The following is a 243,793-nucleotide window of genomic DNA, read 5'->3' as shown; positions in this document are numbered from 1 at the left end:
CCTCTCCAGGGTCTCAGTATCCCATCCTTCTCACAGCAGTCAGAAGTATGTGCCTCTGTTTTCCCAAATGACTACTTAGCAGATTTCAAAATTGATGGGAAAATTACTTGGCTGAGAAAAAGATTTGCAAAAGAATCCAGCTAGACAATTCTTAAACATCCCTGGCCTTTATCATTTCTCTTTCTATGCTTAGGCCACTTATATCAAATTTTTATTTTCTTCTTTCTTAGAAGTCCACTAGAAAACCCATACAGGTGTATACATACATACTTATTCTTCTAAAGACTAACATTCTTATTGAGTGTTCACAGTGGGAGATAGGCCATACAATGAAAATAGGAAGAAACCATTAGAATTTCAGTTACAATTTATTTTTATATCACTCTTTAAACTTTTTAATTTTGTGTTTGTTTTATAAGGTAGATAATAATAATGTAACAGTTTTATATGTGCTTTATAAATTAATGTGCATACATTGAGAATATTTGCTTACGTTTCTTAATGGTGGGGTGCAAGTTAAAAAATTTAACTGGAACATGTCTCCTTTTGTTTAGGTAGACAAATTGTCTAGAAGGTACTCACTGTCTCCCAGGGAAGATTACAAGGTGACCAATGTTGTGAGTCTAATTTCTCACAACATCAAGGACTTTCCAAACCTCCTTCATTTTCATTATAAAATAGAGGAAATGAAAATGAGCTAACTAACAGTGAAACGACTTGAGGCGGGGTTCTTCCCTGGGAAGAAAAACCATCTTAAAAATCCGCATGGGCCATAAGCTCCTAGTACAGGACCAGAGGCAGCTGGGCCATCTGATTCTCTGCTGGAGTATCAGGGGGATGGCCACTTGGATTTGAGGTGCTCAGTGGATGCAAGAGTGAAGTCCAATGGATGAGGTCTATCCTGGATGGACCTGATTGCTTTGTTCTGGTTCTTGGACACAGACTCTCCATGGCCTTGGCTGTCATCCTATAAAACCCTTTTAGGGTGGAGGAAGATTTAAATAATATTTTTTTAAAAATCTCTGCAAACATTATGCACAACGTGAAGGTTAATTTTAAGTATCAATTTGACGGTGGCCAAGATTAAACAGTATTTCCGGGTATGTAAGTGAGGGTGTTTCTGAATGAGATTAGCATTGAATGTGTGGACTCAGTGAAGTCGACTCCCCTCTCCAACGCCAGCCAGAGCGCCTCATCCAATCACGGAGGGTCTGAAATAGAGCAAAGAGCAGAGGAAGGGGGAATTCACCCCTGGCTCCCTGCTTGAGGTGGGACTTTTCTCCTGCCCTTGAACTGGGATTTACACCATCAGCTAGTTTCCCTGGTTGCCTAGAATTACACACCACTGGCTTTCCTGGGTGTCCAGCTTGCAGACCGGGGGACTTCTCAGCCTCTAGAATCACATGAGTCGAGTCCTCATAATCAATCTCCATATAAATCCCATTGGTTCTGTTTCTCTGGAGAACCCTGACTAATACAAACAGCAATAAAAACCAAATTGATCCTATACTTTCTGCTGTATGTACATGTGAAAAAGTTTTCATGGTGCCAGAAGAGGTCAATAGGAAACTTCCCCTGGGAAAACCCTTGGACCTGAGGTGGGCAGGGGAGAGAATGTTGGTTGTAAATAAGAAAACGGTGTCCTCGGTTCTGAGAGAAAAAGGCACAATTTATTTAGTCAAATTATTGTACAACATAGTCTTCATTGACAGTTGTCAGCTTAACACTTAATATAGTTTAAAAAAGTCAATGATTACCTGCAAAATTATATATATTTTAATATCTAAAAAATATATTGCATATATAAGGCAGGAAGATCCCTTGTATGCACAAGGGAAAGTTTGGTTGTTCTTTTCCAAGTTATGATTGTTGCAGTTCGGTTATTTACAAACATCTCCAAAGCAGGAACGGTTTAAAGAGTTTGCCTTGATTTGCTTCTGCTCACTTGTTAAATAACAACACCAGTGATTCTCTTTCTAGTAAGTCAGTGACTTGAACGTCCTGTGTTCTTTTCCGCAATAAGTCACATTATGCTTTTTTAAAACCAGCTATAAAAAACATACAAACAGCCCAAATGTACAGATTGACAAAAGATGTACAAATTACATTTTAAAAAAAATAACGACTGATTTGATAGTAACATTGTATTTGTGACCGAGGTCAACTCGTTTCTTTACTCTTTTTCACTTTTTAATTATTTATTTTTAATACTGCGAGATATAGGAAAATAACTCTGCATAATTTATACAGTAAGTTGCCTTCTGGTTGGTGGACCCTGGACTGATCTGACAAGCGCACAGCACTTGCGAATCTGTTTGTGTTTAGAAATCCCTAGGACTTTTCAAAGTTCTGGGACCCACTGTCATTATTTAAAAAAAAAAAAAAGTTATTTAACTCTCTGGCTTTCAGGAATGTCTGCATTTGCATTAACATTTCTTAGTTCATATCTTGACTATTTCCAGAGAGAATGGTCAGCCTAGTGCATATTTACTGCCCACTGAGAAAGATTTTGCAATGCCCGTGGCTTCTTAAATACACACTTGTTCTTTCTCTGAAATTCCAGTTGGGTGAAAACTTCACTAGCCTTACAACCAATGTTCCAGTTTGCTATCCACTGAGTTAGGTCTTCCTAAGATAAGATGATAAGCTTCCTGCCTCTATTTTCACTAAGTCTCAAACCAGAGCATAACTGGTTAAGTCCATGATTCTTTATCATATGAACCCTTCAAGGTCCAAGATGAGACCCGTGTGTCGGTAAGTAACTGCTTTGGTCCTAAAAATATAAATCTACAGTTTCTTTCCCAGAACCATGACACAACTATTCCAGTAATCTAAATATTCAACTCATCGGCTGACAGGAGATTGAGACTCCCAACTGGCATACTGGCCCATGGAATTATCCATCTCTTTGTTCAAGGTAGAGGAAGCAGGAGTTACCAACGTTAAAAAAAAAAAAGAATCCTTTTTAAAGAACAGGTACAAAAGTTCTATCCAACAAGAAAGAGCATCCAGTTTCGTTTTCTCTTCAAGGCCACGTATGTCCAACAAGAACTGTGAGGAAGGGGACTTCAGCGAGAAGGCCACCGGTGATGAAGCGTCTAGTAGTAGCTGCCTAAGTGTGAGGGCACGTGGGTGTTTGGGTGGCGGGGGACATTGGGGTTGGGGTAGATGCCACCCGTGGGGGAGGTCCAGTACTGTGACGCTGCTCCAAAGAGGCTAGAGGAAGTGACCGGCATGGAGGACGGGGGGGGAGGGACAAAGTTCACCTTCTGCTGGTGGGTGTGGTAGGAGGGCATGTAGGAGATATCCGAAGGGTACTTGTACATGGACGACTCGGTGGGATGTGGCTGCAGAGCCTGGGCGATGCCGTGGAAGTCAAATTTGTAGGCATACCTCTTGCCGTGCACTTTGGTCATAATGTTTTTATCGTAGTAGTATCGGAGGGCTCGGCTCAGCTTGTCGTAATTCATGTTGGGTTTGCTCTTCCGCTCCCCCCAGCGCCTGGCCACCTCATCGGGGTCCGTCATTTTGAACTCCCCGTTGGTCCCCTCCCAGGTGATGCAGCTGGCGTTGGCGCTGTCCGACAGTAACTCCAGAAGGAACTGCCACAGCTGGATCTGCCCGCTCCCTGCAGGCAGCGAGGCGGACAGGAGGAAACAGAGGCTCAGCCTGGGAAGTCAGAACCTAATTTCCTAAGTGCAAGGGTCCTCTCACCCTGGATAAGAATCCCTTGATTTCTTTTTATGGTCAGAACCCACTGGCCCCTGACGCTGGCATGATCAGCAAGGTTAGATGGTAAGATAATCTGCCCCAGGCCAGGTGACATTCACCCAGAACCAGCTGTGTGGTTTTGGGCAAGCCACTCCCCACCCTTCTGGGCAAGATGCTGACTCTCTTCCTCTATAAAGGCCTGAATCACTGTCTTCTCTTTACTCAGTGCTGAAGTCCCTCAGAGTCCAGGGGGGAAGGTGTGACAATGCTTTAGGCTGATGGGACCTGGACTGTTCCTTAGCCCACGTGCTTGGCTCTTGGCTCTAAACTCTACAGAGGAGAACTTGGGCAGAGAGGAAACCAGAGGAGAGGGAGCTGGTGCCTTCCCAGCCTTCTGAGCAGGAACGGCCTGGAGACACAGGCAGCAGGAGTTCCCTGGGTGCCCGTCTCACTACTGCAAGGGCCTATTAGCTCACACAGGAGGTGAGTTTCATTTAGAGCTCGCTTAAGAGTTGCTTTAATCACGAACCCTTAAAATACACTGTCAAGTTTATTTTAGCTGCAACCTCTTTCATGTAGCCAGATAACGCTGCAATACTTTCTAAAGTCAAGACTAAAGCGCCTTTGGAATACGTATTCACTTGCGTGAGGAAGATTGCCGTGAGCTGGCTGGAACTGTTTCCTGGTCCCCCACCCCCCATCTTTCCCTACTGAAACTTATCTCAACCTCAGTGCAGATACACAGGGCTAAAATGTTTGTTGTCCAGAAGCATCTTCAGCTAACAGACATTATCACCACCATGACAAGTCCTGTCCTCTCCTGTGTGCACCAGAGAAACAGGGGTCGAACATTCCAAGGAAAGAAGTACATGCTACTCCCAGGTCAGGTGTCTGAACTGAGGACACCTAAGAGGTCCCTGTGACCTCACAAAGCTATGGAACATTCTGGAAGATGACCTCTCAGGTCAAAGGAAACTCACCGGGATTGGCTAGGCGACTGCTGGTCGGGCCCAGGATCTGATACGGATCTAAGGAAACAAGAAAGGAAATTTGCTTCACTGTTATTAAAAATATAGAAACAACAGCATTAACAATGACAATACCCCAAGGGTTTACACTTTTATTTCAATATCATAGGGAAGCCTGATTTCAGAAAATTGCACTGCCTTTTTTTGCAGACCTCAGAGATCTTGACCAGTTACGGTCTTCATCCCCGTAATTACAGAAACAACGTGAAAGAGTATCAGTTTTTCATACTTGGTGTCTAAAATTTGTAGGTAATGCTGTCATTACCTAAAACAGAATAGTAAAACCACTTGGAAGGGAGCTAGCTAATATTCAATCGTCATGAATAAGGTGAAGTATGGCTTATTAAATGGCCTTAAAGAAGTCTAATGATGACTGGACTTTTATAGCTCTAACTATTACTGACAACTTTACACGTCTCTGTTTTTCTGATGTAGCAGGAACACATGCCCAGAAATCAAGCAACCTGGGTTCTAGCCCAGCAAAGTTATAAACTAAATAACTCATTGGACAATCTCTGGGTATCGGTTTTCTCATCTGCAAAATGATGGGTTGGGTTCCTGGATTCCCCAGTTCCCTTCTAGTATAATCTTCTCTGATTTTAAGCTTGGAAATGTCAACACCAACCAGAATTTGGATTTTAGCTATAAAATGATTATTCTTAATATCTCAGTTTACTTAAAACTTATGTGATTGTTTAGCCATAAAAGAAATCTTTGCAATATTGACTCATGTGAGGTTTATCTTCTTTTTTTCAGGCGAGGGAATCACGGTAGAGACCTGGATCGCAACTTGGCCATGCTATCGTAAGTTTGATACTTTACAATTTTCATAATTATAATTGTAATTTTAAAAATCGACATGATTTTGGGGGTTTAGCTTACAACCACAAATTAACTTGAAGAGTCCTTAAGACCTCTTAGTCTACCCCTTTTTATCCACACAGTATGACAACTAAAATATTTTGGGCAAGTAATGTCTAATTTCGTTGTTGTTGGGGATTCTTTAAATCCCCTATGTCAAGTCCTCTTTGTCTGACTTGTGTTTCACAGTCAGCAAGTTCTCAGCCTTCCTGAGGAAATGTAGGTCAACTTTCTCTCACTTATCTTCAGTGGAGATGGAAAACAATGTCTGTCCATCCCAGAGCAGTGCCTTGTTTGGAGCTCACTCTTAGCTGTGTCCCACAGAGAAGACCAAGCTGGGCTTGGAAGGGGCACAACAGCTGTCTTCAGATACATGAAGGACCTTCACAGAGAGTGGGAGGAAGACCTCTCCTGAGGGCAAACTTGGAAGCTTGAATGGAAGATACAGGGAGGGGAACTTTGGCTCACATGGTGGAATTGAGCCTAGCCAGGTAGTGAACTCCCTGTTGCTGTAGGTATTCAAGTGGAGGTGAGGTAATCATAAGACTGAGAAGTTACAGGAGGATGTTGTAGACCTAGATGTCTCTAGGTTCCCTTCCCATACTAAGAGTCTCCAATTCCATGGTTTTAACAGTTCCTCTGCCTTAATTAAGTAGAGCCACCACAGGGAACATTTGGTCAAGCAACTTGAGAGTCTGGGATGGTAGCTCTAGTTCTCCCATAAACCAGCCGTGTGTGATTTTTCACAAATCACTTCACCTCTTTGGGCCTCAGTTTCTTTATTTTAGAACATGAGGCATTTTAATCTTTAGGCTCCTTTCACCTCTGATATTCCAGGAGTTTCTATGTGATTCCAGTGTCAGGTACCCAATTCACAGGTCTATTATAGTGTCAAATATAGGATTCTATGAAAGACACAAATGCCGTATATTGTCTAAATCCTCCTCCGCTGACCATGTGGGACCAAGGGCCACATAGGAAGCAAAGGAGGGTTCGCACATCATGGACAGGTACCTGGTTGGGGCCGCTGTTCAGTATTCTTACTCATTGTTTGTGCTCCTGCAAGGGGGGGACCTGCAGCAAGAAGAGAAATACGGTAAGTGGGGCCATTCTCCACGAGGGGAGGGGAACACCTCATCCAACGCCCCCCCCGGAAGGAGGACAAGTGTGCTTTCTCATTCATTCATTTGCTCACGCTACTCATTTATTCATTCTATTTCATAAATATTTATCCAGAATCTACCCTGTGCCAGCACTGCTCTCGATACTAGAGAACGCAGCACTGAACCAGTGGTTCCTGCTAGAACTTATGTTTTAATGGGGAGACAATGATAAACAGCAGTAAGTATGTAGAAGAGCATGTCTAATGGTATTGGGGCTGCGGATTTCATTTTTAATGAAAATTTAGAAAGGTCCTGAAGGAGAAGGTGGCATTTGAGCACAGGTCACCTGCTCCTGTGTTTCCATGTTTGTGAGCTCCCCTCCATGGCACCTCTTAGGTACACCCTTTCCACCCCTGTCATCACGTCTCCATGTTAGAGCTGCGTTGCTTCTTGCACCGTCTATGGACTCATCTGACCGGCGTGCTCACCACTTCTCTCTCTTCCCACCGGCCCATCAGATGCTATTTAGCCAGTTTCATCTCCCTAAAACACTACATCCCACCATCCGAAAACCTTAGTGACTCACTGTCGACTGAAGCATTGAGGTCTATCTTCCTGGCATCTTTGCGCCCCCTTCCTTACCTTTCCAGACTTATTTCCCTTCGTGCATCCTAAACCCCAGGAACCCAAGTCCTCCTGACTGTCAGATATGTCAACCTTGATGTCTTTCCCTGGCCCCACCTCCCCTGGGAGGCCCAGTCCTCCCCACCACTGCAGGTCCAAATCCTGCCTCTCCTTGCAGAGCCAAATCATATGGCCCCGGGTCCACTTGGCCTTCCTGATACCGCCCAGAGGGAAAGAGTTATATGTGTGCATGACTCCTCTCCCCTGCTTGAGAGATTGGTCCATGTCTGCTTCAACACTGTGTACCCCATAGGGCCAAGGGCTGGGGGCAGAGTAAACAAATAATGCATATTATTAAAAGGGATGGTGGTTATTGCTGGCATTAGTTTTTAGTCCCAACCTCTTTCTTGAAAGAATTCCCTTCACCATCCATTTCTGTGCTTGATATTTTACTTCCTAGAGATAGCAAGATTGACACATGCTGGGTCAGGACCATATGAGTCAGTCTTTCCTGCTACTCCCTTAATGGGAGATTTTGGGTCAGATTTCAACACAAATTGATGTGTCAGACCCCTACCATCCCCTCATCAGGTTATCCTCCCTCTCAGCCTTTCATGAGATTGGGGTAGAGATGTTGGTATAACTACATCTTGACAATTAGAAAAGCAAAGTCATAAAGGGTCATTATCATAACTTAAATGACAGAGTCCGAATCTGGTGATTTTTCATTCATACAGACCTTGTCATGAGAGAAACCTTCCAACTTCAAAAATTCTAAAGCCAAATGCAATGAAACAAAACTCACAGGTCTGAGTGAACATCCCATATCTTTCCAGGACTAGGTATCACTGACAGGTCCTACATTGGCAATTAATTTTGATGGCCATTCAAAAAGCAGGAAAACAAAATGCTCACTCCTATCCTCCTTTATCTTACGACCCTGTTCTCCACCCCGTCCTCAGAAAAAGGTTTTCTTCCCAAAGAATAAAGTGACGTTTACTTACTTTTGTTGAGACCAGAATTCATGTTATTGCCCCATCCTCCTCTCCTGACTGAGTCATAGGAAGGGTCTAATGGAAAAAACAAATAGAGGTACATCAGCATCTCCTGCTCTTTAGAAAGGTTGCATGAAGATTATCGTTTAGTAGCCTGGAGAATTCTGCAATAACTTTTCAAGCATCACTAAATTCCAGAAGTGTACTCTTCCCCTGGGGCAAAGGGGAATGAATGGGAGGAACATTGACACACTGATTGGGAGCCCAAGTAATGGAAAGAACCCTGAAATTGAAGTCATAGGGCTGGTTCAAATTCTGTCTTCCACCATTTGTTGTGAGACCTTGGATGAATCCAGACATCCTTGGGCCTCAATTTTTTAAAATACAGAAATAAAAATTTACATGATTTACCTACCTTACAGGGTTGTGCTGATGTTATCAATGGAATATTTGTGTCCCCTGCACAAATTCATACACTGATGTCTAATCCCCCCAGTGGGATGGTATTGGGAGGCAGGGGTCTTGGGAGATAATTAAGTCATGAGGGTGGAGCCTCCATGAATGGGATTAGTGCCCTTATAAGAAGAGGTCACAGAGGTAGCATGTCTGCCTGCTTCCTGCCATATGAGGGCACAAAAAGAAGTCAGGTGTCTGCAATCCGAAAGGGAGCTCTCACAAGAACCTGACCATGCTGGCACCCTGACCTCAGACTTCCAACCTCCAGCAGTGTGAGAAGTTTGTTTCTTTTGTTTGTAAACCACCCAGCCTATGGTATTTTGTTACAGCAGCCAGAACGGATGAAGACAGGTAATGATCAAATGAGATAGCATATGTGAAGCATCTTATAAGGCATTCTACAAATACCATCTAAGTTTAGCAAGAAAAAAATATCCGAAGCTGTATAGCAAAGCTCTTTAAGCAGCTCTGGAGAGATGGGTCACGTCCAGATTAAAGGCTCATGGGCAGACTGTCTCACAGCCCCGGCCGTGAGGACCCTGGTGGTGGCTCCAACCCCTCACTCCAGCACACTGATGCTGTGGGTACGTCTGGGCTCTCCCCGGCCTCTCATGCTTTTTTGTTGATAGTGAAGAGGGCTGGGTAATGACCACAGAGAAAGGAAAAAGGCCAGAGATGTGACTGGAACCAGAAACGAGGGGCTGGAGAGACGCTTCCTGCCTGGAAGTGCAGAGAGGTTTCCAGATCGCCTTGGCGGACACTCCATTGACATGGAACATTCGTGATCCCAATCCCTTTCTTGAAAGAATACACATGCCTCCCTAACCCTGCTCAGAAATTGCTTAACCGACTGGCTAGAAACACCCTCTTTTCCTTTCTCATGGTGTGAGTCCCATTGAGACACGGAGCAGGAATAGCAGAAGAGCTTAAGGATACAGAATGATGACTTTCAAAGTCTTTCCATGGACAACAAAGAAACCATAAAAAACATCTGAACAAATGGAGCACAAACCTCTTCAAACAACGGTCAGGCGGGGTGAAACACAAACCATCCCCCTCCACCCCTTCTGAGCCTCTCAAACGAATTAGAATAAGAACTGCAAAGACGGACCGGCTGGTCCCATGGCTTGTTCTTGTTGTTTCTGGCTAAGAAGAACCAAAAGACAGGAATGATTTCCTTGTGGAAAAATCCACGTGCGGATGCACATTCCTCCTGGCTCTGGAAAAGCCAGTGCAGTTTTAAAATTACAGTCTTTAGCAATTGGCATGAAAAGCAAAACAGAAAGTGAGGGGGATGCAGATGGGAGGAAGGGGAGGGAAGGGGGCAAAAGAGAGACAAAGCTCGGCTCGTTTGAGTCGTCTGTTTTTATTTTTCTTTGACTTTTTTTTTTTCACAATTCCTCCTGCAAATAGATTCTTGTGCTTGCTTAAAAACAAAATAAAACAAAAACAAACAAAGAACCTAAGTTGTTTTCAAGCTGGGGATGCGGTTGTAGGTTCTCATGGGTATCTTCTGGGCTGGCTTGCAGGGGTCTGCAGAGTGTGTGCAAGGCTGGGGTATCCTCGAGGAAAGGCCGGGTTCTTCCAAGATTTCTCTTTGGTGGAGCGGGATGCTGGTTAGGCCTCCAGCAATTTATCTGGGACTGATTTCTGCCACGTATTGTGTGTTTGGCTATACAGTGGATGTGAACGAATATGACCCAAGTCCCCAGTGCTTACCTTTAAACAGGAGACAATAACAGATTGTGAAGTAATACAGGTCGTGTACCAAAGGAGTGCTGGAGATACTGGGGGTGAGGGAGGGAGAGGCTAGTGTGACTGGGTCTGGGGTGACTTGAGTGAGGCCTCTTTGGGGAGGAGAGAGTGCACATTCCCGGCAGGCATATGGAGGAAGTGAGCGGCGAGATGCGAACGTGTCGGATGTGGGAAACCATGCGTGGGGCTGTGGGACTGCAGCGGGGGGACACGGAAGAGAGTGCCGAGGCCAGGGTCATGGCCAGGTCCACGGCCACTCAGCCAGCTTAATGGCTCTGGGTTACAGGCCATGGAAACCAGGAGAGGCTTGGGGCAGGTGGCAATACCATGAACCCAGGGTGTAGTGGAGAGTGCAGCTCGTGGTGATGTGTAGGATGGATGGATGGGGTGGGTGCCAGGGGAAGGAGATGAACCTAGCAGGAGCAGAACAGAAAGTGGAATAGAAAGTGACAAATTCATGAAAGAGAAAAAGCAAATCGCTAAGTTCCAGGAATTGGTGTGTGTTATCTGAAGTTCTGACTTGACTTCTGACTTACTGCACTGATAATATCTCTGACTCAGAGTTTTCTAATCAGCGTTTCTTCTCAATTCTTAGTTTACCGGAGGCTTCCATCCTCTCTTCCATCTTCTCTAAAGCTATGTTATATTCGTTCAGAAGAACCTTTTTTCTTAGTCCAAATTATGGCTTTGGCTATAGTCATCCTTGACTTCTTGCCAACTTTTCCTCCTATTCTTTTATTCTAGCTCTGGGGGCACTGCAGATAGGCAAAAGTTAGAAAATGGTTGGAAGAATTCCCTCTAACCAACAGAGGGTGGGTGGTGGCTGGATTTTTCTCTGAGTGCCCAATCATGTTGGAAGTTGATGCTTTATCAGAGAAGTGTCTGGCAGCCCCATCTTTCCCGTGATGCCTTGGGGGTTGGGGGGGGAAGCCTGACCGGGAGGACTTTCGAGGTCCCAACCAACCTTAAAGTCCCCTAGTAGGTGAAAAAAGCAAGGGACAGAAACAGAGAGGCCACCAGCAATCAGCCTGAACTGTGTCCCCCTGTGGAGTTAACAGAGCAATAAACAGCAGCGGGCCATGCCTTGAGCAGGCGTCTTTAGCCAAGGGTCCTGGAGCAGTGTGTAGAATCAGAGCAGCAAAGACCACAAGGCTTCCTCCCATGTGCTCTTTCATTCCTACCCACCTGCATGGAAAATCCTGCCACTGGTACCTGAGTCTACAAAGAACACCTGGGTCCATTTACTGGGGAGGTTAACAGACGCTCTCTGTGGACCCTGGGGTTTGTGGGGTCATCTCCTAAATTGAAGATTGACATGAAAGCCAGTGTTTTTGGAGCAAGTCCTACTGCAAGGACAAAGCTGAAGATGGAGAAGGCCAAGGTCAAGAGCTAAGGTCTGGCATTCTGCCTTAGAGATTGGAAGTACCGGGGCCACCTTGCAGATTAAATTAGATATCCAAGCAAACAGCTGGCCCAGCGCCCAGCACAGCATCAAACTCGGTAAATATTAGCAAGTAACATTATTACTGTGTTCGCATCATTAAATACCTTAAACTGTTCAAACCCAGAAACACGTTTGCCAGCCCTACCAAATACACATTAACCCCCCTCCCTTGCTTCCATCCCCCTTACCCTGCTCTCCTTCTGATTTTTCCACTTATCACCTAATTTAATCAATAATTAATCCATGATGTTTACTGTCCACATCTCCCACCTGAATGTCAGGTCCATAAGGGTAGGGACCCCTCTTTTTATTTATTTATTTATTTATTTTTTTGCGGTACGCGAGCCTCTCACTGTTGTGGCCTCTCCCACTGCGGAGCACAGGCTCCGGACGCGCAGGCTCAGTGGCCATGGCTCACAGGCCCAGCCGCTCCGAGGCATGTGGGATCCTCCCGTACCGGGGCACGAACCCGCGTCCCCTGCACCGGCAGGCGGACTCTCAACCACTGCGTCACCAGGGAAGCCCGGGACCCCTCTTTTGTTCTCTGATAGAACCAAGCACCGAGAACAGTGCCCAGCCCAGAATAAGCACCCCAAAAATATTTGTTGAATGAATGAATAACTGGGCCGATATTTTCTCCTTCTTGCTAAATATACATGCTTCCTCTTGTTGTTCTCTATTTTCCTAGCTGGAGAGAATTCAAAGCCTCTACCCCAGCTGCTCCCCACTAAATGAAGTCTTCAGGGGATTCCAGTCTGGGTGATGGGTGATGGATGAGTATAGACTGTTAACCCTGGCTGCCCTCTGAGCAGAATGGACAACAGTCCATGTATGACAGGGCGTAGGCTGAGACCTGTCCCCACAGGAAGCCCAGGACTAGATGCCATTCATTCAAGTGGCCTGCTTTTTGTTTCATATATGTTTTAACAATGTCATTGTTGAAATGAGGGCTTGTTTTCCTCCTAAAAGTCATACAAGTGAGAACGCAGCAGTGTGGTCAGCTCTAGTCCCAGACACACAGACAGAAATATGTCTACAACCAACACGAAAAATCCTGGACCCGGAGCTACCCAACGACTCATATTCCTGCACAAACACTCTTCCTCCCCGGGCCCGACGCCTGGCTGTGCCAGAGCTCCCTGACCCTCGGCTGCCGGACAGCACGTGGGTTGCTCTCCTGTGGGGTTTGCCTGGCCCACAAGGCAGCCTGAGCATGCCCTGGGCCCCCCACCCTGAAAATGGTGCATACTGTCTGCTTTCTGAGAACTGACTTCTCAAAACACACACTTAAGGGAGTGGCCAAGGGCACAGAGGGCAAAAATGTGACCGTTAGGGACCCACAGAGCAGCTGGTCTCAGAACTTCTGGGTGGCGGCAGACGCTTGAGCAGCAGAAAATTACCCCTGTTCTGACTCTCACTTTGTACTTCAGTGAACGCTGGTACCCCTGGCTTGATGACGAATCTTACTGTGATGCGTTTTCAGAGGAGTCTTCCCAGAAGGGCTTTGCCTGGAGCTTATGGTTTCAGGCGGTCCTGAGATCAATTTTTGCCAAAGCAAAGAGAGACCAGAGCCTCATTCTGGGGAATCTGGGCACTGCCAGGCATTGTGGGTAATTCAGCTTCAAGTATATAATGGTCTGAGCAGTATCTCCGTCATGGGATGCCTGGTGCGGCTGACTTTGACCCTAAATGCCCTCTTAGATTCCAGGAGAGCCTCCTGGGGTGGAGAAATATGAGCGTGGAGATTTTTTTCGGAAAAGTCCTTGTTGGAAGGGGAAAACTTTCTCTGGACGTGACTTTCTCACAGACATGCCAGTGTTAACTCAGCTTCTGTGTGAAGCTGTTAAACGGGTCCTAGAAACCTGGCCAAACATCTCGGGAAAGACATCTCTTTCTGCTCTGATGCCGACGGTTCACTGTCTGAAAGCCCAGTGTCCCAGGCAACGCGCAGCTCCGCACTTTGTCATGCCCTCACCTGGAGGCCAAAGATGCAGAGACGCCAGTACAAAAGCCTCTCTCTTCATCCCGTGTGACATGAGACCGTGCTCTCGATTACTGGATAGAAAAAGATGGATTTTCTCTGAGACTTCTCTTCGCATTTCTGGTTGGAAGTACCTAGTCCTGTTTTCCTTGGAAAGGCCAGCTTCTGAATGCAGACCTTTCAGCAGAAGAATGGGCAAGGCCGCCCCTGCTCAGGGCAGAAGCTTCTCTCAGTCCGATCCAGACCTCTTTTCTTGGAAGACTGATGATGCCAAAGGAGAAAAGCTCTCATAAAGGGGACCCCGAACCCAAAGCCCAAACTTCCCCAAAAAGAGCCAAGTCCACCAGGAGGAAGACCCATCGCCCAGACTTGCCCCCATACAGGGAAGACTGTACATGGGGGCAACATCCTAGCTGTAGGCAGAGGACGAGCGAGATGTTCCTCCAAACCCCTCCTCCCTCTGAGGCCCTGGGTTAGAAGAGGCCCAGCCTTTGAGGAGAAGCAGGGCCCAACTGGCCACCAACCCCATTCTGCTTCCCTCTGGGCTCTCCCTCCTGCGGTGCCCATCCGGGACAGCCTTCCCTGCTTCCCGAACCTTCTGAACTTAGGGCCAGCCCCTCATCTGCCACTGTCTCCCTACGACCCCTGCCGGCGACCACTACCAGATGTCTGACCGCTGGCCTGGCCTCCCACCTCCAAAGCTGTGCAAAGGCGACTGGCACCCCGGCTGTGGAAGGTCGTGGAGGGCGAGGACGCCCTGGTGCAGACATCCTTTCTCTCTGGCAGGTCGGTGGTTACGATGTGGCGTTTAGAATCAGTCCACCCTGGGATGAGACCCCAGCTCAGCCATTTACTCCGCCAAACAATCTCTGTCAAAAGGTTCCTCTTTTTGAACCCCAGGTTCTGCTTCTCTAAGTTAACCTTAAAAACGCATTCCAATATACCTTAGGTGCAGACAAATACTGTTTGATTCCACTTATACGAGGTACCTGGGATAGTCAAATTCATAGAGTCAGAAAGCACACTGGTGGACGCCAGGGCCCCGGCGGGAGGGGGAATGGGGCGGTAGTGTTTGCTGGGGACAGGGTTTCAGTTTGGGAAGGTGAAGAATTCGGGAGGTGGATGATGGTGAGAGCTGCACAGCCATGTGAATGTACTTAGTGCCACTGAACTGTACAGTTAAATATGGTTAAAATAATATGTTTTATATTATGTGACTTTTACCACAATAAAAAAAGGATTAATAACAAATGCTTTATAGGATTGCTAAGGGGATTAAATAAGCATTCGATAAATGGCAACTTAAAAATATACACAGTATACACGTAGTCTATCCCATCTTGCTTGCACCTCTAAGATGCTGACCTTGGTGAACTGAGGTTAAAAAGTCATTACAGGAGGCCCTGAAAATGAAGAGAAGCATAAAGGAAGAATAATTCCCGTGCTCCGAGATCAGTGATTCCCAAATCAGAATAAACTCTGGCTCTCTTTTAGAAGAAGAAATGGATTATCCTGTATCCCAGTTTAGAATCGCCGGTCGGGAAGCTGGCTCTGGCTGGTGGCTCTGGCTGCCTGCTGGTATATTACCAGGCTGAGGGTTTACCCGGCATCCTTCCTGCTCCCCTGACTGTCAGCTCCCCCAGCTCCCTGCCCAGCCAGCCCTGGAGCTCCAAGTTGGGTCCTCACCTCCTTTCAACCCCGTCTATAAGGGCAGCTCGGCCTTTACCTCAGGGGCATCTTATGTTCTAAAGAGCACCAGAGGATCTTGGCTTCCACGGAGATCTCAGGAGGAGGGCAATATCTAGGGAAGGCTTTCCTTAAACTTGGAACGCACAGAAAAAAAACATCCTGGATCAGATTTCCTTTGCTCAAGGATCTTGTCCTGGAATCCAAACAGCCCCCTCAGCCTCAGAGCCGGCCCCGCTGCGTGGAGGAGAATAAAACTACTGTTTAAGATATTCCACGTGCAAAGGGAAGAAAGGACACGTGAGAGAAATGCTTGAAGAATGGATAGCTTTCAAAGATGAGAATTTGGAGAGGCCAGTGGCACCCTTGTGGGCACAGCCTCGCCACGGTCTCACGAGGCTCCCCACCAAGCCGGGACCCTCCCTTGACTTCGTCCCTCCCGTGGGCTCTGTGTTTAAATGACACACAAGTCTAAACGACCTCTTTATTTTGATAAGGCCTCAAAGTGGGATTTGGGGGCCAGCCTTGTGTGGAAAAGCAATTTATACTGACTCAGTTAATTGGGTGTTTGCCCAAACTCCCCTCCATGTTGGGCCATGCAGACGCAACTAAATGGCAGCCTTCCTGGGTCAAATCTGCCTCAGGTTTAAGAGGATTCTGGGTCAGAAAAAGAAAACCTAACAGCTGACTTAGGTAAGAGGGCTTGAAGATGAATGAGAAGCAGTCTGTGTTCAGCCCCCTGGGCTCTGCTGAGAGCCCGGATCTGACCCTCTCCCGTCCGCGTTCCTCGGCTGGGTTGCCCTCCCTCTCTGGCGATACGGGATAGTCTTGCATCTGTTGCATGATTCAGCTTTTGCATCTTTTTCTTCCAGAGTTCTGCAAAGGCTCACCGGTGAAGGTCTCGTGCTTATTACTCTCATCTTGTTCAGCCCCCTGCCGTAATTCTTTGTGCACTTATGCCCCTTTCTTGGTGAGCATCTTTGGGAAGAGACGGACTGTATCTTATCACCTTGTTTCCTTCTCTTGCCCCCAGGTTCTTCCTCTTCCCAGCACCAGCTATTGGGCTTCACTAATACCTCACATTCATTCATTCAACAACATTTTCTTGAATGTCTACAATTGTGCTAGACCCTGTTCTATGTGCTGAGAATACAATGGTGGCCAGACATACGTCCTTGCTCTGGGAGCTCACATTCAAAACAAATAGTAAACGACATTGTATAGAAGAAGGTGGTGAGGGGTATGGAGAAAAAGCAGGTAAAGGGGAGCAGGTAGTGCTGGGACAGGGAGGGCCTCGCTGACAACACAATTTGAACAAAGACTTGACCTATCTAATGCTATGAAAATAAAGCTCTCCATAGTGCCATACTTTTCTTATGAAAAGTGCCTGGGTCGCCCAACACTGATTTCAAAGCCCTTCTGGAAAGGCAATCCCTTGTTATCAGTTCTTTACCTTGTGAGAATTACTTTATGTTGGAAGACGAAAAAATAAGCTAAACAACTTGACAGTATCGTTTTGATGTCTGGGTGAGAGACAGTAAAAGGCGAGGTGAGCTTAGTCTATTAAAGAGTTCACCAGTTTGGGCATATTTAGGATCAGGGTAATTGCCAAACCTGTTGTCTTAGAATCACACTGACTTAGGAAGGCCATTCAAATGAAGAAACTTAAAATCCCAGCACTTCCTATGATTTGTTTTTGACCTGTCTCTGAAGTGTTTTGCAGGAAAGGGCGTTTCTGAGGGGTCAGTGTGGTTGAGAAGAGGACAGGTGAGTTCTCCCTGAAGGAACACTCCATCTTTGTGGCCTGGCAGGTGAGCCCTGGAACACTCCCACCTCTGTGTCCTGCTCCCACACATCAAAAAGCACAGGAGTTAAAGACAACCATCAACTCTGGGCAGGTGGAATGTGGTCTCACTTATATAATAGAATCCGAGGTTTCTTTTCAGGCTGGAGGGGACTTCAGACATTATCTAAACCAGACATGCAAATTAGCACAGGCCTGGAGGCCCAAAGCCTGAGAGAAAGCATATGTAGCCATATAAGAATTTTAATAGAAATTGAAAGTATGACTCATAGCAGAAAAACTGCCTTTCTCTCAACTCCTCTAGGATATTGGGCAGGCCAAAGACTTCTGAAGCTTGAAGAGTTTTCATAGTTATACCAAGAACGGTTTTCATTTCTTTGGAAGAGGGGTACCTAAATCTTATCAAGTCTAAGGTCATTTGTGGTGTTATTAAGGGCTCTTAAAGATTTTCATGGGAAGGAATTCCATGATTTCTCTTTAATCCATTCCAAACAGGGAAACAGTTCACTGCCATGGAAAAAACTCTAGATTGAGGCTCAGAACTCCTTGGTTCCCCTCCCATCTCTGCCAATTATGAGCTGTGTGAACTTAGGCAAGTGACGATCTCTCTGAATCTGTCAACCTATCCGTAACGGGAAAAAACGATTCTCCTAAAATTTAAGAATTTGGAAAAGCAAATAGCCTATTTAATCCTCACAGGGTTCTTTTGAGAATAAGTGAGATCATGCATGTGAAAATGCTTTACACACTCCAAATGTCTTCTAAGATTATAGCTGCTATTCTTTTCCAGAGTTTTATTCCTTGGAAAGAAGTTAATCTTTCTTGTGTCAACCAAGGCTAATTTCTTCTGGTTCTTTGTTTAGGGAAGCAGAAGGATTGAATAAATATTTAATTAAATTGACAAACTAGATTTTCCTTCCCCAGTGAATCCATCAGCTGTCAATTTTATTTACTGAATATCTACAGGGCTGGAAAAAAGGGATACAGGACAAAACTCACCCTTAAAGACGATAAGATAATCTGTAATTAGGTCCATTGATGGCTAGTCACTGAGATAGGGTCCTGAGAAGAGATTGTAGTCTTTGTGGGTAAGGAAAAAGTATCCTGACGAGGGTGGGACTTGAATTGGGCTTTGAAAGATGTCCTGGATTTTGATAAGGTAATAATCTCACGTAATTTACCACTTTCTCTTTAGAATGTGGCTAACACACGAATTTGAACTTCATCAGAGGTGTGTTAAACTTTTCATTGATCTTCACATGTGATTGCTTACAGATCTCTGAGGCTGGAGGGGAGAAGCCCACGTGGGTTAGTGTTTCTAACCATAGTATTTCTCCCTCAGAGACTTTATCTTCTCTCAAAAGGATATTTCATGAGAAATAATTATTTATTATCTTAGATATGGGCTTCTCTGAAGAGAGTATGATGTTACATCTATAAAAAGAACTTGGGAAAGGTTTTTATCTTAAGATAACAAATGATGCTATCTATGCCTTGGCTTTTCACTAGAAGATTCCCCAAGTCCCTATACCTCTGTCTGGCAGGAGTAAAGCTTCTCTCTTTCTCTGGGGCAGGGAAGCGGGGGAGGGAGAGAGGAGGGAGAGAGAGGGGAAGAGAGATGGAGAAAAATTTGGTTTACGAGCATGGGAATAAACAAACTTCTTTTAAACACTTTCAGCAACTACTGACCCTCAAACAACCTCTCTGTAGAATTTCTAAAAATCAGTGTATTTTGCAGAACAAATGCATTTGGAAGATTCTGTGTGGAGGTGGCCACCAGTGGATTACCTAGAGCATTTGTGGACCTCGCCTTTTCTTCCCAAAGTACTCTGGGACCCCACTCCTCAACACAGCTAACAGCGATCACTTCCAGCTTCTATTACAAACCAAGACCCTGCGGTCATGGAAATGGAGTTACATCAACCAAGGCCAATTTCATTTTGAGTCGGAGCTCTATAATCTGGAATGGGATGAAATGTCTGAGTCTAAGTGAAACCTGGTAGGGACGGGAGGGCTAAAATAATAATAGTCAAGAGTCTGGAGATGAATTGGAAATGCAAAACCCAAACGACCCACTCAGTAAGTGTGAAACGCCACTGACAAGTTAGTGGAGCTGTGGTGGCACTCCACCCCACCCACCGAGTGTCCACTGTCAGGACACCCCTCCCTGGCATTGCTGGGTGGAGCAGCTGTCTGGCCGAGTCCAGTTGCAAGGGTGCTCTGGAGGTCAAGTTGGCCCCAAATACCTTTCCCACAGCCTTGCACCTCTTCCCCTCTCCCTCTGAGGTTTACGTAAAGCATTTTTCTTTATTAAGGTGCAGCAGTGTTCATGTTTTCACTATCACCTTCACTGATGTTGCAGAGCACGGTGGCGCCTATCAGATTCTCCAAGGGAGCATGTAAGAGCAGTTTTGATAAACATGGCGAAAGATGCCCAAGGGGGCAGGAAGGCCAAAGTGGGCACTTCTAAGCAGACAGGAACAATACCAGGGGCCAGGATGCCTGCTGGCACAGGGAAGAGGAGAGACCAACGTTGCAATGGCAGAAAGGATGCCGATGCAGAGCAATGAAGGCACATTTTGTCTCTGTTAAGTATTCAAGTAAAACTTGGCTCTCAGTGGTGGTGTGATATGTGGGGAGAGAATTTCATAAGCAATGGGAGATGCCTACTCTCAGAACACTCAGCTCCAACTTCGCCAACCAAGGGCACCTATGGATTGAGAAGGGGGTGTAGGCTGGGATGCTGGAGCAGCCTGGCTTGTGTCTTTAAAATGGTCCAGGTTATGCTGATATCCTTCCTTTTCCTGGAGAGCCATGGGTCAATGAAGCTTATTGAGGCAAGGCCTTGCCTACCTCTTGTAATTTGAGGAAATTTCACAACTAGATTTATCAAGCTAATATCCACCGCCCTTGTTTTTTTTTTTTTTTCTTTAAATGTTGAGCCTTCTTTTAATTAAGTTATTTTTATTTTTGGCTGTGTTGGGTCTTTGTTTCTGTGTGAGGGCTTTCTCTAGTTGTGGCAAGCGGGGTCCACTCTTCATCGTGGTGCGTGGGCCTCTCACTGTCGTGGCCTCTCCTGTTGTGGAGCACAGGCTCCAGACGCGCAGGCTCAGTAGTTGTGGCTCACGGGCCTAGTTGCTCCACGGCATGTGGGATCTTCCCAGACCAGGGCTCGAACCCATGTCCCCTGCATTAGCAGGCAGATTCTCAACCACTGCGCCACCAGGGAAGCCCTACCGCCCTTGTTTTTTTAAGTTAAGTTTACTGCAATCCTTATTGATCAACAGAGCATTACAGCATTTCCTTTTCTAAATCTCTTCTTTTTTTCTTTGATTTTTAAAAATGTAATATTAAACACACAAAATGTATAATGTTGTGTAAATTATAAAGCACAATAATGAAAAGGACGTCTGTGAAGCCACCTAATATGCTTCTTGAAATGCAAGAACTGAGTACCCTGAGTGAGGGTCCTGATTTGAGGACCATAGCAGAAATCAGTGAATCTCACCATATCATCTTAACGACTAGATGACATCAGCTTCCTGGAAGAAATGGGCCGTTCCATGTTGTGCTGGATGGAAGAGGGAGATGCAGCTGTGGGCCTAGCACTGCCTGGGTGGGGAGTGGGCTGCAGTAACAGGCTCTGCTGCTTTCTGATTCCTACTAGCTTTGCCATTTGAGCTTAATGTATCTGTGCCCCCGTTTTCTTATATGCAAGGTGGGAATAATAATCATACCAACTACATAAGGTGGTTATGAAGTGTAAAAATGAAGTGAATAGAAAAGTTTTGGGCACAGAATAAGCCCTCGATCAATGGCAGTTGTTATCGCTATAGGGGGCGGTGTTGATAAGAAAGGTAAGGAAAGGCGGGCTGAATGAGCAGGAGTCAACCTTTCCTGCAACACGACTTTCCCTTGTCCTGGTCCTGTCCTTGGCCTCTTTCTCAGTGGCACCCGTAGCAAGAGGACCCAAATCTGAAGGGCCTCCAAGGGGAGTCTAAGCTGATAAAAAATGGGGCAAAAGGGGGTGATGTGGAACCATCACCTCGTTACTGAAATCTGCTCTCAGCAAGCTCTTCCCTCTCCTTCTGGGTGGGACCAATCACAGCCTGGGGGGAACCACGTTGGGGTCAAATGAAGGGGAAATTGTGGCAGAAAGGGAAAGGCAAGTCCTGAGCCCATCTTTGCAGTGGACGAGGCCAAAACATCACTCTTGGATTTAGAAACATCACGAAGGGTGAGTTTTACAGTAAGTCCTTGGGGAGTAGTTTAAGGCAATTTGTCTATAATTTCCATCCATCCATCCATCCAACCATCCATCCATCATCCATCCATCCATCCATCCATCCAACCATCCATCATCCATCCATCCATCCAACCATCCATCCATCCATCCATCCAACCATCCATCCATCCATCCATCCATCCAACCATCCATCCATCCATCATCCATCCATCCATCCATCCAACCATCCAACCATCCAACCAACCATCCAACCATCCATCCATCCATCCAACCATCCATCCATCCAACCATCCATCCATCCATCCATATCAATCATCCATCCATCCATCCATCCAACCATTCATCTATCATCCATCCAACCACCCATCCATCCATCTATACATGGCCTTTTCTAAGGCACTGTCCCTGCCTCCAAGATGCATCAAGTCTTGCAAGACCAAAGGCCGTTGGATATACTCTGTCGGATGCTTCACTGGGAAGACAATGGGTACAAGCAAAGCGCCATGGGGCAGAGGTGGTTGAGGAGACATCGTCTGACCTGGGCCACCAAGAGCGAGTGTGGCTTATAGGGTGTGGATTGGGGTGGGAGTGAGACAGCCGAGGAAGGTATGTCAGGCAATGGGAGAATGGGGAGCATTCAAAGTTCTGTTTGAAATGGTCTAGACAGGAATCCATTCACATTTGAAGGACACATTTTTTGGGTCGGAACCTAAATGGGTAAAAACTGTGCTGCTGGCCAAGCTGTCACCCCGCCCAGACTCCGAAGTGACCCAGGCCACGCTGGACAGTACCTCTGTCCATCCTGTTTGGTGGGACCTGGATGGCCTGCAAACATGCACACTCTGGAAAGGGCGGGTTTTGCCTCACAATCCCTCATGAGGTTGGGGCAGTCAACTGATGTGAGTGGCTGGAGACAGGAGAGCAGTGCCTGCTTTACTCCAGGGCATCACCCAGTTGTGCCTGCCTGCCCCAAACCCTGGGGGCTCACGGCTGACACCCACCTACCTTGGAATTCCCTCCCCAAGAGGAGAGAGACCTATGGTGGTAGATTTCTTTAAAAATTATCAATTAATCGATCAAACACAGAAACTGAGGGGAACGATCATTGGAAGATATATTTATACATATTTCAAAAAAAAATCTTCGAAGGAATAAAATGTACACAATTTGAATTATTCCTGAGATGGAAGAGCTCCCTCAAATAAGGGGATTCGTGCTGTAACTGGGACTAAACAAAATACCCCAGCGAAATCCCTCCACCTGCCTCTAATGTGCAACACGGAAAGCTGCTCGCATCGTTATCCTGGAACAAATTTACACTTGTCTTAGGAAACAGGCTAAGTGTTTCCAATAATTTAGAGAGAGTGTGTTCTAGACGCTGTGGAACCCACACATGCGGTAACAGCGCACAGAGCACACCCACGGAACAAAATAACAGTTCTTTTACTCAGAGAAAGGAAGGATAATGGTTACTTAGAAAGTGTCCCAGACAAGCTGTCAAATTGAATTCAGAGAGCTGGAGTCTGACTCCAGGACAGGGCTGGCTGGCTCAGCTCCCTCGGGATTGGGGTTTCCTGCCTGCTACAGCTTACAGACAAAGATTCTTTGTTTCCAGCCCTCTCTCTCTCTTTCTCTCTCTCTTTCTCACTCTCTCAATCTCTCTCTGGTGAAAACACACACACACACACACACACACACACACAACATGTAGCTCTCCAAAGAGGGTCAGATTGAAAGCAGACAAAACATTAAGTCTGGAATTTCAAAGGAAAACAATTAAAAAAAAGAAAACAGAGAGAGCAAGCTACTGTCTGTTCTATAATCATAAATCTTGCCTTTGGACACAGAAACAGCACACACTCACACACACACACACACACACACACTCAGCAATCATCCCTGCTTTTGCTAAAAATGGATTAGGGGTAGTTCATCATAAAGGAAAAACATATAATGACAAAGTTCTTAACAGGCCCTCCTGGGAGGCCTGAATACCCTCAAATTTTAAGTGCACATGAGCAGACACAGACAGAGCCCATGGAGCCACATAACCTGCTCCATGAGAGATGTTATTTACTCCCTAAAAATAACAGGCGATTACCTCACAGCATTACAGGCCTTTTCCTCAGGCACACGTGTTCCAGACCAACCCGCACTGGCCATCCCGCACAGGGCAATATGCACACGGCCCGAGGCCCCGCCAAACACACGCTCACCCCCTGAGACCCTGACTCAGGCTGCTGCCTCGAGCCCACCCCCCATGCTGGGCCCCCAACCTGCCACCCTTGTTCACTGCCACACACACAGGGCACAGGAATCCATATTCTGCACGCATCTACATTTTCTCCATCAAAGCAAAACTTCTCGGGGCATCTTTTAAATCATGGAAAATTTTGAAGATGTAGGAAAGCAGAGAGAAAAGTCTACTGCACCCCGAAGGGCCCTTCGGCTTTAACAAGCATGAACTCATGGTCAACCTGACTTCAGCTCTCCCCCCACCCGTGTCCCCTCCCTGCCCTGACTATTTTGAAGCAAATCCCTGGCTCCTTTGCTGAGCTTCCTGTCACACAGTGACACTATACCCGTCTTTCGGTTTCGTGTAAACCACTAAGAGTCCCACCCAAGGCTCCCCCATCATGCTCGCGTCACACACCCGGGCCCCGGTGTTCCCAGGGGGCACACTCAGGTATACCCACGGGAGCCCACCTGGTCCCGTCCCCCAAACCCAGCCTGAGCACACGCAACCCCCGCACAGGATAGACCCCGACATGCTGGGTCTTCGATGCCCACCTTCCCTTCATTCGATACCCATTTCCAGCACCACCGTGCTGGGTCCTTCCAGAGGCCTCCCGTCTTTCACTACAACCTCCATCATTAAATCATCACGGACGCCCCACAGGCGATGAAAATGCAGGGGAAGGTGGCGAGACGTGGTGCTGTAGCAGCCATAGCCAATACACAGCACTAACTTACAGGCCCATCTGTATCTCTGACTACATCCTCTTGAGGGTAGCTGGCTGGGTACCACGTTTCCGAGGCTCAGCCTAGCGTCCCATACATGGTAGGTTCTTAATAAATGAAGAGATGCATGAGTGGGGTGGAGGAGGGCGCGAGTCCTGACTAAGGTCCTGAGAGAAGCTCTTCCCTTCCTGTGTGGTCTTTGGGGGACCCATGCCTTCCCTGGCCTCCTATCGCCTGTGTTCCATGAAAGTTTTGGAGTGGATGGTCCACTTTAACATTTAATGATTTTTCATCTCTTCATTTCTCTTAGGGAACTTCTTGTAGGTCACGTGCATTTTTCTATTTGATTACATGCAGCTTCATATTATTCCTTAATCATTCCATATGTGAATCTCCCAAATAAGATTTTAAACAACTTGGCCATCTCATCTACGGTGCTACCACGCCATCTGATATGGTGTCTTTCATAACCCTGGGCGTAGTGTCAGCATGTGGCAAACCCTCAAGAACATTCTAATGATTTTGTGCTAAAATCCTAATTACTACTGTAATCCATGGAGGAAACATATTGTGTACTTACCGGTGCATCAGATACCCTGGTAAGTGATTTATAAGTATAATATCACTCCTGAAGGGGCACTAGGATTGTCCTCATTCTATACATGAGGAAACTGAGGCAGAAAAAAAGTGACTTGACTAAAGTCACACAGCCTGTTTGAGTCCAGAGCCTGGGTTTTGAACCAATATGCTCTAAGGCTGAGATATGAGATAAATACCTGCCTTGGGGAAATGGAGAGCATTAATTAAAGAAGGTTTAAGATGTTTGTTAGATGCTTGATGCAAACTATTATATAGAGAATGGATAAACCACAAGGTCCTACTGTATAGCCCAAGGAACTATATTCAATATCCTGTGATGAACCATAATGGAAAAGAAGATGAAAAAGATTGCATATACACGTATAACTGAGTCACTTTGCTGTGCAGCAGAAATGAACACAACATTGTAAATCAATTATACTTCAAGAAGATAAATTTTTAAAAAAGATGTCAGATGCTTGAATGAAATATGTTGAGATGATGAGGTGAGAAACAGCCTGGAAGGGGGAGTGAACAGCAAGACCTACGTTGGAGTCCTGCTCTGTCCTAAGACCTGGGTGACTTCAAATGGACCCTGTTATCTCTGTGCCTTGTTTCCATTATCTACAGAACGGGGATAAAAATAATATCAGCCCTGACAGCTCACAGGGATCGTGAGGGGCGCAAGCAACGTCATAGATGTGCAAACACCTGGCAGACAGTGAGGAGCTGCAGAGCCGTGGTCCCGGCTATGTGCACAGGTCCCGCCATCTGGAAATCTCCTTGAGAGAAGCAGGGCTCTCATTAGCATAATCTTCAGCACCGGTTAGGCATTTCACTCTGAAGGACATGGAAAGGTGGTTTCTCCCCCCAACACACACACTTAGCATGCAAGAAGACAGACTTTTTATCCATTAGCCCAGGTGACTGCAGGCCAGGGCTGTACCCCCGGCCGCAGGCGACCTGCGTGGAGGAGCGGTTTGCATTTCACAGCGGGTCCTGAAAGGCTTCCCGGGCGGGGGCTAGAGGCTCAGCCTCCACGGGCCGGTTTATGAGTTTCAGGAGTTAATAAACAAGGAGCTCAGTATCCTCTGACTTTTGGAGACTCAGAGGTATTTAAACGGATCCAGCACAAAGAGCTAAGGAAATGAGGGTTTAGGATGCAAAGCAGCTCTGAAGCAGATCACTGCTGCCCGTCCAGGGGATGCGCTGGCAGGGCCCAGGGTGAGGCCGCCCGGAAACACGGTGGAGCTCTGACCTGCATCCCGGGTGGACACACTCGTCCCTGGGCATGGAGGTCGGAGCTCGAGGTTTAGAGAATCCCCAGTCCTGGCCCCGGGACTCCTACGTATTGGGTTGGCCAAAAAGTTCGTTCAGTTTTAAGCAAAAATAAGACACATCTTTCATTTTCACCAAGAACTTTATTGAACAATGTATTCATTAACCGAACGAACTTTTTGGCCAATCAATACTTGGAACGGCCGTTTAACTTCTAGAACCCCAGTGCTCTCCGGATAAGATCAGGTAACCAACACCAATCCCAATTACTATTTAGATACACACGATGAGAACATATAAGAATGGGATTTCTGGGGCTTCCCTGGTGGCGCAGTGGTTGGGAGTCCGCCTGCCGATGCGGGGGACGCGGGTTTGTGCCCCGGTCCGGGAGGATCCCACATGCCGCGGAGCGGCTGGGCCCGTGAGCCATGGCCGCTGGGCCTGTGCATCCGGAGCCTGTGCTCCACGGTGGGAGAGGCCACAGTGGTGAGAGGTCCGCATACCGCAAAAAAAAAAAAAAAAAAAAAAAGAATGGGATTTCTGAGAGCTGAAGTGATGGACTCATGTAAAGCTGTCGGAATCAATATCAATAAAAATTATAACCTCATCAATGACAAGGAGGAAAAAGAACTAATAATCCAGTGGTCAGTTCAACCTTCTCTTCCATTAGTATAACATGAGGTCCTGCTCTGCCTTTTCTAGGTCAATTTGGGGCCAGGAAAGATGAAGATCAACCGCCCAGTGTGTCTCCAAGACAACCTGGGTGGCTCTGAGATGGGTCTCCCTTTCCTCTTCCTGGTTCCTGTCTGCTGTGCTCAATCTTGGCTGCAGGTTTAAGAGTAACGGAGAGAGCTTGAAAAAATTCCCAGTGCCCAGCTCCTAGAGATTCTGAATCAGTTGGTTGTGTTTGGGACCTTGGCATCAGCATTTTAAAACATTTATTATTTTTACTTCTGTTGTATTTTTTTCATATATATATATATATATATATATATATATATCCCTGTATTATACAGTAAATCCTTGTTGCTATTTTATACATAGTGGTGTGTATCTGTTAATCCCATACTCCTAATTTATCCCTTCCCCCATCCCTTTCCCCTTTGGTAACCATAAGTTTGTTTTCTGTGTCGGACTCTGTTTCTGTTTTGTAAATAGATTCATTTGTATTATTTTTTAGATTCTACACATAAGTGGTATCATATAATATTTGTCTTTCTTTGACTGATGTACCTCACTTAGCTTGATAATCTCTAGGCCCATCCATGTTGCTTCAAATGGCATTATCTCATTCTTTTTTATGGCTGAGTACTATTCCATTGTATGTATGGACCACATCTTCTTCATCCATTCCTCTGTGGATGGACCCTTGGGGTGCTTCCCTGTCTTGGGTATTGTAAATAGTGCTGCTATGAACGTAGGGGTGCATGTATCTTTTCAAATTAGCGTTTTTGTCTTTACTGGATATATGCCCGGGAGTGGATTGCTGGATCATATGGTAGTTCTATTTTTAGTTTTTTAAGGAATCTCCATCCTGTTTTCCACAGTGGCTGCATCAATCTGCATTCCCACCAACCGTATAGGAGGGCTCCCTTTTCTCCACACCCTCTCCAGCATTTATGATTTGTAGGCTTTTTGATGATGGCCATTCAGACTGCTGTGAGGTGATGCCTCATTGTAGTTTCGATTTGCATTTCTCTAATAATTAGCGATGTTGAGATCTTTTCATGTGTTTTTGCAGTTTTTATTGTGGTAAAACATACATCACATAGAATTTACCATTTTGACCATCTTCCAGTGTACATTCCAGTGGCATTAAGGAATTCACGTTGGACAGCCGTCACCATCAGAACTCTTTCATCTTTCCAAACTGAAACGCTGGGCCCATTAAACAATAACTCCCCATTCTTCCCTCCTTCCAGCCCCTGGCAACCATCATTCTACTTTTCTGGTCTCTATGAATCTGCCCACTTACGGTCCCTCCTATGAGTGGAGTCATACAGTATTTTCCTAGGGCATCAGTAATTTTAAAAAGCTCTCCAGCTCATTCTCTGTGCAGTTAGGAATAGAGGGGAGTGCCAAGCAGGGGTTACGTATGAATTCATCTTTGGGAAGAGAGGATAGTGCAGGGATGTGGATGGAGATGATAGTAGAAAAACTGCAGGGACAGAGAAAAATAATGGAAAAAATTCACATCTCCACCCACACGACATTTAGGCAAGGTATTGCTTTCATGAAAAGCCAGCTAGAAGGGAAAGTCTGTGTTTGTCAGGGAGACTATCTGAAGTAAGGGATTTTGAATCCTACACCCTGGGTTTGAATCCTTGTTCTGCTGTTGAATAGCTGTGTGCCCTTCAGGGAGCCATTTTTTTAAATTTTTTTTATTTTTTATTTTTTTTGCTTTATAACAAATTAAATCAGTTATACATATACATATGTTCCCATATCCCCTCCCTTTTGCGTCTCCCTCCCACCATCCCTATCCCACCCCTCCAGGCGGTCACAAAGCACTGCAGGGAGCCATTTAATAGTCCTGAACCTCACTTACCCTGTCTGAAAAATGGGGCTAATTCAATCTACTTCTCGGGGATGTTGCTGGGCTTAAAAGCAGAGGCAAAGCATGTGAAAGTGTCTGAGGCATTGCAGAATCCTATACCTATGACAGTGGTGGCTGCATTGAAAATGGGTAGCAGTTGCTTCCATTCTAATTTATTTTCTTAAGTGCATTAGCCTTGGTATCAGGTGGAGAGAGCATAATTGTTCTAGCTGGGTCCAATCTGTGACCATAGAATATTTAATTTTAGAAAAAGCTTAAAAACTGCTACAAATTAATTTTTAAAATCTAGCCTTACTTCTTGGGCATCAATAACCCTTAGAGAGTGCAATTGTTTTCGAGAGACAAGCTGGAAGGATGAGTATGCCATTTTAAAGTAAAAAGGCATACTCATTTGATAAGCACATTGAAGAAGCATTCATAGAAGCATTTACCTCTTCAACTTCTTTCTTTTGTGCTTGATGCCAGCACCTGTCCTTTGTGAGATAAACACGTACACTCATGCACACACACACACACACACACACAGAGCTCTGGTCCTCTTGTTGGACTCTGGGTTTGTTTGAGGCTGTGTGTGTGCCTTATTCAAACAAGACGGAGCTAAGGTTGCATGACGTCTTCTCTTTATTTTTCCATTTAATATTTTAAGAACCCAAGATAGCTATTAGAGAAAAGAAGAAGAGAGAGGTGGGAAGGAGGGTGAAAAGCAGGGAGAGAGGAGCCTGGCTAGCTTTGTCTTGCTAATGTACTTTGTTTTGTGGACGATGGGCCGTTTAGACAGATCCAGACCACCTCAGGAGGGGGAAGGCGACAGAGCAGCAAGACAGCTCAAGTGGAAAGCTTTACTGGGGACAAAAGCTGCACCTGCAAAGCACAGACGTAACTGTTTCTGGAGGCCAGGGCCGATGCTGGGAGATAAATGCCCGGCACCACCTGACTGAGGGCTTTGCAGTGTGCACTTGCCTGGATACTGCGGTTCATTCATTTCAGAAGAGAGGCAGCTCCTGCAAAAGCCCCAAAGAGCCCAGCGTGGCATTACAAACTCACAAAAGGACTGAGGGAAGGAACAGCAGTGCAGGTAGAGGAGAGGCTGAAAGCTAGGACCCCTGGAGGAGTAATGAATCGTTTATCAGCACAGTTCAACCCAGACAAACTTGCTTCTTAACGAAAATCTGTATTTTAAGTCCAATATCAGATATTCTCTCATTGGTTCTGCCCCCAGAGTCTCCCTGTTTAATCCTGGTGGTGTTAGCAGGTCCCAGCCTGCAGAACTGGAGGAGCTTTCAGGGATCTCCTGCCTGCCTTCCTCCCTCCCTTCTTTCCTTTCCTTCTTCCTTCTCTCCCTCCTTCCTTCCAAGCCGTGGATCCCTATCTGCAGATGAAAGGAAGTTCAGTAAGTGAACCAGATAGAGCAGAGGGGCCCTGGACGAGAGCAGACCCTCACCTGCAGCAGCCAAGAGCTCGACAGTCAGCGGTGACTCTTACTGGTTTAGTTTGGCCCTTTTATTTGACAGGAAACTGAGGCTCAAGGCATGAAGTGATTTCCCCGAAGTAAACCAGAGGTGCTCCGACCTCAATCTAATATGTTTGACACTGTAATAGATTTTGTCTCTCATGGACGTTTGCAACATGATGGTAAATGGGTCACCTAATAAAATGTGGCTTGGACTGTATGATGAGTCAATATGACTTCAGATTTTTTATGGCAAAAGCCAATAACTCTGACTTCGAAAGAAAACAGTAGCAGGGACTGGCCCAGGGTGGGGTAGGAGGTGAAGAAAGTCACAGAAAACCAGGAAAGTTTACAAACATATTCATTATGTTGAAGTTTTCCTCTACAGAATTGTCTGGTCATCATCTGATTATAAATTGTTAACAGGAAACAGGAAGTCTAATGTGATCGAAGGTGTGAACTTGGTTAAGACACCCAGGCTCACTGGGTCTCTGCTTCCTCCATAACCCAAGACAGTTTTGAACCAAATGTCTCTAAGATTCTTCCCATAGAAGAGCTTTATGTTTCTCTGAAATATTATGCTGTGCTGACTCCATAAACCAACACTGAAAACTTCTGCCTTCATTCATTCTATGCAGCAGGTGTGCCTTAAAGAAAAAGTACTGAAGGAGAGAGAGCCAAGGAAGAGAGTGCCCCTCATTCTCCTACTCATCCTTCAAGGCCCCACTCAAAATGCCCCTCCTCCATGGAATTTTTCTTCTGCCTCAGGCAGAATTTTTTCACTCACATTTTTTTCTCCCTTAAACCAGGTTCCATGAATCATTCACTTGTTTTGTTTTTTTTTTTTTTTTTTTGCTGTACGCGGGCCTCTCACTGCTGTGGCCTCTCCCGTTGCGGAGCACAGGCTCCGGACACACAAGGCTCCGCGGCCATGGCTCGCGGGCCCAGCCGCTCCGCGGCATGTGGGATCCTCCGGGATCGGGGCACGAACCCGTGTCCCCTGCATCGGCAGGCGGACTCTCAACCACTGCGCCACCAGGGAAGCCCCATTCACTTGTTTAAATGCCTGGAATCTAACAGTGTCTGGAGCAGGAAATCTCCACAACGTTGTTTCATGAATCAAGATGCTGAGAAATGTATTGTAATGTTTGCTAAAACCCTCACTGGCGAAAACCATTTGCTGAGACCATTTTCTTTCTCTTTCAACCAAAGCAAAGCAACTAGACCAAATCTCCAAATCACCACTTTAAAAATGAATTGTATCACTTAAATTTCTTACCAACACCCCCCTGAAAATATGACATTGCAAGAATCCTTGAAATCTTCATTTCATTTCCTTCAATAAAGAAAGCCCCCTTTTGGCTTTGAAAGTGAGCAGCATCCATTTCCTTCCAAGAGCAACACGCTTTCGTTCATGGAGTAACAACCTCAAGTCACATCTTTATGGAATTATCACAAGATATTTTACAACCTTGTCATGTTTTTGCAACGAGCAGCGTAAGGGGGATCAGCTTAGGCTTCTAGAAAAGCTGAGTAGACAAGAGAGTTGGGATACACACCTGAGGTTCCCCCACCGCAGTCTTACCATCGTGGACTGTGCCGGGCTGGTAATGAGGACAATTCTACATGTGAGAGAACAGACTCACCTTCTTTGACATTCAGTCGTGAGGACGGGTCCGTGTGGGAGGTTGTGTTATAGGCCAACAGTGAACCTGAAAGGCGAAGCAAAAGCATCAGGTTATAACCAAGACACTCTTCTGAGATCAAGACTAGGAGACGGGATGAGAAGTGAGTGGGGAGGGCAGGAGACAGGGAGAAGGATGGAAGGACAGATGACTGACTCCTTGAGAGAAAGAAACAGTTAATGTCACCCATTTGGGGGACCAATCATGCAGGACTGTAATAGCTTCCTGGAGTTAGGGTCCGAGGAAGGTAGGACAGAATGCCCGTGGGCAGGACACACACAAGCCCTCCCAGCAGCCATGTTTAAGGTTCTAGAGTTCTTGGGGCCCACACTATGTCACAGCAGGAACACAGGGCTGGGCACCATGTCCTGGTCCTTCGACCGACTTCCCGTGTGACTGTGAATGAGGGACTTTACATGTCTGGATCTTGATTTCTTCACCTTGAACTACAAGACGGGGTGGCAAACTTTTTATACAGACCAGATAGTAAATATTTTAGTCTCTGCGGGCTGAATATGGCCTCTGTTGCACATTCCTCTTTGTTTTTGTTTTGTCTTGTCCATGGGCCAGCGCTGGCCAGATTGGACTGTAGCTTGTATTGCCACGCCTTGGAGGAGAAGCCCAGCCACTTTCTTCCCACTGTGATGTCCTTTGGGTTTACAGGTGGGCAAGGTGCTTGGATCATCACACTTGATGAAGGGGGTGCTAGGAACTGGGAAAGGGGTGGGGCTGGCAGCGCTCCCTGGAGTAACTTTTGTCTCTCTTTATGCATAGCTAAGAGAATACAACTCAACGTGAGGCATAAGCCACTGAATTTTCTGTCATCGCAGGGTGCTGATATACAATCTTTTAGAATTAAATGTTCATGCAGAACTACTTTTAGCAAGCACTAAAAGTAGATCTAGTCTGGGCGTGTTCTAGTAGATTTAGTCTGGGCGTTTTCTAGTAGATCTAGTCTGGGCGTTTTCTAGTAGATCTAGTCTGGGCGTTTTCTAGTAGATCTAGTCTGGGCGTTTTCTAGTAGATCTAGTCTGGGCGTTTTCTAGTAGATCTAGTCTGGGCGTTTTCTAGTAGATTTAGTCTGGGCATCTTCTAGTAGATTTAGTCTGGGCATTTTCTAGTAGATTTAGTCTGGGCGTTTTCTAGGTTTTTTCTTTTTTCTATTGTTGTTGCATGTAAAAAAAAATTTCTCCCTTCTTTCCTAAAACTAGACTTGTGCCCTTGTTTCCAGCAAATCCAAGAGCTTTATTTTGGAAAACGTAGGCATTTTTGTCATCCTCGAGCCTCTCCCGTGGAAACTCTGAAGTGCGATCAAGAGGGCTGGGATCTGCTTTTATAAGCTTGACATGGGTGTTGGAAGCTAAAAAATCTTTCTAAATCATCCTTTGCCTGCTCCCTGGGACCGAGTGGACGGACTCGGGTGCCAGGGCTTGGAACAGGGAATGGGCTGTCAGACACTCCTATTTTTAGTCTCAAGTCCCGGAAGGGACACGGGAGTGGAGCGGCTGCCTCACCCAGCTGTGGGCGTTTGGTTGTGTGCCTCAGAGAAGCTGTGTGCCCTTCCAGGCCAGACGACGAAGAGAGAATTTTGGAAGAGTTATCCAACTGCCTAGAACCACTGACTTTGGGCTTGAGCAACTATTCCTTTCAGCTCTGCAACAGTTCCAGACAAAAAAAGCAGAGGGGGGGTGGTGGTACTGCGAGAACTCTATGCCAAAGTGTGGCCGTGTGGAGACACCTTTAGAAAGGAGGCAGTCACGCGCTTGGAATAGCCGAGAACCAGATGCGTTTGGTTCTTCCGTTCTCAAAAATATCAAGGACAAAATGATTTTTTGCACTTCGTTTAATATAAATTTTTATGCACATGAGAGTTTAGAATTAGACCTGCTTCTTACCACTTACTAGCTTGGTGACCTCCATCAATCTACCCAATCTCTCTAAGCCATAGGGTCCTCCTACATAAAACAGGCTAATAATAACACCTACCTAATAAGGTTCTTATGAGGTGTCAATAAAATAATACACACAACTGCTCGGAACAGACCTTGGCTCAGAATGAATGTTCAATACACGCTAGGTGTTATCACGACTACTTTTATATCTTTTCTCCCACAGACACCATGATGACACACAATAAACTCTTTATAAAAGACCTTGCTGGGCATTTGCCTTGTTCTCTGGAATTACAGTTATGAATGGGTTCTGCTGCAATAAGAAATAATCCTCCGTGACTGGAAGGAGGTTAAGAAATGGAAACAAGCGTTCCAAGGGAAGAGAAAACAGTCTCTGGAGTAAGACCAAGAATGTCTGCCTCTCTGTCCCTGACATTCTCGGCCTCAGGCGGAAACCTCACGGCTGGAGCAAATAAAGAAAAATGATGGTCTTGGAGGACCGAACTGCCTGAGTCATTAGTGCAGATGTAGCTGAGAGCACGAAGCTTAGATAAACCGCGCTTATTAAATTTCCCCCTCGGTGAAAGTTCTTCTTTGGGCACACGTGAATTCCAGAGGAAACTCCCAGAAAGCCAAGAGGAAGGGTCGTTTGACCTCTGCAAAGCTTGCATGAAATACATATTTCATGGTAACCTAGGAGAAGGATTTTGCCCTGAAGACTGTTCTTGGTTCAAGTTTCACTCCTAGAAGGAGAAGCTGCCTTCCCTGTGGAGGGGCTGATTTGGGGGTGTCTGACCTCCTTCCCAAGGGACCAACTTTCCCTTCTCTCCTCCCATTTTTTACTTAACCAGTTCCTCAGGCTACAGAGAGTGGCAAGGCACACTCTTTCCTTAAAGGAATTTGTTCAGATGCAAGAAGGTCCTCCCTGGAGCCTGACCTCTCACTCTGTGGCTTTGGATATCTCTCTCTCCTTCTTTGAGGCACCTTCTGCGTGGGGCGAACACCACCTTGTCAGAGGAAACAGGCTGTGATGCTAGGAGGGAAGCCAACACTCTCGGGATGCTTGTCGTCGTGTGCCGGATGCTTTCTGTCTATTTGCTCACTTAATTCTCACGCAGATGATGAAATCAACATTCAGAGAAGTCAAGTAATTTACCCAGGATCACACAGCCAGAAAGCCTAGGAGGCAGGATGCCCATTCCGGTCTATCTACAAAATCTGCTCTCTGCCCAGCAGACACTGCGGCTTCCAGGCTAAATTGAAGAAACAGACAACACTCACCTATGGTGTTGGAATCAAGACAGTGGCTGCCTTTGGGGAGGAAGTGGGGGTGATGGAGGGGGGCACACAGGGGCTTCTAGTATCCCCCTTGACCTGGAGGGACTCATATGAGTGAGTGGATTCACTCTGTGATAATTCCTTGACTTGTGCATTTATGATTTTTGCACTTCTCTCTATGTGATACTTTAATTAAAACGTTTGTTGCAGGCTTCCCTGGTGGCGCAGTGGTTGAGAGTCCGCCTGCCGATGCAGGGGACACGGGTTTGTGCCCCAGTCCGGGAAGATCCCACATGCCGCGGAGCGGCTGGGCCCGTGAGCCATGGCTGCTGAGCCTGCGCGTCCAGAGCCTGTGCTTTGCAACGGGAGAGGCCACAACAGTGAGAGGCCCGTGTACAGCAAAAAAAAAAAAAAAAAAAAAAAAAAAAGTTTGTTGCCTTATCTGTTTATGTATTTACATACGCATGAGGGCTTCTATGTGTATCTATGTATTTGGGGCCCTGAAAAGCATGGAGCAGCTGATGCTGAGAATGGAATAGGCTCCCCAATGTGAAAGCACAAGGACAGAATAATTTCCCATTGTCGCGTCCATCCGTCACTGGTACAGTATTTGGGATCTGAAAGAGGATGGAAATGAACAGAGTGAAGCTTGCAGGTGTGGGTGGAGCCCAGCAATCGGGCTTTCTCCAGCTCCACATTCCCACGAGCGGACCTGGTCTTCCTCTGGGGCACCTGCAGACGAGACAATGGCCGTCTGAGCGCCAAAGCCTTGTCTCCTGCCTTGCAGACACCTCGCCAGCCCCACTGCCAGCCTCCTGAAGCCGGGCTTCCTTTTCTCTGCACTGCCATCAATGGCTCTGGCTGGAGGGTGCTGGCGGGCAGGGAGGAGGAAGGAGGCTCTGTGTTCTTTTTTTTTTTTTTTTTTACATCTTTATTGGAGTATAATTGTTTTATAATGGCGTGTTAGTTTCTGCTTTATAACAAAGTGACTCAGTTATACATATACATATGTTCCCATATCTCTTCCCTCTTGAGGATCTGTGTTCTGAACAACAGGCCTGGCTGACGACTGAGTCCCGGGAAATCTGGCCTTTTGTTCTCCTTCACCAGTCAGACCTGGCCTGGAAGGGATAATACTTCACTGGCTTAATTGCCCGGAGCCATCACCTTTGCTGGAACATCTGAGGCAGCCGGTGGGGACACCACAAAACGCAAAATGTGTTTTCCATTATGTTTAAATTAAAAATGGGAATCAAGATAGATACCTTTGCTGTGGTCTCCCTGTCACCCAATAGATTTCATTTCTCTAGAGCTGTCACTATTTCCAAAGGCATTTTCTTAGCATTTTTCACGGGTCAGACGCAGACAGACAGACCGAACACAACTTTCTGTAAAATGAACAAAGGCTCTTTCCTTCTGCCTCTGGCCGCCCCACCCAGGACCTTTTGGGCTCCCAGAAACCCCAAACTCCCCCCAGCGGCCCTGGGTCTGAACTGCCGTTTGGGGACAGCTCCCACTTCCTTTGAGGTCCGTCCCAATCTTGCCTTGTGACACCCAATCTCATTTCCCGCAGCCCGAGACTGTAAATACGGCCTCTGCCTGCATGAGATACTGATGGGGCCGCCCGTCGGGTCCAGAGTATGGGGCGCTGCGCGGAAGAGAAAAGGGCAGAGTTGGCCTGCAGATAGGTTTGGCTTAATCGGCCTCATTCCAGGAGGCGAGAGGGAAGTTTTCAGAAAGCATTTATCTCTGGGTACAAATGAAAACAGAAAATGCTGTGGGGAAAGCGGCCTGGCCCTCCACACAGGAGCCCCAGGGGCGTGAGGCTAATTCCACAGCAGGGGAGGGAAAGACCAGGTGGCCCAGTGCAGCCTGGCCTCTGCCCTCAGAGCGTGAGGCTGTGGGCATAGCTGCACCCCGGGCCTTAGGAGGCCTGGGTCTCAGACACCAGGCTGCTCTCCAGGGGCTGGGCACGGCTGAACCAATTTCCGAAGCACTCCAGGCCTCATTTGCTTTGGCTTTAAAATGGGGATTTATAATTAGTTGTCCATGGTGTCCACAAGAGGGCATCCTGTCTGCCCCGTAAAGTGAATGACACCTGGGCAGATGCAGCCGGAGCCCGGGTGTCCCCAGGAGACTCCAGAATGATCCAAAGAACTGTGGGCATCTCCCCAGACCCGGCCCCCACTGTCCTCCTCCCATTTCAAGTGTGGGTGACTTTCCAGAGGGATGGTATAGGGTACAGTCACTCTGTCTGGGCCAGCTGAAAAGCCAGGGTATGGAGAACAGGAGCCTCCAGGCAGGCCAGGTAAATCCTAGCACGCCAGACAGGGGGGCTCAGGACACTGTTATTTCTTCTCCACCCTGGAAAATACATTTTTAATTTGAAGTTTGGTTTTTAAAATTTGAAAGTATAGCTCCTGTCCTGACAACCCGAATAAATACTCGAGCACCTTTGGTGAAAGTGTAAGTTTGGTGTCAGAGCTTCTTAATCCTACCATGTCCTTTTTTCTACTAAAGTCCAGAAAGCTCGGACGCCTCTAGAGAGGCGCAGCTGCCTTGCAGTCTTCTGACCCGGGGCTAAGTTAGACGGGCTCCAGTTCTCTTCTATCCACTCTCCTTAGCCCCACTGCACTTCCTCCCTCTGTGCTGAGGAGCTCAGCTCTTTTCCTTCCACCTCTTGCCAAAGTGGAACTGTTTGAACGCCACCCCCTCCTCCACGAAAGGACAGATGACAATGCGCGAGGCATTAGCACCCTTTTCCCGGCCTCAACTCAGCTGCCCCAACCTCTCCCCAGAGCCCTGGCCTCCCTGCCTCCACACAAAACATCCACTGGAAGTAGGTCTGGAAAAACAATACAGCGCTTGAAGGCAAGTCGGTGGGCCTTGCGGGGCTCCCAGCAGTCCTGAGAGCAGACAGCCACCACGCACGTGACCTCCTGCAGGCGTCTCAGTGGATCCCCCTCCCCACAACCAGGGGTCTCAGAGGCTGCAGCTGAAAGTGGACTCCAATTAACAAGAGGCATGAATCAAAAACTGTTTCCATGATAGCAGATCATTTTAAGTCTAGGTTCCTCAAAAGGCCTCTAGAGTAGTACAACACTATGCTGGGGCAAGTGTTTTCGAACCTTAATACAAGTATTTTAATTTTTGCTTTTGCAGGCAGACATGGTCTTGCATCGTTGCTCAGACCCCTTTATCTTTTGCTGTTGCGCTCAACATTGTATCATGTATGTGCTTTGTTCATCTCCACTCAACTCTGGAAATTTGCTCCGCTAATAAGCTCCTTTCTGGAAACTTCATATTATTATTGCTTTGGGGGCATCTTCCTTAATGTCTACAAATACTCTTAGAAAGAACGAAGAGAAGAAATCCACCCTTTTTCGTGCCCTGCTACATATACCCACAAACCCAACCCTCTGGTGTCCACTTCTTCCCAGCCTGCTTATTCCTTTGCTCTTTCTTATCTGTTCTCCTCCGATAGAAAGCCTCCTCAACAGTTACCCACGACCACCTTATGAGATTCCTTGGCCTTCCGAGCATAGGTTGCTTCAGGATCTGTGGCTTGGGGTCTTCTGTGAGAGGAAGTCCCAGCGGGGACTCCAGTTGTTTATGGACCCGCCAGAAAGCAGGGCCTGGGATCACAGGGCATGAATGGGCCCTCCCCACATCAGTCAGAACGTGCTAGAACATTCCCTCAACAAGGGCATCTGATAACTGGGCCCTTTAAGTGCTCCAAGCTCGCTGCCCACACTGCTGACCATCTCTTCTCCCACAAAGTGATTCCCGGACCTCCCGCCTTATGACACCACGAGGGGCAGAAAGGCAGAATTGGTCAGCGTTTTTGCTTTGCTGGTCTCTCCTTCTCATACCCAGCTTCTGTGTGCCCACTTCCACCTCCTGCCCTGCCCAGCTAGCATTACTGCAGGACTCTGTGCAAAGATCCTTTCTAAAAAAATTCTATAAACACTTAAAGAAATACAGATTGTTAGAAAAATGCTCATTCTCCAAAGCTCAGAAAAACTGGGTGGAAAACTGCCCCCGTTTTTGAAATTGTCATTTCTTGGGCTGACCTCATGTTGCAGCAAGACTCAGACATGAGGTCATTCCTTTGGTGTTAACATACACTGCATCACCCACACAATCCCACTGCTTACCAGACGCCTCGGAGGGTGACTGGGGAGCCCAGAGGCACCAGTGGAAACTTCTGAAGGCATTTTCAAATTTTTTCATTTTTACACCCAGAGTGTGTTGCCCCTACCCCACAGAGTACACTGTTGCAGAAGGAGACAGAAGATTACAGGAACGGTGAGCTGAAGACCCACCGAACAACGGAACACAGATGAAGAACTAACTAACCCAGACCCAGGAGACCAGGGAAAGCGGCCCGTGGGCACTGTCCAAGGATCTCAGCTTTAAAGGGGCTTTAAAATCATCAACCTCCTTCTTTCCGAAGCTGAACTCCTGCAAGATTCCCAGCAGCCACGGAGAGCAAACACTGCACCCTGAGGCTGCTGGTGGGTCTTTGGGCAGGACTGACTGTTAGAAAGCCCCCTTGTAGAGTGAATCCACAACTGTCTTCCTGTAGCTTCAACTTCCCCATCTTAGGACCATCTTTTCTGGCCACAGAACAGTCCTTTGGCACTTGGGGTCGCCGATATACCACCTGTATGTCTGGTGAAGAGTTAAGGCTGAGGTTATTAGCACGTTTATCAAAATTCTGTTCCGACGTGTATGTTTCATATCAGATGAAATTCATACCAAATTGATGGGGCTTGGCAGTAGAGAAGCCTCCTGTTGGCTAAATCCTGTGGACAACCGTGCACTTTCTTTCATAAACTCTCCCTTTCCAAAGCTCTTTGCCTTCTGAGTCTGCCAGAAGAAAGCTTCCAACAGATCCTAACCCACCTGTAGCATCTGCTACACTTCCTGTTTAGTTGGGAAGGGTGTGTAGGTAACAGCGGGTAAAGGTGGGTTAGGGGGTGCCAGAGTGACCCCAAGAATAAGAGGAGCTTAACGTGTAAATATTCAAAAACGTAAATCTAGAGTTGACTGTAGGAACTTTAAAGCATCACTCAAGACAATACCAGCCAGGGTGTCCATCTATTTATAGTTTGGGGCAAAGTAGTTTCTGGAAAGTGGTTCTCATGGGAAGAGTGTGACTCGCCTCTGGCAGACCCCACGGGACTGCAGCTCCCTACTTTTTCTCCATTCCTTGTTTTCCTTCCCTTGTCACGGCAGGACTGGGTCAGTCCCCTCGCAGGGTCTCTGGGAGCCAGTGCGACCTTGGCAACTTGACACCCGGACGGGCTGCTCCTATAGCATCCGCCCAGCATAAACCGACAGCCCGGGACCCTATCTCCTTTCCCTGGGTTGGCTCCGTGGGAACCAGTCTTCATCCTGAGTGGCTGGGCAGAATTCTCTCCCAGCTCTGGGGACTTGGGCTGCAGCCTCTGGGGGTGTTTTGCTGCCCAGAAAGGGAAAGGACCAGGCACTTACTTTCCCTGAGGTAGCTGAGGTGTGACAATAGTACTTCCGTGTTGTAGAGGGAGGTGGCTCGGAGGAAATCCTCCTTGTTCAGTTTACACAGTTCCTTGCCGTCCATGTTCTGGAAGAAAGATGTGTCGATCTCCATCAAGCCGTACTCCTTTATCGCCCACTCCAGCCACTGCCTCACGTGCTCCTGCGTCCACAGCGTGGGGTCTGCAGGGGAGATGGGCTGTTAGCAAGGCTGCAGGACGCAGGGCTCCACCCCTTTTCTGTCCCTGCCTCTCTCCTCTGTCTTTTCCTCTCTCCCTCTCTCCCCGTCTCCACCTCTCTCCCCTCCCTTCCTCTTCCCCTCCTTCCCCCTCCTCAATCCCCCCTCCCCCCAGTGAGAAAGTGGTTCCCTCCCAGATGGTCCTCCCAGAATGCCCATCCGGCCCCATCACATCTGGCGCTGCCTGAACCACTTAGCGCTCTGGAAAGATTCTTAGACGCCTCACTACGCATCCGGACAGGACATTCTCTTTAAAGCCTTTGGAGGGCGACCGAAACCTCTGCCTGAGAAATGGTGGCATCAAAATGAAAACAAACACAGTTTCCAACACCCAGGAACCAATGTCTCCGGAAAGGGCCACCATCTGTATCTTAAGAACATCAGTGATTTCACAGAAGAACAGTGATCTCTCCGATGGCTGCAGAAAAGATGTGCGTGGACACTTGGACCACAATTCCATGTATGCAGTTGGAAAACCCAGGGGTGTTAGTCTTAATAACTTAACCCCAATCTGGGTTTTCTCCCTTTGGAGACAGCTGTGTTGAAACTTCTTTAAAATCATCCTGACACAGTTTTTAGGATATTTAAATCCCCAAAGATGGGAAATGGGGAATTCCCTGGTGGTCCGGTGGTTAAGAGTCTGCCTTCCAATGCAGGGGTCACGGGTTCAATCCCTGGTCGTGGAACTAAGATCCCACATGCTGCGGGGCAGCAAAGCCCTCGTGCAGCAATGAAGACCCAGCGCAGCAAAAAAAAAAAGAGATGGGAAATGGTGTTGGAGAGAGAACACATTTTAGTTCTCAAGTGAACATACAAAATGTAAGGACTGAGCGTGTAAGGTCTCCACTTGGGACCCTCAGACTTCTCCCCGGCCAGGTGTGTGTATATGGGAAGCACGTGTACTTTGAGTGCTGCTGATGCGTTCTAGCAGGTTCCATGGTAGGTAGAGCCCTTATATCTTATCAGGTATCACCATGTCCTTCCTTGGCCCCCAACTATTAGAGTCCAATATGCAGTTAAATATGCTTATCACAGAAGAAAGCTACATGGGTCTCACCCTCATGGAAGATCATCCACACGAAACACTAGGGCAGGAAAGCACGGAATTAAGCAGCAGATTTTTCTTGTGGCAGTTCGAGAACTCGTGGGCAGAAGGGGTCACTGTGAATTTGGAGTCATGGAAGGCTTCCTGGAGGAGGGGAGATTTGATGGTCCCCAACTTCTACTGGGCCTGTTTTATTGGACTGCTCATTTGGTAGGAATGTCTGTGCTACCTCTCAACCACCTCACCTCTCATTCTAAGGGTCTGTGAAGGCTCTTGGCAAAAATGGGAGCAGGTCTGAATGATTAGGAGGGGTTGTGGGGAAAGAAACAAGGTTTATACCAACCACCCAGAGCCCGGTAACTCATAACAGTCCAGATTTTGAACGCCTCCTAGGTGCCCGCTGCTCCACGTGTGCTATTTTTCACTCATCAAGAAAAGCCTGCAGAGTGGGTTTTCTCTTCGTTTTGCAGTTGGGAAGTGGCGTCTTGAAAGCTTAAGTCCCCAGCTCAACCTTCAGTCCCAGTCTGAGCTGGAATTCCACTCAAAATCCTCCCAGGACTGCACTTAGTTGAGGGTCCTCCACCCCAAGTCTCCTCTCCTCTCCCCTCTCACCATCCTGCCTTAGCTCCCCCGGGAGGTGCTCTGACATCACCCCAAAAAGCGGAGCTACTCAGGGCTTCATTGTACAAGTCTGTATCTCTCTCTCTCTCTGTCTCTCAGATAAATTTCTTGCTTTGTCTTACTCTTTTGCTTTCCAGGAACAATCAGGCACGGACCATTGGTAAATGGAAATAATTTTGCCCCATTTCAGAATTCTAAAGAAAAGTGTCCTGGGGGAACTTGGATTACGTAGCGTATTATCTTTTTTTTTCATCAGCTTGCCTCTGCCTCTCCTAATTCCTCACTTTGAGTATCCAAGGCCTCAAATACAATTTTACACTGTAGATTTTATTTAGTTTATCATTTCCTCCCTTGCTTTGGGCTCTGTCACAGTATTATTTCTCTTCCTTTACAGCACACTGAATTATAAATCTTCCACTGTGGAGCATGCTAAACTCTTCCAAATATATTTCCTGGATGATTTAGTCCTAGTTTCTTCCCATCTGAACTTGGAAATGGTGATGAACTAGGGACCTCGTTTATACTTGTCTTAAAATCCCACCATAAATTCAATTGGTTGTTCCACTAATGTTTTATTGCCTTGATTTGTGGACTTGCCCAAATGAGACTTTCTGTTATGTCCAGGAGGCTGACCAACATGTGCGAGGATAATGCTTAAAGATCCAGCCAGAGGTAAAACAATGAAGTGAATCCCTAGGTAGTGGGTTCATGACACGAAGTGCTTTGAAAACCCTTTGATAGGAATTTATGCTATTTTCATTATTACTGCTGTGGTTACTTTGGCCCCCTAAGACTGCCATCTTGATACTCCTTTTGAAAGTATTTCAACACCACTTCAGAGTTGAAGGGTCAACCAAACAGTCTGGTCATTTCCCCCCCACCCCTTCCCTACCCCCGCCCAAAAGTGACTATGGAAATGAAATGGTGTCAACATTTGGTTCAGAGACAACCTCTGGCCTCCTAATTCTTCTGTCCTCAAGATTTCCTCCCCATGCTGGCCGCTGTTTAGAGGAGTAGTGTGGAGGTGGGAGGGTGGGGTTTGATTCCAAGTCAGCAAAGGCCTGGAGAGGTTTGGCTCCAATGGGGTGAGTCCAGAAGTTTCCCTCCAGGCCAGCTTTAGCTCAGCTTCATTTCTGCCTTCTTTCTATAATAAAGGAGAAGCCACCGTTTTCTTGCCTCTCACAAATGCACCTGAGCTACACATGCCTAGCTGGTGTTCCCGGGGAGGGGAGATCGGACGTTACAAGATAGAAGTAGCGTCACAGGGATGAGGCCATCTGCACAGCGCCTGGCACCGAGAGGCACTCAGTACACAGAGCTATTCTTCCCCTTCCTCTGTGAGGTCATGTGCTTGTGGAGAAAGGAAATAAACATGCTTTCTGAGCGGTTTTCAAGTCCTGCAGGGCACAGAAAAGTTCCCACTGGTCCACCCCTCTCCTGTCTCACCTGTTCCCACACCTCCCGCACCTGCCACCTTGAGTTTGGCCCAGAATACAAGCATGTGGCTGTGTTCCTAGGAGACGGTGACACACAGCTTCCCATGGAAAAGAAATACAAAGAACCTAGGACGGAGCGGCCCATTACAAAACCACACCTTCTAGACTGAGCCGCAGATTCCTTTGGATCACCTCAAAGAGACGTCTAATCCCTGGCTCTCAGACCCAACTGCATTTTACACTTTTCCAAATGGAAGGGGTTGGCCTTCTGGGTAAACTGATTTGGGTAAGTCATTCACTTTACTTCAGATTTGTACACGCTGGCTCCTTCTACCTGGCATGGACTCTACACATGGTAGTTTTTCCTCCCTTTTCAACCAGGCAGCTGAGTTCACCAGCCGAGGCGGAGTGTCCAGCCAACGCACGGAAGGCTTGAACAATGATTTTATTTTCTGTAACCAAAAGCACCAATACCTAGGAAAAATCGCCTATTTTTACCTCATGACATAACTCGCTGCACACATGTTCAGGCTCTCCTTTTGTTAAATATAGTTATTTCTGTTTTGAGGCTGGAAGAGTTGCCTGTAATTTTGGAAAGGTAAGACCCTGCAGATGCCAGGAAGTGCGTGCCTGATGGACGGGACAGACCTCTGTAGCCACTCTTCTCCTTAAAGGCAAGGGTGGGCACATCTGGGTGTCCCCAGGATTCCTTCTGGGTTCAGAAGGCCTTGCCTCTCCTCTCTTTGCAGGCCTCGTCCTGTGGAACCAGGCACCAAGGGTAGACTCTGTGATGTGACCTGTTTGAGGGCAGGGCTTCCAGAATCTGCGCTTCAGGGCTCTGGTGACATTTGGGAAACTGTCTTGGAGGGCAGCCAGGGAAGAAAGTGGGAGGTGCAGCTTTCCCAAGTAAGCATTTCTGTAGAGAACAGGGTACCAGGTGAAGGTGTCGGTGCCCACTGGGACGACTAGCCCAGAAGACCGAGGACGCGGGTGGCAGCCAGCGAACTGGTTCCCAAAGTACCTGCGGGGACGATGACCCTCCTCTCGTTGGTGGTCATGTTGGGGGGAGGGGGGCCGTTCTTCTCGTCCATGTAGCTGTTGTAGCTCATGGCGTTGGACTCGCCTCCGCCCACTAGCTTGCCGCACTTGCTAACACTGCAGTCCACCGGAGACTCCCTGGAGTAACAAAAGACAAAACCCAGAGGAAGTCATCAGTGTCACTGCCACCGCTGCCACCGGCACATCCGTGGAGCCGCTGCCCAGCCCCATTTGGTGGAATGACGAGGACGAGGACGCTGCTGACGCTGCTTTATTTCTATCCACGTGGCCACCAGAGTTTTCTCCAAATCCCAGCCCAATCCTATAATTACGGTACTTAAACACTTTCTGGCAGCCCCTCGCTGCCCTCAGACTGGAGTCTGGGCCTCTGAGTTCGGCGCTGCGCCCGCCCCCCACCACCCGCTCTGCCTGCAGCTGACACTTTTAGCCTTGTCGCCAGGCGACCGATGGTCCCGAGGCGCGTGCACTAGACCTCGCTCCCAGACAGGCCTTTCCCCGCGCCCAGAGCACCCTGTTTCTGCCATGGCTCTAGGACTTGTCACATCATGTGATGCTTAGCCTGGCAGGTGCCCTTCCCCTGGCTGGATTGGGAGGTTCCTGATGGTGCCATGACTTTTTTTTTTTAGTTTTTTTTTATTGTGGTAAAAGTCTCATAAAACATACTATTTTACCCATATTCAACTGTACAGTTCAGTGGCACTAAGTACATTCACATGGCTGTGCAGCTCTCACCATCATCCATGTCCCGAATTCTTCACCTTCCCAAACTGAAACCCTGCCCCCAGCAAACACTGCCTCCCCATTCCCCTGCCCCGCCCCCCATCCCCCGGCCCCTGGCAGCCACCAGTGTACTTTCTGACTTTATGAATTTGACTATTCTAGGCACCCCGTATAAGTGGGTTTTAGGCAAATACACCTTTTTAAACCCTCTCTATAGTGCCTTACACAGGGGGTGAGCCATCACTGCTTTTGGAGTGAATTATTTCTGTTGCATGCATATAATTTTAACGTGTTTCACATACAATGTTCTATTTGAACTTCCCAATCACCCACCAGGATAGGCATGGCAAGGGTTAATATCTCCTTTCTACGGTTAAGGAAACCAGAGAAGTACACGGCCAGGTTAGCCCCGATACTTTGCAGTGTGGGGGCAAAGGGTTTCAGCTCAGCGACGAGCATCTGTCTGGTGACTGAGCTGACATCTCACTTGTGGCCACCTGGTGCCCACAGCAGCCTGGCAGAACACTCTGCCTATCCCGAGCCCAGGACCATGGAACTGCCCCCATCAGGCACGCCCAGGCAGCGCCATCCTACCCTGCCCTCACTTCCGCTCAGCCCCTCCGGCAGCAGCAGGACTGAGGGAGATGACTAGAGGCCGAGGAAAGGCTGCAGCCCTGTCTGGAGCAGGGAGCATCAGTTCTGGCAACCTGGGAGACAGCCAGTCCTCGCAAGAGCTCCAAGCCAGGCTTTCAGACCCAGGAGTTCAGATAAGGTTCAGATTACAGCCGGCCAACTCCGGGCCGCAGAACCTCGCAGGGCTTTCCAGAGGCCTGGCCGCTGCCCTCCCTCACTCTGCTGTGGGCAGGAACAGACCATCCCGAGGCCTTAAGGACCAGGGTTGTGCCAGATCGACCCGCCCGTCCTGCAAAGGCCGAAGCCCCGCGGGCAGAAGAGCAGTCACTGAGCCAGGAGAAGGGAGTGACAGCCTGGGAGGGCGGGGACTCGGCAGGGTGGGGGAGGCCAGAGCACATTCAATAAAGAAAATTAAATGAATTTGTTTCTTAATCTGAAAGGAAAAAAGTATTGAAGATCACTTATCATAGCTGGGAGATAAATGCCCCACTGAGATATTAGAAGTCAGACGGTAATTTTTTCCTGATGTCTTACAGAGGGGAACATGGGCTGAAAATGAAAATAAGATGTATAACTTACACATGTTAGAATTTAAGGTTTTACTATTCGCCTACTGTTTTTCCAGGCAGAGAACCAAGAACCAGCCGTCAGAGCCCCAGATTGTTAAAGGTTTAATGTCCCCATAGCAGTCTGAGAGGAGGCAGTAAGTAGCACATCGGGGCTTTGCACCAGAGTTTGGCCCTTTGGCTTCTGCTGGAGAAGGACTTGGCCTGAGATGAAGCAGTCCCAGAAAGACCCTGGTGCTGCGTCCGAGCGGAGTTCTTGCGGAGCTGGCGGGGTCTCCTTCACCCTCCTCAAGGCTAACCGCAAGTGGGCGCATGCGCACACAGGCGCATACGCTACCCATGCACGCACACGCACACATGCAGGCACATGCAGGCACATGCACGCATGCACGCACATGCAGGCACATGCACACATGCATGCATGCACATACACGTACACACACCACCACGGCCTGGCAGCCTTTCCCAGCATATTTGTGCATGGTGAAACAACCCAAGTGCAGCAGAAGTTTGGAGGATTAAGTTGGCCTTTAACCAAGAGAGCAACGTTTTCATTGGCTGGGGACGCAGTGCAGAGGGTGAGGTTGCCAGAGCACACACTTCCCTTGGCGGGGGCCAGAGAACTTTCTGCGAGGGGGCGGTGTTGGGTGGGGGCGGGCATGGCGGAAGGGGATTTGCCCTCCGCGGGCTGCGCCCCACTTTGGGAACATCGGGGAGACAAGTTGTGAAAATTCTTTTCCACGTCAGCTGGGCCTCTGGGGATTTCTGTGCCCAAAACGGACCCCTTGCCATGCAGTGATGAAAAGTCAGACCTCAGAAAGCATCACAGTGAAATGACCCCTTATGCCATAGGTGCCTGGGGCAGGGCCAGTCCCTGGGGCCAGGAGGAGAGAAAAATAAATTTGGAAAGAGGAATTGTTTGGTAAAAGCTGCCTAGTATGTCACCTGGTAAGGAGTCTGAGCACTGCGGTGAGAGCAGCACCTGCTTGGGGGGCGGGGGGGGGCAGGGGGGGCGTGTCCAGGCCAGATCCCCGGGGAGGCCATCTGAACAGGGTCAGGCCCGGGTTCTCCTGCTAGGGTGACCACGGGGGCCGGCCAGTAATGGGAACCTTCTCGTTTCCTATCGCAAAGAAGCGGCTATATTTCAGGGTCCAACCCTTCCCCCGCCCCGTGTTCGCACCTGCTCCCCAGCGGGGCAAGGTGATCTGCTTGCCCTCTCGCCTGTCTGGCTGCTTCTCCTCCGGGAACAAGGCCCTGTCCTTGGTCCCAGACCCTAAGATCTGCAAAGGGGCGCCCTAAGGGAGAAGCCCTGGCCACCACCCTGGACTCCGCCCTTGCGCAAGCTAGCCCTCCTCCAACCTTTGGGAGAGAAGGAGGGAAAGCCATGCCCTCACCACCCACCTGCCGCGCTCCCCTCCACGCTGGGGCTCTCGGCTCTGTGACTCTTCAGGCAGCACAGGCCTCACTCGGGGCCTCCCCAGCTACTGCGAGGCGGTGGGGTGGGGGGGTTAGTGGGGTACAGGTGAAGCACAGCATAAAGGCTGCTCTTTAATGAGGCAGCTGGCGCCCGTGAAAAGGCCCGATGAAAACAAGGGGGGGCACGCGTGGAGGGAGAGAGGTTTTGCCATTCAGCTTGCGCATACTGCTGCTGATTTGTATTGAGACCTGTACTTACAGCTAGCATGGGGTCAGGGCCCACAGGCAGCTGAGAGCACTGGGACAGGTGACAGGAGGGCCTGGAGCTGCCACAATAGAGCGGGGAGGAGGTGGTGGCTCTGAGAGTGTAACTCAGAGCATCTCCCGCTCAGCCGTGGCTCAGAAAGCCACACAGCGGAGGCCACAGCAAAGGCGTTGTGGACCCTCAATCTTGTCCTTTCTTTTCACCTCTGGACATAGACTCTTTACTCCTCTGGTTTTATTTGTGTGTGTTCAGGGAACATTGCTTTAAAAAGGCTACTACTGGTTTCCAGAAGTGCCTTGCAAACTGTCAAGTGATTTAAAACAAGATGAGAAATCTTGAGTATTTGGATAAAAGGAGATTTCAAAGACTTTGCCCAAAGATAACCTCTTCAGACTATGCAAACATCTTCTCTACCTTCCATTTCAACTCAGAGCCACTTAATTCAGGGTATGTCATCCAGACCCACAGATCTGCAGCCCAGGTTTACTGTCAATGGATACGCAATATCCACACAGCTAATGTGAGGTCCCAAGGGCTACTGGAGCCCTGTGGTTGCATTAGGACTATCAGGTGTGTCTTCCACATCATGTGTGTCTTCAACAACATGTGTACACTGTATGGAAATTAAGCAAATCTGTGCTGTCTTTAGGAGTTCCGTAGGAGCCATGCAGAGATGTGTGCATATGTCTTTTTTGTTTTTGAAAAGGAGATGCAATATGTTAAAAGCAAATTTCAAGACAAGAAATCACCTGTAGTAAAGCCATCACCCTAACTCATATGTAGTAGATGCTCATAGCTTCTCCAGAGCCCTGAGTACACCTCCCACCCAGCTTATGTGTGACATGCTTCGTATTGTGAGGTTCAGAATTTTACGAAGCATCTTGGAAGGGACTCTGCATTTGGAGGCAGAAGTGACAGGGTGTGTGAGGCTCGTCTTCCTGTTTGTAGAACTGAAGTCTGTAGCTGTCTAATAAGGGCATCCGGATCCTGCTGGCCAGTCTAGGGAGCGTCGGGGCAGACTAATGCTGAACTCTGGTCCAGCAGGTCAGGCAAGTGAGTCTTCGCATTTCCCCTCTATAAGTTGATATATATTTTTTCCTTCATGGGATGTTATCCCCCAAACCCGTGGTTGGGACAGGATGAAGCGGAGAGTTAATTGCAGACCACAGCTTAGATCGAGATGCTGAAGTCTACATCCAGCACAGAGCCTGTGTGCCACACTGAAGAGCAACTCATGCTAAGAGATTCAACCACAAGGGGAAGGTACAGAGAAAGAGAGCGAACCTTCCTCAACGCGGGCAAGCTTGAATTTCTGCGAGCTCCTCAGGCCTCCGTCTCTCCACCAGCCCCTGTGACTTGCCGGCGGCATAGGAAGCAAGAAGGGTCTTGTAGCTTTAGGTGCACAGAATACCTCCTCCAGTGACACATGTATCTGTGGGGTCTCTGATAAGTATCAACTAACTCAGAATCCCAAGTGAACAAAGAACATGGAGAGAATTCACAGTGAATCACGGGACGGTCCAAAACATTCTAGCCCAGCACTGTCCAATCGAAGGGGCCACATATATAATTTAAAATTTTCTAGTAGCCACATTTTTAAAATAAAAAAACAAGGTAAAATGAATTTTAATAATATATTAAAATGTATTAATATATTAATTCAATACAGCCCAAAGATGATCCTTTCAATAACATCAATATAAAAAATTAATGAGATATTTCACTTTTTTCTACACTAAGTCTTCTAAAGCCAGTAAGTTAAAATATATTTCAAGCACATGTCCATTTTGCATAGGCCATAGTTCAGGTGCTCCAGAGCAACATGTGACCAGTGGTTACTGCCTCGAAAAGCACAGAGTCAGTCTGTGAGCCAAAAGATCCCAAATTTTACACTCTGGTTTTTTCATCTGAAGTTAGGAATTATCTTTTGCATTAAAAGTACCATCATCAGTGTTCCTTGGAGGATAGAAGCACAGAGTGACAGGTGAGAGATTTAAATAGGCCGGCATCTGTTTCATCACGCTGTTTCTTTTTGAGTTTTCAGATAATAGGATCTGATGTGGTTCCATCTTAAGAAAAGACATTTTTCTGAAAATCCTTGCCCCCTGCTGCCCACCAGTCCAGTTTCCATGTGAGCACTTAGAGGATATTTATGAGGTGCCAGTGACGGCTGCGCCTAGCCTGCCTGGCTCTGAGAGCCCACTGGATCTTCTTTGTTTCCCAGGAGGGGTGAGACTACATCAGTTTCTGAACCTACTCTGGTCAAGACAGGCAGATCAAAAGCAGGGGCTGCTTTGTGTAACCAGAGCCAGGTAGATATCACGTCTGGTCCCTGGGGTCTTCACACAACTCGCCTCCAGCTGGCTTCTGGTGTGACCAGAGCCAGGGACGAGCTGGCAAGGGGGTTCTGAAAACTGATTTCCTTGGGGGACCCTCTTTGCCCAGGATTAGTATCTTGCAGTGCTTGAGGCTTCCCTGGCAGTAGGGGAGGGAGCAGTCAGCTCACAAATGCAGGCTCACCTGAGCACAGACACAGGCTGGTCTGAGGCGCTGCCCGCTCACTTGGGTCTCTGTCCCAGCTTGTACACGGATGACCTACACGACTATAGAGGAACATCTTCACCTTTGATTCGCGTTAGCCATGCGTTCATTCACACATTTAAGAACCGTGTGTTGAACAGCCAACGATCATGTGCCAGGTGCTGCCCAGTAAACAAACGAAGCCCTGCCCACGCTTTAGTGAGGGGTGTGCCGAGAGCCGGGAAGGACCCAAGCAGGGTAAATACTGGCGGGTGCTGTTTTAAATCTAGTGGTCAGAGAAGGCCTCAGAGAAGGCCTCTGAGCAGGGGACATTCCGGCAGAGACGTAAAACAAGTGAAGGAGAGAGTCAGAAGACCAGATGGAGTAGGAATGTTCCAGAAAGAAGGAACACACCTGCTGGGAAGGAAGGAGCAGCTAGAGTCTTGTGTGGTCGGTGTAGATGGAAGGAGAGAGATGGGGGTGGATGGTGAAGAGGGTGTCAGAGGGATGCTGAAGGACTTTGGATTTTCATCATAAGCCATTAAAGGATTTTGAGCAAGAAAGTTAAATATTTTGAAAGGAGGACTCTGGCTGCTGTCTGAGGATGAGATTTCAGGAAGGCAAGAGGAAGTGGGAGGAAGAAGGATGCTCCCAGGTGGCCTCGAAGGAGAGGCGCTTGGATGGGGCAAGGGCAGCGGAGGGGAGCGGGGGTTGGATTCAGGCTACGACAGACCAAAGCCTGTCCAAGGGCGGATCTGGAGTGTCAGCAAGCATCGAGAGTGCCTGTGTTCAGGCCAGTTGGGAGGCCTTGCTGAACGGCCCTCCATGCTGCGGGGTGGGCGTCGGCAGACGTGAGACGGTGGCGAAGGCACAGCACGCAGGCAGAGGGGGCGGAAAGGTGGGCCACGAGGCCAGCACTGCCTCCTCTGAACCCTGAGGCAAGTCATTTACCACCTTGAAGCCCACTTTGCCTCTGTATGTCGAGATGCAATTACAATATGGACCTCATGGGAGAGTGGTGGGGACCAAATGGTAACGTGGACAGATGTTTGACAAACCCCATCCTCCCTGCCCTGGGGCCAGGTCATTACCCTCATTCTCTCTGTGGAGAGACACTCACTCACTGGAGGTGCTCCTGGCTTGGACCCCCTGAGCCTCCCTGAAATCCTAGAGGCTGGGGAGGTGGCTGGGATCCCAACGGCTGGTTTGGGTTAGTGGGGTTGGAGTGTGTTGGGGCCGGGTGTTTCCACAGGCAGGTCCGAGACCGGGGCCATCTGGGGGGGCGCCTCCCCACCACCCGTGCACCCCTTCTGCTCTCTCTAGACTTGTTTCCTCCGTGACCTCATCTACCAGCACAGTTACAACTCCTCCACAATGATGCCCAAGCCTAAATTCCAAACCCCAGTAGTATCTGAGCTTCGGTTTCCAGGGCCTTGTAGATGTTTTTATCTGGATGTCCTACTGATTGCTTCCGACGTATCTGATGGGGAACGTTGACATCCCTACTCAAAGCGTGTTTCCCTCCTACCCCCGTGACTGCTTCTGGCACTGCCCTTCTTGGAAACATCCAAGCTTTGCCAATCTTTGATTCTTTCCTCTCACAAACCCCTCCCCCTAGTGCAATATTTATCCACCTAAGCCCCATGAATTGTCCCCCGGATATGTCCCTCACGTGTCTTTCCGCTTTTATTTCCACAATCAGTGCCATCGCTCTAGTTCAGAACTATCTAATTTCCTACCTGGGATATTTCACTAACTTCTTTACTTATCTTTCTGACTCTCCCCTCCCCACTCTCTGTGTACAATGATCCTTAGCTATCAAGTCACAGCTCTGATGATGTTCAGATGTCACGTCTATGTTTCAAGTGGGCGTCTGCATGTGGAATAAATTCCCTATTTTCTTAGCCTATCCATCAGGGCTCTATTTTTTTTTTTTTTTTTTTTTTTTGCGGTATGCGGGCCTCTCACTGCTGTGGCCTCTCCCGTTGCGGAGCACAGGCTCCGGACACACAGGCTCAGCGGCCATGGCTCACGGGCCCAGCCGCTCCGCGGCACGGGGGATCCTCCCGGACCGGGACATGAACCCGTGTCCCCTGCATCGGCAGGCGGACTCACAACCATTGAGCCACCAGGGAAGCCCCAGGGCTCTCTCTTAATTTCCATTTTTACCTCCCTGTGCTGTAGGCCCCTTGGCTTGCCTGACGTTTCATGAACGAGACAACCATTTTCTCTATTTTCGACCTTGGCTCATGACGGTCACTACTGGGATATCCAGCACTTTCCTAGTCCAGGGCCCTGTCCTGGGTCCTTTCTCCTACAGCATCGGTGTCAACACTTGTAAGCCTATGGAAGAGTAAATGCTCCAGCCGTGCAGAAAGGAGGCTGCTGGTGCTCAGAGGGACCCGTAACTGACCCTCGTTCAGAGGCAGGACTGGACCCTGGGCCACCCGTCCCCCAGCTGTGCTCTCCCTCGTCGCTGGGATTTTCTTCTCCTCGGTCCTCTCCTGTCCATCTCTACCTGCAAAGTCTTCCCGGCCCCGGGCGGCACTAACTCCCAACACACTTTCCAAGTGTGACATGTCCTCCCTCGCACGGGGAGCCCTCAGGTGTGTTCACCCTCATCATCATCCTGGACTTTTACTCCAAGAATGGTTTGGTCATCTTTGCTCTGGTGAGACCCACCCAGAGAGGCCAAGTATCTGGAACAAGACACGGAAGAGTATCTTATTGCTTCATTATCCCTAAGAGGGGCTGCATCTGGGCCTGACGTAACGTAGATGCTCCAAAAGTGCCTGTTAGTGCTGTGGGTCTGAGGGCTGCCTCGGAGCCCAGAGAGCAGGGGGGCTTCCGGCCGTGCTCTGCCCCAGACCTCCAGTAACCCTCTCACCCCAGCTCTCTGGGGACTGGCTCGGGCTCCCCGGCCCAGCACCAGAGCCCCAACTGCTGCAGACACCCCTCGGTGCCAGATCTGCTGACTCAGCCCCAGAGGAGCGAGCTGGGGTGGGGGGGCCAGCCTCCCCCGGCCCCCGACCCTGGGCAGCACAGGCCTGGTGGGCTTACCTGGACCCATTCATGTGGTCGTACTCCCGCTTGACACTGACCCTCACGGGCTGATTCATCCACTCCTGCTGCGGGGGGAGGGGGTTGATCTTGTGGGGCTGGCCGTAGTCGGGACTCCCGGAGGCGGTCATGTCGGCCTTGGGGAGATGGGCCGCCGGTCCGTAGGCGGAGTCGAAGAGGGACTGGTCGTCGCTCACCACCGACAGAGCCTCCTGGAGGGCAGAGGGGAGACAGAAGCCCGGCGTCACTCTCCAGCCAGAACCACTCCCCTCCTACCCTCCCTGGGAACCGGCGGGCTGGCCCAGCGCTGCCCAGCTGCGCAAGCTTGATGGGTTCTCTGCACGTTACCCTGCGTGACGAGGCAGGCTGGGGAGTGGAGCGGGGATGCAGACCCCCGGGAGTGTGTCCACCTGTTGGGTCTATAGGCTGGACCCCCAGAAAGGAGTGTGGGGCGCGGGAGGCCAGGAAGAATGGTTACACAGAGCACACACGTGGGTTGAGGTGGTGCTTGAACCCTGGGCTCTCTCGGGATAAACAGAAGTGCCCCTTACTAGCTGGGGAAGCAGTCAAGCTACAGGGCATAGGAGTGGAGACATTTCTTTTACAGGTGAGGCCAGTGAGACCCACCCGAAGAGGTTAAGTATGTGGCTCAAGGTCACACCAGGGAAGAAGGGTGAGGCGCAGGGTTGTGGTCCCCTCCAGTTTCAGTTCCCTTCTCTGCAAACAGGAATAAGAATAGCTTTTTCAGAGTTGATAGGTGATTGAATGAGAAGACCTAGGTACAGGTGTCTAGCGCTTAGAGGCGCTCTAGGATGTGCTGGGGCATCTTACACATCTGAGATGCAGGTGGGAGGCTGCCTGCCTCCCCGGGACACAGGGCTCCATCATCCTTTCCTGCCTGATTCCTTCAGATGACAGTTTCCAGTCCTAAATGTGAGGATTCAACCTGCCCAGGAAAGAGGGCGGAATCCCAGCTACGTGGATGGAGGGGCCAGGGCTGACCTTCCCATGCCTACCGTCCCATCACCTGCCGGGACAGGTGGAGACGGCGGACGAAGAAAGGCAGCAGCATCGTGCTTTCCGGAGGTCTACCAACCAAAGAAGGGTAATGAGATTCTCTCATCATCCAGCTCACGGCAGATCACAGCGACCCAGGTCGTGGACTGGGGTGTGATGGTCACTAGATCACACAATTCCACCAAATTAAGTTGGCCACGTTTCAGAAGAGGTAGTAATTCACCATCTAGAATTAATTATAATCAATATAATCTAACTATAATTACACAATCTGTAATCATGGAGAGGTGATGTCATATTACAGGAGAAATGTCTAGCACAGTCTGTGGCGCATAGTGACACCCAGTAAAGTTAGCTTTGATGGTTATTAGCTTCAAGTAAAGATTCTTTTAGGCCACCTGCTATGGTCTGAGTTGTTCCTTTAAAATTCATATGTTGAAGCCCTAACCCCAGTTCCTCACAATCGGACTGTAGTTCGAGATAAGATTTTTAAAGAGAGGCTTACGTTGAAATGAGGCCTTTTGGGTGGGTCCTAATCCAACATGACTGATGTCCTTATAAAAGGAGGATATTTGGAAACATCAAGAGACACCGGGGGTGGCGGGCACAGAGGGACACCCATGTGGGGAAGCAGCAAGAGGGCAGCTTCTCTGCAAGCCAAGAAGAGGCCTCAGGACCTGCCAGCACCCCATTTTGGATTTCCGGCTTTCAGAGCTGTGAGAAAACACATTTCTGTTGCCTGAGCCACACAGTCAGTGGTATTTTGCTAGGGCAGCCCTACTATGGCACCTTTACTTTAGCCCCCGGTCCCATACCTATAAAATTACAATCTGCTCTACCAGCTAAGTGTTGCCCTTTCTCCCATGGCTGTTCTCAACCCCAGCAGGAGGACAGCCATACTTCAAGGGAAGTGGCTCTTCTGCAGCTGTTTCCGGCTGGGATCAGGAAAGAATAACTGGAACATAGTCCGGGAAGTCTGCTCCTACACCAGAAGGCTTTGCAGAGTATAAACATGGCCGGAGACGGCAGTTTCAAAGCTGAGTTGCCTGCACAGTATGGAAAGCACAGGGTGGGTTCCTTGATTCAGACCTAAAATCTACTGGGATCCTTCACTTTCCACCTGCTGTCCTGTGTCATACTCAGAGGAAGGTTGTGCTTCTTGGAACCATGTGTCTATTGGTTATGATATCCATTGTCCATTTCAATTAGGGATCCGCGCTGGCTCCACACCCCAAACCAGGGATCTGAACTGTCATCCAGGCACACAGTGGTTGCAAGTTGAAAAGTGTGACACTGTCATCTTCCAGAGGCCTGAATCTGAGCCCATGAACTTCCTGGGGTTCTATACTAGGAGCAGAGATGCATTACCAACCAGGACCCATAATGCCCTTTTGGTGATGGATGAACAGTCACCAGTTCTGCTACAAAAACAGACTCCACCTAAGGAATCAGGTATCGTCTTCCACCGTGGAGAGCGGCTTACATGCTTGCCTGATCATGCACAAATCTTGGCGTTTCCAATTAAAGTATTTCTTCCATCTCCTTTCCTCTGGGTTGGGGGAGAGGATGATGGAATAACGGAGGCCAGGGGGCCTGGGAGGCAGGACCGGGGATAGTGGTCCTCGGGCAAAGATCCTTATACCATCTTTATCCCCAGAGATGGCAGGTCAGGGAGCAGAGAAGCAGGGTAGTCAAGTCAGAGGGACCAAGCAGATGGCAAAACCAGGGTTCACAGCAAAGAGGTTGCAACAGAGGCCAGATTAGACCAAGCTGGGATTTCTGGAGGCTGACCAAGGAGAGACTTCTTAAGCAGATGAGAAAAAATACTTTACAGAACAAAGTGCAGTGTGGTAAATGGTACAAAACTGGTTTGAACTCATTTTGGGAAAAAGTTTCCTTCAGTGCACAATCAAAGGAAACTCCAGTCAAGGGGCCACGTCACAGGAGGAGAGGACCCCGGTTTATTCCAGAACGCCTCTCCTTCCCCTTTCTGTCCAGTCCTGTCCTCGGCTCCCTCTGCTGTGTTTTTCAGACTCTTTCCTCCGTGAGCCAGCACCCAGTCCCTCACCCAGCCCACCCTGCACATTCCCCTGCCAGATCCAGCTCCCTTGAAAGCTGTAAATACCGTCATCTGCCACAACCCCGGCTCACATCCCTCCGAGAGCACCCTCTGTTTCATCCATCGCAAATCTATTCTCATTTGCCTGTCTTCCAAGAACTCAGCTTCGCCCCGGTGGCCCACCATCCACGTTCCCCGTTCACAACGTCCAGGCTGCACCTCCTGCCCCAGGCTCGCTGTTTCCACTGTTCCACTAAATGGGCCTTCAAGTGCCCTCCTGTGTCTTAGACTTTGTAAGTCCCTACGCTGGGAGCATCCTTTCTTTGCCCCCTGCTCCGGACACACGTCCAATTCTTCCCATTTTGTAGGTAAATGAAATCTTCCTTGCTCCATGAAAGCTTCCCTGATAATAATGCCCTGTGACTCATTTGAGCTTTGAAAGGTCAAGTGAGACTACTGCTTGGGTAAACACACACACACACACACACACACGCACGCACACTTTTCTGTTTGCAGCCATTGATAGGGAAAAGGCTTTTTAAAAAAATTTCATCACATGGTGGAGAAAAGAATTGGTGGCTGGGAGAAGCTGGGGAGAGAGAAGATGCAAGAGAACGGTTCCTTGTCTGGCCTCCTGGACTGGATCAGAAAACCTAACACGAGCAGGAGAGGGAGATGAGGACCATTAAGTGGGAATCATAGATTTGGGGAGACCAGGCTCCAAACAAGCTGCTTTGGGATCCTGGTGAAGCCTAAGAGCTGGGGAGAAGATTCACACTGGCTCTGAAAGGACAACAGCGTTTTGCCATTCAAGGCTGGAGCTTTGGGGGTGTCCCGAGACCAAGCCCACAGCATGTTCCCAATGGGCAGTGGCGAGCCTTTTCCAAGCTGCTTTTGGGGCAGCGGCGCGTTGCAGGAAGACGGGCGTGGGGAAGGAAGAGGCCGACAGGAGCACGGAGTGAGGTGAGTGTGGCCATTGTACTTGTATGACAGAGTCTTGTCCCCACTGGGGGTCCCGGAAGTCCCTGGGGGTGATTTGGTGGGGGCGTCGGCACCAAGGAGCTGCTTTGCCCAGCTGAGGAGCTCTTGAGCTGGCAGTCGGATCAACAACATGCCTGTAGCTTGTTACACACTTGTGGCTCTAGTTATTTTCCTTATATCTTAGAAGCTGTTTCCTTTTACTTAAATTCTTAAAACTTATAAAAGTTTCAACATGAAACTATTACTTGTCCTTAAAACTCTTTATAGGAATGAGTACACAGTTGGGGTTCAAGACCTTTATACTGAGGCAGGGTTGCTGAGTGTTTGCCTCCAGGCTGAAGACAGAGAGAACATCAGCATAAAAGTTCACACACTGTTCTCAGGGTGGCTGGGTTCCTTCACTTCTCCTTTTGACTTTGGACCTGACACTGATCCCTTCATTCAGAGGAAGTCAAATGATCCTTTAAAGACTTGCTGAGTCCGGGTTGCTGTAGGGCACATGGCAGGGAAACTGACTTCAGTGGGAAGGACAGAGGGCGTGGCCCTAATCCCGTGTGGTGCTCAGTCTGGGGTCTCTCTCGGCCCTTGTCGCTGTCCCTGTGAAGTCAGCCCTGACTTGCTTAGTAACTGGATTCTGCGAAGCACATCCCTTTGCTCTGCTGAGTGCTGGGAAGGAAAGGCCTGTCACTTAGGATGCTCTGGTCCCTCAGCCACTGAGACCGAGACCCAGAGGGAGGCACAGGGCCCCTTGACTCCAAGCAGGGAAGCGGTCCAGCACATCACTATCCCACTTGACCTGTTCACCAGAGCACTCAGGCAAGGGCAAGTACTTGGAACGGCAGCTTGACTTCCGACCTAAGCAGATAGTCATACTGGCCGTAGAAATGCTGACCAAACTGTGTCAGCTTTCCTTCCCAGGATGCCCTGCTGGCCCAGGGAGCCAGCAGATGGACACGGCCAGTGGGCACTCGTCTTGGTGCTTCTTATCCAATTTGTGTTAAGGTGCCTTTAACACATCACTTATAATACACCCCTGTTACCATTATAGAAAACAGATCAAAGTAGCAGACGATTATCATAGCATCTATTAAGTGCAAATCAAGTTTCCCTGAGCGATCTAATTTAATCCTCCCTGCAATTCTACAAGGGATGTCCTGTTATCACCTCTATTTTTCAGATAAGGAAATGGATATTCAGAGAAGTGAACTCACTAGCTCAGGTGACGTAGCAAGTGAGTGTGACCTGGGATTCAAATTCAGATCTGCTGTCTGGGCACTTTGAGGGTAACTCTTTATGTTTGTTGAGATGTACACGGAGCACAATCTTTGGAGTGAGAAAGATCTGAGTTCCAGTCCAAGTCCCATCAGTTACTCATCAATGCACCACCCAGTGCAATTTATTTATACTTTACAAACTTCATTTCCTCATCTGTAGAATGGTGATAATAACAGTACCTAATCTGGCAGATTTTGAATAAATACAAAATGAGGTAAGTGAACTCCCTAAATCAAGAGCCTAAAGTTCTTAGGGCACAGCAAATACTAAAACAAACAAACAAACAAAAAGTTTTTTTTAAAAGAAGCACAATGCTGAGAGATGCCTTGGGACCCTTTGGGTTGGAGATGGGGGCAGGGGGACGGGAGACAGAAAAAGCCTGAGAGATTCCTCCTTCTCAACTGTGTTGGTTACTTAAAAGTAACCAAGGTTGCCCAGGGTTCAAAATGAGTGGGTTTGAAGATAATAGTTGGATTTGAAATGCAGATTCCATGGGCTTCTAGAGAAGAGAACCTACTTCCTAATCTATGTTTCTCCTTCTCCTTGCAAACCATCAGATTGTTCCATTGCAGCTTCAGCCCTCTCTTTCTAGCTTCTGAATTCAGGCCTCTAGGAGGCACAGATAAGGCATTGAAATAATCCTGCAAACGAGGGGAGGAGGTGGCCAGGCCCACTCCTCCCGCTGTTCCTACATCAGGCATGTGGTAAATATCAGAAGAATGCCACGTGCATAACTGTGAATTCACTAATAAATAAACTTCCCTTATTTTGGAATTTGCCATATATCCTTTTTTTCCCCTCTCTTTTCCTTTTTTTTTTTTAAATGCCAGCAGATGTGTCTTCCACCATTTGTTTCCCTCAGATTAAGCAAAGGATATTTTCCACGCTCACATCAGTTGAGTGATGGGGGATGTGGTCAGAGCATGGCCACATGATGGCCTGGCTGACATCAGTGGTGAGCCAACAACTGCATCTCCAAAGACCTTAGCAGAGATGCAGGCAGAGAGGGAACATGCTGGAGAGGGAGCCGTGAGGATCTCCCCATTCTCTGCAGGAGTGCGTGGAAGAAACGTCTGCCGTCGTCCACGTGTGGGAAGGGCACACACGGCCACGGCGATGGGCCAAATGGAGTCAGAGAAGGAAGAGACCCGATTTCCCCCACCCTTTCCTGAGTCTTACAATTAGGCTGAGTATTTATTTCTAGCACAGGGAATGACCCAAAAGATGGGCCTGAGAAGAACGGACCCTACGTTGTTTCCTTACCCTCCTCTCCCCTGTCCTGCCCCGAAACTTGTAAGGACAGCTTTCTGTGGCTCAGGAACTCTGCTGGAGCAAGTGAAAAAGATGTCAAAAGCGACCAGGTTGAGTTCCCTGCCTCTGCCCCTGCTCAGTGGGTCCACGACTCCCAGACCAGGCCTCTGGAAAGCTAATCCCTGGGTCACCGCAGGGAGCCCACGAGCTGTGGCTTTTTATTACATTCTTTACATAATGACGTGAAGTCCCTTCTCCTGGCAGCCAGAGAGCATACAAAATGCAGACAGGATTCTAGGGAGCAAAGCCCTCTGTCTTCTCTGTTTTGGGAAACCAGCAGGCTCTGCAGCAGTGTGTGTGTGTGTGTGTGTGTGTGTGTGTGTGTGCGCTGGGGGGTTGGTCAGCACATTCTCATCTGAAGTGTCAGGAGAGGTGGCTCCTGTGAGTTTGCTCAAACCTTTGGCCTCTCCCTCCCTTCTAATTGCCAGCCCTGTGCCCAAATTTTGCCCGTTATTTCCATCCCACAGAGGGCAGGTGCCCAAGGGAAGAGGAGGTAAATGTTCTGCAAAGTTGGATAAGGAAGAAGGTGGAAACATTGATCAGTCACCCAACTTTAACTGAAAGCTCTTCTGCGCAGAGCAGTGCAGGTACCCTGCTCAGGTCGGGAAGGTTGCCTTTGCCCCAAAACAGCCACATCAGTATTTCCAATCTTTGCCACTCCCCACCAAGAGGCTGCATCTATTTCCCTCCCCTTGAAACCAGAGGCGACTTTATGACGCCTCAGCAAGGGGAAGGTGGCAGAAGTGGCCTTGTAGGACTTCCAAGGCCAGGTGATACATCACGACTTCCACCTGCTTCTCGTTCTCTCTTGGGCCTCTAGCCCTTGGAAACCAGCCACCATCCTGTGAGGAAGCCCAAACCAGCCCGAGCAGAGAAACTACATGGAGAGGCCCACACACAGAGCAACTGAGGCCACCAGCCACCAGCCAGCATCAGCCTCCAGGCTTGGGAGTGAGGAACCTTCAACGAAAGTTGAGAGAACTCATAAGCATAATAATTGTTTTGTGCCACTAGATTTGGGGGTGATTTCTCATGTAGCAACTGGAGCACCTCCTATCACTTTAATCAGCAACAAGAGATCCATATTCAAAGGAGGTAGAGGAGGATTGTGTGAGTAACCTTCTCACTATGATTACTGGCAGGGCCTAGCAGCAGTCAGCACCAGGACAGACTCCGTGGGGAAGCGGAGGCCCAAAGCCTAACCTCTCCAGGTTCGTACAGTGAGGGAGGGTCAGACTCAGCCATAAGGCCTGACTCCTCTGATAACCATGTAGGGGACTTACCCCAGACAAACAACAGTGAGAAGACAAACAAACAACAAGCAGGGACCCCTTTTTAAAATTAGAAAGAACAAACAGAACAAGTATAATGTGATAACATGAAGCTTTCAAGGAACTTTACAACCATCACCTCATTTATCCTTTTAGGATGTGAGTTAGGATCCTCCTATTACTGTAAAGAAAACTGAACTAGTGACGCTCCAACCCGTAGCCTGACCGCAAAGCTTATACTCGTCCCCGCAAAGTGTTCCCAGTTTGCTAACTCTGTCTAATCCTATCCTGGGCTCTGCCGCACAGCCAAATTGGCCCTGGAAACTCAGAGTGTTAGGCTGATTTCTAACGTAGCTTATTGAAATTTCTAACCTCATCCCCGCCCCGCCCCCAGGCCTCCATCCCCACTCTTTGTCACTTAGATCTTCACTAACTGGGGAGGGGGTTTCTGCTGTGGCCGGTCCAGAGAAAGGCAGCCAGCCAAGTCCCTAGAAGATGGAATTGGAATCCTTTGCAGATGAAAGTACTTTATTTAATGGAGTTTAATAAATTAAGGGAATGAGTCTAAATGAGTTCAGAGGAGAGGGTCTTGGCGTTCCATAAAGATGGCCATGTAACAGAATCCAGAGCTGGAGGCCCCTGTTAATCACCGTCTCCCATTAGATGCTTCTCCACGTCTCCCATGGGTATTTACCTTTGCCTGTTGACATTGAGTTTTCACAGTCACTTTTTTGACCATAACCACATTTAAAGGGCATCTCTAAAGATCAAAGTTACATTCTCCTCCCACAGAGAATGATTTTACTGCTGAAAAGAAGAAAAGTGCTGAATGTGGATACTAACGGGAAGGCAGATAGAAGGTTAGTCTGAGCTCCAAGAAGGGAACATTTTACAGTGTGTTGTCCTTTCTGTTTCTTTACAATGGGGCTGACCACTCTTCAAGCTGCTTTCTCTCAAAGACGATGGGGAGTGTGAAAAGACCAGCCATGATCTGTTGTGTATAACTTGTTACATTTGACACTCCAGGGACCAAGCCTCTCTCTAATAATAAGGAGTGACCTGACCGCAGAGGTGGACCTTGAGGTTCCCAAGGGACAGGGTGGCAAGAGGGTGGGATGTGAGGCCTCACTGTAGTTGGGAAGCTTAGATATTCTCTTCTGTGAAATCAAGCCCGTATTCTCCTGCCAGTTCTGATTGGCTGGAAGGGTTAAATAAAGCCCTGCCAGGTGCAAAGGGGTGACGATGAACAGAGAACTGTCAACCATCAGAACACACCCGCAGATGCCATGGGGAGAAGCAGGCAGGCAAGGCGGCCGTCCTGGACACTAGACCAGCCGTAGTTCCCAATGGATTTCACTGCTCATCCCTTGCACTGGGACTGTATTCTGCCTGGTTGCACAGCAGTGGCTGTACCAGTCACTAAAAATAAAGGATGCTTCCACACTGGTGGCTGAGTGCTGCTGCTCTGAGCCCCCTCCTGCCCTTCTCTGCCCTGGGATGATGATGACTAAAGTGCTGAAGATTGGCACCGCAGGTCCTCCGGGATCCTGCTCCAAGACCAGGAGTTGGTGCCCTGGTGCCCCTGTGGCACCACATGAGTGGTTATACATCAGAATGTTTTCCTTGCCCTGCTTTTCCGATTGCGGAAGTGGTGGCATGAGAGGATGGCTGAGGATCTGGATGGGCTGGGAGCCTCCTTGTCCCCCAGAGGGTCCCTGAGCATGTCTGCTGCAGGAGGGGTCAAAGACAAAGGGTAAAAAGGAAGCAAACCACTTCTCCGCTCTCTTCACTCCATAGGGTTCCGATGTAAAATCCGGTCCAATAAAAGGCACAGGCTGCCAGCTGGGTCAATGCAGGGCTTTACTGGCTGTGCAACTTTGGGCAAATTACCTAACCTTTTGGTTCCTGGCAAATTTTAAGCGTCTTCTACTGAACATTTAACGCTCTCTGACGATGATGAATGGCCGCACTGCCCGGATCACGGAGCGCTGAAAGCTTGGAAGAGCATCCTGGTGGGGGGTGGCTGCAGTGCTTCCTCACAGAGTCTGAATTTCCCCCATCGTGGGCTGATGGGACGGGCCAGGGGATGGGATGCAGTTCCTGAGACTGCGGAGTGGGGGGGCTCTAAGAGTTTCCCTTGGGGCTTGGTCTTTATGGCTCTGGCCTGCTAGCTGGACCAAGAGGAGCTCAGTCTGGTCTGTGGTGACAAGACAGCGACGAAGGGAAGAAGGGGGCGGAGGCAGTTCAGGTCTGAAACGATGGGCTCCCCCAGGGGAAGCAGACATTTGTCTACCAGTCTTGATGACGCCTTCTGACATCTTTTGCAAGCGTCTGGGAAGGGAGGAAATGTAGATGGCATGTATCCCTCCAACACGGGTCCTGGGAACTTTCCCATCCTTTGTCTCAAAGACCAGTTTTGCTGCTAGAAGCAGCCCAAAGAGAGGGACCGCGTCAATCTTAGTCACTGTCTGCATCCAGCAGCTTGCACAGTTCCTGGCACCTAGTAGGTGTGCAACAAATTTTTTTGACGGATAAGAACCCCAGAGCATGATGGGAAACACCGAGAGCCTCCCTCTCCCTCCAGCACCTCTGCCGCCAGCCAGACCTCCCGCTCACTCTCGGCCACAAGACATTAAGCCTTGCACCCAGGCTTGTCCATTTTTTTAACCCACCACACCCAGTGACCGTTTCTTGTTCAAATATAAACACGAAGCCCCTGACTACTCCGCACCCACCCCCAAACAAGCACTCGAGGTCCTTTTCCTAGAAGCTGTGATCTTATCCGCCGATTTCCTCATGTGATGGTTTCCGTGGCAACGGGTGCCCTCATAATCACAGGAAGCCCGGCAGGAAACAAGCACGTAGGGGCCCTTCGATCTATTCTTCCAGCTACACCCAGGGAGCATCCTGGCAGGAGGGCGAAAGCAAAACCAGCCTCAAGAAGCAGGGTGTCCATATCTGTGAGCCCTGCTGGCCCTGGCCAGGGAGAGGGGAGAGTCCACTTCACCTTGATGGACACCCGGGGCCCAGCACGAGTGACTCCATCTGACTTCTCTTTCTCCAGGGCGCTGGGCAAAGAGGATCCCGAATCCATTTCCCAGTGCTTAATAGCTCTTTCCTTTCTGTGATTCATGCCCAAGGAGCCATGCTGGGTGACCTCAGGCCCAGCTAGTCCTGAGTGTGCAGGATTTCCAACTTTCACATCTGGATGAGCTATTCTAGCCAAGGTGTTTAGTTCTTCTGTGGCCCCAGGGCATATGGTTACCAGATTGCTGCAGCAACACGAGGATGGGAGTGACCAGAGGAGGTGCCCACAGAGGTCCGTCTTCTGGGCTGGCTCAGCCACCCTGGCCCCGTCCCTGCCCACCTCCTGGGTTTACTGTACTTTGCTCCTCTACTGCATTTGTACCTTCCGTTTGTTTCCCCCTTTCTTGTTCCTTCTCTTGCATTTTAATGTCCTATTTTTTTAAATTAATTGTTATTGGAGTATAGTTGCTTTACATTGCTGTGTTAGTTTCTCCTGTACAGCAAAGCGAATCAGCTATACATATACATATACCCCCTCTTTTTTGGATTTCCTTCCCATTTAGATCACCACAGAGCACTGAGTAGAGTTCCCTGTGCTATACAGTAGGTTCTCATTAGTTATCTATTTTATATAATACATAGTAGTGTGTATATGTCAATCCCAATCTCCCAATTCATCCCACGGCCCCCTTCTCCCCTTGGTATCCATACATTTGTTCTCTACATCTGTGTCTCTACTTCTGCTTTGCAAATAAGTTCATTTTTCTAGATTCCACATATAAGTGATACTATACGATACTTGTTTTTCTCTTTCAGAGTTACTTCACTTTGTATGATAGTCTCTAGGTCCATCCATGTCTCTGCAAATGGCACAGTTTCGTTCCTTTTTATGGCTGAGCAATATTCCATTGTGTATATGTACCACATCTTCTTTGTCCGTTCCCCTGTTGATGGACTTAATGTCTTATTTTAAATAGTTTCTCCCTTGTTATATAAGACCTGCCACCCCTTTCTCCCCAGCACTCTTGGCCTGTAGACATCTCTATAATACAGATTTCTGATTGCTCTTTGCGTGTCTGCAAACATCTATGTGGACACCAGGTTTCTTCTCCCTTTGCTCTATCCAGACATCCCTGCATAGACCCTTCCTCATCCCCTCTGCCTCATTAAATCTCAGCTTTTCACCAAACCTTTATGGAGGACCTTCTACATGTCAGGCATTCAGTACAGGGGATGCAAAGATAAATGAGCCCCAAGGTGCTCAATCTGGGGAGAAGGTTGACATAAATACGGGGACTTATGTGGGGGGATGGGAGGGCAGTGAGTGAGGGCCTTGGGGGTTGGCCTCCTGGAGGAAGTAGAGACTGAGGTGGGTGGAAGGGACCTTCTAGAACACCTGGAGTTCCACCACGTCTTCCAGGAAGTTTTGCCACCCTGCAGCTCACCGCAGTAACCTCTCACTCTGCTGAAGTCTGTAGTACTTTCCATCTCACCACTGATTCAGCACTTTATTCTAGACTGCCTTGTCACATTGCTTTTATTTGTATTTAACTCCTTCTGGATACTGTAGTTTTTCATAGGTTGATTCTCTGTCTCTCCGGAAAGTAAATCCCACATGGATGGATTTTCTTTGTGGTTTTCCACAGACATTATTAACACTTACGAATACCTTGGTTTCCTCAACCCTAAAATGGGCACAATGACAGAACCTACTGCAAAGGGTTAATGTGAGGATGGGGTGAGGCGAAGGGCTCCCCACTGTATCCTTGCTCTGAACGGCACAGTGCTGGCGCCTTAGAAATGTCACTTCTGGCACCTCTTGTTAGTTCTGTGACTTTAGGCAAATTCTTTCATCTCTCTGTGCCACAGTTTCCTTTTTGGTAAAATAGTGATGGTGACATTAGCATGCTAACTCATGCCTGTCACGCAGTCAAGCACTCCTTCAGCTTAACCTTCTTATTCTAATCCACGGGTTTTAAGATAGGAAAAGCACTTCATTTCTCCGGGCCTATTTCTTTACCAAAACACAAAAGACTGAACTAGGTGAGAGCAAGATCCTTGCCAGTCTTCAGTCCTACCCTCGATGAGTAGATCGATCCTATAGCCCCATTCGCCTGCGACGGTCCCAACTGATGCCTTTTGTGCCAGAAAATGCTTCATAACGCTTCCTTTCACTCTCAAAATTCTTCTGCTTTGGCTGATGCACTATGGGGCTGCCCCATCTATGGTAACTCAGAGATCGCAGTGTGCCTCAGCTCCACGGGCCCACTGCTTGTCTGTCATCCTTGCCCTCCCCTCCAGGGAAGAGGTAAGGGGAACCAAGGACAGCCTGGTCTCCACACAAGAAGCCAGGCATCGCTCCTCTTGGAGCTCAGACTCTGCCTCTGGTACACAGCTGGTCTCTCGGTTGGCAGCCACCCTCAAAGCAGTCACCCACTGGGTTGGCCTTCATCCTCTGACTTGAGTGCCAAGCCTAGGCATTCTGGCATTGGGCCTCCTGTCTCTCCACATCCATCTATAGGAAAAGCAGATATTTTGTGAACAAGTCCTGCCAAGGGCTTCCAGTGAAAACATCTCAGTGGGATTACATGGAGGTATTTTCTTTGTCACTCTCAGTAAAGCTGGTTGAGCAGAAAACCCAGCTGAAGCCCCCTGACAGTTCCTAGGGACTTGGGACCGATTTGGTTACTTTCTCTATAAAGGGTACTTAGTGTTCGACTCTTGGAAGCTTCTGGAGGGACCGGCCTTGCCGCGTAGAAGCCACGCCTGTCTGTCTGTCCCAAGGACAGGAGTCATGAGGGCAGTAAGGCTTAATCCTTGACGTTCCAAAAACTTATGGGAAATGGGAAACCGCTCTCCTACGTGGGAAAGCCATGAGGAGGTGTCCAAAACCTCATCAAAAAGCCTCTCAGCTCCTTTCCCTGCTTGGTTCCCTTTACTTCAGGATCCACTGTCGATGACTGTCAATTCTCATGCTGCTACTTCTGCTTGGGTTTCTTCATGGTTGGGATCTCCCACGTTCTGTAGGCCTTGGTGATTTTCACGAGAAGGCCAAAGCCAACAATGTCAACCTTCCCAACCCTGAGCTTCTTGGAACCCGTCATCACCTTGCTCTATCTAATCCCAAACCAAGAAAGGTTTCGGGTCTCCCAGCCTGAATGACTTTTAAAAAGTGTTAGAGATTGTGGAAAGGAGGAACGAGGGTTTGTATACTCTTCAGCCTCAGTCTTGTGATAAACTCAGAATGAAGACACAGAAACTGTTTACATAAACCTATGATCCTTGTACATAGAAAGAAACTGAACTCTTGAATTTGGTCCTTCAGACCAGCGCTGTCCAGTAGAACTTTCTTCGATAGGAAACGTTCTCCAGTCTGCACTGTGCAATGCAGAAGGCACGAGTCCTGGTGGCTACAAGCATTTGAAATGTGGCCCGTGTGACTGAGGAGCTGAATTTTAAAATTTTAGTTAATTTAAATTGAAAAAGCCACATTTGCAAGGGATTGCCCTATTAACCAGCATGGGCTCTAGACACTCGTGCTTGGTGGCCGGTCCACATACTACTCAAAATGTGTGATGGTCACTTTGGCTACTTCTTGAACACGTCCTGTCTCATTATGGGATCGTGAAACATATTTGTCACAAAAAGCGTTCCTTCTCTGAGGCATTCATTCATTTGACGAATATTGGTTGGACATGTGCCTTGCTCCAGGCACTGTGATAAAAAGTCAAGAATGTGTCTGTGGAAAATGACATCAGAGAGTTTTAATAGCATTTGTTGATTGTAGTGGAATTAGGAGATTTGTAGAAACTTTCCCTCCTGCTGATCTGGCTGTGTCTGTGTAGTGAAGTAAATGCCTGCAAGTGATTTTGTGAATAGAGGGTCCCCTGAGAAGTGAGCAGCCTCTCCAAGTCTGCTGTGTAATCACGTCTGTGCCCAGGGCGGGGGAGGTGATGCTGGGAGAGGGAGATGGGGGAAGATCCTGAGTTAAATACGGTAGGAATTACGGTATGTTGTGAGAACCAAATTAAAGAGGAGTGAGGTCTGCAAAAGAACTCTGGAAAGTGTAAGGCGCTGCCTTTTAATGCTACCGTGAGCTCATGCAACAATCCGGGCCGATGGCTTTCCCAGATACCTTGGTGTAGCATCTCCGAAAGCGATAAAGCAGCTGAGCAGTGCCTCCCGAGAAAGAGGCAGGGTGTGAAGTAGACAGAAGACAACTGCCAAGGCAGGGGGATTTCAGAGGAGGGGAGAGCAGTGAACTGAGCAGGAATGAGGGGAGGGGAGGGTGTTAACACTCTATTGCCTGTCAACAAATGTACGGCAGGGACTTTCCTGGTCACAAATAGCCAGCTGGGACCTCACGGAAACATTTCATCCCGTATCTAAAGAGCACACAGCAGGGAGAAGGGGGCCTAGACACAGCACCCCGACCTCCGGAGGCTTCTTCCTAAGGGATTTGGAAGGACACCATCTCCCTTTAGAAAAAGGTTGCGGCTCTCACTGCAGGGCCTTCAAACAACACCTGGATCTTGAGTGACCTGGAAGCACGGTGGGAGGACCCCACAGTAAGATTCCCTGCATCCTGGCAGGCCGCTCAGCCCCAGAGCCCAAGTCCCAGTGCGTGGTGACTGTGCTTTAAACCAGAGCTTCAGCCTGTGCACTCTTGGCTCCGTGACACATTATGGGTGCTTCTGGAATGCTTAGCCCTTAGGAGACCGGCCACTCTGATGGGCGCAGCCCAGGGCTCTGGGTGCCAGCTCTGCCTGGGAACCCTTCTTCCCACAACATCAACATTTGCATGCAGACAGGATCTTGCCGCTGTACCTTCTCTCCCCTCCTTTCTGGCCACCCTGTCCCCATTCTTCCCAGGCCGTGGTCCAACATCAGCTAAGCAACCAAATCACACACTACTCCAACTCACCTCTAAGAGGTGACCCAACCATTAGGATGCCTCAGATCACCTAAGCCTCTGAAGGGAGGGCCCTATGGCATGGATCCACTCCAGGTCCCAACTGTCCACATTTGATGGTCTGAGCTCATTGAGAAAGAGTTAATCTAAAATATTCACTCTTATAATCCAAAGAGACCACTACAGTTTTAGAGGGGTTTCCCCTTCCCTCCCAGCAGATAAATCCTCTTAATTGTTTTTAATAGAGGCACTTTTTTTTTTTAATTCATCCTCTAAGCACACAGAAAACTAACTGGGACGATTAGGGGAAGAGGAGTGGGTAAAAGCATGCTGGGCCCATGGTCAGGCCGGCTGACAGGAAGTCAGGTTGACCACATTCATGGGGTCTTGGTCTTTGACAACCCAACAGTGTTCAAGGATTTCTCTGGCTTAATTTCAGGACTCCCAATGGGCCAGTCCTTCTATAAACACCAAATGTAAGCACCAAGGGGAAAAGATAGGAAAGATGTTGTCCTTAGATACCGTTATTTGTTGTGATCACAGATTTACTCTTTCAGACCCTCTGGGGGTCCCTCGAGAGCTTTCCGAGCACACCTTTCAGATAGAGACCATCTGATCATCACCCTCCCTGTACACGTGTGTACACATATCCCGAGTATTTATTTCAATGTACAGCTGCTCTTCCCACTTGGGGTCAGAGGGTTTCTTGGGAGATTACTGTCTGCACTCATGGAGCACAGCCATACAGAGAAGTTGATGGCCAGGAGGCCTCTGTTTCCCTCTAACACCAGAGCACGTGAATCAAGACCCATGTGTCCCTCACACGTGGGGACACGAGGCGTAGCCAGAGGGTCTGGCCAGACCTGATGCAGCTCAGACGTGGCCCTTTGCTCTTGCGGCAGGAGGAAAATCCTGTCAAAACGGCTTAAAGATCTTCTAATATTTCCATGCAATTAAGGCCACATCTGTCTCCCAGGCCCCCGCACTTCTTTGCTAGTTCACAGACATGAACCAAACAGTCTGTCTTGTCGATCTGGAAGGTAACAAAGAGCTCCATTCATAACTGTAGGCACTTTCACCATTTTTTTTTTCAAAGTAAAATAGAGTTTTCACTTTGAGAATAACCTGTGTGGCAAGCGAGCGAAGGATATTTTTCCCCCCTAATAAATCAAATTCAACAGCCTAATAAAATGCTGGCTCCCCCCTCTCCCCCCACCCCGTTCCCTCCCTCTCTCCCTCCCAGGGTGCCACTGGGCTGACAACTGCTCTGCATTGAGACCAGTGGGTGCCCCCAAGGAGGTGGGGGAAGGTGAGCTGGGAGCAAATGAAGGGAGTTAAAACACCTTTGGAAGGTGTGATGGCTTGTGGGGTGGGGAGGAGGGAAGGTGGGGGACTGGTCTGCCTTCCCCTCCCCAGCTTCACCTACTTTTTCAGCCTTTCAGAGCTTGTTTCAAAATATTCCTTTTCTTCCGCAGCTCCCTCTACCCCAGTACCCATCCCTGAACATTGGGTAAACCTTCTGCTTCCTTCTTTTGCACGAGGAGGAACAAAAGCACCATGTTCCGAAAGATGGAGCAAGGGCTCTGGGACCACACCTGCAGCCGAAGCCCTGCAGGAGCATGCCCCTCCTCAGAACAAGGTTGAGAGATCTCCCCTGCCTTTGAAGCCTCCAGAGAGTGAGTTTGCAGGAGATAAGTGCTGATAAACATCGGGTTGGGTGCTTATCCGCAGTGAGCACAATCTTTTGAGGTTCTCTCTGCACTCACAGGCAGTAGAGACTCTAATCAGAAAACAGAAGGGAAAATGCAAAACAAAGCAGTATTTGCTGCTGCTTTTTCTTCTTCTTTTTTGTTTTGTTTTGTTTGGTTTCACTCTACACACTGGAAAGCCCAACACGGATGCTGTAACACAGGGGACTCCAGAGCAGAAATGCAGCCCTGGGTCTTTGCTTTGTTCAACGTTTTTGCTCTGACATCGATGGAAGAAATATTTTCAGTCCTGTACATAAGAGGATGAGTCAAACGTTGATAACAATGATTATCTATCTCCAACATTTTCTTTCCCCAAGTGCTTTTACAGGCGTTGTGTTATCTGGCCCTCATGACAGCCCTCTAAGGAGGACAGATGGTTTACAAGGGAAGAAAGTGAGCCTGAGCTTGGTTGTATGATTTATCCAATGCCACACAGCATGAAGTGGGGTGGCAGAAGGAAAACCCAGATTTTTCTGGCTATAAAGCTGGGTTCTGTTCATTCTATCCCATGCAGTGGCTCAGTAGCTAGAAGATACTCAGAAATCAGAATGGCCTTGAGCCTGGGCATGGCATCTGGAAGGATCTGGAAAGCTTGGGTGGTGGTGGATGAACCAGGGTGGAGGGGAGCTCTGAACTTTGCAGCACTTGAGTAATGCAAAAAGGGCAGAGCCTTGGCCGTTCTAGATTTCAATGTATTGGTGATGCCTGGTTCTTTTAGTATGGGATGTTAGCAAGAAGCCCACGGTGAAGATGCGGTGTAGAGTAGAAGGAACACAGGAACGGGGAATCCAGAACTCCGGCCTCTGCTCTACCACAGGCCAGCTATGGGGTCCTAAGCAAAGGTTGCTTCTCTGATTTTCCACTTCTCCTTCGTAAAATGAAAGAGTGGGACAAGATGGTACCTAATGCAGGAGGGTGGGGGACAGTGAGGATAGCATGGAGAGCGTTTTCTCCCCCATGAGCACATTCTCTTAAAAATTATGCAACCACAATGGCAATACTAGGGTAAAACGTTGACAAGACTTGCCAAGACTAAGATGGAAAGCTCAGTGGTAGAACCTGGCTATCCCTCCCAGCTCCCAAGTTCTAGGGTGATGATGTAGAAGTCTTTAGCTCAAGGAACCACAGATGGCTATTTATATCCATAAAGATAACGAGTTATTTCCACACAAACTTTAATTAAGCAATTCTGCACCTGACTGCCAAGCCTCAGTATTATACGTACTATTGACCATCTGCAGTTGGATAGAAAGTAAACTCTCCACAAAAACCTCACAAGTCACATTACAGCAAGAGTAACTGGAACTCAGCCAAAAAGAAAGTTTCCTAAGGGAAAAAGTGATACACCATTCGTACAATGTGTCTTAGGCCCCTCAATGAACCCTCCATGGCCACTTCTAGGATGGGAAGTGAGACTGGGGTGTGGTCTCACCCCAGACTCAGGGGGCTCTGACTTTATTTGATTTTTTTTTTTTACAGGAATGTATTCATGTTATTTATTTAATTAAAAATCAAATTGAAAAGAAGGGTAGAAAAAGGAACATCTTGTTCATGGCTAAATTCATGGTTTGGAGAGTAGGTGAGGGGGGTGGGGCTGGATGAGATCCCCACTTAGGACTGGATCAAGATTGCTGACCCTGGAGAGAAGCCCGGTGTTGCAGAGGGCCAGTGTGCAGGTATAGTGGAGGCTGTCTGGAGAGATGCAAATGTGCCCCGTTTGTATCTGTCCTACCAGTCTCACTCATGAATACCTGACTTTGTGCTTCCTAGTCTAACTTTCCAGCTCCCAGTTGAAGACAGACCGGAAGATAATGCTGGGAGGTGGTCAGAGAGGCTCCCCTCCCCACTACAGATGTGGGGATGGAGCTATGCTGGCCCCAGGTCCTTTCCTTCCCTGGGTCTCTATCTCCTGCTCCTACCGAGAGCCCACACCATCACCACTACATAGCTGGCTGGATTCAACAAGTTCAGTTAAGGGTTTTCAGAAGTCCCTGTCATTATAAGAGTTAAATCTACTGCAGAAATATGCCTCTAGAACTCAGACACCCATATTCATATGCATACACTGATCCTTTAGACTATGTTTGCTTGGAGTTTGGGGAGGGAGACTCATCTGGTTAGTATCATCCTTTGGAAACTGGGCTGGACTCGTCTAGGGTGCTGAGTCAGATTCTACCACCAACGACAAGAGGCCTTAGTCTTTTTCACTGCCCTCCCCACACCTGCGCTCGCACACACAGATACCCACAAATTACAATGCATTTTGAAACTACTAAAAATTGAGCTATAAATATTTAACATATGCAAATAGCATTACAGCAGAAAGAATGCACATAAAGTGGCAGTTATCTATCTCTTCTAGAATCAAAAAAATAACCATTCTTTCTAGTTTTCTTCTGATCCTACAGTATTTGCTGGACATTTGCCCTGGAAAGCCATTAAACAACACAGTTTATCGGTGTACTATTAGCCATAGGCTTCTGTTTTTAGATGACATAGCTTGAGTGGAGATTTTTATCTGTACCTGGCACATTTCAGGAGTGTCTGAAATGAGTGCGTCTCAAGAACTCTCTCCAGGTTCTTGCCTCTCCGAAGTTGGTCAAGTGACAAACCAATTCAGGGTATCAAGCCAACGATCGGAATCTTAGATGTGACGCGCCTGCTACAAGTACATATTCTAAGAATTTGTAATATCTAAGAATTGCTAATATCACCATCAAAAGCTGTAGCTTATCAATTCGTATGACTCCTTTTGTTGGAAGTTTCCTGAGAGTAAAATTCCTGAGGGTAAGAATGATCACCGGGTCTTCTTTTTCTAACAACTTCTGATTGCCTTGCATCTATGAAATGAATGTACACAGCTCATCATAATGAATGGAAAGCAAAGAACAATGTACTTATGCTGGGTGGGGTGGGAGGGGGGCCCTGGGGGGCGGTTGCTTGTTCAGCTCCAGCAGCTTGCACTTCCTGTTTAGTGGGGTTGGGTGAACGATTGAAGTAGGAAAGTCTCAGTGCTAAAGCAGATAGATGGCCTCCTTGGTGATGCCCAAGGGACTGAGATTTGGCCTCTGATACCAGATGGAAGTTTTAGTATTAGGAATCCTCAGGGTCAACCAGTCCCCAATTCTAGCTGCTTGTTTCAACTGGCCTTTGTCTTCCCTTTAAAGTGGAATTAAATAATTTCTCAGACCAGCACATGAGATCCTTGAAGGAAAATTTTAAAAAAAAAATCTTATTCTTAATCCTAGTTTCTGCTTGTGGGAATCAGATGAATTTCCAAGGGGATCTAGCAGGTAAGGGTGGTGAAATTCATTAACATTTCACAATTTATTCTCCACCTACAGCCAAATTCAGACTCCTGGTTCATCTAGCTACCTAGGAAATCAAAATCACACAGATGTCATAAAGTTACCTTATATTTGCCTCTCTTATCTAGATACCTAATAATACTGATAATCACTATGATCATTTCTTGATCATCAAACTGATCTCTTAAGGAATTACACCGACTACACAGTCACAAAGTTCTACTAAACTGAAGGTCAGCTCCCTGAAAATTAAAACCAAACGGTGTCTTAGGAAGTATGTTATCTTCTTGGATTTCTCCAAATCTTAGACATGATAAGTTCATCTTCAATCTTTCAATTCATATGATAATCATGATTACCTGTAAGTTATTATAGAGGAATTAAGCAAAGAGTGAGGGGCTAGAACAGAGTCCTGGGCTGGTTTAATTCCTGTACTCAGCTCAGTCTCTGCCTCTCTCTCTTTTTAGTGGAAATAGCAGAAGATGCATCTTCTAGACTGATTTCCCTCCATGCTGTTACTATAGCGTTAATAATAACTAAACTTTTAGACTATTTTATAGTATAAGGCATTTATCCGAATAGAAACCTTCCCACACCTATAATCGTATTTAATCACCGTAATAAACTAAAGAAGTAGGTAGTATTATTCCCCTCCCCCATTTTGCTGATGAAGAAAGGAAGGTACAGAAAGACTAAGACCTCATTTCTGGTCACAGAAGAAGGTGAGCCCACCTTCTGGACCCCAGAAACCCAGCCCTCCCCACGGGGCCACCCTTTCTCTGACGCATGCTTTGCCCCAAAACACTGCAGCAATGAGTACATTTCTTATGTTTCTGTTAATGCCATTTTTCCTTCCCTTTTGATCTCGCGCCCTTGGTTAGATGGTAGGCAGTCTTGAGGCGAGATCTTTATCTCTTAGTTACCATTTTAACTGGCAGTGGGCTCCTTGGGGGTCCAGAGACACTTGCTGATTGATGGCATGCACCGGACAGGAGGCTGCTGGCTTTGACATTTTAAAACTGCACACTTCCTGCAGTGACACAGTATGCCCAAGCGACAGGCCTCACTGCCATTTTCTCAAAACCAGGAAGCGAAACTGGCCACCAAGAGCAAATGACCACCAGCTAGAGCATTAGTGCAAACCAAGCAAAACACAGCAAGATGCAGACCGTGCGGGTCAGAAAGACAAACACATTCAGTGTGCAGTTATCTTTGAGGAGAGGGACTTCACTTCTTCTCTCACCATGGTTTGGGTCACAATCACCCTGAACTTTTAACCAGGTTCTATGTATGTGTTCTTACACAAAACTCATCTTTGGACCTGCCTTGCACAAAAATCTTGGTCTCTGGCAAACACACAAGTACAGCCTTCCCTAAATTTTTTGGCTGAGTGTCCTGAAAAGGACAAGGCAGGGCTGTTGAATGTGCAGGAAAACACTATTTTTCCTCACATTTTTCTTTCTGTGTCTCCTCTTCCCACCTCCGGTCTCTCTTTTAACCAACTCAAATCTCTGGCAAATTGGGCTTAGGAATGACACCGAACGTGTTTTCTGTCTGCAGCTGTGGAGTACTTGGAGCTCTGGGGGGTTGCTGGGGCCCAGGTGAGTAATCTGAACCTTGCCTCTTAGCAGCAAGCCCTGTCCGGTCACGTGCTCGGTCCCCCGCTCCTCGAGATGCTGATTGCAAACCAGATAGGAGGGGCCTGGAGAGTCCCCCCCCGCCCCCCCCAACAAAGAGCCCCTCTCTCCAGCCTTTTTCCTTCTGTTGGCCAGGACAGGAGGGAGAGAAAATAAAAACCACAAACTTCTTTGCATATGAATGCATCAAGAAGTGTCTTTCTGAGCACTTTTGTTCCATTTGAAAGCAAGAGAGGTGGCTAAAGAGCCAGGGCTAATTATACAAAGACAGGCTGGCGCATCCTGCAGAAACAATTTTGCTGGACCCCGTATTTGCACAGCTTCAGGAATTTTCAAGGCACAGCATCGTACGTATACCACACGTTGTATACCGCACACGTGTTCCTGCCAACCTAGTCCAAATGACAAAGGTGGTCTTTGTAGCTCCACGTGTGACACCCAACAGATTCTAGACCAAGGGCAAATTTGCTGTCTCTGACTTATTTTGCTTATTATTATTACTTAAAAAAAAAGTCTGTCCTGGCCCAATAACGTAGTTGTGTTCACCCAGCATAAACCAGATTTAAAGGAATACAGGGAGCCAGGAAGGCTGGTCAGGGAAGTAAGCAGGGCTGCTGAGATGCTCCTCGGAATTCTAGTCCTATTAGTTTTTCTCCAAGTGTGGTTCCTGGATTTGCTGCCTCAAAATCACTTGAGGTGTTGATTAAAAAGGAAGCTTGCCAGGACCGTTCTAGATGGAGTGAATCAGGCTTTCAGGAGCCAGAGCCTTGAGTCAGCATTTATTATTCTCCCCAAGTGGGTCTTAGGCGGAATCAAATTTAGGTTAGGTGCTCATGGAAAAAAATTGTTCTACCATCACGTATTTTTGGAAAACACTGCAGAAGGTATTGCCCCTCTCCTTCCCTTAGAGATTCATGATCTATATCAGCATGCGCAAGGCTCTAATAAGTCCTGAAACATAGGCAAGGTTCTGATAAGTCCTGAGACCTAGGCCTCTCTATGTGTGTATAAGCCAGTACTTCCCACACTGATTTGAACACAGAATCCTGTTTGCATAAAGCACCTGTGAACATCTCCCAGACTCCCTCCCTCCCTCCCAGCAATGATGTGCCCTAATAGGACTTTTATCACAAGTCATCGGCGGACCCTACCTCCTTGCGTCTCATTTTTCCCCTCTTTCCCTGCCATAAACCACCTCCACTATTGGTAGAAGGAGGCATGGTTCCCTCGGTAAAGACAAATGCACTTGAGCTCAAGAGAGCAATCATTTCGGGCTTCCCTGGTGGCGCAGTGGTTGGGAATCCGCCTGCCGATGCGGGGGACACGGGTTCGGGCCCTGGTCTGGGAGGATCCCACATGCCGCGGAGCAACTGTGCCCGTGCGCCACAACTACTGAGCCTGCGCTCTAGAGCCCGTGCTCCGCCACGGGAGAGGCCACCGCAATGAGAAGCCCGCACACCGCAACGAACTTGCCGCAACTAGAGAAACCCCACGCACAGCAGCAAAGACCCAACGCAACCAAAACAGATACATAAAATAAATAAATAGAAAAAAATTGAGATGAACTAGTTATAAAAAAAAGAGAGCAATCATTTCTCTTTTTTTGGTAACTAGTTGCTTCTTAGAATCATAACTTGCTTTGGTCTTGTGTTGAAAAAGCAGTGATGCATGGTCTTTCCTTCCATCTTTGTCATTTACATGTAAATAGCTTATCTTCAGAAGGCCTTGCTGTGACTCCTCAGACTAACTTACATCCAGCCTTGAGTCCTTTCTCTCTACCCTCCTGTCATCGCAGGAACCACATTTAGAATTAAATACTCATTTGTGCAAAACTGGGATTAATGTCTCTCCCCCACTACACGGAACTCTTTGAAGGCAGCATCGCTGGTCTAGTCTGCTTACTCCTGCACCCAGGACTTAGCACCAAGCCCGGCAGACAGTAAGCACTCAGTATTTACTTGTTGCCTTGGTCAATGACAGCGTTTTAATTTAGCAATTCATGTAGAACATGTCAGGCGAAGTGATTGAGAGCTACAGTGATTCTGTCTGCACAACAGAACTTCCTGAAAAGCTTTTAAATAAATGCCAGCTTCCACCCCAGACCTCCTGCATGAGGAGGGGGGCAGTGCCCAGGAATGAGGTGGCAATCCCTGGCTTAGCAGATGGAGAACGGTGGGTCCGGGTGAATCTTATGCCGGTCTCTTCTCCTGACTTGCTCTAGGTTTGGGGCAGGTCTCTGCATTTTTGGTGCCTATGTTTCACTGCTTAGTAGAGGGGGAGTCTTGTCTGCAGCTCCAAAATTACACCGTGAGATGTCTACTCAAGCATTTGAAATCCTAAGCTGAGAGGCCACTCTGAGAGTCCAATCATGGCTGCTATTCCTGGCATCGTGGGTTTCTAGCACGTGGCTGTGAGCCTTGGGTTTCGCCAAATGATTTTTAATACAACCTCACTAAGGACTTTTTTACTGAAGCTGCCCCTTTCACAGAACAAGGGCCGCTCCATCTGTTACCACCCTTTCTTACTTGACCTCTTGTTCTGTGGTGCAGGAGTTACACAAGCAGACCGTTAGACACGCATGTTGGCTGCTGGCTTTTTGGTGTTTTTCGCACTGACATCAATCTTCAGCGAGGCAGTCAGTAACAGGGAGGATGGGAGTGCACCTCACAGACACCCATAGACACCCCAAGTCAGGTCTTGGGGGCTCCCTGCCGCTGGGCAGCTCTGAGCAGTGCTGGGCTGGTCCACCCGGGCAGTCAGCAGCACAGGAAGCAGAGGGCACGGCTAATGTACATGTCACCGTGTGGCTTATGGTCACGGCCTCACCCCACCTTTGCTGTACAAGCTGCAGAGCAACAGGAAACGGCCACGGTATATATATAGCCACATTGTGTTTATCCAAAGGTGCTGTTTTGCACAGATTCTTATGCTCTTTTTCACCGGGAGAGGACATGGCATTCGCCTTTTCCTCGGGGCGTCCTAGGTGCTTGTAAAATTAATCGCTCCACCTGAGAAGGAAGAGGGACATTTTGCCTCTTTGGTTTCTTCATTTTCAAGGTGAACAGACCCGTGCATTTTCTTTTCCAGAGGATTTCCGGATCCATTCAGCTGAGGCTCAGAAAGGGTGGGAAACAGCAGTGGAAAAATGCAGGATTTCCAGAAGCCTCTAAATACTGCCCATCTGGGAAAATCATTCATTCCACAGATTGAAACTCACTAATTAGGCTTTGTTTCCTCCCCATTACATCCTCCTGGCAAATAACTAAGCACACCCCTGTGTGGTGTGTTCACCACACAGCCTTGGTCTAGTCCACAGAATCCTAGCAGAGGCAGGGCTGACAGGGTAGTCGTGGTGTCAAGACTTGGGGGGGTCCCCTCTGATCTCACACAAGAGCAGCCAAAAGGAAGGAGAAAGACCTCTCAGCCCAGGTCTGTCCTCTGAGCAGAGCCCTCTTCACCACTTTGGAAGTGGCTTCCTGGGAGTACCAGCTTATTTATCAACCATCTAGACTGAAATGCACATTCCTGAGCTGGGCCACGGCTTTAGCAGCAGAGGTCCGCCCTTAACCACGTTCCTCTCCCCGGTGAATGAACACAGGACGAGTATAGGGACAGTGGTGCTATTGAAACACTGGTCCCACGAAGCATGGATGGAAATGCTTTGGTCTAAAATGTGCACTGGGGGACCTTGGGCAAGTTAGGAAACCTCCCTCTCTGAGACCAGGTTTTCATCTGTAAAATGGGGATCACGAGGCGGTGAGAGAGGATGGGTGACGTTTTCAGCATAGGACCCATACAACCAAAGACATACACGGCGGGCAGAATGGAGGCGGTGAGAACAGAAATCAAAGTGCGACTTCAGAGCAGGAGGAATCCTGCAGCGTTACAGACCCTGATTTCAAGTTCTTCAACGTTTCTGTGACCCACAACTTCTTGCTCTGAGTCAGTTGGCTCAGCCGACACAGATCAGCTCTGTGTTGGGAGATGAGACGGCTTGGGAGGTCAGGTGTGGTTCAGTATGGCATCGCAGAGCTCTCCCTAGCAGGGTGCCCCTCAATAAAGGGGGTTCCTGAAAGTCTTGGTTCTTCCTACACTGAAAAGACCTTGAAGTTACAGATGCATTTTGAAAAACTAGGCATCCCTTTAGCGCAAGCATTCTGGAGAACAGTTTACAAGTTTTCTCCATCTCACAGTCCCCCAGCCGATGCTGGGACGTGTTCTCCAAGCAGGTTCAAAAGAATCCAGCTCGAGAAGCAGAAGTGAATGCCTCTCATTTCCATCCTTTAAAAAATGGTGGGAGGTATGTGTGTCTCCTTTGCATACTTTCTCCTCGGTGCGTGGAGGCAAAGTGAGTAAAAGACCTGAGTTGGATGCAGCCTGTGTTCCTACTTAGTGGGCCTGCATCTCTCATGGAAAGCCCCAGATCCCTCAAGCCTCCCCCGGTTCTTTTCCCACCTCTGTAATTGTCCTGAGTCCCAAACCATTGTTTGGTCTCATTACTGAAAGTCAAGCACACAGCGGCAGGGGCCAAGGCCTATGGCTGTGTGTGCCTGAGATTAAGATTTTTATCTGATCTGTGACAACTTGCAGAGGAAATCCTGTTCCAAAACCCGGACCCCTGAGTGAAAGGTTGCCAGCAGTTCCTCCCTCCCACCTGCAAGATGAATCAGGACACCTGAAATGCGAACATGGTCTCATTGTTTATAAATATAATAAGCTCACTTCCTGTCGCTCTATTAATCCCTCCCCCTACCTCTTTTCTTTTAAACACGGAGCCTAACAAGGTCTCTTGGCAAAGCCTGGCCGAGCGTCCTTCGTGTCCTCATCCACACCGGGTCACAGAGTGAGGTGCCGGCGCAAGGCAGATGCTCCCTGCCTGACGCTCCGAGGCCGCCCATCTCTAGCGCCTTAGGATTCACACAGGAGCCCAGCCACCTCCTCGTGGACCGAGACAGGCACCGGCAGCTCTGCCATCACCGTGGAGCCCAACGTGGGTCACCTCGAGGAATAAGAGAACACCAGGCAGAAGGCATGGCTCTGGTGGTTGGAGTACAGGTTCGGGGAGTCGTAGGTTTTTCCCTCAGCCCACCCCCCAGCTAGGGGGCTAATGGACTGTGGTTAGTTTGACATGGTTTATGGCATCCCTCAGCACGGTGTAGGTGATGCAGGCACACCGGGTATTCAGGTAAAGTTGGTGATGCCCGCTGGGGTATATGGGGAGTGGAAACAAGATACTTCCGGTAACTGAAGGAAGGAATCCCAAGATGGTATTTGCTGGGGGGTCTGCCCCGATTCTGCTCCTTTTCCCACCACTCCTATCACTTCCTTTACTGCAAACAGGAGCAGATCTGCTCATCAGCTAGTCCACGAGTCTGCCCAGGGCTGTGCTGGGTGCCTGCGGGGAACACACAAGAAAGAGGAGGCTTGCCCGAGGGAGTTCACACCTGCAGGGGCCACAGGGATGAAGGAAGAAATGGTTGAGGAAAACACGGGCAAGAAAGGGAGGTCTGGGTGTAGACCTGCCCCAGCTGAGGCGGTTGGCCCCGTCCATCCTCTCACCTGGCAGCAGGTAGGCACACAGACCATCCCTAAGCCACTTCCAGCTCTGGCGTCCCGGGAACCTGTGCCGGCTTCTGCTGGCTTCTGCCGGCCAATTCACGGAGGACGAAGCCAGATGCTGCGGCCACTTCGCAAAGGACATGAAGCCTCATCAACTCCCTGGGTGGCCACTCCAGCTCAGGGAGCGCGAAGCAGGGGGGACATTAGCTCCCAGAACAAGGGTGGTGACTCTGGGGCCTGCACCTGCCGACCCCTCTTAAAGCAGAGCTGAAGGCCTCCTGGAGAGAGCACCCGTTTTGTTTTGTTCTGTTTCAGCTTGTGAGGAAAATGAACTTGCTAGTCAGGATGGAAGTGGCCTGAGGGGAAGTGGGTCCTGGGAGGGAGCCTTTACTTCTACCCAGTGGAGGGCAGAGGGGACGGCAGGGATGCCGCTCTCCCTTCAACCCCTCACCCTCTGCTTAACAAACAAGAAGCAAAACCAGGCCAGCCCGGGGGACGGGCACCCTTCCCAGCACCTGGATGGGGACGCAGGAGGCACGGATGCTGCACCAGGTTCCCATCGGGAGACCTCACCACGCGTGTCTCTTCCCAGCCCCAGGTTCAGTGTCATTGCTGGCAGCTTGAAGGCAGCCACTGTGGGAGTGTTGACACCATGGAAACAGGTTACACACCCTGGAGAGCTGGTTGTTAAACATTTATCAGCACATGTGGGTGCGTGCGCCTGCTTCTCAATCAGACGGGACTTGAATCCTTGCGCCGGGGCCTCTGGCTGCAACAGGCCAGCGTTTGAAGCTGATGTGTCAGCCCTGTTCACAATCACTGCTGTGGACCCAGCACTCAGATTGACTCAAACCTTGGCTGACTTCATCCCACCGAAAGGCTGACACAGGGCTGACCTGCTGAGATGAGCAAGAGTCCAACTGCTTACACTCTCTCCCTTGGGGACTTCAGGCAGTTTTCTGTGTCTGCCTTTCTAATCTGTAAGCTATAAAATCGACACGACCGGTCACTATTGATTTAAGAGCTGCTCTTTGCCAGGTACAGAACCAAGCACTTTGTGTAAGTTATTTCATTGAATCTTATTCTCACCATAGACTTGTGAAATAATTCCCTCATTTTACAGTTCGGGAAGGTGAGGCTTGGGAGGTTCCCTGGTTTATCAATGGCAGAGCTAAGATGCGAGCTCAGATGTCTGATGCTAAAATGTGCTCCTTCCAAAGTCTACATGTTTGCCACTACATAGCAGGGCTATTGTGAATAAATCATTTTTCCTGCCTTGCAAATATACCCAAATGATACTATCTCTAGGTGGAACCACCAAGCGTGGCCCAGCTCCCAGGGCCACCAGGCAAGCAGCGTTCGCCCTTCCCAAACCAGCCCCCTCCCCCAACAGGACACACTTCCTCTTCTCCCTCCTCTACCCGGGCCGTTGTCCCTCCCCTCCTTCAACCTCTACTCAGAACTTACTTCCTCCTTGAAGCCTTCTGTCATCAACCCCACCCAGTGTTGATCACTTCACCAACTTCGCTTCTCCTCAAATACTGATACTCACACTTACCCTAGATTTCTTTGGCCTTGTTTTTACAGCTGGAGTCCACCGGGCTCTTCTGCACTGAGCTGTGCCTTGCCCCCTCTCTTTTGTCTTTTCCCACAGGGCCTGGCAATGAGTGTGGTCCATGTGGGCCTCTTGGGGTTGGCCTCGGTGGCCTCTGTCTGTGGGTCTACGGATGGCCTGCTCTTGCTGTCCATAGCACATCTCCCAGTGATCTGGCCAAAGGATGCGAGCACCCCCTTTTATTCTGGCCAAAGATGATATTGGTGTGGAGTTTGGGCAGGAGGCCAGAAGAAGTAGCCCAGGTCAGTCAGTGTCACTCAGGAGCTCTCCTGTCTAGCCTAAACATTCAGTAAAACTTCTGAGGACTTCTTTTTCCAAGCTTGGGCCAGCAAAGGACTTGATTCTCTCTGAAACGGTCTTAGGATTTCCTGTCAGGTCCTTCCTACACCTTTACCTTGAGTGGAAGGTTGAAACTAGCAACTAGGGTAGGAGTTTGGGGCTGGGTTTGGGGAGGTACCTTTCTGTTTCATCAGGGTGTTCCAAAAGGTGTGAACACATAGGTGAGTGTGAGTGGGTGTTAGCTGGGGACGATGGGACTGAGACAGGCCTTAGGACACACGTACAGGTGCTTCAAAAGCTTCCGAGTGGACTTAGGGTAGAAGCCAGGCCTCAGGCCCCCTGGAGGAAGATGCCAGAAACGTGGTGGTGACAGCTGGTCTGATTTGCATTTGGGAAGCCAGACTGTTTCAGACAGCTCATCCGATGCAGACAGCCATTCCTGAGAGCCTCCCTGGCCGCTTAGGACTCTGCCCTCCTCCAGAGGCCTCTCCTGCCTTGTCCCTGACTCCCCCGGGCCCTGGACACGTTACAATTCCTGCCACTGTGAAGACCCAGCCATGACCCTCACGCTCTGTGCTCCTGACACGTGAGCAGGCTCTCCTCCCGCACGGCCTGCCGCTTTTAGACTGGCACACACAGTTTTCACAAGACGGGTTTTTGTGGTTTGGGTTTTTTCCTTCATAAGTTTGCAGCTGCTAGTTTTGAAACCACCAGCCCTGAGGCAACTCAGTCAAAAAGAGAGCAAGAGGAGAAAAGGAGAGAGAATACAGAAAGGGAGGACAAGCTGTCTTGCTATGAACCACGCAGTACACGCACAAGGTCTGTGCGGCAGTCTCGGCCTTGGTTGGCCAGCTCTGCAGGCTTCTGCTGGGGACAGGCTCTTGGGGGGTCCGTGAGCAGGGTGGATTTGAGGAAGTGGGCCCTGGATCCCTGGCCCCTGGCTGCCTGTGGTCACAGGTGAGTTGTGACAGGCCAAGACTTTCGGTTATGATCTGAAGGGGACCTGCCAGCTCCCTGGCTCTGCTCAAAGGTGCCTGCATGTAGGGACAGCGAGGTGTACAGGCTGGGATGAGAAGGGGGAGGAGGGGGGAGACACAGGAAGACCCTGATTGAGTTTCCCAGTCCAATTCAGGGATGCTGTTCAGGCCCACCTAGTGGGTTCCTTTGCATAGGCAAACAGAAGGATTTAGCTGAACACAGACTCCAGGCAAGAAGGAGAGCCAGAAATAAACAAATCCAGAAACAGCTATTCACATTCAGGTCTCCCCCTCCCCCTCTCACATTCACGGGTGTTTGTGGCAGCTAATTATAGTTTTTATCTAAACCGAACACCTAGAGTCCCAGCCTCAAGTCATAGCCCTGGGCTGGGCGTGGAGGCCAGTCAGGGCACAGAGCTGTCAGGCTTATTCTGGGTGGTTCTGGGGAGTCCCCTATTTGCTGGCAGTCCGACCTGAACCCCACAGTTCTCTGGGGGGCTGATAAAAGCACTTTTGCTGGAGGGAAGAGGGAGAATCCTGGGGCTATTACCAAGGAAAGGAAATGGGAAATGGTTGGGCCTCGAAATCAGGCCTGAGCAGGCAGGGACAGATGGGGCTGCTGGGAATCTCTGCCTCCGTAAACCTGTGTCCCCTGTGGAACAATCTTGCATCTAAGTTATTTGTGCTCGTTTCTCCTCACCCTCTCCATCGTTCCTCTCCACAATTATTGGGGGTCCCTTGAAGGCTGGGAATATGTTTTCTCTGAGTGACCCATAAAGCAATCCAGCACAGTGAGTGAGTGTAGTAGGCGTTCTATAAATGCTTATTTAACAGAATTGAATAGAATATTGCTGGTCATACTCTCTTACAAAAACATGTACGGATGTTCTTGTTGTCTACAACATAAAATCCAAATTCTCTAGAGCCTGATAGAAAAGTTACAGTTTTTTAGGGGCAAGCCCTAGCTATGTTCCAGCTTCCCCACCAGCTCTGCCAGGCTTGCGGTGCTCTTACTGACATTCTTTCCTCCGTTCTTGCTCCCTCTCCCCGGAATACCCTGCCAGGTAAATTCCAAGTCACTTAAAAAACCAACTCCAGGGCTTCCCTGGTGGCGCAGTGGTTGAGAGTCCGCCTGCCGATGCAGGGGACACGGGTTCGTGCCCTGGTCCGGGAGGATGCCACATGCCGCGGAGCGGCTGGGCCCGTGAGCCATGGCCACTGAGCCTGCGCGTCCGGAGCCTATGCTCCGCAACGGGAGAGGCCACAGCAGTGAGAGGCCCGCGTACCGCAAAACAAACAAACAAACAAACAAAAAAACCCCAACTGCATCGTGAGCTGCCCTCTGCGAAGCCCAGCTCTTTCCAGCAGAGTTGGTTGTTTCTTCAGTTGGTCTCTTGTGCCATTTAGTACATAGTATTGTGAAAGCACTTGCCCTTCTTTAGAGTGAGTATTCAAGTCTGCCTGTGTCCATCAGGAGACTCTGAATTCATCAAAGACAAGGACCACGACTTACGCATCATTGCATTCTCAATGCTACAAGGTGCTTGGAAATAGCAGATGCTCAATAAATGTCTGACGATTAAACTAATGAAAGAAAGAACGGGCTCCATCCATCTATTCCTTGGAAACCCCAGCAGGGTCTGCCTGTACCTGTTCTCCTTCTTTCCTTCTCTTTCCCACATGTGGCCACCTCCTGGCGCTCAGCACACAGATGGCACCAGGAGCACAATTCTTTTATTTCCACTTCTGAAATGTCTCTATCCTTGTGGACAAGCTCCACAGGATCATCCACAGCCTGCTCACCACTGCTCACAGGCCGCCAATGTCTGTAAAGATGTTGACTCTGGCCCTTTATTACCCAGTGGTATAGATTCCCGTGAAGATGAGCGTTTTTGGATCACAACACACCTCCTCCAGGAAGCCCTCCCACACTAGTCCAAACCCACAGGGGCTTTCCTTTTCTTCTGGCCTGGTTTTGGCTTATCCGTGTATACTGCCTGACCCCTCACTTGCTCCTCCGTTCCCCTTCACTGTTCCACTGTTATTTTGGACTTGCATGCAGTCGTCAATGGATATTTCTTTTCTCTCAATTCTTTGGAGAGTCCCCCCACCACACTTCACAATACTTGATACACGATCGGAATCCAAAATGAGCGACTGCAGTAGATGCTCCTCCGCTGACTTTGTGCATTGACGTTCACGTTCCTCAGACTGTGGGTTTTCCCAAGGGAAAACTAACCCCTGGTCAGACAATAGTAACCAGCAACATCTCAATGACTCTAAGTCCTGAGGCGGAAAAAACCGCCAATCATTGGCACGTTTTTGACTCACATAGTTGTGCTTTCCTGTGGAAGCCATATTACTTAGTCCCTTGGTTCAAGTACTGATAAACATTATAGAATCTTCCCCAGCAGAGAGAGCTGTTCTCCCTGGAGCTTGATCTGGGATGGCCCTGCAGAGTGTGCCAGGACCCCGGGGCCACAGGTAAGAGAGGGAATGTCCCATGTGAGGGCCGCCTGTAGCCAAGTAGGTCAGGTGGTTTTCTGGAGTCTACGCTCAACCAAAGTGGTGTCTCCAGCCTGTTCTGTTCGTTGTCTGAACATCCCCCTCCTGTGCTCCCTTCTCTGGCTTGGGCCTCTCTGAAAAGCATCCCTTGACAACGTCTCCTGTTCTCTCCCTCCCCACACCCAGTCAAAATTGGCCAGGTTTGCCATAGTCAAAGGACCTTTCTAAGATCAGCTCAGACAGTCATGTCAATGAGTAAGTTGCATTTTGACATGAGCTTCCTGAGGCTCAAAGGAATCAGTTCATGGTCATCATTTCAGGCAGATGGGAGACTGGGGAGGGAGACTTTTAGGGGATGAATCGTTCAGAGCCGCCCAGCACAGCTACATCTAGGGCCAGCTGTGGACAGGGGCAAGGTCCCCGCACCCCATCCCTGCCTCAAGATGACCAGGGAGTCTCTGACTTTAAGGTCACTTGGGGGGAGTTCAGTCTGGAAGGGTGGGAAAGGAGGTCTCCCCAGTAGATACCTAGCCTGAGTCATCTGGGTTGGAACTCAGGGTTTGGAAAGTCACCCGAATGCCTCATTCCCAAGTCCGACCTTCTAGAGAGTCTGGAGCTGGCAAGCTTCAGATTCATTTGCGTCAACATGTTGTTTGGTTAATGCAGCTGAGCATCTAAGCCCATTTTCTTAGAAACAGGAAATCCCAGTGTGCCAAGAGTAAACAGATCCCAGCCCCCAAAGTTCGAGTTCATTTAGGAACTCCCTGACCACAAGGGTCTGTGGGGCTGTGCGCTTGAGCCAGGCGGGCTCTCCTGCCCATAACTGATCTTGCACGAAGAGATGGTGTCTCTGCAGCTCAGCTGCTGGAAGAGCTGTGCGCTCAGGAGAGGCTGTGCAGGCGGCTTAGGGCAGGGTCCCAGTGTGAACCCTAAGACAGAGGGGTATCAAGGGTCTTTTGTAACTTGGCAGGTGTCTCTCCTGAGAGCCCCCCCATAAACTCATCAACTCTAGTTGCTTCCCTTTATATGCTTTGTGTCTTCCATGAGAGCAGGGGTCTGGCCTCTTTTATCCTCCATCCTGTCGATACTTTCAGCACAGTACCTGCCACAAGAGGCACTAAATACTTATTGGTGGAATGGATGAATGATGGACAAAGCAGCACCAGCTGCTGAGATCAGGATCTGATGAAGGGCTTGGCTGGCCCAGCTCTGTGAGGCATCAGGCCTGGGTGAAGTGGCATAGCTGCTGGTGCTCCCAGAAAATTCTCCCTCACAAACCTCCCAGCACCCAGCTGGGAAGGACAGATTCTCCAGAAGCTGCCGGAAGGTTCAAGCTTCTCAAGGCTGGCTGAGTGAGCTCAGGTTTGTAGGGGCTGGAGGAGAACGATCATTGGCTGGGTGGAGGGGGACAGGCAGCGGGGTGGCCAGAGGGCCTCCTGCTGCAGAGAGGTCCCGCTCCCTCACTAGACAAAGAGCCCTCAGAAAGCTACCCTCCCAACCTCCAGCACACATGGAGCGGGCGGGGAGGGCCTGGCCTCTTTCTGACAAGCCGCCCGGCTGACCCTACTGCTGGGAGGGCAGAGGTGTGGCAGACAGCTGCCCCAGACGCGGAGTCGCTGAGCAGTCACGGCGGGGCCTGACGATGGAAGGAAAGAGGCAGCTCTTCTATTATTAGTGGCTGCTTTCCACGTATGTGTAAGTCAAACAGCCTATGCAAAAAGGAGGCCTCATGGTAGCAGGAAACTCAGAGTTGTGGGTGTCCTGGCGCTATCAGGTCGGGCCCTGGGCTGGGCCAGCTTCCATCTGGGCGACGCAAGGAGCTGAGCCCAGGCCCTATTTTCTGACTCAAGGGGGATCCTGCGGCTGCTTGAACATCCCATTTTCAGCATTTCACATGGGCTCATTTCTAAAGCCCATCAAAAATATTTTATTAAAATAAAAAGAAAGAAGTCTAGCCCTGTTACAAAATGCCATCCCAGGTCCAGAAGTTGGGGAGCAACAAGATGACACATACTATCCAAAAGCCCAGCACTTAACAATTTATGCATGGTTTAACTGTACATCCATTAGACATAGCGATCTACAATAATACCTAATGATATAGGAAAATGGCCATCATTTAATACGAAGAGAATAAAAGGAGATTACAAAACAATACGATCCTGGTTATATAAAAACAAGACATGTATGTCTATATATTTGTATTAAAAAGACTGGAAGGGAATGCACCAAATATTAATAGGTTGTCTTCTGGGTTGTTAGACTGTGGGTGTGCTTTGGTATTTTTCTATTGTGATTTTTCTGTATTTTCTAAATTTTATACAAAGATGATGTATTGCTTTGGAAATTATTGTTTTAAAAAATACGTAAAAATAAGCAATACACTTAATGAGTAAGAGAAAATTTTAAGCCAATAAACAGAGAAGGAAAGAAGTAGCAGCCCATGCAGCGTAGGCTTGCTAAGGCAGCTGATTGGTCAGCGCTGGGTGGATTTAATGCACTTGACCTTCCTGTCTCTGACTCTCTCTCGCTCTCCCCTCCTTTCTCACCCCTACCCAGCCCTGCTCCTTCCAGCCAATGCCTGGGCAGGGCTCCCACAGCACCTTGCTTTCCTACTGCACCTGCCTGCCTGGCATTCCTGCTAGCTTGTTCCAGGAAACGAGAGACCCTAGAAGCAAACGCCAATGTGATGAACCTAACTCAGCTTCCAAAGTCCAGAGTAAGTCTCACTTGTTACTCCAAACTGCCCGAGATCTCTCCAGGCCCTCAGAGCTCTCATCCATTTTGCATCCAGAGCCCTCAGTGCCTGGGTGTGGAGGGACACTGGACAGTGAATTAGGGAGACCTCAGTGACCTCCAAATGCCACATCTATCAGCAACTGGCTGCCTTAGACCCCTGGGGGAACTTATTCAAGGTATAAATAAATAATACATAGACACACAGGCACACATGCCTCTATTTGGTATACATGTACACGTAGACATGTATGTACCATACAGCCATATATGCACACATCATACACAAATACGTGAGCAAAGAAGAGAGAGCTTGAGTGTGCAGGCTTGCACGCACATGTGCACACACACACAATTTTGTCCTCACAACATTATGAAATGGTATATTTTCTTCATCTAACTGATGAGGAAACTAAGTGTCTAAGAGGTTAAGTCACACGGCCGGAAGTGGCAGGGCTAGAAGTTGAACCCAGTCCTGTGTCTCCCAATCCCAGACCCTTCAGCAGACAGCCCTTTCCCCTCCTCTATCGCCATCCTGGCAGGCTGCTGTGGTCCTAGTGAGCCCGAAAGCTCCATAATTACTGGGTTGGACTTGGCCTCCAGAATAACCATGACAAAATTTGTGGAAATGTTCACAACAGCTCTTTACTTCCAGGTTCTGAGATCAGAAACGGAAGTTTCAAAATACCGAAAGTTCGTTTATGTTGAACATACTGCTTGGGTTAAAAGCAGGAAGTCCAAGAAAGCCTGATCTCATGAGATTTTTCAGCCCAATTTGGATCCACATCTGCAATGCTGGATTTTCCACTGAGTCCAACTTCAGCTGCTCTGCTGCTTCTCCCATTTCACTGACTCTCCACCTACGGGGGGTACAGATAAATAATACAGTCTGTGGCTATTAACTAAGGTTTATCCAGTGATTGGCCAGTTGCAAGGTGGTGAGCTGGGACAGGCAGTAGAGGGGAAAAACTGAAATTTGAAAAATCTGCACGTTTCTTTCTGTAAATTTTTTAAAAAGCCAAACCAAAACAAACAAAAGCTCTAAACAATAAGTCATCCAAATAATGGCCTCTGTGCTTGTTTCCAGGTGCAGGAAACAAGTGGAAAGGAATCCTGCCACCTACTCCTTCCCGCAGACCTCGACCTGGCCTCGCCATGGGTCAGACCCCAGCCGGGGTGGGAGAGGACGGGAAGGTGATGGGCTCAGCAGCGGGCCTGGGTCACCAGCTTTGGGGAGGCCTCAGAAGATGGGGAGAATCATTTCTGTATCCCAACTAGTTGACGGCAGGAGCTGGGATTAGAACCCGGGTCGAGGGCTTCAGGCTGCCTCTCGTTCCAGCTATACTAGCTGCCCTGGCCACCTCTCAGCATTCGAATGAGTGAACAGCATCACAGAGTTTTTAAGTGACAGGGGATAAAGGGAACATTTATCGTATTTATATAGTGGGTGGTTACTGCAGTTGATACTATTTTTAATTGGAGTCCCCTTCCATTCCAGAGTTTTCTGGGGATGCCAGTATCTCTGAGACTTCCCTGCTGGAGGGTTCAGAGGCTCCCAGGGACACCTACCCTCACCACCCCCGCGCCACTTTAGATGCCCCCAGGGCAACATCTGGAGGACTTCTGCAAAGCAAGAATCCTCAGTGCCCTGTGGTCTGGCCTCCTCTCCTCACGGGCTGGCGCACGCTCTCTTGAAGTGCAATTTTGAATCAGCCACACCCAACTGAAACAGTTCAGGAGAGGGGCAGACCCCACCTTACAGCCACCCACTTGACCCCATTTTCAGTTTGAGGAGCTCAGGCGCACGTGGGTCCCTGCCTCGCCTCGTGAATCTGTGCAAACTGGGTGCAGAGGAGGGGCAGGGTAGCAGATGTAGCTGCTGTGTGGCCTCGAGTGAATCACTGAACCTCTCTGGGCCTCCGTTTCCTCCTCATAAAATGCTAAGTGCAATATCCACCTCGTGGGTGGGTGTGGGCCCAATAAAGTCCCCAGGGCACACGTGGGCGCGGGCACTTCCCGCCTGCCCTGGGGTCCAACCCCACCCTTTGGGGTAAACCCTGGGGACCTAAGTGTCTTGGAAGCAGCCCTTCTGTGCTCCAGAAGAACTGCCAGAATCTGCCAGAATCTGGAAGCACTCAAATCTGCAGTGCACTTTTTTTTTTTTTTTTTTTGAGGTACGCGGGCCTCTCACTGTTGTGGCCTCTCCCGTTGTGGAGCACAGTCTCCGGACGCGCAGGCTCAGCGGCCATGGCTGACGGGCCCAGTTGCTCCGCGGCATGTGGGATCTTCCCGGACCGGGGCACGAACCCGTGTCCCCTGCATCGGCAGGCGGACTCTCAACCACTGCGCCACCAGGGAAGCCCTTCAGTGCACTTTTTAGGGGGAGGAATTTCCTACACTTAGCAATCATTAAATGCCACCTAGAGCACAACCTGAATAAGCCTGCTTTTCTACTAGAGAGGGCCTTGTGGGCATCGCCTCTCTCCTTACACAGGTCCTGCTCTGTTTCCCTGGCCACACAGCAGGTGCACATCCTTCGCTGGGTACCCTGGCTTGGGGTGCACTTGAAGCAGGATGAGGAGGGTAAGCTTCCCCATCACTGGAAGCTGAAGGAGGAGGACACAGGGCCTTTCATGTGGCAGGGGCGCGCGTTCTCCCCAGAGCAGTTTGTGCCCCGGAAGTCAGGCTGGTGGGCAGAGGCCGCGGCCTCTGCTGCTTCCTCCCCACCTTGGAAAATTACACAGAGTGCCACTCTGCCCACTGGCTGCCAGGAGATGCCCTGCTGCTTTCTGAAATGATCCCACCTCCTTAGAATCAAAAACAACAATGTGCCTGCAGTGACCAGCTTGCCCTGTCCTCTTCCTCCTCCCTGCCCTGGAAAAAGTACAGGGTCTGTAAACAAGTCATTAGATTCGAGATCCTACCCAATTTAGACCTTTGTCTCAGTTTTCTCCAGAGTAAACTCGTGGTCACACCCACCCAAACCAAGCAAAGCCCAGGAGGAATTCAGAGTCCTGCGGCCAGGCTAACCACAGCTGACCCCACCGTGTCGGGGCTCGGCGCGCTCCCGGGGCTGGGAGAGGACAGCGGGGAGGAGAGAGCACTGCGGCCCACCAGGGCAAGAGCCGTGCGCTCCGACGTGCCAGTGGCTAAGAGCTTGGTCTCTGGGTTCAATTCCCCAAAGCAGTGTTCATTTTGCAAATGCCTTCCCAAACTATCAAAACCCAAAAGTCTACCTCCTTTGAAGTCTGGAAAGAAAACCCCCTCAGATCAGCTTCTTTTTTATTCCTGTACTTCCCGTACAGGCAAGCTTCTAGAAAACAGAGGTTGGAGAAAATGAAAGTCAATGCCAAATACTAACCAGACAGAAGAATAACTGCTTTTCCCCACAGCCCTCCACCCCCAGCTCTGGCATTACGGGCTGGGGAACTGGGCCCCTCTCCTGCCGCTGTAGATCTGTTTATTCTGCACTCCATAAAGGGAAACCAGGCCCTTTGCTGACATTTTGGCTTGGAGGGGGTGGGGAGAGACGGAGGTCCAGAATTTAAACTCAAAACCAGATCAACTTCTCTAAATCTCCTGGTGCTTTTTCTGCAATTCCTCAATGGGCCACATTGTACGATTCAGGCTTTTAACCCTCCCAGCCCGTGCGCCCCCATCACTAACAGTCTGGCTCTGGACTGCGATGAATGCCATAAACTGCAGTGACCCCTTCTTGACTTCCCACCCTGTCGGGGCTCCCTGATCGCACTGCACCCCTGGCTTCTCTCTGCCTCTCTTGCTGGCCGACATGTGCCCCAAACCTTGCTCTCCCGAATGGACTGGGGCTTCCTTTGAACAATGAAACAGGGAATTTCCTTTGTCCTGGAAATGTTCCACTTGTCATCCACGTTATCCTTATCAGCAGACCACAGTGCAGTGAGCAAAGGCCCCTGCGAGCTCGGCCCTGGGGGGTATCATTGCAAAATGTTTTCTTCGCTTTTTCCTCTGCCTTGAATTCAAAGCCTGACCTTTACGGGTGGAATTCAATCAGGTCATCGCTCAGATTCCCCAGTGGGGAAATAAAAGTAGCACAGGCAAAGTCTATTGTTTCCATTTCAAGAAGGTAGAAATGTTGTCTTCTCCCTAGAGCATCCATCTAAACAAGGTGGGATGGGGGATAGAGGAGGTAATAAAAGGACCCTTAAAACTAGTTTAAGGTCTTGGTAATAAAACGGAGCCTAGATCCTCCCATTCTCTCTCCATTTACACAATCTGTTCTAGTCAAACGTGATTGACACCTCAACTTCGGTCCTTCAGGGCTGGCTTTCACTGGTTTTAATGCAATTCATTTGTATTTGGACAAGTTTGCAAAAGATTTTTTTTTTCCGCTTTAAACAACAGGAGAACAATACAGGCACACCTTGTTTATTGCCCTTCGTAGATACTGCATTTTTTACAAACTGAAGGTTTGTAGCAACCCTGCATCACACACATCTGTCAGTGCCATTTTCCCCACAGCATTTGGTCACTTTGTGTCTCTGTGTCACGTTGGCAATTCTTGCAGTACTTCAAACTTTTTCATTATTGTCCTATTTGTTATGGGGATCTGTGATCAGTGATCTTCAATGTTTCTTCTACAACTTGTTGCAGGCTCAGATCCTGGTTAGCATTTTTTAGCAATAAAGTATTTTCTAACGAAGGTTCCCAGACACAGTGCTATACACTTAATAGGCTCCAGTATAGTGTAAATGTAACTTTTCTACACACTGGGAAATCGAAATATTTTGTGACTTGCTTTACCATGATACGTGCTTTATTGTTGTGGCCTGGAACCGAACCCGCGACACCTCGGAGGTCTGCCTGTCCAGTCAGGAAGAGGCATGTGGAACACCAGAAGGCCAGAGGAATTGTAAAAACAACTGCTAATGTTAACACGCTTGTATCCTGGGGCAGGAATAATTAATTGTATATGTTTAGTCACTTAGCAACCCTGAGCTCTTATTCTGAAAAGTTCAAAATATTTCACATATGTAGGGAATAAAGTCTCTGGGATCAGACAGACCCTATGAGCTGCATAACCTTTGATGAGAAACTTGAGTTTTCTGTGCCTGGGTTCCTCTCACTGGTAAAGTCTAATGATAGATGTATCCCACGGGCTGTGGTGGAAATGAAGTGCTAACATGCACTGAAGTGCTCAGGACAGTGCCTGGATCATCTGTAACTACTCAATAAATAATATTAATAAAGATATTAATAATAATATTATTATTGACATTACTGATACCTCCTGTGAAAATTGTTTCCAAGTAATAATAAGGTAAAGAACACAGCCACTCCAGAAAAGATCTTGAAGGCCAATCTCAGTTCTTATCCTCTATAACGTCTTAGATCAGACAGCTTTCTCTGAAATTCTAGCAAACACCACATATAGACGGCATGCCTCTTCAGTAGGCATTTTTTGTTTTTTGTTTTTAGTTCTTTTTTTGATCTTGCAAAATGCATTTACGGCCATCTTTATTACAACATTGCTTCGAGGTAAAATTATCATTGGCAGAATCTCCCTGCTCTGCAGTTGAGGAAACCAAAGAATGAGGAGGCCCAGGACCTGCTGAAGGGCAGAGAGCAGCTCCTACCAAAGCCAGCAAGCACGGCTTCCAGAGCTCTGTGTGTCAGAGGGCCGCCTCACGCTGCCCGTGAGGAGGTCCACCAAGCTGAGAACAGGTTCATCCCAAACGCTGCTGAAGTCTTCAGAGATGGAAGTAAACCTTCTGGACTCTTCCTGCCCTTGACATTTCTGGATGCACTGCATATTAAAAGCATGCCAACCGATACAAAGGTACTCTATGTGCTCAGACACTGGTCTGATCATGTCTTTGAAACTTTGAAAGTTACTGTCCTCTCACTATGTTCCCTATTCCACTTTACTTGCCTTCACTGAAGAAAATGGCTTAGGGACCCACAGACACTGCCTAGAGGGACTAAAGTCAGAGTCACAGGTTTGTGACACTGCATTTAGCAGAGCTGTAGGAAAGCAGCATTTCACTCATTCACTCATTCAGCAAACACTTCTCGAAGGCCTGCCCTCCTCCATGCCTACCCCTGCTTATCACTCAGGGTTCAGCCCAAATGTCACTTCCTTGGGGAAGCCTTAGACCTCTGAGACTAGGTTAGGTCCCCATAGTCTACTCTCCTGAAGCATCTTCTACTTCCTTTTTCACCGAGCTCTTTGCACTTATAACTGGCTCAATATCTCTTTTCCCTCTTTGACTACAATTTCTGTCACAGCAAAAGCCTTGCCTGTGTTTTTTTTTTTAACCACTGTATCCCAGCGCCTGGCACACAGAAGGTGCTCAATAAACACACAAATATGTGCTAGGTGCTAAGGTGTCAAAGGAGAACTGGCAGAGTGTCTGCCCTCAAGGAGCTGACAGCAAACAATAGAAACCCACACTTTGATGCTCGCCACGATGTGCCAGGAGTAACAGAATTGTCATGGTCACAGAATCGTATTCTACCCACACTTCCTCCCCTTTTTCCAGATGCAATCTGAAAAGAACAAAGGTGGAAGATTTCAAACTGCAGAGAGATCTTTCTGAAAATGCATAAGCCCTAGAAATATTGGACTAATGATGGATTTTATACGTAATCAGCATGAGGTGATCAAAGACTCGAACTGGGCATTCACAGGGGCCTGTGGGTTGATCCATATTTTCTCCTTTCTGGAGGGCAAGTGTGAGCAAGAAGCAGGACCACAGTGGTTCATCACCCCTAAAACCATCATGGAGAGTTAGACTGCAGGGAGCTTTGCCTTATTTTCTCCGTGGCATCTGTCCATCATGATTTTAAACAATTCAACTCAGAAATGCGTGCCACTGATTCAGTGATAGACGTAGGATGGACCTTCCCAGTGACGTCCAACTGAAGACTTCCAAAGCAAAAGCCACCAAAGCTCCGAAGGAGGTCAGATCTCCCCAGAGAAGGACTGGGTGTTTATTCCTCATGGGCATTCCAAAGCCACAGCAGGTAGACCATGTCATATGTTTGACTGTCCACGGGTGAGGGCCACGAAGGAAGGAGAGAAATTGCTCCATGTCTTGGACATGTCAAGCGCATAGGTCTCAGTGACTTAGAGCACCACAAAACAATGCAAGCCCAGGGAACACTTGCTGGAGGGAAACAGGTTCAAAGTCACCACTCTAGCTACTTGTTTGCTAAGTAAGTTGCTTTGCTCACATTTATACTTAAGGAGAAATCTACCTACAAGGAATTATAAGGATCTTGGAACTAGAAAAGCCAAGTCTCTGTTAATAGTGTGGAATCCTCTGTAATAGGAAATCATATATTCACAGCAGGACAAAGCATTAGAGCTGAAAACGACCTTAAAAACAATTGAGCACAATGCCAGGATTCTACAAATGAGGAAACTGAAATCACCATGCTGTAGAGGATTCCCTCTGGCTGAGGTCATTTTCAATGAAAAGATCTACAGGAAAAGCCCACACCTTTCTTTGACAAGCCCAGTATACATTTAATCATAATTTGTGAATATCCCTGTGGCAGATTCCAAGTGCACCCATTTTATAAATGGGAAAAGAAAGCGATATATACTTAAAGGTCAGTGTGGAATTGGTGATGAAGCTGAGAGACTAGATGGTTACCTTAGTTCCAGCTCCAGGCCAGTACTGGTAGTACCTGGGTAACGCTGGACATCCACGCTTCATCTGGTTTTGCTTTAATATCAGTCACAGGAGTCAATGGAAGCGTTAGTCTCCATGTGGACCACACATTGCTGACTCAGAAGAGTTATCCACATAAATATACCTTCCAACTGAATTCAGATTGTAAGACGTTTTTGACCTGAAATATATAGACTTTGATTGTCTAATATGGGAGCCAGTAGCCACGTGTGGCTACTTAAACGTAGAATAACTAAGAGGAAATGGAATGAAATTAAAAATGTAGTTCCTCTTTGCACCAGCCACATTTCAAGTGCTCAGCAGCTGCTTGAATAGCCAGGCTCGTGGCTACATATTAGATGGCACAGAACAGGACATTTCCACCTTAGCAGAAAGTTCTATTGGACAGCCCAATAATGGGCTGGAAGATTTCAAAATAATAATGACAGTTATAAGATAATGACAGTTTTCTTAATCTTCCACTTTGCTTTGCCTTTAAGATCAGTTTAAGTAGTTGAGAAGTACTGATGAAGTTTTCCAAATCTCTTATCCTAAAAATTGTACAAGAGCTACATCTCTCATGAGGTTTCCTATACATCAATCCTTTCCAAAGAGAGATGTTTGAGCCTTCTACAGCCCAAGAAAATATCACTCTCCCTTCCACCCAAATCAATTTAAAACCAGAAATTTAGTGCTCTATGAAAAAGATGAGAAAGTGTTACATTAGCTATTTCCAAATCTGTAATACATTTAGGCAAGACATTGGATGTGGTTAAGATGGTAGGATGAGTGTCCAGAACCTTTATATAATCCAATCTTCCAAAGATGGAGACCATTTGTCAAACAAAATGAATTTTCTGCAAGGCTGAATTCATTTCCATGAGCGAGATGTTCTTCACAGTTTGAAATATATATTTGAGACACTCTCTAATCTCTTTACCTCCACTCGGTGGTTTTGGTGTAGAAAAACACAGAATGCTCCTTCAATACAGCGTACAGATCTTGGAGGTCATTTGTTTTCACGGAGAAAGAAGCAGTAGGGTGATCTTAGCTGGACTGAGGGTCCTAAAGAGCTAACAGATCAGTGTCTGAGCAGCTCAATGCCCTCCCCATGGACTTTGAAATCCCAATTCTGTTGGCTAAGAAGAAAACCCTAATCCCTAATTCAACACGTTCAGAAAAAAGATGTCAGGAGAAGCTCTTAATCTCAACCCTAAATGTCTGGAGCAGCACTTTAAAATGTTTTTAAATCTCATCATCACTCAGCTACTTCAGTGTGGGTAGAACGGGGCAAATGTTCTCCCCCTTCACTTCACCTCTGGTTACACAGTCCTACGGGTTGTGTAATGTCACACGGAAGACAGAGATACAAGCTTTCCTAAAACATTACTGATGCGGATGAGAACACAGACAAAGCTTGCCTGTCGAGTCTCCATACGTGGGGGAAGAGCCACCGTCATTCCTGCCTCCTGCCCCAGCAGAGGACCACCTTCCAGGCAGATGACTTCTTTCACACTGTTGCCCCTTCACTCACACTTAAGTAGGTTAAACCTTTTAGTTCCTTCCACACTTAAACAATCACATTCCTTGATCAGGACCATTCAGTCCTACAGTCCCTCCTAGGTTGGAAAACTCTTCTTTCTGGAAGGGGATGGTAAAGCAGAGCACATAGAAGGCCTGAAATGTTAGCTCCCTCTGAATCAACCCACTTCAGGCCTTGCCCTGTATCCCCGTAACCCATGACCACAAGGACACAGAGAAGACAGAGGAGGTGGCATAGGTGGACAACTGGGAATGGGGCAGCAGGTGTCTGGCTCGCTAGATGGGCATCTAAAAACCATTCACAAGGGGACGTGGTACAAGATACATGGTTTACATTCTAGGAGGGCTCTTGACTCTTTAAAGGCAGAGACAAAAGTAAAAAAAGCAACAACAACAAAAAAACCTGAGTAGCATAGGTTGGACAGGAGAATTTTGTTTCTCTGGTGTTTTCAGTGTCCACAGCTCTCTTTATCAGCAGCACAAGCCTGGAATTCCTGAAGCTGCACTCATATCCTGCCATCGGGGTTTTACGTAAAACCCCCATTGATGGGGATGGGAGTTTCATGAGGAGAACAATGACCGGATATGAGGGAGGGGAGAGGAGGAATAGGTGATGTTTGGTCTGTACTGGTGCATTCATAGGGGAGAATGTCTATACTGGCAAAGATGTGAAATAGCTAATTGACAAATTTTACCAAATGCAAGTAAGTCTTGGGAACCATGAAAGCCAGAAAAAAGCAGCCCAGTGGACTCAATTTAAGCAACATTTATTATCTGTTATGTTCAAATGTCAACCTTAGAGTAATAACTATGATAATAATAGCCAGTATTTACATAGCTCTTTACAATTACAAAGCGGTTTTCCTTCCACACTTATTTTGATTCTTATCATTGGTCCGTAAGGCAGGTGGAAAACTTAATATTACTTATTACGATCATTACTAGTCTTATTTTACAGATAGGAAGGGAGGAGATTAGAGAAGTTAATATCTGGCCCAAGATCATACAACCAATCAGCTGCTTTGAAACCTAGATTTTCACACTTCGAATTGCACAGGGCTTTCACAGAGCCATTCTGCCACCATCACGATAAGTTGCAAAACATTACAGCTCCTCACTGCCCACCTGAATAAATGTTTTGTGTCACCTTTCTTAGGCAAGAAGCACCACCCAGCACACAGCATCCCTGCATTACACTGTGTGAACACAAAGTTACATTTTGTAACTCTGGCTGAAGAGGGCTAACCAGCCCCTAACAATAAAGAGAGAAGGGTGATCTCTCCTCAGTAAGATGTCCATACAAAGCTCAGAAACGGAAATGATGCATGATTTACAATTGACAACAACCATGTAAGGAGCCACCCAATTGTTAGTCAAATGGTAGTAATTAATTGATGCTTTTCTTCAAGAAATTCAAAGCAACTCGTCAATCCAGATTTTCACAAAAGCCACAGAAGAGGTTTGTACTACGGCTCCTCTTCATCCTTTTGGGTGGATGGAGAAGCTGAAGTTAAGAAAAGGAGAGTAACTTGTCCAATGTCACCCAGCCAGCCAGAGGCAAAGCCAGGAGAGGAAGTCAGATTACCCCACACCCTGTGCCCTCTTCAGCACTTTAGAGGGACTGGTACAAACGTAGAACCTGGGACCTCTCCCAGGTGTCCTGGGGGACCTGCTTCATCAGTCTCTTCTGCATTTAGTGCAGAGGTGTGCCCAGGTAGGTTCACCATCAAGGCTTTCTAACGAGTGTGAAGGAAGAGGTGGAGGATGAGACTTGCTGTCACTGCAGACAACTGGCTCCCTCCAGTCAGAAGGGAACTGGAAGCAGCATCAGCCTGTGGAAAATGCCACTCGACCCGGTTCATCTCTGATGAGACTGACTGCCCCACTGACAGCTTGTTGATGCTGACTGGCTGCTTTAAGAGGGACTCCTGTATTTCCCGTAACACTCCCTTGACGCTTCCAGAGGAACTGAGCTCAGAGCACCCCTCCCTCCCAGGGGTGGGAACACCAAGGTGTCTACCTTCAGTCATATTCCTTATTTTCCCACAAGAGTCACCTTTACCGAGGCATCTGTCTCTAGCTTTCGCCTCGTAAATGTGCTCGTTTTGTGCACATACAGTAAACATTCTCTCAAAATGTTTCCAATTATTTTGAACAGTTAAGCATGCAAATGTCTGAGCAACATTTATTAAACTTCTGTGGACTTTTTGGAGAAAAAAAAAAGATGAACCAACAAGAATCTGAATCATCAAAGAGCTCTTACAAAACCAGCATTTTGAGCCTTTAATTGGAAATGAATCAGAAACAGGCATGTGAAATTTCCCATGAAATACACACAGGGTTTACATTTTTTTTATAAAGGGTGCTCTGGGCAGAACAAAATCTGGGTTATACACAGTCCAAACTGATGGGAAGAAATCATTAATTCCGAGGTGCTCCAAACCCAGCCCCACTCTGCAACATCTTCCCAAGCAAACTCTGGGAAGGCAGGGAGGGAGGACCACAGTCTCCCTTTCTGGCATGACAGATCCAGTAAGTACATAGGGAACCACAGATCTCCAGAAGGAAGAGCTTAGAGGCCCCAGGGTCCAGAGCAGCAAATCCACATGTCTGAATGCCTTTCCTGAGGCACCCTGGGAAAATTCCCCACATGCCAGTTTCCTGAAACACATTTCCAGAAAAGTAGTCTGCCCTTTCTTCCTCCCCTTTCTCGAAAAGTGTAGAAAGTACAGGTGCCCCTCAAGTCCCTGACCTCTGGGGAAGTCCTGTGTTACACCAGAGACCCCATTTGAGCAAGATTACCTATACCCATTGACCAAATATGCTCTATACTGTTGAGAAAACCAAGGTCAGCACAGTTGGCCCTTCTTTTGGCGGGTTCCTCATCCCCAGGTGTAACCAACCGCAGATGTAGTAGTATTTCTGACCCCGCAGTTGGTTGAATCTGTGGATGGGGAAGCCGCAGCTACGCAGGGCTGACTGTAAGGGACTTGAGCATAGGTGGATTTTAGTATCCATGGTGGAACCAACCCACCGGGGATACTGGGGGACAACTGTACTTATATGGTTTTCTACAGACAGCATTTTGTGGGCTGGGAGAGATAATGCATGGATCTTTGTTCTAGGATTCCTGACTGGTCATGGACTTAGGTACAGGGCTGGCGGCAGAGTACAGAGCTGGGAGAAGAAAGATCTCCTGCTTTTATGTATAGGTGCAGACATTCTAACCCTTTTCCCCTGGCATCCCCAAAGCAGGTTATGTGAGGCTTAGCACCTGCCCTCACACACTCCCCTCATGCCATATAGTTTCTGAGTGATTTTCCTCTCTGAGATCACCTCTTCAGCGCATTTACACCTACAGATGATTACACTGAGGATTGGGTTGGGAAAAATCAGTATGAATTACCCATGATAATTCCTCTTGTCTTAGAAATACCTCTCTTGCCAGGGGAGCTACATTTCAGTTTCAATTGTTTTCTATTTCAAATCAGTGATCTTTGTAAAGAGAAGAGCTGCACTTGGGTGGCTGCATGACTGCTTAGCTGCCTGGGTAGCTCCTATGGAAAGTACTGTGTTTGATCCCACAGGAGAATTACACAATGGCCAGGGAATAAGACTGAAAGGCAAAGAAAGAAGGAACGCCTGTGGATTCGATGAGTCTTGCTGTCTTTGCTTCTGGAAACCCCCTTATGGTGGAATGTGTGGTTTAGGGGAATGGATACCTGAGTTCTGCTGCCAGGGTCTCCTGCCCAGTTCTCATCTTTAGACACATCACACCTTGAAGACTCAGTTACCTCTTCTGTGCAATGGCCTCTTAAGTGTTCTAACAATCTCAGGGGTACTCAAGTTGGCAACTTGCAATATTTGCATTGGGGAATTTGACAGAGATACAAGCGGCTCTCTTAGTGTTCTCTTCTTGCCTGGGATTACGCTCAAGGCCTTTCAGAAATAACGTGTAGAGGAAGAGGTAAGGCCAAGTGGTGAGGGGTGATATGGCACTCTCCAGGCCAAAGAAGGAAGCAGCGCCTTTATCCCAATTTCTGGAATGTCTTCTTCAGTTGATGTCAATGACCCTTTGGATATAATTTGAAGCTTCTTTTCTTATATGTATGTTTCTAGAGTTAGAACTTCAAACACAAATAGGCTGAAATCTCTAAATAAGAGAGTTTCTTTGCTGATGGATTATGTTGAATCAGGGTAACAAAAGCACAAACCCTATACACAGAGATATTCCATGTGACACCTGAAGGTGTATGTGTGTATGGGGTGTGGGGGCTCACGCAGTGTCAGTGAGGAGAATGGGTTAATTTTCCCGTTTTGAAAGAAATCAAACTACAACTATGATGAGTTTGAGTGCCTCCTTGACCTTGATCATTGCACCCAGGGTCCACCATGATGCCATACAGAGTGCCAGGAAAAAAATGCAAAGCCAGGCACTGGGCCTCCGCATTGAGAATGAAAAGTTTAAAATAATAGGTTCTTCAGTGCTAAATGATGTTTGGTTCCAAGGATCCTTGGAGCTATGGTTTTCTTTGTTCTGCCAAAGGAAAAAGGAAATACATCAGGAAGCTGGGCCAGTCCACAGGAAGTCTCACTTGAGCTGATAAAAGGAACTGATGTGAGGTGGCTGGGGATGCAGTTATAAGTCAATCAGCCTTGAAATAACAAGAAATGCTATTCAGGAGAAACTGGAGCCTGAAGTTAGCCTTTCTCGATGATTTCCTTTTAACCCTGCAAAACATTCCTTTCTTTGTGTTTTGTAGAACCCCCCCAAAACCAGGGGGGTTTTTTTAGTGTGTGTAGTTAGTGTGTGTATATGAGTGAAAGAGAATGAAAAAGACAGCAAGAGTTAGAGCTGGAGAGAGGAGGAGAAAACACAGAAGGGTGCAGAAGGAAGTATTGTCAAGTCACAGAATATGCTATTCTCTACTGAGCTACAAAACTTTTTTTTTTTAAATCATCTTGGTAGCTCATTAAAGTAAAACAGAACCTGTTGGCTTCATCCTCGCTTGCCTGCCTGCTCTCCAGTATACCTGCCAGCTAAGTCAGGCAGCGACTCTTCCCTGGGGAATAGAGGGCTGAGGCCTTCTTCAGGAGAAGGTATGGAGGGTGCAGTGAGGCCACAAATCTGCCCAGTGCAGACTGAGGTTGGGAGTCCCTTAGACGAACACCACCGCCACCTGCAAGGTCCTCAAGAGATGGGTTGGACGTGTGTGTGTCAAACTGGCTACAGATCACAGTGGCTAAGCTCGATGAACTTCAGAGGCTAACAGGATAAGGTTCAAATCATTGCTTTTCCATTTTCTATCTTGATGGCCTTGGGTAAGTTACTTCACCTCTCCAAAATGAAAAGAGTACGTACAGCATAGGATTGTTACAAGGATCAAAAGGGAATATGTCCTAGAGAACAGACTTGTAGTTGCAAAGGGGAGGGGGGGAAGGAGGAGGGATGGATTGGGAATTTGGGTTGAATAGATGCAAACTATTATACGTAGAATGGATAAACAACAAGGTCCTACCGTATAGCTCAGGGAACTATATTCAGTATCCTGTGATAGATCAAAATGGAAAAGAATATGAAAATGAACGTACATATATGTATAACTGAATCACTTTGCTGTACAGCAGAAATGAACACAACATTGTAAATCAACTATACTTGAATTAAATAAAGTTTTTAAGAAGTATGTCCATAAAGGTGAAAACAGATATTGGCACATAGTAAGAGCTCGATAAATAGCTCCTTCTTTTTCTTCTTCTGACTGTGATTACCCATCCTCAATGCTATTCCCCTCAGATGGAAGGTGAGTGCATCTCTTACTCTCAGGTGAGGGGTAAGGAAAAAATGGCCTCAGCAAGGGCCATTGGGGCTCATGCAAAATGGTGGGTGATATGGTTTCAAACTGAACTGGGGCCTTTCAGAAGGGTTGACTGTGTTTGCCCAAAGCCTAGCACCACTTCCTGTTTTAAGAAGAAGAAGAAAAAAAGCCTCCCAGAAAACTCATTAAGAGGCTCAAAATTCTTCCTGGACATCAAATATGTCCTCAAAATAAAAAAATGTTTGTTTTTTTTTAAAGAGTTAAGTGTAAATGAATCAAAACCAGACGAATTCAATTTCCCTTCAATTAAACAGAATTTTTAAAAAGTCCAAGGAAAAGGCACTTGGGACCAAATGTGTTTTGGGTTTTAAATGAGACCAAATTTTGGGAAAGAGTGTAAGACCCCAAAGCAGAGTCAGGCTCCATTGTTAGCTTACATTAATGCAAAGGGATTAACACAGCTCCAGTGTCACTTGGTAATAAAAACACCAGCTCACGGAAATTCAGGAAGCACCTCCTAAGACCCCCAGCCTCCAACTGGCTGCAAGAACACTCTATGACTTATCTTTGGGATTGTGGAGAAGAGCCACATGGGCCCAGATGGAACTTCTGTGAGTTCAGTCACCCACGCCCCCAAATAAGAAATGCTTTTAAAGCCTGCCTGGGATCAGAGTCTTATAAACACGGGAGCTAAAAGAAACTTTTGAAATCATACCTTCAATTTATAGATGAGAAAATCTTTAACATGAGGAAATTTACACAAATGCTAATGGCGTGAAGTGACTTGTTTACGATCTCAGAGCTCGTTTCGGGTAGAACTGGAGCTAGAATTCAGGTCCCCGGATCCTTGGCTGGACAATTTTTCTCCGTAGTTTACTGTGAAAATGGGATCCCCAAATCTCTGATATCAGCACACTGGGGCTAGAATGATGGTGCTCAGCTTATTTTTTACAAATCTATTTCTAATTGTCCCTCTTCATTTTTTACATCGGTTTTTTAAATTATAAAAGTAATATATACTAGTGATTGAAAAAGCCAAATACCACATGTTTATAGTGTGAAAAGTAAAAGTCTACTTTTCCCTGCCCAGAAGCAGCCACTCTTTAAAAAAAAACAAAACAAAAAACCAAAACAAAGCAAAACATTGAAAACGCACACACATGTATGATTATTTATGCATAGACAATTTCTGGAAGGGTCTAATCAGAAACAAACAAACAAACAAATAAATAAATATTTTCAAATTTTTTTTACAGAAATGGGACCACATATTTTGTAATTTGTATTTTCCCATGTATTAGTATACCTTGGAGAACCTTCTAAATCAGTGTATATAGACAATTGATTTTATTCCATTCAACAATTGCACGGCTTTTTTTATACGAGTCTTCTAAAATTTATTTATCTAGTTCTGTATTGATGGACGTTTAGATTCTTTCCAGTTTTTGCCATTACAAACAATGCTACAATAAACATCTTGTACGTGTATCTTTGGTATCCGAGTGAACATGTCTGTGTGATACATTTTTAGATTTGGAATTATTATCAAATTTGTATAAATACTTAACATCACCGTAATTGTTTCCAAATTGCATTCCAGAATGAGTGTACCAAGTTAGAGATCCACCAGGAGGGATAGAGAGTGACATTTCCCCTTATTCTTTCTAACATGAGGCATTGTTAAGCTGTTTTAATCTGTGCTATCCTCAAAGGTGATAACTGTTGGAACTTCATTAATTTCATTTGAATATATACATGCTTGAGATTCTTTTCATATGCTTCTTGGCCATTTGCATTTCTTCTTCTAGCAGTTATTTGTAGCATTTTTGCCTATTTTTCTGCTAAGAGGTCTACCTTTTGTTTATTGATTGGTAAATAGCCTTTATATCTTAGGACATGTGCCCTCTGTTTGATGTATGGGAAATATTCTTTCTCAGTTTCTCATTTATCTTTTCACTTTACTTATGGCATTTTTCTTTATGTTAATATATAGAAGAACTAGAGCTGAGAAAGGGAGAATAAGAAGAAGAAGGAGTTTCCCTGGCTGAAGCCCGGGACTTCCAAAAATGTCCATACAATGGACTAGTATCGCCAAGAATAAAGGGTCAATGGAAATTATAAGCTGGGTGTTACTCTTGGGAAAATGTGCCTACATTTCCTTGTAAAAAAAGCCACAAATAAAGATTCCCCCAGTGAGTACTGCTTCTTTTGGAAACTCCAATAGTCAGAGCTTAAAATCAGTAAGCAGAGAAACTTCTACTCTCTAGAAGCCTGGAAGAAACAGTGAAGGCATCCTGCTCTTGTTCGTTTGTGTGGAGTTCTGTGGAGCACTGTGCCTCGCAATAGTTTTCAACACTTAGTTGAATGAGTAAACGCATGAGTATGAATTAAGTGATAAATACCTGAAGACAAAAGGACTCTCAGGCATAAGCATTTTGATGTAAGTATATGCATCTATATAGATTGCAAAAGCACTGACAACTCACGAGCTGAGTAATTTTATAATATTAACCTGTTTGTTTTCACATTTCTGCTACATGAACAATATTGCAAAATTGTTCACTCTCAGACTTCTTCCCACGAAAAATCAGTGAATTCCCATATATTCAGACCTAACAACCCTGCTCCTGGTATGTTAGATTCCAGTAGACACGAGAAAACCACATATGTCTAGAATTGCAGAGTTAAAGCTCCCGTGACACCTGTAATGCTGGCCGCTTGCAAGTGTGCACTGGGATGTGACATACCGTCTTTTGTTACCTGGGACGCATGGCACTGTCTGAGAAAATGGGCCCTGCTGTGGGGAACACACTTCACATTTCAAGTCTGCATTTTCTTGGAAGTGGCTTGAAAAAATACATACTCTGGAATTTTGATCATGATCTAAATGGCAGGCACATTGCTCCCCGAAGATGGGAAATGTCTCAAATATTCAGTATTTTGGTTCATTTTTGTGGGTATAAGCCATTTTGAAGCTGTTATAAAGTTGATCTGAATTATCTGAAAGTGTATCTGAACACATAATCTCTGATCCTACTTGGAAAGATGGTGGTAACTCTCCGAGTTTTTGGTTTGCTTGGGAGAAATGTCAGTATTTCTAAGTGAGGTGATGGGCCCAGCAAACCTATGAAAGTCTGTCAGACTTGTCTGAATTTCCATAGAAATTGGATTTGAGTTTCAGGGAAACAACTTTTCCTTTTGTCTCTTCTCACTTACTCTCTGCTGACTCATTCTCAAAAGGAACTAAAGTGGTAGCCCAGGATAGATGGCCCCGTTGAAAAGACAGCTTGTGGTGAAATCTCTAGAACAACTACGAAAGAACACACAGTCAAAGGAGGGAAAGGATAATCACATTTTTATGAGATCTGGTGAAACAGAGTTTCTCCTCCCTCTCTTGACTCCATATTTAATAAACAAACATCTTTAAACACAGCTGATAGCATGGTCTGGGGGCCTGAATTTATCACTGGTTTTCTAATCCTTTCTGCTGCTCACTTCTTATGGCCTCTGATAAGTGATGGAGCCACTTCCATCTCCATTTCTTAAGGAGCAGGGTGAGAATAGGAAGTCTTCTAAAATTTGTACAATTACCTAGATCATCCCTCTATTAAAAATTTTGTGATTCTTCCTTTCTATGTATTTGGTAAGACCTAAATTCTTTCTTATGGTATTTAAGGTCGTCCATAATGTAATTCCACCCAATATTTCCATGCTTACCTTCTCCTTCATATGCCCCCCAACACACACAAAAGTATTCCACTTTCCTAGAAAGCCCCTGAACCATATCTTCCTGTGCAAGTCTTACCCATGCTTCAAAGCCAAGAGGCAGTGTGGCTGGTGTGTAGAAAAAAAACAAGTATTCTGGAAAAAGAAGCCCTGGGCTTAAAAACCAAATCTGTCACCTATTAGCTGTCATCTTAGGCAAGTTACCTAACCTTTCTGAACCTTCATTTCTCCCCGATATAACAGAGTTGTGATGATATTACTTCCCACAGGGTTGTTTTGAGGATTAAATGCAAGGGTGTATATGAAAGTACTTTGTAAACAGAAGGGACTAAACACATAACTCTCATTATTCGGTCTTTCTGTGTCTCTCCAGTTGAAGTTGCCCTTTCGTTCCTTGAGGCTAGCAGAACACTACTGCATCCTGCTGTGCACACACACACACACACACACACACACACACACACACACACACGGCTTCTCCTCCTGCTCTGTCTCAAGGGCGGCAGCCCTTCTGCCACCAGCCTGGTGTCTTGATAGCATTTGTTTGTTTGTTTTGTTTTTTGCGGTAGTGGGCCTCTCACTGCTGTGGCCTCTCCCATTGTGGAGCACAGGCTCCGGACGCGCAGGCTCAGCGGCCATGGCTCACGGGCCCAGGCGCTCCGCGGCATGTGGGATCTTCCCGGACCGGGGCACGAACCCGCGTCCCCTGCATCGGCAGGCGGACTCTCAACCACTGCGCCACCAGGGAAGCCCTTGATAGCATTTAGTACCTAGTTCAGCTCCTGCCTAACAGCCATGCAGCAGACCTACTGACCTGCAATGCTACAGCTGGCATCAGCTTACGATGCCAATGGGACTAAGGTGACAAATTCCCATAAGGCCAGCTAGCTTTGTATGGAAAAGGGTTATTCCATAGATTGTGTAATTCTGTCAAATGTCCAAGATATTGGTCCTACAGGTGATAATGTGGGGATAGACACACCCCATCCATTGCCTCCGGGGAAACACCTCAAAGTCCGTGGGCTACGGATGCTGAGTCTATCAGGTCAGTAGAAGAATTAGAGTGACATCACTTAGTAATGCTGTCCCACTGATGAATTAGCACATGAATGGGATGAACACTATAGATAAATGTCATTAAAGCAACAGAAAATGAAACAGTGTGTAATCTTCTGCAGAGAGAAAGACACCTGCACAGCTCTGAGATTTCCAAAAATGCTATTATGGCTGGTTGAAGATTTTGTGAGATTGTGTGTGTGTGTGTGTGTGTGTGTGTAGATAGTGGCCAATGGCCTTTAGTCTTCTCAGTTTGTCACAAAACAACAAACAAAAGATAGACTTAGAAAGACTGTTTCAAGACAGGCCAAAAAAGGAAAGTCTTGTTATTCAAAGCTAAACAAAACAAAAAAATTATTCTATACCTACATAATGTAACTGCATGTCTAAAATGAATGAAACTAGTAGGGTTTTTTTTCATTCTAACTCTAGACAGTTGGACCCTAATCTGAAAATCTTTCTATCAAGCTTCAGGTAGAATGAGACTTTTCCCACAGAAGATGAAGACCTTGCCGATGGCCTGAGTGTTGACTTACAATTTGGGGATATTTTCTGATGTTTGAGGGAGGATAAAAGCCTCAGACCCCTTGAAATCCTGCCTGGTGGTTCATCATCATAAAATTTTCCCAACTCTTTTTTTTTTTTTTTTGGCTGGGGCAACTCAGTGCTAGCATTTGTCTAATATTACATTTCTAGAAAAGAGGTTTGGTTTAAATCAACCACCTTTCAAAACCAATACCAAATTAACTGGTTGACCCCAAATAGAAAGAGACATCGAAATCTTAAATCTTACATACTGTGGTTATTATTGAAGACCTACTTAATACACAGACTACATATCTTGGGCCACAAGATATGTTCCAATGCATTTGAATATATTTTATTTAAATAGTCAAATATTCAATTATTAAAATAATTGAAATAGGAATTCAGCCCACCTGTCCCTGGTCTGTAGAGAGGCCTATGGGCTATTTAAGTAAAATACTCTATTTTTTGTTGTCTCCTGATTATGGAGATCTTGTTTGTCTACAGAAAGAGAAGGGTTTATTTTGGAAAAATTCTTAAAAATTATGTAAAAATCCTATCCAGAAATTTGGGATTTTTTTTATGAATTATGGAAATAATTCAAGATGGTAGCAATACATTTTTCATTAAATAACAGAAGTGTCTTTAGTCTAAAGAGTCAGATTCTCCATGATATTTTTTAAAAGCTTATTTCTCTGTCTCTGTCCCTCTCTGTGTGTCTGTTTCTGTCTCTGTCTGTCTTTTTCTCTTTCACACATGCACACACACACACACACAGAAACACATTGCCTCCAGGGTTCTATAACTCATAAAAATGTAAAGAAAGCAAATAAAATGTTCATGGTACAGTGGAAAGAACACTAGCCTGAGGGTTAGGAGCCCTGCATTGTCACCCTGACTCTGTCACTAGTCAACCATGTGATCTTGGATAATTCAGTAAACTCTGGGCCTCAGTTTCCCTTCTCATAAAAGGAGGATATGGAGCTAAATAATCTCTAAAGCTCTAAAGTTGCAAACCTGAAAACGTGAAGTTGCACAGCAGCTGAAGTGGTAGAAATTATTCACAAACAAATAGGATTCATCGTCTGGTAACTCCCCGAGGGAGGCAATTCTATGTGGTCGCGGGACAGAGAAAAAGACACAGCCTGTTTCGCCCGGAGTTCTCGTGAATCTAGGCGCTACGAAGGTTAATTAAAAGATGCAGGTGGGTGAGCGGTTCACTCTCAGAGTGAAGACAGCATCCACCTCTAATGACAGAAGTAAAGTCTTTGTTCCCGGGTATCCATCTCTCTGCTGCTTTCTCCCGGGATCCCATCCTGAAGTTTCCCGTCTGGACATGCACTGTCAGTGGTAACCTGCAGCCTGGGCCAGTCTGGCTCGTGGACTCTGCTGGTTTTCAAAGCCCAGCTGTCACCTCAACCCTCCTTTCCCGTTTTGCTCTCCCAACATGTACTAGTTGTGTGATGCTGAGGTAAAGGGTGAAAGCTGATAGTATCTCTGCTCAACTGCCACTTCATTGCAAGCATCCTCCCTGACCATTATGGCTGATACAACCACATTGCTTTCTATTCCCTAACCTGCTTTACTGTTCTTCAGAAGTTGTATCACCCTGGACATAGAATTATTTATTTATGTGTCTGTCACCTCCGCCAGAGTGTAAATTCCAGCAGGGTTTTGACCCCTGTTTTATCCTCAACACATAAACCAGAGCCTTGGAACATAAGAGACCCCTAATTAAGATTCATAGCATTACTGAAATACCTATTATAATAAATCCATACCTGTGATCTAATTTTCTGGCCAATCGATCCCCACAAGCCCTGTCCCCAAGGAGAAATTCAACTAATGTACAGTCAACGAAGGTACCAGACTTTATTGAATCCTTACTGTGCAAGGAGGTACTTTGGCCCCATTTTATAGATGAGAAAACTGAGCCTCCAGGAGCTTAGTGTCTTGCTATAGGACACGCAGCAACAGAGCAGCAGAACTGAGAATGAACCCAGGTTTTCTGACTCGGAGTCCCCAGTTCATTTCCCTATTTCATTCACCAGGTCTGCATTTTCTCTGACTGTTTCCCCGTCTTTAATGGTACCATGTGCATTGACTGAATCAAGCCTCCATAGATGAAATAAGTAGATTCAGTTGAAGACTGCCTAGAACTAAGGTGCAGTTTTGGAAACCAGGTCATTCTTAAAGCAGCAAACAGTATCACATGCTTTTTAACAACTGATACCATCTCCGTGGGGAGCAAGGTGGTATAGGGTGTTGTTTAATATTTAGGCTAACTTATCTGTGGCAAAAGAACAGTAGAAGGCCTCCTGCAAATTTTGGTGCTCCCAACATGATGCTCGGAGCCTTCCCAGGAGACATTCTTGGAGAGGAGAAGAGAGCGTAATACAGAAGGACTTATTATAACAAGGGTGATGAAGTTAAGATTTTGTAATCACAAGAAGTTGTGCAAATTATGCACAAAGTAAAAAAGCTTCTGCAAAGGAATCCAGACTTCCCTGGCATTCTGGACCAAACAGCTCCCCAGTGATGAGACCCAGAGGTATTTTGAAATATAAGTATGCTTCATATATGAGGAAGAAATACGCAGGTGCATAAAAATCAAATGCCAGAATTAGTCAAAGATGACTTGTCAAGGCCATTCAAACTGGGAACACACATTCTGAATCTGTGTCTACAAATTCGACATGGTGTGTGGTGTCTTCTGACCTCTCTCAGCCTAGAACTGGATTTTGTGGACATGTAGGTACATGTTCTTGCAAGAGCATGTGAGCGTGATATTTTAGGAACTGAAAGGATTGGAAAGGCACTATTGTAGAGGTAATTTAGTCCCACTATTTCACTTTTACAAAGAGTTTGAAGCTCATACTGGCTGAATGGACTGTGCATCCTTGCACAGAGACCAGAAGTCCCCTGGCCTCTCCTTGTCCACTGTCTTCTCCAAACACAGTGTTTGAACCAATGTGAGAGTGGGGTCTGGGAACCCCAAGATCCGAAGGTCACCCATGAACAGGAAACTGTGGCTTTCACACAATTTCAATACCAAAGTATACACTAAACACTCAATCCTTCAGAACGCTGGGCAGTGCAGAAGCCTGCTTGAAAAGCCTCTGCTCTGCCCACCAGCAGAGCAGCCAGGCAACCTGGATCAGAGACAAGGGTGCTCCGGGGGAGGGTCTGGATGGGACTCACAGGCTCCCATCACCAGGTGAGAAGGAATCCTGTCACTCCCACCCTGGCATGAAGTGCCAGGGTCCTGGTCTAAGCTTGTTCTCATTGACGGCCATGCCAATCCCTGTGTATGCAGCTAAAGAGGTTAGCACATCCTGGGTTCACAGACCACAGCTTCCTCCCTACCCTCAGGGCCTGTGCCAAGAGGTCTGAGCATCGGGGAGATATTGCTTCACTTCTCCTTAGGGTGTCCACATAAGACCCTGGAGCCATCTTACCACCCTTCCGGGTCAGCTGGGGGCCTTCTGGGTAAGTGGCAAGCATCCTAGTGAGGGAAGTTTCCTAGAGTGGAACATCTTATTACTGAACCAGGGATACTGAGACTCTTGCAGGCACCCACCAATGAGAAGAGAAACTGGCGTGAAATGGCTGGTGGGTGACCACCTCCCTACAGGAATGCCCTCTCACCCATTCCTCACCCATGCACCTTAAACTGGAGGAACCCAGGCTCACAGAGGCTCCCTTCAACCCAATACAATCAGTAATCTCATCTCCACATTTTCAAGTTCCTGCTGTTGGTGCCTTTTACTTAAGTCAGCATATTTCAAACTTTCAGAGAAAAAAAAAACTTAGAAAATAAAAACCACTACCCCACCCAAATGATAAAAATCTCCTGAATTCTCCAAGCCCAACATCCTCTTCCTCAGCCCTGAGCAAAGATTTGATTCCTCTGGGTTCTGGGAATGGCGGGCTCTGCCAGTCCCCACCTCACCAGCCTAATAGCTTTTCCAGACCGACTTGGGCTTGGTGTTGGGGGACAGCCTCGCAGCCAACTCCTGGTCCCATTCATTCCTCTCGGGCCTCTTAAGGCCAGTCACATTAGGGGCTGTCCCTCCTCTCTGCTTCTGGCTCCACTTCCCCCTTCCAGAGGGAGCAGGCAGTCAACCCTCGTGAAGTCTACGGTGAAACCCAGACCCTCACCCGTCCCTCTGGGCTGCACCTGGCAACGTGGACCCAGGCGCGAGGCGCGGGGTGAGGCTAGGGGCTGGGGGGTAGCAGGCAGTCGTCCGGGCCGCCGGCTCAGGGCCGCTTACTTTAGGAGGAGCGGCTCCGCAGGCGCGGGACCCTCTTCGAGAGGCCGGTGGGAGCCCGGGCGCGGAGTGCGGGAGCCGAGCGTGCGGAGCGGCGCGGACCGGCCGGGAAAAAGATGCCCCGGCGGAGGAGCGGCGAGGCCGGCCCGTTAGTCCCGAGGAGCCGGCAGCTCCCGAGCGCCGAGAGCCCGGCAACAGAAGTACCAAGAGGAAGGGAAACCGGCCCGCGCTGACATGTAAACAGGGCTTCCATCTGGAGCAGCCCGCGCACACAAACCCCCAGACACACTCACTCGCACCCCGATCCGCCTGCAACCAATCCACTTGCCCGTCCCTGGGCCCTCCCGGCAGGGGCCCGGGCTGCTGGCGGCTGCCCGCCCGCCCCCGCCGTCTTCGGCCTCGGGGGAGAGGAAGCCGGCCGCCGGGAGGGTGCCCAGTGCCGGGGCCGGGGTGCCCGGCTCGCCGGGTGGGAGTGGTGGCCCCGGAGGTCTCCGGCCCCCGGCTGCGATCGGCGCCCGGCTCCCCGGGTTTCACGCCGCCGCCGCCGCCCGCAGCCCGGCCGGCAGCGCGGTGGGAGGGGGCCGGTCTCCGCTCCGGGCAAGGGGTGCGGGGGAGATCGCTCTCGGAGGGGAGCCCGGCGGCTCGCCCCCGCCTGCGAGACTCGCCACCCGAGCGCGGGAGGAGACGGCGCGAAGCCGGGGCGCGGAAGGAAGGGAGAGTGGCCACGTCTTCCGGGACCCCGGCGCCCCGCGCCCAGCCTGCCCGCCGCCTCGCCGCCCCGGCCGACCCCGGCGCTCCGCGCCCACCGCCCGGTCGCTTACCTTAATAGTCCCGTCCATTTGGCCAAGTCTGCAGCCGAGCCCCCCAATATTCCACACATTGACCCGGTTACAGCCTGACCTCGCAGCCCCTTCGGATTAGCCCGGCGCGGCCTCTCTGGCGCCCTGGGCCCTCCCTGCGTGCCCCCCGCGAGCGCCCTGCCCTCGCTCCCCTGTGCACGTTTGTTGTTGTAGCGGAGCGAAAAAGAGACAGTTAACCGGATGAAACTTTTTTTCAGCTAATTTTGGGAAGTGACTTCACTTTGCGAATGGGGAGGAAGTCCTATCTCTCTCTCTCTCTCTCTCTCTCTCTCTCTCTGTCTCTCGCTCTCCTCTCTCTTCTCTTCTCTCCCCTCTGCTCCCCCTCGTCTTCCCTCTCCCCCACTCACTCACACCCCCTCTTCCTCCCCTCCGCGGGTCCTGCTTTTCGCATCACACACACTATATAAATACACGCGGAGATGCCCAGATACATTCATGCGCTGCGCACACAGGATACTTGCTCCCGGGAGATAAGAGCGAGCTGGGAACAATGCCGGGGTCCACGCCCAGCGCCCGCGCCCAGATTCCCGCAGTCTGCATGCCTCCCCCCACACCTTCCCCCAAAGTCCAACACCGAACGCCTTTGGCCTCCTTCCTTTCCAGGGGCCGTTGGCCGAAGGTGGCCCTCCTGACTCATTCACTTTCCGTTTCTTCCCACAGATACGTTCATTAATGTTTTTTCCAGCCGGAGTCAAACTTTTTCGGGGGTGGAGGGGGGAGGCGGGGGGCGGGAGAGTTTACTCGGGCTGGGGATAACCTGGAGCCTACTGCCCGGGAAGATCCGGACGCAGACCGAAGCCGACCAACCATTAGAAAGTGCATCCAATGGGAATATTTCCACTCGGGCCCTCGGCTGCGGAGTCGCGCAGACTCCCGGAGCGGCTCACCCATCGACGCGGACTCGGGGCGGTTTCGGACGGACCCCGGCAGTCGGGGGCGTGGACTCGGCTCCCAGCGAGCTGTGAGCGAAGGGACGCACGCGGGGAGGAGCGCCTCGGCCCCTCCGCTACTGGGGAGGTCCCGGCGCCCGCCGAGGGCCGGGACCTGCGGCACCCCAGGCCACTGCTCCGCGCCTTCTAGGGTCAACTCCCTGGCACATACCCCAACCCGATGGCCCAAGCCCTGGCACTCGGGTCAAAGCCGCCTATGCAATGCCACCTTGGGCCCCAAGAAACCTACACTACGGAGAGACGATCGCTCCAGGCTGGCCGGCGGGTCTCCAAAGCACAGCAGGCAACATCCCCACACCGACCCAGACTTCTCCCGGGTGAGACCCCCGGGGCCGGGGCTCCAGACCATCATCCCCACCCCGCCGTGAGGCCAACCTCCCCTCGGCCCGCCTTGTCGGGCCCCGCCACCCGGAGACCTCCCGGGTCCTTCCGCAGTGCCGCCGCCCGCTCCAGTTGGCACAGCGAGGGGACCCCCGGGCGCTCTCGGCCTGACTCGCTTCTCCCCGACCTCCTCCGAAAACAGGTTACCTTGTCCACGCTCTCCAGACCACGCTTTGGACTTTCTCACTTTTATTTAAGAGTCCACCCGGAGAAAGAGGAGAAAAAATCCAGAGGAGATCCGAGTCAACTGGAAAGAAAAACTTTCAAAAGGGTGTCCACAGCGGCGAAAAAGGTGACTTATTAATTCTTTATTTCTTCAGGAGCAGTTGAGCCCGAGAGCTCGCTGGCCTCCCTCCCTCCCCCCACCCCCTTCTCGAAATTAGTCTCATCAATTCAGCTCCAATTTTGGGTTCGAATACAGACACGGGTCTGAACGTGACCAGACCTGGAGTGGCGGGTGCAGCTTGCCAGCAATTGTGACTCGGTGTGCGTAAGGGGGAGAGGGGTGGGGGGATGGGGTGGGGGTGGGATGGGGGCCGGGCTGGCCCCCCCCCACCTCCTGTCTGCTTCTCAATCCAGGGGTCTGCTCGGGGGCTCCCCTGGGACCGCCACATCTGGTTACCTCTAGCGAGGTCAGTCCCCCCCTTTGCCTGGGGCCACCAGTTCTGGAGTTCAATTAAAAGAAATCAGGCTTAACCCTTTCCTCCCCTCGGCCCCGACGCCCGCCCTCTCTCTCTTCCCTTCAGCGTTTCCACATGCTTTCCAGAGAGGAAAGAGGTTAAAGGGAAAGGAAGAATGAATTACATCCTTTCAAACCCCAAATTGTTTCCTTTTCAGCCCAGACTCTGCCGACCTTCAAACGACAACAAGGCTTTCAGGAGGGTGCGGGGAAATCGCTTCCCACACGGACCTGACCAGAAACCCGGCACCCCCGGCCACATTCCCCCTCTTTCAGGCAGAGAGAACTCCAGTCTACCGCCGGAGGCCCCCTTCCTGGTGCTGGGCAAACACTCAGGCCGTTAAAGGCCACCGCAGGCCAGCCAGCGTCTCTCCCTTCTACACCCAGTCTTCCTAGTACTTGAGAAGGCTCCTCTGTGGCAAAACATTGGCCAGGTGTCTCTTCCCAACTCCTGTCCAGCCTGGCAAATAACAGATTGGCTTCACTGCTCTGATCAGTAAGTCACCCCAACATCTCTAGTATCCCCAACTCCTTTTAGCAGGAGCTGCCTCTCCCCTAAGGAGAACTCAATGTGGAACTAGATTAAAATGAGGACTTGCCCTCCTGTCTGAGCTGTGGAAATCAACAGCACTTTCTGTTTCTGCCTGTAAAACCAAAGCTTCTGGCAATTTTGTAATTTTGAAGATGGTGGGGAGGGGAGGAGGCTGGCACTGGTACAGCTGTCACCCCTTAGTGACTCACTGACTGGCACTGGGGCCGTGACTTTTAACGTATACCAGCCCCTCTGTCAGAAGCTCCTGTCCATTCACAAGGTCCTCCACCCAGAAAGAAGAGCCCCCCAACTCTGAAGAGCCCTCTGAGGGAATCTGAGTCTCCCTGTGACCCGCATTGGCATGGCAGTGGGCAGGGCTGCCCACTTATGTAACTCTGGGTTTGATGTCCCACTCGACTGCTGCTGCTGCTTTTTTAAATCCTGAAGGGGGAAAACAGCCCAAACCAAACACAACAGTAAACAAGTCTGCCCTGTTTAATGTGGTTGCCACCAGACATCTGGAAAGATGGTTTGATCCTGGCAGCTCACATTGTTTTCACGAGCAGCCAAAGAGAATATTTCGAATGTTTGCATTGAGACAAATTGATAGAGAGCCTGTGGTGAAGCAGCTACAGATGAAAACGGTCTTGGAGCTGGGGAGGGGGAATCCTTCCCCTTCTCTCTCCTCACCCCTCTTCTGCCCTCTCCCCTCCCCCTCCTCTCCCTTCTCCAGGCCCAGCTAGGGGCTGGTTACCCCAGCCCACGAATTTGCTCACACCCTCTTTCCTGGCTCACCAGAGACTGTCCTGCCTCTCCCTTTCCCAGACTGGGCAGGGCTGGTGACCAGGAGCTGATGCCCAGTACCATCCTGCCCACTCCGCCAGCCCAGGCTGGCTTTCAAGTCAGGGGTAGCTCACAGCCAAGGGAGCCAAACCCGCACTGAAAACAAAAGCTAGCAACCGGGGGGTCGGGGTTGGGGGGGGGACCAACAAAAGAGCCCACCACACGTTTCTGAGTCTTAAGGTCACGTGCAGTAAGCATGCCCACGGGGGCGAGTACTCGGGGAACCTTTGGACTTGGAGCATTTTCATTGCAACTGTGGTGGGGCGACTTGCCTCGCACCATCCGCACTTGACAATATTTTCAAAGATGCGGAAGTCCTGCTTCCCCCGGGAGGGGAGCGGCGGGGTGAAACGTGTCTTGGCTCGCTCAATGTCAGCCCTTTTGACCCGGTCAAGACTTTCCAGACGCGGCTTCCCGGGCTTCTTCGGTCCCAGCCCGGGTTGGGGGTGGGAGGACGCGACAACCGGAGCCGGGTCCCTGGGGTGCCTCCAGACCTCGGGACCTCCGGTCACTTGAAACCCCGGAAGATGCCAGGCTTGGCAGGGCGTCGCGGGCGGGTCCTTCCCCTTTCGTCCTCCCTCCTCCCGGCCCCTCTGGTCCGGCGGCCTCGGCGGGTATTCGAGCTGGCAAGGGGGGTGGGGGAGGGCACGCGGGGGAGGGATGGGCGAACGAGCGCCAAAACTCCAGACTGCACAACTGCAGCTTCAAGTGTCTGGCCCCTCGCTCGAGGCCATAATTAATTTGAGATTTATTTTTATTGGAGAACTCGAGTCTCGTCTGACCTTAGCCAAACAAGGCAGCTCGAGCCGCCCCTGGATGCGCTTGAATGCCGGGGAATATTTCTGCAGGAAGGCTCTGCAGGCGCGCCTGCTTTGAATTTGTTTCTCAGACTTCATCGACTCACAGATTGAAGGAAGATTTAGAGCCTCTGCTGGCCCGGCCCGCTCCCCACGCTCGTTCTTGCCTTAGCGCCAAGAGGGTTCAAAACGCTACGTGGGAGGCCGCGGCGGCGGGAGGGCCCGGGAGGGGGAGGGTCTCTGCGCCCCGAGCCCCTGGCGCTCCGGGGCCGGGTCCCCAGACCACGCGGCGTCGAGGAGGAAATCCCAAGGGAGTCCGAGACTGACCAGAGAGCGCAGGCTGACAAGAGGTGGAGACCAGCCAGGTGCCGGGACCCTCACCCGGTGGCGGCGCCTAGACGGGGGCTTTGGGGGAAGGGAGAATTCAGCCTTTCCAAATCTCCAGCCGCCCTGCCTCCCAGCCGCCCCAAACAGTATGCAAAGTACAGACCTGTGTCCTTGAAACGCCGTTTCAGGACCTGCCGGCCAGATGCTGCCCCTGGGCCGCGCCGTTGCGAACATTCTGGGGCTACCAGCCTCTTTTCGTCTGGTTGGGGGGGAGTCTCCCCCAGAATGCAGCGTGGGCTGAACCAGCACGCTGGTTGGAGGGGGAGCGAGAACAAGGAGTCTGGGTGACTCGTAAGGAGGGAAAGTGGGGGACCCTGCCAGTCTCGAGTGGGGCGGCGAGGGGTCTTCGGGGATGTGCTCCTGGCGCTGGGATTGACAGGTGCTTTGCCCAGTGCGGGCACCTCGCAAGGACATGGTCAGGGTTCCTCCACTGGGTCTCCTGCCCCTCCCTGATACCTGCAAGTGGAACGTCCTGGTTGAACATTCGCATTGGGAAACCCGGCTCATTGGGTTTGTATTCTGGCTCTGCACTTACCAGCTCTGTGGCCTTGGACAAGTTCCTTAACCTCTCTGTGCTTCAATGTCCTCATCTGTACGTTGGCTTTATAATAGGATCTACCTCAAAGGACTGTTGTAAAGATGGAGTGAGTGTTTAGAACTCGCCTGGCAGGCAGCACAACTTTGCCCTTATTGTTTGTATCTTGGCTCTGCCCCCTTGTAAGCTGGGTTACATGAACCTCTCAATGCCTCAGTTTCTCATCTGCAAAATGGACCACCACCTAGGGCTGTTATTAATATCAAATAAGTTAGTACAAATACAGTGCTCTCCCCCTTTTCACCTTTCTCTTGCTCCTTCCAGCCTCAAACCCGCCCTATGCTCTCTCCTGCGCAGTTCTCCTTGAGCACTTGGAACCCAGATCGCTGCCCGGGTGGAGTGGGCACCCTTGGTTCCCCAGGGCCCGGCCTGTCTCCTGGCTCCTGGGGCCCGGGCGCCTGGACCTGCCGTGTTTGTCAATAATATCAGAGCCGAGTGCTGAGGCGGGATGGCCGGGGCTTGGCGGCCGGAGACTGTTTGTGCCCCTCTGGCAAATGGTAGGCGTAGGGAGCCTGCGGAACAGACCCAAGATTGTCATCGCCACGCGGACCTCCCGACCTCATCAATGCACCTCTTTGTGCAACAATACAAACTTTGTGGCTGCCGAAAAATCCATTTTTTCCCCTTGAAAGGAGCTCCTGCGGCGAGCGGCTCCCCTGGCGGCCGGAGCTCGTAGACTGCCGCCCCTCTCCCCCTCCCCCAGCGGCTCCCTCCACTCGCCGGGGCCCGTTTGCTTTCTCTCTGACTCTTGGCCTGGGTCAGGCTCCCGGGCTCCCACTTGCCCCTCTGGGTCATCCTTAAGGTTTTGGGTCCCCTGGTATGTGCAGGCTCGGGGGTCCCAGTGGATGGGAGAGAGACTGCAGCTCCCCGCCCCGGGGCCCTTCGCAGCCCTCGGGGCAGAGCCGGGAGTGAGAGCCGGGTCAGCTGCGCCCCGCGTCCCGGGAGCGGTGGGGTGGGAGGGGTTACCGCGCCCATAACCCCCCAGGAAACCTGGACGCCGCGAACCGAGCTCGCTGTAGTCTGTGTCTGCTCTGCCACCTCCTGGGAGCCATCCATCCACCCATCCGTTTACTGATTACCCGTCCATTGATTCACTCGTTTTTCATTCATTCATCACTGATAGATTAAACAGCCCTTCCCGGCCAAGCCTCCAAAACCTGGCTTCCCCAAAGTGACTATGTGGACTCCTTCAGACCACAGGCGGGGAAGATGCTACTTGGTGTCAACAGACTTCCCTTGAGAGAAACAGGAGGAGGGCTGGACGCATAATTGCCAAGCCCAGATAAGACCCGAGAATCCCCACGCCGTCGAGGTGCCCGGTGCCTGCAGACGGTCACTCCGCCCGGCTTTCGCGGATGCTGGACGCAGCGGAGGGGGCCAGGAGGGAGGGGCGGGGGCCTCTCGGGGCGGGGTTTCGGGAAGGAGGGGGCGGAGCCGAGCCCTAAGTAGGTGGGAGTTAGTTTGCTGAGCCGCAGCGGTCCTTCCTTTTCGGAGCTGGGGAAGGATCTGGGCTGCTACCCGGAGGGCGGGAGGTCGCGCTTGGGATGCGAGAGGACCTCGCCGCGGTCCCCACCCCGGGCAGCTCCGCACCTTCGGCCCGCCCCGCTGGCGGATTTTCATTAAACGTGTAACCCAGATGTCCTGGCCTCGGTTTGTTTACATTCTTGGGAACTGCTGTGGAAAAGGAAAAAAAAAAAAACAAAAAAAACCAACCCCCTTCGATATACCTTCAAATACAGGAATCTGCGCTTTTGAGGGGCCGGTGGAGCCGAGGAAGGTGGGCTTGAGGACCGGGGGTGTCGAACCCGTAAGAGAAGCGCGTCGCGATCACTTGCCCGCACCCACACGCGCGCGCTCACACCCTCACACTCTTGTCCACACAGACCCCTGACTCGGGGAACCTGCTGTGCACGGCGCGGCGTGGGCGCACGACCCATCGGGACCGGACGCTGGCCCGCGGGTCCTGGTGCCGGCGTCTCGGCTTTCCTGCACGGCCCTCACCAGGCTCGCCCACCTCCATTCTCCCAAGGAGAAGCGGCCAAGAGGCTCGGTCCTCAACCAGGAATTCCCGAGGGTCTGCGCCATCCTCATTCAGCCTAGCTAGTGGCCCCAGCTCCACACCCACCTGCTAAGAGCGTGGCCCGCTCCACCCGCCTCTTTTCCCGCGGAAAGGGGGAAGGAACCCTAGGTCCGGGGAGAGGGTCTGGGGGTGCTGGGGGGGTCATTACCTGTTTAAAGACGCTGTCATGTCTTACCTTGACGTAAGATGACGTGTCGGGGACTGTCTGAAACATCCTGGGTGGGTGAGGAAGGGTCGAGAAGGCCCAAGAACCAACCTGGGTGGGAGAAACCTCAGTCACCCGCGAGCGGAGCAAGGGTGAGACGGTGGGGGGCAGGGTGAAGTGGGAGAGCAAAAGAGAGACGACAGGAGGGCTGGGAGGCTCCGATCCACCTGGACCAGTGAGGGAGGGTGGGGTGCAGGCACGGTCACCCACCCTGTGCCTCTGTCCCCCAGGCTCCAGGCTAAGGGGTGGTGATGAGAGCCAGCTCACATCGTTGGGCCTCTTGCCTACAGTCCTGTAACCTTCCATCGGCAGCCAGAGACGCCCGTCTCCCCCAGGGCCTGCGTAGTTTCATACCTGGGGATGCAGGGGTGGGGATAGGGGTGCCAGAGGAGAGAAGGTGGCCAGGATAGAGGTAGGTCTCCTCAGCTTTGCAGCCCGAGGCTCCAGGAAACAGATATTTACAGAGTTGCCCACGCTGCGGCCCTCGGGGCACAGACCTTCTGCCTGACTCCCCTACCCACCCCCACCCCCCCAGGGCTCCATTAGCGTCCAGCTGTCTCCCTCTTCCCTGCTGGGGGACCACTTAGAAGGGCCCCTGGCTCAAGGTTCTGGAGGTCTGTGGAGGCCCCTTTCCCAGAGCGCACCCCTCACCGCCACCGCTTCTGGAAGAAATCGAGTTTTCTCAGCAGAGACAAAGACAATGAATGAGGCGGCCTCATTTCTAGTGGCAGGGGAGGTGGGGTCTGAAGTTTGAATATTTGGACTGGAGGGCGCAAAAAGCTACCCTAGGAGGCCAGGTGCCTCTGCATGAGTCTCTCCCCGCCTGGCCAAGTCTGGCGGCTGTCTCTCTCCTCTTCCTTCCCTTCCTTCTCTTAAACCATCTCTAACGTGGCAGGGCGCAGCTTCTACAGCAGCCAATGTGTTTCTGATAAAACGCTTTTCTCCCCACTAACGAATTCCAGCTTTTTGGCTCCCGAAGCCACAACAGACACACAACTTCAGGGACCAGGTACATTTCTCCGGGCTCCTAGATTCCCATTCACTGTTCTCCCCTGGTGCCCTTGCTCTAGAGTCTCCCCATTTTCTTTGAAAGTTGAAGTGAAAATTGCAAGAAGAGTGAGCAGGAGGGAAAAACGGACAGAAAAGAAAGCCTGGGAGAGAATGAGAGAAGGAGCCCCAGAAAGCCTCCAGGCTGCACCTAAAGCAGGCAGCCGTGACCCTGCATCACCCCCCAGAGATCCCTCGCAAACGAACACCCACCTTAGACACCCCTTCCTGCTCCGCCAGCAGGAGCTGGACTCCGACAACTCCAGGGCGTTCAAGCTCTTGGTGTGACCCCTCTGCCCCCAGACTCCCGATCCTTGGCAGAATGGAATTAAACCTGCTGGCTGCCCAGAGTCAACGTTTGCCTTTCTTTCCAGCGTATCCAGACAGGCAGCCTCAGCTCCTGCACATCCTCGGGGGCTGCAGGAACCACTCAAGTCTGCGCGTCCTGCAGCTTTCCTCTCCGCCGCCTCTCTCCAGCTTTCTCCGTCCCACTCCCTCTTCCTCTCTCTTTTCCGTCTTTTAATTTGATTTCCGTTTTCTTATCAATATTTCAACTGATGTCTGATGAATTGTTCTAATAGACAGCCACCCATCTGCCCCCAGCTGCTTTTCCAGAAACCTCCCTGTGTTCCTAGGAAATGTCAAGGAGCACCAGAAACCACCATGTATCATAAATGTAAAGACACACAACCGAGTCAAGCCAGGAGGAGACGTAGAAACCAGGGCCTTCTTTCAGCTGATTATTGAGTTTCAAACGACTGCAGCACAAAGAATTATTCTTCAAATTTAAATGATATGAGTGATGTCTACTTTGATTTTTCAAGCCCTTAAGTTTTTCCTCCTTAAAAGTGACTCCTTTCTCTTATTTGGTCCTCTCCAGGCATATACCTCCTGACTCACATTTTCTAGGCAGCATCTATAAGAGCAAGTAGATTGCAAGTGTCAGGGAACCAACACTATTATGGGGTTTTGATTAAAAAATACACATACATTTAAAAACACTTGCTGTAACACAACATTGTAAATCGACTATACTTCAATTTAAAAAAAACACTCTTACTAAGGGATTTTTTCTGGGTCCTCAGATTTGTGTTTTCTGGAAATCTGGAATGTTGCTCATTTCTTGGCTTGTAGGCCACTTGTAGACCTGGCCTTGAATGGGGCTCCGATTTGTGGGTCATGCTCGCACTGCCTTTCAGGTGCCCCATCCCAGGGCCATTCTCCACAGACCCTGGGCCGTTTTCACACACTGGCCCCCCCTCTCCAGAGTCTCCTGTAAAAGGGAACTGCTTACCAGGCCCCAGAGCAGAACTTTGGCGGGGAGGGGGATGGCGGAGAGAAGAAAGCAGAGGTGACAGGTAAGAGTAGAGAGTGCGTCAGTTTGTAAGAACAAAACCGACAGTTTTGTACACCTCTGATAATTAGTCTCAGTTTCTCTAGCTTTCCCCTCCTCTTCCTTCCTGGGGTACCCAGATCTCTGGCTACTTTGGTTCTGGACACTGGGAAAATTTGTTTAGTACCTGCTTCTTCCTTTCCACCTCCCCCTCCTCCCTATCCTCCCCCTCCAACTGGCTCTGGAAATTTCTGACCAAAAGGCAATTGCTTGGATTCCATTTCTGGAGAAAGCACACTTATCACCCAGATCTCCCCACGTGGGGGGTATGGGCGTCAGGGTTATTCATTATTTCCTTCTCAACAATATCCCGATTTTTCTCTCCGTCCCTCCCCCCAAAGCTCAACATATTGAAACATTTTGCTGCTTAATAAGAGCGGCCGGGAGAGCTGGGAGGTGAAAGGCCAGCCTGGGACCGTGACTGGGGCTGCCCGGGCTCAGCGCTGACAGCCGGGCTGCCCCCGCCCAGCACATTCCTGGCCACGGCTTAGGAAAACAAGACAGGGCTGGGGAGGGGAAGTGACTGAAGTACCAGAGCCACGGCCCCGTATTTTTGTTCTTGGGATTCTTGGAGAGCTTGTCTTCCCTCCCAAAGGGAACAAACACTATTCTACACAACCACGAATAAAACAGAAGGTGCTCCTCCAAGCAGATAATAATCCTACACTAATGTCATGCATTTCAAAGGTAAGCTCTTTTTAGGAAAGTTAGAGGTTTGAAAATGAAGGCTTCAGCTATCTTAGAGGAGATGAAAATGAAGCACATTGTCTAATTAATATCTCACCGCCCAGATTAGGTTTTTCCTCCCTTTGTCCTCCCTTTATTTTCTTTTTCCCTCCCTCCCACTCCCTCCTTCTTCCTTCCTTCTCTTGAAGGTGATTTCTAAGAGATCCCTTGAGTACCTGCCCCTAGATTTTTAACCCTTTTCTTTATGTTTTCACAGTTGGTATTACATCCTTATTTGTAGACACATCTATCTAAGGTTTGTTCCCTTCATTAGACTGTAAGCTCCCTGAAGGCAGGAGTTGAGTTTGTCTGGATACTTACTGTCCACACTGAAACTGACAGGCAGAGAAACAGAACGGTTATTTACCTACATCCCTCCTTTTTGACCAAAAACTAAAGAAGGAAATACAGAACAAGCACAGGGAACCATCACATTGTTATTAAGGAGAAACTGACAGGAAAATTACACCTGAGTGAGTGATCCTGATTCATTTTCTGCTTTGCAGGGTTACATGAAATCAGTGCTCATGTGTTGGCTTAATTTTTACATAAATGGTTCAATCAGGGAGCGTGTGATCATCCCTCTTCCCAAGCACACTTCGTGTGGTCAGCTGACGGAGGTGTCCCGTCTCCAGGTCCTGTACCAAACTCTTCAGGGTTGTGTGTGTGTGTGTGTGTTGGGGGGTGCACTTGAGCATGTGTCCTATTTCCTACTCTTCCGGTAATTTTATTTTATTATTATTATTTTTTTTTGCGGTACACAGGCCTCTCGCTGTTGTGGCCTCTCCCGTTGCGGAGCACAGGCTCCAGATTCACAGGCTCAGCGGCCATGGCTCATGGGCCTAACGGGCCTAGCCGCTCCGCAGCATGTGGGATCCTCCCGGACCGGGACACGAACCCATGTCCCCTGCATCGGCAGGCGGACTCTCAACCACTGCGCCACCAGGGAAGCCCTCTTCCGGTAACTTTAAAAGCCAAGAATTGGCATTCATCCCAAGGGTCATGCAAATAATAAAATCTTGTTGGTCCTGGGAAAACAGACGAGTTGAGAATGAATTGAGGAATAATCTGAAGTTCTTTTCAGAACTGGACATAGACCTGGAAGCCTGCCTTGTTTGTGCGTGTATGAGGCGGGGGAGTGTTAGGGATGTCTTTGGCCTTGACCATGCAGTCTGGGAGCAGGGGTGAGTGGGAGTAGACCCAGACTGTCTATCCTCCAGGAGGATATGACCAACTCCCTTAGTCACCTGGAGCCTTCAATCTGCTAGAAGAAGACTGCTGAAATTGGTAACAGCTGCCATAAGAAGGCACAAAAGAGAGGAGGATGGGGGGGGAAAGGGGTAGGAAGGCTCATGAAAGCCAGTTTATCCCTCCAAGTGTTTCCAAAGGAGAAGGGGTGGGGACTTTCTTGCTCCAGGTACCAGCCTGTACCAAGCTGCTTCCTTGGGCTGTAGATTTGCAGTCCAGGGCCTGGGTGGCAGGTGACCCTGGTGTAGAGTTTAGAGATCAGGAGACTGGAATCCAAGAAAGGTCCCCAGTGGGGGAATATCTGGGTGGCATGAAGCTGGGCCATCCATGGGTTCTAGGATTCTAAGCAAGACAAGTAGGATCGGCTTCTTTATGTAGCAAATGAGAGGGCTACGATTAGATCATCGTGAGATGCCTTCCAGTTGGAGCGTGCTGTAATTCTGTGAGATTATTTAACCTGGGAAAGGGTGTGAATCAAAGACAAATTCACATTCTAGCGTTAGAAACTCGGGGTTCTGGTCTTGGTCTGCTCCTGATGACTGGCGTTAGGGGCTGAATCGTGTTCCCCTAAAATTCATACGTTAAAGCCCTGATCACGCTTCAGAGTGTGACTATGTTTGGAGATAAGGCCTTTAAAGAGGTGAATAAGGGGGCTTCCCTGGTGGCGCAGTGGTTGAGAGTCTGCCTGCCGATGCAGGGGACACGGGTTCGTGTCCCGGTCTGGGAAGATCCCACATGCTGCGGAGCGGCTGGGCCCGTGAGCCATGGCCGCTGAGCCTGTGAGTCCAAAGCCTCTGGTCTGCAACGGGAGAGGCTACAACAGTGAGAGGCCCACGTACCGCAAAAAAAAAAAAAAAAAGAGAGGTGAATAAGGTAAAAAAATGGGCCCTAATCCTAAAGGGCTGGCGTCCTTATAGTAGAGGAGATAGGACACAGAAATGTGAGAGCACAGAAGGAAGACCACCATGTGAGGACACAGCGAGAAGGTGACCAACTGCAGGCCAAGGAGAGAGGCCTAGGAGAAAAGAAACTTGCCAACACCTGGATCTGGGACAGCTAGTCTCCAGAACTGTGAGAAAATAGATGATTGAAGCCACTAAGACTTTGGCATTTTAATATGGCAGCCCTCGCAGACTAGTACAACTGAGGAATAGTATTTTGCCATGATCTGGTTTCTCCAAGCAGGCAAAAGGAATTGACTATGTTGACTCAACATTTCTAGAACTTGCTATGATGATCAATGTCTATTGTGTATCCACACTGTTTTGGGTCATGTGTGGCCTTGTGTGTAAACCAGTGTTTCTGTCTTTGGGGTTCTTTCCACCCCAGATAAAGTCCAAAACCCCACTGAGTTTCAGTGTCCTCTATTTGCTTTTGCTCGTAATGATGGGGGAGGAAGGAAGGAAGGAAATTGCTCTTCCAAGAAGCAACTTCAGATTTTAAAGTGGAGTCAACAAGGTGTCGCACTCCTTATCTCTCACTGTCTGTGTCCTCTTGTGGCCCTGGACAGGCTGTAAACCTACAAGGAAATTACAAGGAGAGGGAAGGGGTGGGAAATTTGCCCAGGGAGATAAGTCCAGGAAATAGAGGCAGTGAGTAGAACAGAACCCATGAGAAGAGCGGTCAGACGGGGGCTCTTTAGGTTCCACGATGTGTATGACCTAATCAGTCCTTTGATTCCCATCACATACCAACACACGCGCATGCACACACGCGCTCACGCACACACACACACACACACACACACACGTTGGCACATTCATACATATCCTCATTGTAAAAGAGGATCTATCTTAGGATGAGTAGCATGGGATTCAAAATAGGGAGCATCCAGAGCCAGGATTGAGAACGGCTGGGGCAACAAATCAGCAATCCAAACAGGTACAAGAGAAACGGTCCCCCTGCCAGCTGACAGATTCACCCCCTCGGCCCCATCTATAAATCTAAAATATGTAAAATTTCCCAGGATTGGGGATGAAGAGGTGAGGTTACTGGAGAATGAATGGGACTATGCATTAAGGCAAAGAAGTGCTCTGAAGACCTAAGATTTTTATATACTTTAGATTCATTCTTCTAACTCCCTAAGCAAGTTTCCCCCCCCCCTTAAGTTATCTACTCATGGATACCAGTTAACTAATTTTATTTTATTAGATAATCCCGAGGCCTGTTCTAGCTTAAATTTTCGTAATTCTAAGGAGCATATTACTAATCTCATCTACGGTTATATTTTTCCAGGTTTTGGGGAGATGGACTCCATCCCTGTCCCTGTTGAAAAATTGTGGAATGTTTCCTTTGTAATTATTCCAGTGTGATTCCAGATAGGGTGATGTTTCTTCTGACTGAATGAAATTTATTTATTCGTCCATTCATTTATTCATTCGTTTGCCAGGGGTGGGAGGGTGGGTCATAAAAAGGACCTGAGTGGTATCAGTTTGCTATCTCTGAGAAGGCAAAAGTTTGCAAAGACTATGTTATCTTTGCTCTATCAGTCTGGTCTTACTCAACCCTAAAAAAGAAGGAGAATAGAATTAAAGGAAAGCATCGGGTTCAGGACCTCTTGTGGGAAAAGTGGCCGTCATAGTTTGAGGGGGAATGAATCGGTAACTAAAGGATTGAAAACATAATTACAGAGTGAGACAGCTGGTCCATCCATTGCAACTTTGAGGTAGAAGATAATTGTATTAGTTGAAGAAAAACAACCCTTTGAGACACCGCTGAGAAAAATGCCACAGAAATAAAAGTGGGCTTCCTCTGCCTGCTGAGGACTGGAGAGGGCAATAGATGCCATAGTATTTGCCCCCTTCCTTGCTTTTTTTAAATTAATTGTTATTGGAGTATAGTTTGCTTTACAAAGTTGTGTTAGTTTCTGCTGTACAGCAAAATGAATCAGCTATACGTATACATATATCCCCTCTTTTTTGGATTTCCTTCCCATTTAGGTCACCTCAGAGCACAGAGGAGAGTTCCCTCTGCTATACAGTAGGTTCTCATCAGTTATCTATTTTATGCATAGTAGTGTATATATGTCAGTCCCAATCTCCCAATTCATCCCACCACCACCACCACCACCCGCCCCCCTTGGTATCCATACGTCTGTTCTGTATGTCTGTGTCTGTATTTCTGCTTTGCAAATAAGTTCATCTGTATCATTTTTCTAGATTCCACATGTAAGCGATATTATACGATATTTGTTTTTCTCTTTCTGACTTCACTCTGGATGACAGTTTGCCCCCTGCCTTCCTTAATGACCCCCAATTTAAAAAAAAAAAAAAGAAAGGAAAAAACCCAGACAAAAGTCAAGCTGGGCCAATGCTAATTCTATTTGACATGAAGGTCTTTGACATCTTTTTTAATGCAGGTGGTAGGAGTGGGGTGAGGTATAGGGAATGGTTGATTGAGGAGAGGTGTAAACAATATTCCTCACGCTAAGGCCTGAGGAGAGTCTTTTGAGAACTGAGAGGCTTTTGGCCGAGCGCTTCCAACTTCTAGAGGAAAAAGATGTTATGTAAATACCTGCCTGATCAAATACTGGTCTGATGTGTCATTATTATTATTTTGGTGACCTTCAGCTTTGACAGACGGGGACAGTGGGGTGCTGGAGAGAGCATGGCCACTCAGTATCACTTCAGTGCACTTCACAGCTGAATGCAAAACAATGTACCCCACTTAACACAATAAACACTGGGGACCCACCGCCTGCCTTGTGAGTTCCTCTGAGGGAACCTGGCTTTCCTAGATAAGAGATCAAAAGTGGAGGACATGTTTTCATTTTCTTAGTGTGTGTTTTTACATCAGACTTTGTGAAATAAGACGTCTCCTAGATCTTTGTCTGAGGGCAAGAGGGACATAGATTTATTCCAAATCCTCTTTTCTCTGTAAAAGATCAGACTTGTGAGTGGCACGTAGAAGAACTGAGTATTTGACTCTGGAATTCTTGTTGCTTCGAAGGGATTGGTAAGCTGTCTATGGAAAGGGTAGGAAATTATACATTACTCCCTATGCAGCCTGTGTGCCGCTACTTTTGGTGATGACTTTGGTTCAATTTTACAAAAATTGACTAGAACAGAGGGGGTGGCATAGAGTGGACCTTGAAGAAATAGGGCTCCCCTTCCATTGGGTAATATTCCCCTCCTGCCCCTATCTCTCCCCTCCCCAAGTTCTGACCAGAGAGTGATCTGGCCTGGGCGGTGGTGACCGGAACTTCTTTGATTTTAATTGAGTGAGTCCTGCACGTCCTTTGTTAACTCAACTGGCCACCCCTGCTGGCTGGCTTGCCCTTTTGAGGTCCCTTCCCTTTTCATTCCATGAACCTTTTTATATGAGCAACACCAGCAGTGAAAAGTCCGAGCCAGGCAGCAGTGTGCCCACCGAACATTTCGCAAGTCAGCTAGACAAGAGTCAAGTAGGCACCACAGCTTTAACTACTAGCTTGGGGACCGGATACCCCAATATTTTTGCAGCGCCCCCAGGTGATTGCAATGTGTAGCCACGTGGAGAGCCAGTCTCTTCATTTCCTTAGGAATTCTCCCGGCCAGAATACCACCCATGGTGAAAAGTCAGCAAGTCGTTCGCCTGGTTTCCTTGCAAAGGCTGACAAGGGTGGGTGATGATCACATTTTTTCAGTTGGGTAGTCCTTTCGATTTGAAACCAAACTGAATTTTGGCCTGCATCTCGAGCAGAGAAACTGGTCATAGCTGTAGGGCCCAGGACCCAGAGACGATAAGGACTTGCAATCTTGAGTGCTTATCTCCCCCTGTATCTGGCCTTCTTGCTTTCATAAAGTAAATCGGGAAATCTCACCGCAACAGGCTTTCCTGTGAGGAGGCTGGCATTTCCTGCCTGCCCCACCGGGGACAGGGATGGAGGGTACACATGGCTGATGCTTAGGCCATGTACTAGCTGATTTTCAACTGCTGGGGCAGGAAAAGAGGGCACCCACCGAGATCAACAATGGTGTGCGTTTAAGCTACAGAGGCGGTTTATTTTCCAGACACACTTTTCATACAGCTTTCTTACACTTGGAATAAGAAAAAAGAATCCATAGTTACTTGCTTGAACACACACACATACACACACACAAGCTCACTCACATATATATGCTGCGTGGATACTCAGCTGACATTCTTCTTGGATAAACTCTGGACCATTAAGTTGGTGATATTAAAATTAGGTCACATTTTAATGCACTGGGGAAACAGCTATATAAATTTCATGGCTTAACATTTTTCAAATTTTGTAAACAAATATTGCTTCTTTAAAGAGAATTGCCTCTCCTCACCTCCCACATTTATCTTTAGGGTAATTTTTATTCCAGTCATAATACATGTGCTATTGAAAAGGTCATTTGTGCTAATAAAGATTTCACATATTACTTCTGTCAAAGAATGACATGAGCGTACATGGAAAATTTGATCTTGTTCTACTATTATAACATTTACATGATATGTTTTATGTAGCCCTTAGAGTCATGTGTGATTGGAAAGGACCCTAGAGAAATCCATACTCAATTTCCAGATGGAAGAACAGAATCTGAAACAGAAATTGCTTTTTTTCATGGCAATATTTAAACATGCTATTTCAGTAAGTGACACGATTACTGTTATCACCACCTCTTACTTGGTGAAAACTGAATCATAAATGAGAAACCCGAGTCTCTTAGAATCATCTTTTATACATTATCTAAGTAATGTGTTTTAGACATTATCTAAGTAATTACATAAACAATTTGTCACACTTTGCCTGGGGAGCCGCAGGGCCTGGCTAGACCCCAGGCCTTTTAACCTCTCATCTCATATTCCCTTGCTGAGTTTCTATCCATTTGTCCATGAAATAGAGTGCATTCCATCTCCTTTAGGTGGTGGTGGGGTTGGTTTTTCGCTAAGAATGCCAGTTCACTGACTTTATCACTCCCTTCTCTCTTTCCATGTTTAAAGCATCCAATGTTGCCTTCCACTTCTTTTCCCTTCACCCTCAGAGAAAGAGTCACAAAGATAGTAGAGATAGTTTGCATACCCTTCCCCTGACGTTCCCATATTACATAGCCATGGCATGATTATAAAAACTTAGCGTCAGTACAGTACCATTCACAAACCACAGACGATTCCGATTTCATTGATTTTCCTTCAGTGTCCTTGCTTTGTTCCAGGGTCCAGTCCAGGACCCACGTTGCATTCAACTGTCAGGTCTCCTTAGCCACCTCCTCTGTTATAGTAACTCAGTCCTTCCTTATGTTCCATGATCTTGACATTTGGAAGAGCATTGGTGAGGTTTTATGTAGGATGTCCCACTGTGGGTTTGTCTGAAGTTTTTTCATGATTGGATTGAGGTTTTGTATTTGGGGGAAGAACACACAGGGGTGAAGTGCCTCCTGCAGCTCATCATTCTGGAGGATCCATGACACTGACCTGTCTTATTACTGGTGATGTTGACCTTGAGCACTTGGTCAAGGTGCTATTGACCAGGACACTTCCCTGTATAGTCACTATTTTTCCCCTTTGCAATTAATAAGAATCTAGGAGGGAGGGTGGGAAAGGCACTTTGCGATTAACAAGTATTTGGGGAGGAAAATACCTTGAGACCTTGAGACCTTACTCTTTTGCTCAATAATTTTAGCATTTGTAGTTGGATTTCACCTTGGGCCATAATTACTGTGGTGCTCTAATGGCGAACGCACTCACTTCATCTACAGTTATTAACTGGAAATTTTTGTAAGAAAGAGTTGTCCCTTCTCCTCCTTCCCTGCCCCTATCTCCCTTTCTTTCTTTCTCTCTCTTCCTCTATTTCTCCCTCCCTCCCTCCCTCCCCTCCTTCTCTCCCTCCCTCCCTTCCTTCCTTCCTTCCTTCCACCCTCCCTCCCTTCCTTCCTTTCTTCAGTGTGGACTCTTGGGTATTTATTTTCTTCTTTGGATTGTAATTCATTACTACCATTTATTTTGTTTTTGTCTCCAATTGTTCCACTTGGGCCATTGGGAACTTTCTCAGATTGACCCCTGCATCCTTTTGACATATCCCATCCTTCCTGATTTTTTTCCTTTAGCATCTTCTTACTTTCTGACACCAGGATTATCTTGCATTTTCCCTGCCCAGCCCTGGAATCAACTACTCCTCCAAGGATCCCCAGTTCCTTGTAGAGCAGAATGGTATTTGGAAACCAAGATCTGGCAATTGGTTGTGCTCCTTGCTATTAGGTGCTATTGCTTCTAGGCCCTCTCAGCAGACAGAGTAAGGAAATATATATGTGTACACTAACGTAAGTAAACACACGTATCTGTATTCCTTTCTGTATCTTTCTTTTTCTTTTTTTTTTTTTGCCACACCATGAGGCATGTGGGATCTTAGTTCCCCGACCAGGGATCAAACCTGTGCCCCCTGCAATGGAAGCACAGGGTCTTAACCACTGGACCATCATGGAAGACCCTCCATTCTGTATCTTTCTATTTGTGTCATAGTCTGCTAGGGTGGCCAAAACAAAATACCACAGACTGCGTAGCTTAAACATCAGAAATTCAGTTCTTATAGTTCTGGAGGCTGGAAGTGCAGGATTAAGGTGGTGATGGGGCTGGTTTCTTTGGAGGCCTTGCTCTTTGGCTTGCAGTAGGTGGTCTTCTTTCTGTGTCCTCACATGGCCTTCCCTGTGTGCATGACCATCCCTCCCTCTCTTCTTATGAGGACACCAGTCACATTGGACTAGGGTCCCACACTCAGACCTCATTTAACCTCAATTACCTCCTTAAAAGCCTCATCTCCCACTACAGTCCTACTGAGGGTTAGGGCTTCAACATATGGACTCCACAGTCCATAACCATCTGTACAGACATATGTTTAAAAATGAGATAATGCTGACACCTCAGATGCCAGTCCATACCATAGGGTCCATTCTAACATTTCTTCTTTGCTTACTTGTTATTTCTTTCTCCAACAGTGAGAAATCTGACATCTACTCTCTACAATATATTTATTTATTTGTTCAGCCAGAGTATACCTATGTTGTTTCAGAATTGCTAATTCATACCCTTGGAAGGAAACATTCACCCAACTAAAATACTGAGTTTATGCCTGGTTCTTTTGTTTTTAGCCTTACAGTATCTGCTCAACGCAATGTTTCCCAGAGTTACTTAGGTCATGTTTCTTCCTCAGCCCTTGAGTGTGGTTATGTCCTTCCTTTGTAATGCAGCTAATTTCACTTGTCACACTCTGCATCCCATCTTGGGTTCCCCTGAAATTGGGGTTGAGTTTTAAAATTTACATACAGTGACATTCACGCTTTGTGGTGTACCGTTCTATGTTTTTCACAAATGTAGAGCATCACCATAGTACCATCTAACACCATCACCCTCACCTTGACCTTTACCTCTTTATCCATCACCCCTCAAATCCCCTTGTGCTGCCCTTCCTCCCACTCTCAACCCCTACAATTACTGGGATTTGCTTTCCATCCACAGACTTTTGCCTATTTCACAATGTCATGTAAATGGACTCATATAATAGGTTGCTTCTGGGTCTTGCTTCTTTCACTCACCAAAATGCATTTAAGATTCTTTCATGTTGCTGTGTGAATTACTAGCTTGTTCCTTTTCATTGCGTAGTAGTATTCCATTGTTGAGTAGTACTCATTTTGTGAATGTACCACGATTTGTTTATCCATTCAGCTACTGAAGGACAGCTAGGCTGCATGCCTCCCAGCAGGTCTGAGGATTCCACTTGCTCTCAGTACCTACCAGGACTTGGCTGTAATTTGCATTTCTCTGATGACTAATGAGGCTGAGTGTCTTTTCATGTGTGTGCTTGCATCCGTATATCTTCTTTGGTGAAGTATCTTTTCCAGATCTTTTGTCCAGTATTTTATTGTTTTTTCTTACTGTTGAGACCTGAGAGTTCTTCATTACTCTGGACACACATCCTTTATCAGATTTACGTTTGCAAAGATTTTCTTCCATTTTGTGTCTTGTCTTTTGATTTTTTTGGTTCTACCAAACTCTAAAGAATTCAGTGGCTGCAGTTGCCAAAATGTACCTATTCTGAAATGTAGCAACATCCCTGGAAAAAACTTCTAATAAAAATTTGCTAAATTATTTCCATTGAAATCGGTCTACATGAAAGGGATGTATTATTCATAAATTGTCATTTATCAGAAAAACCAAATGTAGAAGTGACTAAATGCTGACTGATTTTTAAACAGACAGACAGCATGATAATCTAATAGCATTCTTGATCTAATCACTAATGTAGGCAAGCCCTCTCCCGTTTACAAGCACACACACATGTGCGCACACAATCTGGTGAGTTGAAAAGTGAGTTGTTTGACTTCAGAAATTCATCTAGTTTAGTTCATAAACAATCCTGTTTAGTTACTTTTTTAAAAAAAGTCCTTTATTCTCTCACTACTCTTGTGTGATTTCAGGAAAAGCTGACTTTATAGAGCCTCAAATCTTCATGATTTATATGGATGAGTGTCATCCTACAGATTCTACACACGTGGACTATTTGATCAAAGGCAGCACTAGCCACAGAAAAGAACCTTTGAGTGAAAGATGCTGGGAAAGTTGTCTCCATCACCACCTCCTCGGCGTTCTGTTCTTCTACCTACAGATCTGTACTCAGAGCTGATGAACCCTGGTGACAAAAGCGAAGCAATTTGCATTCAGATTTTTTTGCTTGATTAGGGGCAAGGCTGGGACCACACCACCGGATTCACAGTCCAAAGCTTGGTGCCTTCCTTGACCCTGTGGAGTCGGTTTTTCAGGGAGCTGAGGACATTCCCTCAAAGGTGACTGGGCAGCATCAGCGAGTGGGGACCCAGACTCAGGTTAACAGGAGTCCAGGAAGTGCACTAGGCCCCCTGGAGATTTGTTCAGGTGCATGTCCGGTGGGGCTTTGGGGACCTGGGAGAGCTTGAAGCACCCTGAGCTCTCCATGGTGGGTAAGTCTATGTCTCTCTTCTCCGATTCCATTTCCTGCTTCTAATGGCCACAGCTTGATCGTTGAGACTTAGCCACCCGTGACTGTTGAGGGAAACAGAGGGAAAATTGAGCTGCTCATTCACCTCCTCTCCTGGCATAACGGGCAGGGCCCAGCCAGAGCCCATCGTTCACTGTCACCCTCGGTTTTAAAACCATTCTATTAGGAGCCAGGAGAGAGATTCTGAGATCCCTGCAGAAGAGATCCTTCTGCCCTTATTATTTTTTTTTTCTTTTCTGAGCTTAAAGATGAGGAAGTAAGTCTGTGATGGAGAAAGACGAAAGTAATGCCTAACAAAGGGGCAGTGTTTAATTCTAAGGAGGGAGCCAGCAAGCGGATATTGAGAAACAGAGATGACGAATGATGCAAGTTGGAGTCTCTGCCCCAAGAGGTGAAGTTATCAAGGAATTGTCCCATCTCGATCGTCATCTCTGCTGTTCAATCCCTGAAAAATAATGCTAGTCACTCTCCCTCCATCTGGGCCTCTGTTTTCCCAGTCTTTTAAATGGGGATATTATCCACTGTTGAAAATGAGGTGAGGATAGCCATGGGTAGCAGAGGTCCTAAGAAACACACCCCGGGTCCATGTGGAGAGCACCATGCCTTACAACTTGATTCTAAAAATTCACTGATAGCTAAAAATACCCTGTTGACACAGGCCTGTCTGCACCCTCTGATTTTTTACTTTACGTGCAAAAATTTATGTTTTTTCATTTGCCTTGGCTAGGGTTCTGTTATTTGAAGGTAAGGTGTGGGAAGTCCTTCAGAGATTCAATGGGAGACAGGGAATCGGATATAGTTTTTCTCTCTGGAAGGAACTTTCATCGAGTTTTAAAGAAAAATGTTTAGGCTCTGCTTGCTTCTGTAACCTCTAGTCTTCTGCCAAATGGCAATACAACAAAGAAATCCTCCTTTTCAAGTTCTGGTTAATAAAACAACACAACGCAAGACAAATAAACAGAAACAGAAGGCTTGAGCTCTCAGAACTTAGTGAGCCCATGTGTGAAGTGAAAAGGAGCCACTGTGCCTGGCCGGGCAGGCGACGTCTCCGGGAGACCATGGTACCCCTGACCCTGGTCCGAGGTCCGAGACCCACTGCGCACGCAGGCCCCCAAGCCAACAATATGGAGGGCTGGAAAAATCTCACCAACAAGCAGCCTCTTCTTTTCTCTCTCTTGCCCCATTGCTCTTTAGCTTTGGTGTTTTTACTCATGGAGACTTGAGTTGGTGCCTGAGTTTCTGGAGGTTGTGGCTCCAGGCATGATGGCTGAGTGGATAGTGCTAGGAAGAGTGGATGTCCTGCAGGGGTCGTGGTGACAAGTCCTTTCAGGGGGTTTGGTCAGAACTTAATGGGCAGCTGAGTTATTGAAACTATAAGCTCAGCTTTCTCAGGCTGCCAGCCTTTCCTCTTAGTGATATTGTTTCTTAGGGCTCAGCTGTGAGTGGTGAGGGCTTGGGGTCTTGTGCTAGGAAGGGGCAAGGCACCGTGCAGGGGAGCTGGTGGCCTGCAGGGACCTGGACGGTTCATGCTGCTTTTGTAGTGTGGGCTCCGGGTGGGGAGGTGGCAGCTCAGGAAGCGGGCGTAGCAACAAAAGCCACCCATCGCTTCCATGCTTCTCCCCTTCTCTTTTCCTCTTCTACCAGTGAAAACACTCTCTCCCCTCTGCTTGCACTGGAAGCCCTCTCTCCTCCTCCCCACAGCGGCTTTCAGCACGAGATTGAACATAAGCCCCAAACCCATGAGGAAAGCATTTCCTAGTAGCCATTTTTCCTTAGCTCACAGGGAATGGTTTCCCAGTGCCTCATCCCTATTCTCAGGGGACATCTTCAGGCCATTACGAGGCAGGCCGTATCTGTGGATCAGCTGCTGCTAAAACCTGGAAACAGAGTAAACCCAACACTGGAAGAACTGCTAAGGATTTATGATGATTCAGAGAAGAAACCGTTCATAAACAGCCGGCCAGCCAACTTCTCTGCAACGTGTTAAATAACAAACCGAGGATGGAGAGCTGCTTTTTGTTATTTGGAGCAAATTAAATGACAGGAGAGACCATGAAGCAGTTGGTGGGATGTCCTTGGAATTCAAGTGCATGGCATTTTCATCTTTGGGGGGATTTCATGCATTTAGCTGATCTTCCGTCAGACTCATTACTTCTCCTGTTTGTGATAAATGTCTCTAGGATATCTTCTGGGGTACATGATTCCTGCAAATCTCGCAGAACTCTCCCCCAAGCTCACTTCCTTGTTGAGGGTTTTATTAGATTCATCTAACACTCTTTTTTTTTTAAGATTTTTTTTGATGTGGACCATTTTTAAAGTCTTCATTGAATTTGTTACAACATTGCTTCTGTTTTTTCAAATTAATTAGTTAACTTATTTATTTTTGGCTGCGCTGGGTCTTCGTTGCTGCGCGTGGGCTTTCTCTAGTTGTGGTGCACGGGCTTCTCATTGCAGTGGCTTTTCTTGTTGCAGAGCACTGGCTCTGGGTGTGCAGGCTTCAGTAGTTGTGGCTCGTGGGCTCAGTAGTTGTGGCTCACGGGCTCTAGAGAGCAGGCTCAGTAGTTGTTGTGCACGGGTTTAGTTGCTCCGTGGCATGTGGGATCTTCCCTGACCAGGGCTCGAACCCGTGTCCCCTGCATTGGCAAGAGGATTCTTAACCACTGAGCCACCAGGGAAGCCCTGCTTCTGTTTTATGTTTTGGTTTCTTGACCGTGAGACCTGTGGGATCTTAGCTCCCCAAACAGGGATTGAACCCACACCCCCTGCAGTGGAAGGCAAAGTCTTAACCACTGGACCGCCAGGGAAGTCCCTCATCTAAAACTGTTTTTCTTTGGGGGGTGGGGGATGATTGCCACAAAGAAAGCAGAAGCTGGCGATGCCCCCAGTAGGAAGCTTTAAGTTTGGGGCACCATAAAGAGCTTGATGGTCGCCTACCTGCCTCCCCGTCCCTCCTCCTTCCTTCCCGAGTGAATCCTGGCAATGGGCATGTGCCTTCCTGCACTGCTTGAGTTTCTCAAGGACTGTGGAGCTACCCTCAGCTCCAGGGATGGGCCACGATTTGACTCCAGGGCAATTCCCTCCTTGAAATGCTTGGTTCAGGAGTGGTCATATGACCTTATTCTGTTTGAGGCAAAGATATCAAAGACTCCTGGGAACATTCTTTTTCATTTTTAAGAAGAACAGTAAATAACCATTTTCTCTCTTTCTGCCTCATTTTCTGTTGGTGGCCTTTTTAAGACCATGAGAGAAGCTGTTCTGAGAACAAGGCTGATGCCCAGAGCAAGGCATCTTGAGAGGATCTCAGGGAAACGTAGCCAGAGTCCTGATTGCATGTTCTTGGAAACTGTGCGACCTCTGGACATCCAGTTATAGAAGCAAATAAAATGCCTTATTGTTCAAGCCATTCAATTTAGCTGAAATCATCCTAACTTGTCTAGGGGTGTAGACTCTTAGCATGGTGTAGAGTGGGCCCAGTGAAAGAGAACTCAGGTGGGAATCCAAGGCTCTAGCCTGGAGTTTTGGGCTACCGTGTACTAATTATGTGCCCAGGAGCAAAAGGTCAGTCAAACTTCCGTGCGAGATTCCCGTGTTAAAGGGGTGTGATAATCTCTACATCAAGGTCACAAGGCTGAGTGTGGATCAGATAAGTCAGAGCTTCAAAACATGCTGTGTAAAACGTTATTACCACCCTTTGTTGGTTCAATTCTTCCATTCTTCAGATAATTCTTCAATTATTCCATTATACTGAAAATAATAGTGGCTAACTTTATTGAGAGATGATTAAGCATCAGGCCCTGTGCTAATTGCTTTAATGACTGAGCTCATTTAATCTGCATTGCAATCTTATAAAGTATGTTATTATGTCTCCATTTTGCAGATGAAGAAAAAGCATTAGAAAAATTAATATTCTTTCAATATTAGACATCTGGTAAGTGGGAGAGCTTACTAGTATTTGGAGATAACGATACTTGCCTAAGCATGAATTCAAAAAATTGTCAACTGCACAAAAACTGCCACCAGTCCCCAATTCTGTATTAGACTTTCTCCCATTTTCAGTGTTTTACCATTTATTCTGAGATTATCTAGCCTTCTGTTACTGCCCCCTAATCCTTAAGTTAATACAATTTCCCTTTCACATTAGCTACTGTACTTATTTATTGCACTTGGAAAATAAGTAGTTTGTGCTGGAGTTGTTTTCACCACCACTCTACAAGTGTGTGTGTGTGTGTGTGCACGCGTATATGTTGGAGTATTAATGGAAATAGTGAGTGCTTCAAATATTTTGAGACTGTTAAAATAAATGCACTTTACTGAGATGTCTGAGGTAGTGGCTTACTGGTCACAAATATCTTGCCCTGAAATACTGGAGGTGGGTATAGATTCCATGTAATAAGGGAAGGCTTCCTTACTGTCAAGACCAGTAGTTTGCAAATGAAGACAGTTTTGCACCCTCCACTCCCACAGGGGACTGTTGGTAATGTCTGGATTTTGATCATCACAACTAGGAAGCAATGATGTGCTATTGACACCTAGTGGGTAGAGTCCAGGGATGCTGCTAAACATCCTTCAAAGCACAGGACAGTCCCCCACGACCAAGAATCATATAGCTCCACTTGACAATCGTGCTGAGGTTGGCAGACCCTGGTCTAGACATCCCCAGGGCCCAGTGCTGAGCTCTTGTTTCCATGCCATTCCTGCTTGGTTAGGAGTTAGGCAACCCATCCTGTTCTGGGGATCCATATGAGTGGATTGCTCACAATTTGATACCCACACTCAGGGTCAGCAAAATTCTGGAGGCTGGTCAAGGATCCTTCTACTGGAGGAGCCACAGGCCTTTTGCAAGAAACTGATGATGAAAGCCTCTTGCCCCAAAGAGTTGAGGTCAGCTGATATGCACCTTTTGAACAAAGAGGGATGGTCTTTGGGCTTTCAGTTCCTACAGCCCCCTTCCACCTCACCCCCTGCATTCAGCTTCCTAGGATGCTTGACTGTCTCTCCGTTGACTCCTCCCCCCTCCTCCTTATTCCCCCAGGTTTATCCCTATTGTCTCGGCCCCTGATAACTTCCAAGGTCCTGACCTCAGCACCTTTGCTCTGCTACTGCCAACCCAGTGTCCCATCATCAACTCTCTTTACGGCAAAGGGTAGGATCACTCTCTTTTCCTTCTGATTTATACATATCATGATAATACACATTATTTCCCATTATACTTAGGACCTTCCTTGTTGATTCATAGGAGCTTAGGTTAGAACTTTTAAAAGAACAGACTATTAGAATTTCCTTTCTTTTAATTTTCTTGTATCGAAGTCGAAATTTTTCTTATAGCCTGTAAATTCCTCTAAATAATGAGGAGAGAGTCAGGACACACAAGAAAGAAAGAAAAAAATTACAAAGATGAAAATGTCAAGATCTTATTTCACTACATTTGAGATTTCATAAGTTTTTCTGTTCTCCCTACACTTTGGAGTTAGGAAGGAGGTAGTTGTGGTAGAGGATAGTTTTATGGGTTTAGCCAGATGTTAAGGACATCTGGTGACTGGATGTTTGTTTTTGAAGCATTTCTGAATGTTATGCTCAGAGGATGGGAACTGGGGGTTGAACGGTGGCTGCTCTGACCAGTCTAATAAACAGTATTTGCTTTGAGAGCAGAGATTAGGGGCAGGAGTAAGGAGAGGTGGCTTGGGCTTGGCAGAAGGAAAGTTCTTCCTCCATGTGCCTCTGTTTATTTATTTGAAGATGAGAGTCTGCCTGATATAATAACCATACTGAGTCTAGCTGTAATTCACAGAGTGTTTAATATAAGACAGGCACTGTGCTAGACCCTTTGCTTATGTTTTCTTATTTACATCTAGTTCTCATATGCTAATCTGTGATGCTCTGTAAGGATGTCTTCTAACGCTTCTAGAATTTATATCATTCTTTTTCTCCATCATCTGGATAAATGTCATTCTTTAGACTTAAACATACGGTTCTCACATTTAGGAATTTTACTACTACCAATCCTAGTATAATATTGATGGATAGCCTTAAATTATCCACATCCATCAGTCCAATTTTCTTGGAGAAGGTGCCAGGTTCACAGTATTACTTGTGACAGTGAAAGTCTTTATGTGAAATGAACTTCCCCACCCCAAAGTCAAACCTTGGGACCTTTGTTTGATAAACTCTAGGCTGCAACTGGGTGAATCAATTGAAGAAAAGCCTAGATTTTCTGGAGGAATATCTCTTGGACTTGAGTCTTCTTTCTTTTTTTAATTAAAATTAAGAAAAACTTTTTTGGCTGCATTGGGTCTTCATTGTGGCACGTGGGATCTTTTGTTGTTGTTGCAGCACGCGGGTTTTTTGTTGCAGCGTGAGGGCTTCTCTCTAGTTGCGGCATGCAGTTTTCTCTCTCTAGTTGTGGTGCGTGGGCTCCAGAGCACATGGGCTCTGTAGTTCGCGGCACGCGGGCTCTCTAGTTGAGGTGTGCGGCCTCAGTAATTGTGGCACTCGGGCTTATTAGCCCTGCGGCATATGGGATCTTAGTTCCCTGACCAGGGATTGAACCCACGTCCCCTGCATTGGAAGGCAGATTCTTCACCACTGGACCACCAGGGAAGTTCCTTGAGTCTTCTTTCCATCAGAGGCAGCCTGAGAAAATAGATGGCATTTGATGCTCAAATTCATGCTTCAGAAAAGGAAAGGCTGTTACAGGAATATACTCGGTGAGTGGATTTGAAGGCTTATAGAAGACTGCAAACAAAATTGTACATCTTCCCAAACATGACAGCTAACAGTTTGTGACTGTTGTCCCAGTGAGTTAAGTTGTCTCCTGGTGCGAGATTTTCTAGAGTTGGACAGAGGTTGTCAATGGCTGCAGGGAGAAGCTTCTGGGCTAAATAGTAAACAAGCAAAAATGGACAATGTATGTTGAATGAAACAAAAAATCCTGAGATTCCTTCAAGGAAAAGAGCAGTGTTTTGATTATGAGTAGAAAGAAAAAGATCAGGAATTCAGGAGGTGAGCAAAAATGCTCTTCACGTGGGAGCCAGAGACTAGTGGGCTAACTGGGGTCTAGAAGAATCTAGGAGATGCAGACCCAGTTAGAACCCTGGTCAGTGGTCCAGAGCTGGCCTTCCATATACTACTCCCCAATCCTGATTGTAGCAGTGGAGCAACCCTGGAAGGACTCAGTGGAGAATCTGTCTCCATCAATGGTAAAGGTCTGGGGAAATGGTGGTACAAATGAGCAAGCCTGCACCCTGAGGCCTATCCTGACCTATAGGTTTCAAGAGAATCTGTCCATTATTTGAAGACTAGAGACTTAGCACAGCTTAGAGGATTTGCAAGGGATTTGACTGCTGCATTGGAGCAGTCAGGCTTCATGTGCTCAGATGGGCACCAGCAGGCCCCGGCACCTCGTTTCCTTAAGTTGATGGGAAGGATTTGATTTGTCAGGAAGGTCCTCAGCTTCAGAGAGTGAGGGGGGATACAGAGTAAGATGAGTAGGAACAAGATATATAGTAGAAGGCAGAATGTATTCTGGAAGTTTCTCCAAACAATGATATACTCATACCTCCTCTGCTTTTAGGAAAGGAAGCTGATTTTAAGCAAACAAACAAACAAACAAAACTAGTGTAGGGAGATTTGAAAAAGTTTATAAAGCAACTCTGAAGACCAAAGAGACCCTAAATAATTCACATCTTACTTCTATTTTTCTATGATTTTTGCTTTCAGGGTAGAGCAGTCAAAGATATCAAGATGGGACTGTAAACCAGGACCCCTCCCCGTCACATCCTATAAAGGAGAAAGCTCTTTAAAAATTTGGAAATCTTAAAAATAAAAAGAATAGTTTGTGAATGGATCCTTACAATAAACAAAGAAATAGAATGGTTACCTTCTATGATATCAAATTTCATGTACAGTTTAAGTATCCTTACCAGGTAGGATCAACCAAATACTTTTAACTCTATAAAGTTTCCATTATTTCATTTAGCCAGAGAAATCTTCCAGCTAATACTTTACTAAGTTTGGAAAAATATTAACTAGCCCTTTCCACATCTATCAAGTTCAGAGACAATATACTTCATGTACCAAACTGCATAAAGTTTAGTCCTAGAAATGTGGATTATATATATATATATATTTTTTTTTAATATAAATTTATTTATTTATTTATTTATTTATTTTGGACTGAGTTGGGTCTTCTTTGCTGTGCACGGGCTTTCTCTAGTTGCAGCAATGGGGGGTTACTCTTCATTGCGGTGCACGGGCTTCTCACTGCGGTGGCTTCTCTTGTTGCAGAGCACGGGCTCTAGGCACACGGGTTTCAGTAGTTGTGGCACACAAGCTCAGTAGTTGTGGCTCGCGGGCTCTAGAGCACAGGCTCAGTAGTTGTGGCACACGGGCTTAGTGGCTCCATGGCATGTGGGATCTTCCCGGGTCAGGGCTCGAATCCGTGTCCCCTGCATTGGCAGGCGGATTCTTAACCACTGCGCCACCAGAGAAGCCCAATATATTCTTAATATTTATGAAATTTTTTCTTTGTCTATCGGCTGACTTATTTTAGTCCCATGGGCGTGCACTTTTATTGCACTTATCATAGGCTTAATTCATATATTCAGATGACTCTAGCAACTTTCTGTTCATGAAGATCATTTAAGATGAAAGGCATCAAAATAAGGTAGACTTGAGATAGCAAAGCATCTGTTTAATATAGCCCCTCTTTATATTACTTATTTCTGGTGCTGGGCATCAAAGAAAAAAATGAAAAGTCGGCACTGTTCTCTTAAAAATACGTCAAGGGCCCCCAACTCCTTAACAACACAGGAAATGTCAAATATTATATGGATATAAATAACTCAGTAAAACAGGGTTACAAGAACATCTGGCTTTGCACAGTTCCATACACTCAGCTGGTGCAGAGATATTTCAGTAATACTATCCAGTCGCTGGGCTGTGCGTGCTTGGGACACAGAAGGGGATTTGAGTGTCGAGTGAAAAATGTGCTTGTAAAAGGGTCTGAATTGTTATCTGTCTAATCCGTCCTAATCTGTTCAGTCATTTGCTCTGGGGGCTCCTAAGAGAGCATACTGACCCCCTCTGGAAGCTACTTTCTTAGACAGACACCCCCAGAGCCCAGGGTGAAGGGCGGAGGGTGGGAGGTTAACGACCCTTGAGACACACGCTGCCCCAGTGATAACTGGAGAGATCATTTTAAAAGGGACATCTCAATCTTCAGGGGGAATTGCAGCTTTACTTCAGCTCTAACATTGTGGAAACCGTCGGGAGGGAACGCTGGTGACACGTCTCCTCTGTTCTTGTCAGTTTTGCCTCTCACCCCACTGGGCTCTGCTGTGTGGTTTCCCTCCCCTCTCTGCTACTTTGTGGTCCCCACTGAAGGCTTCCCTGGGATTCGGATGGGCTAGCATCTGGGGAAGGCAGTCTGTACAATCTAAACCATTTGGAGTTCATTTCATTATGCACATGAAAAAAGAAAGTGAAACCCTCAAAACAGATATACATAAAACCTTCACACAAGGCACCTAAGGTGTATGGTTTTCCTCCCAATTACAAAGTTCATCTTTATTAAGAGTACTAAAGGGCAACATCATCTGTCTCACAGGAGGGCAAAGACAAATATATAAATGACAGGTATATCTTGGACCCTTTTGGGCTCATTCCCAGGTAACTCTTTTACTTATGTATTCTGCAAATATTGAGTAACTACCATGTACCAAGCTCGGTGGTAGGTAAAGACTCAAGGTCCTTCCTCGCCTTCGAGGAACTTACGGTCTGGTGGAGGAGGCAACACTTGGACACTGACAGTATAAATCCAATTCAATGCAATTCAGTCCAACCCAGTCCAACCTGATCCAATCCAGTCCAGTCCAATCCAGTCTAGTCCAATCCAGTCCAATACAATGTATTCTAAAATAAACCATTGAAAGGAAATGAATACCAGGTAAAGACACTTGCTTAAGTATCTCGTACCAAACTTTCAAAAATCTAGTTATACTGATATCCTTCTACATCTCCAAGAGTCTTTTTGGCAATCAGTTGATCCTCTGTTAAAATCAGGTCTAGGTGGGGAAGCACAGGTAATTTAACTGAGTGGCAGTGCTGCCCAGCACTGAGACAGGAAGTGGAGGTGAAGATGATTTCTCTCTGAAGTAGCTGGGGAAATTGCCTTGAGGTGAAAGAAATCCCTTTATAGGGAGTATGACTGGTAAGTGTGCATGACGATCTGGCTGTAGCTCCTGGAGACATCAGAGTGCTCACCTTATGGCATATTTTTTTTGTTGTTGTTCTTTCTCAAATAACTGTATTCTATTCACTAAATCAATTAATTCAACTAATGTGTTTCTATGAAGCATCTTCTAGGAGTGAAAGTCTGTGGGAGATGATAATTCCCTGCTTTCAAGGAGCTCAGTCGACTGGGGGAAGCCACATAAATGCATAAGTGAAACATCATGGGATGAGTGTTAAGGATCTGTGCTAGAGAGAGATAGAGAAACATCTGGTTAGAAAGCAAAACCCCATGGCGCATGGGTTGGAAAACGTCGGATGGGTGAGAGTAATTCTCACACTAAATATTCATATGTTAAATTGAATTTTTCATTCAGAACGATCCTGATTGGTTATATACCTTGTTTGCTTTAATCGGATAATTTCCCAAATCCCTTTCACTGTGTTCTCTATAGACTTGTCTTGAAAGGGATGACCAGTTAGTCACCTGAATTACAGACTTTGCCTAGACTGTGAGTTTGGTTCTCTAGAAGCTCGAGAGGGCGTCCCCTTAGATTTATTTGTTGGCAGGGTCCCAGCCCCACACACCAACCCAGCCCTAGAGGAATACTGCTGAGTACCACTTGCCAACCTGTCCTTCTGCTGGTTTCTTGCACTTACTCTCTCTTTTCTGTTCCATTCTATTCCAGGGATTTGATCGAAGAACTGCCCCCAGACACCACTGAGATCATGACACAGGCCAGTACACTTCAGGAAATTCAGACTGACAGGAACTCCTGCCTTCTGCTATTGCCCAGTGGCTTGGTGTAGCGAGACGCCAGCTCAGAGCCACGGGCTGCCACTGAAGGCTCTTGACCCTCTCTGCAGAGATGGGAATGCCTGAGGGGCTGAAAGCTTTGGCAAGGTTGAGATAAACACTCAGGTTAAGGCATTTTTCATCTGTTTAACCAGATCTCATTATGTTGTCAAACAAGACTGCGGTGCTCACAAGAAACAGCTATGGCATTCTTGTTGAGAGTTGGGATGAGACGTAAGAATTTATTTTTTCCATTGAGCTAATGCTGGGATGCCAGGCATAGTTTTCATTGGGATGGAAGTGGCGGGGTTGGGGGGCGGGGGGGTGGAGAGAGTAAGCTGTTGGAGGCTTTTTTTTTTTTTTTTTTTTTTTGCGGTACGCGGGCCTCTCACTGTTGTGGCCTCTCCCGTTGCGGAGCACAGGCTCCGGACGCGCAGGTTCAGTGGCCATGGCTCACGGGCCCAGCTGCTCCGTGGCATGTGGGATCTTCCCGGACCGGGGCACGAACCCGCGTCCCCTGCATCGGCAGACGGACTCTCAACCACTGCGCCACAGGGGAAGCCCTGTTGGAGCCTTTGAAGGAAAGCTTAATGGCACTTCATAGAGCCCCCTGCCTGGTGTTGGGGAGAAAAGAAGAGTTTAGTGATAATCTCACCCTCATCCTCGGCAGAGGACCCCCTTCTCTAAGCCACCTACAAAAGCTTCCCCTAATCATACATCCCCTTGCTGTGTTATTCTCTCACACGCCCCTTCTGCTGGTTCCAGGAAAATGCCACTTTATTTATTTTTTAAGTAACTTCTCTTATCTTTTCCAGGTTGAGTTAACTTTAACAGTTGCTTAGTCCTGATAATGCTCAAAAGCTAGGTAAATTACCGTGTTACCTAGCCATTTGTCTGAATGGTTATAGGAGTAGTGGTGATCCATGTGAAAATACTTATCAATAGTCCTATAAAATGGACTTATTGAAAATCCAGAGCAAATGTCTGGTAAGTGAATCCTTTCATTAACCGCTGACTTCTAACATGATGCTATTTTATATTTGTATCGTGCATTTCACACACTTAGCTGACGGTTGTTTTAATCACAAAACTCTATGATATAGCTTAAAATTTTAAAGCCAATTCTTTCTTCCTTTATAAGTGAAAGAAGCCAGTCTGAGAAGGCTACATACCATATGATTCCAACCGTATGATATCTGGAAAAGGCAAAACTATGGATATCAGTGGTTGCCAGGCAGCAGGGCAGGGTGGGGTTGACGTAAGTAGAGCACAGAGCAGTTTCAGGGCAGAGTAGTTTCAGCACTCTGTATGGTGCTGTAATGCACCGTATTTTCCTTCCAAAAATATTTGAGTTACTAGTTTGTGAAAGCGGTCTTATGGTGTTCCTCTCCCACATTTGCATGACTATTTTAAAACTTCTTGGCCCTCCTGGAACCTCCTGGAACCTCTAGTACTCCCACTTCACCTCCTGCCCTATGGAGGTGGTTCTGCTTCACTGGGAAAATAGAAACCATCCAATGGGAATCCCTTTAACTTCCTGCCACCAGATCTGCACCTTATATCTGCCTCCCTAGTCCCCTCCTTCCTTCCTATGACAGTGGAGAAAGGTCTCTTAGGTAGCTTTTTTACAGCGCAGGAAAGCTGCAGAATGAGTAGAAGAACTGTTTAATATCTTATACCTTGTAAAAGCAGCAATAGAATTTGAACTCAGGTCTCCAGTCTTTTTGGTCCTAATGCCCTTTGGTTTTTTTCTTTTTCCTTTTTTAAGAGACTCTTCTTTTAGAGCAGTTTTAGGTTTATAGTAAAATTGAGAGGAAGCTATAGAGATTTCCCATGTAATACACCCCTTGCTCCCACAAATGTATAGCCTTTCCTATATCAACATCACTCACCAGAATGGTACATCTTTTTTAAACCAAGGATGAACCTACACTGACACATCATAATTACTCAAAGTCTATAGTTCACCTAAGGGCTCATTCTGGGTGTTATATGTTCAGTGGGTTTAGGCAAATGTATCATGACATGTATCCATCATTACAGAACCACACAGAGTGCTGAAACTACTCTGCCCTGAAACTGCTCTGTGCTCTATTTACGTCAACCCCACCCTGCCCTGCTGCCTGGCAACCACTGATATCCATAGTTTTGCCTTTTCCAGGTGTCATATGGTTGGAATCATATGGTATGTAGCCTTCTCAGACTGGCTTCTTTCACTTAGAAATATGAATTTAAGGTTCCCCTCTGTCTTTTCATGGCGTGATAGCTCATTTTTTTTTTTTAGCCCTAAATAATATTCCATTGTCTAGATGTACCACAGTTTATTTATTCGTCCACCTACTGAAGGACGTCTTGGTTGCTTCCAAGCTTTGGTAATTATGAATAAAGTGTTATAAACATCCATGTGCAGGTTTTTTGGTGGACCCATGTTTTCAACTCCTTTGGGTAAATACCAAGGAGTATGATTGCTGGATCATATGGTAAGAATGTGTTTAGTTTGATAAGAAACCTGCAAACTGTCTTCTACAGTGGCTGTGCCGTTTTGTATTCCTACCAGGAAATAATGTTTCTGCTGCTCCACATCCTCATCAGCATTTGGTATTGTCACTGTTCTCGGTTTTGGCCATTTTCATAGGTGTGCACTCATATCTCACTGTTGTTTTAATTTTCATTTCCCTGATGACATATGATCTGGATGGAGAGGAGATGCTGAGGAAGTACTAGGAATGGGCTTAGTGACAGGTTGAATGTGGAGAGTGAAAGAGCAGATGTCAAGGAGAAATCTTGGCTCCTGGTTTTGTTCCCATGCACGGAGCATGGCGCATGGAGAGAGTGTCACAAGTATGGCGTCTGCCCAGGAGAGCCTGTCATGGGAGAAGTCACGTGGGAATGGGCATGTGGGTCTGCAGCGCACAGCAAAGGTCCAGGCTGGAGAAACAAATCTGTAAGTCCTCAAAGATGAAATGGAAATTGCAATCATGGGCATGAAGGAGAAAATGAGCAAGAGTCCTACTCACAAAACTGTCCAGAGCAGGTCTTTAGGAGCTGGGTAGGGAGGGTGAATGTTCAAAGGCTACTGAAAGGAGCAGCAGAGAAGTCAGATAAAGCTGAAGAGGGCAGAGTCTCAGCATCAAAAGGAAGAGGGGCCATCAAGAAATGCAGGGCCATAGCCAGTGTCCAGAGCTGTGGGGAGGTCAGCAAAGATGAGGGCTGAGAAGCATCTTTTGGATTTAACAGCATTTGGGCTTTTGGTGACCTCAGCAAGAACTATTTCAGAGAAGTGATGCGTTACTGTGGTTTGAGGAGAGGTTAAGTGAGAAGAGAATGGAACAAGTGCTGTGAAAAACTTAGAGGAATTTTGCTGAGAAGGGGAGCAGAGAGTTAGGGCTAACACGGGTCCCAACCTTGTCTGCACACTTCAATTATTGAGGCGCTTTAAAAAAAATCCCAAAGCCAAGGCCACTCTCCAGACCAATTAAAACAGGATTTCCGAGAGTTAGCCGTAAGCACTGAGATATTTTATAGCTCCCAGGTGATTCTAATACACAACCAAGACTGACAATCACCAGGGTGGAAGGAGATGTGGGGTTGAAAATATATACAAATATATTTTAAGGATTGCAGAGACTCGAACATGCTTTATTGTTGACGGGAGGGGTCTGGTTGGGAGGGAAGAGAAGGGTTAGTTGATTGTGTGAAACCCTGAGCTGTGGTGGTGAGAAAGGCCTTGGAAGGCAGCCCTTTAGAAGGAATGCATTATACTTTTAACTGCATTATGATTACCTTGACATTAAAAAATCTTTTAAATCTGCATTTCTTTAATTATCCAAAGTCAAGAGTAAAGTTGCTTCCTGAAGCATTTCCTATAGAAGAAAATGCATTTAAGCTGTTTGACTTTTCCAGACACCTTTTTCCTTTTCTTAAGTGTTTGTTCCAAATGATGGTTGCAAAATCCTTTTTTTGCATTCTCTATTCTCTCTTTTAGAACCACTTCTGACGCTTGCATTTCATTTTGTAACCACGGTTTAAAGCAATTATTTTGGTTTAATTCTAGATGTACTTCATTGTAAATGCTACCTGCCCGTGTGATGACACCATGACATCCCCGTTCCTGGGTTCTGAAATTCTTCCCTCGTTTGGTATGAGTGTTCAAAATACATAAATGGCATTATATTTTCTGAATTCTTTAATAACTTAAACATTGTCTTATTATTGTGAAGATAACAAGTGAAATTTAGATGTGGAATCTAAAATATAATACAAATGAACTTATTTACAAAACAGAAATAGACTCACAGACATAGAAAACAAACTTACAATTACCAAAGGGGAAAGTGGGGGAGGAATAAATTAGGAGTTTGAGGTTAGAGTTACAAAACTACTATATTTAAAACTGATAGGGCTTCCCTGGTGGTGCAGTGGTTGAGAGTCCGCCTGCCGATGCAGGGGACGCGGGTTCGTGCCCCAGTCCGGGAAGGTCCCACATGCCACAGAGCGGCTGGGCCCATGCGCCATGGCCACTGAGCCTGTGCGTCCAGAGCCTGTGCTGCGCAACGGGAGAGGCCACAGCGGTGAGAGGCCCGCGTACCGCAAAAAAAAATAATAATAATAATTTGATTATAACAATATAAGTAATAATTTGGCCCAAATGTAGGCACGAGAAAGTTAATGGAATTAATAAAGAACACTTTATTATGTATATGTATCTTTATTTTATTTTCACCCAACATTGTTGGGCATATAAGCAGTCAAGGAAGCCTTCAAAATAATAATTAAATTCCATCATCTGATATTTTGCTATCTTTCAGTACCCTAGAGACCATAGCTTTGCATGTTTTTAAAAGTGGTGTTGTAAAGTTTTATTTATCACGTTAGGAGGATAGAACATATTTATTTTCCAGTTTGTTAGCTTGAGTTAAAGTTTTAAATATTTAGACATACCTTGTGTTGACCTCCATTTGTACCCTTGACCTGGACCCCACAAATGCCAGGGATGGACCTGTCACTCAGAGCTTGGTGATGTTAGTGCCGTGTCAGAGAGACCTTGCTTAAGTGAATATTTACAACAGAATATCTATTAGTAATTCCCATATCAAAATGGTTATAACATATACTTTCTGAAGTGGTGGAATAATTTTTCTCCTGTAACATGATTATGTTGATACTGTTTTTTTCATGTATCACAAAAATGCAAATCTCAGCCCAAAGTTGGAATGAGTAGAAACTTTTAAATAGTGGGGAAGATCTGAATTAATGAGGGGTCTCTGTAGCAGTTTAGGTCCACAGAGCCTTTCTGCTCGTATATCACAAAGCATGCTCTTTTCAATATTCAAGGAGGTTGCGAGAGAAAAACTCAGTTTTCGAGTGTTTTGAAGCAGCCCTGACTCTGCTTAACATGAGGGGTCCCTGTCAGTTCCTTCGGGGCATCACAGCTTGCTCATCTTTCTACCTCCGGATCTGGAATCATTGATTTGGGGTAAATGCTTGTTGAATTGGAAGTTTCTAAAAGTTACAAGTAGCAGAGCTGTGTAACGTTGTGAGCATGGGTTCTGGAGCCAGACTGTCTTGGGTCCAGAGCCTGCTTGTGATGCTAGTTTCCTGAGTGTCCTTGGGCAAGAACTCCGTCTCTTGGCATTTCACTTCTCCTGCCTGGAGAATACTAGTATATACCTCGGGAGGATTGTTGTAAAGATCAAATGAGTTACCACAGAGATCAGCTGGCCTAGAGAAGCATTTGCCATTATTATTACACGGGACCAATAATTGATTCAATCCAACAAATATTAATTGAATACCTGTCTTGTGCCAGATTGACAGAGGGCGGATGCACCTTATCATGTGCCAGGCACTGTGCTTAGCTGTGGACATCAGAGTAAATAGGATCTAGTCTCTGCCTTATTTGAGTTTATATAGTAAGGGATTCGAACAAGTAATCAGGTGATCACAGAACAGTTATTTTAGAACATGGTCCTAGAAGCTTTGGGAGCACGTAGGAGGGGGTCCCTTCCCCAGTATTGGAAATGATTTCCTAAAACAATGGAGTGGAAACTGACCGAGACTCTTTATGCTTCTCGAAGGAAGTGAGGACTCAAGATCCATTCAGCTTATCATGACATTAAGTTTCATTTGCCTGGAATATTAGGTATTTAAGGAAAAAGTGATTGGCAGATGTGCTTATACATTTAGATAATGGTTTCAGCGCCCTTCTCTGGGGCAACAGCGGTGGCAGCTGCAAAGACCACAGCCTCTAGGGGCTACACTCCATGTTTTGAGGATTATCTGGTGTCCTGTTTGTCTTAGTTTGTGCGCAACTGAGCACCATCTCTGGGTCTACAGAGTGTTGGTTTATCTTCTGAAACACTTGTTCCTCTTCTGGACACTTCTCCATAAGTTTCCTGTTTCCATCAGAACCAACATATCCTGTAAAGGCTTTCGGCTCATGGACGAAGCACATGCACCAGGGGAGTCAAATTGCATTGAACACTCTCCAAAGTAGTTCTTTTTTCCTCCCTTTCATTCCTTGCTTCCTTCCTTCTTTTTCCTTATCTCTCTGCTCCATTCCCCGCTTACTCCAAATCCTCTGACTTCCTCTGTGGATTCCAAAGGAGGCTTTCAGAGACCTTGAGATCAAGGGCCTCTATGAGGGGCAGGGACCCTCTTGGGCTGAATTCAGCTTTGGACAAAGCAGTTATTTTGGTGCAAGCAGATGAGCAGAATAAAATCTGCAGGTCATTAAAAAGCTCCAAAATCTCCCTTCTGCCTTGCAAACATACCCCCTGGCAGAGGAAGCGATATTTCATTACCCTCACTCACTGAGGTTAAGGCAGTAATGACTGTTGAAATTTCAAACGTTACATAAGGCAATTTCAAATGTTAAATAAGAACCCTGGTTCACTGATACTAGATTATGAATTAGTTTCTCTGCTATTACTGCCCTAGTCCTGAAGGCATGAAACCCCAAACATGTGGTTTTGTTTGTTTGGTTGGTTGAGTTTTTTGGTTTTGTTTTAAGTTTAATTTTTATATTGGAGTAGAGTTGATTTACAGTGTTGTGTTAATCAGGTGGACAGCCAAGGGATTCCGTGAGACATATACAAGTATCTATTCTTTTCAAATTCTTTTCCCATTTAGATTATTACAGACTATTGAGCAGAGTTCCCTGTGCGATACAGTAGGTCCTTGTTGGCTAGCTATTATATACAGCAGGGTGTACATGTCAGTCCCAAACTCCCAATCTATCCCTTCCCCTCTGGTAACCATAAATTCATTCTCTAAGTCTGTGAATCTGTTTCTGCCAAAACATGTGATTTTCATAGGAACTAAAGAATGTGGAGAATGGCGGCTCTTACCTGAGAGACAGAGGTATATGCTACAGCAGAGGCCCTGCTGGCGTGGGCTTTGGGGATCTGGAAATGGGGGCGCCCAGTTTCACCCCTCCCTCCCTCCCATCCTTCCCTCCCTCCCATCCTTCCCTCCCTCCCTTCCTCCCTCCCTTCTTTCCTTCCTTCCCTCTTTCTTTTCTTTCTTTCTTCCTATTTCCTGTCTCTGTCTCCCCTCATTCACCTATTCATTGAACAAGAAGGATCGCGAGTGCCCCTCGCAGGCAGGCAGTTCTCTGTCTCCCTTCTGGGGATTTGAGGATCGGCATCGGCCTCGAGGAGCTGAGGGCAGTGGGATGGACAGAGCTAATAAAGAATGACCCTGCACAGTGTTATGAGAGCCAGAGGCACACCATGCCCCTTCTGGTCAGATCAGAGACATTTTCTCAGGGCATTTGAGCACGAACTTGAAGGTGAATCAAGATTTTCCAGCTGGATTTGGAGGGGGAAGGACCCTGGGTAAAGCTGTGCAGGAGCCTGAAGTGGTCCAGGAGGAGAGCGGCCCCCTGTGTCTGGGACAGGATGTATGGGGGGAGATGAGGCTTGAGAAGGGCTCTGTGGACCAATCTAAGCCCAGGCCCTGGGGTGTTAAAGCAGAAAGCACAGGATGGCCTCTTAGCAAATATCTCCATTGTGTGGAAATCAGCTCAATGGTCCTCCTAGTTTTCTTATAAATACTTGTTTTACAAAGGAGGATGTAAGGCCAAGAGCACTAAAGAGGGAGGAGGCCAGTCTGCTGGGAGTTGCGGATTTTCCTTTGAGCTGGGTTTTTGAGGGAATAGAAAGCGTGGAGGACCTCCCCCGCCAGCCGGAGGCTGTGTCAACACAGTCATCAAACACAGTGAAAATACGACCAACAGGGAGCACAGCGTCAACGCGCTAATTAAAACCAAAATCCATTTTATTTTTCTTAGATTTTCCTGTTTGGCTTTTGACAACAGTTGAATGAAATATAGTTTGCTGGAGTCTCCCTTCTCTCCAGACGGCTGGTACCAATCTCGGCCTCCTTGGGATTCAGCCTTTTGTAGGAGAGAGAAGCAAGGGGAGTGGAAAGAGTCAAGGGACAGGGACACAGGCACAGGCAGCGGGCAGAGACGTGCATGCGGGGGCGTCCTCATCGGTCCCCTTTCCCTTGAGACACGAGACACTTTTTAGGAGAGGACCCCGTGGACTTCCGTGGGCCATGGGATGGCGTGTCATGTGCCTGAGGTTCCCAAGGCCCTGCTTCCCATGGATCCCCTGCAAGCAAAGCCCCGTGGAGGCCAGAGGTAGGGGAGGGATAATCCAGAGAGAAGGGAGGGGAGAAGCGAACGTATGTCTGGTCAGCGGTTCCTGTTGCTTTTGGTCCCTCAGGAGTGAGATTCTGAGCTGACCATGGGTCTCGGGCGTCTGGAAGGCCAGGGGACCCTAGGGAACCCTCTCAGGTTCTGAGGTTGGGCAGCTCAGCTTTGTTATTTATTTACTTTGACATTTCAGTGTCTTCTGATTCACGGAGACAGGTGGGGAGCCGGAGGGGCAGGGATTCAAGGTCTCTGAGGGACTTTCCTCCTCGTGGTGGCTTCCCTGGTGGCGCAGTGGTTAAGAATCCGCCTGCCAATTCAGGGGACATGGGTTCGAGCCCTGGTCTGGGAAGATCCCACATGCTGCGGAGCAACTAAGCCCGTGCACCACAACTACTGAGCCCACGTGCCACAACTACTGAAGCCCATGTGCCACAACTACTGAAGCCCACGTGCCACAAGTACTGAAGCCCACGTGCCTAGAGCCCGTGCTCCGCAACAAGAGAAGCCACTGCAACGAGAGGCCCACGCACCTCAATGAAGAGTAGCCCAGCTTGCCGCCACTAGGGAAAGCCTGCACGCAGCAACGAAGACCCTTTGCAGCCAATAAATAAATAAATAAATAAATTTAGTTTTAAAAAACTGCCTTGGCAGGTGGATTCTTAACCACTGCGCCACCATTGAAGTCTGGCAGGGAGTCTGCCTGCCTTGGACGTGCAGGCAGAGGACGTGGCCACCAGGCGGCAGGCCCTCGGGGCGCTCTTCCCTAGTCAGTCCTGCCAAGGACAATGGGTCCTGGGCTGCCCCAGGGCTGAAAACTGAAAACTTCCAGAAACGAAGGACCTTGAGGTATTGTAAAGTCTGGCATGTGGGAGGTGATCAAATGCTTGTAACAGCTGGGTGCAGGGAGTAAATTCTAGAGCCCAAGCTGATGGGGTGGTCCTCACCACGCCCATCATGTATGGACACTGAAAACAGAACACGGGTGGTCTGCATTCCTAGCTTTTCTCCTGGCCAAAGCAGGGCATGTTTGTACCTTGCTGATTCTGTTTCTTGCTTTAGAGTTTGTTCATTTGTCTTTTACGTCCGTTTCTACACTATTGCCAGTGTTAGTCTGCAGGTTCCAAAATGGGCGGCGTGTTTGTTTTATTCTTTCTGCACCAGGGAGCACCGATGGGCCGAGGACAGGTCATTTTGCAGGGGAGCAGGCAGTGCTGACCCGACCCACCCGTCACTGAGACCGAGCCCTCCTTGTGTTTTGCACCCAGGGCACCGGGCTTGCCTGGTGGTGGCCCTGGTCCCTCCCCACTGCTCCCAGCAAGGAGATGCTCCTCTGGGACAGAGTCTAGGAGCTACAGCAGTAGCAAATGAGGGGACACTGCCTGAGGGACAGAGGCAGCCATGAAGACCTTTGCGCCCGCCCGAAGGAGCACCTAATTCTGTCTCGAATCCTAGGTCAGTTTGGGCTCCAAAATAATTTTGGAGCAAAGCTCAGGTATTTGAGATCAGCTGCGTTCACCTAGGCTGCTTATCCCTATGACACGGCCATCGCACCAAGGGCCTCCTCCCCGCGCCTCGGCCAGTTTTCTTTCTCTCTCGTCCACTCAGCCCCCTGCTGCTGCCCTCGCACCTCTTGCTCTCTTGTCCCCTCCCTGACACTTGCCAGTCCAGCCTCAGGAACCCTCAGTCCAACATTTCATCACCCTCTACCATTTTTAAAGGACATTTAAAAACTAAAACTACAAGTTTTCGACTCAAAGTGATGGTCTCCTAACTCAGCTGGACTCAGAGCTTCCCAGCAACGCTTTTACGGGTTTGGGGTCATCTCTCTTCCATGACCCTCACCACCTGCTTCTCCCCTCCCCTCACTTCAAACTTCCTTTAAATATTCCGACCTCTGATTCTCACAGCTGCTCTTCTTCCCATTTCATAGAAAAAAAGGGGAGCCTATCAGGAATGATCTTCCCCACATGCCACTGGCTGCTTACACACGTCTCTACACGTTTCCCCACGCCGCCGCCTCCTTGCTCAGCTCGGAACAGGAGGGGTTAGGCTCCTGCAGTGCGGGGCTCATTCATCCAACGCTGCCTGCCTCCCTGTCCACCCGGCTCTTTCTGTGTCTTCCAAGAATCGTAACTTTCTTTTCCTATGTCTTAGCATCTCTCTCACTCTCTGTTGCTTGCTCCCCTTGGCTTGTAAATGTGCAAAGTTCCTTCCCCATCTCTTTCAACGGCACTCTCCTCCCCACCACCATCAGCGTTCACTTACTCTCTTCACCCATACTCCCTGAGCAGATTTCATCTGGTGTTTCCATTTCCTCCCCTGACATGTACTCCAGACCCAGTCCAAACCATGTCCGGTTGGGACTGGTTATCCCATCCACGAGCACCAAAGAAAGACTTGCTCTACAGACGGCAACTGAGGCTCAGGTCTGTCATCGATTAGTAAACGGTGAAGCTGGAGTTCAGATGTAGGTTTTATGTATTCGACTGTCTGTGCTTTCTCATGACTTGATGCTGATGGACAGGAGCTGACTCTGGGCACCTCAGATGCCTCTCTGGAGGTTGTCTAGGAAGGCAGGCATTTGGGGGTGAGTGGGTGGTGGTTGGGAGGGCAGTTGAGAAGATAGAGGCAAGGAGACTAGTTAGAATGGCTTTCTGGTTATGGCAATTCCTGCTCACGCCTCTCCAGTGCTCACTCCCCACTCCCCTCAAACACACAGTCACATACCTACAGAGACCCACACATGGCACGTTCAGAAGAACATATCATAAACACTCAGTGATTTTTCACCAAATGAGTGAAAGCCCAGGCAGGAGAAGAGTTCAACGCCACAATATTTGATCCCGGCTTGAGAGTGGGGAGGAAGCTGTGTCCTGGCTCCGTTGTCACCCCTTTGGGCAGGAAGGAGGCCATTCTTTTTTTTTTTTTTTTGCGGCACACGGACCTCTCACTGCCGTGGCCTCTCCCGTTGCAGAGCACAGGCTCCGGACGCGCAGGCTCAGCGGCCATGGCTCACGGGCCCAGCCGCTCCGCGGCATGTGGGATCTTCCCGGACCGGGGCACGAACCCGTGTCCCCTGCATCGGCAGGCGGACTCTCAACCACTGCGCCACCAGGGAAGCCCATTCTTGAGGCCTCACCAGGGACTGCTGAGACCCCAGGTGAGCTGGGCAAGGAGGGCGTGTCTCAGAGGCAGCACATGTGTGCGCAGGGGCAGGTGGGTCTGGCCTGGGGCGCAGCCCAGCTCTGCTAGGCACTGTTGTCACCTAGCAACTTGTCACCTGGAAAAGGGGGCGATAGGGCTGTCCACCTCATGGGGTCGCTGGGAGATTTCAGTGAGCTCCTGCGGCACAGCGCCTAGGACACTGGGGCTGCAGGAGCTTAGTTGCTGCTGTTGTTTGATGATGACGATGATGATCGTGGTGACCAAGACCTCGTAATCCTGCTGTCAACTTCGTGCACCCAGTAAGCAGTGCCTGAGCACCTAGTGCATGCCAGGAACCACGCCGGGTGGGGCGAGTGTGGGGATGAACTAGGCTGGAGAACGGGGAGACCCGAGGCTCACGGGGACGGTCCCCGCACTCTGGGGCCTGAGTGGGCCGCCCTTCCTAATGAATGGACACCTTCGGTCGGGCAAGAACCTTTGAGGAGGGACCCCTCCAGGATCTGAGGGACCCCCATTTCCTTCTCCTTCTCAGAAAGAGGACTGCGGGCAGCTTTTGAACCTGTGTGCCCCAGGAAGCAGGGTTATGAGAAAGCCACCGGGTGGGGACCCGGGAGGGATCACGTTACCTGCCTTGGAGCTCCTGCTTGGTAACAGGAGCTTGTGAGGCCATCCCCTTCCTCTGTGGAGCTTGTGGGAGCGGGTGAGGCTCCAGGCTTTGGGGTATCCCCTGGGCTCAGCTCGGTTCAGCACTCCAGGAGTTTTAGGCCATTTTGCTCATTCTGGACGAGCAAAGCAATCCCTCTCTTTGGTCCTTTTTGCCAAATGGACTTTTCCCTTCCTCTCAGTATCCAGGATGCCCAGATGTCAGGAGGTGCCCAGAACCCAGGTCAGCAAGGACGAGCAGGCCCCTGGGTGTCTGGTGGTCGAGCCACCTGAGGCCAGGCTCTGCTCGAGCTGGGATCCAGGCTTCTGATTCCCAATGAGTTATTCCAGTTTGGTCTCATAGGGACCACTGTTTTTATGGACATTTAAAAAGACTACAGAGATGCTAAAGGTCTGGGTCTTTGGCGACACTAGTCATTTCTTTACTGGCTCAGCTGTCACCTCTTCTATCACCTCTTCTGTCACCCAGTATGGCTGGGTTGATGTGATTTATCTTTCTTAAAAACAGTATGTGCTGTGAAGGTGAATTTAGTGATGCTTCCCTTTCTTAACATATTTGTTGGGGTTTTTTTGTCTCTTTACCCTTGTTTTGTTGCAAATCTCCTCCCAGTTGGATTCTGGTTGTCCCAGAAGTCCTGTGGAGGGAAGGGACTTTTCTTTGAGGTGATTATGTGCTTTAAATAAGGAGTTGTTTTGGGGATTCCATAGCCAGCCCCTTGGTCATCAGTGCAGCATATTGTCCTCTGGAAAGAGGTGATAAATGAACTGTAGACAGAAAAACTGAGGCTAAGAGACGATGTCCCTGGCTCATTGGGAGGTCACTGTCCTGTCACTTTGTCCCTGCATCATTCCAACCCCAGGCCAGGCAGGCATTCTGGCAGAGTCTCAGGTTTCTCTTGTAAATCTCCAGGATCTTCTAAAAACCAAAGCGGCTCTGCGTTGCCTGTAGGCCAAATTGCAAGCCCTCAGCTTGGGTTCCCCCCACCCCCATCCTGCCTTTCCCACGGCGTGCCCCAGCCTCCGAAAATCCCCGGCGTCCCCCTGTGCCAGGCCCCCGTCCCCAGGCCTCTGCGGCTTTGCACACTCTTCTCTGACCAACCTCTCTTTCCCCTGTTGAATTTGGTGGATGGTCCTTCCCAAAAACTCAAATGGTTCCTCTTCTAAAAAGGTTCTGTGTGTCCCACCAACAGGGTGGTCACTGCCTTGCTATGCCCCCTGGCAAGGACCCTCCACCGTATCATCATCATGCATGCTGGCTCTTTCCTGCCTCGGGCTCTGAGCATCTTGGGAAAAGGGTCCTCGCCTGCCCACCTGTGTCCTCAGCAGTGCCCAGTGTGGGAGCCGGGCAGAGCTTGCTGGATGACGCATGGTCTGGGGTGAGCACAGCAAAGGGCCCTGACGCCTCAGGGACCAGGGGGCTGCCCGGCCGCTGGGTTTTGGCCTCGCCTGTTTCCCAGCATCTCCTGTGAGATCTCCGTGTCTGCTGCATTGCACCACCAGCTTTCGAGCAGAAGGGGTCTCTCCAGGCGCAGAACACAGGTTCCCAGCGCTGCAGTCAGGAAGGCTGCCGAGAGGGGCATCTTCTAGTGAGGAGCGAAAGCCAGGCTTCCCGGACATTCCGGGCTTCACTGCTACACCGGGAGGAACTCTGCACCTCTCCTTTCTCCAAAGAAAGTATCCTAAATTTGGCTGGAAGGTGTGCTGCGAGACCCTTCCCCATAGCAAACCAGCCTCTCGCCTCCCTCCCAGCCCTAAACTCACCTGTCCTTTTCGTGAAAATAAAGTACACAGAGAAGGAGTTTCTCTCTTTTTATTTTTACATTTTAATGGTATTTATGATGGCAAAAATCATGTACTATAACCCCCAGATGGGTTGAGGTAAACATAAATTAGACTACATGATTTTTTTAATTGAAGTATAGTTGATTTATAAGGTGTTAATTTCTGCTGTACAGCAAAGTGATTCAGTTATATATATATGTACATTCTTTTTAAAAAGATTATTTTCCATTATGGTTTATCATAGGATATTGAATATAGTTCCCTGTGCTGTGCAGTAGGACCTTGTTGTTTATCCATCCTATACATAATAGCTTACATCTGTTAAGAAGTTTCTCTTTATAACAACGTGTGTGTGTGTGTGAGTGTAACAGGTATCATTGGGAATTTCTTCCTGAACTGAATTTTTCTTCTATTGTCACAAGTTAACATCAAGAATCAGAATACTGGACTTCCGGGTAAGATGGCGGAAGAGTAAGACGCGGAGATCACCTTCCTCCCCACGGATACACCAGAAATACAGCTACACGTGGAACAACTCCTACAGAACACCTACTGAACGCTGGCAGAAGACTCCAGACCTCCCAAAAGGCAAGAAACTCCCCACATACCTGGGTAGGGCAAAGCGGAGAGATCCGCACACAGAGGATCGGTGCCAAGCGGCACTCACCAGCCCGAGAGGCTTGTCTGCTCGCCCGCCGGGGCGCGCAGCGCTGGAAGCTGAGGCTCGGGCTTCGGTCAGAGCGCAGGGAGAGGACTGGGGCTGGCGGCGAGAACTCAGCCTGAAGGGGGCTAATGTGCCACAGCTAGCCGGGAGGGTGTCCGTGAAAACTCTGGAGCTGCCGAAGAGGCAAGAGACTTTTTCTTCCCTCTTGGTTTCCTGGTGCGCGAGGAGAGGGGATTAAGAGCGCTGCTTAAAGGGGCTCCATAGACGGGCGCGAGTCGCGACTGAAAGCGCGGAGCCCAGTGACGGGCGTGGGACGCTGGGGCTGCTGCTGCCGCCGCCAAGAAGCCTGTGTGCGAGCGCAGGTCACTGCCCACACCGCCCTTCCGGGAGCCTGTGCAGCCCGCCACTGCCGGGGTCCCGGGATCCAGGGGCGGCTTCCCTGGGAGAACGCACGGCGCGCCTCGGGCTGGTGCAACGTCACGCCGACCTCTGCCGCTGCAGGCTCGCCCCGCACTCCGTGCCCCTCCCTCCCTCCCGGCCTGAGTGAGCCAGAGTCCCCGAAGAGGCTGCTCCTTTAACCCTGTCCTATCTGAGCGAAGAGCAGACGCCCTCCGGCTACCTACACGCAGAGGCGGGGCCAAATCCAAAGCTGAGACCCAGGAGCTGTGAGAACAAAGAAGAGAAAGGGAAACCTCTCCCAGCAGCCTCAGAAGCAGCGGATTAAAGCTCCACAATCAACTTGATGTATCCTGCATCTGTGGAATACATGAATAGACAACACATCATCCCAAATTGAGGAGCCCGGAGTCAGTGCTGTGCCTCTGAGGTGGGAGAGCCAACTTCAGGACACTGGTCCACAAGAGACCTCCCAGCTCCACATAATATCAAACGGCGAAAATCTTCCAGAGATCTCCATCTCAACACCAGCACCCAGCTTCACTCAACGACCAGCAGGCTACAGTGCTGGACACCCTGAGCCAAACAACTAGCAAGACAGGAACACAACGCCACCCATTAGCAGAGAGGTGGCCTAAAATCATAAAAAGTCCACAGACACCCCAAAACACACCACCAGACGTGGACCTGCCCACCAGAAAGACAAGATCCAGCCTCATCCACCAGAACACAGGCACTAGTCCCCTCCACCAGGAAGCCTACACAACCCACTAAACCAACCTTAGCCACTGGGGACAGACACCAAAAACAACAGGAACTACGAACCTGCAGCCTGCAAAAAGGAGACCCCAAACACAGTAACATAAGCAAAATGAGAAGACAGAAAAACACACAGCAGGAGAAGGAGCAAGATAAAAACCCACCAGACCTAACAAATGAAGAGGTAATAGGCACTCTACCTGAAAAAGAATTCAGAATAATGATGGTAAAGATGATCCAAGATTCTATTTCCCAGATCCAAAATCTTGGAAATAGAATAGACAAAATGCAAGAAACAGTTAACAAGGACCTAGAAGAACTAAAGATGAATCAAGCATCGATTAAAAACACAATAAATGAAATAAAAAATACTCTAGATGGGATCAATAGCAGAATAACTGAGGCAGAGGAACGGATAAGTGAGGTGGAAGATAAAATAGTGGAAATAACTGCTGCAGAGCAAAATAAAGAAAAAAGAATGAAAAGAACAGAGGACAGTCTCAGAGACCTCTGGGACAACATTAAACGCACCAACATTCGAATTATAGGGGTTCCAGAAGAAGAAGAGAAAAAGAAAGGGACTGAGAAAATATTTGAAGAGATTATAGTTGAAAACTTCCCTAATATGGGAAAGGAAATAGTTAATCAAGTCCAGGAGGCACAGAGAGTCCCATACAGAATAAATCCAAGGAGAAATACGCCAAGACACATATTAATCAAACTGTCAAAAATTAAACACAAAGAAATCATATTAAAAGCAGCAAGGCAAAAACAACAAATAACACACAAGGGAATCCCCATCAGGATAACAGCTGATCTCTCAGCAGAAACTCTACAAGCCAGAAGGGAGTGGCAGGACATACTTAAAGTGATGAAGGAGAAAAACCTGCAACCAAGATTACTCTACCCAGCAAGGATCTCATTCAGATTTGATGGAGAAATTAAAACGTTTACAGACAAGCAAAAGCTGAGAGAGTTCAGCACCACCAAACCAGCTTTACAACAAATGCTAAAGGAACTTCTCTAGGCAAGAAACACAACAGAAGGAATATACCTACAATAATGAACCCAAAACAATTAAGAAAATGGGAATAGGAACATACATATCGATAATTACCTTAAATGTAAATGGACTAAATGCTCCCACCAAAAGACACAGAGTGGCTGAATGGATACAAAAACAAGACCCATCTATATGCTGTCTACAAGAGACCCACTTCAGACCTAGAGACACATACAGACTGAAAGTAAGGGGATGGAAAAAGATATTCCATGCAAATGGAAACCAAAAGAAAGCTGGAGTAGCAATTCTCATATCAGACAAAATAGACTTTAAAATAAGGACTACTAGAAGAGACAAAGAAGGACACTACATAATGATCAAGGGATCGATCCAAGAAGAAGATATAACAATTGTAAATATTTATGCACCAAACATAGGAGCACCTCAATACATAAGGCAAATACTAACAGCCATAAAAGGAGAAATCGACAGTAACACAATCATAGTAGGGGACTTTAACACCCCACTTTCACCAATGGACAGATCATCCAAAATGAAAATAAATAAGGAAACACAAGCTTTAAATGATACATTAAACAAGATGGACTTAATTGATATTTATAGGACATTCCATCCAAAAACAACAGAATACACATTTTTCTCAAGTGCTCATGGAACATTCTCCAGGATAGATCATATCTTGGGTCACAAATCAAGCCTTGGTAAATTTAAGAAAATTGAAATTGTATCAAGTATCTTTTCCGACCACAATGCTATGAGACTAGATATCAATTACAGGAAAAGAGCTGTAAAAAATACAAACACATGGAGGCTAAACAATACACTACTTAATAACGAAGTGATCACTGAAGAAATCAAAGAGGAAATTAAAAAATACCTAGAAACAAATGACAATGGAGACACGACGACCCAAAACCTATGGGATGCAGCAAAAGCAGTTCTAAGAGGGAAGTTTATAGCAATACAATCCCACCTTAAGAAACAGGAAACATCTCGAATAAACAACCTAACCTTGCACCTAAAGCAATTAGAGAAAGAAGAACAAAAACATCCCAAAGTTAGCAGAAGGAAAGAAATCATAAAAATCAGATCAGAAATAAATGAAAAAGAAATGAAGGAAACGATAGCAAAGATCAATAAAACTAAAAGCTGGTTCTTTGAGAAGATAAACAAAATTGATAAACCATTAGCCAGACTCATCAAGAAAAAAAGGGAGAAGACTCAAATCAATAGAATTAGAAATGAAAAAGGAGAAGTAACAACTGACACTACAGAAATACAAAAGATCATGAGAGATTACTATAAGCAACTCTATGCCAATAAAATGGACAACCTGGAAGAAATGGACAAATTCTTAGAAATGCACAACCTGCCAAGACTGAATCAGGAAGAAATAGAAAATATGAACAGACCAATCACAAGCACTGAAATTGAAACTGTGATAAAAAATCTTCCAACAAACAAAAGCCCAGGACCAGATGGCTTCACAGGCGAATTCTATCAAGCATTTAGAGAAGAGCTAACACCTATCCTTCTGAAACTCTTCCAAAATATAGCAGAGGGAGGAACACTCCCAAACTCATTCTACGAGGCCACCATCACCTTGATACCAAAACCAGGCAAGGATGTCACAAAGAAAGAAAACTACAGGCCAATATCACTGATGAACATAGATGCAAAAATCCTCAACAAAATACTAGCAAACAGAATCCAACAGCACATTAAAAGGATCATACACCATGATCAAGTGGGGTTTATTCCAGGAATGCAAGGATTCTTCAATATACGCAAATCAATCAACGTGATACACCATATTAACAAATTGAAGGAGAAAAACCATATGATCATCTCAATAGATGCAGAGAAAGCTTTCGACAAAATTCAACACCCATTTATGATAAAAACCCTGCAGAAAGTAGGCATAGAGGGAACTTTCCTCAACATAATAAAGGCCATATATGACAAACCCACAGCCAGCATCGTCCTCAATGGTGAAAAACTGAAACCATTTCCACTAAGATCAGGAACTAGACAAGGTTGCCCACTTTCACCACTCTTATTCAACCTAGTTTTGGAAGTTTTAGCCACAGCAATCAGAGAAGAAAAGGAAATAAAAGGAATCCAAATCGGAAAAGAAGAAGTAAAGCTGTCACTGTTTGCAGATGACATGATACTATACATAGAGAATCCTAAAGATGCTACCAGAAAACTACTAGAGTTAATCAATGAATTTGGTAAAGTTGCAGGATACAAAATTAATGCACAGAAATCTCTGGCATTCCTATATACTGATGATGAAAAATCTGAAAGTGAAATCAAGGAAACACTCCCATTTACCATTGCAACAAAAAGAATAAAATATCTAGGAATAAACCTACCTAAGGACACAAAAGACCTGTATGCAGAAAATTATAAGACACTGATGAAAGAAATTAAAGATGATACAAATAGATGGAGAGATGTACCATGTTCTTGGATTGGAAGAATCAACATTGTGAAAATGACTCTACTACCCAAAGCAATCTACAGGTTCAATGCAATCCCTATCAAACTACCACTGGCATTTTTCACAGAACTAGAACAAAAAATTTCACAATTTGTATGGAAACACAAAAGACCCCGAATAGCCAAAGCAATCTTGAGAACGAAAAATGGAGCTGGAGGAATCAGGCTCCCTGACTTCAGACTATACTACAAAGCTACAGTAATCAAGACAGTATGGTACTGGCACAAAAACAGAAAGATAGATCAATGGAACAGGATAGAAAGCCCAGAGTTAAACCCACGGACATATGGTCACCTTATCTTTGATAAAGGAGGCAGGAATGTACAGTGGAGTAAGGACAGTCTCTTCAATAAGTGGTGCTGGGAAAACTGGATAGGGACATGTAAAAGTATGAGATTAGATCACTCCCTAACACCATACACAAAAATAAGCTCAAAATGGATTAAAGACCTAAATGTAAGGCCAGACACTATCAAACTCTTAGAGGAACACATAGGCAGAACACTCTATGACATAAATCACAGCAAGATCCTTTTAGACCCACCTCCTAGAGAAATGGAAATAAAGACAAAAATAAACACATGGGACCTAATGAAACTTAAAAGCTTTTGCACAGCAAAGGAAACCATAAAGAAGACCAAAAGACAACCCTCAGAATGGGAGAAAATATTTGCAAATGAAGCAACTGACAAAGGATTAATCTCCAAAATTTATAAGCAGCTCATGCAGCTCAATAACAAAAAAACAAACAACCCAATCCAAAAATGGGCAGAAGACCTAAATAGACATTTCTCCACAGAAGATATACAGACTGCCAACAAACACATGAAAGAATGCTCAACATCTTTACTCATTAGAGAAATGCAAATCAAAACTACAATGAGATATCACCTCACACCAGTCAGAATGGCCATCATCAAAAAATCTAGAAACAATAAATGCTGGAGAGGGTGTGGAAAAAAGGGAACACTCTTGCACTGCTGGTGGGAATGTGAATTGGTACAGCCGCTATGGAGAACGGTATGGAGGTTCCTTAAAAAACTACAAATAGAACTACCATATGACCCAGCAATCCCACTACTGGGCATATACCCTGAGAAAACCATAATTCAAAAAGAGACATGTACCAAAATGTTCATAGCAGCCCTATTTACAATAGCCCGGAGATGGAAACAACCTAAGTGTCCATCATCGGATGAATGGATAAAGAAGATGTGGCACATATATACAATGGAATATTACTCAGCCATAAAAAGAAATGAAATTGAGCTATTTGTAATGAGGTGGATAGACCTAGAGTCTGTCATACAGAGTGAAGTAAGTCAGAAAGAGAAAGACAAATACTGTATGCTAACACATATATATGGAATTTAAGAAAAAAAAATGTCATGAAGAACATAGGGGTAAGACAGGAATAAAGACACAGACCTACTAGAGAATGGACTTGAGGATATGGGGAGGGGGAAGGGTAAGCTGTGACAAAGTGAAAGAGCGGCATGGACATATATACACTACCAAACGTGAGGTAGATAGCTAGTGGGAAGCAGCCGCATAGCACAGGGAGGTCAGCTCGGTACTTTGTGACCGCCTGGAGGGGTGGGATAGGGAGGGTGGGAGGGAGACGCAAAAGGGAGGGGTTATGGAAACATATGTATATGTATAACTGATTAAATTTGTTATAAAAAAATAAAAATTAAAAAAAAAAAAAAAAAAAAAAAAAAAGAATCAGAATACTAAGAATTTATAGGAAGAGCTAATTGTATATTTTGGATCCATAACATAATTTATTTTGTCGTGGTATGCCGATTGCCCAAACACGGTTTACTTGTTTCTTTTCCCGTTAATTTGGCACTTCATTTTCATATTCTATTTCCCCACAATGAGATATCACTTCACATCTGTCAGGATGGCTGTTTAAAAAAAAAAAAGACAGCAAGAGCTGGCGAGGATGTGGAGAAATTGGCAGCCTTGTGCAGTGTTGGTGGGAATGCAAAACGGTGGAGCTGCTATGGAAAACCGTATGGAAGCACCTCAAAAATTAAAAATAGAACTAACATATGATCCAACAATCCTACTTCTGGGCATTTACCCAAAAGAATTGAAATCAGGATCTTGAAGAAATATCTGCAGTCCCACGTTCACCGCAGCACTTTTCACAGTAGCCAAGATATGGAAACAACCTAAAGGTCCATTGACAGATGAGTGGATAAGGAAAATGTGGTACATATGTATATTACGATGGAATACTATTCAGCCTTTAAAAAGAAGGAAATTCTGCCATTTAACACCTTGGATGAACCTGGAGGACGGTGTGCTAAGTAAAATAAGCCAGTCAAGCAGGAGTTAATCGAGTTTTAAATTGCAGTGAGCATCTTCTTAGTTACTGCTTTTTACCAGTTCCCTGCGTGTCTGGTAACTTCTATTGCTGGGAGCTAACTTGTTTTGGATTCTCCCTCCCACCTGAGAGTGGGAAGAGGAGATCGGTCCAGCTAACAAGACTGTAGCCTGCATGTATTCTTCCTCTGATGCCACGTCCAGTTGAGTTGAGGGTAGAGAACATCGGCTCTGTGTTACAGGGTGGACAAGTGTGCCCAGAGGGTCAGAACACCAGAGAGCCCCTGGACCACCCTCTGCCTCCAAGCCTGCTTCCTCATCACATCTCGAGGACTCCTAGCCAGCCTTCCTGCTACAAAGGCTCCAAGAACCCTGAGGAAGGGCAGAGCTGAGGGGAGAACCCACGGGTCTTGGCTTTCATGCCTGCAGTCCATGATGTGCTGTGTCTCTCTCAAGAGTCAACCGAAATGGCTTAAATGTCACTGAACTCGAGGTGTTCTTAAGGACCACCAACCACTTCTTTTCATTGATCAGAAGATGTCTTGAGAGGTAAAGTCTTGATTTGTCTAGTAGAGTCTATGAGAACCTTAGGTTAGCATAAAATATGCACTTGAAGGTGCCTGGGAGGGCATTTCCTTGGACCCATTCTCCAGATGAAGAAACTGAGGCACAGAGAAGTCACTCTTGGTTGACCAAGAATGGCAACCTAGGGCTCCCCTGGTGGCGCAGTGGTTGAGAGTCCGCCTGCCGATGCAGGGGACACGGGTTCGTGCCCTGGTCCAGGAAGAACCCAAGTGCCGCAGGGCGGCTGGGCCCGTGAGCCATGGCCGCTGAGCCTGTGCATCCGGAGCCTGTGCGTCCGGAGCCTGTGCTCCGCAACGGGAGAGGCCACAGCAGTGGGAGGCCCGCATACCGAAAAAAAAAAAAAAAAAAAGAATGGCAACCTAATAGGAACCTATTATATATAACCTAATAATTATTAAATCTATCTCCTAGTTATTGAGCATTTACTCTGTGCCAGGCTCAGAGTGAAGCAGTTGACATTTCTCTTCCCAGTGCTCCAGGGGCCCAACCGGGTAGTTTGGGAGGTAGTGGGATGTCTGATTGAGTCCAGGCTCCCAACCACACCACTCAGGTTCCAGCCTGGTCCTGCCCGTTACCAGCTGTGATGGTTTCTAACTCTCTCTGGGCCTCCATTTTCTCATGTGTATGAAGTGGATAATCATAGCACAGAAATCAGAGGGCTCTGGGGAGGATGAAGTGGGTTAACACACGCCAAACCCTACAGCCTGCAGCTTAGTAAGTCATCCAAAAATGTTACTTTGCATCCATGTTGTACAGAAAGGAACAGGGAGTCAGGGGGTTAAGTAACTTGTCTTTGCTGGAATTCCATCCAAGGCCTGTCCTGTGCCAAAGCCTTTCCGACATGCATAGCCAGCTTGGTGGCCTCAGAGCTGGGGAGGGGTGCGACAACTTGGTTTTACTGACTCTGCCTTTGGGTGGGGACCCTGACTTTTCCAGGCTGGTTCCCACAGGTTCCTCACCTTGTCCTTTCTTGCTGCACTCCTTCCTGTTGGCCTTCAGGGGGCACCATTGAGCTGCATTCACCAAGTTCGGGCCAAGGGAAGGCAGCACGATTTGAAATTACACATGATGAAAGGAAAAAGGAAACTCCAAGGCTGAAATCCCAACTGCTAAGACTTTTGTCTTTATGACAAACAGCTCTTAAAAAACAAAATTGCTCCCCTGCAGGAAGGAGAGGACTTTTCAGAAGTCAGGCTTATCGCAACGTGTGTTTCTTTGCTCCAAGTACTTTAAAAAGAAAAGGATAAAGCTACCTTAACACACGCGCGTGCGTGCACGCGCACACACACATATACACACACACGCGCGCGTGCGCGCACAAGTCTGGAGACTGTGTCAGACTCTGCAGCCTTAACCCTGCCAGGGACGGAGTCTTAGCCTAGCTGACCACTGAGAGAAGAAGACAAATGTTTGCCTCTGGTTAATGCTCACAGGAATCTAACACGTCAGAGAGAAAGGGAAAATAATTGGGACCAATTTTCCCTTTGCTTATTTTCCAAATCTGAGGTTCCAAACTGGGTGGCTTTTCTGGAAGATTTTAACAAGAAAGCTCCAGATTCTTGGTGCACTGGCCATGCCCACCTGGGGCATTGCCAGTCCCGCTCTCCCACTCCCTGGCCTGACCCCGATGCTGGCCTCTGCCATCAGCCTCTTGGAGACTTGTCAAAGGCCTCACGATTACCCCTTTATCCCATAAACAGTGCACACTTGGGTGGTCACTCTTTTCTCTCCTCCCAGGCACGAGCTAAGTGTGGCAGAGCTCCCGGCTGGAAAGAAAACGCTTCCAGTCTCACTGCTCCTGGAAATGGGTGGCAAGCGTTTGCTGCCCGTCTCTGAATGGAGAGAACTTCAAGTGCATTAGACCTTGTCATCTCTGCCCATAATCTCTTGTGACTGACCCTGTTTTACAGGGTACAGACCAGTAAGGTGGCTGGAATGCCACACAGCTACCGGAGGGGCTTTGTGGAGGTTCTAGGTCCTCTGATTTAAGTCCAGGGGTCTTTCAATGACCAGATCCTAGCTGAGGGTGGAATCACTCAGCTTCATTGGCTGGCTCTCCTCCCTTTCTGCAGGACTTCCCAGGGCTGTGCTGATAAGATCTCATCCCTCTGCCTCCCCCTGCCCCGACCCCAACTCATGCCTCCCCTCACCCTCCAACGTTCACCTTTATCCAAAAGTCCTCACTGCCAGCAGGACCATCAGGGCAAATCTGGCGGGGTCTGAGGTGCACTCACAGGCCCATTCTCCCTGGGGACCCTATTCTGGTCTCAGCCTTCCTGGCTTCACATTCACATCCATCTCCTGCAGCCCTGGCCTGACTTCTTCTGCTCAGTAAAGTGCAAAGGCCTCCATAAGGGATGGATGACTTAGCCCCTCATGTCTCTGTGTGATTCTAGTTTACAGCACCTTTTCTGACTAAAATTAGGATTGGGAAGCGGAAGGAGAAGGGGCAGGGACCAAGACCCAGAAGGGATGCAGCGCTGCCTGTCGGGGCAGAGCCTGGTCCTGAGTACAGGTTCCGAAACCACTTCAGTGGATTGAGCTGTGCTCCGATCCAGGCTGTGTACACTGTTTCAAAACACCCCCGCGCTCCGCACGGACCCACGTCAGCAGAGAAGGGTGGAGATGGAGCTGAATATTAATGATACGCCCCCCCAAGCCCTTTGAAGGCATCGCTGAGGTCTGACAGCTCTGTTTTCTGCCATGCAGTGTGGGCGACCGTGAAACACTCCTCGGGGACACAGAGAATCGGATATGACTCCAGAAAGCACCTCATTCTGCTCTTGGAAGGGTCAGTCGTGGAAACGGAGCTATTCTTAAAAAGGATTTCAGAGAGAAAAAAATCTAGCCCTTTAATTTATAAAAAACAAGTCAAGTCCATCTGCTTGTTTTGAAATAAACAGAGATACAATTAATTGTTTACAGGCTTCGGTGGGGGGTTTTCATCTTTCATTTGTTTATTAAACGGTTTTACCCTTCACCTTCCGGAAGAAACTTCACACTCCCTCTGAATTCGTCAGTTACTTGGAAGGCTGCGTGAAACCTTACCCTCAGTTCAGCTCGAGGAAACCCTTGCAGGAGCTCTCATCAAAGGCAATCTTTCGGACTTCAATCTTGGAGAACCTTCGGGGGGGGGGATGCCTCACCACTTCATCAGTAACCCCAACCCAGAAAGCACACCCTCTGAAGGCCACCGAGGTGTGATCACCTGGGAACCACTTGAGCAACGTCCGGGGTCACTGGGCAACCCCAAATACACACTGTTAGGCCCGAAGTGGCTGGTGTATTTTCTCCCCAGGCAGGAGGCAGCTGGACTCTAACTTCCTACCAACAGCTCACGGTCAGTGACCGGGAGCATTATGGATGGGGCATTACGTGTCAGGCAGCATCTGTCCTCATCCTGGTCTTTCTACCCTTAGTGTTCAGCCAGGGTGGTCCTGATAAGGGCTCTGCTGCCATAGATCGTTCTCTCCTCACAGCATGCGTGTGGTGGTGACCCCTGAGCTCACGGGGGTGCGGGCTCAGGGGCCGTGGAAGGAGGGGAGTAGCCTCGGATGTGATGGGGCAGCCTCGGCATCACCCTGCTCTCTCTCTGTCGCCACTCTCCTTCCCACTGTTCCCACCTGGATGACTCTCCTCATGAGTCCCTTTTCCCGTAGGTGATAAAGTCCCCCACCCCTGCCCTCGCAACACGTCAGGACGGATGGAGGAGACTGGGCGGACTGCTCATGGGGGTCACTCTTTGCAGGACACCAGTGAAGATTGTTCCTCAAATTAGCAAGAAGAGGGCCAGTGTCTTTTGATCTCCGCGATGAGCTTGGCTGCCGTGTAAGACCTGGCCAGGCTCACAACCGCCACAGCGCCCCTGGCATCTCCAGACCCCGGAAGGTCTCGCTATGGGACACGGCAGCGCCCGTTGTGGTGGGGAGGGCGGCTGGCAAACCCAAGGGCCTCCTCCCTGAATTTCTTCTGTCGCATCTGTTGGATTCGAGCCTTGGAACAAACCCCACCCGCTTCCCAACAATCCCCAGCATCTAATTGCTCTTTCCTTTTCATTTTATTTAGTAACTGGGCTCAGCCCAGGAAACCCTGGCTTCCAATCTTTGAGTGTTTTGACTCAGGGACTGTAAACTGTCTGATTTCTTGGACAAACACAATCTTGAGGAATTTTTCTCTTTACACAATGGCCGGGCTGTGTGAATGTCATAGTTCCCCATTCAGGCCTCGGTCGGGTTTTTTTTTTCCCCTTCCTACCGACGTCAATCTACTTAAAATAAATATTCCCTTTCGTTTTGGGGGCCCTTTCCTTTGGATTACTCACCTTTATCTCTGGGATTAGAAAGCAGCTGGGAAGCAGAGATAGGAGGGCAGGAGAAAGAGCCCACGCCAAGAAACCCAAGTTACACTGGAGATTTTTAGCAAGTCTGGAACTCACCTTTGGCTTTGCAGATTATACTCCCTGACTATATGGGGCCACCGACCTGCGTGCTCTTCCTATTTGGAGAGACTGCTGACTCCCCCTGCCCCCGCTTCCCCTCCCCCATGACCCCCACACAGCCCCCGAGTCATCTTTCTGAAGCAAATCTGGTCCTGTTTCCCCCATTGCCCCCTGCTGGAAACCTCTGAGGACTTGGATCTAAGCCCCACTGCTCAGGCAAGCTGGGCCCGTCACTGTGTGGCCCTGTCGGCCATCTCTATCCCCGTTCTCGTGGCTTCTCCTCTGTACTCCACCACGCAGGCCACCAGACACCAGCGATCTCACCTTGGTGCTTGGCATGTGTGATCCCTTCTGCCTGAAATGCCCTTTCCTTTCCTTGTTGGATTCTTCCTTGTCCATAAAGACCCACTTCAGTTTTCACCGTGTGAGACTGTCCTCCACAGAGAGTGTGTCCGCCCCCCTTCAGACACATTTTGTTTTTCTTATGCTTTTCTTTCTTTCAAGATGTTTTTTTGATGTGGACCATTTTTTTAAAGTCTTTATTGAGTTTGTTACAATATTGCTTCTGTTTTATGTTTTAGTTTTTTTGGCCAAGAGGCACGTGGGATCTTAGCTCCCCAACCTGGGATTGAACCCTCACCCCCTACATCGGAAGGTGAAGTCTTAACCACTGGACCGCCAGGGAAGTCCCCAGACACATTTTTGTGACAGCCCTTACAGCCTTACCCGTGGCTACCGATTTTCACCTTCCACAAAGCTGCGGGCTTACTAGTGTCCTTATTGTTTCAACGCAGATAGACTGCTAACTGCTCTTAATTCTTCTTTTTCTTTTTCTCTTTCTTTGTCTTCCTCTTCATCTCTTCCCTGTCTTGGTAGATCATAAAATTATCTTTGAAATCTCTGCTGGGCCTCCTATGGTACCTAGCATTCTACCAAAAGAATGAAAGATGGACGTGCTGATTTTTGCCTTATCAAATATCTTCCATGCCTAGACACCGACCAGGCACTTTATTTGTGCCATCTCACTTAAATATCACACCCGCCTGGGGAGTTAGATCTTATTTTCTCGTTTGCACATGAGATCCACTGAGACTTAGTGAGTTTAAATTCCTTTCCAAGGTCACACTATCAGCAAAGGTGTAGTTCATACTCAGGTCTCTCTGAGCCCAAAGCCTGGCCTTTTTTGCGCTGCCCCTGGCCACTGGCACAGCGACTCCAGGGCTGAGGGGACCTGAGCCCCAGGTTGGGTCTCCTGGCAGCCCACGCGAGCCCTTGACCTTTCTGTGCCTCCAATCCAGAATGAGAGATGGAAATGGATACGCTAGGACGCAGTGCTCAGGATGGTGGCCAAGTGCAAGACGTGTTCACCAGAAAACGCCCGCGACTGCTCCGCATCAGAAGAAAGTTAGATCAGGAGGACTTTTACCCGCTTCCCGCTCTTACTTCCCACCCCACCCGGAATTTATTGTGCTTTCCTGGTTGAAGAAATTCATCCCTGGGGAAGGTGGGTTGCAGTTAGTCTGGACTGTTGGGTAAAAACCAGGCTTTCGTGTCTTTGGACTGTGGTCAGGCAAGATAGGGTCTGCTGGGTCGGCTGGTGGGTATTTAGGACTCTGTGGAGACCAGGGAACGCTGAGTGAAGCGTGGAAATGCTTATGCAAACAGAGTGTTATGGGAAAATGGAAGTCGGTGGGAGAGGGGAGCACAGCAGCCCTCAGTGTGCTGTCGGGCTGGGGTGAGACTGAACCCCAGCAGAGGGCTGCTGGGCGAAGGGTCTGATGGTGGGTGCGTTCTTGGTGTGACTCAGCGTGACTCCCACCTGTTTGTTTCCTGTTCTTTACTTCTTTCTTCCAGAGCCAGAATCTAATGAAAGCCTGTTCATTAGAGCGCCTACTGTATACAAAGCCCTAGGAGGTACAGAATTGTAAGACACAGGCCCCTTTCTTAAGAAGCTTAGACTGAGGAGGGATAAATAATAGATTCCTACAAGGCCTCACTCCTTTAACCGCTACCGATTGAATGGTTTGCCACGCTTCAGGGATGAGGTGGGGGAAGACCCACACGACATCATGTTGGGTGGTGACAGTGGCTGCTCTTCACAAGGAGTGTGGAGACCCAGGGGGCACGTGTGGAGCCTGTGCTGTTCTCCACGGAGCCATCAGGAAGGCCTCCTGACCCAAAGCCGGGTCCGAGCTGACCCACCAGGATGGCCCGTGGTCATGGTGACTCCCCTCTGCTGTGGCAGGAGGACCCGTGGTCTGACAGCGAGGTTCTACATATGGACACATTTGGACGGCAAATTGAAACTGGGTCTTGCCCAGAAAATCTAGTACGGCTGTTGTCCTGCTGACATGACAGTGCCCTTTAGTCCCACGGCCCCTGCTTAGGAGTCCCCGCCCTGCCTTAGGTCTTTTCCTGTGATTAGCAAGGGAGCCAGCTCCCAGCAATGAGCGTGTGTCTCTGACTTCGTCACCCTCTTTGAGCGCTGCTTTCTTTGTTCCCTGCCAGGAAAAGGTGACCAGAGCCGGTCAGCCTGGCTGGGAGCTCAGGGAAGGCCCCAGAGCCTGGCCCTGCCTTGGCCTCCTCCCCTCTGAATGAAGCCCATGGCCGCCCGGCTTTCGAAACTTCTTGTCTGGGGTAACTGTATCTCACCTCATCAGCCCCGCTGATGCTTACGTCAGAAGACCGTTGTGTCAAAGCTGACTGGTGCCCAGATTATGGCTCTGAGCGTCTACCCAACTCTATTCTTCAAAAACAGGAAGTCACCCCAGGCCAGCGCAAGTCAGCCCCAAACCCAGAGGCTTAGATCTCATTCGCGCTCAGAAAGTTGGTGTAAAACTTGGCAAGCTGGGTGTGTGTTTGTCCTCTTCCAGATGCCTGAGTTTCTCCTCCTGCCCTCACGCTCGGCTTCCGAGTCAGACTCGAGCTTCTTGGGTGAGACCTGGAGAAAGAGACAGTGGTGGGAGGCCGAAACCCTCCCAGGGGTTTGAAGACCCGCTGGCTCTGCCCATGGACAGAGGATAAGACCTCAGGTTCCAGAAACCATTTGTGCTTTTGTGTTATTTGGTTGATTCTGCAGCCTCGGAGCCAAAGTGATACATTCATGTATTTCACCATCAAGAGTGACAATACTCTAAAAATACCAGTAGTACTGTTTAGGGGGAATGCTTCTCATTTTGTCCTAAGCTGTTATTTTGGGATAGATCAAGACCCAGACTCGGGGACTCAGGCTGCTGGTGATCAGGGCAAGAACGAAGGAACAGGCCCGGGGGTCATCCCTGAAGCACGTCCACTGTGTTCACGTCAAGACAAGAATATTCTGGGACTTCCCCGGCAGTCCAGTGGTTAAGACCTCGCCTTCCGCTGCAGGGGTCATGGGTTCATTCCCTAAGATCCCACATGCCTCGGGGCCCAAAAACCAAAACACAAAACAAAAGCAATAGTGCAACACGTCCAATAAAGACTTTAAAAATGGTCCACATCAAAAAAATTCTTTAAAAACAAAACAAAAACAAGAACATTCTGCATAAGACACGCAGGCTGGGCCTGGGTTAGCTTCCCTGGGTCAGATGACGAGGCACAGCCCATACATCTAACTGGCATGGCTTTCTCCCTCCTTGTCTGCTGCCGGTCCACATGCCCTACACTTTCCTCTTCTTTTAATCTCTCTCCGTTCTGATCTGTCTCCCTCTTCTAAATCAGAATTCCTTTCTGTGGAAATAAGCCACCTAGAGTTCTGAGAGATGGAATAAATAACGCATAAATGAGTTCCCTTGCCCAGTCGTTGATGAGATATGGCTGCCACCTCCCCTACACTTGATTACCAGCTGCAGAGGAATGTCATAACATGGAAAGGGCTCCAAAGATGAAATTGGCCACCGGGGAGGGAAGGGAGGATTTTAAACCAAGACCCAAGAAATAAATCCAAGAAAGGGCTGCTGTGGGGGGATTCATGCTGGGGAAAGTGTGAGGACTGCTCTCCGTCCCGGGGTCCCCTCAGAGGTATCCCGGGGAGCAGACTTTCTGCCCCCAGCTCTTTGCTGCTCCCCCATCTGCCCCAGGGCCACCCCTGGGGCTCCCCGTGAGCCATCTTGGAAACAAGCTTGTGGCGAAGACTCCAGGCTCCTCCAGGCTCTGATGTGCTTTGTGGCCAGGAGGAGGGTGACCGGTGGGAGAGAAGTTGAGAAGGTTAACAGTGTTGTCTGGGGACACTTTCGAAGTCATGTTTTAAGAGGCAGATCACATCTGATGCAACACGAACCCACCGCCAAGCAGCGAGATGCATAGGTTCTCAGGCTCTGAGACCCTATGGGAAATTGCCTATAGGCCCCACAGCCTGGGAAACTGGCCTGGAGGTTTTATAGAGTGACTAATATCCTACAGGGATCCGCTGGGTCCTAGGACTTGCATCAGGGTCAGCACATCAGCCCCTCTTAGAGCAACACCCCTGGGACCGTCCATGTCCATCTGGAAGAAACTAGTCACAGAGTGGATTCAGGACTTATTTCTCTTTCCCACCTCTCACCCAGCTGTGTGTTTACACATGATTTTATATTTTCTGTTGGGAAATCTCAAAGCATCTAAAAGGCAAGCAGAGATTCTCAAGCTGCAGGCAAAGGTGTATGTGTGTAGGGTTGAAGGGAAGGGAGTGATGCTGAAAAAAAGGAGAGAGAGACAGAGAGACAAAGAGAGAGAGAATGTAGAAGCAAATGAAATGGCCAGGGAGAAGCTGGGTCTCCAAGGTTTAATACTGTGATATTATAGTTAATAATCCTGCCACATTTGACATTACATGGTACCATTATAGGTGTTTGGGCTGTAGGATCAGGTGAAACAGTGTCACAGAAACACAATTTCTTTCTCCCCCATTTGGGGATATTGGCCAGCAGGGGATGTGATGTGTTTAGATGTTTATAACTGGTTGTCCCTGACCTCGGGGCTTGTCCCCGCTCCCAGCCAAACATGGCATCTGCTCCGTTATTGTCCAGAGGGTGAAGGGTCTCCAAACCCCTAATCACTGTGAACTCCTGACACCCTAACTTCATGCTGCCAGCATGAGTCCCTGGCAAGGGGATATATTTGCGACTTGGCTGTGATTCTTCTGCATCAGGACAGGTAAAGCTTGGAGCTAGAAGAGGTCCAGGGAGGCAGAGGGGGGACGTGGAAATGCCTGGGATGTGGATGACAGGACAGTGATTCTAAGTCCTGACTTGCTGGCTCTGTTAACCTTTAGAGATTCAGTTCCTCCCTAGGAATAATGACAGATAATGATCTCGTATGTTGCATTGCACAGGGAAATTAATCAATAATAGCTAGAAGAAAAAAAAAAAGGAAAACAAAATACCTAGAAGCCCTTCTTAGAATCTAGTATAATTGTCTCCTTCACTCAGGTGAAACTAGAACCCAGACTGGCAATTCCCACAGGAGGGGGATTCTGTAAATACTTGCTGAGTAGAATTGACAAGCTATTGTCTCTAGACTCCAATTCAGTGCTCTATAGAGTCAATTTCACCTTGTTCCTTTTCTGAACAGGCATCTTCTGTGCTTTCAAGGCCACAGGCAGCAGAGGCTCCCAGAAGGTCAGTTTCCCTGAAACTGACTCTGGGAGGTAGAGATGTGGACCTAGTGAGTTTAGCTCAGGTCGATTCTCTGGCACCAGCAGAAGCAGCTGCTTCTCTAAGAGGCTGAGCTGGGGGCTCCATCCAGAAGAGGAACTGGCAGATTAAGCTCTCAGCCCTGCCGCTCTGGCTAGAGGTTGATAAGCGATCTTCAGAGAAGTGGAGGGAGCCCTCCGTCCCTGCTTCCTTGCAAAACCATGACTCAGGAATATGGTTCACATCCTCAGGATGGCAGAGGGGCTAAAAATAAACCATGACCAAAAAGACCCCGGCGACGGCCGGGGGGTGGGGACAGGAGAGGGAGGGGTGCCAGTGGAGCTGGGGGAAGACGAAGGGGGAGGAGGGGAAGGTTGGGCAGGGGACCACACAAGGAGAGGGAGAGGAGTCAGGGCCTTGAATCAGAGGGGGGAGGGGGGGAAGGAAAGTCCTGGAGGGAAGATGTGTTTGTCTACTGCAGGGACACAGGCTGGACGCTTGGCTGATGGTCACCTCTGCTCCCTTTGTCCCTAAATAGGAACGTCCGCCTCTCAGCACTGGGCTCTATCTCCCTCAGTGAGGTCCTGAGTGTCTCTAGTTACCACTTCTATGCTGGGGACGCTGAATCTTCATCTCTGACTCTAATCCCACCCGAGTCTGGTCAGTATCTTCAGCTGCCTCCTTTAATCTATTTTATGTATTAGTTTCCTCCTAAGATTTTTGTGGCCACTAAAAAGAAAAAAGTTTGGCAATCATTGACTTTTGGGTTGAAACTGTCTTTGCTGAAATTTAAAATGTCCCCGATTAAAGTGCCCCTCTCCCATCTGTCCCCCAGCCCCCTTTCTCCCTTCCTGTGGTGCTACAACCATACTCCTAGTCATTCAGACTCTGGATCTAGGAGTACAAGCAGGGGCAGGATTCCCGCCTGCTGCCTTGGAGATGTTTCTGGGTTTCAACATTTTCTTGCTCACCCGCTGTGACCCGCCCCGGTCCCACACTGTTAGGGCCTAGATGGCTGTGACATCTAACTAGCTTCTCTCTCCTCCTCTGCTCAGCGCATGTCACCCTCTGCTGAAACTTCTGGTGCCCACCTTTCAAAACCCTCAGTGCTCCTGTGGTTCCCTCATGGGAATCCTCTGGTCAGAAGTCAAAAGGCTCTCCTGGCCGGGCGCCCCACTGGTTTGACGCATCTCTCTGTCTGGTCAGGCATCCCTCCCCCATCAGGGTACAGACCTCCTTCAGTCCCCACCCCACCCCGGGAACACTCCCCACTCTTTTGAACTCGCCCAGTCTTGCCCATCTTTTGCTTTTCAAGTCTAACCTTCTCTACTTCCTTCTCCAAGACCCCTCCCCCCGACCCCAATTATTTTAGCCTAAGGATTTTTCTGAGTCCTTGCAATCTCTCCAGTCTGCAGTGCATAGCTTAGCATTTGTTTATACACAGCTTATCCCGATGGCTGGCCTAGCCCCTGATGCCACACATGCTGCTCCCGGCCCCTAGCTGGGAGGCCCTGGGGCCTTTGGCTCTGCAGAGCTGACTCCTCTTTCCCGCCCCACCTCTCCTAAGGCACAGCGGGCCTCTTAGGCTGACCGCCTTGTTCCTGAGCCACAGCCTCAGGAGAGTTCAGGCCTCAGCTTGACATATCTGCACGTCTCTTGCTTTGGATTAGCTTCAACATCCTTGACCTTGATGCTACCAGCAGGAGTGTCTTCACGTCCCTGTCCCCAGCCTTTCTATTTCTCGTCCTCGGTGGAGTCTCCGGGCATGTTCTTATTTGCTGCACTGGAGCCATCCCGGCCTCTTCGTCTCTCGGACAGGCCAGGCTGCCTCCAAACAGGGCCTTCCCACTCCACCTCCCTTCCTGCCTTCTTTGGCTGGGTCACTTCTACCCACCCTCCACTTCCCAGGGGGCCACTAGAAGTCACTTCCTGGGGGGCAGTTTCCCTGACTGGGTCAGATCCCCCTGACAGATGCTCTCAGAATGTCCTACGCGTTCCTCCACAGCACTTAGCACACACGCAATCATGTGCTTAGTTCCTTGTTTACACACTTTCCCCCAGTGGCTGTATGCACCATTTGGATGGGGTCCTAGCTGGTATTATTTTCTGCTTTGTCCCTAGCATGGAGAATACACAGTGTCTGGCTCAGAGCAGAAGCTCTTTGTTGAAAAACTACAGAAGATGTGTTTTGGATTTGACTTGGGAGTTGGGGTCTGGTTGGTCCAGGACCCAAGGATTCTGCCTTCCAAACACACAGTGAGTTGTTTGCCTTTTGCTCTGTGTTGAGCCAAGAGTCAGCTTGGAGAGGCCATCCTTGCCCTCCTACATTTTCTCTCATTCCTTGCGACAAAAAGTCCGGGTGTGGCTCAAATTCTCCATTCTTCTAACATCCATGGCAAAGTTTCCCCTCCTCCATCTCCCCACTACCCCCAACTCTGGCACAGACTGGAGGCTGGCCGATGAACGGACACAAAAGACAATGCTTCTGCCAATCCTGCCCGTCGAATCTCTGGGCCAGTTTCCTCTCTGTCTCCTGTTCTGCGGGGGCCTCCTCACAGTAAGTTTGGGAAGAGACGGAGCTGGAAATCAGGGAAGGGAGAGAAGCAGTCACCCCAACAGGAGCACAGCCCTGGGAAAGGTAGCTCGGAGCCCAGGGCACAGGGGTGGTGTCTGAGACATATCTGCAGAGGATCCGTCACGGTGGGCAAAAAAACTCCATTGTGCATCCATCCATCCATCCTTCCAACCAGTGTTTACTGAGTACCCACCACCCCTCCTGTTCTCACCAAACTCACAGTCTATCGGGGGACTCAGAACCCTGAAGAGGTCAGCAAACCACGGATTACAGGTGGCTCTTAGGGCCAGGAAGGAGCAACAAGGTTTGGGATAGGGAACTGTGTGTTCCCTGCTTTGGATCTGAAGGTCAGGATAGGTTAAGTTTAAGGTGATCGGGTTCATCTTGCCTCCCCACCTCCACCCCACCCATTGTTCTGTCCTTCAATGACTTTTCTTTCTTTGCTCATCTCTGATCCACTCTCATATATTCACATCCCGATTTTCTGTTTTCCAAGGTCTCTCTCTGCCGGTGTTTGGTCTTTGTCTTTGGTTCCTATTTATCAAGAAGTTTGAAAACCTAGAAGCTTTCCTTTTCTTTTTCACTGGGCTTATTCCAATGAAATCCCTGGAGTTCCGGGTTCTGGGTCATCCCCCTAAATCACTAGGTCTCACAAACTTGGAAGGTTGGAAGATAACTTAGAAGTAAGCACGCCCAGTCTTTTGATCTTCATTTTCTTTCTCTCTCTCCTGCTCCTCCTCCTGTTTCTCATTTTCCATTGCTCCATTTCTTTCTCTTCTCTGGCTCTTTCCTCACCTCCTGGTGTTTCTGTCCCATCTGTCTTGCAAGATGACAAGTGGTTACAAGATAGGAAGGAGAGCCTCCCTCCTAGGGCAGCTCATTTTTTCCAGGCACGTGGACAGATCTCATTTCAATTATCACCTTTTTGATACAGGTCAAGCTGATATGCCACAGTTCTGTGCCTGTCACTTCATCATTCCTGGCTGTTGTCCTATCGTCTTTGTTCTATCGTGGGAGAAGGAACTAAGCAATTTACTTTTGTTTTTTTCTGCAGAAGGGAGGATGCAGAGATGGGAGGACCCAGCAACATATGGACTATGCTTTTTGGTAAGTGGTACCAAGCTTTGTTAAGTCCTCTCTCCCTTTCTTTCTTGATGCAGAATACTTGAGGAGTAGGAAAATTGCATGTAATGTGTGAATGGTCCTTCTCCCCTGCTTATCAAGGAATCCAGGCTCAGTGGTCAGCTAAGTTAGCAAACCTGGGGGTACTGTGGAAATAGCATGGGCTGGATGTGAACCACAGTGTGGCCATTTATTAGCTATGCAACCTTGGGGAAGTTACTTCCTCCTTCTGAGTCTCATTTTCTCATCTGTCAAATGAAGACAGACTAGTGCTGACTTGTGAGGCTGTGTGTGAGGATGGGATCTAGGAAGGTGTCTAAAGCAGCTGGCTGGGTGAGGAATGCACACCCCTCGTTCCAATTAGTAAGCATGTCCTGAACCCCTCACATTTGATTCTGCAAACTGTATAGAGCCTGGGCCATGCCTTTGAGGGTGCAGTGAAGAAGCAGCCAGGATTGTGGAGATCGGGTTAAGGACATGGTCCTTTCTTCGCCCAGGGGCCTGGCTCTGAGCTGGGGGTGCTCAGCCGGGGCCCCCTCCCCAGGAGCTGTCATACCTCAGGAACCGGCCGCTGCGCCAGCATCTGGATCTTCTTCGATCTCGGTCTGGACTCCTTCTGGTTGTCTTGTAGAATCAGTTATCAGCAGCGAGCAGAGGGGGCTTTGGCTTTCCTCTCTGTGGCCCAGGCTGCCGCCTTTCCTCTCCATGAACAGCCTGGCGAGGGGCAGCAGGAAGGTTGCTCCTGGGGTTGCAGGTGATGCTGCCCTGCGTGCCCCCTCCATGCCTCTCTGACCTCAGACGCTGCTGTCTTGATGCTAAAGCAGGGCTTCTTTTAGTATCCCCTGCCCTTAGCTGAGAGGTGCGTAGGCATCAGATGGAAATTTAGAAATTGTTCGGGCAGAGGGAATGTGGAGGTCTGTCTTTAGCTTCTGCTTTGCATCCCCTTCCTGTCAAGATGCTCCTGCCAGCGGCCACATTCCCTCAGGCTTCCTGCCACTTTCTGCGACCCTCCTCTTTGCATTCATGAACTCATGAGTCCACAGACGAAGGCTGGTTGCAGCTTTGGAACAGACCTTCCATCAGCGGTGCCCCTTGCCCAGACTGGTGCTTCTGTGCCTGGGAGGCTTCTATGCTGGAGTGTCAGATGGGGCCGGGAAGGTACTACCAAGAATGGGGAGCTGTTTGCGGGGGAGGTTCTGGACACCGCTTCAGGTGACTCTGAAAGAAGAATGTGAGTTCTCAGTCCTCGTTTGTGTTTTGCACTCAACCGCCGTGGGACACGGTCCCTCCCTCCCCCCTTGCTGTGCTTTCTTCCCTGGGCTGTCACGATGCCCTCTCTCTGGGCCCCCTCCCGCCTCACTGGTCTCCACTCAGCCCCTCTGAGCTTCCCGTTGACTTTGGAGGGTCCCCAGCTCTCCTTTTAATCCTCCTCGGTGAATCCAGCCAGTCTCACGGCTTTGGAAGCATCTAGAGCTGGCCACCGCACCTTGAGAGCTCCAACCCAAAGTCCCTCTGAATCCAGGTACACGTGGAACTCACAACATGGACGTCTCGGAATTCCTGTGGCCACAACCGGACGCTGGTTCTCCCGACATAGTTTCTCCCTGCTTCTGGGTCTGAGCCGAGGTCTTCAAGAGCCCTGCTAACACCTCTGGTTCTCCTGACCCACATTCAGCTGGTCAGCAAGTCCTGTTGCCTCTACTCCTAAGCTCTGTCCAGTGCCCTGCTGCTCTGCGTCCCCTGCATCACGGCCACCCTCAGGCTAAGCCCCATCGCCTCTCGCTTGGAGCCCGACCAGGACCTCCTCGCCGCTTCCCCTCTCGGCCCCTGCTGGTGGCCTCACAGAAGAAGCCAGATTGGATGGATGTCCGTGCTCTTCCTCCCATTCCTCCAGTCTTTGCCCAAATGTCGCCTCCACAGCGCATCTGCCCTGCCCATTCTACGTGAACTGGCGGCACCCCTGTCGCCCCGCTCCCCCATCCCTACCGCCCGCTCTTATTCGCCTCGGGTGCTTAAGTCATTGTTATCTTTTTTTAAAGAAAATTTTCTTTTTCTTTTCAATCAAATTGTCTTTTTTATTGAAGTGTAGTTGATTTACAATGTTGTGTTAATTTCTGCTGTACTGCAAAGTGACTCAGTTATCTCTATATATACATTCTTTTCCATTATGGTTTGTCATAGCATATCGAATATAGTTCCCTGTGTTATACAGTAGGACCTTGTTGTTTATCTATTCCATATATAAAAGCTTACATCTGCTGATCCCCCCCTCCCACTCCATTCCCCCCCAACCCCCTCCCCGTTGGCAACCAGCAGTCACTTCGCTATGTCCGTGATTCTGTTTCTGTTTCATAAGTAGGTTCATTTGTGTCCAATTTTAGATTCCACATTTACATGACATCATACGATATTTGTCTTTCTCTGTCTGACTTACTTCACTTCGTATGATCATCTCTAGTTGCATCCATGTTGCTGCAAATGGCATTCACTGCCACTCTCCCTCACCAGGAGCGGCGGGACCTTTGTCTTCCAGTCCCGAGAGCCTGGTGACACATTGCAGACGCTCTGTAGTGGATGGAGCTTTGCTGCTTTGGGAGGCTGGCCTCTTCTCACCCACAGGTTGTGGCCAAACACCAGTTCTTGAGGGAGCATCCCCAATAGAGCAGGGTCTCCCTCCCCCGACCCACCCAGTGCTCTCTGCCAGGCCTCTCCTTCAGGCCTATTGTGACAACTTGTAAGTTCACATTCACAGGTCTGCTCACTTGTTTGTTGTCTGTCTCCCCAGCTGTGACCCCGTTACAGCGTGTTGGCTTTGTTCTCTGTGGTATTCGCAGTCCCTCGCACAGGCCTGCAGAGTGGACTCCTGATACATTTTGGTTGAATAAATGTGAACACACATTTCATGTGTCATCTTATTTGATATGAGGCTCAGAGAGGTTGTGTATTTGGCCTCCAGGCATAGAGCCAGGTGGATGGGCCAAGCTTGAACCTAGGTCTGTCTAACGTGTGTGCGTGTCTGTGTGTGTGTGTGTCTAACGTGTGTGTGTGTCTGTGTGTGTGTGTCTAACATGTGTGCGCGTCTGTGTGTGTGTCTAACGTCTGTGCGTGTCTGTCTCTGTGTCTAAAGTGTGTGCACGTCTGTGTGTGTCTAACGTGTGTGCGTGTCTGTGTGTCTGATGTGTGTGCATGTCTGTGTGTGTGTCTAACGTGTGTGTGTGTCTGTGTGTGTCTCCCCAGTGTTGCACTGTGCAGGCAGCTGCATCCCTGTAGGGAGGGCTGTACATCCACGGCTGGCTTCTCTGGTGACCCCGGCCCAGTAAACGCTCCCAGAAGAGACCCCTTCCCTACACTTTGGGTTCTTTCTCAAGAAACCTACTCTGGAGGCCCGGTGCCCAGCTCTGTGAGGTCCCGTGACTACCTGCTGCCCTCTCAGCCCCACCAAACCCATGGCCTCCAAGGGGACAAAGGGCTAGAAGTCCCACCTCTTTGGACACCGAGCACACGGCCTTGGGAGGCTGGGAGCACTGCGGGTCAGAGACAGCCACCTGAGCCTCTTCCAACCACGGGATCCATCCTGTCCAGACTCTGCGGCCCAGGAGGAGCCAGCTGCCCTCGCCCCGTGATGCGAGCCCACCGTGGGCACAGCTGAGAGGCCCCAACGGTCCCCGTTCCTTCCCGCCCACAGCAGGTGTCAGGCTCACATCTGCGTCCCACAAGGATCCGAGGCTCTTTTCTACAGGAAGGGAGAGGGTGAGGAGGATGCACAACGGGGGTTTCAGAAGCAGCAGGAAGGACACTGGCTGCCCTCCCCTCCCCGGCCAAGGGCAGAGAGACTGGGGGAGACGGGCCCCTCACCCCGTGCCCAAGGTCCGGTGTAGAACTCTCACCTCACAGCAGCCCCCAGAGCCGCTTCTCCAGGTGGGCCTGGGCCTGTCCCTGGACTTCAGGGGTGGCCCCCGGGCACCCCGGGCGAGTGGCAGTCACCATGCCATCTGCGGCAGGGTGGCTCCCCAGGGCTCGCAGCAGGACTGGGACGATGACAGGCACTTGGGTTCAGAAATTGTGGCAAATCCAGGGATCTGGTGGCCATTGCCCGAACTTGTGGGTGATGCCTGGCCTAATACATGGCAGCTGAGGGCTTGTCTTTTGTCTCCCTGGGCAGGCAGGTGAGAGTAAAATGGTAAATTAAATAGACTCATTTTAAAAATTATTATCTATGACGCTTTTCCCCCAGCTACAATATGGACGCCCCCCGTATGACCCATTTGACATTGAGCCACTTTCCTCTCCCAAGCTGAGCTGGTTTTGCTTAAATAGTAGTAGATACGCTTTGCTCATCAGTAAACTACAGAGAACCAAGCCCAGGTCCAGGTTTCCATGCTCAGTGGCCGGGAAAGAGTGAGGCAGGGGCTCAGGAGCTGCGAGCACAGCCCGACTTAGTCTTCAGTGCTTCCCAGCTTGGCCCACGTGAGCGCACGTGCGCGCACACACACACACACACGCGTACACACGCACACACGCACGCACACACAGACTAAATTTGCTTCAGGCAATCCCTAAAGCAGACAGTTCAATGCTGTCGCTTATTCTATCAAATAAATATAGATCTATAAATAGACCTCCCACTTTGCCTTGGAAAGTGACAAGTGTGCAGAAACTATTTCACTCACAAGCCAAACGCTGGCTGGCTTCACAGCGTTAGTGTGGATGTGGCATCTCCTGGATCCCTGGGCGCTCAGGCAGATTCCATGAGGGTTTACAACTGAGTTGGGATTGTTTCTTTACCAGAACTGGCTTTTGGTTTCATCTGGGGGGATAAAATCTTAATCTATGTCATTTTAATTAAACTCTTCCCAGAGTGCTACTGATATCAGCTGGCATCTACTGAGAGAGAGAAAGAGGGGGCGGGGAGAGAGACAAAAAGAAGGAAGGAAAGAGGAAGGGTGGGAGGGAGGGAGGAAGTAGGAGAGAAGAAAGAAAGAGGAAGAAGGAGAGAAGAAAGAAAAGAGCCCTGCTTCCCTTTGGCTCCGTTCTGTACTCAGGACAAGCCCACAGACCATGACAAGGGCACACATTTCCGGTTCCTGGTTCTGCTCTGACCATCCCAGACTTGGCATCCACCCAGCTGTGTCCACAGACTAGACAGGTCCGCCTCCACGGCCTTCTGAGCCAATCACAAATTCTGATGGACATGACACGTGGAATCCAGTGTCAACCCAAACCTGCGAGGGCCATTCTGCCCAGAGAGCGAGCACACAGACCCACAAGGAACTGGATCCAGGGGAAGGGCCCCAGCTCATCACCCCCAGCCCCCTGTCAGCCTTGCACTACAGGCTCCTCTCAGGCCCACCTGTCCACACCTGTGCTTGCAGCTGGGTCCCCGGGCCATCTCTGCTCTGAGCTAGTCCGAAGGTGGCACTGAGTATCGCCTGTTTTGAGTCAGTGTTATATCTTAAGGCCAAAAGCGTGCGTCAAGGGAGGCCAGCAGACACACCATGGGTGAACCCTCTGTGCTGTGAACGGCAGGGTCATAGGTCCTCTCACCTGTTGTTCCCACTGTCCCTTGGCACCAAGAGGCTGCCTTGATTTTGTGTGTGTGTGTGTGTGTGTGTGAATGATCCTCCACTCGGCCGCACAGCCTGCAGGCCCGTCCTAGAGAGAGGAGGTCCCCCCAGCCTTCTCTTCCCCGGGGGGCTGGATAGAGCTCTCTGTGCCCCCAGCCCCCAACTAGGTCTTGTACACGAGCTCTGAGTCTCAGCGTCCAGCGCGGCTAGCTATGCTGGCTCTGCCCAGATCGGCCCCTCGGCTGCCCTCCAGCACTGAGCTGCACTTGAGCCTGACCCCCCAGCTGCTGAGCTGAGCCCCGGGCAGCCTCCCCGACCGCATCACCCCAGGCTTCCTCCTCTTTCCTCCATCTGCCTTGATCGTCAGGCCCAGCAGCTTTTGAACCAATGCTTGTTCACTTTAGAACAGCTCGAACCTCCTGGGTGAGAAGAAACACGGGGTCAGAGAGGTGAAATGTCTTGCCCAGGACCCTGGGCTAGTTGGAAGCATAGTCTGGACGGTGCCTACTAGGTCTTTAGACCTTGTGTCTGTGAGTTTCCCCCCTGGACCAGCAAACTTCCACGCCTGTGCCACACGAACCAGTGGGCGCCCCGCAAGTAGAACACAAAGCCAAGCTCGACCCTACAGTCAGACGCCGACCTCCCTACCCTCTGCCCCCCGCACGGCTGTTCCTGCCAACCCAGGACCACATATCTGACATCTCTGCCCGCATCTCACCAGCCTGCTCTTGCAGGTGGCAATTTGCATGGGGGAGTGTACCCTCTCCCATGAGATTTTGCCTATGTGAGTCTCTTTTCTGCTCTTGGGAGATGAGCAAGAGATTTTCTTTCTGCCTCTTTAAAAAGAAAGAAAAATAAGACCCCAGTAACTCCCTGCTCCTACGCAGGTCTTAAGGTGTTTCAAAGCCTCCCTGGTCTATTTCTGGCCTATTGTCGTCGGGGTCTGAGAGGAAGGCCTGATGGCAGTTCTTTGCTTTCAAGGCAGAAACAGAACATTGTTTCTCTCGGCTTTGATTTAATGGCCAAAAACAGTTATAGGAAACTGTTCAGCAGATGTTTTACGAAACTCAGAAAAAAATTGGGTCTTTGAGAGGGGCTATTTTTAGACTAATGCTTCCTACCATTGGGGGTTTGGTGCTCACAAAAGGAACAGAAAATGGGAGAGAGAGACAGAGAGGTGGAGAGAGCTTTGAACATTTAGACAATCACCTTTTATTTTTTCTTCCATTTTCACCCTGAATTAAATGTACATGGGACTCCATGGAGGATGGAATACGGAGGTGATTCCAGGGAGGAAGGGTGCACTTTACCGTGTCCTTTCTAAAATGAAGGTTTACTGCGTGCAAGGAAAATCTCTCTGTTTTGTCATTTCCCCACCTCCTTCTTGAGGCAAAACGGAAATGCTTTTTTCCTTGCCCACTTCGCTTCCTTGTGTCCCTTTGCCTGAATTAACCTTTCCTCCCCTATCCCATCCCTGCTTTCCTTTCCCTTCTGCCTCTTTTACCTATTTCACTCTAAGGTCTCATTCACACTCAGGCCAGGCGCTTCCTCCCCCAGGAAGCCTTCCCTGAACTCTCCAGGGTGGATTACAGGGCCTCCTGTATGATACACTGGCCGTATTTCAAACACTGCGTCTACTGCTTTGCTTTACAATCTATTTATGTATCTAGCTCCTTCCTCAGGCTGTCAGCTCCACGAGGGTTGGGGGCTCTGTCTTAATTACCTTGTTGTCTTCAGTATCTAGCCCTGTTTAGTTCAATACCAAGTAGAGAATAAATGTTTCTTGAGTGGAGGGATTGATGAAGAATAAAGGGAGTGAGCAAGCAAGGGAATTTTATCCAGTTGAAAATATTTTACTTTACCTACAGAAGCAGAAATGAATCTTTTTTGGTCTTTGCTGTTCAAGTAGAACTAAGATCTGTTACTACTATAATGTAATAAAGTAATTATTATACTTCGAAGTGGTTATTACGATTTCCAGGAAACTGAGGCTTTGGGACAATAAACAAAAGAGCCGATGTGAGAGTGATCAGCTTCGGATATTTAATTAAAACCTTTGGTTTTCTCCACTCTATGGGAGGGAATCATATTTAAGAAAGCTTCAGATGCCTCTGTCCAGGTAGGATACCCGGTGAGGGCACAGAAAAGGAAGGTGGGGAAACTAAAAGCAAACTTTTCCTCCTTTCTGCTTTTTCTGGGGCCACTTCCAGTTGGAACAAGAGGACCAGCATGGCCCCAGGTGAGGAACAAATAACCTTGCACGTTCCCCTTTGTCCTGAGGCCTTTGGCCAGTGTCTCAAAGTCAGGTGAACAGAATGAAGGCCAACGGCTTCTAACTTTCTGAAAAGTCCTGGAGCTCAGCCCAGGAAAAATGAGGTTTTCCCTTGATTTGACCTCGTCATTCATCACGGTCTCCCTCGTTTCTCCAGACCGTACTGAGCACTTTCCAGAGAGCATTTTTAGCTGGTGGAGGTTGAGGCAAGCTCTGCTCTCTGAAAAAGCATCATCATCACCTGTGTGAGGGCCCATGGCCACATCAGTGCACTCTGGGCAAACGCGTTAGAGTTTCCTGGAGGCTGGACCCCGGCAGAGCACCCTTTCGTGCGCCAGGGCCCTGGGTGAATGTTTCCATATCCTTTTTTTTTTTTTTTGCGGTACGCGAGCCTCTCACTGTTGTGGCCTCTCCCGTTGCGGAGCACAGGCTCCGGACGCGCAGGCTCAGTGGCCATGGCTCACGGGCCCAGCCGCTCCGCGGCATGTGGGACCCTCCCAGACCGGGGCACGGACCCGTGTCCCCTGCATCGGCAGGCGGACTCTCAACCACTGCGCCACCAGGGAGGCCCTCCATATCCTTTTATATCCTTAGAGCTATCATTTTTTTTGAACACTTAAAATGCACTAGAAAATGATCTCATTTATCTTCTTTATCTAAGACTGTTTTTAAAAGTACATAATATAATTTTTTTCCTTATTAATAAGGAACATTATCTTCTGTGTCTTCAATTATCTTCTATGTCTTCAAGAACTGGTTTCTATTCTTACTCTGTTTTCTGGATGAGGAAACCTGAGTGGCTACAGAGGTTGAGGAAACGTGCCCAGAGTCACCCAGTGGGTGAATGAAATGCTGGGACTGGGCTGACACTATCGATTTCAGTGTCTCAGTGTGTCCTGATCAAGGTCCCTGGGAAGCTCTCTCTCGTGGAACCCTCCCTTTCCAATCTTTGCACGCTCCTTCAGACAATCCCTCTATTTCTAACTCTCCCCAAAGTTCTCTGCCCTCTTCTAGGACAATTTATTGCATTTCTTTATTCTGACTTTTAAATTCTGCAGGCAAAGACAGAGACCTTCCCTGCTAAGGGAAAGTAGCTTCAAAGAGGAAGACATGCAGAAAAGTATGAAATGTCAGTGGCTTTGAAAGGCTATTTTCTAGAAACAGGACAAGGGCATATGAGGCAGACCTAGCAAAGTCTATTCCAGTGGAGGTAGCTTTCCCCAGGGCGTTGCCAACCTAGTTTATTCACATCCTACTTATGGGCTATGATTGAGCCACTGGGACAGAGCTTAGGGGATAGTTGTGGAGCTCTTCTGTACCAGTCGGGCCAGGCTTGGTGACACCGTGGTGACAAGGGCCAAACCTCAGTGCTTCAAGCTACACTTCCTACCAGGCTACTGGAGCATCGCAGGTTGGCAGGGAATTTGTGCCATGGCATCTGAATCACTCTGGGCCCCTGGCTGCTCAGCAGCTGTCACCTGACACATGCCCGAGAGAAAAACAGAATGGCTAAAACTCTTCAGGCATTCTCTAGGTTTCTTCCAGAGAGCTCGAATTTCATCACTGAAAGCAAGTCCTAAGGCGACTCCCAATTTCCAGGGTGCAGGGAAGTGAGATTCTACCTCGTGCCCAGATTGGGAAAGAACTGCCATCTACATTTGGTGAAGAAATTGGATGTACTTAATTTTAGGTTAAGTATTGTTGAACAAAGTCCAAATCCTGTCCTCAGAAGCTTTTTATGGTGTTGGGGAAGTAGGACTTATCAGACATCAAATAGTTAAGGACATTATGAGTGGGTATAAAATAATATATCCTGGCAAGCCATGGGGCATGGGGGATAGTAGGGTTTTAGATACAGTGTTTCAGGCCCCAAAGGAAGCAAAGGAAGAGAATTTGATCAGTAAAAAATGCCCTAGATAATGCGATGTTCAAATAGAAAAAGCAGTTATACAAACTGTGAAGATGAAAGTGTTCTCCCAGATTTAGTATCCCTAACTCTTCCCACTTCTAACTCTGTACAAGCCTCCACTAAAAATTTAGATCATCTTCTTCCTTGTTCCCCTGATAAACATCCATCTCTAAGAACAGATCTGACTTTGTCTTTTATTTTCAGTTCTTATAAAATATCTGGAACCCAGTTGTTGTTTGGATGAGTTAATCCTGCTGAGCCCATCGTGTAACAGGTTTCTTACAAGAAAGAGTGTGAGGACCACCCAACAGAGAGTCACCAGCATCGTCAGCTGGGCTCCAAGGAGACTTTCTTGGGGGAAGGGTCTCTGCATTTCTGTCCTTTCCCAAGCAGACCAGCTCGCTCTAACTCAGCTCCACAGCACACCTTCCGTTCCTTGGGCATCTTCTTACCTACACCTCTCACCTGGCTATCCTGGGAAGAAAACACCATCTTCTTCTTCTATTGCTTCTGCAGCATCAATTATTCAGAACAAACATTCTTCCCCTGCTCGCATCAGGGTCAGCATGGCCAGGGGTCCAAAAACACTGAGATTTTAAAGCTGGGAGGGTCCTAGAGGGACCTACCACCCAGCACTGTTGTTTCCTTTGCAGAAACTGAGGCTTAGAGAGCTTAGGAGACCCTCCCAAAGCTTGCTAGAACTGACTGGGAAATCTGGGCCTGAACCTAGGTCTTATGAATCACCTTTCACTGCTCTTCATACTCTGTATTTACAGATGCGTATTTGTGTTTAGACTTTCAATAAACTTTACATTGATACCTGAGGCCTCATATTTTCCCCGTTTATATCAAGATAATGTTCAAAGCAATGCAGAAATGATTAAAGGAAATCAAAAAGTGTGGTTTACATGCAAGGAAAAGAATAATCCTATGCCCAACACAAACGTGAGATCTCATAGAAACCTGTTCACCTGCATGAATGACACCAGCGCTGCAGGGAGAGGATCTTGAAATCCACCAGATGAAGTGGACCACCACGTCAGGATGGCCTGAGTGGGCAGGTGCTGACTCTCATTAGAAGTTCTCTAGTTCACCCATCATTCAGAGTTTTGATAGAAAACAGGCTAAAAAAAGAAAGAGAGAGGGGAGCAGTGGAAGCCGTGGTGAGGGTCAGGTGAGGACCAAGGGGGGTGGGAAAGGAGGACAGGTACCTCCCAGAAGCGAGGGCCGAGTTAAAGTTACAGGATGGATGACAGCAATGATCCTGCCTCTCACCTCTCTTCTCTGAAAGCACTGCTTCTCCAAAACTAAGCCAAGAGCAGAAAGACAGTATCATACTGTGGTCAATAATATGGGTTGAAGAGTCAGACTAACTTGACTTTGAATTCATATTTGCTTGGATGTGACCTCAGGCAAATTATTTAACCTCGCGTAGCCTCATTTTTTTTTCTTTCAGCAAAATGGGAATAATAATAATACCATCTCCCCGAGGGGTTGTTAAATGAGATAATGCAGGTCAAATGTTTAGCTCAGGGCTGGACAAGTAGTAAGTACGCAGTGAGTGTTAGCTGATAAACTTGAGCTCCTCTTCACTCAGTCTTAATTAATTAAAATTTTGTTGAGTGTTTTTTATTTTATTTACTTATTTATTTATTTTGTGGTATGCGGGCCTCTCACTGTTGTGGCCTCTCCCGTTGCGGAGCACAGGCTTCAGACGCACAGGCTCAGCGGCCATGGCTCACAGGCTTAGTTGCTCTGCGGCATGTGGGATCCTCCCGGACCGGGGCACAAACCCGCGTCCCCTGCATCGACAGGCGGACTCTCAACCACTGCGCCACCAGGGAAGCCCTTGTTGAGTGTTTTAAGTGTTGGTCACAATCAAAGGCAAATGAGACAATTAACTTGTCCATAAGGAGCTGTGTGAGTTAGGACCAATTTAGGAACTTCATGAGCTGATATAATTTTCTTTATTTCTGATCAGGCATGCATCTGATGTGACGTGAGTAGGAATATGCAATACTCCCAAGGTCCTATGAGGGTTGTGAGAGCTGCACCTTCAGCTCCCTGATAGCAGATGAGGTTCCAAGAGCCTTGCATGGGAGTGCAAGCTTGGCTTGAAGAAAGCCTCCACTGCACTGTCATAACGGGTATCATAATTAACCTAGGTGAGACTCTATTTCCTGTTTTTTGAAGCCGTGCTTGCTGTAACCTCGGATAAATAACCCCCTAAGCAGCCATTAGACCAGGAAACATTTTTAGGGCCTATATCCTGTCCTGGCAGAGAGATGGGATCAGATGAGCTAACGGGTGTTTCCATGGAAAACTGCTTTGACAGCTGCCATGTCAGTAATGGCAGGAGCATCAAAAAGCGAGCTGTCGAGTGTGAGAAAGGTTGACTTTTACTTTCCATCAGCACAGGAAAATGAGGTATCAAGGCATCCAGGTTTATTCTGTTCATGTGGAAATTAAAATTAAAAGGGGATGTATTAAAACCCACCTGTTCTAGGATGTATAGCCAACTCACGACCAGAGGGGATAAGTAACAAAAAACTAAATAATACACAATAATAATATAAAAATTAACCCCTTGGGGTTATATTTTAGGTCTGCAGGGAAAACACATAGTCCAACACCTCCATTTTTTTTTTTTTTTTTTTTTTTGCAGTACGCGGGCCTCTCACTGTTGTGGCCTCTCCCATTGCGGAGCACAGGCTCCGGACGCGCAGGCTCAGCGGCCATGGCTCACGGGCCCAGCCGCTCCGCGGCATGTGGGATCGTCCCGGACCGGGGCACGAACCCGTGTCCCCTGCATCAGCAGGCGGACTCTCAACCACTGCGCCACCAGGGAAGCCCCAATACCTCCATTTTTTTGGTGGCAGGGCTTCAGTGAAGTAGAAGATCTGAGTGGTGCTGAGGAGTCATTGAGTGTTTGTGAAAAAGGAGGTAGTCATCGTGATGAGATCTAGTGCCCCAGCTCTGTGTGGGGAAGACAGGGCTCAAGTCTCCCCTCTAGCAAATGTCCCCCCAGACCTTAACTTCCAGCCAAGTGGCTAGAATTTCTGTTGTCAAGCACTTGTCTGCTGGTCGCATAATGATATCTACTGGTAAAGTGGCCTGGGGCAAAGACCAGGAAACAAGATGGCCAAGGAACAGCAGAGTGCAGTCCTATCTGTGCAAATCGGCTATGACTCGAATCAAATCTGAGCTTTGATGTCATTATTTATTAAATGGAGAAAATATGGGCTTGCCCCCAAAATGTACCTGGAGGACAAATGAATTAAAATTGCAAGCACTTTGAACCTGGACAGGAATTGACGCACGGATGAAATGATTCGCCTCCCTCTCTTTCAAACCCACAGTCTTGTCTCTTTTGCTTGCCTGGACTGTAGGATGTTCTGGCTGCCTCTTTTTGCTTCATTTGGCTGAAGGGTAACTGGGGAGGGCAGGTTTGACCTCAGAGAGAGTATCCAGCCCACAGATGTGGGTGGTATACGATGGAGCCAGGAGAACGATTGCTCCTATTGGCTCCCTTTCTCTGTTCCCAGCTCCCTCCAGGGGACCATTTTCTCATCTCCTTCCCAGTTTGTGGGGAGTGCATAGACACTGCAGAGAGGTTGCTCCTTTCATAAGCCTGACCACAGGGGATCCAGCTGTGGGGTCACCTTTTCTTACTCTTTCTGGCCTCCTGGGAAGAGAATGGGCATCGGACACATTTTAAAGCCATTTCTATAAAATTGATGCTGCAAGTCAATGGGAAGCCTGCACTCAGCTTTCCAGGCAGGGGTTTGCCAAGGAACAAAGATCTGATTCATACTAACTCATTGACTGCCTTATTTGTAATTTTCCCCTTAATATTATAAATGCAGGCAACCAGGAATGCAGGCTTCCCAGAAGAGGATTTGCACAAATCATTTTTGTTTTCTATTTTCTGTATATTTCCTGTCCACCCCCATCCCCAGCCCAGTGCACCCGTGGAAACGCCATCACTCTCCGGAGGGGAACTGGAGAGCCCTTTGTTTAGAAGAGGAGGGGGAGGAGTTCTGTAGGGCACCTTTACTGTCTTCTCAGAGCCCAGGGCAGTAGAATGGCTGTTACCCAGAGTCTGCTGACAAATGCTTAGAATCCAGGTTTTTGAGAAAGGAGGCTGAGGCTGGCTGCAGGTCCCTGTGTGGGGACCTCCCCATCTAACCACGCCCCCGCCAAACAACATGTTTCCAGGTGTGCTCTGAGTTGTGTGGGTGGCTGGCTGCAGGGTGTTCAGTAAGTCAGTAGCTTCCTCAGAAGATCTTCACACAGAAGTTTGATTCTGCCACAGGGAGCTTTGGAGCTGTTGACTTAGAAATCTTTCCGAGTCATTTAAACATGGGCACATTCATTTGCATGCCTGAAATTCAGAAGAGCTTGCCTGCTCTTCTCCACAATTCCTGGCGCATATAGTCTGAGAGAAACGCTGGCAGTGCTTCCTATAGCTTAGGATTTGCGAGTCTCATCTCCTTGGGACCCTGAATAAAGGAGTAAAATGCTATGGGCAAAGACCCATTGAAGGGTGGGAGCATGGAGGCATAGAAATTTGTTAAAAGATTTTTCTAGGATTACTTTTTCTTTTGATTCCAAATTATACAGTCTTTCCAAAGGTCCTCATAGCTTCCTTGAACACCAAATCAGAGAAAAATAAAGGCAAATTTTTATTTTTAGAATTTTCTTGATCAGATTTTTCTCATCCTGACATACCAAATGTCATAGGGGAAATGGTTACAGGCCAGCATCTTCCAGTACGAATGGTCTTCTCTTTTAAAAGGTAGAGTTTTGGGTTTTTTTAAGTATAAAAATAATATATTCATGTGACAATGAAAAGCCCAACTACACAAAATATGTAATAAAATGTGAAAGTCTCATCCCACAGCTAGTCACACTCCCAAGAAGTGACAACTACTCATATTTTTAGTTTTTTGGTAGCTAATTCCATATTATATGTAATACATTTCTGCTATTTCTTGATTTAATCACTTTAAACCATACCAGTTGACCATCAATATAAAACATAAAACATGTAGCTCACTTACACTACACCCAACCCCATCAATTTCCCAACATTTAAATAATTTTTTTAGTTCTTAGTTGTCTTTTAGTTATCATTATAACTTTGAATAATACACCTCAATTTTTAATTTCTTGATTCATCATCTTGGGACAACAACTCTGACCTCATGTCGTATGAAATGAAGAAATTAGCATGCCTGTGTTTCTCTCCACCTTTTCACATACTCTTTACCTCCTAATATCACCAAAGTTATAATATTTGCATTCAATTTTTATCATAATTAAGTCATTCATGCTTGGTCTATAGATTGATTCTAAAAATTGAAAACCCATTTCTATTCAGATGACTATGTATTCATATCAAGGTGGTTCACCACAGGACCAAGTTGTATAATTAGACTTTATAGGATGAGGTATAATTCTATGTCACTAAAACTGTGTGCCAATGAAAAATATTGAAAACTTGAAAAATATTCCAAGTTTTAATATCAAATGAATTCTCTTTCTTATGTTCCATGAATTTGTTAAAATGAGATCACATTCTATTTCTCATAATGACTTTCTTATATAGCTTTTTGTTTTTCCTGGTGTTGCTGATTGCTTTTTTTCTTATTAGTTAAAGCAGTTTATGTTTTCACCTTTCATCCAAACTTTTAATAATTATGTTACAAGGGAGTCTACCTTCTTTTAAAGACATTCTCTTGTTCTATGATTGTTTTTTATACCTACTGTATACCATTCTCCTGGATAAGGTCCACTGTTTCTTGGATCTCATTTTCTTCTCTTTTTTTGTTTCTATTTCTATTTTGCTAAAGTACAGTCAGTCCTCCATATTCACAGGTTCTGCACCCTGAGATTCAACCAAGCTCAGATCCAAAATATTTGAGAAAAAATTCCAGAAATTTCCAAAAAGCAAAACTTGAATTTGCCACATGCCAGCAAATATTTACATAGCATTTACATTGTGTTTACAACTATATGCATAGCATTTACATTGTATTAGGTATTGTAAGCAATCTAGAGATGATTTAAAGTATATGCGAGGATGTGCATAATTTATATGCAAATACTGTGCCATTTTAGATAAGGGACTTGAGCATCAGTGGATTTTGGTATCCATGGGGGATCCTGGAACCAATCCCCTGCAGATACTGAAGGGTGACTCTACATCCTCTTTCTTCAGAAAGGCTTCATGGGCAGTAAACTTTCACATTCTTTGTATGTCTGAAACTGTTTTTATTTTATTATTATACTTGATTGATAGTTTTGGTATAGAATTTCATGTTCAAAATAATTTTTCTTCAAAAATTTTAAGATATGACTTTAATACTTTTTAGCATCCAGTGCTATTAATTTGAAGACTGATGCCAATCTTACTCCCATTCTTTTGTAGATGACTTGCCTCCATCTTTCTAAAAGCTTTTTGTATCTTCTCTTATCCTTGGATGAAACTTTGATTTTAAGATTAGTGACTTTCTTCAGTTCTTATAAATTTCTTCTGATAGTTTCTCCCCTTTATTTTCTCTCCTCCATTTTGGGAAAACTTATGAGGTGAATGTTGCACATCCTGGATTGATATTCTATGTCTCTTAACTTTATTATTTGATATTTCATGTCCCTTTACATTTTTTTGTTCTTTGTTCCAAGAGACTTTGACTTTTTTCAGGCATGTTATTGACTTTTTTATTGGGCAATCCTATTTTAAAAATTTCGACAATTCATTTATTCATTCACTCATTGGTCAGTCACTTGTTTAGTAAATGTTTGTTGAGCCTTTGGTATGTGCCTGACATTCTTCTAGGGGATACAGCAATGAACAAAACCTGCAAAGTATCTTTCCTTTTGATGAGAGAGAAGGTAAACAATAAACAAATGAACAAGTGGATACATAGTATGTCAGATGGAAAGTGCTATGGAAAAAATTAAGGCAAAATAAGGTGGAGAGGGAATACTGAGGATGGAGGTGGATGGTTTTATTTTATAGGATAGCCAGGCTAGACCTCACTGAAGAGTGAACATCTTCATGTGATATGTGTGAAGTAAGGGAGGGAACTTCATGGAACTGCAGCAGGAAGAGCAAGTGCAAAGGCCCTGAGGTAAGAGCTTCCTTGCTCTCTGACCCCTTTCCATAGTAGCCCAAAAAGGCATTTGGAGGGGGGAGATTCATAAATATATCTAAAATTTTAAGATACCCATGTTTTGTTACATTGGAGACTGTCACAGGATTTGCAACTAACTTTCTAGGCTCTAAAATAAATGAAAATGTATGTATATTTTCAACCAAATAAACCTATACTGAGAAGTTCCTAAGGACCAGGCACCAAGTGAGATGCTGGAGATACAAAGATAAATAAGTCATAGTCTTTACCCTGAGTGTAAACAAATAACGAATATGTAAGACAGCAAATGCTTATTGGATTTATGGACAAGGTAATTGGGAATGTGAATACCTGATCCCATAGTAATGCTACTGGTGATACCTGATCTGGTAGTGATGCTACTGGTAAGAGGGTAAAGTCTGGCAGGGGAGATTCAGAGAGGAGAGGAGATGAAGACTGAATAAGATTTTGCTAAGGGAAAGGTAAGGAGAGTATTCCAAATGGCAGTAACCATGTGTAATACCCAGAAACAAATAGAGCATTCCCATCAAGAGATTTTATTCAATGCAGTCTAGTTTCTGTAGGCCTCAGAGCAGCATAAACCTATTAATTTAATTTTTCCCTGAAAAAGAAAGCCTAAGAAAAAAGGAATTATAAGGTAGCAGGACCAGAGGAGGACTCTCAGCAAACAGTCACTATACATGCTGTCTTCTGATTTTTATTTTTATTTTATCTATTTTTTGGCTGTACCACACAGCTTATGGGATCTTAGTTCCCCTACCAGGGACTGAACCCAGGCTCTTGGTAGTGAAAGCATGGAGTCCTAACCACTGGACTGCCCGGGAACTCCCTGATTTTTAAAATATATACTTGCCAAGTATGTGTGGCCTTGGATTGGGGGAGGCATGTGAGACAGAGAACCTGGAACTGGATTAAATATCAGGAGTTTGTGGTCTAACACTGGTGGCTTTGGTCAGATTACTTTCCCATAGTTACATCTACTTGAGTTTGAAACAATTAATTGTATAACATTTCCAAATATTTGAATGTTGTTCCTCTGCTGTGCCGATGCTCACCTTCCTATAACTTCTATCAACTAGGCCTAGTTTGATGCATTTGAAATGAACTACTTCCTCTTCTACGTTACAGCCCTTTACATATTTAAAAATAGCAGTAGAGATCATTGTAATAGTGGAATCACATAGAGCTGGATGGAACCTTAGCTATCATCTGGCCCAGTGGAAGAAACTTCTCTACAGCATCCCTGCTGGCTGGTCCTACGGATCCAGTGCTTTTCCAGGCTCTCATTTCTTTTTTGAATGGCTCCACATGTTCAAAAGCTCTCTAAATGCTCAAAAGCACTTCATCATTTTGATCTGAAATATGCTTCCCTGTAATGTTTATCTACCGATCCAAGTTCTGTGACACTTGTCTATTATGCGGCCATTTCAGTTCCAACAATGAAATATTATAATGTCTGCTGCAGGGAGACAAGGCAGGATTCATCAGAGCTATCATAAACAAACTCTCCAGTCCCTTTCATATGCAAAGCATTTCACTTTCAAAGCATTTTCTGTCTCTATTATCTCATTTTATTTTTCAGCATCTCAATGAGAAAAGACCGTAGGCAACAGCACGGAGAGATGCCTAGTTCCCTGAAGATTACTGCTACGTTTAGTAACACGGACAAGGATGGGAGAAAAATAATCAAGAAGGAAATGTGTCAGAAGGTGCTCAGTGTTCTGATGCCGCCACTCTTTGGAATCCTGCTTGCTGATACGTGGGAATATCAGTGCCTCAAGATAATGCAATGCGCCAGGGCTTCTCCTCACTCTGCTCCTATTTCACACCAGAGTCACAAGTCTCTGGGGTCAATGGCATTCATGATGAAATTAAACATCAGACACTTCTTCATATCTTCTCTATAGATACGCTACAGAAGGCTCTCTGGTGAGATGCTCGTTCTTCTTGAGATACCCAAATTAACAGACTCCAGAAATACGCAGAGATAAAATTCTAATCTGTATTCAATCTCTTGATCTTTGTTGGTCTTGGGCCAGTTACATGAGCAGCTTGGTTAGACCTGCAGGGAAGCGGGTTGTCCTTTCTTTCAGGCAATGGGCATGAGAAATACCTTGAGAATTCAGTTGTGCAGGATCGTATGTGGAATTCAGGAAACCTGGCACACCTTTCTGTGCACTAGTATATCAGACCTCAGGGACTCCTTTAGATTCCCAATCATGGGTGAATCGAGTCTCCTATCCATTTTCATCAGCTACAGTGGAAAAACCTTGTCTCTTCCTAGCTTCCCTTTGATGTGGAACACAAAATCTTTACTGGACCCTTTAAAAGAGGAGGAGATTTATGTTTCTATTTCTGGTGCAAAGAAAATGAATGTGCCTTTTACTTTTTCTCATAGACTCTCTCTGGTTGGAGCCTTCGGGAAAGCAGAGACTTATTTCAAGTTCCGGGAGTCAGTTTCTACACCAGGGGCTCGGAGCTCAGATGAGTCCGGTGGTGGGAACACACATAGAAGTACCTGCCTTGTGTTTGGGGCTCAAAACAGACCTTGTACAGCAGGAGACTGGTGCTGAGTTTGCAGAAGTGGGGAAGAGGCCAACCACCCATCTTCTGATGAGCAGATCAAAGGCATCACATTTCATTGTGTCAGGGGAAAGGAAATGGAAAAATAAAGGGAAAGCAAATCGAAGAATGAAGGGAAAGGGGAAATTCCTCTCATATGGATCGTCCATAGTAAGCAATGAGGAGCAGTTAAACTGTGCGTTGTATGATTTATGTATCAGAAGTCTTCCTCTTAAACTTCCTAGAAATTAAGTATAAGATCTTTAGTTCATGGATGGGAAAACCAATGCCCAGAGACCTTTCCTCCAAACACACAACTAGTTAGTCAGACTAGGAATTGAATCCAGATCTTATGATTCTTTTCATTGCTAGAAGAGTCAGTATAAAATGAAGGCTCAATCTTATGCTAAATTTCTAGACTTTTTAGGAATACATGTGAACATACCAGATAAAATACTGTAAAGGCAACTGTTTATGGCATTAAAAGTAGGTTAAGAAAAAATGGGCTAAAATACTATGTGTAATATGATTATTTTATTTTTTATAAAATAAAAAATACCTATCTATATAGAAAGATTGGAAAGAAATTATCCATGGAAATGTTATTACTGGCTATCTCTGGAAGGGCGGGGAGGGTTATAGAGAAATGTAATCTTCTGTTTTTATTTTTTCCATATTTCTCCAATTTTAAACAGTAAACATAGATTACTTTCGGATTAAAAAGGATAATAAGTACCTGGAAAAAGACAGAAGGAAGAATTGTCCTTGGAGTCAAGGTTAAAGTCCTTGAATTTTGATCTTGGAGAATGATTTAAGAGTAAGAGCATACTTTCAATATAAATTATTTACTCTAAACTTCCTTGAATTTTGATCACCGAGAGAGCTGACCTCTACAATCTGAACAAGTACCAGCCCTTCCGTACCTCTGATCCATCAGAGGATTTTGCCCTACTCTGAGCTAGAAGTAACAATGCTTTTTTCACTTTTACTGTTTTTGTTTCTTTTGGCCCTTTTTAGAAGTATCTGTTATCCAAACACCCAACATTTCTAAAAACTCACCTTTGAAATGCCACCAAAATAAGATAAAAAGTGGTGCACTGTATCCTGTTGTGCTCTGGTCAAGGATGAGCCGTGATGTAGGTTGCAAGAGAAAGCCCTTCATTAGGTAATGAGCCAGATTCTCTCCAGTCAGAAGCCTTTCCCTGGGAGCAAGGTCAGCATCTTTGTTCTTCCACATGCTTTCTGGATGGTGCAAAGATTGAGTTCAAGCTTTTGTGATTTCCTTAGCTGGTTCTTTGAAAAAAAAAAAGTGCTATAAGTAACTCATTTGTATGCTTATTGGGGAGTTAGAATACTGGATTGTACAACCAAAGTATTTCTTTCCATTCTTCATGCTCATCCCATTCCAAATTAACACTGGGATCCCGTTTCTACACACCTCTATGCTGTGAAGAGTTTTCTGTGTCCAATAGCCATTGACAAGAATGAGTGAGATGTTTCAGGGATTTTTTAGATCTGCAACTCTTAGAAAACAAACTAGGAGGGAAATAAAACCCAAAAGTCTAGATTCAGTCCAGCAATCACAAGTCAATTGCTTCCATTTTACTTATTCCTAAAGAAAAACAAGATGAAGGATGTATTGCGGCAACTACTCAAATGGTAAAGGAAAAACACACCAGCTGTAGACTGAATTAACCCAGATAACAGACAAAAAGAAATCTGGTGTGAAGTGGTGACTCATTCTGTCTGTTTATACAGCCTGAGTCTTCTGGTTAATTGTCAGTTCTTCACTTCACTCTGTGCTATGTAAAAGATAAATTATTCTTCTGACATGTTTGTTTTGATTGAAAAAAAGTTCATGTTGAAACAGTGGTGTGATGTGTACTCTAGGGACAGAGTTGGGTTCCAGAATTTGGTATCATGTTCTGTGACAACAGCAGGAGCAATAGGCAATGGGAGAAAAATTAAAGATCAAAGAACCAAAGTTAAGAAATTATGGGTAAATTGGATAGTATATAGCCAGCATTCAAATATCCATCTATCCATCTGTTCATCCACCCATCCATCCATCCATCTGCTCATTCATCCATCCATATATCCATCTGTTCATCCATCCATCCATACATACACTCATTCATTTATCTCCCCATCTGATACTCATACAGCCTTCACTTTAGATTTCTGGCACAGTGATAAGAGTTGCAGGAACAGTGTGAATGAGGTTGATCCATTTCTTGCTCCCATGATTTTACAATAAACAAAGAAGATGGACATTACACAAATAACTACAATATAAGTTTTTCTACAAATGAAGAAGTGGTACACTATTAAAATATATAATGAGATGACATAGTCCAGTGAGAGAAGGGAGATGGCGGTGGTCAGAGAAAGCCTCTTTGCAGAGGTAGAATTCAGGTCAAAAACAGATGTAGATGAATGTCTGAGACATCTGGATATTCCTAGCTTGTCTCCTTGGTCCCTGAGTTCAGGGATTGTCTTGGCTATGTTGAGGAAAAAGGGAAGTATCCAGGATAAAGATGTCAGCAGCAAACCTGGCATTTGGTTGAAATGGTGTTCCAATTAAAGCTCAAAAACAAACCAATCTACTGCTAATCATTCATGAGCACCAGGCCAAAATAATGAGTACATTAACAACTGATGAATGTGGCTTTCCATAAATTTCTCAATGCCTTTATGGCTGTGGCTGACTGTGGTTACTGGACTTTTGTTCCTAAGCATTTTTGTGTGTGTGTGTGTGGTACGCAGGCCTTTCACTGTTGTGGCCTCTCCCGTTGCGGAGCACAGGCTCTGGATACGCAGGCTCAGTGGCCATGGCTCACAGGCCCAGCCGCTCCGCGGCATGTGAGATCTTCCTGGACCAGGGCAGGAACCCGTGTCCCCTGCATCAGCAGGCGGACTCTCACCACTGTGCCACTAGGGAAGCCCCCTAAGTATGTTTTGAAACAGCAAAATCCATGATGATTTTTGTGGTACATGGATTGCTCTTTCCTCTCCCTGGTTTACTGGCAACTGAGCTATCAACTGAATCCCCAGGCATTTGGTGTGAAAAAGAGAGAACTACTCCATCAACTGTTCAATTAACCTGAATTTTGCTCCTTCAGTACTGGTTCCTCTAGCTGCAAACCTAGACTTAGACTCACCCAAGATGCTTAATATGCAGCTGATAAAGGTTCCTACAGAAAGGCTAATCATTTAGCTTCGAAGATTTATGGTGAATTTATCTATTAGCATTCTCTTAACCAAGAGATTAATTTCTCTGATTCTGTATTCTTACCTAAAATGTGATGCAGAAGCCCTAAAGATCCTTCCCAGCTCACGACCTTATGGCTTCTAGAAGTTTTGGTCATGATAGTTCTGTTCAGGGAAGCATATCTCGTCTGAGCAGATACTACTGAGTTAGGCCAGGCATAGGGCATGAGAAGAGAGATGTCTAAGGCACAAAGAGAGTGGGAGGTTGGTGCTGACTTCCTGAACACCTTGGAGAAAGCAGAGTTTGGGCTGCCTTCCAGAAGCCCTTACAGCCTCCCATGAAGGGGGCAGTTTAGGGCCACTTTATCCTGATAGGTCAGGAAATGTATTAAAGGGCTCAGCGTCCCTCCAAGGAAAGTCGTTTGCCTTCAATATTAACCCTTCTCCCTGCTACCCCTATATTGCCCTTTTCCCTTCCCTCTCCCCACTGGTAACCACTAGTTTGTTCTCTGTATCTGTGAGTCTACTTCTTTTTTTGCTTTATTCACTAGTTTATTGTATTTTTTAGATTCCACACATGTGATATCAGTGTTTGTCTATCGCTGTCTGACTTAATTCTGAGCTTAATGCCCTCCAAGTTCATTCATGTTGCTAAAATTTCATTCTTTTTATGGCTGAGTAGTATTCCATTGTTAGTATATACCACGGGTTCTTTATCCATTCATCTGTTGATGGACACTTAAGTTGCTTGCATACCTTGGCTATTGTAAATAGTGCTATGAACATTGGGGTGCATGTATCTTTTCAAATTAGTATGTTAGTGTTATGGGATTATATGAAATCATGTGTGTGAAACTTTTGAAAATTGTAAAGCGCTATAGAATTCGAGGAATCTTTCATTCAAAAAAAAAAAAAGAAAGAAAGAAATTGGTTTGCCTTCTAAATCAGGACTAGAAAACATGGTTGGAAGCTTCAAAGAGTAACCCTGTTGTAGTCCTGGGAAGGTGGGCCTGACTCCAAGACCGGGCTTGATCTGTAATCAGCACACAGTTTCAAAGGGAAAAATGAATGTGGTCAATGTTACTTGGTGTGACCCACCAAGACCCAGCTGCCGCTGTCCTTCTAGAGACTCAGGAGGATCCCTCTCTCATCAGGCAGGTCCTCATTGCATTACTGGGTGCTGCATCAGTTTCTTTTCTCCTGATCAACACCCCGGCACTCCAGCCAGGAGGAAAAGTAAGCTTCTGGGCTTTCCTCTGAGGATTCATGGCATGTGGGGAAGATGACACTGGGCTGGAAAATAGAAGCCTTGGGTCTAGCCCTGGCCTTGCCGTTGATAACGATGGTTAGTATTTACTGAGTAAAACCTCGCTGAATTCAATACTTAGCACTCACTACCCTGAGGTGTATGTATCACTGTCCTCATTTTACATATGGGGAAAACAAAGACCAGACATTTTAAATGAAATGCCCATGGTAACATAGAAGGGCTGGGATTCAAATTGCAGCAATTTAACCTCAGAGTCTCTGCTATCACACTGTGCTCTCCTGTCATCTTAGACCAATAAAGTCACATATTTAAAAATAAAATGTGCTTCTTTCCTTCACCTGAATCGAACAGAACAGTGTATGAAAATCAGGAAACACAGACATATAACAAGAATAAGACAAAAAAGTCTCCCATGCCACCAGAAATGACTACTTAATACTTAGGTGATTTGTACATTCAGATCTCAAAAAAATGATGTCATACTGCAGGATATTTTGACCTGTCAAGCCATAACTCTGTATACTCATCCAGTCCATATGAATGTGCGTTATGTTAAGGGAGTTTGCTGAGGAGGCACTTTATGTTGTATAGGGATGTCTGCCCTTCCAGGGTCACATTCTAGTTGAGGAGATAAGGCAGGAAAGACATGAGAGGGAGAGATGAACACTTCCATAGCACAGTGTGACAACATATGAGCAAGATGATGTCTGCATGAAAAAGTACAGGAAGAGAAGGCTGGGGTGTCGGGGAGACACAGAGGAAAAAACGAGCTAGAACTGATGAAGCATTAAGACTTGGTTGCTGAAATGAATGAGGTCGCTCAGATGGGGCCAACCTAGAAAGCTGACCCCAGTAAATGCACTGCCAAGTGTTTGATAGGAAGTTGCAGGAAAATACATATAATGTGTATTTTATACACGGAAACTATACAGGAAAAAGGTCTAGGGGGCTGCACATCCAATTGTAAACAACAGTTAACTTTTCCATGAAAGATTGGGTGAAAGGGGGCAGGGATAGTGAGTTCCAGTTTTTAATTCAACCTCTTCCGTATTGTTTGAATAAGCTAGGACCACATATTAATTTTGTGATTAAAAACTGAGATTTAAAAATGACTTGGTAGGAGTTCGATTGGCAGAGGTATTTTGACGGAGGAGGGAACGGGGGCAGAGTGACAGATATACAGAGAAAGGAATAGAGTCCAAGAAGGAGGTGACTAGAGATGGCTTTTCAGCGGGCTGTAGTGTATCGTACAACCATCCACTCTGGCTCTTCGTGAATCTGGAATCGAAAGGATGCTTGGAACTTTGTGAATTTATGGAATCTAAAGGATGCTCAGTGGGCCAAAGAGAACGAGTTTGGTGCCGCACGTTCCACAAGCTTTATCTAAGCTACTTTGCAGGATGTCCATCTGGGATCCTACCCCCAGCTCCAAGTGTCAAATACCTCATCAAGAGCTAGGAAACAACGGAAAGCTGGTTCGAGCCCTATTGAAGTGGCCCACCCTGCAGGGGTGCGGGGTGCTGGGAGGACCCTGCCAAGAAGCCCAGCCTCTCCACAGGCTCCCTGGCATGCAGAAGGACCCACACCTGGGGGCCAGACGTGCATGTACTCGTACGTGTGCCACAGCTGATCCGTCTGTGGCGCAAGACAAAGACTTGGCTTCTGATTATGGAAAGGAGATAGATTCATTACAAAGTGCAGGATAAGAAGTTCCATAGATTCGTTACAAAGTGCAGGATAAGAAGTTCCATAGATTCATTACAAAGTGCAGGATAAGAAGTTTCAGAGCTTGAGCGAGAATAGACAAAGGTTTTCTGCTCTTTGCTTTCCTTTCATCTTATAGTCTGCGGCCTCTTCCATATTTGGTGACGACTGCATTTGTAAAGGTATCTGGATTTTACCCCTACTCAGTTTTTGTAATTTGTTTAGGTACTGCTTCCCTGTGTACATGGAGTCTTCTGAAGCATCAGAAGTTTTTTCCAAGGGAGTTGGAAGGAAAGAAGAGATAATATGTGAATGCAATAAAGGGAGATGTTGTTTTGTTTCTCATTACATTGAAAGCCATTGTTCAGTTCAGACGTACCTCTTTTTGTGTGTTGACAGTGGTGTAAAGAATCATTGTATATGATGTGTACAAGCGGTTATATTTAAAATAGATAACCAACAATATAACATAGCATATAGCATAGGGAATATGCTATATGCTAAGCAGTATAGCATAGGGAACTCTGCTCCATATTCTGTAATAACCTAAATGGGAAAAGAACTTGAAAAAGAATAGATACATGTATATGTAGAACTGAATCGCTTTGCTGTACACGTGAAACCAACACAACATTGTTAATCAACCATGCTCCAATATAACAATTTTTTAAAAAGAATCATTGTAGATCATTGTGAAGGGCATTCCTGCATTTTGGGGGTTGGGGTGAGAGGGAGGGAAGGTTGATGGTGGAAGGGCTGAGCATCCTGGCAAGGCTAAGATTCTGGGAATTCAATTCCACATTTTTCCTCTTAGGAGATACTAACTTGCAATGCAGCTTGCTATGCTGAGAAAAGAAAAAAGATTTCTTCACAGTAGAAAGAGCAAAGAGCTTGGTGGTAATTAATCTGCATTCATTCAGGCCCTATTCCAACTGGGTCTAAATAATATTGAAACTACCATTCTTTAGGCTGGGCTATGAAGATACTCTTTCAGGTAAGTCAACAATTCTTTTAAAACATGTTTTATTGACGTATAGTTGATTTACAACGTTGTGTTAATTTCTGCTGTATAGTAAAGTGATTCAGTTATACATAAATATAAAAGTATATATTTTCATCTTCTTTTCCATTCTGGTTTATCCCAGGAGATTGGCTAGAGTTCCCTGTGCTGTGCAGTAGGACCTGGTTGTTTGTCCAATCTATATGTAATGGCTTGCGTCTGCTAACCTCAGGCTCCCAGTCTATCCCCCCTCACCTCCCTCCCGCTTGGCAACCACAAGTCTGCTCTCTATGTCTGTGAGTCTGTTTCTGAATAAACAATTCTTGTAACATAAATCTTTCACATGGGAGCCACAGGTATACATGTCCCTGAGGTCACTGGACTTTAATTGTTTTTCTTGAAGATCTTAAACTATAGAGTCATCTCAACTGAGGTCCTTCTCCATAGAATGTAATATTGCAGAGCATGGAAAAGAACAACCAATATTGCCTTTCCAGTTTACTGTTTCGATAGTCATCCGATTATACAGTAATTACAACAACCTCGTGTGGTTGGGCTGGTATTATTAGCTCCTGTTTGATGGATGACAGAGCTGAGGGCTCTGTGAGGTGGAGGGAGAGCTTGTGTTCCTCCTGTGAGTTCAGACCTTTTTCTTTTCTTATTTTTTTAAACAGAGGCCATTTCAGGTCTTGTTGCCACATGGTGGCTTTTTTTTTTTTTTTTTTTTTTGGCTGCATGGCATTAGGGATCTTAATTTCCCAACCAGGGATGGAACCTGTGCCCCGCTCCCAGCCCTGCACCCTTCGCCCACAGTGGAAGTATGGGGTCTTAACCACTGGACAGCCAGGGAAGTCCCAATACCCTCTTCTTTTGAGGATCATTTACCTTTACCTTTGCCCTGTACCATTCACGTGGAGGAGAAAGTCTTTTCTCTGTGGATGGCCTACTTAACCCTAATGCTATACATATTTCCTTCAGGACAGTATATTTATATTTTTTCTTTGGTAAAATATACATAACTTAAAATTTACCATTTAACCATTTTAAGTGTACAGTTCAGTGGCATTAAGTAACTGTCACCACCACCCAGATCCAGAACTTTTTCATCATCCTGAACTGAAACTCTGTTTCCATTAAACCCTAACTCCCCAATCCCCATTCCCTTCAGAGCCTGGTAACCTCTATTCTATTTTCTGTCTTTATGAATTTGATTATTTTAGATGGCTCATATAAGTGGAATCATACAACATTTGTCCTTTCACATCTGGCTTATTTCATTTTGCACGTTACTCTCCAGGTTCATCCATGTCGTAGCAGGTATCAGAATTTCATTCCTTTTTAAGGCTGAATAATATTCCATTGCTTGTATAGACCACATTTTGTTTATCCATTCCTCTGTTGATGGACATTTGGGTTGTTTCCACATTTTGGCTGTTGTGAATAATCCTGCTATGAACAAATATCTGTTCGAGTCCCTGCTTTTGATTCTTTTGGGTATACACCTAGAAGTGGATTCTGGATTCCATGGTAATTCTATGTTTAATTTTGTAAGGAATCATTTTACTGTTTTCCATAGTGATTACACTATTTTACATTCTCATCAGCAATGAACAAGTGTTCCAATTTCTCCACATAGTCACCAACACTTATTTATTTTATTGCTTTTTTGATACACACCATCCTCATAAGTGTGAAATGGTATTTCATCGCGGTTTTGATTTGCACTTCCCTAATGATTAGTGATGTTGACAAGCTCTTCATGTGCTTATTGGCCATTTGTATATCTTTGGAGAAATATCTAATCAAGTCCTTTGCTTATTTTTTTTTCATCTATTTGAAATCCCAATATTTAATTTTATATTTTTTAATTAAAAATTTTTTTTCCTTTACTCATTTTTTAATGGAGTTATTTGTTGTTGTCAATGAGTTGTAAGAGGTCCTTATATATTCTGTAATCTATTGTAAGGGATTTGAAATTTTTTTCCCATTCCGTGGGCTGCCTTTTCACTTTATTAATAGTGTTCTTTGATGTATAAAAGTTTTAGTCTTGATGAAGTCCAACTTATCTATTATTTCTTTTTTTTGTCTGTGCCGTTGGTGTGATTCCAATAAATCATTGTCAAACCCAATGTCATGAAGTTTCCATCTATGTTTTTTTTTCTTTTATGAATTTTATAGTTTTAGCTCTTATGTTTAGGTCTTTGATTCATTTTGAGTTAATTTTTGTATAGGAGTAAGGGGAGGGTCCCCTTTCATTCTTTTGTGTGTAGATATTCATCTAATGCTATATTTTCGAAGGTACTGTTTAAAACAAAACTTGCTGCTTTCCTGGGCATTCTCTAGGCCATCTCAGCAGGGGTGTGGCTTATTTTACACTCTTTAGATTTCTAGCTATGCTCTCGGCCACCATGATAGGTTGGCCCTAAGGTTCTAAAGGGTTTTTGTCTATGTGAATTCTGTGTAGACAATGCCAGACTCCAGAGCTCTGCAATAATCACACTATACACCCATGTAAGCCAAGAATCCGGGTCTTCTCTACATTGCTTTTTTTTTTTTTTAACTCTCTTGCAAACATAGTGAATACAATTATAATTGGTTGTGATTGGTTTAATTGCCCATGGGCTTTTTTTTTTTTTTTTTTTTTTTTTTTGCTGTACGCGGGCCTCTCACTGTTGTGGCCTCTCCCGTTGCGGAGCACAGGCTCCGGACGCGCAGGCTCAGCGGCCATGGCTCACGGGCCCAGCCGCTCCGCGGCATGTGGGATCTTCCCGGACCGGGGCACGAACCCGTGTCCCCTGCATCGGCAGGCGGACTCTCAACCACTGCACCACCAGGGAAGCCCGCCCATAGGCTTTTTAAATGGGGCGGTGTGCTGGAGCTGACCGGGCTGCAGGGGATAGTCTGAAGCTTCCGTAGCACTCTTCACAGATTCTTTCATCGCATGTATTACACTTGATCGAGATGGTTGATTTCTGTGACTGCCTTCCCACTCCAGTGTGGACTTGTCATTTCCCCCAGTGCCTGGCACAGACATTTATTAAACAAACCTGAACCAATGGCACTATCTCTTCCTTTTCTCTAAGACTTTTAATGTGCAAAGGCAAAAGATGAGCCGTACAATCTCGTTCTCATGACAACACCATCTTCACTGCGTTGCTACCTTTGTACAATGAAGGATAAGGATGATGGTGTTCTGAAGGACACTTACTATATTTTCACAATTTTTCAAAGTTGAGCATCTGTGTCTTCATTAGAAAGGGAAAGGAGTCACCCATGGCACATTTTAACTCCCATCCCTTGCTCAAAGTAAATGGAAACTTTTAGGATAAAAGCCTTAAATTACAAAGCCGAATACTGACTTTCCAAAAAAAATTCTGTAATGAAATAATCCTACGCAGAGGAATGATATTATACTGTAATATTCTTACCACTGTTCTGAACATGTGGATATAAAGTGCTGTATATTTTCACCTAGAACAAGACTTTCACATTGTTTATATTTTCTATAAATGAGGAATATATGAATATTTCTGCCCTTTTATTCCTGCACCATGGACTAGGAATCAGAGTCACTACAACTAATCTATTTTAGAGATCACCCAAAGCCAGACTAAACTTACTTTTCAGAATCCCCAGCTCTCATTTTGAGAGAGTTCATTCTTCCTTAGAATTAAGTTTTTTCCTTAGGAAACATCACACTTCACATCACGTTATTGTTTTTAGAGACAAGCCAGGTTACTAGAGATAAGCCCAGCAGGTGATGGGGTGGTAGACAGTCTGCTCTCTGAGTCTTTCCTGCCCTGAGGCTATAGCCCTCTCCTGACCCCTGACCTAGGTTAAATGAGGGCTCGGAGGCGAAGGTCAAGACATGTGAGTCATGAATATTCAAATATTCAGTAGAGGGTAAATCTAAAGCAATAGCAAAGGCTGAAACAAGAGTTATCCCACTGAGGGAATTCTCTTTTGCTCATCTCCCACCCGGCTACTTTCGGTGGCTGAGTTACATTTAACAGAAGGGTAATTTCAATGATATAAAGTAAGGTTGTGATCTGGTGTTACCTTCACCAGTAACATGATTTGCTTTTCCATCTAGACCACAGAGCCTGTCCTAGTGGCTGCCTCCATGGAGTCAGGGGCCAGTGGAACACTGCCTTTTTTCCAGCTTTTCTGGGCTTGACCACACCCCCTAATTTAAGGAGGCAGCTCTATTAGAAACATTATGGTCTTTGCATCCTCTTTAGCCTCCGAGCAGAGGATTCCCGCAGGTAGTTGGAAAGAGACCACAGACATTGAGGGAAGCTCACTCAGGACCTATTCTTCACCCAGTTTCTCCGGCAAAGTGGTAAGTGGGGTGTGAGTTTCTGCCTAAAACTTTGCAGTCCATTTTCCTTTTCCTTTTTTTTTTTCATTTGGTGGAATTAACCGGTAAACTGATGGGGACTTTCAGGATACAAGCGGCTTTCTCTTTTCACATTTTTCTGTATTTTCAATTCAATTGTTTAATAACCATTTTCAAAAATACTTCCTAACCTTGTTAGAATAGTCTGAAATCAAGACCTTTTCTCTCTTTTCCCTGTTTTGTAAGAGCAAAAGCATGCACGTTTTAGGCACTCGCCGAGCACTTGTCAGAAACTGAATTTTCTTCACATATTGGAGCACTTCCAAAGAAATAAAGCTGTAGTTAAATGTAGACATTTCTTTCCTTTTTTCTCTTACACTCCTAGTGAGCCATTGTTTTACTTTTTACTTTTTAAAAATTTTTATTTTAACCTCAGTAGCTTAATTCATTGCCCTTATTTTGGGGAAATTGCTACGGGTTTGAATCTTGCAGGTCAAACTAGCCTTTTTGGTGTTTTTCCCTGTTCTGTGACTCACAGTTTTCCAAGGGACTGTACTTTTCCCTTGGGACTGTACCTGAGGCAGGGGGATTCTGAAAGTCAAGGAGGGTAATTTTTACCTCCACCACAGAGCTTGAATCCTTGGGCAGCACTATGGACAAGCAGGGGGTGTGGATGGCCGCTCTCCTCTATTGGTTATTTTATATCTGGCAATCTCACTTTGTTGGGGGCTTTCCCTCTACTATTAAAACATCTCTGTTACCCCCTTTTAAAGTTGCATTTCATGTAGGTGAACTATTCAAAAGATGCTGGGTTACCAAGATCAAGGCATTCGATTGCAGGTTTTCCTTATTACCTTTTGGGTAAGATTTTTTTTTTAAATCACAAGGTCATTTTCCCTCCTACTTCATACCATTACTGTGCAACTGAAAAGAGAGATATTTGTTAAACAACAGGAAATCCAGGTTCTAAAATGGTAACTCTGATAGCTCCATTTCATCTGTAAAATGCCTGGCACTCTGACTCTTTCAACAACTGTGGTTCTGGATGGCACCGCCTGCCTTCTTTTTATCTAAAGAGAAACCCCTTTGCTTCTGCAGGCGTGGGCCGGGCAGGGAGGGCGCTGGGTGGCCACTATCACTGTGGAGATTCTTCCTTACCTCTTGTTTCTGAAGGGAGGGGAGGGAGAGCTAATGAGTTAATGTCTGCAAAGTGCTTTGAAGATGAAAAGACCTTTTCATGTGTTCTACATTGTAGTTATTAATATTAATATTTGAAGAAGCATGCTGCTTCTAATTGTAAATCAACATCCTTGCCAACTCAGTAGTGAAAAAACAAACAGTGCAGGCAGCCAGGCAGCCTCTTCCGTCCGGGTTCTGCCGCTGAGGATGTATGTGGGAAGCTGAGGGCCTGACTACAGAGAGGGCATCTTTGCCTTACCGGCTCCTTACACCGAGGTGCTAGTTGGTTAGAGGTGCGAAGAGGTCCAAGAGTGGAGCCTAGGGGAGGGTGGGTAACAGGGTGTAACCCTTCAACATCGGGTCGGCTGTGACCTTGGAGAACGGGTTGACAGCATGGATCTGGGCCAGTTCCCTGCCTCAGATGATAATGGAGTTCAAAGGCGATGAGGGTCAGAACTGGCACCAGCACCGGCTTTGGAGTCAGGAAAGTAGACTGTGCTTGGGTTCTGTTAGAGGTTGGCTTTGGAACTGAGAACAAGTTATTTGACGTGACTGTGCTTTATTTTCTTCATCTGTGAAATGTGAATAATGAAAGAAATGTGAACAATGATTTGGGCTCCACCTATTTCATGAAGATGAGAGAATAGTTGTAAATAGCACAGAGCTTTGAAGAATAAGAATACCACCAATAAGGTTGAGGGAGGGTCTGAAGTAAATTGTAACAAATTGGGTGTGTGGGTGCAGGTCCCCAGGGAGCGTGAGTTGCAGGGCAAACAAATGCTCTGGAAACAAATAGTTGCCACTGCCATTTCCCTTGTTGATTGCCTCAAAGTGTTTGCCTGATTTCTTACTGATAATTCAAGTTCTGCTGTTCTGCATGGTTTTATTGATTGGTGATCAGATCTGTTTTCCACAGCAATGTTCCTTCTCTAATTACGCACTCAAAACTCCCACTTCTGCATCAACCAGCAGAAGGGAGCTGGAGCATCCTTTCCCCCTCCCCCCCTTCCCTCCTCTCCCTCCTCCTCCTCCTCTGTCTGTCTCTTTCCTTCTTTATGGGAATTAAAATGTACTTAGTATTTGAGCAAAACAAACGTGGTGAACAGCAAGTTAGTGGCATTTGAGGGGACTCCTGTGAGGTCTTTGAATCCTGGACCATCTTAGGTATGAAGACAACTCATTCTTTTGCCCTTCATCTCCTTTGTCCCTGCTCTACTGAAAATGTAGTTTTAGGGAACTCAAACTTTTTCATCTAGATGATTCTCTGGATGTAATACCTGGTCTTCTCCACTCCACCCAAGGAAGGATACTCATCCCCGAAGTTTACTGAGCACTTGGTATGTTTCAGGGCCCTTGGTGCTTTGCATGGGCTCCTTCTTTAATCTACAGTGAAGTCTGTGAGGTGAGCGGTCTTGTTATCCCCATCTAGCACATGAGGACTCCAAGGTTTGGTACCATGAACGACTTGGTTGGTGGTGGGACCTGATTAGAAGCAAAGGCATGTGAGTTCAGAGCTGTGGCTGGAGTCATATCTCATAGCAACCTCGGTAGCTTTGAGGCACTTACACAAATTTAGGCTAAAGTTTTCTGCTTAGAGTGATGGTTTGCTTATCTGGGAGAATACTGTGGCTTAGGCCAATTTTCCAAAGGGGAATCTGTGGATTAATGATTCATTGTTAGAAAGACACAGACTCTGAAGAAAGGCTACAAGGTCAGGTTGACGGGATCAGTAAATGTCTCCCTCAATGGGACGGAAATTGATTGAATTTCTCCCTCGTGCCCAGCCTCGTGGGGCGCTGTGACAGACACCGAAGGAGAAATATATGTTTCATTTTAAAAAAGAATCAACGTAATTTATTTTAGGAGGCAAGATGTTACCTGGAAAGAGATTAAAAATAAAAGATAATTGTTAAGTGATGTGATGCAGTCTGTGAATGCTTTGGGAGAGCAGATGGAAAAAAAAAAGTTACCTAGGGCAGTGAGGGAAGGATATTTTTTGATCAATTTTGCTTCTCAGAGAAGAGGGTAGATTCGATATTCCTGCTGACTACGTGCTGGTGCTGCATCCAGAAAACAGAGGGGACAGTTTGGACAGTACTTACTAGAATGAAGTCAAGCAGCAAACTTTTAGTGAAGATGTCAAGAAAATAGTCTCAATGAGGGAAATGCAATCTGTATTTTCAAGAGATGTGGTAAAGTAGAAACTCCCAGGGTTTTAGTCTTTTGTGCATTTTTAAAATGTGTTAACTTTTCATTTTGAGATAATTTTAGGTGCATAATGAGTTGCAAAACATAGTACAAAGAATTTCCAAAAGGTTTTAAGTCCCTTAAAACTGTGAAAAATATAGTGCCTTTTGGTGCCTCCAGTGATCCTTAATCCAAAAGGTGTCCTCTCGGTAGGGGAAGAGCAGTGATGCCAGTTTCTTGACATAAGAGGTGAAATAACTCAAACCCTGGCTTCTTAGGAAAGGCAGGAAGTCTTGTCAGATGCAGCCATCACCTGGCACGTGGCTTGAGAGGTGGGCACAGGTGCTGAGCTGCACATTCTCCCTGGCTTGGCTTGTGTTTCAGCTAAGATAAAAATCAAACCTCTGCTCAGCGTGTGGCCCGGATTCTTCTTGCCTGTTCCTCGGTGGCCTCTGCCATCCAAACACCTTCTTGTTATAACCACTCATGAATTTAACCAAGTGAGTCCAGACATTGCCTTGCTACTCAAAATGAGCATGTCCGGGTATCCTGTTGGAAGTGCAGACGGTCAGGCTGGCTGCACCTCAGACCTGCTGGGTCAGTTTCTGCCTTGTAACCTGATTCTCAGGTGATTCCTATGCAAATCAGTTTGGGAAGCACCGTTCTAAAGAAAAAGCAGAAACAAAACAAAACAAATTGAAACAAAACCCAACAAACAAAAGCTCTCGCAATATTTTCCGTTGCAGCTTATGACTTCCTTATATTTGTATCTAGTTGCCAAAGTGTTACTCCACAAAAGATTCACATTTCTATCAAAAAGATATCGTTTTAACTCAGGAAGCTGCAATATTTCCCCATATGTGCTACCCAATCTTTCAATGAGTTTGCTTCTCACTGTAAGAAGAATGCTTACTTCTTGGTTTTAGGCATAACAGTGGTACAAACAGACTGCCATTCAATAGAAATTGTGGTGCTTTTCTCCTGTGAAATTCTTGATTAGGCTACTCACCCTATGATTATGGAAGGGAATCCTTTTTTGGTTATTTAAATGCAAGTCTTTTAGAAAAAGAGGTAAGGGATATAGGCTATCTGGGTTCTGGCTCTAATATCTGAATAAATTATCTCTGCCACTTTGGGCAGTAAAATAATAATGAATAAAAACCACTATTACTATTAATTAGTCAATGCTTACTAATGCCAGGCACTGTGATAAAATAGCAATAATAATAATAATAACCATTATTTATTGACCATTTTATCATGTATAAAGTAATATGCAAGGGTTTTATTTTATATAACCCTCCTCAATAATTCTGAAAGGGTTGGTATCATTATCTCCATTTTACAGCTGAGGAAATTAAGACTTTGTGAGATAAAGAAATTTGCTCATGACCCACACTCAGTAAGGAACTCCCGGTCAATGCATAGTCTGTCACCTGGAGTTCTTTATTATTCTGCTAAACACTTAACCTCTCTGGGCTCAGTTAACACATATATATGGAATCTAAAAAAAAAAAAAAAAAAAAAGAGGTCATGAAGAACCTAGGGGTAAGATGGGAATAAAGACACAGACCTACTAGAGCATGGACTTGAGGATATGGGGAGAGGGAAGGGTAAGCTGTGACAAAGTGAGAGAGTGGCATGGACATATATACACTACCAAACGTAAAATAGATAGCTAGTGGGAAGCAGCCACATAGCACAGGGAGATCAGCTGGGTGCTTTGTGACCACCTAGAGGGGTGGGATAGGGAGGGTGGGAGGGAGGGAGACGCAAGAGGGAAGAGATATGGGAACATATGTATATGTATAACTGATTCACTTTGTTATAAAGCAGAAACTAACACACCATTGTAAAGCAATTATACTCCAATAAAGATGTTAAATAAAAGAAAAAAAGAAAATGGGCAGATTTCATGAGATTTTTCCAATTCCCAAATTCATTGACTTTACAAAATCCCTCTTCATATAAATATGCCAGGAAGCTGTTTAGCAGTATGCTGGGAAATTTGAAACTTACAGTATGGGCAATAGAACAAATGAAACCTCACTGTGAAAAATGACCATCAGACATAGTGCAAGAAGTTGCTCGCTGGATCTGAGAGAGTTCAGGCAGCTGGTGTGCTTTAGTTCAATGTTAAAGGGCATTATTAAAACTCTCCCGGCACCGTTCATTGTTCTCTCAATAGCTATCTCTATATTTATGGCATCTCTCAGTTTTGTTGAGAGCTTCTTAAGACCCAGAACCATATCTAAATTCTAGATTATATCTGACATAACTCCACACACTGTGAGTTGAAAAGTAATTCTTTAAACTTCTAGGCTCCTTAAGGATTTCTTTGGCAGCCACCATGGGGTAAGAGTTGACATTTAGCTTGCAGGTCTTCTCTGGGTTCGACGTGGCCAAGAATCTCATATACCATGACCTCTGCTATAGCCACCCTTGTGAAGCCAAGATGCTTGACATCATTCCTCCAGCTTACTCTTTTTTGTTTCTAGTTTCTTAGGAAGAAAACCATTCCAATGTTTTATACTACAACTTTAATTTTCTTAATGTATTATTGTTAATTTTACTATTAGTATTATTATTACTATTTAAAACTCAAGCAATCATGCTTTTATACCTATACTACAAAAGCCCAAGCTTTTCGTATGGTAATCTGCCCTAAAGGATCTTTCAATTTCATCTCCCATTTTCCCCACAATCTCTTTGCTTATTGGATTATTCCCTGTTCTCTAACCTACTGTTTTCTCGCTTCTGAATCTTTGTGCATACCTCTAGCTACCCATCTTTCACGGCCCATTTCAGCGCCACCTTCTCTGGAAGTTTTCCTTTAGCATCGTTCCGTAAGTCATTTCTTCATCTTTTGTGTATCCATAATACATTACCTACACCAGCGTTTCTCAGACTTTAATGTGCGTATGAACCACGTGGAGTGGAGCCTGAGCTCTGTAGTTCTACCAGCTCACAAGTGCTGTCCATGCTGCTGGTCTGCGAGGACCCCACTATTGAGTAGCAAGGGCATCATTTTTCTCATCTCATCAACTAGGAAAATAACTAAATAAAGAAGAAAAGGGAGTTATTCTCACTTTTGGAATTACCATAGCACCTAATACAGGGCTGTGCAGCTGTTCAATACCAGCTAGCTAGATAAAAATCCCAATTTTTTATTTAGTTATTTATGGAGTGCCTACTATGTGCATTGCCCTGGAGTACGTCTGAAGGACAGTGGTGGTTATTTGCTGCATTTCATGGTTCGATAGAGGATTTGAGGAATAGCATTTGAAGACAGGGTTGTGGCAACTTCTACTGTCAAACAGCTGACTGAATGTTACCTTTAGTTTTCCAAAAGATGTTCCCACACTAGAAAGAACAGAGCATTAGTTTCTGAAACGTTTCAGAGACTAGGATTGACATTGTGCTCATAAAATTCCTGGACAGGTTTTAATGTATTCCCTTGATGTTTATGACAGACAGCACCATTCTGCCCAGTGTTGACAGCGCCATTCCAGCATAGTGATGAAGGGGGATTTGTTTCCAGGAGGAGGAAACATAAAATAGTCTACGAGGCACTCTTATCCCCTGATTGTTATGGTTCAGCAGTTTAAAACCATCTTATATTCTTTGTCTCTTTCAGGAGATATTAGTGAGTGACTCGTAATATTACAATAACAGGAGTCCATTTTTAGTATTCTAAGAAAGGTTAGTTGAGCTATGTCAATTCATACAGAACCTGAAAGCATTATGCTTAATTAGGAGATGAGAGTTTTCAGAGAAATAGATGGATATGAGTCATTTTCAAGCCTTTATTCAAGTAAGAGTTGGGGGATTGTTAGCAGTAAAGGTGGGGAGAAACAAGACTGACACGTTCACTAATCTGTGAGTTGATGCCTCATGAACTTAGTGAAAGAGTTGGTGAATTGAGTTTAAAACCCAGAAGCCAATAGCACATGGATCAGAACATGGCCTCTATGGGAGGGTGCCGGCTCCTTGAAATAAGAAGGAATGTTTATTACGGTCATGTTGGAATACTCAGTCAAGAAAATGAGGTTCTTACAGAGTTGGGAATGAGAGAGAGAAACCATCTTCAATTCTGTTTACCAATTTGTTTTCTACTTGTGGTAACCACAGAGTTTCCTTGGGGGAGTGAGGATTGTTCAGCTATCTAAAGCTGCTTACATTTGAGTTCTTGGAGAATAGGACTTGGTAGCTTTTGTTACACTGCTAGATCAAGGGAGGGATCTAAAATGATTTGAAAAATACAAATGGACTACTCAAGAGAATTAGAAAGAAGATAATGGAAGACCATAGACTCATCAATGGGGTATGTCTGTTAGTTTAGAGAAAAATATGATCGTGCTTGCAGGTAACATTAAAGAAATCTAACCTTGGGGTTGCATACGGACACATGTCATCACAGGTGATGTTCCTCTTTTTTTGTCCCAGAGATATCTTCACTCTCTTGGATAAACTCAAGCACTGAGACATAACTCTTCATATACTAACTATTCACGTACAGGTCTTTCCTTCATTTAGTCAACAGGAGTATTGTACGTCTATGATGTGCCAGCTAAAGAGACACAGTCCCTACTCTCTAGCAACTCATGATGCAGGAGCAGAAACTGAGATGCAGGAAGTACTCTGAACTTTGGTCGGTACCTTGTGAAAGTGAATCCCATGCTGGAGGACCGAGAATGTCTACCTAACTGACAAGAAGTTTTAGGGAAAGCTCCCTGAAAGATGTAACACTCAGTCTGAGTCTTTAAAAACAGATTTACATGTCATTTGGAAAGAAGAAATTCAAACCCTTTCCACTGCCCATGAAAGATGTTGCCTCGGTGGCATGGGTGACACTGTTGTCTTTAGTTTGGCAAAGGTGCTGTCATTCAGGGAAAGTGTCCTTTGAATGGCTAGTCCTATTGGAAACCAAATTCTTTTTCTCCTGCATTCCAGTCCAACTAGCAAAGAGGAAAAAAATGCATCATTTATATTTTCTGTGACAGCTTTATTGCACTTTTGTATTCCCTGTGCGCAGGCTTCATATGTCATAGCCATAATTCTTGACCTATAGGCTAACACAAAGATGAGAGGGCAAGGTCAAATTTAAATCATAACGGGTTTGTTGGTGGTACTATAATTCTGGCTTCTCTCTTAGGGAAGGAAGCTTGTCAATATGTATTCAAATATAGAATGTATACTGTACATATTCTTTGTCCCCAAAGTACCACTTTTGTCATTTAATGGGAATAGGAAATATTTTAGGAACTTTTATAATGACAAGGAATTGGGAACAAATGAATTTTATGGTAATAAGAGGCTCATTAAGAAAAGTATGATGCATACATACAATAGAATCCTCGACAGCTGTACACTTTGGGATGTATGACTATATTTATTGACATAGAAAACTATCCATAACATAATGTCAAATGTCAGTGAACAAAGCAGATTGCAAAACAGCATGTAGAGAATAATATCGTGAAGGTAAAATTCTGATCGTGTATATTTGTATGGACACATTAAAAAATACCCAGCAGAATGTTGAATAAAGTATTAGTACAATTATCTCCAGATGGTAGATTTTGACATTCATGGTAGACCTTTCTGTATTTTTCTTGTAATTTTTTCAATAAATATATATATTTTGGCAAAAATTATTTTCAAAAGAAAAAATTTTGAAGTGTGGTTTATGGGGTTATTTACCTAAAGGCATAGTCTTTCTTTGAAAAGCATATAACCCCAACGAAAAACCCTTAAGTGATGTCACAGCTATCACCTAGACATGCAGCCAAGCAGGGGCAGAGTTGATAGGAACTGGATTCAGCTTCCACTAAGCCTGGCCTCTGGGATTCCCTGGTCTTCTGCTGCCTTGGCCTGAAACACCCCTCCAAGTCCCCCTCCTCCCTTCCTTCTGTGTGTCACCCTCCCTGCCCCTGGAGAGACCTGGATGGAAGGAAGTGTCAGCCTGTAGATCCTGGCCTGGGTCCTGGGCTTGTTCGGGGCAGGAGTCTCCAGGGGTGGTCACATGTTTTAGGAAGAATCGAGATCTCCCCAGAGTCCCAAAGGCTTTACCGGATGTGAGATGCCCACGGAAACCAAACTGCTACCTGTTTTTCCCTCTACACGGTTGGCCCATTTTTATCCTGAAACTCCAGGGTGGTAAGGATAGACAGGAGAGGTGGCTGGTGGGCTAGTGTCAGTCTCAGCTTGGCCGAGTCTTTCCCCCACCCCCGTAAAAAAAGGGGCTTAAGTGAGTTCAGGTGTTTGTAAAAGTTTTGTAACTTACACTCTCATATTCAACAGTTATTTGAGTGCCAGCTGCCTATCAACACTGGCCTAGGATCTAGGGATTCGGAGTGAAGAAATACACTAAACTTTGTCCTCAACGGACTTAAATTCTAGTGGGGTAGGAGTCGGGGACACAAGAAAGAAGCAGCTGAGTGTCAGACCAGGAGCAGGAAGCTGCTGTTTACACGGGGTGGTTGAAAGGCTTCTGGATGAGGCGACCTCGAATGGCTAGTGAATAAAGGGAAAGAGTTCTCACTTAGAAAGCGATCACGAAACAAACCTATTATTTCCCGTGAATCTCCATCCAGATCTGCCGTCTATAAAGAGTCTCTGATTGAAGAATCGAATACATTTACTTCTGATCTATCTTTTACATGTTCAGTCTTGCGAGACCAATTTATTTGTTCATTCATTCATTCACTAATTTAAAAAAAAAGAATTCTATGATACCCCTCAGTCTGTCTTACATTCTGGAGATACAAAGATGAAAAAGGCATAGTGTCTGCCTTCAGGTAGCTCTGAGTTTAGTGGGAGAGGCGGGTAGAAACAGGCGTTTATAAAACAGTATGTTGTGCGCAGTGAGGGAAACCCACGTGGGGAACACAGAGAAGGGACAGCCAGCCCAGGCTGGGATGAACAGCAGTTCAGGAAGGATTCCTGGTGGCTAAAACTTCTGAGATGAATCTAGAAGCTTCAGGGGAAGGGGTTAGTTAGTCCTGAGGAGCAGGCGGGTAGCAGGGCGTTTCTAACAGAGGTGATCCGGGGAGAAGGGCAGGGACGTGAGAAATGGCACCAGGTGCCTTAGAAAACAGCAGAGTCCTAGTTAGAGGAATGGAGACATCAGTGCGGTGGTGAGGAATGGAGCTACAGTGGGTCCTGGAGGCCAGGGAGGACCACAGCTGGGAGCCCAGCTGCCTCTTAAGCACAAACTCACTGAGGACTTTACTCTGCTGCTCCAGCATTGCTGGTCCCATTCAAGGAAATGAACACAGTTCTTCACGGCTCTCTGTTACCAAGACTTTGAAAACCATTTCTGCATTCAGACAAGCCTCCGGATGCCTCTAGGCTGGGGAGAAAATCTGAACTCACACAGTTGTTTTGTGTTTAGGCATAAATGTTTATAATGCCAAGACAAAAAAGTCTGTCCAGCCGATGTCCAAATAGCTGTCATGTGGGAGGGAATTCTCCTTGGTCAACACGTCAAAAAACTTTTTTTTTTTTTACCCAAACAGTTTTTCTGAAAGGGTTTACATCTATAGCAGCTGGTCTGTGTCACCATCTACAAGTGAAAACAGGGTGGGTTCTTTTTTTCTTTCTCCAGAAAATAATGAAGCGGTCATCCATTTCTGTCCCAGAGTTATTTCCTGAGATGAGAGCCCTTGAGTGCCCTGGCAACTCCCTCTTTCCAGCTTCCTCCATGGGCAAAGGACTTTTCCCCGAGGGGAGCGTCAGTCACAGCGCATGAAGCTTCGAGAATTCAGCCCAGCTCAGGATGGACCATATGTGGACCCACAGGGTTCCTCACTTACTCTGTCCATCAGAAAGAGAAAACACATTTCCACTAAACCACTTTCCAGCTCCGAGGAGTGGTTAGGAGGACAGGTGTTACCCTTGCTGCCTTTGAGCTGGGCTTCAGGACAAGGCTGCTGATTCCAAAAGTGCTTTTTTTTTTTTTACAAAGGCATAAGTCTAACAGGAATTCAGAAGGGTAAAGATCTTCTGCTGCTCGTGGGAGTCTAGGGAGGATCCATAGGGCCATATGGTCACACCTCGCACTGTGCAGTCTTCCATGGTTTCCTGTTCCCCAGCCTTCGGCAAAACGGACTGCTTATTTTTTTCCATATTGCTGGTAAGCTCATCACCTTGTATTTTAGTTCTATGGGAGTCCATCTTCCCCACTGCCTGCAGATGGAGATCTGTCTTTCTCAGCTTTGTCCCGGGTCTGATAGAATGTAAGGTCCAAGAGGTCCGGGGTCTTTGTTTACCTGTGTATCTCCAGCACCCAGAACAGTGCCTGGCACATAGCAGGCACAGGGTAATTATTTAGTGAATGATTCACAAGTTCCTGGCAGAGAAGGCCTTTGACGTGCCTGTTGAATAAATAATTGGGGTCTGTGATGACTCAGGGGACCTGGGGGTGCTTTTTTGGAAAAAATTGGAGGGCTGGATGGGTTGCACAAAGAAGCACTGCCACATCTGGACATTTCCCAAAGGTTTACGTTGCCCTGTGGGTCCCTGGAGGGATGAGCAACTTTTCCCTAAGGAATCAGATCTTGGTTATGCCATTCTCAGTATGACACAATCTATGTTGTCAACTTTTAAGTCTCATCTCTGAGTAGATCCAAAACTGTGAAGTGCAGGTGGACGGGTGAATGATGACTCATTAGGACTTTAAAATTTGAATTTAAGACGAAAAGCAGCAACGCTTCTGTACAATATATGGGCGGTGTCCACACTGACCTGTGGTAGGCTTCTTCTTACTCCAGGCCCTCTACCCAGCGCAGGGTCTGATACTTGGTAGCTGCTTACTATTTTTAGAAAGAAGCACTGAAGAGGGGACCACAGCTCCAGATGGGAACAGTGTCCTTGGACTAGAGACTTTAATCTTTTTCTACTCTTCCGCTTTGCCACCTGGGAATTCTTCCTAAGGGCCATTTTTGGCAATCAAGTCCCTGAAAAACTAGAAAACAACATCTTGATGAACATAGGTACCCTTAGCTATTTTACTTTTTAAAAACTAATATTAATTTGACTGCTTCTACTTTGGGGAGAAAAGACATCATAAAAAGGTGCCGTTTTAGTTAAAAACAATAAACACAGCTCTGGGATAATTTACGTCTTCAGAAGATTTTTAATTTACTTCTCAACTGTATGATATTAGTTGCTCTGTGATGGTAGCCCTTAGTCAGTATAACTTTGTAGTGCAGAACTTCAATTACGTTATTTATGTATTTTTGAAGTCTATTATTTTTTTTCTCCCTGGCCACGCCACGTAGCATGTGGGATCTTAGTTCCCCAACCAGGGATCAAACCTGTGCCCACTGCAGTGGAAGCATGGAGTCTCAACCACTGGACTGCCAGGGAAGTCCCTTAACTATGTTATTTAAATACATTTCATAAGAAAGAAGATATATACGCTCATTGGCTGTCAAGCTGTATCAAGATGGTGAACAAAGCTGTAAACTGAACATAAGACATATCGTATTCTTTATATTTCTTGAAATGGGGTCAGTGGCTTTAATTTTTCCCAAGAATAAAGGAAAAGGACAGACAAATACAGAGTGGAAAGTAGCTAAGTGGAAACTCAAATGCACTCCCTAACAATAGGAATTTGGCCTCTGAATGACATACCTAGGAATTTAATCTTCTAAATCATTCAAGAAAGACATTTTTTTAGTGTGTAATATTGAACTTATGAAAGTGTGTGAACTAGTGTACTTTAGAGAGCGTGTGGATCAACAGAAATGTTTGTATAGAAACGATTTTCCTGATGACCCACAGCTAACTGGAAAGTCCCTTCAGCTAGAACATTCCTCAAACGTGATGGTCATTCAGACTTTGAATGGAGATAGTAGCTCTCAACAAGACATTTAATTAGCCCTTCCCCTTTGTTCAAGATGGATAATGTTCACTCCCCTTTTCGGGTCTTCTCTCTGTTTATCTGTCTCAGGGTCCTGGTTGACATGCCTCCTTGATGGAGGTTTTCCATCCCTCTTTTCTCCAATCCTTTCTCTATTCCATCCTTCATCAGTTGATAAATGCCACACTTCGTATGGAGGGCCAGACCTGGTTGGGGGTGGAGGGAGGGAGATATAGGAATGGAAATGTTTCTGAAAAAGACACACAAGACCCATTCTTGACCAGAAACCCTCTAAAGGGTCTTTTTATGGACTCTGACTGCTTACTGTCTGCAGCAGGCATCACCATCCAGGCTACCTGGCAGTCAGGGGACTGGCTCTGTCTGGGGTCTGCCTTACTCTCTGTTGGCCACTTTGTTTTTCTACGTTTTAATTTCTTTCTCCGTAACACAAAGAAGTGAATGCCATGGTTCCTAAGGAGACCTGCTCCAAGCCCCCTCCTTTGGTTGCTGGTCCAAGCATGTTCCGCACCCAGTGGCTCATTGAATGCTTTTTCCCACACAGGTGCTGACGGCGTGATGAGCTACTTTGTGGAGTCTGCAGTGAGTGGCCCTGCCCCCTACTCAGCAGTGCGACCTGCAGCAGTGGTAAGTGGGACCCCTTCCCTGCCCTCCCGCTGCCCACCGTGCCCTCCCCTCTCCTCCCTCCGTTCCTGCTTTCTGATCTCTCCTAGACAGAAGCAGCTGGGGACCCAACTCCACAGTTGGAATGAGCTTTGAGTTTTTTGGAGGGGCTACATGGTGAGATTATCTGTCTTTTTATCACCGTCTAAAGTAAAACATTCAAGACTGATAGATTTACTGAGAAAGATTTTTGTGTTGCAGAGAATATGACTCAAACATGAGTAACGGTTAAAGCTAGGTGATTTTTCACAGCTCAGTTCATTTGGTGAAGATTTTTCACACATTGATGTACCTTAGACCTATTCTTAGCATAATGGAACTTATTTTTTTCCTCATACATAAAAGCTAAAATATACAAGCTTTCTAATCACAGAATTTGAAACTGGAAATAAAATACGACAACAAATTAGTAGGAAAAATTCCTGAGTCCTAGAATAAGAGGGGTAAAAGGAACTTTAAAATTGGACTAAAGGTTTTTTGCTCTTAGGGAAGAAGGCTTTCACCCAAGCTATGTGCTGATCCGTTGCAATATTCAGCTAAATTTCTTATAAATTTACTGTGTGGGAGATCCCATAATGCTGTCATTCATCGATTCCAATGTTAAGTGAACTTTTAATATTAACATTGAATCATTAACTATTGATTCTAAATTCTGTGTGTTTTTGTATAAAGATAGCCATCATAAATGTTGAACTTTCTTTACTTAATCTGGATATGGACAGATAAGTTTACTGTTAACTCTTCCAAATACGTTTATGGGTCTATATAGACGCCAGTCAACCAGAGCTCTTTTTTTTTTTTTTGCGGTACGCGGGCCTCTCACTGTTGTGGCCTCTCCCGTTGCGGAGCACAGGCTCCGGATGCGCAGGCCCAGCGGCCATGGCTCACGGGCCCAGCCGCTCCGCGGCATATGGGATCCTCCCAGACCGGGGCACGAACCCGTATCCCCTGCATCGGCAGGCGGACTCTCAACCACTGCGCCACCAGGGAGGCCCAGAGCTCTTTTTTAACTGCAGGTTTTGTCCAGTCTGAGCTTCTGCAGAATTTTTAACTGGTATCCTTCAGTTTGCCATGACCTCTCACTGTAATTGTATATCAAGAGATCTGATGTGTTTGAAAATTATTTTCTGTAGTATTGAAAAAATAATTACTTAAAAGGTATTTTATGTTCAAGGAATGATTAACACATCTTTCTTCACTGGCTGTTCTGTAATACATATTTCTTCTTTTTTAAGTGGCTTCTGTTTTCATATAAACGCCATTCACTATTAAAAAATTAGAATCAGGAAAACGTTTAGAGTACAATTTACTTCAGAAATATGTGTAAAACACACACACACACAAGTCCAGACCAAAAGTTATTCCATTCTGCTTAGAAATTGCCAAGAGGCTTGCTAAGGTCCATAGGGCTGGAGACCTTGCCAGGGAAAGGCTCCTTCTGCTTCTCACACAAAGGTTATCATCTAAGGTCGGCACAAATGACACTGAAGTTTTCTTAAAGGTGATTTTGTAGAGACTTGTTACAGTAAACAAGGATATTGTGATTTCAGGGCAAACGGTGTCATTGACTTGGAAAGGTAGATGTAAAAGCCAGCCTATGCATACACCCTGAGCAAACCATCATTCACAAAGAGTCACGTACCACAATGTTCACTGCAGCTCTATTCACACCACCCAGGACATGGAAGCCACCTAAGTGTCCATCGACAGATGAATGGATAAAGAAGAGGTGGCACATATATACCATGGAATATTACTCAGCCATAAGCGAAATGAAATTGAGTTATTTGTAGTGAGGTGGATGGACCTAGAGACTGTCATACAGAGTGAGGTAAGTCAGAAAGAGAAAAACAAATACCGTATGCTAACACATATATATGGAATCTAAAAACAATGATTCTGATGAACCTAGGGGCAGGACAGGAATTAAAAAAAAAAGCCAGCCTAATTCTTTTTGCACATATTGTAATCCAATTAAACAAGTTTAATAACCTGTCAGAAAAAGTGATGCCATGCGAATTTGCATTTATTTTATTTTAGGCACTGAAATAAATTTTATTACAAGTATACACATTGCAGGTATAATATAAGTTATCCTAGACAGGGCATCTGGAAATCGTATGAGATTTAGAATAAAACCAAGAACAACTCTTAAGTGTGTATTTTCAACTGAAGACCCCAACCCTGGCTGAATACCCTGGATATTTTTAAGGCCTTTTGAATGGTTTCCACTGGTTTCACAACAAAGAACCCATTTATCCCCAAACCCAGCAGCCATACCTGAAAAATGTCATCAGCACGTGGGATCCTTTTCACTCCCATATTTCAGAGTTGCTTGGGTAATAGCAGAATGTTACATGGGAGAACTGCTATGTTATTGTTCTAGCACTTTTGCTCATAACTTCTCTCTGGGCCTCAGTTTCTCCATCACTGGAACTGGTTAGGCAAACTTTCAGAGCCATAGACCATGCAGAAAAGTCCTCTAACTTCTTCACTGATGTCCTTTTTAATTAAAAAAAAAGGTAAATAAAATTGATGAGTACAAGCTCAAGTTCAATGAGCCAGCTCCTACAGACAACCTCCATCCAACTTTAGGCTGGGCTGTAATAACAGTCAAAGAATTTGTACATTGTCTACAGAATGTAACCTTGGGACATTGGCATATGAGAGAAACTAGCAAACCTCACACTCTCAATCCCAATCTAAGATTTCGCGGAGGAGTGAGTACAGTGTCATTGACTTTCCCAGACAAGAACTTTAACGTCCCAGGCACCTGAGTCTTCTCAGTTCTGTTGGAGCCTCATTGTCTGGAGCTCAACCAGTGGTGCTTAATCTGATCATTCAGGTCCTCCTGCCCGGCGCCCTGGTCTCTGTGTTAGTTAGCCTGGGCCACCAAGAAGAGAAACTGTCCCAGGCATGGGAAGTTTGAGGGTGAAAGGAAAACCATAAGGACAGTGGGTTTTTAATCTGGGGGTGATTTTTTTTAAACATCTTTATTGGAGTATAATTGCTTTACAATCTGCGGGTGATTTTGTCCCCAGGGGATATTTGGTGATATTTTTGGTTGTCAAAACTTGACAGGCACAGGTGCTCCTGGCATCCAGAGGGTAGAGGCCAGGGATGCAGCTAAGCATCCTGCACTGCACAGTCCAGTTCCCCATGACAAAGAATTGTCCAACCTCAAATGTCAGTAGTGCCGAGGTTGAGAAGCCCTGCCCTAGAATACACACAAGATCAGGTTTGAAGGTGGGGTGGTACTGTGTGTATTTACTTGTAATTATTGTGTTAGAAAGGGAAATCTTAAAAAAGAAAAAAAAGTGAGACTATATCCATGTTATGAGGGGTTCTGCTAAGCAGGCTGCTTAAGTTGTCCAAGAAACAATCTTCTAAACTAGGACACAAGTATTTTCCAGGCTCTGAAGACTGCTAAATCTCAGATTCCTTATTAGTGTGTTAGAGGCAGCATTAGTGTGATTTGATCGTTTGCCGTACCAGGGGAAGCCTTAAAATAATCACAGCAACAGTTGTAAAATTCACCCCATACTTCAGGTACTGGCCATTGTACACAGAACTGACGTTATCTGCCCTGGGACCCCTTCGTCAAAGGCAGGACACAAGTTCTCTCCCTTGTAAGGTCAGCCTCTCAGGAGACCTTCATGAAAGAAGTGATATCACAGCTGGGGTGGTAGGGAAATGACACTTCTGGAAGTTGTCTGGCCATTGTGTTGGAGGGGGTGACGTTTTCAGGTACTTATATGGGTTGTGTGTCAGGGACCCTTTCATCCAAGGGGAGGAAGCGCTCCTTCCTGTTATGCTGGCTCAGCGAGCCCGCCGTGAGCCCTGGAAGTCCCTCGAAGCCCTGGTCCTCTCCTGCGTCATCCTCCCCTTCAATGCTGCTGAGTCCACAGAGCTGGGGGCGGGCAGGCATAGGAGGATGGGCTGCCCCTAATTTTGACCAAACACGTCCTTGTCCTTGGCTACCTCCCCAGCAAGGAGGATGCGGAGGAGGTCCTTGAGGATCGATGGCCCCTGAGCCATGTGAGCTTAGGAAGCACCTTGAACTGTACAGAGGAAAGGAATAGACGACTGCCCACTCACCTGCTCTCAGCGCTCAGGCCTTTGGGAATATAGCGATATGCCGGGCAAGTAACTGTCCAGAGGGCCAGACCACATAGAAGGCTCCGAGCCCTCCATCCTGGGCCAGGCAGCTGTGGGACACAGCCCGGCCAAGTACCACGGAAGGCACTTAGGCTTTGGAGTCAGAAAGACCTGAGTTAAATTCTGGTCTGTTACTCCTCAGCCATGTGACCTGGGGCAGATTACTGCCTCTGGACCTCAATGTCCTCATCTGTAAAATAAGCACAGAGTGTAACTTACCATATCAGGTCATTGTGATACCAGCCACAAATAGGACCTCAGTTAATTCCCTTTCCCTGTGTTTACCATCACTTCTCTATTTTTCTCTGGATTATTTGATCGTGTGAGATGGACACATAGAGGGAAGAGTGGAGATGATTCCACTGATTGTCCATACAAGGGTGTTTCCAGAACAAGATGGGGCTATGGGGGTCAAGATGGAGACATTCTTGTTGAGAAACCTCCTTGCTTCATCAGTACCCTGCACTAGAAATAGCTCCCCTGCCACCAGATCAAAGTTCTCTTGTAATGGGCTGGTGGTTTACAACCCCATTGTGTAAACAGACCTGGTTCTCTTATCTTGAGTAATTGCAGTTTAATTGGGCTTCCTTGGGAAGCAATTCCCTTCTTAGCCAGTGCTGTTCGCACTCTTCACCTCCACCCCACATGCCTTAGGATGTGCACTTCTTCGGAATTTGGGAAGGGCTGGTGCTTGTTTCTATGAAGCTTAGCACACATGCCTTTTCCTTCTCTCTGGGAATCCTGGAGAGCAGTGGATAAGGTATTCCAGATTAGAGAAATGAGAATACAGAAAAAGAAATTTAGAATGTAAATGGAAACTGGAAAAGAAAATTTTTTCTTGTTGCTTGGGGTGGTGATGGCTTTACCTCTGGAGAGGTTGCTGGAACATTATGTTTAAGAAATGATCTATAGCCATAACTCTTAGTGGTAGTCAGAAAAAGTGAAGGAAAAAAGAGAGATGTTGTGTATTTTTCCAGCATCTTAGAAAGTGGGGATTTTCTAAGATACTGGGTTCAGTTAGCACAAACTGGAGAATTTTAGAGCCAGACTATAACCTAGAGGTCATCTCCCAATATCAGGAAATTCAGGTCCTGAGAGGTTAAATTAAGTTGCCTGAGCTTAGAAGTATGATCTGGAGTATGGTCCAGATCTCCTGGCTCCTGGCTTAGGACACTCCTTAGCATCAAACGCATCTTGATCATTCTTAAGAAATGTGGAGATGGATAAGAATTTATGACAATTCATGGATTTATATGCTTTATTCATGCTGAATTGAATTTAGGACAAAAAACCCCCAGAACTCCATTTTGTAGAGAGCACTGAGCAAATCGAAATTCCTGCCCAGTCTTTCCACTATGGGAGGTTCTCCCAATGTCCTATCAGGAGGCTCTGAGTCAGCTTCACCCTCCGTCTCCACACTTGGGATGGATGCCTGGGGCTGGCACCCCATGGAGTCACTGGGAGTCTGAAGGCTTCCCGCTAAGCGAGTGGAAGCTGATGTGTGGCACGCATCTCACCCCATATCTCTCAGCAAGAGAATGTCAAGTCCAGGCGCCCAGAACTGGGGCAGGTCCCACTGAGAAATGTCTTGAGTGGAGGGGACTGTGGTCTCCGGCTGGCGTGAGAAGCTGCAGCATCGGTCACTGCCCCCCTCCCCCACCTTGGTCTGCAGCCCCAGGCCTGGGGGCGTCTCAGGGTGGCCTCAGCTGTGGTCCACGTGGCCCGTGTGGAGGCCAAGCACAGCTTTTCATGGAGAGCAGAATCCGCTGTTCCCATCTCTGCTCTCTCTGTGCTTCAGATTCTTTTCTGTCTCAGAAACCTACAGTGGTCTGGCCTGCCCTTTCGCCAAGGCCCAAGCCCATCACTCTTATTGTTTTAAAAGAATTTCCTGGCCTTGAGTCTAAAATTAAATTGCCCTTTGAGGGTTTCCTATTTTGTCTGTTCCTGCCTCTCCTGTGGCTGCAGCACCCTCGCCCCCTCCCCCTTGGTGGGAGAGCTGAGGGGTGTTTCCGTGTTGCCTCTTTCCTTTCTCGAGGGAGCAGGATGCATGTGCCCCCCGGAAGCAGAGGTGGCCCAGATACAGTTTCCCCCAGACTCCTCCCCAGCGAGGCCAAAAGCGCTTCTCTGTGAATGTAAAGAGGTGCTGGCTGGTCTAGCATCTTCTGAGGACGAGGAAGCCCAGACTCGATGACAGGTCTGTGGAGTCGGTCAGGCCCGCATGGGAGGGCAACTGCCTGCAACGAGGTGAAGGGTTTTAAGATGAGAAGTTCCCCATTTATTGCACAGACTTGCACCTAGCATGTGAGAGCCCCTGGATGGTTCAGCAGCTAGGCAGGCACTTCCTAACTTCACTTTCTCTATTGAAAAATGGGAAACGTGGTGGCAGAACGGCATGTGAGCACATTTCAGGGAAGAATGAAGACAAACAGCATGAAAGCGTTAATACATTTCAAGGGGACATTGTATGTCATGAAGCTAAATGATGACAACTTCTGGTCCTCTCGGCTTTTTTTTTTCCACCCTGGGGTGGTTTTTTTTTTTTTTAAATCAAATGAAGGTTGTCAGTTACAAGGTCAGGAGAAAGAATGTGGATGGATCAGCAAAAAGGAGACTTGCAGTTGGAAAGGAACTTGGTGAGCACTGGGGCCAACGTCCTCAGGAAGCAAAGGTTTAAGGAGGTTGAGACGGGCTGGAGGCTACGCAGCTCCTTAGGGGCAGAGCAGGACTCAAACCCAGGCTCCCTGATTTCCAGTCTCCTGCCTTCCTACTGGAGTGCATGAACATCTATGGCAGGCCTAGAATGATACGGAGTTACCCCCGTGGATGGCAAACCCCTGTGCTCATCCATCCAGTGTTAACTCAGCTTTACGTCTGGGCATGTATATTTTTTTAAGCAGCAGGATCTAGAAATATTTATGTGTCTTATATGTTTATGGCCAAGTGCTAAGGCTAAACCCTAAAATTCTGAAGTCGGTTAAAGAAAAGACAGATGTACTCCCACAGAGTTTGTGCTCTGAGTGACACATACGTGAGAAGGGTCAGGAAGGGTTTGCGGAGCAAATGCCTGGACATTTAAGGCTGCTTGGCTCAAGACAGAAATGAACTCTTACAGAAACACCGCTGCCATCAGTTTGCGATTTAGTGTTGAAGAACTACTCCCCTGTTCCCTCTTTTCCAATTGGGGGGGGCCTTTGGAGGGGGTGGGAGGGAGGAAGCCTCTGGGCAGAGGCAATGCTGGGAGGTTTGGCAGGGCCTGGGGGGTAGGTGAAGAGAAGCCACAGGGAGGGAGCCGTGTGGGTGGGGAGGGGAGACGGAGGTCCCTGGTGGAAGCATCGGAGAGGGGAACCGGCGGGACAGGGGAACAAGAACAAGGGGGACATAATACCATAATGAAGCCCTGACTGCAGCAGGGGGGCAGTGGTCGGCTGTGGTGGTGATGTCACAGCTGGCTCACCTTGGAGCAGAGACAAGTGTGTGTCCCTCGTCCTAGTAGTTTCCAGACTTCAGGGCTTTTATGCTATTTCTTTCCAGGATCGGAAAGGCAAAGCATTTAGGCTGCAGGCTCGAGTCCTCTGAAGCCTCTCAGAGGACAAGGACAGCAGTGCTGCTCCCTGGAGATGGGGTGGGGAGACTCATCACAGCGTGTGACACAGCAGGGCAGGAGCGCGTGCTCTCCTGAGACACCCAGGGGACCCAGGCCCTCCAAGGCTGCGTGGATACCACCCTCTCCTTAGCAGCCGCTTGCTAACCCACACGGTTCTGAAGCTCTGCCCTTGGTGTCTCCCACACCGAACACTTTTGTGTTTTTCCTCCTGTGTCTTTAACTGGCTCTTCTTTGTTGTTTCTCCCTTACTTTTCCTCCCAACAACAGGCAACTTTATAGATCCATTTTTTCAAAAGTGAAATATAATTGACTTAATATTATATTAATTTCAAGTGAACATAGTGATTAAATATTTTTATACATTACAAAAAGGTCACCACGATAAATCTAGTAACTGTCCCCATACAAACTTCTTACAATATTACTGACTATATTCCCTATGCTGCACACTGTAGTCTCATGACTTACTTATCTGATAACTGCTCTGAATCCCCTTCACTTATTTCACTCATCCCCCCACCCCACCTCCTCTCTGGCCACCACCAGTTTGTTTTCTGCATCTGTGAGTCTGTTTCTGTTTTGTTATTGTTCATTTGTTTTGTCTTTTGGATTCCACATGTAAGTGGAATGATACAGTATTTGTCTTTCTCTGTGTGACTTATTTCACTCAGCATAATACCCTCTAGGTCCATTCATGTTGTTGCAAATGGCAACATTCTATTCTTTTTCTTGGCTGAGTAGTAGTCCTCTGTGTGTGTGTGTGTGTGTGTGTGTGTGTGTATCATATCTTTATCCATTCATCCATCAGTGTGCAGTTAGGTTGCTTCTATATCTTGGTAATTGTAAATAATGCTGCAGTAAACATTGGGGTGCACATATCTTTTCAAATTAGTGTTTTTGCTTTCTTTGGATAAATACCCAGAAATGCAATTGCTGGATGGTGTGGTAGAGCCATTTCTGATCCTTTCTCTTTTCTTTTAACTGCCATTTTCCCTGACTCTATACTTTAACTAGATCCTTTACACTTCTAGATCTAACTGTATCCTTTCCTGTCTTCTCCTGTCATGCTGCCACCTTAGGGACCTCTCCACCAAATTGCTCTGCCATCTCTCCATCTGAACGCAACCAAAAGAGAAATATTCTTCCAACCTCCTTACTTACGTACTTAAACTCACCATTTTCACTATTATAAAAGCAAGCAATCTAAGCATGATCTTGGATCCCCCCTTGCCTTCATCTCCTATGAGTCATAAAATCATGTTAACTCTTCCTTTGAAACGTATCTTACACTTCTTGTTTCCTCTTCACCTCTACGTTCATGACCTTAATCCGACTCTTCATAACTGGCCACTGCTCTGGCCACTGCTCAGCACTAGAACTGAGGGGAAGCATTCAAATGGGGGCGAAGCCGAAGGGTGGCCCCCAAACGCAGTACTCAAGCTACGTAAATCTTAATGCAATCAAAATGACAATCAAAATGAATGCAAACATTATTAAAAGAACTCAAAACTTTAAATACAGTGAGGGGGATTTCCCTGGTGGCACAGTGGTTAAGAATCCGCCTGACAACGCAGGGGACAGGGGTTCAATCCCTGGTCCGGGAGGATCCCACATGCCGTGGAGCATCTAAGCCCGTGCACCACAACTACTGAGCCTGCACTTTAGAGCCCGCGAGCCACAACTCCTGAACCCACGAGCCACAACTACTGAAGCCCGCGTGCCTAGAGCCCGTGCTCCTCAACAAGAGAAGCCACCGCAGTGAGAAGCCCGCACACTGCAACGAAGAGTAGCCCCCGATCGCTGCAACTAGAGAAAGCCCGCGCGCAGCAACAAAGACCCAACGCAGCCAAAAATAAATTAATTAAAAAATAAATTAATATAAATAAATACAGTTAGGATCGGTAGTACTATTTTTCCCTTTATGCCTCAGGCTCTGACATGGCTCTGCAGGGCACCACGGCGGCCTTGTCATCCTCCTCACCTGCTCCTGCTCAGTCCATCCTACTTCGCACAATCAAATGGGTCCTTCTAGGACATCTTGAGGCACCATGTCACTCTTACTAGCTTTATTACAACCTCTAATGCCTTTCTCCTGCAGCCAAATTCTGGTCTGGTGTTTCTGGCCCTCAACACTGTCTCTCCAGCTCTCGTTCTTGCTAATTGCTCTCCATTGCAAGTGTTCTCATTGCCAAGAGCACACTTTCCCCTCATGCTTGTCACTACCATACAGCAGTCTTTATCTCTCTATATTGCCAAGCCGAGTCTTTCGGATCCTTCCTTACATCACCATCTACGTTCCTTGGCACCTTTAGGTGTGTCATCTTCTTTTGCTCTCTAGACCTTCACCGAATGTTCTAGGCTAAATCTTACTTGACCTTTCGGTTATTCCCTTAATCTGCTTCCTCTAGGAAGTCTTACCTGCTGTCACTCTCCTCCCCCTACATGTCGGTACTTAACCCTGTCACATCTCCTTGCTGTAACTTCCTGTTTACTAGTCTGCACACTGCTGAGGGTAAAGTTCATATGTTGCTCATACTGTATTCTTAGCATCTAACATAACAGTTGGCACAGACTAGTTGTGTGATACATATTTGTTCACTAGTGTCCATTATCCTAATAATCCATCTAGTACTTATCATGGGATGGCAGCCTCCCTGCTTGAGCAATCCGAGCCACACCAGGTTCACATTGCACAGATACAGGAAAAGACAATCTGAAATCAGGTAGACCTCGACTAGAATTCTATCCCCATTATTTTACTAGCTGTGTGGTCTTTGGAAATTTACTTGCCCTCTGAAAGCCTCAATTTGTTCTTCTGTAAAATGAAGATAAGAATAGCAATCTTGCACAGCTATGGTGAGGATTAAACGTGATCATCTCTCCATCATGCTTAGATCACTGATGGGCATGGGGTGGTGTGTGACGTACGTTAGTTCCTTTCAATAATCCCCTGTGGGATGAATGAGTGAGGACCCATCAGATAGGTTCCCTAAACTGTGATGGGGGCCAGGAGGGTTGCTTGCATCTCCTGAACTCACCTCCATTCACCAGCAGCCAGGAAAGGAAGATGTTGACTTGAACTTGTTTTGGGTGGTGCCCTTGTCAAGCATGGAGGTGGGCGCTTTGCTTCCCAGATTTCTGACTTGTTAATAAGCAGCTTCTTTCTCCTCAACTGAGAAGGTTTCATAATGAATTGGAACTGGCTCTGTGGTTCTCTTGAGTAAAAATGTCATTTTCATACTCTGTGAAATAGGTATTCAGTCAGTTTGTGAAATGTCTAATAAACAGGCAGGTGTCTAGGTGACAAGGGTCATGATGCTCTCAGGAGCATCTGTGAGCAAAGATGTTCATGGTTCATGGTAGGCTTGGTGCATTATCTCCTTCTCATTCTTAAAAATAGGTTCCCCTGACACCACTGAGGACAGCTAAGGAGGAAATATGTCTTAAAAATAGACTTCCCTGTATAAAATAATAAGTGAACCCTCCCTGACAGCAAAGAGCCTGCTGTGGGAGCAGGAGAGACTCCACAAAAAATGCCAATCACAAAACTCAAGGAGATGCTATACATGGTTGTTGGTCAAAGCTGTGGGCTGACTCGCTGTATAGCCACGTGGTCATCACCTGGGTCTGGAACCTCATTGCTTTGTCCCTAACCCACCACCTACTCCCACCCTCTATCTCCCCTCTACAGCACGCTCAGATCATTTTCCTTCAACACCTCTTTGCGAATCATGCCTCACCTTCAGTGGCCTTTCCTTAGCAGAGAAAGCCTCAACTTTTTCACCTGAATTCAAGTTCTCCTCTTGTCCCCACCATCTTAGCAGGGCCTGCACCAAACCACCCACCACCTGTCTACAAGGATCCTACTGGTACCAGCTACTGCCTTCTTACAAGGACTTTGTGGTTTAGGCAAACCATGCACACACTGCTCCCAAAGAAGACGGGGCCAAGTCACTTAGAGTGCTCCTTTATGCCATTTAAATACAAAATTTCCTCGCTTGAGACCCTATTCCTACAACTCTGATACTTGACATTGAATTTTGAGAAAGACTCTATATGAAAAAATGGGGATAGACATTGAGAGCACAGAGCTCATCTAGGAAATGTGCTTGAAATTGATTCTGTTGCAAAGAATTGTTGGGGATCCAAAAAGAAAATCTTAATGTAGTTGCTTCAGGAGCTTACAATATTAAAATACAATGTGAGCAATATGGTTTTATGCCAGAATTTAGGAAACATTTTCTGACCGGAGCTCAGCTGAGCATTCTTTCTGATGATTTCCCTAAATCTCAGTCCCAAACACAAATAGCAGGACTGCCATTGCTCTATTTGTATTCTTGTGGCTCTCACCAGGGCCTCCTGGTAGCGGAAACCAAGGACATTAGCCTTTGATAGACAACAACTCAATGTGACTCTGTTCAGTCCCCAGGGTTTATTCCATTCTCACACCTTTAACCCACCCGGAAGAGGAACAGCCCCGAAGTAAACTTCATCCAGCCCTAGTCTGAATGATTTTATGAATATTATGAAAAATATCATGTAAATTAATGTGCACAAAACCTCCTTTTACATTTTGGTCTTGATTGCCATTTTTCTCTGTGCCAATATACCCTCTTATGTTATTTTTACTGAGCTTAAGCGAATGGATGATTGCAAAATGGGGAAGAGAGTGTAGGCAGTGAATGATTGAATCTAACGTAATAGGGCTGCCGCTCAAAGGGAGAGAGGATGTAAGAGGTTCTCCAATTAGAGCCTCTGACTGCGGGTTAGCAAGCTACTCTTCAGGGACGATAATTCCACCTGAGGGGTTACATTTATTAATTAGCACCTTAACGTTGATAGTTTTAATCACATCAGATTCTAGCAAAGTTCCTGGGGTTTTTATGGAGGTGGAGGGGCCAAACAGAAGAGAGAAAGAATAAAAAAGAAGAAAAGAAAGTTGAGGGTGGGCCAGCGTAGACTAGACTCCTATTCTTAGGAAATCTTCTTTCCATGAATTTGCTCCTTCTTTTGTGTCTTAATTGTTAACCTTCTTGCCTAATCCCATGAATGTTAAGGGTCTCATGTTAATACCTACTTTATATTAGGCTCCATGTACACTCCTTATTACATGCATTTCATATAGTAATACATAATTTTATGACATGCATTTCATATTTTGTTTTGCTTTATGTATGTATTATTTTCTTACACATATTATTTCATTCAATCCTCCTACCTTATGGGGTAGGTATTATTATTTGCATCTTATCATTGAGTAAACTGAGGTTTAGATAAAGGAACAGGCCCAGGCCGCCATCAGTAAGTGATGGAGCCAGGATTTGAATCCATGTATATGTGGCTTCAAAGAATAGGGTCTTAAACACTTCAGATCATGGTCTCCCATATAGTGTATTTGTCCTCCTTAGAGAGTACTGGGTGGAGAGTATATTTTGTGGATTCTATAAAACTGATAAGAGAGTTGCACAAGTACCCAAATGTTGCGAAAAACTGAGAATTCCAGTCTACCAATCAATATCGTTAAAACCCATGCACATTGATTAACTCAAAAAAGAGTGATTTGTATCATTTAGGTCCATTTTTTGTTTTTCCTTTGGCATTTGTCACTTACTGGTTCTATGATAATGGAATGTCTCGTAAGAATATCCTTTCATGGTGTTTTTATAGAGTAAGGTTACATTAAAAAAAAAAAAGCCAGCATTGTGTAAAGATGACCAAGATTCTGCCTTGCTATTAACCATGGGTCCTTATTTGAAAATTTAAAAAAATCTTCAAATGCTTGGGGAAACAGATGAAAATAAATGTATACATCGTCTAAGTCAGAAACCCTTCCTATTCCCTGTGTCTTTTTTTTTTTTTTTGG

At 47.0% G+C, this 243,793-nt stretch overlaps 2 protein-coding genes across 4 annotated transcripts; one reads left to right on the top strand and one right to left on the bottom strand.

Moving 5' to 3' along the window:
* Positions 1-1,648: 1,648 nt before the first annotated feature.
* FLI1 (Fli-1 proto-oncogene, ETS transcription factor) lies at positions 1,649-125,042 on the bottom strand. Of its 3 annotated transcripts, XM_082627384.1 has the most exons (10): positions 124,860-125,042; positions 123,570-123,650; positions 54,474-54,685; positions 45,256-45,410; positions 40,874-41,077; positions 32,166-32,231; positions 8,332-8,397; positions 6,615-6,674; positions 4,692-4,739; positions 1,649-3,628 (listed from the first exon to the last, which is right to left on the bottom strand). In XM_082627384.1, exons 2-10 carry the CDS (start codon positions 123,606-123,608, stop codon positions 3,099-3,101), a joined length of 1,380 nt encoding a protein of 459 aa, XP_082483510.1. In that variant the 5' UTR covers positions 123,609-123,650; positions 124,860-125,042; the 3' UTR covers positions 1,649-3,098. The 3 variants fall into 3 exon arrangements, with proteins under 3 accessions (XP_082483510.1, XP_082483511.1, XP_082483509.1); XM_082627385.1 differs by lacking the exons at positions 123,570-123,650; positions 124,860-125,042 and adding an exon at positions 116,112-116,845; XM_082627383.1 differs by lacking the exons at positions 123,570-123,650; positions 124,860-125,042 and adding an exon at positions 55,305-55,743.
* On the top strand, positions 116,641-121,598 carry LOC309808129 (uncharacterized protein; the record flags this gene model as incomplete). Its single annotated transcript, XM_082628123.1, has 4 exons — positions 116,641-116,769; positions 116,836-117,417; positions 117,624-117,773; positions 118,319-121,598. The coding sequence occupies 4 exons, from the start codon at positions 116,641-116,643 to the stop codon at positions 118,502-118,504; spliced, it is 1,047 nt and encodes a 348-aa protein (XP_082484249.1). The 3' UTR covers positions 118,505-121,598.
* Positions 125,043-243,793: the final 118,751 nt, after the last annotated feature.

The sequence above is a fragment of the Mesoplodon mirus genome, assembly GCF_964341445.2.
Source record: "Mesoplodon mirus genome assembly, chromosome: 7".
In the NCBI taxonomy this organism is placed as follows: domain Eukaryota; kingdom Metazoa; phylum Chordata; class Mammalia; order Artiodactyla; family Ziphiidae; genus Mesoplodon; species Mesoplodon mirus.
Note: the sequence above shows the minus strand (reverse complement) of the source record. Positions and strands in the feature narration are given on the sequence as shown.

Coding starts and splice junctions, on each gene's coding strand:
- FLI1 (XM_082627383.1), bottom strand. CDS start 55,361: ATGATGGAGCCCTGTGTCCCGGGGAGGCAGGCAGCCTCCCACCTGCAT. Junction 54,686..55,304: donor CCCACCTGCATCTCAGATGT/GTAAGATGCCCC, acceptor TCTGCCCTCCAG/GAGGCTCTGTCGGTGGTGAG. Junction 41,078..45,255: donor GAGGGTCATCGTCCCCGCAG/GTACTTTGGGAA, acceptor TCTCCCCTGCAG/ACCCCACGCTGTGGACGCAG.